This window comes from Anastrepha ludens, chromosome 3 (assembly GCF_028408465.1).
Source record: "Anastrepha ludens isolate Willacy chromosome 3, idAnaLude1.1, whole genome shotgun sequence".
In the NCBI taxonomy this organism is placed as follows: Eukaryota; Metazoa; Arthropoda; class Insecta; order Diptera; family Tephritidae; genus Anastrepha; species Anastrepha ludens.
In genome coordinates, this window is record NC_071499.1 from 81,012,489 (window position 1) to 81,300,846 (window position 288,358).

General features: G+C 36.6%; 1 protein-coding gene across 1 annotated transcript; it reads right to left on the minus strand.

The window, feature by feature from the left end:
- Positions 1 to 50,710: 50,710 nt before the first annotated feature.
- LOC128858281 (uncharacterized) lies at positions 50,711 to 171,705 on the minus strand. Its single transcript, XM_054094431.1, has 4 exons — positions 171,390 to 171,705; positions 166,880 to 167,333; positions 89,291 to 89,338; positions 50,711 to 51,194 (listed from the first exon to the last, which is right to left on the minus strand). Exons 2-4 carry the CDS (start codon positions 167,153 to 167,155, stop codon positions 51,135 to 51,137), a joined length of 384 nt encoding a protein of 127 aa, XP_053950406.1. The 5' UTR covers positions 167,156 to 167,333; positions 171,390 to 171,705; the 3' UTR covers positions 50,711 to 51,134.
- Positions 171,706 to 288,358: the final 116,653 nt, after the last annotated feature.

Genomic DNA, 288,358 nt, shown 5'->3' on the forward strand with positions numbered 1-288,358 from the left:
GAGTTACGTATACGCCCTGTTGGGTTGGGCGCACCTACCAGATATTGCGCCAAAGGGCAAATTTTGCTCGCGTTTTTGTTAGCCTTTTATGCTTACCTGCAAAGAAACGAAAAAGACGGGAGAAATTTTATAAATTTTGTTAAAATTCTGAAATTGTTGCCAAGCAGAAAAAAAATGTAATAATCTATAAGAATGCTATTACGAAAATTCTGCGATAGGAAACGCAAGTACAATGAGTGATACAAAGTTGTGTGCGAAAGGGGACAGAAGGAAGTGAAAAGGATGCACACACAAGAAAATCATTTTAGTTGGTAAACCCACTTTTTTCAGATAATTTACGGAGTAAACGTACATTTTTTCGCGCAAAAAAACTCGAAGTTAAATGGAAGCAGCGTAGGACAAGTTGTAATGCCATCTGCTTCACAAATGTCGTGCAGCCTTTTTGCTTCTTAAATACAGGGTGGTCTATCTACTGTTAGGAATTTTAATTCTCAACTTTTGACAGCGAAAGTAATATAAGTGAAACTTAGTTTATGGCTATACATTTATAAAATAGGTAGTTTTTGCTTAAGTAAAATTTGGAAAGTTGAACTGAAGAACGCTTGGCTGAATATTATCAGCTTAGCAGCTTTGTTAGCAAATAGAAGGGACTCGTTTAGTAATTGGAAAGCTCGCATGTGGCCCTAGAGGAGGCGATGCTTCTCCAAAGAGGGAAAGTGAGAATGAGAAAAAAGTGCAGATGTTTTTGAGCGACAACATTGGATATTTTTTTTCACAAATGAGTCAAAAATCTATATTGTAGTTCGCGCCATGTTAACCGATTTTCTGTTTACCCATATTATAAGAGGTTCACATTGCCAACATTTGGTATGTATAGGATGATCCTCAATGGCATACAGCCAACCTATAATTCGATATTGCGCACACTGTCTTCGAAACTAATATAATCGGGAGCATCGGTGATGTTAACTAGGCAGCTAGAATATGCGATTTCACTCCATCTGCCTATTTTAATGAGATGACCTTACGGATGAATGTGACGCCAATCATTCAGAGGCGATACACAAATAGAAGCAAAAGTGCCGAAGCTGCCAAAAATCGACTGAAGTGGATGAAATTATTTTGACACTTAGGTCACTGCAAAGCCTGCAGTGGAAGTTATTTGAATTAGTTTGTCTTCCAAGGTTTATTCATAAATAAATGCATATTAATGCGTCTTTTATTTACAACTGGAGTGAATTATATTCCGAACTCTATATGAATACCGTTTAGATTAATATACAGGATTGCGGGAAAGTCATTCAATATACTTAACGCTGGATTAGAAAAAAATAAATAATAATAATTGGCGCGTACACTTCTGTTAGGTGTTTGGCCGAGCCCCTCCTCCTATTTGTAGTGTGCGTCTTGATGTTGTTCCACAAATGGACGCTGGACGATTAACGCTGGATTACTTAGCTAATTTTTGATGAATTTGGTTATATGACAGGCTGTCCAAAACGTAACCGTTTTCCAGGTTTTTTTTATACATAGTTTTTTTTTTTACGAAATGTTGTTCTTTCTGTACATTTTTGATTTAATTGTAAGTTCAAGTGTGCGATTTGTTTTTCGCTGTTAGTTAAAGGGTACGCATTAATAAGAACCAATAAATCCTCATCATATCATATAACCACATTCACCGGAAATTACCTAAATAAAAATATTTTTAAGTATCTAGGGCGATTTTCGGGATAACCCTTTATATGCCTGGGTTTTTGGCAAAAAAAGTCGTTTTTGCTATATGAACAATTTTTTAAATGCTCCAAAAAACCAAATACAATTCAAATGATATTGCAGCATTCAATGAGAATCAGCAGAGACAACTGTTTCTTAAATAGACATATTTACATACCCTTAATCAGGAGTGAGTGTATGTATTCGCAAAACCTGACAAAGGCTGCACTAAAGACAAAAACTTCCAGCTGAAACAAAAACAACAAACTTATGCTCCAGCAACGACTGCTGCCAAAGAAAAGCCAACCAACAGACAGGAAACTTTATCACTAAGCACATCTGTGTAAGCGGGCGTCGAAAAAAGCATCTCGAGTATACAATCACATACACACATACGGATAATTCAGAATTCTGCAGGAAAAACCCACGCATCTGAGTAAAATGGCAAAAGAATTACAAAAACTTGTAGGAAGAGGAAGAAAAGCCTTCACTGACTTGACTTGCGTTTAGAAGACGCAGATGTGTATAGACACAAACGAGCCAGAGGTGGATGGCAGGAAGAAGTTTTATTATTATTTAGCCGAGGGAATTGTTATAATTTAATTTTGCCTTTGCTGAATTGCGTCAGCAGCAGCAACAGTTCAGCAAACAGTCGTCAGCGGCATTGGCCTCAACTTGCGACTTCTTGCCGAACTCCACCCAGTTCCTGTTCTTTCGCTGCGTTTCGCAATATGCTATGCTATACTTAGCCTTGCTTATGCGCGCTTGCATTTTGCTAGTTTACTGCTGGTCGTCTTGCTTGCGGCATTTTTTCTTGCTACGCAACTAAACAATTATTTTTTGAACAAAAAGCAAGGAAAAAAGTTCCGAATTGTGTTTAGGTTCAAAATGTTCCTTTTATGTCCTTCGAGAATTATCTTTTAATTAGACTCCCAAACTAATTTTTGATGTCAGCTGCCTTTGGTATCAAGCTGACGCTGAGAGCTATTTAATTTTGTTTTACAAACAATTGTGAAACCTTTTAACCTTTTAAGCTTTAAATTTATTTTAGTCAAAATTAATTGCAATGCTTTAACTCAGAGGGTTAGTTGAACATATATGGAAGTATATGGACTTTATGTTAATGCATTGTCGAATTATAACGTAACTGCCGCATCGTAAACCATGCCGTGTGGAACCACGAAACCAACTCAATTAAATTCTGCAAGTCTTTCACACTGGACAATAATTTGGTAAGCAAATATTTTGAAAAAATTTAGCATGAAAATTATTACGAATATTGCAAAGAAGTGAAGTGTCTTATTTATGTGACCATAAGTGTTACTATGCTTAGCTATGTATATTAGGCCGGGTCGATTTGTGGGGAGGAAAAAAAATCAACCATTGCTCTGTGAAACTCATATTCTATTTTGATAAGAAACTTTGCCTAAGGATCCATACCTCTAAAATGAATTCTGATGTCCCCCAATTTGAGTCGAACTTTTTAGTTTCTTTTCTATAACTCACTTAAATTAATTTTTTCATTTACATATGTTCTGACTAAATAAATTTCTTAAGAGAAAAAATAGATATTATTATAAATAAATAAAAATAAAGAAAAAACATAGCGATTTAGCTGATTTTTTCATGTAAAGGCCAAAAATGGTGATATTTTGAAATGGGGGACATCAGAATGCGTTTTAGAGGTATGGTTCCTTCGGCAAAGTTTCTTATTTTGATCCCTAGAATACGATTTTAACAGAGCAATGAGCGATTTTTAAATCAACCCGCCCTAATGTATATATTATAAACTAGAACTTAAGATTCTCCGAGGCAGAAGTTTTGTTTTTGAACACAATTTTTATTTAATAAAAAAATTATTTTCAGTGATGGAAATTAAGATTTTGATTATTTTGGTTTACCAAGGCGCATTCATTAAGGGTGGTGGCACTAGATCAACAACAATGTTTTGTGCATTTGATTGTCAAAGCAAGGAATTGGCAAAGTAAAAAACAGAAAATGAATTCGCCTTGTTTCTTTCTGGGTTGGCAGCCACATGGACACGATGAAAGAACAAAAAAACAATTCGGCTGATTTACCGATACCACCTTGAATAGATTCGCATTGATCTTTAGGCGCTACATTGTTTCTATGCTACAGCTGTTCAAATATGATTAAGGTGAGACCCCACTTGAAAAAATTCTAAAACTTCCATTGAAGTGATACTTTTTACGCCATTTAACATATCCTTTAAAGAAATTTTAATGCAAAAAAAAAAAAAGAAATTTGTAAAACCCTTCAAACTAAGTGTGCCATAGACCTCTTTGCAAGAACAAAATTATTACTAAATAATGTAAAAATATTAATATGCTTTAATTTCCGCAAAAACTAAGGCGAAAGTTTGATGCCTGTTTAAGCTGGCGACCGATGGCGGAGAGGAGTAATGAGAAGAGAATATTAGAGAGTTATCCCGTTTTTTAACTATTACGTGAGTCTCAAAAATGCATTTATCTGAGCTTGGTAGCTGCAGTGGGCTTTACTGTTGAGAAGCAGCTTGTTTAGTAACTGCGCTTCTGAGTAAAGGCAGTTAAAATTATGAACTAAGGATAGTGATAATGGCCCGTTAAGTCGCTCGTCATTCTTACTGCTGAGACCTGTCATTGGTATACAGCAGTCGGTTATGCGTGGTAATCGAAGCGCGCCCAGTTGATGCTATCCTGCAAATACTTTTATAGCTTCAAGAGTTGTGACAAAACTTAAATTTTCTGCAAGAGTGGCATAAACCAGAACTTGTTTTAGATAAGTATGTAGGTATACCGGGTAAAAACTATGTGGCCATATATATTAAGATTATCTCATCAGATGAAAATGTGTCTTCATTTTTAGTAAATTGAATTAGCATAATAAATCGGAAACATTGAAGTGATTTTTTCGAGCGACATATGCATTAGCCCATCTTCTTCTTCCGTTTGTACTGTGCGCAGAGTTTCAATACTGCAGAGTATGGCGGACAATGTCAAAAAAATGCATGAATAAGTTCGAATAAATAATAAATAAATAATTTGAATGAATAAATTAAAATACTTATTTTAAATTTTTGAATTACAATTGAAGTCTAAATTTTCAAGCTTAAAAACTTTTGAATTGTTTTTACTTTTTTGAAAAGCAATAAAAATCCCAATTTCGTAATTTTCTTAAACTCAAATTTCTCAATGCAACCTTTTATTCGTTGTTATTGCTTCCCTTCGACATAAATATTATTGAAACCACTTTTTATCTGCTACGACTATATCTCCGTCTGTCCATTCATCTGATGATACCCTCTTAACTTTCATTATCTAGGACTTTGTTTTATCACAGAAATTAGTACAAATTAAATTTCACTAAAATGTGCTTGGGTACATAAAATTCGATTCGACCGCATTCAGCACTTCCTTACTTGTCTTGATATTTTTTTTTTATATTATTATAAAGATATAGTTCATACTACCATAAAAAATTCCACAACTAAACTTTATTGGAAATTATTGTAAAAAAAATTCACCGCAATTTTAAACTTTTTAATCAGTGTTTTCAGAAAAATTCTGAGTTGGGCAATTTGATTTTGGCAAGTTTAAAGTAGCGGTCACCGTAGCCGAATGGGATTGTTCTTGGCTACCATCTGGGAGTGCGTAGGTTCGAATCTCGGTGCATGAACATCAAATAATAGAAACAATTATTTTGGGGTTTTCCGTCAAAAAAAAGCTCCACATAAAAATCATTTGCTGTTCAGAGTCGGCTTAAACTGTAGGTACCTCCACCTCTGCAACAACATCAAGACGTACGTACACCACAATTAGGTGGATGAGCTCGACCAAACACCTAACAGGAGTGTACGCTCCAATTATTTATTCATCCTTAAAGTAGCTCCAAACTCACGGAGATTTTTTATAATTTTTTTTTTGTTACGGTATTATGCCTTCCTTTCCACATAATGTATGCTAAAAAATGTTTTTACATCTATGAAAAAATATGCGCACAAGCAATAGTTCCTATAAATGGCTTCCTAATGAGGTATCGACAGATAGATATATATAAGGAATAGCTAATTGAATTTTTTGCTTTATAATTAAGCCGACCCTGCGACTACAAAATAGAAGTATGAAAATCAAATTAAAGTATTTAAATGTCGATAAAATAAATACACATTGCCTTTTTCTTCTTCAAGAAACGTGAATTTCCCTGTTCTATTATTAGAAAAATCTTTATAAAAGCAGGTAGTTGAAAGCGAAAGCTATTCTGTGGAGAATCTAAAGCCGGCATCAATGAAAAATAGGACAGTTTAGGGTTTAATTTGCTACAAATATTTTTGTTTTAAAAAAAGTCAGGGATTAAAGCGTAAAGAAGTCTAAATAAATTACTAAAACAAAAACAATAAATTTCCTTATGTATTTAACTCCAGTACGAATCAGTAATGAGCCAAAAACCGAAATTTGGCAATGCGTCTTTAACTAATTTTCTTTTCCACTTTCGAAAGCGTACCGTTGTGTTATGAAATTGTTTGAGAAGTACTGGTATTAGCAATGGAAAATTTTCATAGGAGAAAATTTCATCAAAAGATTACTGGTTAAAAGTAAGAGCCAATACATTATCAGTCTTTTAATTTTTTAACAGAATCTATGGGAAAAAACTGAAGCTTGAAAGAGTCAAGATACCAAGCAACATAAAATTTGTCTGTGTATGAGCAAGTTTTTCCGATAGATATTATGGAAGTAGAACAAACTTTCTGCATTGAAATAATAGTAAACATTGACCAACTTTTCCTAGCACTCACCATGAAGTGGCAAAGGCAATAAAATATTAACAATGGGCATGCCATACCCCCAAGAGCGAGGTGAATTTGAGAACTATAGGCAGCAGATTGCCACGCAAACCAAACTAAATAATTTTATTGTATATCACTTTCTTTTTTTGGTATTAATTATAATTCTATTAAAGTTCAGTTTTTTTCACAAAACTAATTCAGTTCCAGGTGAGCTTTGATGCAGAAGGCAGGGTTTTTTTTCCTCAGCCTATACGGTTGCAGTGATTATATGAAATATAGAAAAGTTGGATATCAAATCTATTAGAAAGAAAAGTTAGATATCAGTCATGATTGCATTTATTCTATGAACAATTATATTTAGACTGTTTCAGTGGGCTGCAAATATTTAGTTCTCGTACTTCTATTTTGTGAGCTCAAGCCCGGTTCTACAATAAAACAACAAATCAAATTATTGAAAACATTTAAAATTGATATGTCAACCTAAGTCAGAAGTCATCTTTATTAACTCTTTGCTGTGCCTGGGCGACCTTTGAGTTCACGAAATAAAAAAAACGAAAACTAAAAGGAAATGAACTCCATCGAGTGACAGAAAATTCTTCTTCAGATTTAAATCCCCCATCCCATAATAAGATTTTTATGATAAAAAAACTTTAGTTAAAAATTTTCATCCTTTCGCTTTTTTCAAATTCCCAATGGTTCATGGGGCTTTGCACATAGCTGCCTTTTCGTTGGCATTTTTTCCCAGGTAATACTCACATATGCCTAGTATTAATATCCATGTACATATATCTAAAAATATGTACACATACAATACTACAATACTACCAGTCCGTGCATACTTGAATGTGTGTGCGTAAACATAAATTCCCAAAGGCTTAAAACTTTTGCTAACAAATGCACAGAAATAAATAGCATACAAGGAAATATAAATAAATATTGCATGAGTGGGTGTATGCATGTGTGAGTAGGGTTTGTGTTATTATATCCCTGCAGTGAAACACTCAGGTAGTCAGGAAAACTAATAGTTTACAGCCAGAAATTCCTGTCTGATATCGAACTAGTCCGAAAAAGACTAGATTTGCACCGATTGCAAAATGATTTATTTGCACTCATATTTCATATTATTGATAAAGATAAAAGAAACTATTGACTATAACTATAAACTTGAAATCTCTTACTTTCGATAACAGGAAATAAAAAGATATTTTATTCAATACATGAAAATTTTGAAACGTCTATACTATGTATTGGAACAGATATGACTAAGGCTGCTAAATAAAACTGTGTAGCATTTTAAATTACGATACAATTCATAAAAAGATGTTAACTCTGAATACACGAATTATTTTACATTTTAATTAGCCTTCTTAATCTAAAATTAGTGGCTGTGGTTCATAATTGAACCAGTATTATTTTGGGTGCCTTAGACTGATATGAGACAGCGTGTAGTGTTTTTTACGTGAGTACCTGCTGGCGACAGCTTAAACCCACGGTACCCAAAGGCACATGGATCAAAACAATGCGTTGATCAGCGCCCCAAAAATGCAAAAAGCACTTAAGGTACCAATTGGCAGTGTGGCATGGTCACACTAACCGCCTTGGTAGGGCTCGAGGCCTACCCATACCTCTGCCGTTCTGAAGGTCCCGGCACCTGGTTACAATGCAACTCTACATCGAGCCAAAGGCTCTACCCGCGTTTTAGGTCTCAACCACAGCCACCACGAAAACCTCCCCGAAGGCCCGTTCCCAAGAACAGGTCAGAGCGAACTCTGAGGGCTCCTGTTCCCCGTGATACCGAGTTATGGTCTCCGGTAAGACATTGTACCCGAAGACACTGCCAGTTGAGCACCCATACTACTCAGACACTGGTAAACCTAGATTTTAGTCGCCTTTTACGACAGGCATACCTCACCTCGGGCATATTCTAACCCCGCCACCGCTGGGGGGACTGATATGAGACCGTCATATTTTTGAGCGAAATCTAACTACTGACATCAACTATTTGTATGGAGAAAAGACAGTTGCCTGATTCCGTGTGTATTTCTGGCATAGAAAAGCTCCTCCTAAAAACCGTTTGCCGTATGGAGTCGGCTTAAAACTGTAGGTCCCACCATTTTTGTGGAACATCATTAAGACGCACACCACAAATAGGAAGAGGAACTCAGCCAAATATCTAGCAGAAGTGTACGCGCCAATTATTTGGTTTATTTTATTAGGGGTGCCCTGTTTTTAAACTTACAAAATTAGGTTGTTTTGTAAATGAGTAGCTTCTGGGCCAAAGTTTTCGTCAAAGCTAGAAAATTATCCAACTATTTAAGTGCTTCAAATTTATTGAAATATTCTTTTTATGTTTTTGACAAAATGAGTTTTTTTAAATAAAATTTTCGTAGTTGCATAGCAGATTGATGTGCTATTCCCTTGATAATTCGCGCTAGTTTGTGATCTTAACTAGCCTAAGTCTAGGAGGTTAATAAATGGGTGGATAGACTTGAAGAAGGGATTCGTGCTGGAGCGCGCTAAAGTCACAGGAAGGCAGCACTGTTTAGATACCCCTTTGGTAGGAATGGCTCGCTTGTTACCTCACCAGTGCAATTGACCCCTGAGACTGATGAATATATGTAGTGCAGAACAAAGCAACATCTCAACACATTTTATGTGAATCGTTGGCTTTACTAAGATCTCGAATAAGAGTATTCAAGAAATACACAGCAGATACAACAATTGAAATGAAAACTGTATACTTAATCTTTATTACAGATTCTGAAGGTGCTTTGTGTTTTAGGTTCGTTAAGGATGTGACAATCAGCATAAAATACAATTTCTAAGACCTGCCGTTCTTTTCAGGAATTGTTTATCTTATCTTTTTTATTTTATATTGCTAGATGTTATCTCATTTCGTCTTATCTTTTCCGGTCTTATTTGCTCTTATCTAATTTTATCTTCTCGTAACCTATGTTTTCTTGCGTTATCTTATGTCTGCTTATGTGATCTGATCTTATCTTATCTCATTTTTTCTTATTTCATCTTTTTTTGCCTTATCTTAACTTTTCTTTTCATATATTCTTGTCATAAATTTATCCTATCCTTGCTATGTTATCCTATGTTATCTAATTTCATTCCATATTTTCTTATTTTATCTCAGTTTATTTTATTTTTTATCTTATCTTGTCTAACAATAAGGTCTCTGCTCGTACTCCAATCCATGAAACGCTGGAACCTGCCAGTGTTTTTCCAGAATGAAAAAAACCCCTAGAATTATCATCTGCTGTTTGAGGCGACACAAGACTGTAGGTCACTACATTTGAGGGACAACATCAATACACATAACACAAAATTGGGGGACGAGCTCGACCAAAAGAACCTATAACGGATGAAAGCGCCAGTTATGAAAATAACTCATGGGCTAAAAAGTTCCGGGCCTAACACCTAGATCGCGCTAGTTTTATTGCATTCACCTCTATCTTTTAGTCAGTACTAACCTTAAAAAGGCGACCGCCGTAGCCGAATGGGTTGGTGCGTGACTACCATTCGGAATTCACAAAGAGAACGTAGGTTCGAATCTTGGTGGAAAAACATTTTTCTAATAGCGGTCGCCCCTCGGCAGGCAATGGCAAACCTCCGAGTGTGTTTCTGCCATGAAAAAGCTTCTCATAAAAAAAACTGCCTTTCGGAGTCGGCTTGAAACTGTAGGTCTCTCCATTTATGGAACAACATCAAGACGCACACCACAAATAGGAGGAGGAGCTCGGCCAAACACCCAAAAAGGGTGTATGCGCCAATTATATATAACATAATATATAACCTTAAAAAGACATCTGTTAAAATTTCATGATATTCTATTCATTAGTTCGTGAGTTAGACTGACGCTAGTTTTATTATTTTCAAAACAATGGATCAAAAAGAGTTTCGTATTTTAATTTTACACTGCTTTTTGATGGGGAAAAATTCGGCTCAAACGAAGCAATGACTTGAAACGATATAGGGGGACTCCGCTTCATCAGAAACAACACCAAAACCATGGTTTTCTGTGGACGTCCTAATTCGCGGTAATACCAGAAAGCATCAAAAAAATTCTCAAAAGCATTTGAATGATCGAAAAGTGAAGTTTCGTGGTTAGCAGTCATCGTAAGGATATCACAAGAACGTGTTGGCTTTATATTGTGTGAGCATTTGACTATTAGAAAGCTCTGTTCAAAGCAGGTGCCGCGTTTGCTCACTGGTGACCAAAACAAGATCGTGTTGATGGTGGTAACACTATGACGAAACTATATGGCTGTTCGCAGTCCTAAAAAAATGCGCCCCGGTAAGAAATTTAGCTTGAATGATATCGCTGAAACTGAGGCAAAAGATAAATCGTTCTACAAAGGTGGTATTGAAATGTTATAGCGGCGCTGTACTTATTGCGTTGTTCTTGATGGAAATTACGCTGATCAATAGCTAATCTTGAGCAAACAAAAAAGTGTTTTTTTATAATCCCGGGACTTTTCAGCTCATGTGTTATAGAATTGAAAATATATTTATATTTAATTTTTTATCACATCTTATTTCATTTTTCAATTGTTACCTTATTATTAGTATTATTTTTGATATTATTATCACATCTTTTCTTATCGTATCTTATTTTATTATTTATGTTCTTTTTATTAACTTATCTTATCTTATCTCATTTTACTTTATCTAATCTAATCCTTTCTTAATTTATTTGATCTAATCATCTTTCATATCGTTCTATGTCTTCTCATGTTTTTTATAATATCTTACCTTTTCGCATCATATTCTATCTTACCTTATTTTCCTTTATCTTATCTTCTATTAAATTAAGCGCGTATTTGGAAAACTCCTTAGAGAATTGGTACGCTCTTTCAAGACTATTGGTGAGCAATATTTTCCGGAATGACTAAACTGTTGAATATTGGTTTGATAAAATATTAAATACAGGGTTGTTAATATTCGACGGACCCATCTGGCAACCCTGTATCTTATACATTGCATCTACGAAATATTTTTTATTACTATTTGTTATATTTTATTTTTAATTATTACTCCACTCCAACAATATGAGGCTCAAGGTCTTTTAGAGAACTTTGGACAAATCGATTTGCTTTACAAAATCATTATTTTATAACAAAAGAGGTATTAAAATAAAGGTAAAAGTAGAACTTTTTTTTTTTTAATTTCTGTTATTAAAATAAAATATTTTTCGAGGAAAAATTTTTGGAAATATCTTTTTTTGGTGTTCTGACTGCGTATCAGCTCTTAAAATTTATTCGAAGTTTGTCCCTAACCAAAGGCACGCCTAGCTTGTTTGCAGATTTTATCAATATTACAATACATATTTCCATGTTTACATCAGGGTCAAACGCACACATATGCCTTTTTATAGCAGCATTTGTTTGTACGGATATTCAAATGAAATGGCGAAATGTACACAGTACAAAAATAAAGTTTTTCATGTCAGTTAGCACACAAACGTTAAGCGCCTTTGACAACAACAAGGAAGATTTGTAGGCGACTTCAACCTAACTACCTACTCGTGCATGCCGCCATCAATGCGAGCCACTTGCAAACAAACAACAACCAACACATGTAGTTAGACTTATAAATACCAACGGCATTCACGATAACAACAGACACAACCATGCCAACACAAATACTCACCTCAAATAACCACTTATTTTACCACCTTTTTGAGTTGCGTTAAGTTTGCCACCCCCAGAAGCTATAAATGGTAATGCTTTTGAATTTTCATACACTCCCCTTCGGTGCTTTGTATTGGTGATTGCTTTCATACTCACACTGCTTCATCTCATTTTTCGTTGTCCTGGCAGTTCTATACTCTCTTCTCTATAAATATCGTGTGCAAATATTTGTCAACCTAATTAATAATTATGTTCAACACAATGCAATCGCCAAAGTTTTCAAAACACAACAAGCATCACCAACAACAACAAATACTCGTACTGTTACGATAGCAAAATGAACTGACTAACTCAGCAGACGAGCGCCACCTTTTGTTATAGAGCCCAATCACAATTGGAGCGAACGATGTATTCACCTCAGCGAATTTTTGCAGTCAAAATTAGAACATCCGTGGTGAAAAGCGAAATTCCGTTGGCATTATTTCTATGAAATAGGGTTATTTAATAGAACTATGAATAAGTTCGTGCGGTTTTTTTTCGAAATTTGAAACTTTATTGACGTAAAATGGTTACAAATTTAATATTCAAAATATTGTCCATCGCTTACTACTACTTTTTCCCATCTTTCTGGCAATTCACGGATTCCCTTTGTGAAAAATTCGGTCGGTTTTGCCGCAATCCACGAATCGATCCATTTTTTGACTTCATCGTAATTACGGAAGTGCTGGTCAGCCAGGCCATGTTGCATCGATCGGAAGAGATAGTAATCGGATGGCGCAAGGTCTGGACTATACGGCGGGTGGGGTAGGACATCCCATTTGAGCGTTTCTAAGTATGTTTTGACCACTTGTGCAACATGTGGCCGAGCATTGTCATGTTGCAAAATAACTTTGTCGTGTCTATCGGCGTATTGCGGCCGTTTTTCTCGCAGTGCTCGGCTCAAACGCATCAATTGTCGTCGGTAGACATCCCCCGTAATCGTTTCATTCGGTTTCAGTAGCTCATAATACACAACACCCAGCTGGTCCCACCAGATACACAGCATAACCTTCAGGCCATGAATATTCTGCGCCGACGTCGATGTTGAAGCATGGCCAGGGTATCCATACGTTGCCCGACGTTTTGGATTGTCGTAATGGACCCACTTTTCATCGCCAGTCACAATTCGATGCAAAAAACCCTTTCTTTTGTGCCGTTGAAGCAGTTGTTCGCATGCCATAAAACGGCGTTCAACGTCTCTTGGCTTCAATTCATACGGCACCCAATGGCCTACCTTTCGGATCATTCCCATGGCTTTTAAACGTTTGGAAATGGTTGATTGATCAACTCCCAAAGTTTTTGCAACCTCTTCTTGCGTTTGAGCCGGATCTTGATCGAGCAATTCCTCCAATTCGGTATCCATGAACTTTGGCGGCGCACCCTCGCGTTCTTCGTCTTCCAAGCCAAAATCACCACTTTTAAAGCGTGCAAACCACTTCTGGCACGTTCGCTCAGATAGAGCATGCTCACCATAAACTTCCACCAAGATACGATGACTTTCGGCTGCTTTTTTCTTCATATTAAAATAATGAAGAAGAATTCCCCGCAAAAACACATTATTTGGCACGAAATTCGACATTTTCAAGTGTGGTAAAAATATTGTTGTTTACGCTTCAAATAAAAAACTTATACTGACGTTTGTGCCTTACGACAGTAGCTCTCCAATGAATGTTTGGAAATGTGGATCGATGGAATAATAATCAAGTTACGCCATCTGTTGTAAAACCGCACGAACTTATTCATAGTCCTATTATATCGCTACCGCTTGGCGATTTCCTCAACGTCTTTAATAGAAAGTTAAATATAAAGTCTTGCGGTTTTAAATAAGTTTTTTTTTTGTTTTGTCTGGACAACTACTCTCAACGCAGTATCGTATTATTAGAGGTATTGGAGTATTAAATGTGGATAAATTTTAAAAATAATTTTTTGTTCAAAAATATGAATTTTTATAAAGTATAGACATAAATTTTCATGACTTTTATGAAGATGAAATGGTATATTAACTTTCGTCCGATATTTGTAAGTATTAGGCAACAACAACAATTTATATACCAATACAATTTTCAAGACAAAACGAGAAGGTCTTTCAACGCAAATTAGTTTTTGAGCTTTATATGTAGATATCTGGATCTAGTTGAAATTTGGTAGGCAGATGTGACCAAGGTAACTATGGCAGTTGATCTATTTTTTGTTTACGATTTGCTGGTTGGAATGTCCAAGTGATCTGCTTCTTTTTTGTTGCCTTATATATAGGGTTATTTATATCGCTACCGCTTGGCGATTTCCTCAACGTCTTTAATAGAAAGTTAAATATAAAGGCTTGCGGTTTTAAATAAGTTTGTTTTTTTGTTTTGTCTGGACAACTACTCTTGCTGCAGCCATTCAGACATTAATTAGATCTATTGTACTACACTTGGATTCACTTTTAATTTTCTTTAAATCTACCCGAACTCCGAAGAAATCTGAGTAGATCTTGTGGTGCCAAGGGGCCAAGGTGGTCGCTTCTTAACACATCAGTGCCACAGACCTCAAACCTGATTCGATCAAACAATGCACTAAGTCTACAGTATTCCACATAAATAACAATAACAATAATAAAGTAAAAAAATGAGCTACATAGTCAAATAATATTGCAGAGTTCGAGATTTTCGATGCTGTAAGCGACCTAAAAATACAAAAACATACAACGAAAGGCCCTTCGAGCCTTTTGAACTGCAGGTTGAGGATTTTATTGTTTGGTTACGCTTCAAGTTTAAAGTGGAAGTTTGGTTCTAAAAAATGTATTACCTTCGTTATATGGAGAAAATGCTCAACACCACCTGGGAAAAAATAATCAAAAAGCAACGCAAATTTTGCGCTACTTCAAACTGGCGCTTTGTTATATCAAAATCACTATAAATCTCCGTATTTAACTTTTTTCTAAAACTCTGGTTACAAAATTTTAAATTTTGATAATAACTTTTTGACAACGTCAAGCCACTCGCTCTCACTGTGTTTGCGTCATTAAATCGTCCACAACGGATATGTTCACAAGAAAGTGTTTACGATTATGTATGTTTGTACGGGTATGTCACAAAGTCACCACCAAGTTTGGTCAGGTGTTTGCACACATTTGTTTTTTTTTGTTGTTGTTTTCTTTTGCTTGCCTGTTTTACTGTCTGCCCATAGCCTTTTTTCAACTTTTTTGGGTTCTTAAGTGTTGTTTCGTCTTCTAATATTTGTTCATTCGCCGTGCAAGCATCGTAGATACATGCTGCCAAATGCCTCTAATATCTATGTATGGTACAAGGTGGCCCGAAATTAATCGCACTTTCGCAAGATTTATATTTTTGCAAATGGCGTCGTACATCAATAAAATTTGACACTTCTGAACTAGATAGTTTCATAGATAGTGGAGCGGGTAAGATTTTAAAACAAATTTCCATTACTCAAAATATTTTTTTATTTAGTAAAAAACTTATTCAAGAAATTGGATTACTAATTTTGTGCTCCCTTATATAAATACTAGATTACAACCGGAATGTCCTTACTGAACTCGAACTAGTCCGAAAAGGACCACATTTGTATCGACTACAAACTGATTTATTCAAACCCATTTTATTTCACTTCAACATTTTTTAACTTCTATTTGGGTATGTTGTAAATCATTAAAACGAATACATATTCAATTATTTGAATTATAATTTAATACATCGTCGCTTCGCCAACAAAAGCATATTTGATATCATTGAGAAAGACAAAAAAATGCTTTTATTGTACTAGAGTTCTTTTACTTTCCATAGCATTCGATGAAAAACACTTTCATTTAATTTTTGGAACGATGCAAAGTTTGAAATTTATTTATTTATTTTATCTATGGATACTTGCATAGCAAGACTAATTTTATTAGAAAATCTGAAGATGCTGAATAAATCTGTGTAATATTTGAAATTATATTTAACAAACAGATTTTAACTGCAAATTCATGAATTCTTATCCTTTAAATAGCCTTTTCAATATCAAATTAGTGAATGTTGTCCTTAATCGGACTAGCATTTTTTGCTTGCTTTGGTTTAGTATGAGGCAAGCATTATTGTGATCGAAATCTGAAAATTGATATCTCGTAAAATATTACCATGTACAAAATGCTATATCGGCTGTTGTATGGAAAAAGGGTAGTTTTCTGACTAGGTGGGTCTGCTATTCATATCAGTTGTGAGGTAGCTTAAAATAACAGTAACTTTGTCACATATGCAAGCTAGTAGAAAACTGAATTTAAAATTTTGGCCTAATTATGGTTAGAAAAATGTGGATTAACAAAGGGTAAACAACATTTGTTTAAGGGGTTATACGCAGTTATGAAGCAAATAAAAGACGGGTTGTCAAGGATTTATCCTGAAGAAACTTCAAAATATTTTAATTTGAAATTTTTGGCGGTTATAAAAGCATCCTTCAAGAACGTAACAAAATTTTTATTTATGAAAATGTTGATTATAGAGAGCGCTGCAGGCGATTTCTGGAACCTCCTTTAAAAAAAGACGATTTACGGCGCACATCGAAACTCAGGATTGGATTATCTGAAATCAAAAAACCAAACAAATTTTGTTAATATATTAGATTATCTAGTAATTAATCGTTCGGCTAATCAAAATAGTGAATTTTCACAAAATGGCAGCTTTTAAAAGAAATGATTTCGATTTTTACGTTAAAATTTGGCCGTAAATTTATTATAAAATGGAAAATAAGTATCAGATTTACAAAAGGAACGATTAATTACCAGAAAATGTATCTTTAAAGATTGAGTTAAAACGGTTGACCGATCAAACAAGCCGTTTTCGAGATATCGTGTACACCGACTTGAAAAATGCCGTTTTGAAAAAAACACGTTTAAAGTTTGAATACCTACCTTAAAACGTGCCGAGGCATCTCTACATATTTAGGTATAACTCCGAAAGTATTGCTTAGATCTACTTCAAAATTCGTGCGTATACTTTTGAATGTATGTACATTACAAAAATGCTATAAAAAAATCGATTTTTTTGAAAGTCATAACTGCGTATAACCCCTTAAGTTTTTTGCTGCAAATAAATTGCGAATTCATTCACACTTAATTTTTTAGAATTTATAATAATTACTGTTTTTCAAAACTGTTAGAGATAGTGAGTAAAAATATTTAAGACCTTCGACGAGAATAGTTTATCGCATTTCTGCGTATCAGAGTAGAGTTTTTATGGTATTTTGTCTCAAAGCAATAATATCAAAAATTAAAGGAAAAACTTATTTATTTTTTCTCATATGGCCGGGCAGACTAAAAATCATCTAATCGCCCACGCATGAAGGGAATTAACTTTACCATGTTCCATTTGCATTTCTTGCAATATTGCAGTTTTTAAGCTTGCTCAATTTTTTCTAAGCCCCATTTTGAAACTTTTTTTCAAGTAAACGACAAATTTTCTATGGGTTCATGTCGAAATAAGTTCAGGTTGATGAATGGTAATACAAATGTACCGTCAGATTTCCTATTCTTCTAATTAAACAAGGAATTAAATACAATAATACATTTTTTTAACAGCATATCCTTAACTAAAGCAACAGATCTAATTTTTTTATTGTTTGGAAATTATATCAGATAGGACGCACCCGCCAGAGTCCAGCCAAATTTTTGTTATTTTTAAAGTATTTTCGTCTATATTCATCAAGATTTTCGGCGCTAGATCAATGATTTCTTGACGAATGTTCTTCTTGAATGGTATGCGATTTGCTTAAGCAGTTCCTTTGGGTAAACCAAAATCTTTCAAATAATCCCCGAAATGTTCATGGTATGCCATGTTTTGTGGACTATAATTACATTTTTTGAAATTTTAACTCATCTAGTTTCGGTATTAAGAACTCATTCAACATTGTTCGGTACTGTTCCCCAAAAATAAAATTTGTATTATTGTATTATATTCACGAAAGTGTGGCTCTATTACATATTCCTTGTATATTGCCTTCGGTCACTTTTTTTAAATGGACTGGTGATTGTCGATGGGTTGGATTGAGGATTGCGTATTTTACTTATTTACATGTACAGAAGTGGCAATGCTCCCCGCTGCTTATCGGCAGTTTCTTAAAAGAATCAAGCATTTCGTTATTCAGCTGCCTCTAATTCTTGTATTGCTCTAATTACAATACTTCCATACAATTTTTTGTGGTCGTCCGGCACTGGTTGTTGAACCAGCCGCACTTTTTATGAAAACATCTTTAAATCTTTGGTTAAAATCCATCGAATGAACCGCCAAAAGTGAGCCAAGGGCCTTGTTTACGATTTGCTGGTTGAAATGTCCAAGTGATCTGCTTCTTTTTTGTTGCCTTATATATACATATATAGGTATATTTTTTCTTCTTACATTCTCATCGAAATTTTGCAACTGCCTACATGCAAAAGTAAAATGGTTAGCTGCCAAACTGCTGGAGTACAAAAGAAGTGATCAAAAGATTAGAGAATTGTCTACTAGCCGAAGTTGTGGTAATAGAAAAGTCATAAAGCATCAGTTTGCGTTAGCATCGTGCATTAGGGGAAGTTACAAAAGCTCGCCGTGAATCAGTTGCTGTGGTCAAATCCCCATTCACGTAGTCAAGTAGCCAAAACATTTGTTCATCAAAAAGTCGCTGAAGTCGACTTAGTCGTAAGGGGTCACAACGTGAAGTCGTTGGATTATTCAAGCCGTTAATTAGTTAATGTATTAATAATTTCACATTTTTCTATTTTAATACTTTTCAATGAATTCAAACCTAGTTAGCCCGGAGAAATAAAACACTTTAGCGGTCATCTGATGCTTCAGTTTACAAGTAATAATAACAGCTCTAGCGAACTCCGCTTCTATGCATTTGCCTAGGATATGACCAATCCAAAAACAAAACTGCAGCAAGCAAAAAACAGTTTCTCGTTTGGTTACTTTAACGAACCCCACTTCTCGGACTTCGCCTTGGATGTGATCTATTCGAAAATGTTGGTGAGTGAGAAAAAAACAGTTTCTCGTTTGATTGCCCTAACGCATGTGAAGGGAACTACTGCAATATCAATGAACTTTATATTTTCTTTGTATCTTTACGCACTAAGAACTCTCGTCTTTTAGCACTCCAACTACTCCTGAATGGCAAATTTTCTGAGCCCTCAATAAGATGATCTCAATTTCTGGGTAATCCAGTCATAAAACTTGCCTTGTCGAAAAAACTTTTTCAAATGGGATAATCCAGAGTGGCAGCATATATGGTTTTGCAGTTGTGTGTGTTTTTTTGTCCCTTCTTACTCATTTATTTTCAACATCCCTTCTCCGCTCTACATTGGTTCACCGCTAAAATTTTTAGGAAAAGTCAATTTCGTGAGCCATTGTTTGCTGATAGCAACATTGAAACCCTTCCCCATACAAAAATGTGTAAGTACGAGTGTGTGTATATGAGAAATATACTTCATGCGAAAAAAATGGAAAAAGTAAAGGAAATTTATTTGCCCCATTGTCACATAAAATCTAAGAAACTACAACAACAAAATACGAAAACATTGCTCTGAGTGGTGTCGGCTATGGCTTTCAGTGGCGCATTTTTGTGTTGGTTCTTGCCATTGATGTTAATTTTGGCGCGTTGGCAAACTTTTGCCAAAGTACACAAAACAAGCACATATTTGAGCATTTTAAAAAATTTATTTTTATGTGTGCAGGTAGACATGTTCCCAAGGCCTATATATTAACATACATTTGTACATGTACATGTGTGCATTTTGTTGTTTGTTTATTTTCATGTTAGCGAGTGCCAACGCGGCGATACTCCAATTTGTTTCCTTCAACTTCACCTTTACCTTTCGCCCTTCGAGCGCCGTTGCTTAACCAAGAACTTTTTCATCTAAATTTTTGTTGTTGATTTTTATTGCAGTTGTTTAGCTTAGCGCATTTTTCATTATAAAGCTGGCACTGACACGACAACAAGCGAATGGGCGGATGGGGCTAGCAGCCACTTTTACATGCATATGGATGTGGCAGAAGAGGCGAGGAGAGTGTGAGATTTTCAAGGATTGCACGCGCACGGAGAAGCAGATTTTATATATTTGATATGGTTGTCCTCCAATTTGACATGCCAGCCCATTTTCATTTTCAAAGAACTCAAACAAGATAACCAACTTGCCTTTTAAAGTTGAGTCAGTATGAAAATTAAAGATGTTTGCATACAGAACACCTTTTTAAGGCACACAAGTTTATTTAGCATTGTATGGGGTGGATTTGAGAAAAAAATGTTGACTTTGGTTTCGTAAAGCAAACTGGTTTTTCATACTTAACTTGGTTGTTTACAATTCAACTGCAACTTTTTGACACATTTCAAATTAGTATGGCTTTCAGAGTTAAGTGTGAATGCAAACAAGCATGTTTTTGGATATTTGTAATGTAATTGGTTCCGTGAGAGAAATGCAATTGGTTCAGTAACACTACTTTTTGAAACATTTCAGACCTCACAACTGTCTTTCACGCTTTCCAGCCTTCTTTCCTCTACCCATTAAATACGCCAATAGGTTTGCAACATTCACCAGACACAGTACTTAACCACTTACCAAACCTTACATGCTGATCATGCTTAAATGCACGCCGACACAGACAAACTACAGCTTGTGGTGGGATTGTGCAAAACACACCGTTTCGTGTTCCTCATACGCCCTGTACCCTCATCAGCGACACATGTGGCTAGTGGACGCCTCATATCCATGGTCATTTCATGCACACAGGAGAGTCATAAAAATTCAAAATTGCAATGCCCGTAAGAACAAAGAAAATTGGCACACGACAGCATCGTACAGGCGACCTACTACTCAGCCCCCAAATACCCTCATTTATAGATGCAAAGAGATTGTTGGCGATTGTTGAGCCAATGGTAGTAGTATTAGTGGAGTGTATTGATGGTATTACAAGTGTTTAGGTTGATATGCTTTTTAGTAGATATTGCCCTGAGTCGAGCTTATGTCTACTCCATTGTAGTCTACTTTATGGCGCTATTGTAACGACTGAGCGATTGGCACGTTTCGCTCGATTACTTTTGTTCTTTTCAATGGGATAACGCATGCAGGCATTGTATGGCAGCGCACCGCATTCTGGCTCATTGAAAACCGAAATGAATTTCCAATTTTGGCTGTTATACTCGGAGCTTGTTATGCAGTTACCAAGGTGAAAGAGGCACGAAAAGAGAGGCAATGCACAGCTTTACAGCTTTAGTAATGAATATTGATTTTTGAAGTGATGTGCTGCTTTCCAGAGTTGGGTATTTTTGGGTAGTATGATTTACCAAAATTTACCAAATTTTATTTTGTTTTATTTAAAAAAAATTTTTTTTCATAATTTCTTGACAATGTACACTTTTAAAAGCAATTTTACTTTAGAGCATATTTTATAAAAAACCTGTATCAACTGCTTAATAGCAAAATTAAACAATTTGCAATTTAAAAATAAAAAAATATATTTATAAAATGTCTTTTGTTTTTGATTTCAAAGGGATCAAATTCTAAAAGCCCTACAATTTAAAATTAAGCGAGACATTTATAGGACTAGTTTATATACATACGAGTCGTTCAAGCTTAGAAATGCAAATTTTTTTAATGAAACAATAATAAACATTACAAATCAAATTTTTAGTTATTGCAGTGTTCACCAGTACTTTTCATATGAAAAAAAAATGTATATGTGCGCGATACTATACGTCAAAGGTAGTAAGTTCATATGCTATAAACGCAGATTTACTACCATTTTAGTATCGCACAATAAGCGTTTTCTGGTGCGTTAGAAAAAAAATTTAATATTATAAAAAAGAAAAAAAAAATTTGTTTTATCAAAATATACTCTAACACTTTCGATAAGAGGTAATCAAACTATTAAGGCTGATCAATTTTCCAAATACTTTAAGGTCTCATTTAATGCGGTTTATTTTTTCTTTTTGCGATTTTGAAGTTGTGCGGTTTGTATTTCATCCAAAAATATTTTGGACAAACACACATATGGGCTTGTTTAGGAAGCCCAGGTATAGAAAGTCTACAAAAATCGAGGGATACTGAAAGCTCACACTATTTCTTATTTATTGATCCATTAATCCAACGCCTTATACCCAAATATATATAGCAGAGACAGTCTCCCCTGATGATGAAGGAACCACTTGGAATCTCTTTGGAACCACTTTGCAAATGGTCAATCAGATAGTGATAAAGATTAGAAAGATAATTAAATTTCCATACAAGTTTATTTTAAGCCTTTATATGAATTTATTTCAGACACTCGAAGTAATTTATAAAGCAGCCTATTTCTTTTAATTTCTGCGGACCTTTTTATGCGGTTTTAAACTAATTTTAACTCGTTGTTTTGGTTTTATGTGATTTTAGAAAATTACGGAACGCATCCCTACTTTTTCGAGCCAGGCGAGATTTTTTTTATGTGAAATTTTTATATGCGATTTTCTGTAGAACGTATCCACCTCATAAAACGAGACCTTATAGTACTTTTATTTTGATAAAGCCTCTCTTAATCCGCTTACTACCACTCACAACAATTTTTTTGCGATCAGCTTGAGCAAATCTTGATTTCTTGCTTTGAAAATTTCTGGGAAGTGGTTCGCCGTGCGTACTTAAATATAACTTGAAAAGTTATAGGAATTCCGCTATGAAACGTTCAGAGATTACTGACCATCTACTATTGAAAAATAAAATAAAAAATATAAAATTACAAAAAAAATTGTTTCCCACAAATTAAAAAAAAAATATTAAAAAGCATTTGCTGTCTTAAAAAAATAAACAAATGTTAAAAAAACATTTTCCGATTTAAAAAATAAACAGACAAATGTTAAAAAGAGTCGCAGATATTTAACTTTAGAAAACCGTACCATTCAGCATTGAATAATTAAAAATGTCACAGTTTCAAAAGTTCCACAAGTTTTGTAAGTGACCTAGCATGGCTCGTAGAACGACTAGTGCCTGAAAACGTATTAGAAAATGTTTCAACATTTTCCCATTTCCATCTTAATCAAAAGAAATAACCTCACCGACAGGAAAAGCTTTAGGTCCTTTAACTTTTTCCAAAATTCAAGTTTCGACATATCTTTGGATAGAAGAATAGTGGCTGTTTTTAAGCCATTGTCGGTGTTTTTTAAACCAATATTGGTTTTTTGCGAAAATAGTTTGAAAATTTGGAACAAATTTCAAATCAGTCTGAAATTTACACAACTTTTTTTGTTCAACTTTCAACTTTGGTAACTTATGTTTCACAACATTAAAGAAATCATACAAAAACGTGCGTTAGTTTATAGATTTGACCGAAGAGTTATGACGCCTTAAGCTAAGAAAGAAAATTAAATTATATTATATTATATATACAATACTTATATATAATTCGCGCCTACACCCTTTTTGAATGTTTGGCTTCTCCTCCTACTTGTGGTGTGCGTCTAGATTTTTTCAAGACTGAAAGGACTTACAATTTCATGAGGAACTTTTTCAGGGCAGAAATATTCTCGAAGAGCGAATGCCATTAGAAAAACACTTTTGTTTTCAATTAGTGTCTCATGCCCGGGTTAAGAGCTTTTGCATTTCTGAATGGTAGCCATGCACCAAAACATTCGGCGACATCTATTACCTCATTTAAAAAGTTCAATTTCACTGCAAGGCGGTGTTATTAAAGTTCTTTCGAAATTCTTTCCGTTTTTTTTATTATTCGCCAGCTTATAAATAAACCAATTTTCACAACAAACTAAAATCTCCAAAATACTTTAATCACTTCACATGGTATCGTAGTAGGAAAATTATTTTCTCTTTCTCCCTTCTTCAATTAAAATACTTTTTTTAAAACCACATTCAATAAACTTGGCTATAATTTTATTTTCAGAAATACAAACTACGCTTAGAAACTCTTTTTAGCTCAAGCCAATCTAAAATGGGCATTTTATGAATTACTCAATTCGAAAATAAAAAGAATCCTTTGGAATCTTTCACCATTACAAAAAACAAAAGCAAAAACAAAAATCAATTGTAATAACTCCAATTACAATACAATTTTGTCAAACAAAGCGATAAACGAAACCTGCTCCATTTAAAATACACGCACATATAGTAACAATCAAAAGCACAACCCTGCCATCAAATCAACCAACGAATAAACCCATCAGTGGATTGCCTTCATGAAACGCTCAACTTTTTGCTTCTCCTCCATTTATGTAATTTGACAGCAATGGCACAAACACAGTAAAATAGTATTAAGAAAATGCGATTAAATAGAAAATAGCAAAAACAAAAATGTGATGTGATATGCACACAATTTAAATGTATCTGCAAGATGGCATCAGAAAACAGTATACGAAGTGAATACAAAGCTCTACACACTAACGAGTCTATGTAGATAAGAACAAAAAAACTTGTCTCAATAAAAAAATAAGCAAATCAAGTATAAAAAAATTCCTTAGGAAGAATGTTACAGGAGAATATAACATGTTTTTTTTTTATTTTTACTTTTGAAAACATTTAAGGACGCGCAGTTCTTAAAAGACTGAGAAAAAAATAGTTATTTTCTAGCAAAAATCCCTCTCTCGCTATAAATTTAGGTGCTCGTCTATTTTAATTATTTTCAATTTTATAACCTACTAAATATTTTTAATATTTAGTATTTAACGCTACTTAGTTAAGGAAGACTGAGGAGCCAGTTTTTTAGAGGAGCACACGAAGTTAGTGTGAGAGGGATGTGGTGAATTGTTATGATTTAGTTGGTTGGGAAAGCTGCACTGGGAACAATGGCACACTTTAGCGCCAAAGAAGGTGCACTGTATTACTTTGGATCAGATTTTATTATTTTTGCGGTCATATACCATGAAGCTTAAGTTAACTAAGTTTAAAATTAATTTGTTTTTAATAGCGTCTTAAAAACTAAGCAGTTCCCATAACTTTCGTTTCGACTTAAGCTACGAGGTATATCGTACGACCCAAGATTTTTTTATCTACCATTGAACCATTTTATGCCTACGATAACTTTTACAGGGTGCACTTTTATGTCGGTATGCAAACATTGAATAACTTTGAAAAAAAAAAAACTGATTTGTATAAGTGAGGTATTTTTATTTGGTTTAGTTATTCACAATTTATTAAAACTATTTTTTGAATACAATATCAATCAAGTGGCCACCTTTATTAGCAACCACAAACTGCGATCTTTTTTCTGCATGAGTCATCACCTTGTCCAGCATTTCGGGTTTTATAGCGTCGATTTCGGCACGAATGTTTGCCTTAAGTTGGTCAATAGTCTGCGGCTTGTTGGCGTAAATCTTACTTTTCAGATAAGACCACAAAAATAAGTCCGGGGGGTCTTGTTGAAACCAGTAACCGTCTAAACCTTTCTCACGCATTTGTGGGCAGACATAATGAGCCAACATCCATCGATATCGTTTTCCATCGACCGTTTCGTTTTCTCGGTAAAATTATGGCCCAATGATGGTTTTGGCGTAAATGCCAGCCCAAACAGTTACTTTTCAGTCATGCAAAGGCGTTTCATGGATCTCGAGTGAATTTTCAGTTCTCCAAATGCTTACCGCATTGTTTATTCCCGCTGCCTGTCATTAAAATTTGCTTCCAAAAATTGGGTTTAGTGTCAACCATTCGAGCGACTTTTTGGCCGTAGAAGCGGATCTTCATTTTCATGCAAAGTGAACTCTGGTTTTTGAAAAAAGTTTCTGTATGATAATTCAACAAATAAACTTTCGAAGAGGGTTACGGAATTTTTGCAATCAAGAAATTGTTTCGACTCGTCAGCTCTTAACACAATAAACAATAAATCGAAGCCTTCCGTCATGGCCCCAAATCTGATGAAGTTAAGCAGATGCCGATTCTATTACTGGTATCTTTGTGGCATTTAGTGATAATTTGAGGCTTTGTTTAGGCAATCTTGTGGACAGGAAATAGTCCAAAAGCATTAAATCGGGTGATTATACTCTCTTGCTACAGCAAAATATCACCAGTATCCATACCATGAACAACATACGTAATTACCTTGTAAATATATACCGGTTGCCCATATTCGACGGACCCGACGGATTTCGATGACTCTTTGGGCTCATTCCAATCGACGAGGCTGGTCCCCAGGCAACAATCTTTGCGTCAATTGAATCTTATGCGGGAATAAATGCAAATCAATGCGGATAATTCGTTGTAAAGTGGTCCGAGCAATGCCCAACTGCTGAGAACGGCGATTTTGGGATGTCCTTGGCGACGCCTTGGTCAGTTTTGATTTGGCCTCTTTGAATTAGAAAGAGCATCACCAGTCGAAAACCTTTCGTACAAACGTTTAATGGTTTTCTTAGAAGGCGCATTTTTCACATTATATATTTTTTTATACGCACATTGAGTTTTCACAATTGACTTCTTTTGTTGAATGTAAATTTAAACAATTTGGGAGCGCTTGCGTGGCGTGTACTGTTCCATGGTAAAAATCTGCTTGGACTGACGCTTCCACGCGGTATGTCATTACGCGATCTGACGTCTCTGTCAAAAGATACAGGGTTTCCAGATGGGTCCGTCGAATATTAACAACCCTGTATAATAACCCTCGATTTTGCAAGCCACTGACAGTTCGTTAGTTCTCGAAGCAAATTGGGTCCAATGACACCAGCAAACAGTAACGGGAAAACTTTTCAACTTATTTCCATGAACTCAATGCAGTAACTCTTTACGCGAAATTTATCCAGTGTTGGTTGAAAATAGAACCTCTCGCAGTAATTGGCATTCAGCAGCCATAGCTATAGCATAGTTTACATGCGATGGCCGGAACGAACTTAAACACAAATATATTTCTTTTGGCGAGCTTCTCGATTAAAATATTTCCATTAACTTTTTCATGCCGGGCTCTGTTAGAGGTTTGCTACTAATATTTAGTTATGAGGGAAGTCATCATTGGTTGATCTATAGCGCCTACTACATAGGTTCTGAATATTTCTCTGAGCACAACGTCCTCCATAAAAGCTTCCTTACCTTTTTTATTGAGTTTTACTTCCTCCTCCGTTAAAAATGTTTACCCAAATATTTGTTGGCTTAGGCTTCAGTTACAGGCAGGATGCTGGCACACATGTGCCTATTTCACTTTCTCCCTACATACCCTGCAAATTCCATTGGAGTACATTTCCAGGTTAATAAGATGATGGTTCATTCTCCAATGCTTTATTAGAGTGCCTGTCGTCATTCTCAAACTACTTCTCCGCTCCTACCTTTACCCTACATTTTTTTACGCCACAAATGGTCCTGGCTAATTTATCTGCCACTTTGTTTCCGGTAATTCCTATAGGCCCTAGAACAAATATTATCTATACCTGATTGTTCTGACCTAAGATATTCAGCTTATTAAAACATTCCAACACGCGTTTTGGTGTAATTCGGAAAGAGTTGAGAGTCTTGATTACTGCTTGGTCAGACTAACCAATTCTTCTTCTTGCTCGCTGCTCTATATCTATGCCGCCGTAAAGCTCATACAGCTCATTGTTCCATCATCTACAGTACTCGCCGTCAAAACCGTGCAAAGGTTCAAAAATCCAAAACCAAACCAAGAGAGATTCTGCGTGAGATTTCAAGCCCAACATTGTTATCGGTGTTAATGCTGGTTCCTAGATAACTAGGTAAACGAAGTCCTTTACAGTCTCAAAATCATAACGGTTAATAGTAACGTGAGTGCCTACACGCGAGTGCGCCGACTTTTAGTTTGATGGCAGGAGGTACTTCGTTTTGTTCTTGTTTCCCACCACACCCATCCGCTTTGCTTCTTTTTACAGTTTGGAAAAGGCAGAACTAACAGCGTGGTTGTCAAGGCCGATGCTCTCATTTAAAAAATTGTGCCTGAGTGATTAAGTTCTGTGGCTGCACGACCTTTTCCAGCATCTGGTTAAAGAAGTCACATGATAGAAAGTCACTCTGCCTGAAACCTCGTTTGATATCAAACGACTCGGAAAGGTCCTTCCCAATTCTGACCGCATTGCTGATATCGAGCAACGCAATTTTGCCTATCCGTATAAGTTTTGCGGGCATATCAAATTTGAACATCATGACATATATGCAACTACTTTCAAGCTGTCGAATGCAGCTGTAAAATTGACAAAAAATGCTGTGTGTCAATCTTCCTTCCATTGGTCTTTTCTAACTGCTAAAAGTAACCACTGCAAAAACACAATAAACTCGAACTTGAAAGACGGCGTGCCTCAATTTCGTTTTTAAATGCATTTTGCTTATTTAAATAAAACTAATGGAAAAATATGGAATGTTTTCTGTTAATTAAATAGTTTACAACCAAAATTCTTCCCAAATATTTTCCACAACTATCACTTTATTCTTCGCGTTCCCACGGCAGTCGGTTGTACGTAACCGAAATGACCCGGATTCATATCCCGCCAAGGACTGTCACTTCAGCAGCATTCCTCGTATATGCATGGGGAATGTTTATGTTGTTGCAACAACAGCAACATCATTTTATTCTGAAAGTGGAAGGGACAAAAGTGCTGAAGCAGTGTTAGCGAAAATGAATGACGCCTGTGGACGGTTTGAATTTTCATCGTTTAAAAAATCTGGAACCCCCCGAGTTGTCATGGGAGCTAGACTCTTTGAGTTGCTAAAACCTCGAAGAACTGTTAATAATATCGTATACAAATATTATTGTTTTTTGTTTTGTGGCTAATGAAATAAAATAAAAATGTTTATAAACTCATTTATTTATCATATGGTACGAAGCAATTTCTTTCAACTTAGGCTGTTACAAAATAAGGAATATTTAACCTCAGGTTTAATTACGGTATTCTGAAATTTCTGGGATCGTAAAATATGAAAAATGTATATCTCTAGTGAGTACTTGTTTTTAGATTTAATTTTCACGAGCGTAAGACTCGCAAGTTTTTCCTACGTGAAAACTCACATGCACAGAGATACCATATATCTTAAATTTCTCTTCACTTAAGCCATAAACCAAAGGAGTCGGACAGCTATGAAAGCTTTTGTAGCAAATTTAGAATTTTAAAACATACATACACATGCACATATAATCACGATAACAATCACTTGTAAATGTGCCAAACCTTCAACACTGTATGCGAGTAAATATGTATGCATGTTGTGCACGCTGTGCCCCTACAAATATCTGGCAACACAGCGAGTGCAACTCTTCCGCCGACGAATTGCTTCACGTTACTGAACCACAGCAGCGCTGTTAAGTTTCCGATATCAAACAATATTACATGCACACATCCACACGCACATATATACATGGGGAATGCTTACAAACGAACACCTCCAAAGTGGCAAGTGGCAAGTGGCATTTTGTAAACTTGTGCAAGTGTGCCAGTGAAGTGGCAGCGAATGATACCGACTGAGACATATGAGAAGAGCTGAAATAGTTTAAATTGAAGCTGATTGGAGTTGGTGTCGCATGTAATAAAATTTAAATTGTGGTAATGCGATATTCGATTTTGCGCTGTGAGGCCGAAGCAGGCGCCGCAACATGTCTGTATGTACGTAAATGAGAATGTGGTGTGTGTTAAGCCATGCAACTCGAAATGCCAGCGCAGCGGAATTGCGCTCGGTTGTATGTATATATGTACATACATAGATTGAAACCGGCAACCAGCAACCAGCATGCGGCAAGTATGTAGTAAGTGGTACATGACAACCCAGTTTTGGGTTCGGTGGGTAGTTGGGTGGGTGCATAGCGTTCCTGCTGAATTACTGGCGAAATGAATGCGCTATGGTGATGAACGTATATGTGGCTAGATAGCATACACATATTCATATACCTCTACATGTGTATATATTTGTATATACAGACACTTAGACAAATGGGCATTGTGTTTGCCTTTCTCGATGCTGCAGCGAAACAATTGAATGGAATAAATCGTTGTTCGTTCTTTTGATCTTCTCGATTGATTTGTTGTTTGCCATTTTATATTTTATGTTTTGCTATTGTTTTTGGTTTTTTCTTGCTGCTCCATTTCATTTAATGGTATTTTTTATTTGCATCATTACCACGCGCGCATTGTTTTTGCCATTTTTTTATACGTACATATTTCCATGTTTCCCACTTTCTTTCCTCTCTTTCTCTTCATTTGCCTATTTGTCGCTGTTATTTTCAATGTGTCATTCGATATTTTATTGTGTGCCAACAACACTAAAGTGGAGGTGTGATGAAGCAGCTGAATTGATGCAGCAAATTGCTTGCGGCAAGTGATTTACGCTTTCTGTATGGATATTTGGCATTTTGTTCATTCAGTTATATTCTCTTTAATGTCCGCACAAACATAGGGAGTGTCTTTTAAATAGTATACGCGGCTCAGTTTAAAATACGATTTTTTATACATTTTAAAATATAGATGAATGTATGATTATTATAATTTAATTTTTTATCCTGGGCCTATACTCGCAGCGCGCACGCAGGACGGCACTAAGAAAAGTAAAGAAATCGTTCACACCTTCTCAAAAATTATTCAGGAATGTTAAGTTGAGGCAAAACTTTGTTTCAAAGCGGACTGAGCTTGAAGTTATGTGGGTGCCGGGACACGGTTGTATTCAGAGCAAGGAACTGTCTAACGAACTGCGGTTCTTTGGAGTGTCCAATTGATGTGTAGCCAATTTTAGGTCTAGTATAGTGGAAAGAGCCGCCGTGGCCAAGAAAAACTAAAATGAAGAAAAGGTTTCTTGTAATAGCAGTCGCCCCTCAGCAAACTTTCGAGTGAATTTCTGCCATGAAAAAGCTTCTCATAGAAAATAGCTGCCGCTTGCAGTCGGCTTCAAACTGTAGGTCCTTCCATTTGTGGAACACCACCAGGACACACGCCACAAATAGGAGGAGGAGCTCGGCCAAACAACCAAAAAGGGTGTATGCGTCAATTACATGCATATATACTGGAAACATTCTGATAAATCGGGCCCCTCAGTAAAAAATTGCATGAATACCATTGGTGTAATATTGACACCGGCAAAACAACCAAGTGTTTCCTGAAAAGCCTTGAAAGGGTGGTGGCAAAATTCTTCTTCAATCAGAGGAGGAGTCAGTTATGAGCTCTGTTAGGACACCATAGACATCATTGTTAATCCACTGTATACACATTTTTTGGAAGATGAAGGTAATACAGAAAATTTTTTCCGCCGCTGTCTGGCTTTCGTTAAACTTACATGGTACATTTTTGTGTCGAAAAACTGGTAAAATTCATCCAACAATCTGGGAAGTTTGCAGAGGAGTAATCAATACTTACGCAACCTGCCCTTTCCTATCTTTAAATCCAGTTTCTTGCTTTAAGTGCAATGAGCAGTATTGCTTGGGTTTAAAAAAAAAAATTTGCGTACATCCACCACTCTAAGTCATTTCATTCTAAGTAAGATAGACACTTCTCTCAAGTAGGTTTGCAGTGTAGGGCATTTAACATCGCGATTAAGCATCTCAAATGCCTGGACTCTAGTACTTCTTTTCTAGCTTGGAATGACTTGACTTAAGAATGACTTGACTTTATCCAGCAATCAAAATTATATTAATTCATAGGATACCTCTATTAGACAGATACTTCGCTTAGGCGGACATTTTTTCCTATATGGGAAAACAGTTGACTGATGGAGAGTGTCTGCCTAGGTGAGGCTTCACTTCATTTTTTTAAAGACTACATACAATCTGGCATAATCGCGCACATTAAGAACACCAATATTTCGACGAATGTGCCATAAATAAGTTCAGAAATTAGTTTCGGAATTCTAAATCTTATTATATCAGACATAATTTTCGTGTGTATCCAAGTCTACAAAAAGCTGGTAAAATTTTGTATCAAGAATAGCGAAAATGTTGAATCCCGAAAAATCCTGAAACTCCGTGATCTCAAGTTGTTGGAACTTTTAAAGCAGCCTGAGACTAGACGATTTTTATTCATCATCGAAAACTTCTGAGTAAACGATCTGTCGGTTCATACCGAAAATCGAGCAAACAGAATATCCATAAATACTCCTATGACTACAAAGGCATAAGCGAATGGTGTTTTTTTTTATTGGGCCCATTTTTGAATAAGTAGCCTCAATGGCTACTCGGCACTAGTCGAAATACAATATTTGAACTCGGATATTTGCGAGCAACTATAACACTACATTAGTAAATTTGTGTTTCTTCATAATATTAGGATCGGTTTGAAGTATTCACGGATTTCTCGCATTTGCGGGAAGTTTTGCTATTCTAATATATCTTATCAAATTGTCTTAAATACCTATTGAACGACTCCGATTAGGAAAAGAACGTGCCGTGAGCGGAAAGCATAAAATCTTACAAGGTTCACATGTTGAGGCAACACCTGATGAAGATCCATCACAGAAGACCGGTATGAAACGTAACTCATTTGAGCCGAGCACTGAAAGAAAATTGGTCACAGAATAAAGATGGGCATGGCAAAGCTTTTCCTCGGCATGCAAAGGCTCAGCCCTAAGTCGCAATAAGAGTGAAAATGTACTAAGGAACACAAAAATGAGAGGTCTTCCCATTCAAGACTTACACAACAATAAAATGAATACAAATATCCAATTATTACGCCAGCAAGTCCGTGGGTTCTGTCCAATTCACTGAGAGCTGAAAAGTGGTTGGGAAATAGCGCCACTTTCTGTTTTCTCTACACTATCCACTTCGCCACCATGCTCTGCAGACGCTGCTACTTCCAACTATCATTTATTTCGACCGAAAGCACACTCTCCGACTGATCAGTATTTTCGCAGTTCGCAGAGGTTAAAATGGATCGAACCACAAAAGATGAGGAGTTTCCCCGTGAAATCTGTATGCTACTCGAAAGATGGGAAAAGTAATGGCATACAATGAAGAGTATTTCGAAGCATAATCAGATATTTTAATATAAAATCTTAAGCTACGAGGACAAGTTGGGCGAATGATTTTGTGTGACATCCTGACCACAACTCTATTTAGGGGATCCAAGCAGCAAACAAACAAACAAACAAACACAGGCTCAAATTACTGTATGAGAAATTGACAAAAAAGGAAGGTGTGCCTTTGCATTCAGCTTTGAAACTAAACATTTTCTTGAAAAATACTTCATGTTTGCTGAAAAAGTGTCTATGCCAACAAGCTCGGCATGCAAATTACAAGTAAAAAAAGGAATCGGATAAGTGAAACCGGTGAAAAACATGGGTGTGTGTTTTGACTATAATATAAAAATATTTCAAATATTAAATTTCATGGCACTACTGACACTCATGAGGGATATTTGCAAGTTGTTTTGCCCTACTACCAAAAGATGCAAACTTTGATTTCAACCACGTACAACAGATACCATCAGTATAATTAAAACAAAAAACAACACAACGCAGTAGTGATATTAAACTTAAAGCACATTTTCGGCAGAACTTCAGTGCGACAAAAAATATAAAATGCGAGTGCCAAATGAAAGTCAACTTAAGAGCTGAAGAAATGCCAAATCCCACTAATTCTGTAAAGTTACAGCAGAGAAAACGCGAGGAAAGCAAGCGATACAATGGCTGGGTATGAGTGCGCGGAAGGAGATAAACTGGAAACTTTCATACAATTTACACGCGCCAAAAACTAAATTACCAAAAATGCAACAACAACAGAAACTAGAATGCAAAGCCGTGCCGAGAAGAAAAAGTAACAAGAACATCATCAAATTATAGTAGACTGAGTTGGCGGGTATGATAATAGTTATTGCTGTTGCTGTGTTTGAGATTTGCGCAAATTGCAAGCAGCGAACGCGGAAAGAGGGGAAAAAACAACAAATAATAATTTAGATGACAAAATTAAGAGCAAAACTACAAAATTTACATTGCACGAGGCACAACAGCCTGACGGCTAAAATGAAAACAACGGAAAATCAGAATGGAAATAAAGTAAATAATGGGAGTGCAAAATAAGCACTATCTTTAAGAGTAATGCTTCTACCATATTAGCAACAATAGAATAACGGAAGCATATTTTGCTTAATGTTTGCCGTCGGGAAATCATCAGCTGGCCACTTTGTTCAGGCCAACTTAAGTAGCCAAGCTAATTGCATGAAACTAATTTCTGGCTCTTGAGTCAACAACAGCGAGGAAAATCAAATATTTTCGTTGTCCAGTTGTTGTTTTTTGTGTGATTACAAGAAAATCAAATACTATAGGATGTTTTAGGATGATGCAGTCGAGCGCAAAAAGGGGAAGTCGACAAAGTTTAAAAGGGGCAATCGTTTAGAAGGAAGTTGATGTTCTCTTACATACTTTTCTAAGTATACCGCAGGCGAGCATATGTAAAGGGTCTTTCAAAAGTGACGCTTAGATGTGAGTAGTGAATGACGGTACCTTTCGTTTATGTCATATTTGACATTTGTTAAGCACACAGATGGAGAATTTTATGCGATAGAAAAACGCGTTAAGATTTTCGAAGCTGATTACTGATTTGTATAATATTTTAAATGCAATAGTGTTTTTAATGGAAATAATTGATCGAATGAGTCAACAATTCAAAAGTTCGTGAAAAAATTTCAACAAACTTGTCCGGTACAGAATAGAAAAAGGACTGACAGACCAAAAACCTCGACGTTCTGTTACGAATATTCCTGCTGTAAGTGGGCATTTAAGTGATTTAATTTTACACATAAAAGGTGAAATCCAAAATAAGCAATACTGGCGTCATAAAAGTGTTTTTAATGGCGCCATCTTTTTAATGAGTCAGTGCGTTCGAAGTTACATCCCTAGCTAACTTCCAGTGAAAGCTTGGTGAAGCGAAGTTATTGCGTCTAAAGTGTTCGTATGTTTATGTCATCGGTACAAAAATGAGTTGCGAACAAAGAGATAATATCAAATTTTGTTTTAAAAATTGGTAAAACGTTTACTGAAACATTTGAATTGATGGAAAACGTTTATGGCGATGATTGTCTATCTCATGTCAGAGTTCATGAATGATTTACACGTTTCAGAGATGATTGTGAGCACATACGATAAATAACAATGAACATACGGGCCGCCCAAAATCAGTAATCACCGAAAATTCTATCGAAATTGTTGGTAAAGTTATCAAAAATGAACCGAAATCATCGTTGAAATTCATGGAGTCGCAGTTAAATATCTCCAAAGCATCGATTTATGGCATTTGAACTGATCATTTGCACTTACGAAAGGTCTGCGCACATTTCATTCCGCGCAAGTTAACTGGGGACCAAAAATTGTTCAGAATTCAACATTTGAAAGACCTCATTAAAGAGGCGAGAAAAGACGAGAACTTTCTTTACAACATTGTAACTGCTGATGAAACGTGGTTTTTGCAACATGAACCTGAAACTAAGCGTCAAGGTGCCGAATGTGGAAGACCCCAGACGAGCCACCACCCAAAAATCGTATTTGGAGAAGTCACAAATCAAGTCGATGCTCATTTGTTCAAGGGAATCGTCCACAAGGAGTTCGTGTCAAAGGGCCAAACTATCAGTGCAATTTTCTATATTGGGTTTTTTCTATCCAGCGTTTGTTGCATCGCATGCAACGAACTCGCCCTCTATACCGCGGAGGAGTTGGAGGAGGAGGCTGGCGCTTATTGCATGATAATACACCACCTCATTGATCCACTCTTGTGACTGACTTTTTTACTAGAAATCGCATTTTAACATCAATCACTCACCGTATTCGCCTGATATGGCTCCCTGTGACTTCTACCTATTCGTAAAATTGCATTTGACCACGAAATTAAAACGCTTTGCGTCTATAGAGGCCATTCAAAAGGCTAGTTCCGACATCCTGAAAGTCTTTCCATGCAACACTCTTTCGAAAAGCTTTCAGATTGCGCATAACAGTGTTTCAGGGCCAGATGAGACTAGTTTGAATAAATAAACTCGAAGTTATCAGAACAAAGCTCCTGTCGTTTCTGTTTTAGCTCAGTTTTGTTTATTTTGGACTTCATCTTGTATATTCCTTAAGAACCGTATTTTGCATAAAAGTCGTGAAGTTTGAAGGGATCAGAAGTTTACATGCTTCGTTTGAATATAACATCTAGGCGGGTCTTTTGAAATACCCTTTATGTGCGAGGTGAGGAAAACTTGTGGAAAAGTTATGTGAAACGGCATCAAAACAATAGAGGGATAAAAAAGATGGATACCACCAAAATTTTATTGTCCAACCTAGAAATCTTTTCACAAACACTTGCAACATTTTTCATGATAACTTGTTTTTCATTCATTTTTTTATAGAAATAAATTTCATAAGATAATAAAAATTTCATAAATCACAGTTTTAATTTATGTATAAAAATCAGAAAACTTTAAGAAATTTTTAAAAATGTCCATCCCAAACTATACACTTATGAAATCTTTATGAATATCTTATATTGTACAGTTAGTGGAATCGTTAAGGGGGGAGCCTGGTTTATAAGGTCAAAAAAATCATTTTTTTTCTTCGTTTTAAGCGATTCCTAATATATGTCAGAATATTCATTAGATAATATTAGATAATAATTACGAGCTGTATCTTGTACGCCAGTTGGAAACTTCAGCGTTGCAGCGCTCTACTAATTTCTATGTTAAACATTTTTTTCAACTTATTTTAACCAGTACAAAAATTTTGTATACTTTTTAATTGTTCATTAAAAGATAGAAAAAACTTTGCAGTGCTAAATTAATTTTTTCCTTAAAAAAAAAAAAAATCGCAAAGAGATGCAATTTTTAGACCTCATAAACCAGGCTCCCTCTTTAAAGAGTTAAATTTGCTATTTGCTTTGATCTTTCCTTTTAATCTTCACACTTCGGCAGCGCCGAACTACTCAGTTCACTTTGAAATGGTGGCCTAAATTTTACTTTAATTTGAAGAAGGCAATATAACCTTCAGCAGCAACGAAGACAACAAATCCTTCTAAAATAAACTAATTTTAAAATTCAGTAGTGGTGGGGGCAGCATCGGCAGCTAAGTTGTTTGCCTTTGTCGCCTTCATTCAAACTTTGTTAGCTTAGGCTATGCCCAGACTCCATCCACATTTGCCTCTATCGCTTCATTCGTAATCAAGATTTTTACTTTCATTCCTCTTTCACGAATTCTCAAATGCCAATCATACTCAACATCCTTTGTTATCGCTTCAAGCCAAGATTGCTGCACCTCGAGGGTCTACTGATTACTATCCACTTATTGTCTAACACCATCAGAAATCTTTTACTTGCCCTTGCGTTGCTTTGTTTGCGATTCGCCTTGACTTTATCTCGCACAAAAATGCTAATGAATCGCAGTCGTGCGTAATTAGACATCCTGTTGTCACACGACGGCAATCCCTCAACCCAATGGCCTTTCTCAATTTCCTATTCTCCTCATAATCCTTTTATCCTTTTCGCACAAATCGTGAAGACTTTGCGTGCTCGTTTCCGTGCGTGCTTTTTATTGACACTATAACATTTAATGACCCTTTCTTTGCTTTCATTTTTATTGGATTATTTGAAATGCGACCAACGCTGCTTGCTGATTACATTTCATTACCTCCACAGGACGAAACAAAAGAGTAGCGCTTAATATAATTAAGCCGTAATGAAATATTCTGAGTTGTTTTTTTAATTATACTTTTTTCTATTTTAAGTGAGTTATAAATCAATACAATCTCAAGGAATAATTATGTGCATACCTAAGACTATCGCTAGAGTAAAATTTCAATACTGAAGTAGAGTTGAGATTAGAAAAAATAATAAATACAATTTTTAATGATTCGAGAAGGCACCTTTTCATCGCAAGGTGCTCCAATTAACGGGAAAATGTTAAGTGACTAAATAAGGTCAATCACCAAAGAGACTTATGCATGTGCGTGCAGCTCGGTCTGATGAAAATATCGCAGCAGTTAGTGAGAGTGTTGACCGTAATCCTGGTACTATTCCATTTGCCATCATTCTAAGAAATTGAGAGGCTTGCAGCAAAGCTTGAATATAAATACGCATACGTTGAGGTTGCATTAAGCTTATATTTGAGGCTGGTAGATCTTGTGGAGTAAGCTATGTTAGATGGAGCTCTCGTTTGTAGAAGTCGAGGTTAGTTAAACAGCTGGAGAGATTGCAAAAACCTGTTCTTCTCATTGATATCGGTAGAGCGCCTCCAACCATTTATATTCTAGTGCAATAGATATCGCAAGAAAAGCTGAGATCAAGCTGAGAAAGAAGTTTGATTTAAGATACGCATCAACGCTAAAGTGCCCCTAGCTGAATGGGTAGTGCAGGGGTTCCAAAGCACGGGCTTAAAACACCAAAAATTATAGGATAAGTTGTTGCTCCTTGGAAGGCAATAGCAAACCTCCGAGTGTACTTCTGCCATTAAAAAGCTACTCATCTCGTAGGCGGCATAAAACTGTGGGCCCCTCTTATTGTGGGACAACATCAAGATACGCACCGCATCTGGAGACGAAGCTCAGTGTACATATTTGCGGACGATTCGAGGTTGTCGGAGTTCATCAAATTTGAGTTGAAGCTAACAGGCCGCTGTAGTAAATAGCAGGTTGAGGTAACTACAATCAAAGAATGAAGTAATTGGCTATGTAAGCAGATAACTATTTTTCGATATCCTGAGGGTAATCAAACAACTAATACACCACAATTAACATCACGAAACTTCTTGGCTGATGAGAAGGTGAAGAACACGTGACGCGGTTTCTTCGTTTAAAGATAGGGTAGCGATTCCCTTGGCTACCTGTGGGCTACTCCTGTAAAGGTGGAATTCGTATTAATTTAACGAGCGCTTAGAAATATCACTGACGTACGAAGTCACGAAGCCCTTCTATCCACGCGTGGATCGGAGAGTCGCGTAAGGACTCTTAAGGCTAATACATCCTCAGTTCTCATTTTGGTGCTTAATTTGGCCGGGCGCTATCGTCGCTCGGATATAGATCTTATTTATTAATCTTTCCACATCAGCATCTCCTTTCAATAGTACTGCAATGCACGAATTTAAGATTAATGGCCATGTGAGGGGATCATCATCCCTAGGGGGTCACCATCTCATTTATCCTAATCTAATATTGCGGAGCCTCGAACGCTCAGACGAGAATTTATTGAAAATACGTTAATGGTGACTCTACGAAGAAAATTATTTGATCTTTTCGAAAGAAAGCATCCACTGTTAGATGTTTGTCCGGACTCCACATTCATGAAAATTTGAATTTCACACTCATTTTTACACTCTTTACTGGTATACATGCACACATCAGACATCTCAAAAATCTCTGTGTTTCGAATTGTGTATATCTTTCAAACATTCTCCGCTATTTTAAATAATTACAAATCTCTCAATATTTTCTTTATTTAAACCACTGGCATTACTAATGATTCATTTAGTGGCAATTTAAACATTTTTTGGTTGTTAAATGGACTGAATGGTGAATCGTGAAGCCTTTTTTTACTAACTTTAAATATTAAAACACCCAGTTAAAAATTAAAAACGTTCCTTAATTGAGCTTTGACATTAGAATAATCTTATTTCTAAAATGAAAGTCATGCATAAGCTAAGAAGCTTATGATTTAATGGAAATGTCTTCCTATTTCATCTTTTACAATGTTAAGGTTACCTATCGTTTGATTTTCTGAAATAGCGAGAAAAAATGCAATGAGTTAAAATAGTTTGTCAAAATTATGTTTATATTGTTAGTTGTTGGGCAGAAACAATTCATAAAGAAAAGTGCGAAAATAGTGGGGATAAGTAAGCGAGACAATAGCGAAGGCCATAACGATGTTAGCAAGGACAAGAACAACTGCAGTGTCTCTCATCGCGTGAATGCGAGTTCGATAATTGTAACGACACTTGGAAGTACAGGTGCGGCGACGATAAATTACAAGGTTGCCAATATTCGACGGACCCATCTGGCAACCCTGTATCTTTTGACGGAGACGTCAGATCGCTTAATGACATACCGCGTTGGAAGCGTCAGTCTAAGCAGATTACCATGGAACAGTACACGCCACGCGAGCGGTCCCAAATTGTTGAAATTTATATTCAACAAAAGAAGTCAATTGTGAAAACTCAATGTGCATATAAAAGATTAAATAATGTGAAAAGTGCGCCTTCTAAGAACACCATTAAACGTTTGTACGAAAGGTTTTCGACTGGTGATGCTCTTTCTAATCCAAAGAGGCCAAATCAAAACCGACCAAGGACATCCCAAAATCGCCGTTCTCAGCAGTTGGGCATTGTTTGGACCACTTTACAACGAATTATCCGCATTGATTTGCATTTATTCCCGTATAAGATGCAATTGACGCAAAGATTGTTGCCTGCGGACAAGCCTCGTCGATTGGAATGAGCCCAAAGAGTCATCGAAATCCGTCGGGTCCGTCAAATATGGACAACCCTGTATTAAGCCCTCTTTAATATAGTTCGAACTCAATTTGTATTAGATATCTCACTTTATTCTGTCCCCTCTTACTAGCTGCATATCTATACGGGTCTCTATATTGGATTTCTTAAAAGTTTATATATCACTCAAGGACGAAATTTTCAATTGACCCCATAGAATTATCTCTCTCTGGGCACAAATATATTAGGGAGCTGTGATTCGTTCGGGGCAACATTTTCGTGAAAGTGTATGGGATATTCGAATACTACGAAAAAATACTCTTAATTCTAAATAAAAATATTGAAAAAACCGCATTCTTATGATCAAATGCCATTTGCCTTCCAAATTAAAAAAAAAGTATGTATAAAATTCTTTGTATTTATTATACGTACATATATAAGAAATAATTAGGTACAAGTACATTGCAGTTGTAGCTGTTTCGTATTCGAAAAAACCGAATATAACGAAATGCCGAAGGACGCAAAGCAACTGCTTAGCTCTGCGCTCATTTACTTACTTTTTTTCTAAGAAAGAAATCCGATGGAAAATGTTTTTCAAAAATTATAAAAAATTTTCAACCAGAAAATACGAATTATTCGCAAGCAAATACATTTTTGACGTGATATCGTCTTATAATTCGATTTAACAGGCTGCACGCACGAAAAAATGTGTCGTTACCTTGCTCATTAGTGTTACCTTGCTCATATGTCGTTACCTTGCTCATTAGTGTTACCTTGCTCATATGTCGTTACCTTGCTCATTGCCGTTACCTTGAATGAACTGCAAGCGAAAGCGCGGAACGATCGACAAAGCAAACAAAGCAAACGAACGGCAACGTTCGACATCTTGCTCTCTCCTACTTAAGTGAGCGTATATATGTATGTATATGCGCATATGTACATATATAAATTCACGTATTTGTATTTGCATATGCCTTATTATTGATTATTATTAATTTGATTTACTTGAAGAATTTAAAATAAAACCAAGTTTGTTAATAATACCTGTTGTTTTAATATTATTATTATTAATTTTTTTATTATATATGAAGGAAAAAATGTATGGTAATATTTACCATATACCTTATAAGATATGTTGTATACTAATATATGTATATAAACATGCATATACATATACAATTCCGCGCAATTTTCAAAAAGAACAGGTCTATATGTAAAGATGCATACAAATCATATGGGCATATCAAATATACGAATCTATTCCGTACGCAAGCAAATGTAAGCTAATGTGCTTGAACTGCAAGCGAGAGCGCGGAACGAACGACAAAGAGCACAATCGGCCCCCGCGTTCGGCAACGTTCGACATCTGACTCTGTCCTACTTGCGTGAGCATATATATGTATGTATATGTATGTATATGCGCATTTGTATATAAATTCACATACTTGTATTTGCATATGCCTTCTTGCTGTGTGCATGGTAATGAACCATTTCTTTGTTGAGAATAGGACGATGATAGAAAAAGTAGGAAATGAAAGGGAGTGTTTCGAGTGTAAAGTGTCTTGAAAAAGGCAAATCGATGATGGTGCCTCTTAGTGTTGTTGACTTATTAACGTCTGATGCACAATCGAAATTGAAGATATCTTTCATGAATTTGATAAATGTTTCGTCATTTTTCACGTTTGTGTAAATGTAACTTGACCTATTCCATTGCAATTCCATTTACCCCCTCCTCTATATCCATACAAAATATCTATCAAACAAATAAAATTAAAATTTTGTTTTGAAAATTGCAACCATTCCATCAATATTTTCTTATGACGTTGTCACGTTAAACTATCGTCAGTAAACCGACTTTACAGACAGCCTCTTTTTTTCCAACAAATTTTTTTTCAAAAGTTAAAAGAAAATTACGACAATGCCCAAAATACTTATACAACTTGACATAGAATCGCTCATCTGCTACCTTCAATTTTCATGTAAAAAGAAATTAATTCTTCTCTAAAGTCAAGCAAAATTTAATAAACAGTAATTATCGATAATATATGTAAAATAATTTGCCTTATGAAGTTATTGTTATTTTCGGTGAATCAAGTGATTTATATAGAATTAAAATGCCTACCGTTCCTCCGGGTAAGGGTTTGATGTTGGGCACACCTCGGCATTCTTACTAAATGATAATCACACACGCTTTAGTAGAAATGGATTGTTGTTTCTCCCAAAGAAAAATAAAATAAATATAAATTGCCAACTGAGCGCTACCGTTCTTTTCAAGTTTGGTTAATGTTTTTCAGTAATCAAAAAAAAAAAAAAAATATATATAGCCGTTAATATTTGAATGAGCCGCAGGGATTTAAATTTCATATATTATAAATTCTGTTTGTCAATAGGTGCTTACATATTTATTTATTCAATTGATTGTAGTTTTATTGCAATAAATTCATCTAAAAAGAATCTGTGCAATTAATATAATAAAAAAGCAAACCAAACTTTCAACATGTTTTTGAAAACTACAGAAAAGCGGATGTCCCAACTTGCACGAAATGTACCAAATAAATAATTTGTGTCACTCGGCTATGATAAACTGCGGTCATAAAACCAAAATTCCGCACAATTAAATTTAATAGAAATCCCAAAATATTTTCGAAACATGAATTTGTAAGTAAAAAATAAAAACACAAAAAAAAAAAAAAAAACTATGTACAACAAGCAAATCAGCAACAGCAGTAGAAGCCGGAAAAAATGGTCAACAATCGATGGTCAAAACTTTTAGCCACAATTTAATTTGACTGTTCAAAGTTTTTCACACAACTTTGTTGTCCTGATTATATTGTACTCGTAATTGTTGTTGTAAATGCTACATCAGTTACTGTTATTACTGTTGAACTCCAAATGACAAATGCAGTTGCGTGTTTTTTCGATTTCATTTTATTTTTATTTTTTTCCTTTTTTTTGCAATGAATTGTTGTGACGGCGAAACTTTTTTCTTGCTGCGTCTTTTGTAATTGTTCTGTCGCTATTTGTGTGGCAATTTATTATTATTAGGATTGCCGACTGATTTGCTACTGCTTTATGCCATTGGGGGAAAATTTATAAAAATGTTTGCGAGTTGATGTTATTGTTGTTGGACGTGCTCGGGGCATTAAAACTTTTCGCAGATTTTCACTTTAATTTATTCGTTCGTCCAAAGCGCAACCGCCTTCGGTCACAAACTTTGAATGCCCAGGAGAAAGTTTCCTACGCTTCTATTACCGGTACAGCCGGTTTGACATTTAATTTGGTTAATAACCTGTCAAACGCCAGCTGCGGTGGCCAAGATGTTGGTGCTGTTACGCGAGCTATGAAGCGACCATGAAATATTCCACGAGTTCAATTACTTTATTTACTTTGCAAGAAACGCGGCTACCAATTGAAAGAAGAAGAAGAAAAAAATATCAGCATTTTAACCAACCCAAACTCAGCTGAGGAAGTGCTTAGCGGAAATACGAAAAAGACGGTAAACAAACAGCGTAAAAATAAATACTTGCAGAACACGCAAAACTAATTTTAATTAAAAGTCAAATTTGTGGATACCTTAAGCGTTAAATTGGCGTATTACCGAAAAGGAAGAAAAAAAAACTCATCACATAAAAACCGAAAAAGCACTTTCAATTGTGCGAAAATTATAGTCAGCATAAACAAAAAAATGGCACTAATAAACGAAGGACGCAAACGAAAAACAACAAAAAAATACAGTCTGCTTTCCACAGCCTGCAACATAAAATAAATGAGCACCCATTAATTAGAGGCACACGTTAATGCGCCCATAAGTATGCTAAGAGCCCGTAGTAGGTGGGAGAGCGCTCGGAGGCTGCCAATGTAGTAATGTAATTACATTACATTAAGCACGGTATAGCGCCTATGTCTATGCACTCATTAGAGTCACACAACAGTAAGAACAAAACCAACAGCCACAGTTGCAGTAGCTGCGCTGGACATCAGGAGTAACAGCAGAAGTGATAAACGTTTGAAACACGCCTGTTTGGGAAATGTTTTGGGAATAAATACACAAAATGTGCAAATTTAGTAGGTTGAGGCTGTGGGTGCAGGCGAGTGTTACACGAATACCCAGAAAATTTACGGAACAAGGAAAGCAATTTTGCTTAATTTTATGATTTTTTTTTTTTTGAAGTGAAGTTTTAAAATGGAATTGAAAGTACAAAGGCAAGGAAATCATACGGCGAAGCGAAAAGAAGCAGCGAGATAATGAAATAAATTTCAGTAATATTCAATACAAGCAGAAACTGGATGGAACAAAATGGAATGGAGCGAAACGTAAAGTAATAGAAATGAGTGCACTGAAATTAGATGAGATAGATTAAATTTATGTTTACGTTAAGAATGAATTGAATAAGAAATGCATTGGTTAAGAAAAAATATATTAGAATAGAAAGGAATAGAATAGAGTGGATGAAAGAGAATGAAGCAGAATAGGATAGATTAAAAGTTTGAATTAAAAATAAATTAAATGAAATTAACTTATATTAAAATAAAAAATAAATAAAATTGAATTGAAAAAAATATATATAAAATAAAATGAAAACAAGTGGATATGAAATAAATGAAAGTAAAATAAAAAGGACATGAAATAAAATAATATAAAAATTTAAGGAAAACAAAATTAAATAAGGAGAAACAGAAAACTAGAATAAAAAAACAAAATAAAATGAATTTAAATAAAAAAATAAAATAAAATGAAATAAACCAGATAATGAAATAAAATAAATACTATTAATTTATTAATTAAAATAAAAATAAAATTAAATAAAAAAATGGATATGAAATAAAATAATATGAAAGGAAAAATAGAATAAAAAAATAAAGGAAATTTAAATAAAATTAAATGAAAAAATGGATACGAAATAATTTAAAATCACATAAAATAGAAAGGGCATGAAATAAAATAAAATAAAAAATGTAAGAAAAAAAATTAGATATAAAAGAAAGAAAAATAGAATAAAAAAATTAAATAAAATGAATTTAAATTTAAATTTAAAGTTAAACAGATATAAAAAAAATGTATACTAATTTATTAATTAAACTAAAAATAAAATTAAATAAAAAATGGATATGAAATAAAATAAAATGAAAAGAAAAATAGAATAAAAAAAAGGAATTTAAATAAAAAAAATAAAATAAAATGAGAATATAGATACAAAATAAAATAATATCACATAAAATAGAAAGGATATGGAGTAAAATAAAATTAAAAAAATATAATGAGAAAATAATATTTCATTCATTTAAATAAGAGCTGATACGAAACAACACGAAATGAAATGAAATTAGATGCAGCAAGATGAAAATGAACTAGCCTATGATCAAAAAGTACCGGGAATGTTTAGTTGTGTGTAAGACGTGGGAACTGGTACATATTTTTTTCTTATGTTGGTAGGACTGTAAGACACACATCTGTCACTTTTTAGCGCCATTTCATCATTTGAGAGATGCTGCACGTTGCAAACGGCCGGAAATGTGGGCAAACAATTCTGGGATTTTGTTTTTATTTGACGAAACACTAAGTAAATACCATCGTTCAACCACAGTATTCACCTGATATGGCGTCGTACGACTTCTTTTTGTTTCCCCAAGTTAAATTTACCACTTCGTGGAAAGAGATTGCAGTTGATAGAGGAGATCAAAAAGAATGCGACGAAGGAGCTGAAGGTCACCCCTTCGTCGGCCTACCATGGAGGACTGGGTTAAACGTTAACACATCTCTAATGCTTCAGAGGGGTCATATTTTGCAGGAGATATAATTAATTTGCCTGAAATTTAACTCGGTTTTGTTTTATTAAAACATTCCCGGCACTTTCTGATCATAGGGTATTTGGTGTTGTTTGCGGAAACGGCATTTGGAGAATACGATTCAATCGGGAGCTTCACAGACTGTATAACCAACCGCCCAGATATTATCACGACAATAAAGCTTAACTGTCTACGACGAAGCTGGCCACATTATAAGGTCAGACGAAGCAAAGCACCGAAGAAAATCCTACTGAGTACGTGCAGAAGAAATAGAGGCAAAGGAAGACCAAAACTCCGATGGTTGGATGGCGTAGATCGGGACGCTGAGCTATTTTGGAATACGTTGTTGACGAAGTGAAATATTGCAGCATGGCAAGGCCCGGGACCAGGTTATTGAGCTAACAATAATGATGATGAAAAGAAATTAAACAAAAATTAAGCGAAAAAAATTAATAAAGTACGATGTAATACAAAGTAAGCAAGATGAATGTAAATAAAATAAGAAAAAAATAAATTATAATATATATTATGTATAAACTTACGTGGATCGGATGGCTACGAATGATAAAAATTCATTTGTACTCGCTGCGGATATCAGTTTGCGATAATGAGCTGATTGAGTGAAACGAAATGGAGTGAAACACAGTAAACTCAAATCACGAGAATAACTTGAACGAAATCGGCAATATTTCTTTTACGTAAAAACCCGTTAAAATATGGCCACTTTTGGTTCCACCAACAATAATTATTACAATTACTATTATATTAAATTTTACTAGAGTATTTAATCAGAACCACACTTTTCTGTCAAAGCACAGATTAATATTTCCGCAGAAGATATAGAGAATGAAAGCGCGTTGAACAGAAAAACATCTCATCTAACTTTCATTGCAAAAATTAGGAATATATAGCTTTCAAAATTATCTCAATCGGCTATCACAAACACAAACTTATTAACTCCATTAGAGCGTCTTCTAGTCGGATTCTCAAAATATCTATAGCAATAGATTTGCATATGGTGAGCAGCGAATGGAAATATAACGTAATAAAATGAAATGGAAGTGGCTAGATATTTGGCATGAAGCAAACCAATGTGTATGTCTTTGTAAACTGAAGAATAGGAAGCCGCAAATCCAATGAAATGAAGTTGAAGTGAACGGCAGAATAAAGAAAATATGTTTAGCAAAAAAACATAGCCAGCAGGCGGGCAAATTACGCTCCGGCTTTTCATTAGGGAAATTAAGCACATTTAGAGGAGAAGGAGACTAGCATAGATTTTTGGACTTGGCCTCCCACCCACGTCAACCAGCGATTCACGCAAATCTACTCCATTTTGCATTTATGGGGCTCACATTAACAGAGGATCAGCGTGAAGCTCTTGAGCGCCACTTTATAGTATAAGGCACACCCACACACACACACACATAAATACGATGAAACGGAAATAGACTATGTTACAGATAGTCAGACTGTCAGTCAGTTAGACACTTTGTAAGACTGCCAGTTGGTGGCTGGGTCGGTCATACCTTTTGTATGGTAGCACCACTCACTTAGCACTTAACAAGCTGCTGAGTGTGATGGCCGGATATTAGTGGCAACTGCGTGTGAATTCCGTAGCATTCAACAGCAACTCAGCGGCTCAACAACAATGCTTCGGCTCGCAACACCGCTACTCCAACCGCACTTCAACACATCGCCGCCAATTTACACAAAATTGCTCAACACTATTGTTGCCAGTGCTGGCTGAAATTTGGTTTTGTTGTTGTAGCGTTTTAATTTGCACGCCGCCCACCCATTCACTCACTGACTGTTTTGCATAAAAGCCAAATAAAAATTGAAATGAACGTCAAGCCAAGATTGCCAGCCATTAGCGTTGATGGTCTTAAACAGTAGCGCTGGTGTTGCTTTGGAGGGCGATGGTGCAACGGGGCGTATGCGGCTGCAGAACAAAAAAAATTGAGGCATTTATTCTTGACTAGCTGACTTTGCTACTACTGGTTGCCAGTTTGTTGTTGGTGCTGTTGTTGCTCTAAAGGCAATCAACTGATTGCTATTAGGCCACAGGGTGACAAAGGCATGTTAATGGCCAAACAACAACAACACTAACTAGAATAACAATAGCTGCCAACAACAATGCAGAAAAACTTAGTATGCAAACAGAAAATAAATGAGGCAACTTACTTTCTTGCTTTCTTCCTGAGCTAGTGACCAATTTTCATGTTTTGCAATTTTCACATTTGCATTCTCACTTTTTTCCCCATATAATTACAAAACTTTCGTTGCTTCAACGCTGCATAAGTGGGCGTGTTCTACCACCTCTATTGTTGAAGGGGCGTGAGAAAATATTTTTCCTTACTAAGGTAATATGTTGCTAATGAAGTTGCCTTTTTTCGATTTCTCTTTTCACACTTGCTTCACTTGTATACCTTCCCTTTTTTGCTATTTTCGTTGGTTTGTTGTAGGTTAGTTAATACCCGCAATTAGGGTTGTTTGCCACCGTAATTTGTGGCGAGTATTGACACACATTCGGTATGGCAAATACGGTCGGTACGAGATGGTTAGAAACAGGTTTAAAACTTTAAATCATTACTACCTACTAGTAATTTTTTTGTAAACATTTTTTTTCTTAATAAAAAAAAAAAACAAATTAAAAATGTATTAACACTTCTGTTGGCGAATCAGTTATTGACTAAGCGGCACATCTTTTAGTGCAATATTTCCTTTGGCCAACAAAAATCTCTGCTGAAACCCATTGAACTATTGGTGATGTACACACTTGTATGCATATAGTTATATCAGAAACTAAATAAAAATTTCGATGCATTAACCACAGATTATCGCCCAATTGATTTACTGGTTTGCTTATACTCGTTCGTTAAAAAGTATTGCAAGAGACACCCATTAACCAAAAGAGGAATCAAAACTTCATATTTTTTTCGATCTGTTAATTCATTTTTTGTTCGGAAGCCTTTTGAAGTACCTACAGTACAGTGTATTTTCTTATAACGCAGTAATAAAATTAGTTAGTGTGGAAGATTCATCGGCAACACAAATTTATACAGAAATGATAAAAGCGTTAAAGTAGTCATCTCCTTATTTCCCCCCTGTTTATCGAAGCTTTGAAGATAAGCACGTCCACATGAAGGTCCAAAAAGTGCAACAGCAACAGAAATCATTCAGCAAGCGCATGATATTAATTGCGAACATGTTTGAAAGCGAAATGTTTGACTAATCCAAAAATGGCATTGACATCCCAGAATAGGCGAATAGAAAATCGAATGGCGAAAAAACTGAAAATATCTGACCGTACCATCCGGCACATACTTAAAAATGATCTTCAAGTCAATTTTTACTAGATCCAAAAGGCGCATGATCTCACACCAAAGCAGCAACAAGTCAGACTTGAGAGAACGAATGAGTTGCTTCGCTTGGCCGAAACCAGTCAATTTCCGATTGTGTTTTCTGACGAGAAAAATGTTTAAATTGAGCAATTCGTAAGCCCTCAAAACAATAGGGTTTATTTATTCGACCGCACATACAACAATTTGCGTCATCTATTGTCCAACAGGAGGCAGCAGCGGCCACAGGTAAGGGTATGGGCCGCTGTATCCGCTGTAACCGCAGATGGGCGCTCTCCAATCATTTGCATCGAGTCTGGTAAATGCGTCAAGGTAATTGCAAAATATTATTCGGAAAGTTTTCTGGAGGTTGCTTTGAAGTCGTGGGCAGTGAAGCATTTCGGTGGCAGACCATGCACGTTTCAACAGGACCCGGCACCGTCTCACAAAGCTCAAGTGAACCAAGAATGACCAAAAAACAACGTTCCGAACTTCATAAGGTTCACATAGCTATGGATTATTATCTTTGGGCCATTTTGGTGACGAAGGTCCAAATTAAAAGATTCACCAGTCTCGAGGCACTGAAAAAAGCCATTGTCCGCGAGTGGGCCAAAATACTTGCAAGTAACGTTCGGGCAGCTTGTGTTTCGTTTCTGGACCGTCCAAAGGCCATAGTCAAGGCAAAAAGTGGCATTTTCTTTATCTTATCTTAATCTTTATCTTTATTTTTATTTTTAATTTTAGCTTTATTTGTATCATTATCTTTATCTTTATTGTTATCATTATCTTATCTCTATCTTTATATTTATATTTATCTTTATCTTTATCTTTATGTTTATGTTTATCTTCATCTTTATCTTTATCTTTATCTTTATCTTTATCTTTATCTTTATCTTTATCTTTATCTTTATCTTTATCTTTATCTTTATCTTCATCTTCATCTTCATCTTCATCTTCATCTTCATCTTCATCTTCATCTTCATCTTCATCTTCATCTTCATCTTCATCTTCATCTTCATCTTCATCTTCATCTTCATCTTCATCTTCATCTGCATCTTCATCTTCATCTTCATCTTTATCTTTATCTTTATCTTTATCTTTATCTTTATCTTTATCTTCATCTTTATCTTTATCTTTATCTTTATCTTTATCTTTATCTTTATCTTTGTCTCTATCTCTATCTTTATCTTTATTTTTATCTTTATCTTTATCTTTACCTTATCTTTATCTTTATCTTTATCTTTATCTTTATCTTTATCTTTATCTTTATCTTTATCTTTATCTTTATCTTTGTCTTTATCTTTATCTTTATCTTTATCTCTATCTTCATCTTTATCTTTATCCTAAACTTCCGCAGAACGCTATGATTGAGATTTTGGGTGACACTCCTCTGGTTCAAGCATGATGGTGCTCCAAACATGTCTTTTCTATCCATCGGAAGGGCCCTGTATGATGGCCTAAAAGATAGCTGATTGAAACCATCCGTTTGTTTTGGGATATTTGAAAGCATTAATCTCTGGTAATCCTACCAATGGCTTAAAAAGCTGTAGCTTCGAATTAATAAAATAAGAAAAGCTCAGAAACTAAAACTTACATATTCGTTTATTTTCCTCTGTCATAAATATAAGCCAGCATTTGCTTACCTGCAAATAGAGAGATATAATATTAGTAGAACTCATTAATTACAATAAATTAAATTAATTATAATTTTTAATATACTTTAATATACTAAATTATCACATATTTTTTATAATATAGTCGTACTTCCCATGAAAGTATATTTGAAAATAGACGTATACTTTATAATTACAATAGTGCTATCTATTATATTTTCTCAACCAATCTTTTAACTTCAAGATAAAACAATACTGAGCCAGAGTAAAGATTTCTTGAATGTAAGTATCCAGGGAAAGTCTACTACTATTTTCCTAAATATTAAAAAAAAAACAAAAATCCAATAACTATCTCGTTTCTCGTTATAGAATCCGAAACAAATTTCAACCAGTTTGTCAGTAAGGTGTTCGGTGGTCACCTCCTTATTGCTGATTCAATTCTGGCACTCCCCAATCATTTTTTCGAAAGCAAAACATTTTTTGTTAACAATTTTTTACTAAAAACTAACAGCCCACAGATATCAACTCATTAAATCGTCAAACATAGCTTGAGTCTATAGCAGCTTAAACAGGCCAGTGTCTTAAATAATTCACAAGTCCGCTAGAGGTTCCGCTGGTTTTGCAGACGTAGTGCAGCTTTTTAACTAACAGCTGATCAGGAAAACTGTCACTATGCAAAAGTTGTCGTAAAATGTTCTAGCGTCATAATATTTTATTATATTTTACGAGGAGTTATAACTACTCAGCTGATTTTGTTTACTTCATTTGTGCTGCTTTATTGTGTAATCCCAAAATTTCCAATGCAAGCAGAAGTTTTAGCGGCTGATTTACTACAACAAAATAAATTAATTTAAATTAATTTAAAGACTTTGCTTTATGTAAATATTAAACAGCTATTTCAATTTCAATTCATTTGCTTTTTTTTTGTAAATATGTAGTAAGACAATGTCTTGGGGTAGTACATCTTCTTATAATTCTAGAATACGAGGATGGTATACATAAAAATGCTACTTAAAATTTAAAACTATTTTAATTATTAAACTTGGTATAATAAGTGAGAACAAGAGAAAGAGGGTAGGTATGATGCATGAGGAACAATGAGTGATCTCACAGGTTTTAATTAAGTTTGCCATGGCAGTAAGTAGAGAGTACAATATAGCTTTTTAAGAATAGTATATATCTACGGCGGCCGCCGTAGCCGAATGGGTTGGTGCGTGATTACCATTCAGAATTCACAGAAAGGTCGTTGGTTCGAATCTCGGTGAAAGCAAAATTATTAAAAACATTTTTTTAATAGCGGTCGCCCCTCGACAGGCAATGGCAAACCTCCGAGTGTATTTCTGCCATTAAAAAGCTCCTCATAAAAATATCTGCCGTTCGGAGTCGGCTTGAAACTGTAGGTCCCTCCATTTGTGGAACAACATCAAGACGCACACCACAAATAGGAGGAGGAGCTCGGCCAAACACCTAACAGAAGTGTACGCGCCAATTATTTTTTTTATTTTTTTATATATCTTGTTTACAACAAGGTTTACGTGGTCAACGCATAACAATTTTGTATTTACTCTCAAACCCAGATTAATTACTATGCCATCAAAGTTAATATTTACTTCATTAAGCAATATTGGCGGCAAAAAGCTAAGGTCATATTTTGAATGAGAAATAGCAATCGCCTTCGTTTTTGACTTTTCAAGTTGTTAGATTTGGACCAGTTAGAAATACGAGTGAGATCTTCATTAAATCGTGCTATCAAATCTTCAATAAGACCTATTGGCCTTGACAGGTAAATCTGAGTGTAACCAGCATAGAGATGAATCGACGAGTTTGTGGCAACACTCAACAATATCATTAATAAAAATGCAAAAAAATGGGATCTAAAATAGAGCCCTACGGCACACCTGATGTAATTGGTTTTAGGCTTGAGTAGTTATCATCACACTTAATTTGTTGTAGCCGATTCGAAAGGTAACTTTTTATTACTTGCAGAGAAAATGCTCACAACTTATAGTGATAACACAATTTTTGCATCAAAATGTTATGATCAGTAGTATCAAAAGCCATTGAAAAATCAAGTAATACTGTTAGGTATTTTCTATCATAAGGAGGGCGAGCATCTTCAAAAATGTTAAGCATAGCTGTGGGGCATCTATGCAGTCTTCTGAAACCCGACTGTAAATTACTTAGCAGATTATTCTTGTCCAACAAACAGGTAACTTGGCGCGGCAAAAATTTTTGAGGTGAGTGAAAAGTTAAATATATGCGATTACAAATGGTAGAATAATTTTAAGAAATTTTAGACAAATACCATCAGCCCCTATAGCATTAGATTTGTTTACATACAACATTGTATCAAATCCGTCTCTGTTGCTGACACAAATTCAAACTTATCGTCATCATCATAGAGCATGAGGAACTTTTGTAGGTATGTCGAGTAGAGCCCTGTTAGATGCTAGAAAGTGGGTATTTAAAATTTCTGTATCCAAACTGCAGACGGACTTATCCTCTTCTGAGACACCTAAGGATTTAAGGTTTTTCCGTAGGACTTTTGAAAGTAAACTATCATTGAGCTTTCATTGTATATATGCCCTTTTGGCATCTCTAGTGCTTGCGGTTACTTTATTTTTTGCAACACGATAGTTTTGCATATACATATTTGCTTTACTACGCTCTCTAATTAAAGACAATACAGCCATGGTTTCCTGTTTCGATGGACTTTAACTTCACGCAACGGAATAAACCCATCAAATAGGTGGTTGACTAAAGTTGCAGTGTTGCAGTTTTTCGTCCACATATTCCAATCACTCCTTTATAGTCCGGGAGCCAGGGGTCGATTTTGGACTACGTTTTTATACCGTTAAGTTCTTGACTATACTTGTGACTTAGCTTTCATGAATAACGAAAGTGAAACGTGTCGAAAAAAAATGTCTACCAACTCATTTTATACCGGCTGAAATTTTTTTCATGTATTGTTAACATTTAGTAGAATAAACAAAATAGTCAGCTGCGCGGTAGAGAAGGAAAAACACGTCAGCTGAACAGGTGAACTTGCAAAAAAAATTGAAAAGTGAAACTACTTTATGCCGATTGAAATTTGTTTACATAATTTTTAATCCGGGAACCAGGGAGCCAGAATCACACCCACCGCTACTGGACGAGCTTGGTTTCATCATCCATTGGATGGCGTCTGCCTTCAGTATTAAAATCAGTCGGCATGAAATGATGAGGTCAAAATGACCCCTGGCTCCCGGACTATTACTTGATTTTGCCTGCTGACCTGGATGTTTTAGGGTAAGAATATCAATATATCTATCTATTAAACGTCTATTTGAATTAAGACTAAAAGATACTAAAAAACAAGCATATTTTAAAAAAGAAAAAAGAAAAGAAAATTAATTTTCCTACAATTTTTATAATAAACTACGAAATAACTTTAAATTTTAGTGCAATAAGGTTTAAGTTTAAGTTATATTAATATAAGTTTTTTTTTTTTTCGCTGAGGCGTTGCGCATTTTTTTCATATATCGATATCAATGAGTTGGTCAATATATTTTCATCAATTCTCTTTTTATGCCTTCATTTTAAAGTTTTATCATTTGATTGGTGTCTGTGGCAGTCAAATCACACAAACATTAATAGAAGTTATAGCAACCCATTAACCGACCATTCGTAACTCAAAATAAAGAAGTTGCACCGGCTTTGGCTGGCGGTTTGAAGTTGTAAAGCAGAATGTAGCTCTAAAGCGCTTCCAATGCCCTTAAAATAAATGACGCATTTAAAGAAATGTGTGTGACACAACTGGAATTAAAGCCCCTCAACATTGCAGTACTCGCTGCTGCGCCAATTACCAATTTCCACTTGCCCCCAAATCACTCAAATTTCCATCTCATTTCTTTTGTTATAACGCTAACCATGTAATCATTTAAATGAAGTCACTTCTAATGACACTATAATTCTTTGTGTCGTCTTGTCGCTTCACACCTCCTCCCCCTCTTTAATGCTTTTAAACACTCACCCCAGCAACTTTCGGTTTCACAGCTTTTCAGATACGTAGAAAATGCCACAAAATTAATGTCAAAATTTCCCCCTCAACCATCCTGCCAAATTTTGTCCGCCGTTTTCTGTCAAACATGGTCTGGAACGAAATATGGGGCGAGTGGCGGAGTGGATAAAGAAAACAAAAATGAAATAAGAAAAATTCCCATACTTCGCCGAAAAGTCGTCACCAAGATTACGGCAGCTTGTGGCGTTGCCTGGTGTCGAAATATGTTCAAAAAATTTATTTATCACCCCAAATTAAGATGCGACTCGGTATTTTCTCAAACAGATTCAAATGATTAATTGCGACGCAAAACGAACGCCGAGCACAAAGATTGTGTAGCATTCGGATTAGCATAGCATGGGCGTGAAGTGAAGTGAAGAGGGATATGTACCGCTCTACGCCTTAAGAATGGCAAAAACTTGCATTTCGAATGTAGGCAATTTAGTTTCTATGGCACATAGCTTTAATATGAGCTGTAAAGTGTAGAATATTACTTATCGGTTACTCTAATAGCAACTGTAATAGCAACAATAATATTAAAGTTTTACTAGGGCGTTGAGTTAAAGCTAAGATGGCACCATTCATTATTGAGCAAACCCATTGCATCCCTTTCCAACTACGCAAAGTTTTGCTAGTCACCCTAGTACAACTGGGGAAATGCATTGGCAGAGCAATAAGCAACATTAGTTAGTCCCCGAGCTGTCACTCAAACTACAAAAACTACAACAAGTTCGTTTTCATTAACATTTCATTTGTTCTTGCCTCTTCGTTTTCATTCTTAATTTGCTGGTTTCGTTTCAGTCCGCCCCCACTCCATATCCTGCACCCCTACATACATATGAACATCAGCGCACCCTGCATCCTTGCCTCCTTTCTGACGGGCGTATTTTACACTACATATACATAAATCCAAATATACATACATACATTCGTTGTAGAATGAATGGCCGCAAGTCGCAAAATGTGTTACACGCATGTTGAAATGTTGAGGCGCAAACACACGCCAAGTGAAACAAAGAAAAGGCGTGGTATGACTATTAATATAAACAAAGTAGCTTCGTATGAGCACAAATATACAGATACATATGTCCAGCCGAAAAGTGTGGCAAAATACCAAAAAAATTAAGAAATACAAAATATAGTAAAATAAAACAAAAACGCTTAAATTTAAGCAAAGCTACTCAGCTCCATACCCTCTATTCGCTCAACTCGCTTCAACACTAAATCCACTGCAGCATAAGGTGACTAGACTGTAATGATTAATTGTCTACGGCATGCCATGCTCGAATCAGACGGACAGGCTCCCTGGTGGACTACATAGCATACAATAGCTTGTATTTGCACGATTTTCGTTTAGTTTTATTGGCTGAAACTCTCTGTAGCACGCTTGTCTTCATGTTTACTTTGAAGGCGCGCTTTGCCACCAACATCACTTCCTCAATTTCCTTTATAAGCCTGCCTATCCATCGACTTAACCTAATGAGCTGTAGAAGATTTCAATATACACCTACATATGTCCATATACATACATAGACATTTTTTGTTTTTTAACCAAGTGTGCTCGCGTGTATCTTCCTTCGGAAGCCGTTGACAGGAACGATTGCTTATTTTCCACTTCGCTGACTATGGTTTAGTTGTTTCCACTTAGGTGGGACTAAACAAATAAATTATCACGAAATAATGGAATTTTTTTCTTTAACCTATTTTTGCGCGTTAATGCGAGGAAACTAATTTTTGGGAACAACTTCACGAAAAATAGTAAATGTGAGGTGCCTGCTTGGACAACCTTAGGTCAAAACGGTTAAACTAAATTTTAGTGAACACAAACCTAATTTATTTTTACTCAGCTTTAACACTGCGTCCATAGTTGAAAATTTGCGAATAGTTACAACACTCTGCAACGATTACAAAACATTTGCTTTCACTGAATCCCCATGAACTCGAAAAACGTGCTGCTCAAACTCAAATGGCAAATTTTTATGTTTAGTCACCAGCTGGCGCGAAGTGAACAAGAGTGGTTCCAAGTTTAGTTTTCCAAATGTTTTGGACATTGCAGTAAATTTGTCTCAAAATTGATTTATTTGTAGTTTTGAGTATAATAAGAAATAAACTGAAAACGTCTTGAAAAAAAAATTTAAAAACATTAACATTGGACGTTTTCCAGTGCTGAAAATTTTTGAATAGACTTTTGAATAGTTAAATAATATTTAACATTTTTTTGAATTTTTTTGGATAAGATGTGAAATTTAACATATGAAAATTACCGGCCCCTAACAGCATCTACAAAATACTTGCAAATACTGTAAACGCATAGCTACCATACCAATTTTTAAGAATGAAAATCAAAAATTTACCAAATTTTCGTACTAAGGCAGGTATTGGAAAAGACTCGTGAATACGACCTGACGACGTATCATCTTTCCTTAGCTTTCAAAGCAGCTTACAAGACCATAATTCGATTCAGCGATTTGCCGAGTGCGGTATTAACCAAAGCTAATACGATTGATGCGGTCGAATATGGTCGGTAATGTAAGAAACGCCGAAGAATTCAAAACGATTTGTCGCGAGAGTTCGTTACCCTTAAGGAACTCCGGCCAAGGGATAGGGTCTCATGTCTGCTCTTTAATATTGTTCCTGAAAAGATTGTCAGTGATTCAGGCGCAAATACATAGTGAACTATTATATTTAAATCGATTCAGCTACTGGTTTACATGACGGCATAGACATTATTGCATCCCAGCAACCGCATTTAAAAGAAGCCTTCATAAGTACAGAAACAGCAGCAGAAAAATATGGGCTTAGATATAAATAAAGCCAAAGCTTAGGCGTTTTTTGTTTTTCAACTTCATCGGACTCTGTGAGGCCCGACGTGGGCCAAATACTCAAAAACGGTGTTTATGGAATTCAAGTCCCTAGGAGTAACCATTCATCATCACAAGAAAATTTCGGCAGAAATTGCTCACAGAATCCTTATAGTGAACCGGTGGTATTTCTTTTTGTTGATTGACCTACAGGGCCGCCTTCAAGACAGGAGAATGAAGATTTCACTGCACCGTTCATTTATTACTCGCACACGCAATGCGGTAGTGAAATGTCATGTTACACAGAGATACGAATGAGGAGAAGCTGCTGATCTTTGAGAGGAGAACTCTACGTAAAATCTTTGGCGCGATAACTGATAAAGGCGAATAGCGGAAGCGCTACAATCATGAACTCGAAAAACTGTACGTGCACCCGTCTGTAATAACCGCAATAATGATTCAGACTGCGATTACCCACCCCAACAAATATTCTTTGGAAAGTGCCACATACAGAGAAGATGGTTTAACGGTGTAGATGAAAACATAGGTTTTTTGGGATATCGGGCATGCAGGACACAGACACAATACCCTGATAATCAGCATATGCTGAAGCAGGCGAAGAACCGACCAGACTTGGGTCAGCCAGCAATGATGGCGATGAAGATGCTCCTTTCAGAAAAAATTGTTGGAACAAAATTTTATCACTATTTTTCTTTTTCTTTTCTTTTTAGCGCACGATTTAGTGGCTTAAACTCGTACGGTAGTTTTACTAGACAGAGAGATACCAGTAATTCGTATTTAATAAATTTTGTACTAGTAGTCAACTTGAGCTTATCAAATTCATATTAGTCCCTATTACTTGCTAAGAGCACTATTCGGTTCTTGCAGGAGCCCTACTCCTTCTCAGATTTAACGGATTTTAAATAACACTTACTACCCACTTTGCCAATTAACATTTATTTGAGCCAAAAATTTTACCCAACCAAATAAAAGGATTTTTCTGCTGATCTAGTTTAGGAAACTGAGTCGAAATTTTCTTATTTATAGTGATAGAAAGCTTTAAATTATCTTAAGAAGTACTTTCATGGAAAAGAAAAAAATCATCAACTGATAGTTAGCGTCTGAAATGGTCATAATGTCATACGAACAGTAGGGAGATAGTCGCAAGCATTACATAAAAAATTCTGCCAGAGAGATAAGCATTTGCACGCATAAGTAAGTGCGATATCTAGCATTTGCTGGGTGCATCCTGCGAAACAAGCAGAAACAAAGTGAACAATATGACTACAACACTTGTAACTATAAAGTGCGCTAAATATTGTTTTTGTTTTTTTTGTTTTGCTTCACTTATCTGCTGCGCGCTTGTCGCGCTTTAGCAAGTTTCGTTGAGCATCAGTCGGTTTTTTGTTGAGCGAATTTTTGCATTTTTTCTTGTCATACTTACCTTTTGTTGCTTCGCACTTTTTGTACCTTTTCGATGTTCTTTCCTGTTGCTTTTGTTTTCCTTTGATTGGCTGTGTGATTTTTGTCAGCATGCACTTAGAGGCCATGGCCGGCCGGCCAGACGGTCGTCCAAGCATCCGTATTGCTAGTCCGCGTTGCAAGCGCGTTTCGTTACGCGTTCACAACGCAGTCAGAGATTATTGTACCTATTTTCTCATTCTTCGGTTTTCATTTCTGTTTTTTTTTTTGTTTTTGTGTGCCGCGTATAGCAGTTTGCTCTCATTGCTGTGTGTTATCACCACAATTTAAGTGACAAAAAAGGACTCGGGCTTACGAAGCACCGCACTGCTGCTGCTCCATGCTTTGCTGCATTATCTCTTGGTCTTGGCCGTTTTTTATCGCAGCTCATTCTCATTCACATTTCAAGGCTGCTCGTTTTATTTATTTATTGTATTTCCTTTTTTTGTTTTTGTTTTTGTTTTTGTTCTTTTAGTCTTTGTTGTGTGTAAGTTTTGCAGCGCGCCTGAATATCATTGCCATTGTTGTCGCTGTTCATGTTGCATTGGTCATTTGTGCCACATGACCATGGCCGGTCGTTCCAACGCGCACCAGCCAAGCCACCAGCCATGCGACCAAGCCAACTCGTAATTGTGCAAAATTGTTTTCCGCAGCATGCAATGTTAGTTGTGTCATTTTTTGCTTTCGCGCTGCGCATTGGATTCAATTTTAACTGCTTCAGCTCCGGCTTGTTGAAAATGTTGAAATTTTTGACAGACAATGTCATCTTTTTTGCGGCCCGCCGCCAATGCTTCCTTTGCTTTGGTGTTCTCTGTGGCGCAAATACCATGATGACAGTTTTTCGTAGGTTATAAATCTTGTTGTAACCACACAATACAAAATAAGCAATAAAAACAACAGTAATTTAAACAATAGCAACAACAAAAACATGCACAAGGCTGGTGCATAAAAAAGTTGGTCACCAACCAGCAACCAACAGCGATGCGGACGGACTCCATGCTATGGCCAATACAATTTCAGTTTTTCATTTCTTCTTTTGGTTTTACTTTTTTGCCTCGATTTAGTACCATTGCTGATTGTTATTTTTGTTACTGCTCATTTAGTGTATTGTTGCAGTAATGATGCGCATAATAAGGCGCTGCAAATGTGTTGTTAGCTGCCTGCACTATGTTGCCTTATCGCATGACTATGAGCAGCAAATGTAATGAGGCGAAGAGTTTGTTCAGCGTCATGGATCAGAATAAAAGATGACAACATTGTTGGCAATGCACCGGAAGAAAAAGTCCTTTCTGGAGGCAGATGTTCAAAAGTAGGATTTTCAAACACAATTTCAGTGCTCGAGTTAGGTATTATGATGTGCATCTTGAATGTTGTTCCACAAATGAATTTAGGTATTATGCTGATTAATTTATTGTACAAGATTGACATACCTACCTAAATTCAGTGCTTAGGAAGCAGGGAGTGAAAAACAGTTAGGGTACCATTCCTGCAAAATTTTGCTAATACTTAAACTTTTTTTCGATTTTAACCAGTGCGTAATAATTAAATTACCTAATGTTATTCCAGATAACTAGGAATAACGGTGTGTGCAATATACCCGCCACCGCATATAAAGGTGTGTGCGATCTCTTTAAAATAAATAACAAAATTGAGTGCTAGCATAGGGTAAATATAGGAGTATTAATATTGATATACAAATGCATACGAGTATAGATGCTGTTATTAACAGCAGCACTCAATACTCAAATATGTTAGCAGCACACGGTATTGCGAGCATAGTGCCGAAGATCACTAGAGTAAACATCAGCATAGTCAACTGTCGGCACGACTCCTCTTCGTAAAATGGGAGCTCTGACAATATTATCTGCTGAATATAACATAACGGCAATGCAGTATGTGAGTTTGCTGTTAAATAAACGCAAATGATTTAATACCCGAAAAATAAATGAAGCTGTGTGTGACACATTCATTTGGGATAGCATTATGATATTAGTGTATTGCATTGCACTCTTCATGAAGTATATACAAGTGTGCTTTTGAATTTGATTTTGATGACTCATTTTAAATGAATTTTATTCGCCATATTGGCTAAGCTTTTTTTAATTTCTAAGAGTCAGTTTCGTTGTTTTCATTTCATGAAAGGGACACATCGTCTTGCCGCCCACTCAGTGTATTATTGTAATGCAACTGAACTGCGTAATAGCACGAAGCTCTCGGACCCTTACACTCTCAAATCACTTCCTTTGTTCGCTCTATATGCAATATGCAACATTTATCTGGAGGCCGTGGCACGAATTTGCAATTGAGAGAACTGCGCGTGCACAGAATGTGTACCTTAAATATGCTCAGAGATCGTAAAAATTCACAAATCCTATCCCTTCTCATAACTCCCGTTTGATTTCAATTCATTTAAAGTCTCTATGGGAGGTAGAGCAGAAGGCCTATATTCTCACTATATTTTGTTTTGAGTGTAATTAAAGGAGAGAAGATTTATTCATCTCTGTTACAGATATTTCACTCTATTAAATTGCTTAACACGAATTGAGCGAATGCTCCTGTTGTGTGCGCACTAAGAAATATCTCGATTCGATATCCCAATAGACATTTCGTTGTCAAAGAAGGAATTTTATAAATTTTAAACTTCTTTTTAGTTTTATTATCTTTAGTTCTTAAGTTCATATAAGCTTTTAGAGGCCTGTAAATTATTATTATGTTTCAGACTTGCAAAAAAAAAACATTTCTTCCAGCACAAAATTGAAGAACTATGTAACATTGCAGAGTGTCAAACGGCTTATCAAAGTCTATACAAATTTTTACAAAACTGTTGGTTTCTCTTAAAGTCATTTCGCATAGCCCTACAGGGTATGATTGAAAAGTAATGAGCCTTATTTTTTTAAGCAGTTTCAAATAACCTCTTGGCTTATACAACTAATATTCATCAAAATAGGGCCCTTGAGCGACAATACACCGCTGGTAGCGGTTCTTCCACTTCAGGAAACATTTTTTAAAATCATCCGCCGGAATCGCGTTCAATTCGGCTGTCACATTTTTTTGGATCACCTCGATGGAGTCGTGTGCCACTCCGCACTCTCTCTCTTGCCCTCAGGATCGTACTCAAAGCACCAGGTTTCATCTCCTGTGATACAATTGTCTAAGGTATTATCCTGTTCGTCACTTTCCAATACTTCACGACTCTTTTCCACACGCAATTGCTTTTGTTCATGAGTCAAAACCTTTAGAACCAATTTGGCACACACTTTGCGTACTTCAAGTTTTCCGGTCACGATTTCCAGCACATTGTAATAAGTTAAATTAAACTCTTCACTGATCTCGCGTAGACTAGCATGACGGTAAATGTTCAAAAATTTACGAACCCGGTTCACATCTTCGTCTGTTTGCATCGTCGAAGGCCTTCCAGATCGCTGTTCGTCTTCAACGTCCTCCCGGCCTTCCTTGAACGACTTGTGCCACCGTTTTACCTGGGCACTGGACAGAGATTGGTCCCCGTAAGCCTCCTTGAGTAGCCTAATGGTTTCGGTACTCGTTTTGTTTAGCTTTACGCAAAATTTGATCGAGTAACGTTGCTCTAACGATCGCTGCATTTTCGCCACTGCAAAATCCTAACACACTTTTAAAACAGCTTTCACGCGCGGAGCGATTTTGACTGCACCGCTGTTGCCAGCGAACTGGGACCGGTTTCTAGTGGAAGGGGAAGGTCCAACGATTATTTTCCCCCACCAGCCGATTAGGTCCGCGCCGGAAGGCTCATTACTTTTCAATCAAACCCTGTATAAGCTTTACGGTGTTAACAAATTCAAAATTAACGCGGCATTGTTGGAATCGTCATTAGCATCGCCAAAAAGTTGGGGTGTAGAATCAGCTTCATCCAGCGCTTTGTCTATTTTGAATATATGGTTGTGGTAAATTTATCAGGTTGCTGTTGGTTTTGTAGATTTTCATACATGTACGGTGAAGCGGCACTTCTTTATCAGGTCTCCACACTCATAAGATCTAGCCTATCACACAATGTGCTCTATAGGATCTAACATCGAAATTGTCTATTTCGACTAGCCCACCAGAATCGCGACAATTTCACCAGTTTTCAGGGTTTTTCTATTTGTTTTCGAAAGGAAAGGTGTGTGTTAATAGTCTCGGAAGAATTCCTAAACTGAAGCGTAAGATGAGGCACGCCATTGATAATAAGGACATCAATTTTGTTCTAATGACCAACGTCGTGAGATGGTCAGTCTCCGAAGAGCGTGTACACTGTCGTCATAGCCGAAGGAATTTCTGCGAGATTTAAATGGCGAGATTTACATACATACATGACGCGTAATGACGAAATTTCGAGGTACGAATAACTCATTGAATTTGTATTCATTTATTTTATCTCAAATAGTGTTAGACAAAAGCCGATACAGGCGCTTCGTATACTTAAAACAGGTATTAAGTTGCATTAGCCAGCTTTTAAGAAACTTTTGTCGAGGACCTTCAATAAACCACTCGAAATTTACACGAATTTTCGCTCGATGCATTTTTAATGACTTTGTATTATAACAAGACATACACACATACATTTAGCATTTCTGAAATTTATTCTTATTTACCTCCTTTAATTCTGCTCCTTACGTTTTGTTTTTTGTACCTTTTTTGCAGAATCGAAAACTAAATGAAAAACGAAACCAGAAAATGCAGTTGTAGCGATTTTATTAATTTCAGTTATTTTTCGTTCCAAAGTTGCTCGACCAACTGATTTCAACAACAGCAAATTTCTTATAGTCAGTGTTTTTGCGTTTGCCTCTGTTGCTGCTACTCCCGCCGTTGGTTGATGAAATTGATATGTTGCAGATGCGGCAAGTGATGCCACTACTGGTTTTTACTCAAGCAGATAAGACTTCTGAATAGTTTGTTGTTGTTAATGCTCGTTTTCTTGGCGCATTTTTCGTGTCGCCCAGAAGTGCCAATGAATTTCAAGTTGCTTGAGTGTTTTTCTACGCTGCGGAAATTTAGTTTTCAGAATTTCTGGAATTCTTCAACTTGCTGTTGTAAACAACTAGTAGAAACTAAAAATTAATAACGAACAATAATAACTACAAGACTATTACGCCGCAGTTGCGTTGCTCATTAGTTATGTCAACAGAAGCGAATTTCAGTTATTTTTTTGTTGTGATGCAGTAACACTCTGCTACAAAATAGGTTTTCAAAAAGTTTTTGTTGCTTTTCTTTAGTGACTGGTGTCTGCAATTATTGTGCAGCAAATCTGTTTGCGAATGTTGCTTATTAATTTGCAGCCACCTGCAATGGTTGTTGGTGTTGTTTATTGCAGTTGGTTTTGTAGATTTCGCTAGTAGCTGCTCATTGTGCAATGCGACTCCTTGGCACTAAACCCCTTCAGTAATAACAACACAAAAATTTAAATCACAACAGTGAAGATATTAGGCGAGGCCTGAAAAATTTAAGAAAATTCACAATAACAAAGAAGGAATTTAATTCGAGTTGCCTGCCCAGCTGATCAAGCAAACAGCAGTAGGCGCGGCACTGTTGCTCACTCAAGTGCTGCTGCAGGTGTTACACGTACTGCGTTGTGAGAAAAATACACACAGTGAATATATTTGACACTAAGGTTCGTTAACAAATTTAAGTGAAGCTAAAATATTCATTTTTTTAATGAACTTGGTTAAACCAAATATGCGGCATTTCGATAGATGACCTTTTGGCATTTTGCTGGTATTCCATTAGCATAGATTGTGGATACTCATACTAACAGCAATTGTTGATACCAGGATTGTGCGATATTTAAGAGAATTATGTTCCGGATAAGTCGGGATATTAAGAGTTAAATTGAAAACAAACTTTAATTTGAGATTTATTATATTACATGTTGGAAGTGTTTGGTATAAAGTTCTTTAAAGTTAGCCACCTTCAGTTCTTCTTAACATTTGGATACTTCTTTTAATTCTTCAGCATAAAATATACATTTAAAGCCTTTTTTCATTTGATTTTTTTGTTATAGTGATTTTTAAAGTGAGACATTTACGGTTCTTTTTAGCACTTTTACACATTACTATTAACCCTTGTGCTGCCATCCAAAAAAATCTACATACTCTGCCACCCGGTTACCCCGACGACAATTTTTTGGGTATATGTAAGTCCTCTATATCCCGAAATAGTTGCACACGTTCGATAAATATTTATTTATTTATGTTGTAAGAAAATATTTCTAACAGAATACATCAATAACTCAGGGTTTTTTAGTAAGAGCTGTTATTTTGATATTCAAAGAAAAATGCTAATATTTATTTTAATATTATTATTATTTTAATATTTATTTTTTAATATGATCGGATGTTTATTTCATTATAAAGAGGAAGGTATGCCATTCATTGTGGAAAATAACATCAAGCAAATGACCATCACGACCACGCTTACTGGACAACATCCTTTTCATGAAATTTTCCTTAACCGAATTGCAAAGTGGGCATAGGGCAGAGTCCTCGATAGCCTCACGAATTCCATCTTTGAGGTCTTGAATCGACCCTGGGCTGTTGGCGTAGACCTTCTCTTTCACGTGGCCCCAAAGAAAAAAGTCACAAGGTGTTAAATCACAAGATCTCGGTGGCCAATTGTGATGACCCCTTCGAGAGATAAGACGGTCCGGAAACTTTTCTCATTAAAGATCAATGTTTTCGTTGCTTGTGTGGCACGTAGCGCCGTCTTGTTGAAAATAAACGTTGTCCAGATCAGTACTATCCAATTCCAGCCATAAAAAATCGTCAATCATCTCTCGATAACGCAATCCACTCAGCTGTTCCACCTGTTATTGGAAAACCCTTTATTATATATAGCAACTTTCGTAGTCTTATATCAGGTATCAATCGGCGCACTCGCGTGTCGGTACCCACGTCACTGTTTACAGTTATAATTTCGAGGTTGTAAAAAACTTCGTGTATTTAGGAACCAGCATTAACACCGATAACAATGTTAGCCTTGAAATCCAACGTAGAATCTCTCTTGCCAACAAGTGCTACTTTGGACTAACTCTCGACAACAAACCTAACCCTCTACAAGGCTCTCATCATGCCCGTCCTAACGTATGGCGCAGAAGCTTGGACGATGACAACATCCGATGAAGCGACGCTTGAAGTGTTCGAGAGAAAGATTCTGCATAAGATTTTTGGACCTTTGCACGTTGGCAACGGCGAATATCGCAGACGATGGAACGATGAGCTGTATGAGCTTTACGATGACATAAACATAGCGCAGCGAATAAGGATCCAGCGGCTACGCTGGCTGGGTCATGTCGTCCGAAAGGATACAAACAATCCGGCTCTGAAAGTATTTGATGCGGTACCAACTGGTGGTGGTAGGGGAAGAGGCCTCTTCTGCGCTGGAAAGATCAGGTGGAGAACGACTTGGCATCACTTGGTGTGTCCAATTGGCTCCGGTTAGCATGAGAAAGAAACGGCGCGCTTTGTTAAACTCGGCCAAAATCGCGTAAGCGTTTATAGCACCAATTAAGAAGAAGATACCAGGTATAAAACGCAGGCAGTTGCGCTCTAAATTTCTCGTTTTTGTGAAGGCCAAGGCATTTTGAAAAGCAGTATAGTTCAGTTTTCATCGTCGAAGAAGCAAGACGTAGCGGTGAGTACGCGTGTGTTAATATTTTATGTGATTGTGTAACTTTATATTGTGTGACGTATTTTCTGAAATTTGTGTATAATTTTTGAAGTTTTTTATCTAAAATAACAAATAAAATTGCAATAAATGCAAAACCATGGAGGAGTTATCGAGATTGGATTTTTTGAGGTAATGTAAAGAATATATGTAAATAGGATATCAAAAATATTTATAATACATTTATTTTTTATTTAGATTGAATGAAACTGAAAAAGATGCTCATTTGGAACAAGTACTAGGTGAGGACGATGACGATAATTTCCAAGCGGCAATAGAACGCATAATTCTCGTGATATTGAAGCGTCAGAAAATGAAGAAAGTGAAAATGTCGACGAGGAACAACAGCAACAAGAAGAAGAAGAAGACGACGACGATGACGCCGAATGAGAAGGTGACGCTTAGGAGTCGAGCGAAGATGAAGCAGCCGCACCCACAAGTAATTTTTGTTTACAACAAAACCAAAGCCGCTAGCTTTCCTCTACACTATATTGGATATTGCTTGTGTTGCAGGTTACGTCATTTATTATGTAAATAATAAGATGCTTTCCAGCAAAAGCAGTCGACGCAGAATCTTTTTGCGCCAGCTTTCAGAAGAGTAAGCTATGCCGGTGATTCAAGAGCGAGCTTCCAACCAGCAGGTTATGCGAAACCACGCAACGAGGCTTGCAGTCGAAAGTTACTTCGAAAAACCAGTAGCGGTGGTAGTACCTGCTGACAACCAACGTCGAGACGTCACTGGCAGAAAAGTTGTAGTTGGATAAGGCTACATTTGCAAAGAGCAGCCTATTCGTAGGGGAAGAAAGACAAGGAAATGTTGTGCCGAGTGAGAGAAGCCCGTTTGTGATGAGCAATCAGTAAAGATCAATAAATGTTTACATTGCGATCAGTAATTTTGAATTACGCTAAAGATTAATCATTAGGATTTAATTATTTATATCTCCTTTTCAATTTATTACTTTTAATAGTGCAATGTAGATGTTTTTTTCATAACAATCACATTGCAAAATGTAATAATTATGATTATATACAGTATATTTATTCAACAAACAATTTAAAACGAATATAATTTATAATTATTACTAATAATACTTATTTACTTTTTATTTGAATAAATAAAGATATTTTCATGACGTGTTTTCTGTATAGGGGTACCCGGGTGGCTTATACTTTTTTCAAATGCAAAAATTTGTAAGTCAAAAAACTTTTCAAAATATGTTTAATGCATATTTCGATGCAAAATAAATCAAATCATGGGGATCTATGACGAGGTTGACCTATCTCTCATAGGAAAAAAGTTATACAAGAGTTAATTTGTGGAGCATAAAATACGAGGGTGGATTGATAAGTCTTTTGAATGAAAAACTAGACATTGGTTTTTTAACAAAAAATTGATTTATTTTTCAACATAATCAATACATTTTTTCCAACGCTTTTCTAACATATTTATTCCTTCTTTAAAATAAGTTTTTTCAAAACCTTCAAAATAAGCATTTGTTTCAGCTATAACTTTGCTATTTGACACAAATCTTTTTCCGCCGAGCCATTTTTTCATATTTGGAAAAAGTCACTGGGAGCTAAATCTGGCGAATATGGCGGATGAGGGAGCAATTCATAGCCTAACTCATTTAGTTTTTCCTGAGTTTTCCAAGATGAATGTGAAGGAGCGTTATCATGATGAAAGAGGATTTTCTTCTTCTTCAAATGTGGCCGTTTTTGCTTAATATTTTGGTCCAATCTATCCAACAAAGATGAATAATATTCAGCTGTGATGGTTTTACCCTTTTCAAGATAATCTATGAAAATTATACCTTGTGCATCCCAAAAAATAGATGCCATAACCTTATCAGCTGATGCAACGACCTTTGCCTTCTTTGGAGCACTTGAGCCACGTTCTACCCATTGTTTGGACTGTTCTTTAGACTCTGGTGTATAGTGGTGGATCCACGTTTCATCCATCGTTACGAAACGACGCAAAAATTCCGATGGATTTCTGTTAAACATGTCTAAACCAACTTCTGAAGTCGACATTCGGTTCATTTTTTGCAGAGGAGTTAGCAAACGCGGCACCCATCTTGCTGAAAGCTTTTTCATACCCAATTCTTCATGTATTATGTTCATAACTATTGTTCACAATGTCAGCAATCTCTCTCAATTTAATTCTTCGATCTTGTGTGACAATTTTGTACACTTTTTCCACCGTTTCTGGAGTCGTTACCTCTTTTGACCTCCCAGAACGTGGCTCATCTTTCGTGCTTATCCGACCACGTTTAAACTCGTTTACCCAATTGTAAACTGTTGCATTTGAGGGTGCATGTTCTCCTAATACTGTCTGCAACTCCTCAATAATTTGTTTCTGGTTTAAACCTTTCAAATGAAAGTACTTTATAACAGCACGAAGTTTACTTTTTTCCATTTTTAATAAAAATACAATAGTGTTTTGCTAAATTAATACTTAAAAAAGTACCGTTTGACCATGTGTTATGAAATTTTGACAGCTCGCCTTTGACAGTTCACTTTTAACGATCACAATAATTAAGTAAATTAATGACCGATAGATGTCGCAATTCTAAAGACTTATCGATCCACCCTCGTATATTTAAGCATTTTTTTTCATTATTATTTGTTTTCTTTTTCTTTTTTTGTTACAAATTTTTAGAAAACACGTTTCTTTTGTAGTTTTTGACAAACAACTGTTCTCATATTTTTTTTAGTTTTTGTTAGTAGCTGAGGCTATGCCAGTAATCCTTTTAAATTTCATAGATGGAATTCCCTTAGCTTTTCGAGTTATTCGTAAAGCGAATGACCGAAGAATACCGTGATATCTGCGTCTAATAGACGTAGAGACCGCTTCGATCGATTTGCAAACGGGAGTCACATAGAAGTCCATTTGCTAGCACTCGCTACAGAAAGTGTTGCTTGCTCTTCAGTTTGCTTACGCTACTTATCTCTCTACTCATCAATGTCATCCTCCCACTTACAATCTAATTTCACTACAATTTTAATTTGAATAATGTCAACTTAATTTGTTTAAAGTAGCAGCAACGCGCTATGTGTGTATTGGGCACTTTTCTTGTATGTAGATTTATGTGAGCTGTAAATTTTAATTAAATTAAAACCAATAATGCTTAAGTCCACTTATGTTGAATGCCACAAATCTCTTGCGCACACATATTCTCACGAATAATGAAAATCTTTCAATGTTTCCAAAATATGCATATGTTATGTACATATGTATATGTATAGATTTTCTGAATACATTTTTGTCGTCATTTTTATGTAATAGAGTTTTGTGGCCACTCCATTTAGCTCAGCAAACGTGTTAATTAAAGAAAAGCAAACAGAAAATAGTCTATGCATGCACGCATGGACACTATGAACTTTGTAAATCATTTATCTATTATGTCAAAACTTAATTAAAATGCGTGATCGGTAGTTTAGCTTGTGTGTAATCTAATCCACTGCAAGCGATCAACTGCTACTTTTTCGAAAACAAACTTGAAATGGCATTATCGTATAAATGAGTTCCAAAAGTTGTGCTAAAAAAATTGTATGTTGATGGACACCAATTTATTTAAAAATAAAAAAACACTTAACTACTAATCCAGAAGCTATAAGAATAGTCGAACCATATATCTAAACTTTTGTTATTAATACAATTTTTAATATCAGCGCACGTTTTTCTTTATTTTAGTTTTACTTTTTTAACTTTAAAACGAAAACTATGTTCAAAATTCATTTCTAAGTAGACTACCGCTTAGCTGTCTGACAAGGCCAAGAAAAATTTGTTTTTACGTGAGGCTTGATTTTACACCACAAATGAAGAGATCTACAGTTAAATTTCGCAACACAAATTTTGATAGATTGATAGCTTTTTTTGTACAGGAATAAGTCACAAGTTTTACCATTACCTGTTGCAGGACGACCGCTATTAAATTCTATTCTTTATGTCCTGTGCCGAAGTCGGCTTAAAATTGTAGGTGCTTCCATTTGTTGAACAACGCACGCCCCAAATAGGAGGAGCAGCTCGGCCAAACACCTAACAGAAGTGTTTGCGTCAATTATTTATTTGTTGTGCTCTGTTCCTGCAGAGGGCAATGGATTTAGAATTTGTTTGAAGAAATCGTTCCAAATGCTTTGAGTACCGCAGTTTTGAGAAGAATTAATTCAAGTATTAATTTAGATATTCATCCCACTGAACTACATTAAGTGACATTAGAGGGAGAATAAGAATTACAGTGTACTCTCCCTTAAGCGGACACCTAGAGACTGAAAAATTTCTCCGGCTATGGGAGGTGTCCGTTTATGATAGAAGATTTAAAAGTGTAATAATATGCTATGGGAGGATTAACTTGTTATGAGGGTTCACCGCTCAAGAGAAAAATTTTTTTTTTAATTATTAAGGTGTCTACTTAAAAGGTGAAGAGGGTAGAAGAGAGTACACTGTATATATAAATATTGGGTAGTCGAAAAAGTCTTTTCATATTTCTAATCAAACTTCAACTCATTTTTTTTTTTATATTTATAATGAACTTTATTAAACCAAATATATACCATTTTGGTCGACCACCTTTTGCCGTTTTTCATCTAGAGAGATTATTCCATCAGTGTAAAACTTTTGTGGTTTCTCGGCGAAAAACTGCGACAAGTAATTTTCACAGGCTTCTCTTGAAGCCAACTTTACTCCATTAAGGGAGTTCTGCATTGACCGAAACAAATGGCAGTCCGATGGTGCAAGGTCAGGACAATATGGTGGATGCATCAAAACTTCCCAGCCAAGCTCTCCCAGTTTTTGCCGAGTCATCAAAAATGTGTGTGGCCTAGCGTTGTCCTAATGGAAGACGACGCCCTTTCTGCTGATCAGTTCTGGCCGTTTTTTTCGATTGCTTGCTTCAATCTCATCAGTTGTTGACAGTAAAGTGTAGAATCAATCGTTCGAGCAGGTTGGATCAGCTCATAGTGGATGATTCCTTTCCAATCCCACCAAACACACAGCATAACCTTTCGAGGCGTCAATCCTGGCTTTGCGACCATTTGTTGAGCTTCACCACCCTTGCACCATGATCTTTTTCGCACATTATTGTCGTATTTGATCTACTTTTCGTCTCCTGTTACCATTCGCTTCAGAAATGGTTCGATTTCATTTCGTTTCAGCAAAGAATCACAGATGTTAATTCGGTCCATTAAATTTTTCACAGACAATTCATGTGGTACCCAAACATCGAGCTTCTTTTTGTAACCAGCCTTTTTGAAATGGTTCAAAACCGTTTGATGATGAATGTTTAGTGCCTTGACGATGTCATGACAGCTTATGTGACGGTCCTGGTCAATCTTTTCCATAATTTCATCGACTTTTTCAACGATAGGTTGACCGGAGCGAGGTGCATCTTCCACATCGAAATTTCCAGAACGCAAGCGAGCGAACCATTGTTGTGCTACACGAACTGATACAGCATCGTCTCCGTAAACTTCACAAATTTCATTGGTGGCTTGCGTGGCATTCTTCCCTTTTTTATACAAAAATTTCAAAATATAGCGAATTTTTTCATTATTTTCACTCATTTTTGAACAGCTATAACTTTTTTTCAACTTCTCCGAATTTAATTTTTTTTGTTGAAAGAAGCTTAAAATGTCACCTTTCCAACACCATATGATATGACATGTGATTGGTAGCACTGGAGATAGATGACTCCAACGACATCTATTGACAAAATACGAAAAGACTTTTTCGACTACCCAATAGTAGCCGCGTTCTTGAATATTTTGAAGTCGGTCTAGGCGGGATGAATATTGGTGTTTGCATATAATTTATTAAAGAACTGGAGAAAAATAAATAAATAAATTGGTTTCCAGATTTCGGGGGAAATACTCAACGCAAACACAAAAAGGCTCATACCGATTTTCTGAGGAAATTTTCACCAAGCTATTTGCTTATTTATAACAACTTATGCAAAAAATTTGTATTTCATAAGGTCTTTATCAAGGTCTTTAGCCACATGGCTACAGAATACTCAAGAGAATACTACTAAAGTGTGTATTTATGAACGCCAGAAAAAGTAGCATCAGCATTCAATGTTTGGCTGATTTCTTCGATAACTACTTTTCAACGATCCTATTTTATAAAGGTTTTTACTAAAATTTGATGTGATCAATAGGAATTCCAATATTTTTGATGAATATGTAACACACTATACGATTGGAATTTTTCAAGATTTGAAGAAAAAAATTTTTCACTTCCGTGGATTTTGAAGGTATGTACTAGGGACGTAAATTTTTCGATTTTTCCAATCACGGCATTCTCGGGATCCCGTCTCCACAATTTTGAGATTTCGGGATTAGTACAGGCATTTAGATATTCATTATTTTGCAACAACGTAACTTGAAAAAATTTTATCAAAAAATATTACCACAAAATTAAATAAACGCATCATGTTTGGCTAGCAAATCAAAACCAGCGATTGTTCGCGAGCTCGCGTATCCTAAAGTAAATAAAGTTTTTGTTTATCGCACCACTACTCGTGACAATGATACTGGTACCATCGCGAATCGTTATGGAGGTGATCATCAAAAGGCTACAACGTCAAGTGCAATGGTTCAAAAAGTGAAGAAGCGACTTGAACGAAATCCCCGACGAAGTGCCAATCAAATGGCGAAAGAACTGAAAATATCTAACCGTAGCATCCGCCGCATACTGAAAAATGGTTTCAAAGTCAAGCCTTACAAGATTCAAGAGGCGCATGATCTCACACAAAAGCAGCAACAAGTCAGACTTGAGAGAGCGAAGGAGTTGCTTCACTGGGCCGAAGCCGAAAGCTCACTTTCCGAACATTATGTTTCCTGACGACAACATTTTTAAAATTGAGTAATTCCCAAACTCCCAAAACTATAAGGTTTATTTGACCGACCGTTCAATCTGGAGGTTGCTTTGAAGTCGTGGGCAGACAAACATTTCGGTGGCAGACCATGGACGTTTCAACAGGACTCGGTACCATCTCACAGAGCTCGTGTGAACCAAGAATGGCTAAAAAACAACGTTCCTCTCAAATTCACCAGACGCGAATCCGATGGATTATTATCGTTGGGCCATTTTGGAGGCCAAGATCCGAACTAAAAGATTCAACAGTCTCGAGGAAAAAGTACTAAGAAAAATTAAAAAAAAAAATATTTTGCTATACTACGGTTGTCCGAAAAAATAGTACATTTTATACTACTTTTTTAAACATTTTTAAAAATAGTAAAAAATTATTATTTTGTTAAAATAATAGTTTCTACGATAGATATATGCATTGAGAAGGCTCACACCAAATTTCAAGTGAATCAATTCAGTAGAACTTGAAATATCATGTCAAACATTTTGAAATATGTAGTTTTGAGAAAATCGCATTCAAAGTTTTCAGACAAGCGTCTTTTGTTGAGTTAAGCGGTCGGATCGGAACCGATGCCATGGAACCAAAAAGGCTATAACTCATGAAATAATAGGAATTAAAAAAAATTCTTATTGTCGTACTATTCTTAAATGTCTAAACTTTCAAAATATGTACACAAAAAATTTCAATTTTTTTAACAGTTCTATACTAGATGTGAAAATTATTACACATTTCATAATACTTTAGCGTGTATATTGAAAAAAGCCAAATTCAAAAAATTCTTAAAAACGCTGAGGAGTCTTCAGATATTATAATAGGCTTCTTATTTTCGTCAAGCGTTAGCAAGTGGCATAGATGAAGGCAACTGGTATAGACCATCAAGGTTCATAAGCCCACCCTCATCTCTATAAGTACAATACTTAAGGGGACCGTCTAGTTTAGCACTTTCAAAAAATCAATTTTGGTTTTTTTACATTTTTCGAAAGTATGTGTATGTAGAAATATTGTGTTTATATTTCAGAGAGTTCGGAGCAGTCTAAATATATTTTTTTCTTACCTGAACATCACTACCTAAAAGCACTTGCCTGAGCGCGCAGACAGGTATACGCGCTCTCTCAACCCCAACGTTATAAAAACGGTACCAAGGAGTTTACAAAAACTGTTAGACTGATTCTTTTGAAATTTATACCACATAATCTACATATACTAAACGAAGTAGTCCACCTATAAACTATTAAAATTTTACATTGTTACTAATTGTTTATTTAAAAAAACAGCGAAAAAACAGCACCATTTTGATATTTTTCGATAAATATATATTTTTATAGGTGGATTAACTAGTATTTGTTATACTGAATCTTAACCCATTTTGGTTTTTTTTTGTTTCAGACTAGCCGTTCCCGAGATCTGCTTGGTACCGTTTTGCACTTCGATTTTAAGGCGTTTACGCGCGGCCACCATTTTGTACATTAAAATGCAATAAAAATGAATAAAAAAAAATTTTGTTTACACAACTTAAGACTTTATTTATTATATCTAACAATATTTATATCTGTATCTTTCATTACATACTCAAAAATAATTCCCAAAAATAGCTTTTTTTTTTAGCGCATGATCTGGACGGTCCCCTTAACAGGCGTATGCAACGTAGAGTTCAATGAATTGGACTATTAGCCATCATCTATTGGCTACACCTGGTAGTCCACTATACTGCAGCCAATCTGAGCTAAAAATATTTTGGAGGCTCGGTGATCAGTAAATAAAAACTCATTCTAACAAGGCGCTAGTTGATTCACTATATTTTCCCTATTACTATATTACTAAGCTCACTTCTTTTTAGCTATAACTGGCTCCCATTTTTTCTTTTACTTCCTCTCTGTCCGCACACACTCATTAAGCTGAACACAAAGGCTAAGTGAGTTCTGAACTATTCGAACTAAAGCAAATCAAATATGGCTAAGCATTTATAGAATATAGAAATTCATAAATTTTTTACAACATTTGAAGGAACTTTAACTAATTTAAATTTCTTCATGCTTGCCATTAATTTTTATAATTATGTTATCTTTGTTTTTGTTTTTTTTTCAAGGAAGAAATGCTTTTCTTCATATTCTTATTACTCTTTACAATTCCTTGTCTACCCGCTAGCAGGAGCACTTACATATTTTAGCTAAAAATAGTCTACATTTTAAATGCACTAAATTAAATCTCCACTTAATTTACACAACCTCACACAGACATGCGAAAGTGTACACGCATACATGCATTATGTGCACATAAAGAGCACTGCATCGTTTAGAATTTTCCACATTTTAGCATTTTCCCATTACCCAAGTTGCCGCAATGCAACAATGCGAAGCGCACTCACTTGCTGCTAAGGACATACGGGAGTGGGGGCAGTTGCACATCGTAAAGCTGTGTTGGTGGCAGCAATGTCGTTGGCTTTTGGTGACGTTGCCGTTGGCCTCTTCAACAACAATTAAATGAAAATGAAAAGCTAAGCGACGCGACGCGAAACAAGGCGACGTCGTTGCACCAAAGACACAGAACGACAAGTCGCCCCGCCAGAAGGGCCAGTGGGCCACATGCAAAAGGCAAAGCAGCACAACAACAACAGCAACATAAATATTGGAATAAAGCTAGTATGAAGTGTAGTGCGCCTTTGCGTACGCAGGAGGCAAAGCAATTTGTCACAAGTTAAATCTATTCATGATGCAACTGCTGCACTGTCAGGCGGCTGGTTAACTCAGGCACTGGAACTAACGCTGTCTATGCCCTGACTGCATGCTAAGGCTGCCTCTCTGCCATGTCTGCCTGCCTGTCTATCTTCCGCTCTATTCTATTCGCCTTCATTCTACGCAGCTTGACTTGACATTGCGTGTGTGTGTTTGTGATTGCATGGATTTTTTTGTTTTGTTTTTTCTGCTGTTTAATTTTTCAAACATAGAAATGCATTTTTCAAGCAGCGGGTTGTGCCACAAGAGTAAAAAAGTGAAATATCAGTAGAAGTTGCGAAAAAGGAAAATTGTTGTAACAACTTGAGTTGCTGCCACACCACTCCAAGGACTTCCTGCGTTGCATAAATTGCTTTTTACTGGATCCAGCACACCAACGCCACCATGGCCTGTTGGAGTGGGGTGTGGCGCAAAGGTTGCCTGACGGTCTGTCTGTTAAGCGAAGCGTAGGTGAGTGGCAGTTTGGTATGTGACTGTGTGAAGCGCACATCAGAAATTTATGCGCGTGCAGCAGCAGCCATTGACTGAAAAATGCGTTCCACAACTGGCACGCAACGGTAATGGGAAACTGGAGCCAAGTTCAGCAGGCCGCTATGAATGTGTGACAGCAGCGACGGTTGCCGGGACGTTGTGCAACTTGCAACATGCAACTTAGCAAAAATGGCGGAAGCTAAAGGAAAATTGTCGAGTAAGCGAAACCTTGCTACAAAACTTCGTATTGCATCATGCAAGGAGACGAATTACAAAAGGAAGAAGAAGAAGCTGCGTTAGACTGTGACGGTTGTAACAAAAGACGACAAAGGCAACGTGTTGGCGCACCAACAGTGACGCAAGTGAAGTGGCACATTTTACTTTCTTTGCCACGCACAAGGAAAACATTCAATACACACATGCACACATGCATCTACATGTGTGTGTATGTGCAACAAAAAAAAAACTGTTACAAGGTAAAGCAGCTAAGTGAGAGCCGACACGACAAAGGCGGTTAAGCGGCATTGCGTAGGTGGCACGTACAACAACAACACAAACAAGCGTATACGGACAACAATGTGGTAAGTGCATTTGTGTGATAAAAAAATGTGTATACTCATACATAAATGCATACGCAAGTAGGAATGTGAGGCATTTAAGACAGCACTGACACACCTTGTGGCATGTGGCAACGTTACATATGTGTATGAATGTATCTATGTATGCGATTCGGTAAAGTAGCAAATTACGGCACAAAAGCGGTGTAAATGGCATATGCAACAATGCGTTTAAACACCTACACGTACACATATGCAACACAAAGCATTCGCATGGTACATATAAGTGAATTGGTGCAAGTGGCACAAATAGCGTCAATAGCGTTAATGGGATTAAATGGCTGCTGCCGAAGGTTGACACAAAGGCGAGAAAAAAAAAGCGCGAAACTTGAATAATGCAACGAAATTGCGTGAATGTTGCAACATTTATATGCGCGCTCACCTTCTTCATTTAATAACTTCATAACTTACCAAAAATGTCATCAGAAATAAAAAAAAAACACACCCATATCCAATGCCTTTTCATGCTCGCGGCCAAGTGGTTGGCACACTGCTTTTTGCCACTACTTGCCACAGCTGTAGGGCGGCATGACTGCCAAACATTGGCAACTTGTCGACCGCAAGAACTTATGTGGCATGCAATGCACAAATCAGCCGCGGGTAGAAGAGGGCGTATAGAAGAGACATGGCTAGCCAGCACGGCCATGCTGCAGCAATTCGAGTGCGACCCCATGCACATACGAACGTGGGGGTATGTGGGTGTGCATGACCATGTAAAACATAAAAACAGTCAAGCGATCCCCAAACTGTGTACCGTTCGTCTGTGTATACAAAATTTCATTTCACCGCATTTCGTCGAATGCAGTTGGCGCTGGCCTCACCCACTCAAAGCGAGTTAAAAAATAATAATAATAAAATATGCAGTTTTTCTTCACAAAAAGACACTCTTCCGTGAAAGCCAAATGCAGAACGGCCAGTGAGAAATTTTTTTTTTCGCGTATGTTGCACTTTTTAAGCGGTTTACCAACATGCAACAATCAAAGCCCTTTATCGAAAATGAATTTGGTTTCATTTTATTTGCCAAAGGAGTTCAGAATTTAAAGCATTTATTGAAGTATTTTTTCCCAGTTATCTCGGCCCTGAAACCAGCTTTATTTACACTCATCTATATGCAGAGGCACAAACATGCATATGTATGTGTGTATGTGCACACATCTGGGCCATCGCTTGTGGCACGCTTGAAACGCACAACGAATCAATTAAAGTTGCATTCAAAAGTTTGGTGCCATGTAAAAAAGAGTATAAAGCAGTGCAACGTCACATTGCTACAACGCGCACTCACACACATTCGCTTACACTTTCGCCACAAATATCAGCAATTTACAAAAGTTGTTGCTTTGATGCAAATACTGCTCACTTGACTATTAAAACAGGTATAAAAAAATTCGATTTTCTAAAAGCTTAGATGTCAAACGGAGAGTGGAATGAGAACAAAGTGTAAAAAAGGTGAGATAGGCATTCCACCAAAAAAGTGCAGATTTTTTTACAAGCTCATTTTCCGAGTAGCGCACAAAGAGATCCGATGTGTGAAGTCAAGTTAGATGCACAAAAACAAAAAGGCAAAAATAAATGAAAAAACTGAATGCCAGCGCATTTATTTGTTTTACTTCATTTAACTTTTTATATCTACAACTCTTTTGACTCGCTTGCACTTAAACTTTGATTCTTTGGTGGTGACAGTAGTCCCAAAATCCCCGGTGCTTTCGGGTTTCGGGATTCCGAAAAGTTTTAAATTTCGAACTAAGAGAAGTGCAAACCTGTTTATTACGTCATTTGATTAAGCTTTTAAATTTCCCGGAAACTTCATCTTAATTACTTGTCCAACATGTTCTAAATTTATTTGAATTGAAAGCTGTATCATTAATTTTTTCAAATAAATATTTTTTTTCGTTGAACTGAGTAAGCTTAGTTGCGTAAAGTTTTACAAATCAAGCTAGAAAAGGGATTTGCTAGTGTACTAAGGTCGTTTGAAAAGTACGTGCAAAAATAAAAACTACTTGGTTGTTTGGGGAAAATATTTTTTTTATTTTAGACTTAGGCTTATACACTTCGTCTAACGTTGTTCTAGTTTGTTGATAACTTCCAAATAATATTGTAGGATTTGTCAAAGCCTGCAAAATAGTCTGCCGTTCCTGCAATCCTCTACTCGTTTGAACAAAATCTCTGCCAGCCAGCCATTTCTTGAAATTGGTAACAAATAGTAGTCCGAGGGATCCAGGTCTGGAGAATAGGAGGAATGCGAAATGAGTTGGAATGCCATTTTCATTAATTTTGCGATCACAACTGCTAAATCCTCGTATAAGTCATAAAGTTGACCATACATATATACTACTGTGGGCAAAAAGTAAGGTGAATGTATTTGTCAAACTTCGCGGGATTAAAATTTCGCTCTAGTTATTTTTTTCATGAGTTGGCAGGACTGTTAATAACATCTGGGCCAACTTTCATGTGAATGTCATTATCAGTAATATATTTAAGCTTGTGTTTACCAAACGACCAAGAGTGCATTTTTCGATTTTTAGAATGTATGATTTGATTGAGCAGAGAAGTGCCATCAAATTTTGTTTACGGAATGAAATTTCGGCTGCGGAAACGTTTAGCATGTTGCTGCTGTTTGGTGATTCGACCATGTCGCACAAAAATGTTTATAAGTGGTACAAAGACTTCAAAGAGGGTCGAGAACGTGTTGATGGCTTGGAGCGCTCCGGACGACCATCGACGTCAACAGATGACCAACACGTCAATATAAACTGAAGGAGTTAGTGCTCAAAAATCGTCGGTTGACTGTTAAAGACCTTACTCATATGATCGGAATATCAAAAGGATCTATGGAAACCATTTTGAAAGACCATTTGGGCCTACGAAAAGTCAAATCTCGTTCGGTACCGAAAACTCTCAATTTCTTGGAAAAAAGTCGTCGCGTTGATGTGTGTGAAACAATGCTTTCAGACTATCAGGACAAGCTCAAATGCATCATTACGGGAGATGAGACTAGGATTTATGCTTACGACCCTGAAATAACCGACCAATCAAGCGAATACTCGTATCGTGCTAAAGGCGAGGCCAGACCGAAAAGAGCACGTTAAAGTCGTTCAAAAATAAAGGTCATGATGACAGTTTTTTTCGATTTTCGTGATGTGGTGCACTATGAATTCCTTCCACCTGGCCAAACTGTTAATAAGGAATATTATTTGAGCGTTATGCTTCGTTTACGTGAAGCAATTCGTCTAAAAAGACCAGAATTATGGGCTAACTACTCTTGGTTTTTGCATCACGATAATGCACCGTCTCACACTGCACTCGTTCTTCGTGACCATTTCGCCAAAAATTCCACGCATATCGTTCCGCAACTACCGTATTCGCCTGATTTGGCTCCGTGTGACTTCTGGCTATTCCCAAAGCTCAAGAGACTACTCCGGGGAACGCGTTTCGAGTCGATTGACGAGATAAAAGCTGAATCGAAAAAGGTGCTGATGGCTATACCGGAAATGGACTATTTGGCATGTTTCGGGGATTAGAAAAATGTGTATTTCATCGAGAGGGGATTATTTTGAAGGGGATGAAATTGATTTACAAGAATAAATAAAGATTTTTCATTTTACAACCAAATTCACCTTACTTTTTGCCCACAGTAGTAAGCACTTATATTTACATATACATTTGAACCATAAACTCATAAGCGTTTCGGCAACGCATGGGTTTCTAAATATGAATTTAAAAAACTTATTACTTTAAATCTACGCGATTTCTAAAATCAGGTTATCTTAAGTTTTCAATGATTTTATTCATGGTGTGTTGAAATGCATTCGGGATCCCGAAATGTACCTTGGAACATAACTTATTAGAAAAGTTCTGTATCAAGCTGAATTCTGGCTTCCTGAAATTATTTTAAATTTTCCGATATTCCGGGATTAAAATGTTTTGCTAATATTGACCTCCCTAATGTAGTCAAAAACACACATACATGTATGTATGTGCACTCGTAGATGCTTTACATTGAAGGCCAGTAATATACCGACAAGTGTTGGTTTTATTTGTGGCACATTCGATTCTGTCGTACGAATTTTAATGAAAAGCTGAGCACAGCGAATGAAAAAAGATAGGAGAAAGGGTGAAAATGTGAAAATTGTTAAAAGCCTCTGGAGTTTTGATTAAGGAAATTGCCAAGCAAGTTCAAATGGTTGGCTGAGCTATGTATTTTGTCACTTTTTTGCTTTTTACAGCAAAAAATTATGCTCCTAAAGTATTTGAAATTGTTTAACAACGCTGTTCTCGAGCGCATTTGCCCGTTTCTGTAGTAATTTGAAATATGACATTGCAATATAAAAAAGTAAAAATGTTACGCAGTTGTTTACAATGCATTATAATTCGACCCTGGAAATACCACCATTATAAGCTCTAAACTCGTCTAATAGAGGAATTTACAGTATTTTATTATATTAGAACTATAATTAGGATTTTAATCAGAATAGGAACCTTTGTGTCCTCTACGCATCCAAACCCAGTTTTCTCAAAAAGTCCCGAATAGAGCTGGGCTGAGTTGAGCGCAGGTGCCTCTCTTTCGGTTTTATCCGGTCGAGATGCCTACTTCTTCTTCTCGTTACGGCATCGCATGCGAAAATAAGGTGTGTTGGAGTTTCTGAAGAGTGATCATAGAAACGACAGAAATCGATTTATTATAATGCAAGCCTGTGCAGATGGCTGCGTAATAGGCTACGGGCTGATAAAGCCACATTTCTTGTAAGAACTCAAGGTTTTACACAATTACTGCGCTATGGAAATACTTGCAGTTACACTTAACTTAATAGCTTAACCTAACGCTACTTTTGCGGTAGACGTCCAGAGGCTAACGAGATGAAAGAGTCTTAAATAATTTTTTTATCGTCTTTTAATTACCTCTTAGCAGCTATCAAGCTTCAGAACTTCCTTATCATCACGCAGCATTTGCCTTTCGAAACTCCTAATTGTCACTGTTCGACTATCACTGCTGTACCAGCCTGTTAGTATGGATTCGGAATATACTCCTGTTATTTTTGGATTCACTGTTATTTCATCTAATGTGTTTTGGAAATATGATAAGTTCGATTTCAGCGATATTATTTTAAACATATTCTCTTCTACATGGTTGTGGGCCTTCTGGTAACTAACCAGGTTAACTTTATCTCAAACCGGAGCCCCATCGATATGTTGATAGGCGGACTTCAAAACAAAAATTACTTGATGTATATAGATATGTATGTACGTTATAATATCACCACACAGGATACGGGTATAATCTTATTGGAAGCGCAAAAGTAGCTTTTTTGTGGAAAAATTTAATAAAATTCATCAAATCTAACGCATGGTATGCAAAATTCCATGCGAATTCTGTGAACGTACGTCGCCCAAATCTATTGGATTATCCAAAGGAAGCTTTGCCTGCAATTCTCACTCACTACTCTAACGTACTGCGGAGTAACAAACCAAAGAGATATTTCTAGCACAGAGTGAGCCAATCTGTACACTTACGGATTATCGCCCTCGGTTTTCTCTAACGCTGTATAGGCACGTTGCTAGGCACGGACTTATTGGGGCTTCTACCATAAATACTTACATACTGAGACATTCGAAAACGAACAATACTCCTTGTGCGAATATCTGACACTCACAAAATGCTCTCCTTTAAGATAATGGAAGAGTTAATTTGATGCACAAAGATATTTGTATGCTTTAAGGATATGTAGGGTTAGGCTTAATTGAATCGTGGACAGGAAATGAACTTAAAAACAGGCAGTACAACCAATCTGCAGAAGAGATTATCCGCTGTTTCTTCAATTTTGTGAGCATCCAGTGATAACTGCTTTGTGAAAACTGAGCCACCAGGCTTGTAGATCTTTCTTCCTCCAAAGCTACGTAGACTAAGTTAAGGGCTCGAAAACGTATTACAATTCAGAGGCACAGAAACCTTTTCTACCTTTAATCTACATTATTCCCAGTTAACTTGTCGGCCGTGTTACATCTTCTGTGACATAACCTGCCTTCCCGAAAATGTGCCAATAACTTTCCACATGGCAAAAAAACTGACTAACAGACGCTCCCTTAGTCTGGCAATGGGATATACCTCTCGAAATGAAGTTTCGGTGCACAAAAAACCGTCACAGATAGTCTACTTATCAATAATATATAAGTATAATCATATAATCAATAATTATAATCATTTGGGTAATGAGCTCTATATAGGCCTTATATGCGCCAGTACGGGACAAGCCTTAAGTGTTAAAGGGCTTGAGCGATTTCATACCAAGTAAGCATGCATTTTGGACATTATAGTAAACTTTTTTTTAGTATGTTTTTTTTGGCTTGATTATTAAAAGAAGCAAACTGAAAAAATTTAAAGCTATTAGTAATTTTCAGATTTATTCAATGTTCGAAATTATTTCCTTTTTTTAATAAGATTCTTATTATTTATTTGTTTTAATTTCTTAGAATAAAATATACTTTTTAAGAAAATTTGTTTCGGAAAAAATTGATTTTTTTGATATGAAAACTTCTTTAGAATCATTGGGAGTGATAAAATATACTTTTTAAGAAAATTTGTTTCGGAAAAAATTGATTTTTTTGATATGAAAACTTCTTTAGAATCGTTGGGAGTGATTTGAGACTCGATGAAACGAAAAAGCGACACTACGAAGCGTTATATGTTGATATACGTATATGTGTGTGGCTGCGTACTGCTGAGCCACGCTACTATAGTGAGTATTGTAGTATGTATACTACACTGCCTATTATTTGCTTTGGTGTTTAGCCACGGTGAGCGAGAAGGCATTATGTATACCTATACTACACTACCTAATACTTGCTTAGACCAAGCGTCCTACGAATGTTTGTGTGTGTATGTTAGTACGTCTGTGTAATATACGCGTTACGACGCTCATAATAGCAGCCGCGTGTGCTGTATTGCGTCCGTATTTTTATATTCGTAAATATTTTCATTTTTAAATATTTACCGCAATTATGCCGAAAAATAATGCAGAAAAGTGTCGTGAATATCGACAGAAAAAAAAACAAAAAGAAAATAAAACTAAAAAATCGCACTGAATCGAAAACACGATCAAAAACAACAATTGACGCGGTATTTCAAAGATATGTTGACAACATAGAAACCAAAGCATTTGTATCATATTTTAGCTATCATAAGCCACTCGTATCATTTGTTGAATTTGAAAATATTGAGGATGAATAATAATAAAATGAAGAAAATAAAATATGAACTTTATAGCAATATTATAATGAACCTAGAATTATCCCGCTCCTAATGCTGCTTTCGACTCATTCTCTCTCAGTTTGTTTTACGGAAGGTTTCACTTCTATCGCGTCTAACCGTTAGACTGGTATTTTTTTTAATTTTTGTTGTTTTTGCATAATACTTTTTTCCGATCACTCTCCTCCGAAGTAGTTGAAGACTTATTGAGTATGAAGTCCGCCGATATGAAACCAAATGAAGTGAGAAAATTGGCAGAAGAAAACAAACTGATTATCCTAATACAGGGAAACCTCTTCTAATCGACTGTAGACCGATAGATTAATGGCGAATACTGACTATTGTTTAAGTAAAACAGAGAAGGACCCCATCTTCCACGTACGCCGCTCCTCAGTTGGGCAGGATGTCTTAGGGATTGCCTTTTAACCTTTTTTGTACGGGAAGCCTATTAATAGGTTTTCCAGTTGCAGTTATTTTATAGAGGCGTCAAATTCATAAAAGTGGGTCCGCATTAGCCATAATTTTACTGTGAGTGAGTATTGTTACATGTACTTCCACCATGTTTATTTCGGCCTGTCATATACAGGAAACTAAACTATCAGGCGTAGCAAAAGGTAGGTTGTCGTTAGCGCAATAGTGTCCTAGTGGAATTCGTGAAAATAAAATTAGTTATTGAAAAGACTTGTTATCCGTATCTCATTTTATAATGGTATTGGTTATATTTTATGGAGGATTTATGTACTTTCAAATTTTAATCCTTTAAAATGGATTTAACTAGCGAAAACGAAGGAGTATTTGTTGATTCTTTGTCTCAATGTTCTGTGAGCAGCGAGGGGTGCCTTTTATATTTCGGGATTAAAGAACAAAAATAAATTTCAATCATAGAAAATCACTTTATTGTTTTTCAAAATATTCTCCATGAAGATCTATACACTTTTGCATGCGTTTGAACCAATTGTCGAAGCACTTTTGCCACTCTGAATGAGATACCTCCAAAACATGCATTCTGAATGCCGCAACCACTTCTTCAGGTGTCGAAAAACGTTGACCTCTCAGTTTGTTTTTTACATACGGGAATAAAAAGAAGTCATTCGGGGCCAAGTCAGGACTATACGGCGGATGACCCATTAATTCGATGTTTTGGGTGCTCAAAAATGCAGTTGTTTGAGCCGATGTGTGAGAGCTCACATTATCCTGGTGAAGAGTATTCCGTCTTTGGCGATTGGTTTTTCTAATTTCGTGGAAGACATCTGGCAAACAAATGGTTATGTACCACTCAGAATTTACTGTTCTGCGTTGTTCTAGTGGTACCGTTGCGACATGTCTAGTTTTTCCGAAAAAACAGGCGACCATTTGCTTGGAAGTGCTTCGTGCGCGAACAACTTTTGTTGGATTTGGCTCATCTTGAAACACCCATACAGTCGACTGCTGTTTACTTTCGGGCTCATACGCGTAAATCCATGATTCATCACCTGTCACGATGTCATGGACGTGTTTCGAAGCCCCGCGATCGTATTTTTTGAGCATTTCCCTCGACCAATCGACACGAGCCTTTTTTTGAGCGACTGACAAATTGTGTGGGATCCAACGCGAACAAATTTTTTTGACAGTCAAATGTTTATGCAATATTGAATGTATGCTGGTCCCACTAATGCCTAAGATGGTCTCAATCTCACGATAGGTCACATGACGATCTTGCAATATCAGTTCGCGCACAGCATCAATGGTTTTCGGAACAACAACTGATTTTGGACGACCTTCACGAAATTCGTCCATAAAGTGTTAAGATTCAGTTTTTGGCTTTCTCTAGCACCGCAGAAAACGCTGAATACATCACATTAATTAGAAAATGTCTTACTACGTTTTTAGGGTAATGGTTCCAAATTTGCTTGTACACGTGTCAGTCCTCAGATATTTCGAAGCGTGAGGCATTTCGTGCAAACATATTTGCTAGATAATTCTTGCCCAGCAATACAGAAGCGGTGGTTCCGCAAGAGCGACTTTTGATAGGATTAGATTAGACAACACAAGTGTAGCATTCAAAGTGTCTGCATCTCCCCTATTATGCGAATTTAATGACGGACTCGGTAGTTTTTATATCCGTATTTATTAATAGTTCTGTTTACTTCAAGAAAATTATAAGAACCGAAGTCCATAGAGTGAAAGCAATGAATACTCTGAGAATCGTTGCGAATATAGTAGAAGTCTATACGACCCATCTGCAAAAGAGTCAATTTGAAATCTCAGAACATGTAAATACTAATTTTAAAAATGATAGTCCATTACGTATAAGTCCTCGTCTTTTAAATGTAGAACAAAATGAGATCTTTTTTTTCTTAACATTTAAATTTGTAATTATATTTTCATTTTATTTGAAACTTTCATCACGCTCACACTGCATTGACCCTCAATAAACATTTCAAAAATAAACACCGAACTTTCTTATTATAATTTGCAGAGAAACGTAAAAATTTGGCATCTGACCAGACTAACTGTACTCGACTCTGGATGGCTACTAAAGTGATGAAGCACAACAAACAGATTCGTCACAACGCAATCAAAAAACGAAAAAATATGAAATATTACAAAGTAATATAAAAAAAAATATCCACGCATTTTTCGGAGTTTTAATTTCATAATTTGTCATGGTCACAAAACTTTATGCAACCTGATGTGCCCGAATTCAAAGTCTTCAAGGTAGAAGAGGATGAGAGCGTTAAATTGGAAAAATGTCCAACGCTGTGGCTGTAGGCATTTTTCTTCAAAGAATTCACGCAAAATAAACTGGATCTCGAAACTGTGCAGCTGCTTTTGTTGTTATTGGCTTGCCGTATACGCCTGTATATGTGAATGTATATATTGCACACCTTCGAGGATAGCGTAGCACCAAAGTATTTCGCGGATGCTGACACGGTACCACGATGTCCACCATGTCTCTGGTCAGATGCCAACGCGGCCGGGCTGGCGTTCGGTTGACAGCGTCTGTAATTGATCCGTACAAACTGTCAGTCTAATTAACATGACAACATTGTGAGTGACGAAGGTCCTGCGACAGGCCAAGCACACACACTTTTTCGCATGTAGTGTAGTTGTGCGTGTGTTTGTATGTGCGCACGTATGTTGTAGGAGCTTGAGGCTCTACAAGTAAAACTTCCACAAAAGTATTTTGCGGCCACTTTGCGCAGAATTTCAGCGCTCAAGTGCGTAGAACTTTTCAGAATTTTTGTTTTTTTTTTACAATCATTTCTCATGTGCGGCGTTTTAATTTTTATGTGCGAATATTTTCGCATTTCTTGTTTTTTTTGGTTTTTGTTTTTGTCTTTTTTTTGCCTACTTACTTATGTTTATGCCTCCTTTGCTTTTGCAGATTCTGAAGCTTTCAGCTTTTCAGCCAGCTTCAGTTGTCATTTAATGTGCTTAATGTCATTATTATAGGGTTTTTAAAGGTAAGTTGGGGCCGTGCATACACACAACTATACAAATTACATATCATATACATACATACATATGTAGGTGTATGCTTGGCACGTTGGTATGGAGCTTGCTTTTTTAAGCCGGCAATCGGGCTACAATGGCGTGATTAATTGGATTGGTGGCTGATATGTACAGAGGTATACATGTATGGATGTGTGTGCATTAGTATATTTGTGCGCACTTTCTTATAAGCTAAACTTCACTCAAAGCATAGAATAACATACTTATACACGCACCTACATATGTTCATCAGAAATTTGCAAGTGATCTCACATTCACACATTGATATATACTTCGTCTCAAATAGCACAGTTATCCCCGCTTAAATGTATTTCTCATCAGCCCAGCTTTTTATGATTTAATTCTCTTCCATTTTTCGTTTTCTTTCCTGGCATACGTTGAGTGGCATTTTAACGCATTTGCCTTAATTTCTGTCCTGTTGAATTTCACCACAGTGTATGCATCCCCACGCTGATGATTCTTAATATATTTGTATGTGTATTCTTATTTTAATATGTGTTACAAAGTAATTTCTTTCTTTTAACTGAAAATGACATTAATCCCTGACGCGTGTCTGCTGGTAACATATATGAAATTTAATTCGTCGGCCGTCTACACAACTGTTGTGATACACGGAAAAATGTGAAGAAAAACACACCTAAGTGTTATCGTTCCGAGGAAAAGCTTAAACATTTTTTTGATAATTTTTCAGAGTTATAAGTAAACTTATTTAAGTAGCTCTCCTTACCTGATAGCATATTGTGTCCTTTAGGCAATCAGCATCCTCAGGCACGTACTGCAAAGAAGAATAGAAAAATTGCGATTTAGATCTACATATACATACGTATGTAAATTAATTTAATAAGGTGTAGGACAGAATAGGATAATATAAATGGCTGCTCACGCAGCGCCCACTCAGGCAAAGAATTAAATTAGTCTATTGTGATACCATACAGAGGGAGAAAAAAGTGAGACCCAAAATGTATGAATATTTACCTGACAAAAGCAGGGCAGCTGTGAAGAAAGTGCTAAGACAATTTCACCTCATCCTCCAGCCAGCTTCTGAGAAAGGACTTGAAGCAATTCCAAGTCTCAACGTATAGATACTTAACGGACAAGGATACCAACCAAATTCGAGAACTTCGGCCTTGTTAGCTTTAAAAGTTCCATCGAATGTCGACGATCTACCCGTGGCCAGAGAGATCTCGTGACTTTGTACGTTCGTGCACTAACCCTGCGCTCACTGAGTTTACATGGGGTCCATCTTTCCATCAGCAGACCACAGGTTCTCAAGAGTACCGCAATTCTCTCGCTTCGCAGTGAAACTGTCTTGAAGGTCCCCTGTTAGCTGGCTCATCAGCCCAGCAGTTTCCCGCTATGGCACTGTTACCGGAAACCCAAATGAGCATAATATTGATATATTCGGACGCGTTCGAGAGAGAAATCAGGCAGTCTTCGACTAATTTCGAACGCACCAGCAACGAGCCCAGGGCTCTAATTGCCACTTGGCTATCTTACAGTAGTTACAGAAGTAAACAACTAAACCACAGCTTATTTATAAGAGGCTATTTTTGCTTAGAAAACGTTATAATGACCCAGTAGCCTAAACTTGAGCTTGATGGGGAGCTCTTCGCAGAATACTCCCCCACTAACCCATTCGTCCAACATGTTTTTCACGCCCTATGCTGCATATCGCCCACTTCTTCTTTGAGGGAATATGAATGGAAAAAATACCGCTCGGACCCAGCGAGGGTATACTCATAGTCTCTAAGAATACTAGATTGTTCATAGCTTAAGCCCAGCTTGTGGCCCGAACATCTCAATGTGATTGCGGCACGAGCAGCGGCAGTTTTTCCCGTGATGTTCACTGGTACCACATTCAGTATAGCGTTATGCGCTAGAGTAAGAATGGCGCGAAGTACCCCGCTGATTCCAATGAGGACAGCCCTTTAGACTCTTTTCAGCTTCTGAACTAACCCTCTCTATCAAGTTCCGCCAGACAAGAAAATGGCTTTATAATATGTAACAATATAGCCAGAATGGTACGTTAGGTTAGAGGGTCAATCTTTTTGCAGTAGCTCCTCTACATCCTTACAACGTAACTATTGCCTTCCTAATTCTCTCTTCAATGTTGGCCACGTTAGTAGGAGCGACCGCCACTAAAGGAAGTTGAGCTCTAAGTATTTTATATTTCCTCCTCCGTCCCGTGGTCCATTCCACAACTAGATTTAGATAACTCAGCATCCATTCCATCAGAGTATCAAAGAACTTTCCTCTGACAATAAATTACACGTCATCCACATAGGCAACAACCTTGCAGCTTCTGCTCTTCTTCTCATCCAGCAAATAAAATATTTAAGCACAACAACCCAGAATAATGGGGAGACAACACCGCTTTGCGAAGTGTCTCTGCCCACCTGCTGGTACAGAAAGGCGCCGCCCTACTCTGTCCCGACTGTTCTATCACTAAGCATTATGTGAATAAACGTAATAAGGTCTGTTATGTCACTTGGATATCCTTTGCACCCCGGAGAACACTGTTAAAAGCCCCCTCAATGTCGAGAAAGGCGCCCGTTGCGAACTCTTCCTGAGAAAATGGCACCACAATATATTCAACAGTATAATTCAAGATAGATTCCACCGAACTGCCTTCCGGCATGTTGGGCGTACGACAAACGATCCTGAGGAATTTCGCACCTTATGTACAAATCAATCAGTCTCTCAAGGGTCTGTATGTAGAAAGAATAAAATACTTCTTAACCCTTAAAGGTTAACCTTATTTTCCATCGCCGTATCGAAAAATATACCATACAAGTTTGCCCCTTTACTTTTAAAGTAATAAAACTTAGACACAAAAAGAAACAAAAAAAAGCAATTTTCTGTTCAATCCATTTTTTTAGTAATATTTTAATGATGAGCTAAAGAATTTTATGATGTCATTCCTTAATGTCTATAAGTAAAGAATATTTGAAACAACGCGGTAACTAAAGTGATTGAAATTTCGCAGTCACAGCAAGAGAACAGCAAACTGTAGTCCAAACTTCCGCTGCCAGTTAGCTGTGGGTGGGCATGAGAACGGCAAAGCAAAGCGACACAAGTCTTGAAAAGAAGAATCGCTTTCGCAACACAGCCACAGTAGATAGTCTAAAGCCGTTGGTGTTATCTTAGTAGCTTTTCAAACGCTGATAAAGAGTTTTGTTCCTTGCGAAAGATCTTTCTCGAAAGAAGGAGGATAATTATATGGAAAAGTAACCGCCTCCCTGGCAGTGAGGACGATTTTTTTGCTTAATATAAAAGTGTTTTTTTTTTTATAAAATTTTTTTTTTTTAAATTAACATCCGTTTATAATTGAAAAAATCACCGTTGGCTTTCTGGGTCGTTTATTAGTGGAAACTGCCTACCGTGGCTCAAAATTCACATTTTAGAAATGCGTGAAATTTTCACCTTGATTTTAGATATACACAATTTTTCCTAAAGAGATCAAATATGGATGAAATAGGTGCTGATTTGATATTAGATAGTGAAAGATCCTAACAACTAACACCAGTATAGGTTAAGTTAGCGTAAATGACTCTCTCCATGAGAGAGCAGAGAGGCCCACTTAGGCCTCTAATTCTTAATGTGACGAAACCACTTCATCGATGGAATATTGGGAATGGCTACAGATTCCAAACATGCCAGAAAACTCTCCACTTTCTACTCGTTCATGCAGCTGTGATATAAGCCATTAGAGGGTCACTCCATACTTGGGTCGTTTGCATTAAGCTGTGCCCGGTGATGATTCCTACTACTGGACGATGGAAGGTCGATCGATATTGATGAGGAACTGAGTTCTGTTCTGATTTATTCCAGTCAAGAGCAAATTATAATAAATATTTGCATTGAGAGTTTAATGGTATGGCATTTCACATTCATTTCATTTACGATATATGGTTCTTGTGCTAGCGCAGCATCACCAAAGAAAACTTTTAATTACTCTTATATGGAAAACTGGAGCCAATCTGACAAAACAAGGGATGGCCTTCAATTCACAAGGAAGGTAAGAAAAATCAACTTCCAAAACCCTTGCCCAGAAAAGAAGGAGAAAATCCGAGCACACTGTAACTGAATCGTTTAAGAACGGAAGATATGCACTGGTACAGTGCTAGATAGTTATACTAAATACTTTTAATAAAAATTGTCAAATCCGAAATTGTTATCCAAAACTACGTAAAAATAATTTTAGGTATGTAAATAACGAGACTATTCATGCATTTAAGGTGCAATTTTGTAATCGCTTTCGAAAAGCTCATGTGCCTGCAAATGCCAATAAAACAAGTTTAGGTACATTTTCCGCAGGTGAGGCGCCTGGTAGTAGCAAACTTTATAAGTTTCGATGCGCGCAAGTGGAGTAGCGATTGTGAAAGGGGCTGAGAAGTCACTAAAGTGCTGATAATAGATCTGCCATGAATGCTCTTTGTATTGTTTCCGACATAACACATAAACAGAAAGCTCAAATATACACACACACTGTCACCAGCAACTGTGTGACCAACGGCCAACACTATACTTTGGCCGTTCAACGCTTCGTCGAATTGCGTTTTGTCCTTAAAAAAGACAAGAAAAATTTAAAACAATAACAAAAGCGACCGCACCGCTATTGTCGTTTCATCAACTTTTATTGTTGTTATTGTTGGTTTTATTTTATTTTTTTCAAGTCAAACTTACATTTCCGTTGCTGAATTGGCTTTGTTAGCAGGCTTCTGGTTTCTTTGGTCGGCTGACTGCTTCTGCTCTTTTGCATCTCGTCAATTCAATTGTTTCATTGTTTTAGCCATTTTTGTGTCTGCCCAACAACAACAGCAAGCAATACCACCACTACTACCACTGCCGATTGTTTGGTCGCATTGCTTCGCCCGCCGCTACTGCTGCTGCTGCTGACCGAATGCTGGCCTTTGTTGGCCAGTGGTATGCCAACGTTCAACTATTCAAATTGGACACTAAATGTGTCAGAGGAACTCTCTTAATTGTGTGATTGATTGATTTATGGTGTACAGGTTACTTCCCTGCCAGCTAAGCGATGAACGAGGCGATCAACAGAGCAACCAATAAACCAAGTGAGCGTCCTTGTTGCCATTGAGCGCCAAAGTGAATGCTTCTATGTGTGTGTGTGAGCCTATTTGCATGTGAACATATTTGTGAGTATGTGTGTAGGCAATCGGTGGTTAGTTAGTTAGCGGCGGCTACTGTAGGACAATGGCGCTGTTGTGTATATTCAAAGCATATTTGTTGATTTTATTTATTTCATATTTTTTTTAATTTTTTTTATCTCTTTTTGCTGCTCGAGAGGTATCATTTGGGCTGGTAGCAAAGGTGGAAAATCGCAATAGGGTTTGCAATTATCGAGCATTGAGATTTCGAATAGAGCTTAATAGAAGTATAGAAAATTTAAAAAACAGGGCTGAAAAGCTAAAAACAATTGACTGCGAACGGCTCTTAAGAAGCGTTACTTTTCGATATTATTCTAAATCCTTTTCCGAAGGAGCTTTAAAATAACTCATTTTTGATTTTTTGCCACAATTTCGCTGTATTTTTCAATTAATTCATTTGCATGGCACATTTGTCTGCAATTTCCAACAAGCTTATTTGATTTTTCTGTCATTGAAATTGAATTATAAACAGACTCTTGTCTTAAAGCACTCGAGTCATGAGACGAAAAATATCCTCTCGCGAAACTAACAGTTCACAAATTTGCGTTTAGACCATCCATGATATTGTTACAGTTATAATTCTAAGCCATTGGTAAAGAACTTCGTTTACTTCGGGACCAGCTACACATTCGAAATCCAAGGGAGCACTTCTCTTGCTAACTACCGCTACGTTGAATTGAGGAGGTGATTGAAAATTAAACTCCTCTCTCTAAGAACAAAACACACACTATAAATGCGCCATCACAATATTGTACGGCGTAGAAACTTGCACACTTAAGCATCCAATAAATACTTTGGGAGATAGATTCGTTAGAAAATGTATGAACCTTTACCCGTTGGTGGCGCCGAATATTGTAGATGATGGAATATTAAATTGTATGAGCTTTACGGCGACAAAAACATAGTGCAGCAAATAAAGATCCAGTGCATTAGAGGGCTAGATCATCTTGCACTCATTCTGAAATAATTCGATGCGATAGCTGCTGGTAGTAGCAGAAGAAGGAATATACAGGCCACGATGGGAAGGATTTGGCTCTACTTGGTGGTTAGTACGGGCACTGAGCTGGCAGAAAAAGAAGACGCGTATTTTGCATAAAATTTCCTTCACTGCGATTGTCCCTGCAATTTTCCACAGAATTATGTAGTTATACAATATTCCTCTTGAAACATCTACCTAGCAAAAAAGCAAAGCAACAGACGACAATAAGCCAAAATTTGTCGAGCTACGAATTATTTGCCTGTAGACCAATGACGAGTATTAAAGTGAGCTTAATCTCCACTTAGAAGTTAAGACAAAAATGAGTCTGAACGCGCAATCTTTTTCAGAGATTAAGGTGGAAGCCTAGTAATTGATCTAGAAACGTCAAAATGATTTTATTCATTTATTAAATCTAGAAATTCCAGGTTTCCTACAGAGTACATAGAACTAACAGTAACAATTAATGTATGGCTGGTTGGTTTAAGTGGTTATTCGTCCAGAATCCAACTAGCACTTCCATTTTGTTGCCACATCCTAGTTACCAACTTATTTAACGGTTATTCACAGCACGACTATATCCAGTTTGTGCGGTTCGGAAACTTTATCAGGTTGTTGACATCTAAGCCAGACAGTTGTTCGAGACTCTCGAACATCGGTTTGCCCAGGATTAACAATCTCCATAGGGCAGGGCATTCACAGAGGAAATTGAATATTGTTTCCTTTCTCTCCGGTTGTTTACAACTGTGACAATATGTGTTGTGAAGGATGCCCATTTCGGCTGATTGTTCTTCGAGATACCAAAAGCCGTTAGTCTGCAGGCGATCCGTCGTTTCATGTTTATCAATGTTGACGAATGCATAAGATTGTAAGTGGCCCATAACGTTCTGCTAATTTTGCATTTTGTTGGGTCTGTCCTTCTAAAAACCGCGATTCGGAGGTATCAGAAGTCAAAGAACTTAATATATGGTTAAATTCATTCCATTATTTTCTCGGTGAATGGCTGTAGAGATCGATATCTCGTGAAGTATCACCCAAACAATTTAAAGTTTATGCTCGTTGTCAAGGTGACATTTCTCACTAAAAATTTGTTGTTTCTTTTTTTTTGTTTGATTTATTAAGTTGTGAGTTAACAAATGAAGTCAACATAGAGAAAATTTGGTACATTTTACAGTTTCTCTTTGATAAAGCCGAAAATGTCAGCCAGATGTGATTGGTATTTATGGTGTGGATATTGCAAACGCTAATTAAAGGCATCCGTTAAGGCATTTTTAATGTTCAACTCACAGAAATAATGAAAGTTGACCGGCATATTAGAAGTCTCAGCATCGCCCGGGACCTTAAGATCGCCCATAAAACATTAAATTTTTCTTTGTAAAGCTAGACCGTTTTTTTGGTTGTAATTTTAGTTATGGATTCCGGATGGGCTTCTCATTGTCTTGGGCATATATAACTGTTTCCTAAAAATAGAGCTCCAGGAGCTGGAGCTGCCCTTGAATAACAAATGAGAGCTGCTTTTAACGCATACGGAGTACAGCATTAACATTGCGTATGTTTTGTGTGAATGTAAGTGCTAACGTTAATTTTAATGTTGAATCTTCTGTTAAATAACTAATTAACACGTTCACGCCGGCGCGTACCACCGGTGGCTCGCAAAAGTCTGCTTCATGGGGCGGCGCGTACCACCGGGGGCTCGCACAAGATTGCTTCATGAGGCGGCGTGTACCAGCGGTGGCCTGCACAAGATTGCTTTATGGGACGGCGTGTACCACCAATGGTACTTTATTAGACGGTACCTCTGAGATGAGAAGCCATACACGACTACCCTTATGGAAAAATTTCGTTTTATATAACCTGCAATCGCTTCCGATAGAGCGAAAAGATGTAAACGTTGCCGTCTGTGGGCGAAGACCATGAATAACAGCGCCGGCGGGAACGTGTTAATGTAGGTCATAGATATACAATGTAGGGAATTATGTTGAGTAGCTTATATAGCATTGACGTTTTTAGCAATGAACTTTGCTGTTAGCACTTACGCGTACATATATATACATACAAGCATATGCGTATATATGTACATACTTGCATATATATAAATATAATTATGTATAAAATACCTTATTTTCTCTTTCTTTTAATAATAGTGGCAGATAACTGTACAGCCGTACTAAGTATTCGAATGTGGGTGTGATGCAAATTGTGAGAAAATCTTAATTATAAAGTATTTTTTGAATGGCATTGCCACTTATTTTTAATGAAAAAAGTATTTTAATTTCCTTATAATATAAAGTAGGTACAATTACTTTTACACCGAAGGGCAATGCAGCCGGTGCGTTAAAATTGTTAGTGCAATATTTTATATTTCTCTAATAAATAATAATAATAATACTTTTTGAACTTTCATTAGACGAAAACCTCTATCGAAAATAGGAGTTGTGACTGTGAGCGGCTTACGTACATATATGAGCGCTGAAAAATGAGCACTCGGATGCAACAAGACAAATGAATTAAAAAAAAAAAAATAGCGGAGATTATTTCGACAGATGAATGAAAAAAATATAAAAAAATTTAACTAAAAACACAAATAGTTGGTCTGCACTTTTTTTAAATTTGGATTAAGTAATTTATATGAGTTTAGTGTGTTAAGTCTTAAATTTCATATGAAAGCAAAGCCGTAGAAACACTAAATTATATTGCTATTCTATCTATTAATTATGGTATAGGCATACATATCGATTGTTAAGAGTTCTTGATAGAACTACTCCTCCAATTTCTGGTATGCGACGTACTGTTGAATATTGAACATCCCAAATTTTACATCGCCGCTGAATTGCAGATGATTTTTATGCTTAATTTTTTTAGTGTCAGAATTTTACTCGAAGGTTTGGCATTGCTTGCCGAGAGGCGACCGATAATAGAAAACAACTTCTTTCATTTAAAATGCAAAGAGAGCACAGAATCTAGGGCCCACCGTATAAGAGATGCATGTATATAACTACACATTTAACTGTGCCGGCGGACAACTAGTGGCTTTATTTTTTACCTAACCTCAACTATTTACAAAACCTTAACTAAATTTCACCTGCGTGAATGCGAGCTTTTTGTTTTCATTAAAAATATAAAAGAACTTTCTAGTAGATGTATTAATGTATAAGCACCTGAAGAAATTTTAAATTTCATGCTATAAATTTGACTGCCTCTTCACTTTTCCGAATTTAAAAATTTAATTTCACTTATAGCAAAGCAATTTCAGAAGCAAATTATTCAAAATCTTAACAAATCCCAGATTGATATTCGCAAATCGCTAGTGAAGTGCCGACAGTAGATGTGCAACAACAACAAGCATTTTACATTTCTTTATTCCCCGTTCCTAAAGGCGGCAGTGTAACTTGATTATTTCCCTTTTACAGAGCACCACGCAGCGACCACACACTTGAAAACGTCTCCTCCGCTGCTTCACAACTACTGGTATACTCGTAGGCCGCCGCCTGAGCAAGTCCACTGAAATTGACCGCTTTCTTGCTTCTCCTACCACGCGCAGTGCCAGAGGCGACTGCTGTACAACAACAAAGTAATATGCGGCCAAATTAACTTCATGCTGAAACTTCTAATATGGCGGAGAACACACAATGTTGCTACATCCAGGCAAAGGAACACATACACGTGCATTATGGCTGCCACAAGGTTTGTTATTGTTGACTGCCCTTTTTAGCTTTCTTCACATTCCCAATCTCCTTTCGTCTTTTGCACTGGCACTTTATTCAACAGCTGCCACATAAACTGTGCTTTTTTCTTCTTAGTTGCTATCGATGTTTTTGCTATTGATGTTATTTGTGTTATTACTGCAGCGGCTGGCTAGTCTTTTCATAGCTTAATCAAATTTCGTCCTGAAAAGCAGCAGAACTGGCTGGAAGGGCAGTCAGTTGTTAGTTCGCCACTCCAAAAGCGACCGCATGAATTGAATTTCGTCGCCAGCATCCAATAGCAATATTAGCAACAACAAAAGCACAATATCCACCAGAGAACCACCAGCGTCGCCAGTGTGACGGCCGACCAGCAGCCGCCAGCCCAAAAATGTGGCAATTCGCATTTTTTCGGCTTTATCCTAAACGTGCGCATTCGCCGCTCGCTTCGCGCCTACTCCTCTCTCCTCCTTCTCCGTATCACTGAGAATATGTTACCCACCATCTATGACGCACTCATACTTTTGCATTTGATTGCCCCTCGCCACTGACTCATACACCCCAACGTTCAACCGTCAGATATGATTTTGATTTATTTTGTTGATTGATTTTTTGTTGGCCTTTATTTTATTTCGTTCATTTGCCACGGCTCTCGCACTTCCTTTTTCACTTTCAGTAACTTCAGTGACTTTATTTTGTTTCTTTTTGTGTGTTTTTTTCTTTTTCTATTTTTTTTTTTTTTAGAAGAGGCTTGAGTGTTGGTGGCGCTATTTATTTAGCAGTAAATGTTGTACATATATAACTGTTGTATAAGTATGCGTGTGTATATGCTTGTGTTTTTCAACACAAATTGTATTGCTGTGATAGAATTGAATTTTTGATTTTCAATAGCAGCGCTCACAATAATAATAACAACATCGACAACAATTTAAGCGCGATTTGTGTGTTTTATGTGGGAGTTACGCTCAAACACACATATACAACAGCATAAACATGAATCTACTCGTGCACATACAAAGGCACATATTTTCCATAAGCCCTTTCACTAAGGAGTCAGGGGCAACTAACTTTTCTGCACCCCATAGCTTTTAGGGTGTCTTAATGCTTTATTTGAATCCGTTATTATTTTGATTGTTTTGCAGCGCTTTTTTGTTGGTTAGACAGGGAGAATGTCATTGAGCGTTGATGTTGAATTTTGTTATCACAGTTGTTCATGCCTCAATGTAATCAAATTATTTGAATGGCTTTTCAAGCTTTTTTCAAAGAAGCAGATTTAAATTGGATATGGTTGGTATCCTAGCACTTTGAAGGAATTAATTCAATAAAAAGTAATAAAAAAATTAAGAAAAATTGTATGGGAGCGAAATTTTTTCAATCGCTGATTCATGTTAAGTGATCCAAATATTTTGGACATTGTTATAAATTTTTCTGAAAATTTTATTTACTTATAGACTTGAATATTTATTTATTTATTTTGCACATTAAGTCTATGCAACAATAATTTCTTACAGACTATTTAACAATTATACTTAAACTAGGGGATGGAATTAAGAATATTTATGGAACTGTTTTAGGCAAAGAAAAATCAAGATCGACAGATGTTGAGATTTGATTAAATTCGCAAAAAGCACTTCCTATAGGTGCGTTACGGGCATAATTCGTTCTAGCACTATCTGCATAGAAGGCAACAAAGCACGAAAGTACCTTTGCGGAGCATTAAAATTTATTTTTTCCAAAATTGAGTGACAAAAGGGCATTTTCGCATTATTCAAGGAATTTAGGTAATGTAAAAATAAAAGTTAAAAATAATATTGACCGCCTTTTATCGAGCGATTTCAAATTGAGCAGCGCTAACCGTGCACCATAACTGTGCATCAGAAGAAGGAATACTGAGAAATCCAATGAACGTCAGGCAAGTTTGGAATCAATCCTATCAATGTGGAACTGGTGGAAAGGGAGTCAGATGATTCCTGCATGGTATAAATGTGAGTGAACAAAAGTCGTATAAAGCAGTTTTATGGTATACAGATCGGAAAATTCAGTGCTATTACGCACAAACCCGAGGATAGCATAGGCCTTTGAAAAGTAAAAATTAATATTACTGGTGAATGACAATTTAACATCAAAAATAACGCCAAGATCCTTAAATTGCTGAAGGGATTGCAAGTAACCTGCAAAGAGGCCGTGCTGAGTTTTAAAAATATTTTGAAAAAGACATCTGAAGAAATCTTTATTAATAATTTCGAGACTCTTTCAATGTTGAAAATTTTGGTTTGGCGTTTCTGATTATTTTTAATAAACAAAAAGTTTTTTTAGAAAAGGATTCAACAAATTTAATTTTTTCTAAAAAACTTTTTTAAGTATATTGAATTCAAAAAATTAACAAAAACAAAACGTTTGGAAAAAAAAGAGGTTGTCTGTAAAGTCGGTTTACTGACGATAGTTTAACGTGATAACGTCATAAGAAAATACTGATTGAATGGCTGCATTTTCAAAAGAAAATTTTAATTTTATTTGTTTGATAGATATTTTGTATGGATATAGAGAATGAGTTAACATTAACATAACATAATATACTTTAACATAACATAACATAACATAACATAACATAACATAACATAACATAACATAACATAACATAACATAACATAACATAACATAACATAACATAACATAACATAACATAACATAACATAACATAACATAACATAACATAACATAACATAACATAACATAACATAACATAACATAACATAACATAACATAACATAACATAACATAACATAACATAACATAACATAACATAACATAACATAACATAACATAACATAACATTACATTACATTACATTACATTACATTACATTACATAACATAACATAACATAACAAAGTACCCCGTATTAAAGCACTTATCAACAGCTTTCATTTGATACCCATATTGTACATACACAACCAAAGGTTAGCCGGGTCCACGTTTTGACCTATATCTCGAGACCCTAGTCACGGAGCGGCATGAAAAATACTCTGTACTAAAGCATTCACCAACAGCTTTCATTTGATACCCATATTGTACATACACGTCCGAAGGTTACCCGGGTCCACGTTTTGACCTATATCTTGAGACCCTATCTACCAATAGGTATTCAAACTATACGGAAATCATCTTCAATACCTACTTAACAATGTGTGTAAGTTTGGTTTAATTCGGTTCAAAGACACGGCGGGTCCACGTTTTGGCATATATTTCGAGACCCTAGTTATCAATAGGTATGAAAACTACCCCGTATTAAAGCACTTATCAACAGCTTTCATTTGATACCCATATTGTACATACACAACCAAAGGTTACCCGGGCCACGGTTTGACCTATATCTCGAGACCCCAGTCACGGAGCGGCATGAAAAATACTCTGTACTAAAGCATTCACCAACAGCTTCAATTTGATATCCATATTGTACAAACACATTCTAGGGTCCACGTTTTGGTCTCTATCTCGAGACCGTAGTCACGGAGCAGCATGAAAAATACTCTGGACTAAAGCATTCACCAACAGCTTCCATTTGATACCCATATTGTACATACACATCCGAAGGTTACCCGGGTCCACGTTTTGACCTATATCTCGAGCCCTATTTCCAAAATAAAATATAATCCATGTTACTCGTGGATGATGTAGCTTTCGAATGGTGAAAGAATTTTTAAAATCGGTCCAGTAGTTTTGAGCCTATTCATTACAAACAAACAAAGTTTTCCTCTTTATAATATTAGTATAGACAACATATCTTATAAGGTATATGGTAAATATTAATAGGACTATGAATAAGTTCGTGCGGTTTTTTTTCGAAATTTTAAACTTTATTGACGTAAAATGGTTACAAATTTAATATTCAAAATATTGTCCATCGCTTACTACTACTTTTTCCCATCTTTCTGGCAATTCACGGATTCCCTTTGTGAAAAATTCGGTCGGTTTTGCCGCAATCCACGAATCGATCCATTTTTTGACTTCATCGTAATTACGGAAGTGCTGGTCAGCCAGGCCATGTTGCATCGATCGGAAGAGATAGTAATCGGATGGCGCAAGGTCTGGACTATACGGCGGGTGGGGTAGGACATCCCATTTGAGCGTTTCTAAGTATGTTTTGACCACTTGTGCAACATGTGGCCGAGCATTGTCATGTTGCAAAATAACTTTGTCGTGTCTATCGGCGTATTGCGGCCGTTTTTCTCGCAGTGCTCGGCTCAAACGCATCAATTGTCGTCGGTAGACATCCCCCGTAATCGTTTCATTCGGTTTCAGTAGCTCATAATACACAACACCCAGCTGGTCCCACCAGATACACAGCATAACCTTCAGGCCATGAATATTCTGCGCCGACGTCGATGTTGAAGCATGGCCAGGGTATCCATACGTTGCCCGACGTTTTGGATTGTCGTAATGGACCCACTTTTCATCGCCAGTCACAATTCGATGCAAAAAACCCTTTCTTTTGTGCCGTTGAAGCAGTTGTTCGCATGCCATAAAACAGCGTTCAACGTCTCTTGGCTTCAATTCATACGGCACCCAATGGCCTACCTTTCGGATCATTCCCATGGCTTTTAAACGTTTGGAAATGGTTGATTGATCAACTCCCAAAGTTTTTGCAACCTCTTCTTGCGTTTGAGCCGGATCTTGATCGAGCAATTCCTCCAATTCGGTATCCATGAACTTTGGCGGCGCACCCTCGCGTTCTTCGTCTTCCAAGCCAAAATCACCACTTTTAAAGCGTGCAAACCACTTCTGGCACGTTCGCTCAGATAGAGCATGCTCACCATAAACTTCCACCAAGATACGATGACTTTCGGCTGCTTTTTTCTTCATATTAAAATAATGAAGAAGAATTCCCCGCAAAAACACATTATTTGGCACGAAATTCGACATTTTCAAGTGTGGTAAAAATATTGTTGTTTACGCTTCAAATAAAAAACTTATACTGACGTTTGTGCCTTACGACAGTAGCTCTCCAATGAATGTTTGGAAATGTGGATCGATGGAATAATAATCAAGTTACGCCATCTGTTGTAAAACCGCACGAACTTATTCATAGTCCTATTACCATACATTTTTTCCTTCATATATAATAAAAAAATTAATAATTATAACATTAAAACAACAGGTATTATTAACAAACTTGGTTTTATTTTAAATTCTTCAAGTGAATCAAATTAATAATAATCAATAAGAAGGCATATGCAAATACAAATACGTGAATTTATATATGTACATTTGCGCATATACATACATACATATATACGCTCACTTAAGTAGGAGAGAGCAAGATGTCGAACGTTGCCGTTCGTTTGCTTTGTTTGCTTTGTCGTTCGTTCCGCCCTTTCGCTTGCAGTTCATTCAATGCAATGAGCAAGGTAACGGCAATGAGCAAGGTAACTCTAATATGAGCAAGGTAACACTAATGAGCAAGGTAACTACATATGAGCAAGGTAACACTAATGAGCAAGGTAACTACATATGAGCAAGGTAACGACACATTTTTTCGTGCGTGCAGCCTGTTAAATCGAATTATAAGACGTTATCGCGTCAAAATGAATTTTTTTGTTATATTAAATTTGCTATTTTCAAAGCAAAACCAAAACAACTTTAAGCATATTTTATCCAAAAATAATATAATTTTTTTTTTTTAATTGAATTCTTTCTTGTTAGTTTTGTGCGAAATTGTTTTGTGGTGTTGTTTTTACAAAATTAGTTCCGCGCATGAAAAACGATGTGGAGCAGTGTTCTTATGTCAACACCTTGTAGGCCCTAAAAATTCACGTGTATCTGCCAGAATATATTTGAGGAAGTCGAAGACGTTCATAAATATAAAAATGGGTGCAATGGTATACATATATATATATTTCAAGCCGACTCCGAACGGCAGATAGTTTTTATGAGGAGCTTTTTCATGGTAGAAATACACTCGGAGGTTTGCCATTGCCTGCCGAGGGGCGACCGCTATTATAAAAATCGTTTGCTTAATTTTGGTGTTTCACCCAGATTCGAACTTACGTTCTCTCTGAATTCCGAATGGTAGACACGCACTAACCCGTTCGGCTACGGCGGCCATACAATGGTATAATGAAGTTAAAAACGTTGACAACTTCGTCAGACGAGGTCCAAAAAATATAGCAAAAATAAGCAAGATCAGAAGATCATTGATTTGTTTGTGACAGAGTGGAACTTATCCTTGGGTAAAACTGGGGTAATTTTATGGAAAAGGGATGTTAATGTATCCAAAGTCAAGGATAGGTGCAGTGATGTGTACGAGCAGAAGACGTTCCGGAGCACATTGAAGAAACCACTGCTCGCATTATCACACGTTGAAAAAATAGGCGCATAGACCAAGGCATATTAAGAACGGAATTACACAAAAGTAATATTCACGGGTGAATCTCTCTTTTGAGCGTCTGTCCTGGCGTTCTGCTGATAATCGACCACTTCAACGATCGGATAAACATCCAGTTAAGATTGCTGTTTGGAGTCTTCGAAAAAGGATTTGGCGGTTTACTTAAGTTTACTCCAATTTTAATGTAGTTTTTATGAATAAAATTTACCAAAAAGTATCATTACCGTCAGCTGCGAAGATGTTCTGCCTTCATAGTCGCCTGACGCCAAGCCTATCGAAAATGTTGAGGAAAGGAAAACAAATATGGACGGTCAAACAGTTATCAACGTAAATTTGTCTGGTTTGGAGCCGATTATCTGCACAACCTACGCAGAAGTTAGTACAAAGTATGAATCGAAGATTTGAATCCATTATAGCTAATGGCGGTGGCTATACTTTATATTTTATTGAATATATTGCGTGTAATAAATATTATAAACCTACACGAATTGGTCAAAAAGTTTCCAAGTTATGCCGGTCACGTTTCATTACACAGACTGTAAAACATTACCGAACTCAAAAAATTTTACTTAACTAAAAATGTAAGACGAGCGTACATAGATTCAAGAATTGAGAAATATCGAGATCTCAGGGCAGCAAATCCTAATTCAAGGCCACTAAAAATTACTTTGAATTCAATGAGCGGTTTTATCTTTTCGCCGCGCAGTCGTTCGATTGATAACTTCGTGGCTTGATCGATTACTTTTGTGATATCAAGCGTAGCTCAGCTTTACAAAAGCGTGGCAGCTGTTAGTGAGAATCAGAGGCCCTAACGATTAAAATAAGGGAGTAAAAATGGCAAGCGCAGGGAATGAGTGTAATTTAAGTTGACTGTTACTCGTATTCTATTTTTCCTGTCGTGTGGTATATATATTAGTATAACTCACAATTTTATGATATGATTGAAAATCATTCCGACGCTTGTATTTCTCCCATCTTATTTTCTTTTTTTATTTATTACCCGCCAGTTTCATATATGTATGCCATTAAACACATACGAATAATAGGCTGAAGCTTTAAAAAATATGGTATATTTAGAATCGAAATTAATACAAACTCATTGAATAACAAGTCATTCACAGAGCTTCCTTTTCTCAAACTTTATACGCTGGTTTCATTTGTGGAAATTTGGCACACACTCTTCATCAAAGGAAACCATAAAGGAAACTCTAAAAGCACATGTGTAGCACTCTTAAACCACATTCATATATACGATACATATATTGCAGTAGTATGCGTTCGTATACAGTTGCGTGCATAATATGATAATTCGAACATATTGTAAGTTACCAATTAAAAAGTATAGCGAATAAATATAAATTCTTTTTAGTATTCAATATGTTCCTTTCTACATCGTAAAGTATTAGTTAAATGTAAATTAGAATTATTTAAAATGTATGTAACTACAAGATACAAATTTCGGATATGCGCAAAAAAAATATATAATCTGAGTATGCATATTATTTTAGACTTAGATAAACTACCTAGTGAATGTCCAATAGTGCAATTAGTCCAAATATCATTGTGCAAACAAGCATGAACTTGCTGATAGTATGGGCAGTTCAGATGAACGATCACTTTATATTTTTCTTGAAGAATTACGTATGGAAAAACTGTTCCAAAAGTTAGTGCCACATTTATTGAAAGTCCATCAAAAAGTTGTAAAGGGTACTTTTTCCAACAGGGTTCTTTTTCTTTGACAGATCACCCGTGACTATTGTCAAACTAAAAGAAAGATTCACGTCTCAACAACGTTAGCAAATCGTGCCTGTACAATTGTATTACAAAAATCGACGCTTTGTGAAAAGTGTTCATCGAGCGCTCAAGGCAACTTGTGGTGTTCAGCAATGTGACCCATTTTTGACCTAATGGCAAACATGACTAAAGTTATTCTTAAGATACCGACCGCAGTTCTCCAGCGAGTCACTCAAAATTGGTGTTTGCGGATGGCCGAACCGTAAAACAATTGTTTACTCATCAAAATATAATTTGTCGCCTTCAAATTAAGCTCCCTTCGAAGCAATACACTTATGCCAATGATTAGTCCAGTCATCAAAGCACCTTTTAAACGTGTTTGAAGAGATCTTCTTCAGCTCCTTCAGCGAATTCTCCTTAATGGCCTCTATCGACTTAGAGCGGGGTTACAATTTAAGCTTTGGGAAAAGGAAAAAGTCACAGGGGGCTAAATCCGGTGAATACGGTGGTTATTCGATGATATCTGTTGAATTCTTTGTCAAAAAAGTGTTCACAATATGAGCCTTGCGAGATGGTGAGTTATCATCGTGCAACATCCATGAGTTTTCTTTCCACAAATTGGGCCGTTTCACTTTTGCCCGACTTTGACGTAGTTTTTTGGTGTTCGGCTCATGTGGATAGCGCCATTCTGCCGTTTGAGACTGGGCTGCATGTCAAACTCATATACCCACGTCTCATCACCTGTTATGATGCGCTGGAAAAACGTTGGGTCCCAATTCACTTGCTTTTCACTTCACTTGAATTTTTTGAATGAAATTCAACTCTCTTGGAAAGGGTCGAGCAGCCAACGGTCTCATGCCCAATTGATGGTGTCAAGTAATGCGAATTGATTCGTGAGGCACGCTAAAGTCACGAGCTATCTCCCTCAAACTTAAATGATGGTTTTCCAGCAGAATTTGATTGACTTTGTCGATGATTTCATCCGTTGGAGACGATGATGGGCGACCAGATCGGACCCTCTGCAAAACCTTATACCACTGGTAGACCCGTGTTTTTTATAAAGCACACTCGACATAGGCTTTCTGCAACATTTTCAACGACTCAGCCCACGAAATCCCGTTCAAAACACAAAATTTAAGACAAATACTTTGTTTGATATTTTTGTGTCACACTGAAAATCGTAGAGCACACCTGACTGATATAATTAAATGCCAAAAACAGGCTAATTGAGAGATCACGCTCAAATTCTGCGACACTATAGAGGACAGTTGTACCAACATTCCAGCGAAAAGCAATTTAGACATATTGACAGAATGTATTTTGAAGAGCAGATTGCAAAGCCTTTCTGACTTGGAACGAATCTTTTAAAAAGTTTGGTATACCTATGTAGAAAGGAAGCGCTCCAAAGTTTAATTCATTCATAGGGCTTAACAAAAAACGAATGGGCCGTTTCAATGTCAAGTGATCTAAGTATTTTCGACATTGTTGTAAACTTTTCTGCAAATTTATTTATTTGGAGGTTTGAGTAAAATAAGAAGTAAACTGATAGTTTTCGAGACATGCTAGACAATTTTGAGATTTATTCAATGTTGAAAATTGTGGTATGTAGTTTTTTATAGTGAAACCTCTTGGTTTCTATTTAACTTAATAATAATTTATTTTTTTTTTTTATAAAATAGAATTTAGAACAAAAATTTTTTGGAACGTTTTTTATTTTTATTTTTTTAGTTTTTAGGAAGATTTATTTTTCCCCCATTTTTGCAAAACAAACACCTCAGATAAGTTTCTTACTCTTTGATTAAAAGTTGAGAATTGCTCAGTAATCCCTGAAAGTTTTCTGGTGGGATTTCAGTAACTTTTTTAAATAAAAAACTAAGAATAAATATGAAGGAGATTGTTTTTTTCAAAAATTACAAAAAACTGTTTCACAAAATATTAAAAAAAAACATTAACATTAAAATAAAATAAATTAAGAACAAAAATTGTTTTTTTTTAAATATTTCATCATAAAAAATTAGAGCAAACATTAAAATAAATTTAAATAAACGAAAATATTTCACTTTAAAAAACTCTGAACCAAAATTTTCAAAGAATTTCAAAATATGTACTTGGATCAGTCAACATAAAATCACTCAATAGATTTTTTTTTTAATATCTAATGTTAATGAGGGTGCTTTATAATTTTTGCAGTTATAATATTGGCAAAGCAAGGTAAACACTAAAAATGTTCATAAAAAACACAAAATATTGTATAAGAAAAGTTCATATCTCATATTATCTTCATATATTCAACTAAAACTATACAGAATATTTATTTAAAACTATTTTTATTTATTAGGTATTTTACAAGGTCTTCAACTAAAAAAAAATACCAAGTTATAGGAAGTAAAACGCAATGCAGCGAAACTAAATTTTTGATTTTGTTTTCTTTCTCTGTGCGCTACTGTACATTTGAATCTGTATATTAGGGACTCCATTCACGGTATTATGTTTAAAAAATCCCGTGATTATTTGCCACCAATTCCAAGACTTCGGCTTCTTATGAAACATATGAAATAGAGACGGAAAAAACCGCTTTTATAGCAAAACGAGCAGCACTGAAAAACCTTTTTGCGTTTACAATACTTTTGTGTTAGAAATCAGGTGATTTCTTTGCATTCAAGGCTCAACTCTTCAAATTTTTGAAATATTAATAATCGAGTTGTAACAAATAATATTAAAATACTGTGAGTGAAAGGCCGAATACTTGAGTTATATTTTTACACATAAATATATTAGTTACTTTAATTTCTGTCTTTTTCATTTCAAAATTGATCAATGACAACAATTGACGCGGTATTTCAAAGATATGTTGACAACATCGAAACCAAAGCATTTGTATCATATTTTAGCTATCATAAGCCACTCGTATCATTTGTTGAAATTGAAAACATTGAGGAGGAATAATAATAAAATGAAGAAAATAAAATATGAACTTTATAGCAATATTATAATGAACCTATAATTATCCCGCTCCCAATGCTGCTTTCGTCTCATTCTCTCCCAGTTTGTTTTACAGAAGGTTTTACTTCTATCGCGTCTAACCGATAGACTGGTATTTTTTTCTAATAGCGCTCGCCCCTCGGCAGGCAACAGCAACCCTCCGAGTGTATTTCTGTCATGAAAAAGTTACTCATGAAAAACCATTTGCGGTTCGGAGTCGGCTTAAAACTGTAGGTCCCTCCATTTGTGAAACAACATCAAGACGCACACCACAAACAGGAGGAGCTTAGTCAAACACCTAACAGAAGTGTACGCGTTAATTACAATAATTATTTATTTATTTTATACGGAAGCAGAGCTTCTTATTTCGAATTTCGGAAATTATGATAACGGGATCCCGAAAATTGTGGCTGCATAAAATCTGCATCCATAGTGTGTGTATTTTAATATGCCGCTAAAAGTGAAACCGAATTCTTAATTTTCAGCATCAAGCAGTTTAACACTATATTCAACTCATAATGGGATGTAAATTTGATCCATGACAAAATCTCATGTATGTACTTGTATATGTAAAATGAGAGCATGAAAAAAAAAAACATTCAACAGTAGAAGAGAAATGCTTGAAAAAAGACATAAAACCATTGCACCACCCCACATTTGCGTGACATATCGATGCAGCGTAACGTTCCACCCACTTTTCCTCTCGCCCATCATAACCACACGCGTTGCTGGCCACTTAAAAGTACTTTTGGGCGACCCAACAGCGAGGTGAGTTCATGCCGCATTGCCTTGTGGCAGAGCAGCCATAAATTTGCATTTCATTTGCGCTCCATTTCATCAACAATTTAGCAGCCTCCACTTTGCCCACAGCTCTCCGCTCCCACGCTGCTTGCATTTTCTGAACTCTTTCCCCTTCAACATACAAATGGGATACCATGTTGTTTGGCCCCATTTATTCTCCCTACAACATGATGACAATTGGAGTGCAATAAGAAAAATATTACAAAAAAGCAAAAAAAACAACAGCAACACAGCAACGAAAATAGCGAAAGTTAAGTTGTACCCTATTGTTGTGCGCTGCTACATATTTGCCTCCACATACGAAGGGTGCCATCTCGAATGAAGCAGCAACAACAAAATCATGCACACACCCACTCACACATAACATATGTACATACATGCTTATGTAACCAAGTAACAAACTATATACATACATACAAATGCAATACAAAAATAATAAATTACAACTTATAAATGTTCCTCAGCTGCTTTGACGTTGTGGCATCCTCCAGCGTAGTTGTCAACATTTCTGTTGTTCTTGGCGACTGCTGTGCACATATATTAACCCCAATTTACGTGCCGTCGCTCCATGCCTGCTACGGCAGTGTGCCTCCTTTTCACTGCTTCACTTTGCCGGTTTTGTTTTCGTTTCGTCGATTACTTTGCATGCGCTGTCATTGCATGCCCCACCAACGTCCGGCGCTGTACGAGCTCACCCCAGCGATTGTCCCAAAATGTTGAAGTGGCATCCACAAGTGCTTACATGCATATGGTATGTGCATGTGTATGTGTCTCTACTCTGAAGTAGGTGCTTCAAATGCATTCAAGGAAGTCGACAGAAGCAGAGAACTGCAAAGTTTCAAGGCAGTCAGCCGAAATTCTTAAGAATTATTTTTATTTTTTGAATTTTATTTTGTTGCTTTATAATTAGTGTTATGAATTTTAAAAGCAACTTTTGAATTTGCCAGTATGAGTATGTGAGTTTTAGAGCATTCAAACACATACTTGGAAACTGTGACCCGGATAAAATATACGGAGTGTTGGATTTTAGGAACTTCTTAAATTTCAAAAAAGACTTATATGAGTGTGCAAATGACACTCACATTCAATAAATTTCCAATTTTAATTTTAACTACTATACTTACATTATTTGGTTATTAGCCCATTACTATGTTTTATTATAAAAATTATTTTTTTATATCCTTGTATACTGTGCTCGGTTTTATATTTTTTTGTACGAATTTTGGGTTATAGAGACAGAAAAAGAGCCTATGCGGAAAAGAGAACTTTCAGTGTCCATTTCACAGAATAGACATGCAATGTTCTCAGAGAGACGGATTTCGTTTAATTGATATCTCAGGCAACAGTGGCTTGTAAAGTAACCAATTAAAAGTCTTAAGTTTTCTCTGTCCGGCATTAGTATTGTTTCACTGGCTGTTTTAATTTCGCCAGTGTTTAATGCATTTTCTCTCCACCTGCTTTCTGGAAAAGTCGTTAATATGGCTTACAAGTGGTTCACAGAAAGGTTCATTACCAATTAGAGGCTTGTTTATCCCTTTTTTAGCTAAATGGCCAGTCATTTCATTTCCCTCATGTTTAAGAACCCTACCTGATAATACTGTGTCGAAGTTTCTTAACGTATTAAGAAGGTTCTGGCAGCCTTTCACCGTTTTTAAGGTCATTACAATTTATAGAAGGGCTTTCAAAGCCGCCTGACAATCTAAAAGTATGTAAATTTGGGCTCCTCTCATTTTTCTACGGAGACATTCCCTCACACATATCTCATTGCTACCTGAAAAACTGTTGTTGTGTAAAAATTGCATTTAGTGGTCGGAACTAAAAAAAAATGTGTTTTAATCTTTAAGTGCTTTGTGTATGAGGTGTTATAACTGCTCAGCTGATTTCTGTTTACTTCATTTATGCTGATGTGCCGTGTAATGCAATATTTTTTTACGCAGACATAGGTTTCAGAGCTGATTTCTTACAATAAAATTAAAGGAGTGTTCACAGCTGTGCTAATTTTTAAGACTTTGCTTTATGTATTTGAAACTACTTGACTTAAGAGGCTAGGCCACAAATAAATTAAACATGTTTAGGGAATTTTTTCCGCAGTGGAATAAAAAAACAAGTCATCTGAAATCTGAAATAGATCCTCTATCTATACCAGATGTGAAGTTTCTACATATTAATTTGTGGAAAAAATCCCTTATTTTTTTGGTAGGGGGCTGCAGTAACCGATATCTCGAAAATTATATATCAAACAATTTAAAATTTATGCTTGTTGTCCACGTGATATTTCACACTAACAAAAATTCTTTTACTGTGTTTTGTTTGTTCCATTCAGTTATGAGTTACAGGGTGTTAACAAATGAAGTCTATAAAGAGAAAATTCGGTATATTTTACAGTTTTTCTTTGATAAACACGAAAATGATTTTATTAGATCATACTAGATTTTATTCGAAGGTTTGATTCAGACTTTACTGATACTTATCCATACGTTCAAGCTAATATACATTTTCCTGGTTCCATCTAAGTTTGAATATGCAGTTTCTATACGAAGACCAATTCACAATTGCCATATAAAAAGGCTTGAACGCATTCAGAACGCTTTTAGTGATTTTGCTCATATACCTTTGAAGTTTGAGGACCCAATCAGGCCGGATAGACTACCGGATTTTAAAATCCGAAGCAAAATTGAGAGAGTAACTTCGGTTATTACCTCATCTGGAACTCAGCAGCAGAATTCTACAGGCTCATTTCACACGTATTCACACACTCGCACAATCAGGCGTTGTTCAGAGTGCAACGAAGTGACAGGAGCGAGGGTCATGGTGAAAAGAATTGAGAAAGTGTGCTCAGTAACAGTCCGCTATTCGGCTCTGAGCGAATTTGGCATAACCAGCTGAAGCACTCACATAACAGGGGATGTGCTTACAAAAAAACTGAGATTACCGTGGTGATATACGAAAAAAATCAACAAAATGTCACTTCGGTGCCCTCTGAAAAACGTCTGATTGAAAGAATGTGCGCAGAATTTGGCTGCCGAATCCTCTGTGACGTGGCAGCCGAAATTTCTCTGGCAATTTTCTTTTTCACCATAATTAATGAGCAAACCTTGTAAATCTATCATTCTTAACCAAAGGCTGTGTTTTTTTTTATATCACCAACACAATCTCAGTTTTTCTTGACAGTTTCACTTGATCAAAATCGCTGAGAATTCGTTAGTAATCTGATGTTGGACACACTCCAGCATATTGTGCATCGTGGATGCAATTCCTGCTTTTAACGTTAGATGGTTACTAATTAATTTGAAGTCATTACTTAGGGGAAAGTTTATGCTTTTTTGTTTGGCATAATAAATAGGAGCGATTAACTCTCCTTTTCCTCCGGAGCGAATTCACTTTCATATTCCTAATGGAAACCTTCGAAGTATTGATCTTTTCTTTTTAGAGCGAATTAGAAACACTTATACTTCTCATGCCCGTATATTGAAAGCTTTAAAAGAAGTTAATATAACTCATATATTAGAAATTATTTGGCTTTCTATATTTCATCTTCCGGGCTTATTCTTAAACTACTATTCAATGAAATACTTGCGTAGCTCTTAGCTGTAACATACATATGTACACTGTAATTCTAAGAAGTGCCTAATCTTTAAAAAATGCTTTGAATAAACAAATAAATAAACTTAGGTCTGGCTCAAATGAAACGCATTTTGTAAATCTAACGTTTCCGAGCCATTGGACAAAATATTTAAAACGAAAGTTTTAAAATTTTTGTTTTTTAAAAACCACCCTTGTATTTATGCGAACTTAAACCATTATTGTTCTACTTTAAATGTGGTTATTCAAGAAAGCAGCATGAAAGCTTTTCATTAAATATTCAACCCTACTGCTTCAGCCATTGTTTACAGAGTATTAACTAAAAAAAAAATGCCAGCTTGATATCTAAAGCCAGATTAAAAAGCAAAAATTCAGCAAAATCATTTCGATCTCATCAACGGAGTAAAACTCTACTTAATTATACTTGCCACAACCAATAAAACAAGAAAGTCTAGAGCCATTGTGGCAACAAATACTGAGGATGCAATGTCAATGTTGTCGATTTCTTGTTTGCAATGCATCACAAATGTATACATATGTACATAGATACTTACACATATAAGCTTGGTAAGCCTCAGCAAAAGCGAAAGATAAATAAACACATCGCAGTTATTTATCACAGAAAAAAGGCAATAATAGAGTATAACGAAAAGTATTTATTAGCCAAGCAAGGCGGATATATACATTGAAGCCGCAAATGAAAATGAAGATGTTGCTACAACATTAACACACTCAAACGGCACAGCGACCGCAAAGCAGCAGCAGAAGCAACAGCAGCAGCAAAAGCAGCAGCAGCAGCAACAGCAGCAGCGAAACGAAAGTAAAAACAATACCAATAATAAAAACAATTTCTGTATATTTGCCGCAGCAACACAACTAACCAACGAGTATCTGGTGCATGGAGGAGTGTTGTAATGAGCAGCAAGCCCCGATTGTGGATGTTTTGAGAAGCATGCAACAACAGATATACTATAGTACTTATACTACAAGTACAGTGGCAGCGGATACTGTGTTGCAAGCGGTGCATATTATATATATTTACAAGTATATACATATGACTGTATGTGAGTGCATGTATGTAGGGGTAGAAATGTGTAGTGGCAGCTTAGAATGTCTGGCATTTCATCAGCGTAGCTAACACTAGGGATTTGTCCGGGCTGGGATTGAATGCCACAGCGGCAAGGCGGCGACAGGCAGCTACTCAAAACCAATGCAACCAGAAGCAGTAAGCAAGTTTGGTCATACACACACGCACGCATGCACACAGTGCGGTTATATGCATTTGAACATTTTGTAAGAATTTCATGTTTATTTAACACTACTTAACTTATTTCTTTTTTTTCGGTTTTTGGTTGTTCTTCTCGTAGAAGATTTACTGCACTACTGTTGATTAAGTTTAAAACGACTTGAGCGTATTATTTAATTAAGTCGTTGAGTAGTTGAAACTTAACCGTTATGGATTATTGAGAGCTGCAGACATGTTAGAATTGTTAAGTGATGAAAGATGTTAAATGTCAGATTAGAGAGAAGTTCATGGAGCAGTTCAGTGGCCTAGAGGCACATAAATATGTAAACTTGAAAAAAAAGAAATATTGTTAATTGACCTCTTGTATTGAAAGGAGTGAAACCTTCAGCCACAGCAGATAATTTTTAAAGAATCTGATTGTATCAATGTTTTTAAGGGTTCATTTCGTTAGTGTTTATTGAAAAACTTGTTTTGATAAAATTGAATATAAATTACTGTATACATTTCCTGTTCTGACTTATTTCTGGCATTTAAGTTTAACTTTGAGCTTTGACGTATTAAGAGACTTATAGCAGAATTTTATGGCAAATATTTGTGTGGCACATTTCAACCCGTTATATTACGCCGGTAGATACCTATGAAATGAGATTTTTTTTTTTTAATTTTAAACGTTTATTAACAAAAAATGGTTACACATTTAATTTAATTCAATTTGTGGATACCGCGCCAAAAAAAATGGCCGTTGTTGGCCGCAAACCAATCATCGAGACATGTTTTGGCTTCTTTGTGAGAATTGAAGCGCTGGTTGGAAGGCGCCAAATCTGTTGAGTAAGCCGCATGCACCAGCGGTTCCCAATCGTACGTCTCCTCCAATTCCCGGGTCGCTCTTGTTCGATGTGGCGGTGCATTGTCAGGTATTCTGGGCGTTTTCGATGTACAGCGCTGTTCAAATCGGCCAATTGCCGTTGGTAGCGTGCACCGTCAACTGTTTCACCTGGTTTTAATAGCTCGTACCAAATCATACCACGCTGATCCCAGAAAACACACAGCTTTGCCTTGCGACCGAAGCGATTTGGTTTGGCCGTTGTTTTTGGCTTGCGGCCGGGCGGACCATACGATCGTTTACGCTTGGGATTGGAGAAATACATCAATTTTTCATCACCCGTAACGATTCGATGCAAGAAAGACTTCCTGTTGAACCGGGAGAGCAGCATTTCACAAGTGGTTTTTCGATTATCTTGCTGCCTTTCAGTCAGTTCATGCGGCACCCACCTTCCGATCTTTAAAATCATTTTTGGGTCACTCCCAACTGCTCTGCCATCATTTCTTGCGTTTGACCATCATCTTCATCCAACAATGCTTTCAGTTGCAGATGACAGACGAAAAAAACAAGAAGATTTAAAAAAGGAAGGTTTAAAAATACTCCTAGCGACATCTATGGACTAATATGAAAGTCTCATTTCATAGGTATTTCCCCCCTTTCCACGAAAGAGGCAGAGGTGCGCATTGAAGAGTTAAAGGGTTAAAATGCGCCATAAGAATGTTTGCTGCAGATCTCGAGTATTTAAAATCGAATAATTTGCAAATGGGCAGAAATTGTGACCTCCGCCGCCCAAAAAACAATATTTTTCTAATAAAATGTGTATCCGATTACGTAGTTTCTTATGCCAATTTACCTTAAACATACGAATATTTGAACCTCCTCTCTCTAAAATAGAATTCAGATATTAACTTTCAAACCGCCAGTTTACCAGATTTACTCTACTGAAAGCCATTGCAGTAACTTTATTAATTTGGAAAAAATTGATTTTTACATGCAGTGTTCCGAATATTTTTGCAGTACTGTGTGCGAAACTCAACTTAACAGCTCAATTTGGCTTTCGAGATATTCCAACTAAGTCCTTTTTTCAGCTATAAGGTATTAACTTTATGTTATAGCAATATCTCAAAGTACAACTCTTCAATTTCTGAGCCCGTTTGGATATGTTAAAAACCCTTAATTTTGTCTCAGATATCATTTTTACATTTAACAGAAAATATCTACGAGATAAAGTGCTTTTACTCATGAAAGTAACCTCAAATACATTTCGAAGACACAATGTTTTCAGTATTAAGAATATCACGAAAAGGTGATACATTGGACTATCTTAGGTCAGATTCGGATACAGAACATCAATAACCTTCGGAAATATACCAACTGAATCGAAAAGTTCCCGGAACAACCACCAGTTGATGCTGAGTCAATTGATTTGTGTTTTTTTTTTTTTTTTTTTTTTTTTTTGTTAGGTTGGCACATCTGTGAATAAAACATTGCTACAGAATTGTATTGTCATTGTTTGACATTTGTAAAAGTTAAACCGTATCGAGTAGATAACCTCTGCACGTGTTTTCTATTTTTTACAGTTTTAAAAATGGATTTGAATTTAAACTACGAGCTTGTTTAAATGTGTGGGCTAAAAATTGGTTAAATGATAAGAAAATCTTAGAAATGTAGGGAAACAGTTTCGGTAATGATACTCCAAAGAAATACGGTTTACGAGTGGCATGAACGTTCAGAAGAGATCGCAAGCCCATCCAAGATAACGAAATAAGTGGCAGACCATCGGCATCGAAAACTGCGGAAAACATTAATAAAGTGAAATAAGAGTTGATCAATAAACGCAAATTAACCATCAGAGAGCTAGCAGAGAACTTGAAAGCAATGTTGGATCCGCCCATGACATTATAGAACCTGAATTTCATGCAAAAACGGGCCGTGTTGATATTATTACCAAGACTGAATCCGACCCAAGATTCTTCAAACTTATAATTTCTAAGATGAGACAGGGCACTGCAATTCAGACAGCAGGCGAGTGACTGGCGAGCTTCGAATGAACTAAGACCAAAAAACAAAGTAATTTTCAGTGAAAAAAGGGAGCAATACTTACGACTTTTATAGATTACAACGATATTGTGCACCACGAATTTTTGCCAGAGGGCCAGACAGTTAATAAAGAATATAGTATTATGTGGGTGCTATGACGCATTTGCATGAAGCAATTCGCCAAAAGGAAAGAATTTGTGGGGAAAACAACTCATGGAACGCAGCGTCCATGATAACGCAGCGTCGCACAGTACCATTAATATCTGTGAATTGTTGTTCAAGAACGAAACGAATACTATCTAAAACCCATCGAATTCACCAAATGTGGCTTTCTGCGATTTCTCTTCGTTTGATTAAGTTAAAAAAGGACTAAGGAAAACTACTTCGGCGTTTTAACGGCCTAAAAGAAGTAATGGAAAATCGTCTTTGAAGATCGCTATACCGAAAATAGAGTTGGAGAGCTGGATCAAACGCTGGAATAAGTACGTTGCAGTTGATGGGGAGTACTTTGAAGGCCATAATATCCTTTTTGAGAATGAACTTGTATTTTAAATATATTCCGGGAACTTTTTGATCCAGGTGGTATGCACTTATTTGTTTTTGAAGTCAAGAAAATTCTGATCACCTGTGTTGTTGAAATATAAGTGTTAATGTAACATTCCTTGCCAGAATACAACAGAGGGAAATGTTCGGGTAAAAAAATAACCCTTGCCTGTCTGTTTAAACACGTTGATCTCCAAAACTACTGCACGAATGATCAAGGGGGTTCAGCGGTAACCCTTTTTGGGTGTTTGGCCGACCTCCTACTACTATTTGTGGCGTGCGTCTTAATGTTTCAAGCCGACTCCGAACGGCATATATTTTTATGAGGCATTTTTTTTCATTGCAGAAATACACTCGGAAGTTTGCCATTGCTTGCAGAGGGGCGACCGCTATTAGAAAAATGTTTTTCTTAATTTTGGTGTTTCACCGAGATTCGAACCTACGTTCTCTCTGTGAATTCTGAATGGTATTCACGCACCAACCCATTCGGCCACGGCGGCCGCCAAATTAAGTTATGTATTAAATACTAAATTGATATATTGGCAATGGGAATACCTTTCCTGTTGAAGGTGAATGTGTGAGATCTCGATCGCAGTAGTTGACATTCGTTTGAAGTGTAAAGATCCTTTTTTATCTGACGTCAAAAATGTCTACGTTGTACGTACATCCGACATACTGCAAAGTTTAAACAATTTCGTTATTTTTTACTTAATTATTTATACTACAAAAAAACACAAAATAACTTACAGACAAAATATCAGGTCAGTCAACACGTTCTTATATCCACGTTTAAAATCACTTGTTGAATGCACAATATATCAAAGAAAATATAAATAGTTCCGTTATGTTCCGCAAATAGTTGTTTGTATGCAAAAACCGTACAAAAGTGAAAGTATGGGTAAAATACGCACGAACTTATGGACTGACCTGATATTCTTATTTTATAGCTTTTCTGCTTCACAAATTCCTTGAAAAGCTCCTCCTCGATGCAACTCGCACTAATTGTTTGAGGCACCATTTCCTTACTCCCACTAAGAACTAATTGATCATTAAACCTTGGTAATTAATAAAAAAAGTTCTAAGTCTGTAGATTCCCATGTATTTTAAAGAATCGCTCACTCCTTTTTTATTTTGAAATGAATAAATCCACATTTTTCCTTGGCTCTCCACTTTCCGCTGCATATCCGCATTTCATTGACGGTGCTACTTGAAACTTTGACTGCAGTATTTCAGTAGTTACTCCCTAATTTAACTTGACTCAGCCCTAATTTCAAATATACGCCGACGTCAAACTGCCTTATTTACTTACTCACTTACACACTGCGGTGCCGCATGCCGCATGCACGACGCCACCACCAAACCTGCCGCCAGAGGATGAACTACAAATATTGCACAACTGTCGTCACTGACTAAAGGCGCACACGTCCCGGCCAAGTTGCAGCCGCGGCCATACGGAAATCATCATTATAACAACAATGCATCAAGAAAGGGAACCGATGGACAAAAGTTACGGCTAAGAAGACGAAGAAGTACGAAAACAAAGTGCCGTGAAAAACTTGATTCCCAAAACCCAGCGTTGAAATGTTGCACGTGAGACAAGCGCGCACTGTGCATGTTGCACGAGTGGAGCGCGTCAATCTGCTGGAGATTTGAGTGCGTTCATTTGTTTGTCTATATGATTGGATGGGTGTGTGTGTGAGTGTTTGCAACGTGATGTAAGACTTTTTAAAGTCAGCAGCAATCAGTGTTGGATTAGTTTGATTTTTCGACTTCGCCTTCGACTTTGCCTTTGCCATTGCCTTCAACTTGGAATTGGGTTTCGTTGCGAGCGCTTGGAGTATTTATTTTTTAACACAATATCTAACGAATAAAAAAAATCACAAAAAAAAGAAACAACAGATAATCAACGTTGTTCAAATAAAAACAAAATCAGACAGAAACAATAATAATAACAATAAGCGTATTCAGCAATGAGAGCACTAATACATTGAAAGCAGCAGCAGCATCCCTGCAGGGAAAAGCCAAACTACATAGTATGTAAGCATTTTAGTTCAGATACTGGTATTTAATAGAAGACAACTTTAAAATAAAAACATACATTAACTAGAACACTACCATTAGTAAAATTATTAATTTGACTGGAAATTCGTTAATTTTTGTTAGAAAAGAAAGGTAAAATTCCATGACTGGTTCGAACAAAAGACTTAATTAAGAAAAAGGGGAAAAGGCGATATTGAAAAAGTGGTGTGTATTATTTTCCATTTAATACAATACACGTAATAATAATACAAAGTGTAAAGTATAAAGTTTATCCTGGAAAAATTTCTACAATAAGGAGTATACTTTGCATGCTATACAAGAATTCCAAGGCCTCACTCACACATTATTTCATTGAGTTCTGCGCTCTCGATCTAAATGTTGTTCTGCAGCTTTGGAATCGCTGTTGGTTTATTCACATGGACTTTACTTTTCAAACAACCTTACAGAAGCTAGTCTAGTAGAGTTAAGTCATATGATTTAGATCGCCAGGTTTTTCCCGTATTGTATGACTTGTGGCTGTATCCTGTTGAAAATAAAGATCATCTATGCCTGTTCCCTCAAGCCCACAAAAAATCTTCAATCAGTCATCTATAGGGATGTCCATTGACAGTAACAACTCTTTGAATTTCCCCTTCGAAGAAAAACGCGCCAAATATTCCACCGACCCCAAAATCACACAAAAAGTACATTTTAGAGGATGACTAGATCCCACCATTTGTGGAACAACATCAAGACGTACACGACAAATAGGAGGAGGAGCTCGGTCAAACACCTAACAGAAGTGTAAGCGCCAATTATTTATTTTTTAAGGATTTTTCTGATATGCGGCAATTTAGTTTGTTGACAATTCATCCAGAAATGAGCTTCATCACTCAAGATAATTGTGCATGACAAACCAGCATCATCACGAAATTTCTGCGCTGATAATGATATGATGAGATGGTCGAGATATGTAAGTGAAAGGTTATTAATTATTATTATTATGAAATAGAATATTTTAAAATATTCAAGTAGATTTTTTTATATTTTAACTTGTCTAAAACTGGTTAATTTAGGAACATATTGGACAAAAAATTTGTTAACTAGTATTAACTTGTATTTTAACCGGTATTTTGCTAATGCATAAACGGACAAATATGTTTCCTAGGTCATCGCCGTGTTAAAAATACTACTGGCTAGCATAAAATAAAGATTGAACACGAGCTGGTTGAACTGAAAAGTGAACTGGTTTTATTCTAACTCACAACTAGTATTTTTCCCTGCAGGGATGCTCTGGCAATGCGAAGCCCACGAAGAACTTCGTATATACGTAGATACGTTGTTGTTCATCATTTGTATGCTGTTCACTGTGTTGTTGTTGATAAACGCACCACTGAGGTATTCGAAGGTGGAACAGCAGCTAGCGGGAAAGTGAGGCTTAGTGGACACAAGAAGACCAAATGACTGCAGAGGCAATTGAGCCGCGACGACCAAAAACCCATACTTAAGTAATGTTCCAATTGATGGCATTAATGGATACACACGACTCCGTGAAACAAAAGAAAACAAAAACAAAACAGAAAAAACGCGATGCACGCGCAACAAACATATACGCGCCTTCAGCCAGCTTACCAGTGAGCCAGACTGTCAGTCAGTCATTTGGGCAGGCAAGGAGCCTGCCCATATCAGCCATGCAGCGCCGTAAGTACGCGCCATTCGCGCAGCAGGTAGCCAAGCAGCGTAATCAACGAATGAAGAATAAAAGCACATGACGCCGAGTGGAAACGGTGCAAGTGGGTAAAGAGGAAGAAGGTGCCGATGCCGGTGAGTACGAAGCGCAACCATGGGGAAGCCGCCTCAAATCGGCTGATAACTTAGACGTTCTTACTCTTAAAGCCACACTATGCGCGCTGACAGCGGCATCAGAAACAACAACAACAATAATAATAACAACAACCATAACCCCAAACAGCTAGCAGTGACCAAATGGTCAGTCAGCTCTGGCGTATTTTAAACGGTCGTCCGTTACCGCCCTTTCGGAGACCAAACGTCGTTGCTGAATTACATAGCTTGATTGCTCTGGCCGCGTTCACATTTGCTCAGCATATCTATTTCCCATTTGGCTCGCCTCTGTACCTTAGCAGCATTTTTGTCTGTCCACGCTGTAAGTCAGTCAATGTCTCTTAAGCTGAAGGAAATGTAAATAATCTTCAAAATTGACGCAAGAAAAATAAAAACAGAGGTCTTGACGCTAAAGAAAAAAATAAAAACAAAACGAATACCACAAAAGCAGAAAAACACAACAAAAAATAAATAAAAAAAGGTTAGGACAACAGCAAGTAGATACGACGCAAGAAACAACACAAGCGCACACAAAAAAGGAAATAAAGCGAAGCGAAAATTCGGACACCGAGCAAAAGCTGCAAGACAATAACATCAACGACAAGCACAGCGGTAGCTTTGCAACAAGAACCCGATCAGCAAACTACAGATATTAAATTTGTTGTTCTGTTTTTTTTTTACTGTTTATTTACTGTATTTTATTGTTGTTTATACAGCCTTCGATTGGTTGTTGCTTGTATGTACTTACATAAGGCATACTTCACTGTGCATCCAATCAACGACGGGCCGTTGTTGCAAGCACAATTTAAAGTATTCGCAATAACAACAACAGTGAACAAAGCAACTTAAAACAGCAATTGCAGAAAAAATAACTAATTGTGAGTTGCGCTGAATTGTGTTGAATTAAATTGAAATTGTTGTATGCAACAAGTGTCTCGACCACGACGATTGCACGATGAGTGCTAAGTTGAATCGCTTGACAGACACTGCGTCCATTTTGGAAAATAATTTGAGGGTGAGAATGGATTTTTTTTATTATGGTGATTATGGAATATAGGTTTTCAACAAATTATTGCTGAAGACTCACCAACAAAGTAAGCTATAAATTTAAATATTTATTTTGCGGGATCCCAATCTATGGCAAGAAGCTCAAAATTTTCCTCCATTATTTTCGAGGCTGGTAATGCTAGTGAATAAGATCAGCTGTTCTTCATTTCTTTTTTTATGCCTTGATATATAAAGCTTAGCAATACGAAGTCGTAGTCGAAGCACAGGGCGAAAACAAAATCCAACCTCCGCACAGCAGCCATATTTTCCGGAACATAAACTAATTTTGAACTCGGAAATCGTGCGCGCGCGATCAGGTGTCTGATAAAACTAGAAGTGCGCAAGGCCAGAAATATAAATAGCAACCATTATACCAACCTATGTACTTCTATCTACGATCTCACAGGCCGGTGTTCTGTATGCATGATCTCAATTTAAGTGTTTCGAGGAGATCCTCTGCATCGGCAGCTCAGTGTATCTCATTCAAGTGTAATTTTTGCAATATCTCTACTTAACTTCTGAAAGGTGGGAACAATCTAGTATCTTCTCTCTCCTCGTTTTTACCTCTAAAGAAATCAGTTGGTATATAGATTTAAGTAAGAATGTCATTACTTCTGCCTAGCATTTGCGGGCATTAATACTAATGGTTCTAGGAAAATGGAGGAGCAGATTGTCGGCTGGAGATCTAAGCAATTAGCTCAACCCTACTGAATATAGTTCTAGACTGAGGATAGACGTGTAGGTTACAAATCAATTGGTAGCTGGGAAAAGTCTTTGATGTTCCAAGATCGTATATCACGGCGACTATTAGACTCGTGCAAATTACACAGAATAAGTAACTATCTTACAGTAATAAAAGTCTATCTAGGGAGGTAGGTAACTGGTTACTAGCCTTCGTTTGGTGATTTCGCCCATATCTACCCCTTTCTTTTTTCTTTTTTCCTTTTTCTTTCCTGTGTCTCCCACTTTTCCTTCAATGGTACCACAATGGAGTAATTTATGATTCTAGTCCAAGCCTCTTATTCTTGGGGACAGTCATCTAACCTAAACCTTAACTAAGTTAAGTAGGTAACTACGGTTGTTCTCATGCTCGCTTAGGAAAGGGGCATAATTGGGTCCATAATGCTCCTTATTGTAACAAAATAACTCTGCCCAGTATGCTGGTAATCATTTACCGTTAAACAAATTTTAGATCAGATCAGTCTACGTCTGGTAGGTCAACAATAAATAGACCTCGGAACACACTTCTGAGGTAACGGGCCTAGAATGCAAACAAAACTAGGCTCTGCAACAATCTCGACCATCCTTTTATTGGTGCCTTAATCACCGGGCGCTGCAACACACAAGAAGCGTATGGAATTTCTCTCTTATGACAGCTACAGAAATAAGGAAAATGTGGAGAGCGTCAAACACTACCTCTGCCACTATTTCGCCCTTACCAGAAGATGAAATTGTCGAAACTCTTACTTCTCGCCGCCATCGAGCTACACGCAGTCATAGGCAACAGTTTTTGTGCCGAATCGTCACGGGAGATGAGAAATGGTGCCTATACATCAATATGAAGTAAAGAAAGGAGTGTGTGGCTTCAAGAGATACGCCAAAGTCTCGAGTCATACAAAGAGATCGTGATATGTGTTTGGTGGGATTGGGAAGGCATATTGCACTGGGAAATGCCTCGAAAATAATGCCACGGTCAACAATGAGCTCTACATTTCACAGCTGCACTGTGTGAATGAGGCTATTCGACTGAAAAGACCAGATCGACATAGTCAAACTATACTCTTTTACGACAACGCCACGCCCCATGTTGCACAAGTCAACAAAACCGCACTCCAAGAGCTCGAATGGGTCCTTCAACATTCTCTGTACTCTCCGGACCTTGCAACAACCGATTACCATCTTTCCCGCTCCCTGTCAAACCATATGAAGGGCATTATCTTTGATAACAAAGAGGTCCTTAAAAACTATCTCAACAACTTCTTTGACACCAGACCAGATTTTCGGCGCAACGCCATCAACAAATGGGTCGAGAGGTGGAAAAAGATTGTAAACAACAACGGCGAATATATAATTGATTAAGTTACTGATATAATTACTGTTTTTGGTTTAAATAAAAGTCTTCGGTAAAAACGCCACAAACTTATTCCCTAATCTAATATATGCATACTCGTACTTTTATAGTAGTCACGCACACAACCGTTCAGCTACATTGGGAAGTAGCGAATGAGAGTAAAAATATGACCAATAGAACGTAGATACTACTGAATCGATACATCCATAAGGGATATGGCAAATTGAAAAGCTTACATCATCCAAATATTGCTGTAAAATAAAAGTTGAACGCAGTTAACGTAATCTAACATTTCAAAGTTACTTAACTTTCAAAACGCAAAGCTGTAGCTCATCTCAGCCAAATCTCTCCATGCCAATCATTGCATTTGTGGCCCTTTGTTAGATCAGCAGGATTTCTTAGTATTCGATTTGATTAAATCTAACCACTGGAAGAAACTTATCTACCGCTGATGCTCATGCCGCTGCAGCTGGTGAATCTTTGCCAACAATGTTACTGCTTTCGCTATGCTTCTTCTTTCATCACACAGCGCATGCGCCCCTCCCCCTTCGCGTATACAGAGATACTCTTGGGACTTATGCAATCCGTTGACAGTATCATGATCTCCTCGGTGGCCACTCAACAACGCCACGAATGAGTGTAAAAGCACAGATAGAAATGAGTTCACATACATACACACACACACACACATAATTATTACTGTTCGCATGTATGTGGATATATAGGTACTTGTAATTGCATTGGTGTGCGCTTTCTTTGTTGGTATCCTGTGATTACAATCGAATCGTAGAAGCGCAATCGCACATGCAGATCGCGAATGCTGTTGTGGGCCCCACAACCAACAACAGCAGCATTTGCCTTCAAATGCATGACCACAATCGTTTGTCGTTGTTGTTGTTTGATTTTGCTTAGCATCTACTATGTCTGCCTTTGGTGATGTGGCTCTGATGCCACTGCAAAAGGCAACTGATACAGATTTTTATTTTTGCATTTTTTCTACGCCGGAGTTAGTTACTTTTTACAACGTGGCTTCCTATTGTTGTTGCTGGCACAGTTGTAGCTGATTAAAACGTTCAACATTAAATGTGATCGCCAGGCTGGCCAAAAGCGCCCGTCACTGCTTCTCTCTTTTCATGTAATTGTTTGAATTGAGCCTTAACAGGTAGTGCTGCACTTGCTGTTGTTTTTTCTTTGTTTTTGTTGCTAAGGTTGTTGATGCTCTATTTGAATGAATCGCATGGAATGCGTTGCACTGTTGAGTGGCATGTATCTGCAATTAGATTTTTCAATGTTTTCATTTTCTACTCCTTTTCAGCAAATCTCTGTGTGCAGACAACAGCGGTAGCAACATTCATTACGACCCCTTTCTCAGTCACAGTTTTTCTACAAAAATTTTTCCATCACCTCGATTTACTTGCACACACATAAGCACATACACATGCACTTCAGTGCAGCAGCAGCAATTGCAATTATTTGTTGAACTCTATGTTTTACTTTTTTTCTGCTGCAATTTTTAATTTTCTGCTCAGTTGCCTGATGCATAGAAGTCTTTCTGCTTTTAATCCATAGCTATATCTGCATATGTATGCGTATTTTATTCACATGTCTGTTTACGTGGTAAGTAATTTACACAGAATGGTAGGCATGCGGCAAGTGGAGTAGAGGGGAATTGTATATGAAAACTTGTGGAAAAGTACCTAGAAAATGAAAATTATTGCTCATAATTGGAGCGGTCATATTTTGATTGCGAAGCTCACACAATTCTTTTGCTAAATATAGGGTGGGCCATGTAAAATTTGCTTTTTGAATTGGCTTTACAAAAAACAAACTAATCAATATTTTTTCAAACCTTTTTTTTTTATTTTGAAGATTGAACATTGTCATTTCACTGGCCATTCGATCAACCCAATTTTTAAGCACATTTTCGATTGTTTGGGCTGAAATTCCATGAATGGTAACTTCGCTTTCGTGTTTTAAAGCATCAATCGTCTCTGGATGGTTCGCCTAGCATTTGTCCTTAACGACTCGCCACAGAAAATAGTCCAACGGGCTTAAATCACAGCTCCGAGGCGGCCAATTGATATCGGAATTTCGGCTGATTATTCGGTTTTCAAAAACGGTAGCCAAAAGTTCGAAAGGAACTTTGGCAGTGTGATAAGTTGCACCGTCCTGTTGAAACCAAATGTCGTCCATGTCATCCTCTTCAATTTTTGGAAACAACTCGTTGAGCATGTCACGGTAACGCTCGCCATTTACTGTAACCGCGGCTCCTCGCTCATTTTCGAAAAAAATGGCCCGATGATGCCGCCAGACCAAAAACCGCACCAAACAGTGACTCGTTGTGGACGCATTTGCTTCTCTACAGTAACGTGTGGATTTTCTGAGCCCCAAATCCGACAATTTTGCTTACTGACGTAGCCACCGATGTGAAAATGAACTTCATCAGAAAAGAACTTCATCGGTAAAAATGCTCATCTTCTGTCAAAAGATTTTCTGCCCATTGAGCGAACCGGAAACGCATTGGATGGTCATTAGGCTTCAGTTCTTGCACCAATTGAACTTTGTAAGCCTTCATACCGAGGTCTTTGTGCAAAATTCTCCTCAAAAAAATTCGTGAAATGTTCAATTCTTGAGAACGATTGTTGGATGTTCACGCACATTTTCGGCTCCAGCAGCAATGTTTTCGGGTGTACGCACTGTAGGAGCACGTTCACGTGTTGTTCTATCCATTAACGATCCACTTTCCTGAACACAATAAACAAATTGATCCACAAACTGTCTTGTTGGCAAATCTTTTTTTTTTGGATTTTTTCAAATTTCTCACAGTTTGAGTAGTGGTGAGCACTTTGGAAATATGTTTTCAATATTTCCCAATTTTGTTCAAGCGTATAGCGTCCCATTTCGTAAGTGTCAAGCCTTTAAGTAAATTATGAACACATTTGACATGCCATTTGTGTTACCATTCTCAAAAAAATAGGTGGTTCAGAAAGCAAACGCTATATGGCCCACCCTGTGCCTTCTATATAAGTAATATTATTGGCTCTCCTACATTCTATTCTACCACACTTTCTTTATACCCGATAACTACTATTTCACAGTTCACTTAAATGATTCTTCCAACAAACGCTGGTTTCTTTACTTTTGCTAGAGAAAAGAGGAAGTGAAAGCTTTTTAACCACAACAACACTGGCAGTATTCAGAAAAATCTATTATTTACAGCCATGTCAACATTTTGCAAGTGCTTTTATTTTACAGTCAAATGTATAATTCTGAAAGTAAATCACGCACATCATCCATTTGTGGAACAACAGCAAGACGCAAACCGCAAATAGGAGGAGATGTTTGATCATACACTCAAAAAGGGTGTAAGTGCCAATTATATATTGTATATTATATATTATATATGTATATATATATATACATCATGCAAATACCACAAAGTTATAGTCAAGCGCGTCTATGCTTTGTTTTTTGAAATGAGTAAAATTTTCCAAAGGTGTTGTAAAATTGACTTCGTACTCTCTGAACTAAGCTGTTAACTAGCCTGTATGAATGTTAACTTGGTACTCGCCGTAACTCGGCGGATATCTACATTTCCATTGTTAACATTTCTTGAGAGCTCTAGGCTTCGCATACTCAGGTACCAGAGTTGATTTAAATAATTTTCAGAGATATAAATAAAACAAATTTAAAATATGTGTACATGCAAATTAGATATATTACATATTGAATTATATACAGAATGAGGGAATGCCGGCCCTTTCACATTTCGGTTTTTTTAATTTTTTTTTCATTTACAGTAAGGGTTTCAAACTATTGAGCATTTAAGATTGTAAACTTGGGCAATAGTAAATATTTTGCTTAACAAACTACATAATGCACATATGACTAAAAGGCATCCGGAAAAAGTTTTTAAAGGCAATTGATTGATTTTTTAATGGAGAGCAAATTATTTTTATTGAAAGTATTAGATATACTTTTTGTATTTAATTTTAATGGAAAACAGCATCCACCGATTTCCGCTAGTGGTTTAATTTTTAATGTTTCACTATTCAGCACCCATAAATTGACGCATTTTTAATATTAAGAAATTAATGAAATCAATTTCAATAAATTTCCAAAAGCAGTGAGTGTAATGTGATACCATACCCACCTTCATCTTATATAAAAATAAAAAAAAATGTATTTATTAAAAATAAATATATTTATTAAACGTATTTAAAATAAATTTATTACGCATAAGAGACTTCTTCCCCTCAACAGAGCAAAGCAGTCGCAGCGTTTGGGTTCGACGCTTTCGATTTCTTCGATGCCGTGACAGTCGTTTGCCAGAAGATCCATTCTACTGGTATGCATTCACATTATCGGTCATGATAATTCCGGTAATTTGACCAAGGAGTAGCGGAGCAAGTTAATGAGACGTTTTGCTAACGATTTGACGCGAGTTTTTTCATGTTGTTCCCACAAATGGACTCTATCGACCATCCTTTACTTGCCTGTGCGACGAAGTTAGGTCTAAGGGCCTTCTTTAAATGTAGCGAATTCTTTGACCTAAATTTGAAGGGTTAATTTTTCTTGCCTGGAATCACTTTAAAGAATTCGTCACAGTTAAACTTGCACTAGAAAACCGGCCTTTAGTTAGACATCAGACAGAAGGATTCTATTCATAACTACAATAATTCATTCGATAGGTGTGGGATATGTTTAGCTGCTAACTCGTTTAGAGCTTGCTTATACTCGAACGCTGCTTACGATGAGGTTCTACAGAAGTTGAGTTATTTATCGGTGCATGAGTAACGAATAATATGGCGGTTGATTGCAGGTTGAAAGAAAAATTTGGCAGTTAAAGCCCATCGTCTTTTAACGGTGCAAGCGGAACTCGCAAAATGCTATCTACAATATTGATAATGATAATTGATGATTAATTTTGTGGAGTATTGCAGAACGATACTTAAATTGTGTACGCACGATTACCATTCGTTTTTAGCGAACACTCGTTTAAAGAAGTTGTTGTTGTGAGTTAAATGATATGGGCACCTGAGATTCATGAATCAACCATCGAGATATTTGAAGTGACGATGGACATAATATATAAGCACGTATGTGAGCGTAAATACTTATAAAGGGTGATTTTTTAGCTATTATCTTTTTAAACAGTTGGCTTAAACAGCTGACGCGCGTTTCGTGTTTTGTTTCACTGTCAAACATCTTCAGTTTCACAAACGAACAGCGCTTGCAATTCTTTGAATTGTATTATAAAAATGCGTGTTCTGTTAAGAGATGTGGTTTCAGCAAGACGGTACCACATGCCACACGCGTAACAATGGACTTGTTGAGAGCCGAGTTCGGTGAACATTTTATTTCATGTTCTAGACCTGTCAATTGGCCACCCAGATCGTGCAATATAACGCCTTTAGATTATTTTTTTGGGGCTACTTTAAGGCATTTATATGTGAGACACCGGCCGAAACATTGGAAAGAGTATGCCAGAATTGGACTAAGCGGATGGACCATTTGAAGCGCAGTCGCAGTCAACATTTTCCTGAAATAATCTTCAAACATTAAATTATATGGACTGTACTATCGATTAAAATAAAAATTGTATGCATTTTTCTGAATTTTACGTGTGTTTGTTTGAAAAACTTTCCTATAGCTCTTAAAAATCAAGGGTGATTAACTCGAAAAATCAATGAAATCATACCAAAAAACTTTCAGGGATTACTTAGCTTAGTCTCAGATATTAATGAAAAATATGATAAATTGTATTTCACATATGACAAAAAAAAAACATTTTTTCCCCCAAAAATTAAAAAATATATTCAATTTTTTGTTTAATTATTTTCAAAAAATATATGTACAATAGTGTTTCCTTAAATAATAGGGACATGATTTTAAATGAATTTTTATAAGTACTCTTTTGAGTTTAAATAATAATATTGTGTGTGTACTGAAGTTTTAGTTATTTTTTACATTTTATAGTAAAACTTTCACCCATTGTATATTATATATATTATTATCTTTTTAAAATAAAGAGCATAAGAACTAACAATTTTATCGTTCAAAAAAAAATTTATAAAAATATTGAAAAGAACAAAATATATTTGACTTTAAAAAACTCTATACCGAAATTTTCGATATTGAATATATAAATTTGAAAATTATTAGTTTGGTTTTTTGAAATTTTGTTCAGTTTACTTTCAAAACATAGAAAAATTTAAGACAATGTCCAAACTACTAGATTACTAGGTATCGCTCCAGACTTCGACTAGGTAAATAATGTAATGCATAGAGAATACACCGAGTCAACTACACACAACCATGGATTCATTACCGAATATTATTTCACTAAGTATATCAGAGAATATATGCACAAACCTTCGATCTTAGCCAACAACTCCGCAGTTTTTGCAACTTTTCTTGTAATTTATTTTCTTGTAATTTGTAGTAGTAATTAATAACTAGAATAAATGTGTTGATTTATTGATTTCTCACTTCGGTTGATTGCCACACATAAAATAAAAACAAAAACAAAGAAAATTATTTGCATAATCTTTAATGCTGGCTAAGCAGAAAGTTTTATAGTAATTGGCGAAGTTGCCTTTCGAATGCTTCTACTTATATGACATGGTTAATATTCATATGTATGTATATGAGAAGTATACTGCGCCTAGAAGCAACGTCGGAGAAGAAAACTAGACACAAATCACTTATATAGATGCATTCATGAGAGTAGTTCAACTGCTCATTTGTGTGAGAATAAAATTTGAAAGAAGCAATAAATCAAAGCCATCCGTACTAGGTATAAAAACATTAAGCTGAATTCACTAGAAAAAAAAAAACCATATAATAACCACTAGAGTCCCAAACATTGCAAAGCAGTGCAATAAAATTATGAGTGCTGCCAATAAGCAAAAACTACATGCATACCTTCATACGAACATACAAATGCACACTACGATGCTCGCGTGCAAGTAGATGGCCAGAAGTGTATGGTGGTCTGGCTAATAGCGTTATGGCGCTTCAAGTTTATGGCCAGCCATATGGATTCCACCAAAATTACTTATTAGTGATGAAAAGCAATTCTATCATACTTCAAAATTTATATATCGCTATTGTGAGACCAATTGCGCTTGGACAGGCAGGTAGCTTGGATGAGAAAATAGGAAAATTACCAATTTTAAGAATTAAAAATTGCTAATTTTATTTGTTTACCAAATTCATTAATATTTACCAGAACATGACTCATTAACCTAATTTAGTGCATCGGGACCACCTGCCCGCTTGCTTGCCACTGCCCCGATACCTACCTACTATGTACATAAACATGTATCTGTCACTTCGCTTGCCACTTATATTGGCTGAAAGACAGGTGTTTTTCCAACTCAATTTTCTGCTCTAAATTGGCCATTGCGCCATGTAATTGTAATTGTCTTCAGCATTGAGTGTGGCTTTGGCTGCATTCTAACCTCTCTCTCTCGCTCTTCTTCTCCGTTCATGGTTACTGGCACTGGAAACTTATAATTAATGATGTCGTTTCTATGGTCCTACATATTTCTTCACGCTGACTGATGATTGATGATACTCTAGTGTACTGAATGGTTATTGCTATTGCTAATTTTCTGTAGTCGATCAGCAGACGGCGATTCGGTCATCAATATGCTGGCTGACGCCTATGAGGGGTAATTCAATTGGTCGGTTCCTGGAGTGTAGAATATGGCGATTAATTACCGCTACAGATAAGGCGCTGAATGACAATTTCTAACGTAGCGAGAATAAATGGGTTAGAGAAATAAAATTGAAGATTTTTTTTTTGTTTTACAAATTACATTTTGCTTGAATTGTTGAGTATCATACAGCAAAAATCATCAACTGAAAGAAATAAAGGCAATTTTTTAAAAGAATTAAGCCTACGACTATATTTCAAGAAGATACATATTATGCCTTGTGGCTAAAAGTATGCTGAGGCATGATGAATGTGGACATGGTGGAGGTCTGATCTTTCATCGGCACTCTATAACACTATCCCAGACTTACTTGCATTACCTATTTTCAGATGAATTCCTCGGTTGGTATATGTTTCATTAGCTGTTGAAAAAGAGAGCGCAGTTGCTTACGTGAAAACAGAAAAATCGAAGAAAGTCGCGATCATGAAATGCTGTATTTGAAAGTTTTAAAGCTAAAACTCCATACGTAGATCCAGATAATCTGGCTTTCAGCGATTTATTCAGACCGACTACCACTACCATCTATCTACTGACCTTCCTAGAGCGGACTAATGGGACACCGTATTATTGGCCAGATAAACAGAAAGTTTGGATCGCCACATAATGATTTCCATAAGAGTTGTTGAGATCAAGAGGAGGTGGAGTCCATCCAGCTGGCAATTTGTACTGCTGAATAAAGCGCGAATGAATTACGCCTGGATTACTAGGTATGGAGTTCTAGCTTAAAACAACTTCAAATCAAAGAAGCAGTGGATTAATACCAGGAGTGTATTCTCCATCAAAAGCGTTAATCAAACAATGGATTTTTGAAATTAAAAAACAAAAAACCATATCGCACCCTAAATACAAAAGGGTCACAACTCAAAATGTACCTTCTGCTCAAATATGAACGAGACGTTATCAATAAAACGGTCCGCGGATGACATATGACAAAAATACATTTTTTGTTTTTTGGTAGGACTGTTATAAGCTTACATGGCAAATTTCAGCGTGATATGTCACATAGTTTGTTTTCTGTGCTACTGTAAACAAGTCAAGCTCGAGTGTGGAAAATTTTGAGTTGTGCCCCTTTTGTATTTAGGGTGCGATATGCACTAATTACACCTTTCTGCGGTTTCAACTGCTGAAATGGTCGCAAAATAAACTAAATCGCCCTACATAGAGGATCGAATATAGGGAATAATCAGTTAGCTGAGACTCCTAGCTGAATGGGTTTTAACCAAATAAAACCTTCAATTTCTTACTACAAAAATAAAATAAAAATGTATACTGAAAAATAATTTAAGCTGAAAATACTGAATTTCTGTTTTCAAATAAAAGTTAAGTCATATTAAAGTTTTCTTTCAGAATAGCACTTCATTTTGTACTGCGTAAAGAAAAAAAAAACAATATAAAAAGAAATATTGAACTTTCTCGCATGTTGCAACTTATAAACCCGTCGAATACCTTAGTCCAAAGTTAGAAGTTTAAAAAATTCTAAGTAAACTCGCAAGTGAACTCCAACGCGCCAGCGAAAAATTGAAAATCCGCCAACTGACCCAAAGAAGCCAAACAAAAGTTATGATTTATGTAATTTTGTGGCAACAGTCGCACATAGGCAGCAGTAAGTAGACGACAATTCCAAAGAAAACCAAACGAAAGCAAGCGGAAAAGAAGCAAATAAGAAACCTATGGCAAAAATCCACTTTAAAGGCGCGACATAAGGCACGAGCGAACAGTCTTTTACTGCAAGGCTCATTGAGATATACCAACGTATAAGGACGAATGAGAGGGTGTAACGCGGACATGGAGGAAGCATGTTAAGCGCATGAATTTCAGCGTTGCTAGTTTCAAGTGTACGACTACAACTATCATAAGACAACGTCGTGAACAATAACAAAATATATGTATATAACCGGGTAACAATGGTGCAAGACAATTCAAAGTATATGAATTCACCTATATGAGTACATTAGAGATGGCAATCCCGAGATCACGGGATTGTCGGTATTTGTTTTTTTTTTTATAAAACATGTGAAATGGGAACAAAACAAGTATACTAAAAAAATAAATGTTGGAAGTTCTAATAAAAAAAATTTTGAGTTTACAAAATTTTTGTGGTAGAAATCAGCTGAGTTTCTGGTGTTCCGTGTTGAACTCTTCAAATGATTAAAATATTAACTTTCGTGTTGTTTCAAAACATATTAATAATGTAAATAAACAAAAAACAATTAAGTTCTGACTTTATCAGTTGGAATGCAAATCGTATTTTTTTATTTTGAAGATTTTTGCATCGAGCTTTTCTCGATATACCTTAAGTTGTATTACTAAGTGCGTATAAATTTAAATATTATCTTTTAGTTTGTTACTAATGAATGAGTTTTTACTTGAAAATAAAAATAATTATATTTAAAGCCCATTTAATTATATTTGTTACATGGTGGGAAAGCTTCTCAAACAATGCGAATGCAATTTTTTCGATTTAAGTTCTTCCAAAGTAATGAGTATCTAAATCCCCGGGCTACTCCCGATATCACAGTATTCTAACAACGAGATCCCGAAAATCCCGGGACGCGAAAAATTAAAAAAACGGGCATCACTAATGCCCATAGAGCCTAGGCGCACAGTGCCGCCGAAAGAAGAAGTATAACAAAAGTATGTTGCACCTACAAAGAACATTGGCAGCGAGACGCACAAGGAATGCCGCAGCGCTTAGAACAATGTACGAACGCAATTCCTGTAACCTCTCTACGACAACTCCAAACCCTGGTACGTACAATGCGTTCCTACGTATGCATAGAAAATATTGAAATTGATAAATGGCACTTGGCGGTTCGTAAGATATACATATTTTTTGGCGGAAGAGTGGAGCATACAATTTTGTATAGTATCGATTTTTAATATTTTATTGTAACATACATTTATTCTTTTTTTGTTTTTTCTTCTCTTTTAGTTATTTGGCCTTTGAATGATTTAGCCAAATGTGGTGCCATTCAGAGCACTAAATCAAAGCTTTGCAGTTGTTGTCGCCGCCACTGCCACCGCCACTACGATCGCCTTTGCTGGAACAATGTGTCATTATGCTAGATACGATGATAGGATAGCGCTTTGTGTTTATTCATATCGGTGTTGCAACAATGCGCCATAATAACTGTAATGACAATAGCAAGATGGATAATGATTGCCATCAAAGCAACCTTTGTGGCATAGTAGTATTTTGCTCAAAATTTAGGTGTAGTTAAGTTAAGCTGTGTTTCTGACTAAAAAAAAGTTATGCATATGTAGAAGAGTGTATTACATTGCGTTGCCGGATTCATTATGGCCATACTTGATGAAGGTATCTTCACTAATTCATTACGTAGTAGTACATTCTTCAGTAAGTGCGGAATCGCGGTCAATACTTGTTTGTATCCTCTATACAATATGAGCTTAGATCTTTAGAGCACTTTTGCCTAAGTCGCACAGGTACCATGGACAGTGACATTTTGCTTTTTACGCTTGACATCTCACAATTCCGATACCAAAGTACCGCAATCGACTGGCTTAAGATCTTACAGTTCCATTGCAGTCGTTCCTGGACAAACAACATACTTTCATATTGTATGACCTACACATGAACGAATCCATGTCCAGTGATCCAAGTATTGAATATGGGAATAAGTTTCCGCCTCGTAAAAAATGCGTCTTTGTCTTGTGTTCGCTCTCGTAATATTCTGGTGATTTGAAGGTTTATATGTGAGTCTCGATCGCAGTAGTTGACATTCGTTTGAAACGTAAAATCCTTTTTTATCTGACGTCAAAAATGTCTACATTCGTCCCGAAAAACAGCATTTGCGGGAAGTTTGATTCATTAGCGGCAGGCTAATCTCCTACCCTGCCAGAAATTAGCGACAGGCAAATCACCCACCCTGTCAGAAATCAAAACAGATTAACGAAACCAACGCAAGGCTGAGTCTTGTCGAGGTCCCATGCTCCCGAGAGGAGTGAGCAACGAAAAAAAAACAAAAAAAAAAAACAAAAACAAAAAAAATATTTCATTATTACATTTTAAAGAAAAGTGCTGCTGAAACGTCTCGTATATTAATCTATATTTACGCTAATCACGCTCCCTCAAATACAACTTGAGTGGTTAAGAGTTATAACGCTTCCAAAGTGGCAATTTCGACGTGAGTGATAAAGATCGCGAAGGGGCACCGAAAAAATTCGAAAAATTTGGATGAAAATGCATGTCGAACCCTTGATGATATGTCCGAAGAGTTGGATGTTGACGGATCAATCGTCGGTAAACGTTTGCACGCGATGAGAATGGCCCAGAAAGCAGGTAACCGGGTGCCACATCTATTGAAGGAGAGGGATATCGAGAGACATTTGGTGACGTGTGAGATGCTTTTTGAACGGCAGAAAAGAAAATGTTTTTCGCATCGCATCGTCATTGGCGATGAAAAATGGATATATTAATTAATATGAAGAAAAAAGCAGCCGAAAGTCATCGTATCTTGGTGGAAGTTTATGGTGAGCATGCTCTATCTGAGCGAACGTGCCAGAAGTGGTTTGCACGCTTTAAAAGTGGTGATTTTGGCTTGGAAGACGAAGAACGCGAGGGTGCGCCGCCAAAGTTCATGGATACCGAATTGGAGGAATTGCTCGATCAAGATCCGGCTCAAACGCAAGAAGAGGTTGCAAAAACTTTGGGAGTTGATCAATCAACCATTTCCAAACGTTTAAAAGCCATGGGAATGATCCGAAAGGTAGGCCATTGGGTGCCGTATGAATTGAAGCCAAGAGACGTTGAACGCCGTTTTATGGCATGCGAACAACTGCTTCAACGGCACAAAAGAAAGGGTTTTTTGCATCGAATTGTGACTGGCGATGAAAAGTGGGTCCATTACGACAATCCAAAACGTCGGGCAACGTATGGATACCCTGGCCATGCTTCAACATCGACGTCGGCGCAGAATATTCATGGCCTGAAGGTTATGCTGTGTATCTGGTGGGACCAGCTGGGTGTTGTGTATTATGAGCTACTGAAACCGAATGAAACGATTACGGGGGATGTCTACCGACGACAATTGATGCGTTTGAGCCGAGCACTGCGAGAAAAACGGCCGCAATACGCCGATAGACACGACAAAGTTATTTTGCAACATGACAATGCTCGGCCACATGTTGCACAAGTGGTCAAAACATACTTAGAAACGCTCAAATGGGATGTCCTACCCCACCCGCCGTATAGTCCAGACCTTGCGCCATCCGATTACTATCTCTTCCGATCGATGCAACATGGCCTGGCTGACCAGCACTTCCGTAATTACGATGAAGTCAAAAAATGGATCGATTCGTGGATTGCGGCAAAACCAACCGAATTTTTCACAAAGGGAATCCGTGAATTGCCAGAAAGATGGGAAAAAGTAGTAGTAAGCGATGGACAATATTTTGAATATTAAATTTGTAACCATTTTACGTCAATAAAGTTTAAAATTTCGAAAAAAAACCGCACGAACTTATTCATAGTCCATTATGATAACCGTAAGCGTCGAAAATGTTGGAGCCTGCCAGGTGAACCAGATCCATCGACAGCGAAAAAAAATAATCATGCTTCAAAGGTTATGTTGTGCCTTTGGTGGGATCAGAAGGGTGTCATCTATTATGAACTCCTTTAACCATCTGAAACCATCACTGGCGATCGTCACCAACTGCAGCTGATGCGTTTGAATCGAGCTCTCAAAGAAAAGCATCCGGAATGGGATGGTAGACATGACATACTGATTTTGCTGCATAATAACGAAAGGCCACACGTTGCTAAATCGGTACAGAAATATTTAGAGGGACTGAATTGGAAATCTTGCCGTACCCGCCGTATTCCCCATACATTGCACCATCTGTTCCGATCGAAGTAGTCAGCCCTTATTGGAGAGTGATTAACTTCATACGAGAGCATCTCAAACTGGCTTGATGAGTGGATCAAATCAAAAGCATTCGATTTCTATAAGAGTTGTGGGAATCAAGATGCGGTTGAGTTCATGCTCCACTACCTATACTAATGCGACTTACTTCGAAGAATGACCACCATATGTCTAGGAGGCCATTTCCTCGAGGATCTACACAGCTCTCACCGGCCTGCTAGAAAAGTTCACTGAATTTTTTAAAAATCGGGATAGCTTAAGGACAAGAAAGCAATCTCTTATAAGCACCGCACTGTGTCTATGGCCACGAGTTAGCTGTTTTTAAGAGCAACCCATCCAACCAAGTATTCTCTAACCTAAGCTAGAACCTACTTAATATAATATTATAAGGTCATATATATATTACATGTATAGAAAATTGTCAAATAGTGGTTACTCAACAGGAATAAATGCTAATAAATATGTAATACAGCACTGGTCCAAAGCGTCGGATTTTTTTCACGAGGGCTAAGGTTGTAATATTTTGGCCGAGAGTGCAATTAACCCATCGAAAATATCATGCATACAGTGACTTCAAATAAAGTTCAGCTTCCAGACTTCCACAGTAAAATTTAGTGAGGAGTTTTTTGTAATAGATTTTAACCCCCTAACTCATAGTTAAAAGCGCACTTTTGACCCGTTCTCTAAGCAGCTATAATGAAGAGTTGTGAAAATAGGCAATTAGAGGGTTAAAATGTTCAACCAAAATTTTAAGCAGACAATTCTACGGTGGGTCACCGAAAATGAAAAACTCGTACGGGTTAAGATTAGTGCGTAAAAAAGCTTAGTTCAAGCTAATGTTTCAACATTTGTCGTGGATACATTCGGAACACTTACACCTACGAACATAAGGGCGGATCGATTTCTGTGGCATGCAATTTTGTGGCTTTATGTTTCGCATCTATGCGAACTTATATGTAATTCGAAATAATTTTACTAATATAAATAAATAAATTAAGGCACGTTGCAGTATTTCTTGGCTTGGGCGAGCCATTTTTTTGGTATTGTATTAAAGAGTAGTTGTATATTTTCTTGCTACCCCTTTATTTGAATATTCCATTGAAAATAATGAAGAAGTATTGTGTTGCTGTATAAATTTTTGTAGACCAAGAAAAATGCGGCCAAGTCATGTGCTAGGAAATCAAAGGTTGAGGAAATCGAAAAACGCTGAAAGCATCAATTAATAGCAATCATGCATGTATGCAAAAGAAAAGCAACAACTGCAAAATGCTTAGAAAACTCAAAGGCACATGCAACATACTCATGACTGCAACTGGGGCTTTTGCCAGCACAAGGTGCCGAGTTTCATTTTTTTATTATCATTGCAGCTATTATAGTTTTGCTGTTAGCTGTTTGTTGTATTTGTTGTTGCCTGCTGCGCACATTGCACATTTGCTACGCATGCGCACAACACATATCACCAATTTTATTAGGATTTCACCGAGAATGGCTGTAATTGTGATTACGCTGCACGCTGCTTGCTGCATGTTGCACGATGCAAACGCATGCGTTGCATGCCACTAACAAATCTATGGCGGCATTAGTTGGCTAACTTGGAAAGTACACATTTGGAGCGCAACATCGACTTGCAACGCAAAAGAATTGGAAACAGAAACAAAAAAGTAAGTGGAGGAAAAAGGCCACTAAAAACTCAGGTGGCATTTATGGCGGGGCGTTGCGGCAGGCGAGAGACAACAACTTGTAATTATTTGCGTTGAAATGTGAATGCAGCAATTGCCGATGTGGCTGGCTGATGCTTGTGTTGAGCTGCTGAAAAGGAAGTTGCTGCGCCAAGAATTCAACAAAACCGATTGGCGGCCAATGTGCACCAGCCACACAATATTAATTACATACAGCAATGTCTGCACGTACGCATGCGCAGCGGAGGCAACTACATATACTGCAGCTATAATAAAAACTACAACAATAGTATCCGTAGTAGTAATTTTAAAAGCAACCGCTTGGCGTGGCAGTGGCAGTGGCAGCAACATGTCTGCCATGCTACAGACAAATAGATGGACGGCTCGGATGGACATATGAATGGTACGTGCAACCAAATGTTGCAGACAGAGACTGCGCATGGGTGTACGAGATAAGCGGATGGGATGGTGCGAGAGGTTGCCGGTATGTGGTGGACATGAAATCTTGTGGCAGCATACTTTTTCATACCAACATACTTAGTTTCACAGAATCAACGAATTGCAAGTCGCACTGCGGCACGACGTACGCTGATAATGATTGGCGACATGTGCGATGTGGCGGCAGCAACCAGCACAGGAGATGAACGACAGCGACAGCCTGTCCGAGTGGCAATGCGTAGAAATGACATAGCGGCAACAGTTCCGATACTGAGAGGCTCATCCAAGATTTGTCCTATCTCGGCAAAGCTCAAGCGCTTTACGATTGCATGCTGTTGAGCTTAGATTGGCGTTTGGCGTCTAGCGTCGGCTGGTGCGAGCACCAGGGACCACATACAACAACACAAAAAAACACAAAGGCAGCAACAAAATATGAACATTCTTTGCTTTTGGCTTATCCCGCTGCGTTTTTGCCATTAAAATTGCTAAGTTGTGGCTATGTGGAACACTAACATAGCCTAAGGGTCTGAAAAAACAAAACCAAAAAAATTGTTTGTAGGAAAATCTGGAAAATGTATTACACTGAGGCGGCTTCAAGTACGCGTACAAGCTAATGCATATGTATATGTATGTAGTATTGGGAGAGGAGTTTGAGTCGCTGAAGTCCAGCAGTAGGTCCAGTCAGCGTAGGAAGCAGAGCAAAGGTGAAAACAGCATTTTTGTTGCTTCTGAGCACATAAAAATTACTTCGTATATATGATAGTTTATTTGTCGTGTGCTGAGTAAGTCACAATGGGTTAGTGATATAGTAGTGGTATAGTTATAATTTTTTTTTTTTTTTTTGATAGATCCACTTTTGCAGCTAACCGTTCCATTTTAGCCCACTTTTTGTAAACTTTGGACACTCAAACTATTTTTGACTAACTGATTAAACTAAACTTTTCAGTAATCTAATAGACTATGTCCACTGTGTTCTAACTACAGTTAGGCAGCGCGAATTCCTAAAAAAATTGCCGTTTGCAGCAAAGTGCATTAGAGTATCACACTTTTAGAATGGTGTAAACTGAATTTTGTTAACAGTAGCAGTAATGCTTACAAATGTTAAAACTTTTACCAGGTAATTGAGTGGTAGTTAGGCTATATCTTTTGAACAACTGTGTGTTTTTTTTTAATGTGGTTTTATTGGGCTTGAAATCAGAAAATTATAAAAGGGGTTTCAATGAAGTTCCCTCGAAGTAACGTGTTTGTAACGCTACCCTACATTTTTTTATACGAGTAGGAAGGTAATGCGTAACACCGTCAGAAAAAAAAATTCAAAGAAATGAACGAGATTTTTTAGCAACTTCAACTTTATTATATTATACTAAAATTTGATAAGATTAAAAATTCCATACCAAGAATCTTACCAGAAATTCTGATTAAAAACTGTGAAGTGGAGATGTAAAATTTATGGAATTTTTTAAATTTTCATATAAAATTTGAAGATAGGAATTATATATTTAGTTTTTGTTAGACAATGAGTTATACTTTTATAAAGAAATTTAAAATAAATCAAAAAATTATAGGCAAAACTGCCCAAAATGTGAATGTGCTGTCGTTTTGTCGCAGAACTTATCCATACTTGACTAACAGATCTACAACAATATTTAAACTAGATTCGGAAGTTGTTGTTTGCCTATAAGAGGATCAGATGAAACCTTGAGTATAGTCATAAGGGCTCAGCTTTGACCATTTCTGGCCCGTCTTTAGTATTAGACTCTTCCCATAACTTACCTATGGGAAAGTGGTGATAAGTTAACTTAGGCTGTTGGGATTGCCCATTATCGGCCACTTTCAGGCTCATTGCTCATTGTGATGCCGCATGGGAAATTTGTTTGACCCTTGAAGAAGTGATACATTGTGTCAAAAACGTACCGGGAATTGTTCAATAAAACGCAGAATATTTGTTTAATCATGAACATTTATTTTGTCGCCTTCAAAATAGGCTCCATTCAAAGCAATACATACCAACGATTAGTCTGGTCATCAAAGCAACTTTTAAACGCGTTTGAAGAGATCTTCTTCTCCTTAATGGCCTCTATAGATTGAAAGCGGCGTTCGCGAAGTTACAATTTAAGGTTTGGGAAAAGGAAATTACACAGGGTGCTAAATCCGGTGAATACGGTGGTTGTTTGATGATATTTGTCGAGCTTTTGGTCAAAAAAGTGTTCACAATATGAGCCTTGTGAGACGGTGCGTTATCATGGTGCAAGATCCATAAGTTTACTTTCCACAAATTGGGCCGTTTACTACGCACATTTTCTCTCAAACGTCGCATAACTTCCAAATAATATTCTTTATTTATCGTAGAACCATTTGGAATGAATTCCGAGTGCACAACATCATGCTAATCAAAGAAAACGAGTATGATGACTTTCACTTTCGACCGACTTTGACATGGTTTTTTGAGTTTCGGCTCATGTGGATAGTGGCATTCAGCCACTCCTGTTCACTGTAGACTGGTTTGCGTGTCAAGCTCATATACCCACGTCTCATCAGCTATTATGATGCGCTGGGTCCGAATTCACTTGTAATTCACTTGCTCAAGCACGTCTTCAGCCACCTTCTTCCGATAATTTTTTTTAATGAAATTTAACTCTCTTGGAACGAGTGGAGCAGTCACGCGTCTGAAGACCAATTGATGATGTAAAATAATGCGAACTGATTCGTGAGATACGCTAAGGTCACGATCTACTTCCCTCAAATTTAAATGATGGTTTTCCAGTGCAATTATCACGCACTGATACCTCAATAAACTAAGGAAGAGGTATTAAGAGTCACAGTTAATCGTCAAGTGTTAACTACGGATCATCAACCGGTTTCGCATAATAACTTTGGAAGACCCCTCTTAACACTTAAAAACCTTTAAAAATCAAAGTTTTTATAAAACTTCATTAGCGCTTCATTATATAGTCATAGTGTGCCTGAAGAAAATGAGTGAAAGTGTCTTAAAAAGTTAGTTTCTTACTTTATAGTTAAAGACGCTCCCAAGTCGATTTATACAAAATTAAACAATTTTCACTAAGTTCTATAATAGCAATTACTGTCTACACTACTAATAATGACAAATATTCTAAGTGAAAGCTGTTAATAGTTACAGTAGATCGCAAGCTCGAGGATGTTTATTTTCTGCTTTAAACCCTGTAAGACTATGTAGGGTCTGATGGTCTTTCTGCTTTAGTATTTTTCTTAGCTGAGTGTAAATGCAGGAAATCCACTGCGACAAATATGTTTGTTTTTGATTACCCAAATCCTCTCTTTGACTCTTTACCAGTGCGCTTTTCTATTTCCTTTATTTTCCCAGAAAACCTTGAATACCAATCTTCCCGGGCCCAGAACGGATTGACGCTGTGTCCTCGCAAAGGTTTAAGGGAAGTTCGAGCTTCCTGGAGCATTGGATTTGATCGTTACCGTCCTAAACGCATCGAATGCAACCTTACTATTTACAAATAAAGCGAGGTTTTTAGGAGCGAGGATCATCAACTTTCCAACTTTTCCACCATGGCTTGGCTTGAGAGTGTTAATTTTTGGCTTGAAAAGCTTTAAAGTTTTCCCGAAGTAATATTCATTCTTCAACAATCTTTAGTTATCTCACATTGCGATAGCTGATTCACAGTCACCTCTGTCGATGAAGTGAACGTCGAAATTGTTGGTTGTCATGAAGGATTGTCATTATTTACCAGTTAGTTAGACCACCCAAGTCTTCCTGCACTCTTAGCTACCAAGCAATTAAAATAAAAATGTATAGGTGAGATATTCAGAGTTCCACCAACGCTACCTGTAGAGACCATAGATAAGCTGATGATTGCAAGTTTATGAAATTGAGCGCATAGATTTAATGCTAACCGCCATCTACCAGACCCATGCGCTAGAAGGGAGAATGGGTTTTTTTCAATTGTGGTATACATCCAATAACTATATTATCTGCGTTCATTGTTGAAGTCTCTACCAATATTACACCGGCTCTCACTCAAGAAAGTGTAAAGTCAAGAATAACTCCTAGAAATTTCCAACTCTTGTGATGAGCCTCTGAATCTGTCCATTTTATAGTGTGTCGGGAACGAGAATCATTCGGTTTGGAGGGATAAGCTCATATATCACCGAATATACCGAATCGTTCTGAATATCGTCACGCCAAGTACCCACTTAGATATTACACACGCAGCATCAGTGTGTGCTAAGGTTCCAGTTTTATTTTTCTTCATACAGAATTGATAGGAGTGAACTCAAGAAAGAGGCAAATGGTTAGAATAATGTTCTGCAGAAGAGGAGACAATTGTCACGTTTTAGGAAATCAGTGAAAAAATTTAGAGAGCTGAGAAAAGTTTTTATAGTGAAAACTCATAGAGAAAAACAAAAAAAAAAATTCAGTCAATCCCACAAATCGTAATGGTGCTTTTAGAATCATCTACCAAAATCGCCTTTGCCTTTCACAATCTTCCGCTGTCTCGCACATAAATCAACATTAACCCCTTAACCGCCATATGGCTGCCACATTTGTGGTCTCTTAATATCGCTAATCAAGTGTATTTCCATTTGGTAGTTTGTTGTGGCGTATAGGTTATATGTATGTACTATATATATGTCGGTGTATGTGTATTTGCGCCATAAACTCCTAATTGCTTCACGGCTTTGCAACAACGGCAACGCCATTGACTCACTTTCAACTTCAGTCTCTCGATTCCCGAACACCAGTGAGGATGGTATGGCAGTTATTTTCCTTATTCTTATTCTTATTCTTCTTCTTCGTTCATGTTTATAGCTTCTAATGGCAGACTTGGCAGCTTTCAACAGAAGCCATAGGCTCCTGCCGCATGCGGTGCACTCTTTTATCCGAATGTGTGTGTGTATGCGTGTGCATCTGCGCAAAAACAAAGGTGAAGTCGTTTAGTTTGCTTGCTGGCGTGATGCAGCAGCATCAACCGTACCGTAATACCCTTTATCTAGGTACGTTCACATATACTCGCACCTATCTTTTTGCGCCTGCGGCTGTGGCTGTGACTTTGCGAACGTAACACATTAAAAACATTTACACCACACTGGCGCTCACGCGCATTAACACGAAAAATCTTCAACACCAGCCATTCAGAGCCACACTAAAAACACTAACAATGCCATTACAACTTTTATTGTTTATACCGGCTTCCTAGTGCCATTCTTGGTTTTGACCACAACCAGCCGCCAAGTTCAAGTGCACCAATACACCTTCGTACATACCTACACACATACAGCCAAATCGCCAGCAATGGAGGAGATGTGGAAAAAAGCTGGAAATTTTCAACAGAAAATTTTGATAGCGTACACGAAGACCGCCAGCGAAGATGACAGCAATAACAACAATGTACATAATAACCCACTGCAGCAAAGTGTTGAACATTACACGTTGCGCGTAAGTTGCACACTTTTATGGATTATGTTGCACATTTGGCTGAAGGTGCGCGCGAGCCTGTCTGCTAATCAGGCGTTTTTCAGGTTCAAAATAGCGTGCAACGGCTACTAATAACGGTTGGTTAGTTGGTTATTGTTGTTGGTGGGTTGGTAGCTACTTACAGCCGCTGTCAAATGTTTATCAGCGCCAATTACTTACTTCATAGTTGTGTGGCACCACCAGCAAGCAGAGGGAGGGCATAACTACTGCATGAGGAAATTTAAGTAAGTGAAAGATGGCAAAATTATTTTAGTATATAAAACTAAAATAACAAATATTCATTATACATATGTATGTATGTAGTTATGTGACATAAATGACACTGAGTGTCAGTAAAAATACACTTTTGTCGAGACATACAGCACGCTTAGGTATAATCAAGGCGAATCTATTAAAGGTGATATCAGTAAATCAGCTGATTTGTATTTCTTCATTCGCCGTGCCCATGTATCATAGCTGTCAGAACAGAATGAAACAAAGCGGATTCATTCTTTGTTTTCTACTTTGCCAATACTTTATTGTGACCATCAAACGTACAAAACATTGTTGTTGGTCTAGTGCCACCACCTTTAGTCAAGTAGAAAAAACTGAATACTCAGAACTTTGACTTGACTCCTCAAATCTGTGCTTAATATCGAACAAACAATTTTTCATAGATTGGAGCAGACACAAAAGACGCACACAGACGCTTAAGAGAAAAAATTTAAGGATTTGTTTTATGTACTGAAATGACTGTACGCTTATAGGAGGACTCCCGCTTGAGAGAGACGTACGTTAGGAGAGAGTACACTGTACATACTTACTAGGGCTGCCATTACTAGCATAAGATTTTAATGCCGAAATTTGGCGATATTTTTAAAGTGATTCCGAGCATTCAACTTGGAGCATTACTTGTTTAATAATAGCAGAAATTTAATAATTGGAAGCATTTAAATCATTTCAAATTTAAAATAAACTGATTTTAAAAGTCACATATTTTATATTTTCTGTTTGAAAAAATTATTTATTTGTATTTTTGCAATTAAACCGGTTATATATACCTTTTGCTATTATCCATTATTACTAGTAAATATGTTATTTTTCGCTCTATTTGCAAAAAAATCGGGATCCCGAAAGTAATCCAAGCTAGTACGGGAAATTTTTTGAACACTCCCGAAATTGGCATCCCTAATGCTAGCAAGTCTTTTTTTTTGCCGGTGGAAAAGATTTATATGCCATCCAAGATAAGATATTTAGCTTCTTCCTATGGTATATCAAGCTTTAATATTTCTTAAGGAATGCCGGTGCAAGAAGATAGAAAATACGTTAAGTTTGAAATTTTTGTTCACCTTGAAGAACGTTTTGATGGAGAATTTTTTTACTAGTATACCCTGGTATGAATAGTTTTTTTTTTTTTTGGCATAAACTCGAAACAAGAAGTTAGAGTACTGAAACGTGCCACATTTGCTTGATAGATAAGATAGGTAAGTCGTGGAAAAATGTTGGAACAAAGTGGCCCATGCCTTCACATTTTCCCCATAAAAGCCCGAAATCCGAATTCAGAGTTTCAATTGCTTTCAATGTAAATATATATTCTATTTCATTACTTATAGATACGAGGTGTGTTTAAAAACTAAGGTGAATTTTCATTTTTCTCAAATAATATTTGTTTGTTCATCAATTTCTATTTTATCTCCTTCAAAGTACACCCCCTTAGATATAATACACTTGTGCCAGCTTTTTCTAAGCCTCGAAGCAGTTCTGATATGCACTTTGCGGTATGTCCTTGAGCTCTTTCAGCGATTCCGTTTTCAACTACTCGATTGTCGTAAAACACCGTCCTTTCATGGGTCTCTTCAATCTAGGGAACAGCGAAAAGTCGCAGGGGACCAAACCGGGTAAATACGGTGGCTGAGGCATGATAACGGTGTTGTTTTTGGCCAAATAATCTCTCACAAGCAAAGAGATTATATTATACATTTTTTTCGTATTGCTTCACACAAACGACGCATAACTTCAAGGTAATACTCCTTATTTGCCGTACGACCTAGTGGTAAGAGCTCCTGATGCACTACGCCATGGTAATCAAAGAAAACAGTGAGCAGAACCTTGACATTTTATCGAACTTGGAGTGCTTTTTTTGGTCTTAGCTCTCCTGGACTCTTTCATTGGGACAATAGGGCTTTGGTTTCGTCACCAGTTATGACCCTTTTAACAAATGTGGAATATCGTTGACGTCATACAAAAATTCCTGAGCAATGCTCATGCGACGTTATTTTTGGTCAAAATTCAGCAATTTTGGAACGAACTTCGCAGCCACACGCTTCATCACCAAAATTTCCGAAAATATTGCATGGTATGAGCCAACTGATATGTTGACATGCCCAGCAACTTCTCTAAGTGTGATTCGACGATTCTCCATAATAGTTTTCTTCACTTTCTCAACATTTTCATCGGTTGTTGAAGTGCTGGAAGGTCCAGAGCGGGCATCGTCATTCACATCTTCTCGACCTTCTGTGAAAAGATTGTACCACTTGCAAGCAGTTTAACAATACAAAAAGCTCTTCAGGCTATGTTTCCTCCGTTTGTATTTCCTGAACAATTTTGACTACGCTTGTCATCATGTAACTCCTTTTCAACCGACATTTTTGCTGGAATCTGATTTTTGCTAAGCATCAGCTTTGCTTTCCTTGTCTGTTACTCGCCATTTTTTATCCTTTTTTTATATGATTTTTCTAACACTAACTCGAAGAAGTGAATCCACAAAACAAGTGGACTCACGCCTCAGTGAAGTGTATTCGGTTTTCCTTTAAAAACTTCAGATCTTACATCATTAATGCCGAAAAGTTGTTTTGGCTTTGCGCCATATACATATAAATAGAGCATAATTGGCAAGAATTTGTTTATTTAAGAATGTTCAATTCATCTATTAGAGTACTATATAGTACTTAAGAGTATTTTACTGCCAACTAAACAGGGCAAGCCGATTGTAAGCCGCAGAGGTACAAACTTGGGAGCGTTCGAAACGATATTAGCCTGGAATACCGGAAATATTTACAAGAAATACCAAAACCAGACGTATCAAATTAATGCAGAGCTACAGCTTGGCTCTACTGTTGATGAACTAACCTCAGTATTTTAACAGGCTGCGAAAGCAACAAGTTTCCGCGGATGAAGAGAGTGAAACCGAAAACTCCATTGAGTTCGACTGATATAGCAAACCTGAGAAGGGAATGCAGAACTAAGTTGAATGAAGGGAGGAAATCTCACTCTTGGAACGGATTTATAGACTGTCAGCGCAGATTTAAGTATCATATGTCATAAAGGCAACTAAACAACGTCTTGGAGAGACTCTTCAGACTTCTCTTAACAGGTAGAAAGCGCTTCAGAGATCAGTAGACACCAGAAAGTTGTACCAATGAGCCTTAGCAACCCTAACTATCTCATGAAAGACGATAGCAATTGGACAATAAAGAAGCAGTAGAATTACTAATGCAGACACATTTTTTAGGTTGCCTCTGCAACGACGACAGCATAACTTATTCTATAGTTCACAAAGGAAATCCCCCAACCAATTTTATAACGGAAGATAACATAAAATTCGCCATTGGCTGTTTTCAACCTTACAAATCACCAGGGCGAGATGGGATTATTCCCGCTGATACTGCAGCATACTACTATAGATATGATCGCACCTATACTTGCATCTATTTTTGAGGCGGCGATTAGAAAAATGCTTTCTCACCTTACCAGCCTTATAATAAAAAGGGTTCGACCCAAACATTTCCTCTAGAAAAGTCTATATATGAGTTAGTGAATTTATTTCTGAACTTATATATACATAGTATATGTTTTAGTCGTATTTTAGGCGAGCTTGACGATTTTCTGCCTGCAAAAAAATTTATAAAATATCTCTGATTTCGTTCATAAACAACACTTCAATCCTCCTTTAATCACCGGACTTAACCCTCTGCAGCTATTTCCGGTCAAATGAAAGGATGGATTTTTGCAAGACAGCACTGGAAGAGGTCAAAGCCAAGCCAAAAATCACATATAAATCAACGTTAATTAACCCTTAACGGTCCAGAAGTCTATCCAGTTTACTTCCTGTCAGGCAGTTTTTCATACCAAGGGAAAATGTGTATTCAATGTTTTTAAGAAAATATTTATATTTTAGTGCAAATTGTATTAATATGCATATACAGGAGGATAGGATAATAATAGGTGTTTTTTAAGATCTTGAGAACGTAAAATGGTAATACAAAACAGAAATCAATGATGATTTTTTTATTATAATCTGGTAAATAATTTCATGGCATTTTTGTTAATATGATATCCCGCATATGTTCGCCTACGAGGTACTTCGATTAGTCCAAATTTTTACCACTTTTTCCAATAAAACCCGCAATATGGCGTCAATGGTTGCTCGAATATTGCATTAACTCGATTGTTAAGCGCGCTGTATGGTAACTTGCGAAATCTTGTTGGAACCAAATGTCGTCGATGGTTAGGTGATTAAATTTCGAAACAAAAATTTAGTCGGCATGAGCCTCGTCATTCACTGTAACGGCCCCTTTTTCCTCATTTCGAAAGAAATAAGCACCGATGTTGCCGCCAGTGCTCTTTGAACTTCGCGAACAGATTTATTTACATAATTTAAAGTAAATAAGTAATAGTAAGTAAATATAAGTAAATTCCCACAATTTCGAAGCGTTGTGCTGGCGTGAAACGATTCAAGATTACTTACCAAGCCTTACTGAACAGAAATCTGGTGAGCACGGTAGATGCTCCAACAGTTCGTACTTCAATTAATGGATTTTGGCCATTGTCAAAATGCTCTTGTGACACGGTGCATTGAACTGATAAAAAACTATTGCTTTCTTTTGCAAGCTGGGCCCTTTTGCCCAAATTTTTGCCTTCAGTTGGTCTAGAAGATTACAGTAATATACAGAATTTATTGCTTTACCAGTTTGAAAGTAATGAGCAAAGAAAATTCCCTTCGCATCCCAAAAACTGATGCTAACACCTGCTTGGCCGTTTTCTGTACAAGAACTCGTTTCGGAGCCGCATAACAAAGTTCACATCACTCTTTGGCCTATTGTTTTGAAATAGGATCATTGTGCTAGACCGAAGTCTCTAATCTCTTTGAGAACGCTCTAAATGATACTAAGAAAGTCGCATTCGAACGTGTTTTTGTTCCATAGTTAGCGAATGCGGCACCCAATGTGCAGACAGCTTTCTGAAACCCAATACCTCAGTCAAAATATTGCTTACACTGCCCAATGAGATGCCTAAGATTTCTACTAAATCTATTTCAGACATTCGATGATTTTAAAATACGATATACTGTATTTTTTACGAATTCCGGTATCGTTGCTGTTTTTGGGCGTGTTCCTTGGCGAGGATTGCCTTCAAAGCTTGTACGACCGCGTTGAAATTCAGCAACCCGTCTTTCAACTATACTTGAGGGCGAAAAACCTTATACGCTTTCAACATTCGTTCATAAATTTCCTTTGCTTTTAAACCTTCCAAAAATAAAAATTCAATCACCATTGTAGAAAATACTGGTTCACGTCGGTGCTAAATGGCTGGTAATCAAGGAATGAATTGACAGATAGAAATGAAGAGTGTACCTATTAATTGAGCGGTCTTTATGTCACACCCTATAGTTCCACACAACGCATATATTTTTTGCCAATATTTAAGCTCTAAATATTTGGTAATCTTCAACAATGATTTCCTTTCCAAATAACCACTCGAGGCACTTGATTTTTGGCTATTGGTTAAGCATTTAAAAAAAGTTTTCATTAAAGAATTTTTCCACTAATTATCGATTTTGTGTGCTTTGAGTGCGTCAATCAAGCGAAAGTCAAGCAATTGAAAATTCTTTATGGCATTTTTATTTATTTTTCTCGTACGCTGATAACTTTACGTTTATCAGCAATGTGAAAGTAAAGAGAGCGGGGAGAGTGTGTGAGTTTTGGGTTGGTTGGGGTTGCGTTGAATGTTACAGCTCATTGCATTTCAGCATTCTACGATACGTAAATTTCATGCAACTCAAATTGGCAGTTAAAATTGAAAATTATGCGTTCATAAAACGAAATGCTTGAGAGTAATATTTTTTATTTCATTTTGTTTTGTTTTTTTTCTACTTTTGATGGAGGGTAAACGTCATAAGTGAACTGATTCACAATTTCACATTTTCATGGGACCGTATTTATAGCAGATTGGATTTGTCTACACACATAAATACATACAATATATATATATATATGTATGTATGTACAAACTAATTGCAACCCCTCGAAAGGTTTCATTCGCTCTTATGTGCACTTAAATTTGATTAAATAAATTAAGTGCAACATGCCACATTGGGTCTGCGTATAAGTATAAATATGTATGTGGATGTGTGTATGAGTACTTTTGAATAGTAAAACGAGAAGTCGACTTTATTAGGCAAATTTATATCTCGCACTGCTTGGATAAGCAAGTAATCTGTATAGAAATATACAAAATAAAAAAAATAAAAAAACCTTAGCTGAGGCTGGATTTTCACAGGCCACGACCTTTGCCAACAGCAACTAAAATATATAGCTTTATATATTTTATGTACATAAACAAATACATAAATGGAATTTTAGTTGAAAAGCTTCACCAAAAAGGCTGCAAAGTGGCCACTTGTACGAAAAAATAATAATGCGTACAAAAAAAAACAAAAATCTCAGACAGTAGACAGAAACCAGACCTGTGCCGAAGTCAGTGCCTACTCAGCAAGCTGCCACATTTCCTTCCTCCATTAGCTGCCATTTCAATTTTACTCAAGGTAAAGTTCAATTTTTCATTCACTCAAACAAACACACGCACATCTGCATACACACTTATTAAAGTTATTCACCCGGTCGCTACGTTCGTCATTTCTTCACTCATTCAGCCATTCAGTCATTCATTCGTACATTTCATTTTATTTCATTTCCCGCAACCAAAAATTGAATGAATGAGATTTCATTTCATTTTGGGCGATTGCTTTTCCCCATTTTTGTTTTGAATTAAAATTTTCATTAAAGCCGCTCGACTTGGAGGACGGGAGTGGCAGGAGCGTAGGCAACATTTTCTATTTAAAACTGAAGTACCCTCAAATGCGGTAGTGAAAACGTAGAAAATAAATAAATCAAAGCATATAACTAGGCGCTTGGCCACTCATCATCGGCTTTAGCTCGGCCCCTGCTGCTGCTGGCCGATTGTGTTGGCAACATTGAAAGTTTCCTCGCCGGTAGCAAGTTCAAGTGGTGAACGCGTTATGGCTGGGGCGTGTAAACTTAAAAACAACAACAACCACAACCACAAATGCAAATAAATATATAAACACACACACTCACACACCTTTAAAGGCATATTTTTGTTATGGTGGTTGAATGCACGTTCAAGTGGCATAGAAGAAGGTGAAAAATGTGATGAGCGCGCCGAGAGTTGAATTGAGTTGTGGCATTGAAATTTTGCAAAATACGTTGTAGCAGATTTTGCAAATGTTGTGTAGCGCCTCCGAGGACGTGCCAGCAACCCGTGCAGGCGCGAATGAAAGGTGTTTCTAGTGTATATGTGTACTATAAATGTATGTGTATGTGTGTGTATGGATAAGTGTAAAGGCTCGAAGAGCTTTGGGCGAGTGTGTGAAAATCGATATTTCGAAACAAAGCGTTAGAAAAAAGTAGAAGCGTTTGAGAGAGAAGATGAAACTGAGGCAATGGTTAATATTTGCTTAGAAGGGGTTGTAGAGTTACATAGCATAGCAGCATTTTTTTCCTTTTGTTATAAACCACAGTTAGGATTAAAACCGCATTCGAGCGCTGAACATATTGAATTTTGGTTTAAAAAATAGCAACTAAATATATGGGTGGGATGTTTCTAGAAAAGCATATTCATTAGGAAGTGTGAGTGCAGGCAAGAGCGGATTAAATGTATTATTTCAAATAAAATGAAAATTTTTATGAGAGCTATGTAACTAAGGATATATTACACGATAATTAAGTTTGCATACATACAAGCTATTATAAAAGAATATTTATCAGCTCATTCAAACTCTAGATTCTTTTACATCTTTTTTGTAAAATAAACCCCATAGAATAGCACTTGTGAGACCAGATATTATTACTTATGCCATTTATGGTTAATTTCATTATTTGTCCAAACCTTAACCGTTTCCGAAGCACTCATTTTAAGGATAAAATATTTAAATATTTTTTTTTGTATACCACTTTTTAATGTTACTTCAATTTTTTTCTGTTTTTAGTAAAAAGTTATGTAAATAAGTTCTCAATCAAATTTGATAAAAAAAACGCTTACGAATGGCCGCTTAAAAAATTTAAAATTTATTATTTTCCAATAAGTGTTTCCTACCTCATATCATTAAAAATATAAATTATTTTTAAAAGTCGTAGTTTTTTTAGCTTTCAAAAAAGCTATTATACCTAAAATAAGGAAGTAACCCGTAAACGTCATGCTGGTTCAACTAGTGAATGGTAAAATTTCAAAAGAAGGAAGAAATTAAAAAAAGTAAAGTTTTAATAATTTGTTTCTTTATTTTTACGGTGAAATCAACATAGTTCGGATTATCTGATTTTCATAAAATTTTATATTTTCTTTCTGGGTACAAAAGGGTGATCAGATTGGAGGTACTTTTTCCAAAAGGGTTTTTTGACAGACCACGCGTGACTACAGTCAAACTAAATGCATCATTTTTTCAGTATTCATTGACATTTTATCATGGAACGACTTACGCCTCAACAACGTTTTCAAAACGTACAATTGTATTACGAAAACCGACGCTCTGCGAAAAGTGTTCATCGCGCGCAGTCCAACTTACGATGAGGCGTATTTTTGGCTTAATGGCTACGTCAATAAGTGAAATTGTCGTAATTGGGCCCAAGACTAACAGGAAGACATTCAAGAACAGCCACTACATTCATTGAAAACAATCGTTTGGTGCGGCCTATGGGCTGGATTAATTATCGGCCCATATTTCTTAAAACACGGGGCTGACGCCTTTAACAGTGAATGCCGAACACTATCGAGCCATGATAAACCACTTTTTGATGCCGGAAGTTGACACCGGAAGACGGCGCTACTTGCCACACAGCCCGCGAAACTATGGATTTACTGCGTCGTCTTCTCGGTGAGTAATTTATCTCACGTCACCTTTGGACTTTTATTTGTGGAAGTATGTAAAGTCTAAATGCTTTGTGGATAAACCAGCTTCGACTGAGTCATTAGAAGCCGACATTACTAATGTTATTCACGAGATATCGACCGAAGTCCCCCAGCGAGTCATTCAAAATCGAGTTATTTCTGCACAAAAATAAAAACGATCCTCGATCACCTTCATTCAATGGGATTTGCCGAAAAATTTGGAGCCTGAGCGCCTCACGAGCTCAACGAAGAAAACAAAGAAAATCGCCTTCAAATTGCTTCTCAGCATCTTGCCGGCCATCGAGCAACATGCGGTCATAAACAGCGCTTTGTGTACCGAATTGTCACGGTAGATGAGAAATGGTGCCTATATTTACATCAATATGAAGCAAAGAAAGGAGTGTGTGGCTCCAGGAGATACGCCAAAGCCGAGAGTCAAGCCGGAGCTTCATCCAAAGAAGATCATGATATGTGTTTGGTGGGACTGGGAAGTTACGATATACTTGGAAATGCTCGAAAAGAATGCCACGGTCAACAAGGAGTTCTACATTGCCCAGCTTCACCGCGTGAAAGATACTATTCGACTGAAAAGAACTGATCGACATGGTCAAACGATACTCCATCCCGACAACTTCTTTGACACCAGACCAGGCGATTTTTGGCGGAACGGCATCAACAAATTGGTCGAGAGGTGGGAGGAGGCTGTAAACAGCAACGGCGAATATATAATTGATAAACTTATTTATATAGTTTTTGTTTTTTGTTTAAAAAAAAGTCATCAGTAAAACCGTACGAACTTATTCCGCAACCTAATAAGTGATTTTCACTTCTAACTTTCTGTTTATGATAAATAAAATAGTCTTTAATCCCTAGGCACACTTGCTTAATTAGAGGAGTTATTACTACATGTATGAAACATCAATTTTTGGGAGCTTAATGTTATAGTGAAATCTTTCTATGATTTTTTGAAATAGAAAAGGTGAATTTTAGTAAAATAACCTTCAGGGTGAAAAGTTAAAATTTAAGCAAAGTTTTAATTACTATTATCTCAAAAACTGGAGCCAATGTGGTACAGCGGGCGCCGCCATTGAGTTTGGAAGGCTACAAATAAGCAAGATCAACTATCAAAACATTTTAACAAAAAAAGTTTAAAATCCGAGTACTGTATAACAAGTATTCAGGTATACTGACAGCCTTGTCAACAGCGTCAGCAAAAGTGTGCATTTTTACTAAAAGATAATATCAGAATTTTACTGAAAGATAGTACTTAGCATCGAGAAATTTACCATCGAAGCAATATGGAATATACATAGTGTCAAACAACAACAACAAGTCATTGAAAGTTGAGCTGAGAGCACGCGATACTCGAACCAGTATCATTTTTTTTTGATGAGCTCAGTAAATTCCTAAGCACTTTTAGCCTCGCCCAACAAAGTGTGAGTGCGTGTGAGTTCTAACTGATGTCAATTAAAATCACCAAGTGAATTCAAGTTTTTACACCACTAGCAGCGTTTTGTATTCATTCGTACATGACTTATCCATCGGAAACACAGTTTTTCAATTCACTGCTCAAGGGAAGGTATCTGTCACTGTAGAACGAATAAAGCTCTATCTTCTGGTTTGAAGTCACACATCGCCCGGTTAGAGTTCTAAGTGATAGGATCTTATATAAGTTGAGACAGAGATAATTTAGGATATTAAAGCATAAGAGTTATAAATAATTTCTAGAGTAATTTGCTCTCGAACACTCTAAAATCAACCTCATCAAATGTTATAAGCGTTCCAGCTCGCGCGACTTACAATACTCACAATACAAGGCTTATAATCGTAAAGTGAGGGTTTGGTTTGTCGAGGGCGAACTTTACTGCTCAGTTTGTGTACTCAGTTCAAAGGAGCGCTTATGGGCTGGGGAGATTATGCGTTGAATTTTATTCTTATTCATTGAATTATTCTGTGTATAAGTAAGCAGAAGCTATTGATTTTCGTGCATTTTGTTTAATATTTTAGAATAAATTTTTGTTTGTAACACCTTTTAAGCTGCGCAAAGTTTTGTATTTCGAGATTTTTTTTAAGCTACGTTTAGCATTCCTAATCTGTTTGTCTATTTATCTAATATAGTATTTGACTTATTTTGTAAAGACAATTCAGAATTAGTCGCTTGTTTTAGAATTATAGAAATTTGTATTTCAACTTCCAGTATGAGTTTTCTAGTTTTCAGTATTTTATTAAGTGAAAAAGTTGGGAATAGAGCAACAATATTTTTTCTTTAATAAGTAACTTTCGAAAATACCTACCATTCGCTTGCAAATGACGAAGAACTTCTGTACTTTTTTTTTCTTTTAATTTCATTGTTTACAGTAGTGAAGGGAATAAGTTTCAATTTGTTTCACGATACAACTTTCTCATGAACTCACACACACACACACATATTTATATCCCGCAGCACTTTTACTTTTTCCAAACGAAACAGTTCATTTCCCTTAATATTTGCATTTACTTCTATGCAGCCACTGTGCAGGTGTATGTATGTACACATGTACATATGTGTATGATTATGTGATTATGTGTGTGATTGCTGCATTTCCGTTTTATCAATTTGCATTTTGTTTTGTGAGTATGCAAATAATTGCTTAATAAATGCACGCGTACACACACATGCGCTCTTGTAGCAAACACTTCAGTGCAAAAACTACTCAAATATATAGTTACATATGCACACCATACATATGAATAGTTACAGACACATACATAGTTACCTCTACAAACATACATACATACATAAGTAAACTACGAAAGAGTTTGTGCAGCGATCGTTTGTGAATGCAAAGTGTTGGCAAAATTTTAGCCGTAAGCAGTCACAATGCATTCGATATGCCCGGCAACCACTTACTTTGAAATGAGATTGCATTGCAGCTATGCACAACTGAGCTGGACTATAAAACATCAACATCAACAAAAACAACAACAACACACGACAATTGCTGTCAGCAATATACAAAATGAAATTGTCAAAATTGTCAAAAACGAATGAGCACATGTATGCATGTATGTGTGTGTGTGTGCATTTGCATAGTTTTCAAAAGAGTTCCATTCCGAGTCAGATACTTTAGTTTTTGTTTCGTTGCTCTTTTCAAATTTGAATTTCATTCGAGTATTCCCTGTTGAAATGTGCAACAAAAAGTTTTTGCAAAATTTGGCAATTTTATAAAATTAAATTTAATTTAAATACGAGTTGAGTGGCAAATGTTTGTAATAGTGCATGCAGGATCCACGAACCGTCAGTGCTGAGTTGAATTTAATGACTACAGAATATTTTTCTGGGCACATGGACATAGGGTTCGATGCATGTATGTAGTATTATAGGAGTATGAATGTAATTTGTTTCCATTTTTACGATCCCGAGATTTTCGGGATCTACTTCGCACAATCCAATTAGATACTCATTACCTTGCAAATAACTTAATTCGAAAAAAATGCATCAGTTTGATGTAGAAGATATAATAAATGAATAGGTTTTCAACATATTCTTTCATTTAAGGTAGTAGTCTGGTGACTTATTTTGAAAATTTCGAATTTCGGTTTTTTACATATGTATTTTGAAAGTGCGATATATTGGTAATATACTGTACAAATTTTAGACCGAACTTCGAAATATTGACGAAATTATAGCACATACCTGAGAGCGGCTCGTACTTGCGCTGCTCAATTGCTAAAACTTTAAACGCGTTTTTCTTTAAACAACGTTTTTCCGGATGGCCGTCGTGAAAACAAATTTTCTATCTAACGGATTGAGCTGAGATTTAGATATGTTTTTCTACACATCAATAGTTCTGGCGGGTAGTAGATTTATTTTATTTCGTCTCTAACTTTCCATTTTTTAGTCCGATTTCCATTTTAAAAAAAGGCAATTTTCTTACGAAGCCCGCCATTTTGTTATTTTTTGTCAAAATCATTTAATCTTACTACCCGCCAGAACGACAAGCACACTGATTAATAAGCAATTTGTTTTTTCTGTTTCAGATGACCACAAGTGACGAAATCACGCCGGCCAGCCACTGTACCTCTTTTTTTTGCCGCTTGCTGCAGTGTACAAAAATAGTATCAAAACATTAAAAAAAAAAAAAATTTTTTTTGTACACCTTCTGATACCTTTAATAACCTATCAGAAAATCAAACCGATTGAATTTTATTTTCCCTTCCAAAAAATGTCCCAAACATGGCCTCAAAAAACGGGTAAGTTACCAGACTACTACCTTAAAGTGAAAATTATTTCATTATGAAGTAACAAAACAAAAGGTAATAGTTAAATTTATACGCTTAAGTGGTTCCGGTGGTCTAGAATTTTCAAAAACTCTTTTTTTTAATATTTCGAAAGGCTTCTAAAAATATATAGTCAAATTTTTGGAAGGATATTCCCAGTATTTTCGATTCTACAGCCGTTTCAGCAGGTAGAGTCAGACGTGACGGCATCAATGGAAAATATTCGGTCTCAAAACTTTAAACACAATTATCTCAAAACTATTTTTTTCGGTCTGGTGTTGTCAAAAAAAAAAACTATGCAACCAAATAGTCTGGAATTTGATTATGTTGTTTGTTCACCACATCAATCGTCATCGCGCGTTCCAAAAATTATATTATTATTTTAATTATTTCGTATTTTTTCGATTAAAAAGCTGAAAAAAAAAACAATTTTTAGAGTGTCAAATTCATAACCACGCCATTTAGTCTTTTTTTTCTAGTAGAGGAACATAGCTACAGTCATACTGATTAATATTTTTTGGCTTTTGTGTTTCAGATAAATAGAAGAGCCAAAAGGAACAACACCGTCCAGGTGCAATTTTTCGGGAGGGTTAACTTCAGCGTCATTTTTCAAAACTATTAAAGAAAAATTTTATTTTTTTCATTTTTGTATGTAAAAGAAGTTAAATAAAAAGCCTAAAAAATTTAAATATCGTTTTTAATTCTTTTACAGCGAACAAAAATTCCTGAAAATACCCTAAATTTTCGAGCTCTAGACCACCGGGACCCCTTAATATAATGTTGCCACCATATCATATATTTCGTAAGAAATTACAAATCCCGAAAATCCTGACATTCCGACATTCCGGAATCTCACTATGTATGTATGTATGTCCCATCTCTAGTATTCCCAGTGGCATACATACGTTATATAGTATGGACATATGTATGTAAACTTACGTAACTACATACATTTTTTTGGTGCACTTTCTAGTTGTCCTATAAACGAGTGCGCTTGTTGTTGTTGGCATTGTGCACTTTTGATTGGCCTCTTTGTGTCACAGAATTAGAAATTCAAATTCACAGCTGCTGCATATTTTTTAAATTAAATTGAAGTTATGAGTATATGCGAGTATGTATTCGAGTATGCGAGTAAGTATTTATTTACTAATAATCAAGTAAGATTTGGGTGAAATGTTATGCAAATTTACATAAGTTAATATACATAAGTAGAGGTGCAAATGTAAATATGCTGAATTGAAGAAAAAAATTTAAATATAGACATATCTATTTACATGCATGTATGTATGTATGTGTATATAGTGCGCATATATTGTATATGGGACATTCCATAAAAAACGAATTACCTGCCAGTGCGAAATTCAGTGTAACAGAAAAAGGTGTTAGCTGGTCAAATTGTTCGCTCGACAAGACATACTTCCCACTACTATGCGGTCATCTCAAAATTTGTTTATTTATTGAATTAACAAAGAAATTGCTTACATATTATATGAAAAATATATTCATGCATAACACAAAAAAAATAAAGGAAAATCTTATTACAAGTGCCTTATGAGTCGATTCTTAAAAACATCTTTAGTATAAGGAAGAAGAATAAGCATAAAATCAAGGTAGTTCATTACTATTATATGGAAACACATTTCCTACTAGCATAAACTTTTCAAAAATATTCAGAAATATTTATAGTCGTTTAACTCTCCAGTTACCACAGGTGCCAGGAGTTTAAAAAAAATGATTTTTTAATAGACAGTAATTTCAGAGTAATGAAGACGCGAAGAGAAAGAAGGTATAGGTATTTGGAAGGTATATGATCATTTGCATAATAATTATTTTTTAATAGAAAAATATCCATTAATCGTACTTGTTAATTTCAAACAAAAAAGTGGTGCCAAAATTACTTTGAAAGATGAAGATTAAAACTAATCTATATTTATGAGTAAACTGTTTACACACAAGATTATGCAGGTTCTGCTGTGATGAGGAGGAGTCTATGGCACACTTAATCACTAACTGTGAGGCATTAGGCCACAGGAGACACAGAATCCTGGGCTCGTACCTACTAGAGGAGGAAGACCTACAATTGCTCCCTCCTAAGGAGCTAGTTCGATTCCGCGGTATACTAAATAATTATAATTAAGTAATTAGGGGTGCACAATACAGCAAACTGATCGCAGTGCATAAAGGCCTTAGCCTAACCCGTACACCCATTACCATTACCAAACTGTTAACACAATTAAAGCTATTTTAGAGCAACATTTTTTTTTAATTCTTGATTTATTTAAAAATAGTCAACACACTAGTAAAATTTTTACAGCATAAGAGCTTTTTTTCAACGAATTTCTTAAATTTTTTTTTACATTTTGCTTTTAAATAAACCTATGCAATGAATTTAAATTAAAAAATATTTAGTTAAAATTTTTATTTTTTATTTTTTTCCTAATTACTTTGAAAATATATTCGGAATAGTTTGCTAGCTTTTACCTGTTAATTTTAATAAAATGGTTTTAGTAGATTAACGTTTTTTTTTAGTTTTTCCTTTATTATCTAAAAATAGTTTCTACTTGTAAGTAAAACTTTTACACAATAAAAGATATTTTATAATAAATTTCTTTAAGAAATTAATTTTTTTTTAATCTCTAATTTTTTAATTTTTTCAATTAAATGTACATAAAAAAGGAATTTAACTCAAAAATATTTAGGTTAAATTTATTTCCTTTTTCTAAGAAAATTTTTGTAAAAAAATTTTGTTAAAATTTTGGATAATTTCTTATTTATTTACTTTTCCTTACAAAATTTCCAAAACAAGATCTAGTTATATTTATTTGTAAGTAAAATTGTATAAACATGAAAGCCATTTTTTATCAAAATTTTTTTTAAGATTTTTTTTCTTTAAAAATGGTCTAGACCCTAGTAAAATTTTAATGTTAATAAATTTTAATAAAAGCTTTTTTAACAGGTTTTTTAAATTTCTTATTTATTCACTTTTTGCTATTAAATATACATATGCAATGAATTTAACTCTATTTAGTTAAGATTTTTATTTTTAATTTCTTTTTTAATTACTTTAAAAAGACATTCGGAAATAATTGGTGGCATTTACTTGTTAATTTCGCAAAAAGTACCTGAATTTCGTTGAAAAAAATTTAATTTCAAGTGATTTATTTTTTGTTGTTGTTGTTTTTTCTTTGTTATTTAAAACTAGTATTCGCTTGTAAGTGAAACGTTTGCACACTAAAAGTTTTTTATAATTTTTTTTTAATTAATTTTTGTTTCATTTCTAATTTATTTTTATTTTGCAATTAATTGTACATAAAACAGGAATTTAACTCAAAAATATTTAGCTTAAATTAATTTCCTTTTTTCAACAAAATTTTTCTAAAAATGGATAATTTCTTATTTATTTACTTTTTCTAACAAAATTTATTTAAAATTTAAAAAAAACTTAGTTAAAATTTCAATATTTATTTACATTTTGCAATTAAATATTCATAAAAAAATTCAGATTAAAATTAATTCAAATATATTTCGTTTAAATTATTTATTTTTTAATTTTTTATTATTTAGTTTTTCTAAATTGTTTTATTTTTTTCCAATTTTTTATTTATGTATCTACTTTTTGTCATTAATGGTATCTAACAAAGGAATGTGGCTAAAAATATATTCAGTTTGAATTTTTTTTAACTTATTAATTATTTACTTAAACAAAAATTATTTTCTATTTTACTTACTTTTTTAACAAAATTTTTCCAAGAAGATTGGTTTTAATGTTTTTTTTCAGTATTCTTTTCTATAACATGTAAAAGGACTTTTTCGATTCAATTTGGCTTGGGAATTTGAGAGTTAAAGTTAGCTTAACTAACGGAGCCCATAACTATTCCAAAAATTAAAAAAATCTTGAGAGAATTTTTCAATTTTTTTTCTTGTTTTTGTTATTGAAAAATAGTTTTTACTTGGAAACTAAACTTTTAGACAAAAAAAAATCTATTTTATAACAATTTTTTTACAATATTAATAATTTTTTTTTAATTTTATTTTATTTCCTTTTTCTAACAACATATTTCTAAAAATTTACAATAATTAATTTTTTTCAGGTATTTCCGTTTTGTCATTAAATGTGCATTAAAAAAGAAGTTTAACTCAGCAACCATTTGGTTACAATTTTTTTGTTTTTTTGTAATTTCTTATTTATTTACTTTTTGTCAATGTGGACACAATGAATTTAACTCCAAAAAATATTTAGTTAATATATATTAACATTTTTCTTTTTATTCTTATTTATTTCTTTTTTTTCATATTTATTTTGATTCCACCAAATTTATATTATTATTATTATTTGCTAGCGCCGGCTGGGGGCGCAAAGTGTTTAAACAAGTAAATTCGATTGTGATCGATTCCTGGTTTTATTTGCGCTCATGTCAGCGAGTCAACAGATGTCGGCTCCAAGATCCTTTGTATCGACTTTTACGGCGTGAGCCTTGTGTATTCCAGACTGAGGACATTCTGCTATTGTTAGACTCAAATATTATTTACATAATGTAGATAGATTTTAACAAAAAAATATTTTTTTTCGACTCACTCAGGAATTTGAGAGTTAGAGTGAGCTTAACTATCCGCACCTATAAACAATTCTCAACAACTATTCCATAGTACCCTGCAACTCTCTTCAACTCTCTCTCTCATCTGATAGTGATAAGCTCTATGAGCTCTGAAACTACGGCAAAGGTGTAAGAATCCGGCATTTTGTTCCACTATTTTCGCGACAGGTAATGCTCGTGAACAAAATCAACTGTTTTTTATTTAGAACGCCGAATTAATTTCACTGCACTTTACTTTAAACTTCTTTACTAATTTTAAAGGCCATATCACCTGAATTTTATATAGTTAGATTGGCTGGAGAGTTTAAAAAGCTTTCAAGAGAACAAAAATATGTTTATAAATAGGTTAAAGTGAACTTTAACACTAAACCTACCATGGACGGGTCAAATGATCCATTTTAAACTTTTTGTCAGAAGTTCTTAGAAATAACATTATTAAATCGTCGTTTGCCTTCACGACTTTTATTAAAAAATACATCGAATGTGTTTTTCAAGATTTACTCTTCTCTTGCTAATTGTTTTACCGAGAAATATATGTGATCTTAATAATAGATATATATAATATTTTAAAGACGGGTCATTTGACCCACATTGGTAGGAATAGGAATACATAAAATACCGGTAGGTTTAGTGTTAAGTTAGAGGTTGTTCTGAAAACGGCCCATGAAAACGTGTTTTGAAGCTGTTTTATCGTTTTCTTGATAGTATTATACAAATTGCAGTCCTTGAAATAAATACTCGCAACTATTTCATTCACTTTTATGAAAAATCAAATATTTTTCAAGACACTCAAAATTCATTTTCAACTACACAAGAGGGTGTAGTTCAACTAATGCAACTTCCCTCAATTAATTTGAACGAATATTTTCATTAGGCAAGACGCCCTGATGTGATTGCCCTACGGCCATTTGAAATGCAACTGTCCACAAATTACAATCAATCCTCCCCCAAACCACACGGAACGTACAGACGAACGGAAGCAAGGTTGCTTGATAGTTGAGCACCGAAGGCTGGGGACTATGGATATTTGACAGGCTGTGTTGGCGGCCACTGTACCTAATTGAACGCTCATGCAGTTCGACTGAGTTATGCACACACAAATACATACATGTACTTACATACATTTGTACATATTTATAAACTACAAGCGAGCTACTGCAGTGGATTGGTGAGTTGATTTGTTTTTCCAGCTGCTTAATATTCTAAGCGAGTACAAAATTAAAACATGAAAATGCGAAATGAAAACATTTTCTCAGCCAAAGCGGTGGCAGGACAAGATAGCCTTAAAGAGGAATGAATAAGAGGAACGAATAATAGAGGAGGGGGCGATTTTCCATGAATTTTTAGTGGAAATGGACAAAGCAGTGTTGCAAATACTCAGTTAGTCGCACACACTTGCATGGGTGTTTGGGTGTGTGAGCGCTTGTTTGCCACCCGCTTTATGCGCGCATATGTTCAACAACCCCTTTGGCAAGCGAAATGGCATGCACCGCAAATATGTTGTTATTGTATTGTATGTATTTGTAAGCAAAAGCACCGAAAATAATCCAACAAATCCATCAAAGTAATTGCGAAAATTCGCAAAGGCAAAACATCATAGAAAAATGAAATAACAAATTGAAAGGGATTCCATCAATGCAGCACAAAGGGATTTGCTATCAATTTTATTTTGTAGCCAACTGCATGTAAACATGTGTTGTTACAATCATACCTACACACATGCATTTAGTTATAGAATTTTTGTTTTAATGTTTTTGTTTTTAATATATTTTTGTTTGTTACATGTATGTATGCATGAGTCTGTGTGTGGGTGTATATCGTCCCCTTAGTATTAAAATAGCCTATAAATTTTTTGATGTTTTGAGAAAATGAATTTCAAACTTTTTGTCGAAAGTAGCTCTCATTCAAATCTCGTTATGTCTGTAAATATTTATCTTTTTTTGACTGACGTTTTGACCCATTTTGTGGAACTAGAATTTGACAAAATTTTGACCACATATAAAATCGACGATGGAGAATCCAAAAATTCAATAAAAAAATAATAGCCTATGAGCACATAGGCTATTGTTATACTAAGGGGACGATATATGTTCCTATGTACTGTATGGTGTACCTATGTTTCGATTTTCCCCTTTGTTTATCATCAAAGTGCTTTTCTTTGTACTCACCTTGGCCCAGCAAGCGCGACGGCATGCCACACGTCGCCTATGTTCGTGCGCCTCCGGCGAATTTGGATCTCTTAATACTTTCGTCAAACGCTGAGAGTCCGTTAGTTCTTGTTTATCTGTTTTTGGCACAAGCGGGCTGCCTTGTACTGTAGTAGCGCACAAGCTGGCTACGCATCCCAAGAGGAGCAGTACCAGCAGCGGCTTACAAAGAGTTGATGTGCATCCCACCAAAAAGCCGCTGGTGCTTGCTGTACATGGGACAGCTTTTCGTGACATATTTAAAATGTTTTTATATTTCTTTTTTGAATGTTTTTTCTGCTTTGTATTTTGAAGGTTTTGATTAGATTTGCGTTTAAAAAATGTTTTTAATTCATTTACGTGAGCTCTCGTGGATAATTAAATTTTTTTTAGTGCAAATACAGTAATTTTTTACTGTTGCTATATTTCATTCCATCTGAAAACAAGCACCATTGTGGGTAAGTGGTTGAAATAAAATTGAGATTTTAACCATTTAACTTTTTAACTCCCTAACTAATTAAAGGTTTTGATGAAGAAATACAGCAATCGATTTACTTCATAACAAAATAATAATAAAAATATTCACGTGAACAGAGGAGGGATATTGGCTTTTAAAGTACCCCTAATATCGCAGATATTTTCCAATTTTTAATTTGCATTTTTTCTTGTTCTTATTTTTCTTACTATCATTAAAGTATATATTTATCTAAAGGGAAGGCATACATCTATCGTGCACACATTTTTAATACAATATATTTTTAAATTCTAGTATAAATTTTTTTGGTGTCTGGTTCCCCTGAAAACACTAAAGCGGAAGTCGCTCAAAAAGTAATATACTTTTTTCTTCAAGAACTATCTTATCGTCTAGCAAACAAAATAAGCTTGTTAACCAAGCCGTGATACTAGGGATAAATTTAAAGTGTATATTATTTTTCTCAACTGTCTAAAAGAGTGTAATTTTCCTGTTCCACAACAATGGCAAGAGACTAAAAGTCCTTTAGTTTGCTCAACTATTTTCAATAATGGCAATGCCACCCACATGTGCTTATATCACTTACTTTAACTTCGTTTTAATTCACCTCAAATTTTACAATTTTTATAATTTACAATTTTACATTTTACAAATTTTAACCTTGGATTGGGCTTAGCTGGTCTAGTTGATGCCAGGGACGATCTTTTTACTCTAATGATGAATCAATATTTAATTGAGATGCGACTCTATCGAGGCGATCCAGAAAACTGTGACAGCCGAATTGAACGCGATTCCGGCGGATGAGTTTAAAAAATGTTTTCTGCAGTGGAAGGACCGCTACCAGCGGTGTATTGACGCTCAAGGGTCCTATTTTGAAGAATATTAGTTGTATAAGGCTCATTACTTTTCAATCAAACCCTGTACCACACTTTTTCAATTTAATTTTTTTTTTTCAAACCTCCTTTTTCTTTATTCATACATATCAACTTAATAGACGCCGCTTATTTTTATAAAAAAAATTAGGCCTCACGGAAGATTAAAAGGTGCATCAGCCAATCTTTAAATATATAACTCCAAGATTTTATTTAAAAGAAAGATTTGATTTAAAGGCAAATTTATTTTTCAACATGATAAAGTAAACTGTTCGAGATTAATTGAGAAAATGACTCTAAGACTTTTGGCGGTTTTACAATCGCGCTTTCGAATAGGGTATGCGAAAGCTGCTATTCTGCATTTAAAAATTCTTATTAAATATTAGCCATTTAAATGGTAATCGTCTCGCGTAAAGGTCGAAGTTATTAGCTTCTCGGCTGTTAGATCGCAAACAGCTTGAAAATGCGAACGGATTTGGCGCCAAGCTTAGTACGCTTTTCCATACTTTGAATTTGCGGAACCTTGTCTTTGAAACTAAGTTCGAAAAAATACATTTTTATTAATTTTATTTATATTTTACTCTACTTTATTTAGCTTTTATTTTTAATCTCATTTGTTATGCGATTTTATGTAACATGAATTAGTTTCATAGATATATTTTTTTAATTTTTTAATTTTCTAAATTTTATTTTGTTGTATTTAGTATTCATTTTAAATTAAGTAATGAAATTTAGTTTAATGGTTTAATATTTAATATTTTTTTAAATATTAATATTTTATTATAATTTAGTTGGATTTATTTTACTTTATTTCATTGAGTTTCGTTTTTATTCCACGTTAGGTTATTTTGCTTTTATATCTTTTCATTTAATTTTATTTTTTATCATTTAGTTTAGTTTAATTCAAATAAATATATTTCATTTTATTTAATTATTCTTTTTTATGTTAAATAATTTTGTGTAATTTACTTTTTTATTAGTATTTTTATTTAATTTAATTTTTGTGTTTTTTAATTTATTTTATTTAAAATTTTTAAATTGACTTATTGCAGTTTCGTTCAGTAAATATTTAATTCTAATTTAATTTCATTTAGTTAACTTAATTTTTTTATTTTATTTTTTGTTTGACTTGTTTGGTTGGTTTAATAAGGGTGACCCAGCATCGGAGTGCCACATATACCTCAAGTTGGGACCGTTGTGTTGCCCTAGAGCTCATTATATATTATTATATGATTTCCCCACCTAACCGAGATTTTTATTATAGATTTTGGTGAAATATAATAGTTCGTTTCGAGAGTCGACTTCTGGCCAGGTCGAGACAACTGCACAGCAAATGCCTGCTCGATACTTCCTCCTATTCGTCCACGCAGTATCTGCACAGGTCGTTTTGAGGAACCCCGAGCCGACGTGCATGAGTGCCCAAAAGGCAGTGGCCGGTGATAAGAGATATTATATGCCTTAGTTCGTGTTTCGAAAGACTTATAAGGGACTTGTTTAATTTTATACATTTTATTTAATTTTTTATTTGTATTTATCTGTTTTATTTTATTTCTTCATTTAACTTAATTTATTTTATTCAATTTATTTATTTTTTTCATTTAATTATCTTTATCGATTTTTATTAACACTATTTTTCTGATTTGTTTTTTTTTTCTTATCTTATTTGATTTAATTATTTATTTTGTTTTCATTTATTTATTTTTGTGTTGGTTTGTTCTATTTTATTTCGTTCAATAATTTAACTGATTCAATTGAATTGAATTTAAATTATTTTAATGAGTTTTTTAATTTATTTTTTTTTTATTTTTAATTTTTTAGTTTTATTTTATTTCTTCATTTAACTTAATTTATTTTTTTCAATTTTTTTCCTATTTATTTTGTTTGTTTTTTTCATTTACTTATTTTATTGATTTTTATTAATTCTTTTTTTTTATTTATTTATCTTAATTTATTATTTTGTTTTAATTTATTTATTTTTGTGTTGGTTTATTTTATTTTATTTCGTTCAATAATTTTTACCTATTTTATTGAATAGAATTAAATTTATGTTAATAAGTTTTTTAAATTATTTTTTTTTTCTTTATTTACCTTAATTTGTTTTATTTGATTTTCCTATTCAATTAAATTTACTTACCTATTCCCCTTATTTTACTTTTTGTTTTAACCTCCAGAAATTTATTTAAATTATTTTATTTCATTTTATTGTTATTTATTTTATTTGTGTTTGCTTTGGGTTACGTTATTCTATTTTCTTATTTTTTTCATTTCTTAACGTGATTTCTTTTATTTTACTTTTTATTTATTTGGCTTACATGATTTTTTTTTGTATTTTATTTTTATTATTTATTATTATTTTGTTTTATTTAATTTAATTTTTTTTTATATTTATTTTATTATTTCTTTGTACAATTTTTTACTTTATTTAATTTTATTTAATTTTTGATTTTATTTTATTTATTTTAATTAAATTTATTTTCTTTTTGTCATTTACTTATCTTATTCAATTAAATTTTATTCATTATATTTTTCAATTTAGCTTACATAAATTTATTTAATTTATTCATTTTTTTCTTTTTATTTTTGTTTTTGTTTTGGTTTAGTTCATTTGGTTACATTCATCTTATTTCTTTACATAGAATTTGCTTTGCGATTCTCTAAATTCTTAAAAAACTATATTAAATTCAAATGTTTGTGTCCCTTTTTACAAATTTCATTCATTAAACTTTCCATATTGAGCTTAAACGCCTATGCCCACATGCACAAATGTATGTGTGTACCTACATATCTACACACATACATAAATACACCCACTTTATTTACTCTTCATAATTATTTCCTGCAAGCATAATTGCAAAAAAAAAACTGTGCAGTAATATTTTGGAAACTTTGTTGTTGTCATAAGAATTCAAAAAAATAATGTCATTGTTTGCATTTCTGTTCATATTTATTTACGCAATCGATTTCGGATCGCCGAATGCCCCGCTACCCCCACATCGGTTGTGGAAAAAAGCACGTTTACTGCTCGCTGACCTCCAAAACAACAACAATGCCGATAAGACCCAATGGAACACGAATGGTGTCACGCTTTAACCGCAGTTTGATGGACCGCTTCAAAACATGATTTTTTCACATGCACACACACACACACCTCTTTTCACTTTTTGCAATTAGCAAAAGCCAAACGATTGGCTGAAAAATAAACTTAAAGCACAATATCTTTTCTTTCAATCCAACAGCAAATAACCAAAACACCGACGGCTTTACAACTCGCTCACACGCACTACAAACAATATCGATACAACCGAAACCTAGGGGAGTCTACACTAAACTGTGTTTTGCACAAATTTTCTACAAAATCGAGACGACAGCGCCGAAGCTCCAGCGTCGACAGCGCTGTCATCGTCGTGTATCGTCGTCATCGTCGAAGTTATATCGTGCGAGTCACATGCAAGCCATTGCCAACAACAAATCCCTAAACTCGTCTGCATAAAACAGCCAGTGAACCAAGCCAGATTCATCCCGGGCAGGCTGGCAGGCGAACCCGAATCTACAAATAATGCAACCACCACCAGAAGATGCTCATAGAACCCAGCCACACTAATTGGATTATTTTTTTGGAGAGTAGGAGAGCAGCGAAAGCCAAAACCAAGTCGTCGTTGCTGACGACGCCAACAGCGACGTTGACCAACAGACCGCCCTACAGTCACCACAACTTTAGCGGCAAGCCGCCCATTGTACTGCTGCTGCTGCGGCATTGCTAACCTTCGAAGAGGTTAAACCAAGCAGCAGCAGCTAGCAAGCAGAAAAAGCTGATCCAATTCAGCACAACAAACAAATAGTCACACTTACAGCCGCTGCTGAACAGGAACTGACTGCAAACAATGAAGTTCTCCAGTTACAACACCTGCACTGTTGCCCCGTTTCATTGGTGTGGAACTTTTTAAAGAACGCAAGCGCAAAACCAACGCGGCGACATGTTGCAGGAGCATTGCAACCTACGGTTGTTCAAACAACTTGTCCCCTGCAGCGATTTCGAATAGAAACGAACGTCGGCACACGAACTTGTTGCGGTTGTTTGAATGCGAAAAAGTTGCGTTGCGTTGAAACATGTTGTGTTCGCATGAGCTCGAGACTGTTGGTTGCAACAGCTGTTGCTTTCTACAGCAGCGTTGTTATTGCGTGCATGCTATTCTGATTTGTTTTGTTGGGGCCGGTTGCGGTAGCCAAATGAACTTAGTGTTTATATCAGTATTGGTGCGGGTGACGAATTGGAGCTGTGTTAGTGTTAGCGTTGGCCGCTATGTGTCGCTGTAGGCAACGGCCTAGGCTAGAAGAGGAAGCTGATGGAAAATAGAACAAAGTATTGCATACAAACATATGTATGTCTGTATGAATACGTTTGTACTTACACCCAACAGCAGAATGTTGCATACAATGATTATTTTTGCACTATTCACATTTTTATATTAAATATTATTCGTATTTCTTTATAATACATACATTTCATTTACGCTTTAGTTGAAAGAAAGTGCATGAGACCCTTAGCCGAAAAAATTACCAAAAATCAAAGCGCTAATTCAGTCGCCTGACACTTATATTTTATTGCATGTAAATAAAATGGGCTAAAAAACTGCAACTCTTATATTTTCTCAAAATTCTGGTTAAAAAATTTCGAATTTTGATGAAGAGAATTTGAATTTGTAGAATTTTTTTTACAGTTTTAAGCTTTGATTTATGTGGCTTATGTTATTGAGTGAACTATTTTTTTATAAAAAATTAACGAAAAATATTTAATATAAAAATTAATGTGAATAGTGCAAAATAGTCATTCTGCGCCTACTTTTGCTGCTGGGTATGAATAACTCATTTAAAATGATAAAAAATATTTCGGATATGGTTGGAGAACAGCTCATGGAAGGTAATACCTTTGATGAAGTCATATTAGAGAGAAGCACTGCGCTATAAAGCTTACTCCACACACTTCTCAAAACGAGCAAAAACTCCATATAAAAACGCCTCAGCAAAATTTCAGGTGTTAAGCTTTCCTAAGATAGCCCAAGGGGTAAACAAAAATTTCTTTATCAATTTTATACAAAAAAGTGATTCAGGAATCACTGATTTCACAAAAAAGAAATTCATGATCCATTGATTCGGCAAAGAAGTGTTAAAGCTTCGAAATAATGAAAGGTGTTTCTTAAGCGTTCTATTGGGAGTTGTGCACTAAGCTTAAATTGCCTGGCTTTAATTAGGTGTACATACATTCAAACTCTCACCCCATACTCAAAACTAAGGAGAAAAAAGTAATTGATCGATTTCAAACTCATTCTCCAGAAGGGGAAAGGTTGACACCACACTTTTTATGTTAGATCGATGACATCATGCAGCATACATCAGCAAAACACATCCACTATTTACTTGGTATTTCACAGTTACTACTTATTTAAATTTTTTTAGAAATTTGTTCACACAAAATCTATCGAACTCAAACTTGGTGGTATGAGAAAGAAATCATCTGCTTTCGTTGGCCGCTTCTACACCTATCACTTTTACACCCGCTGACTTTGACTTTTCCCAATATCATTGTCTAATATTTAGATTCGCGTTCACCCTTCGGCCGGCAATGGGAAAGTTCCAAATGTATTTCTGCCATGAAAAAGCTACTCATAAAAAATCATTTGACGTTCGGAGTTGTCTTAAAACTGGAAGCTCATCCATTTGTGAAACAACATCAAGACTCACACCACAAATAGGAGGAGAAGGTCGGCCAAACTTCGAAAAAGGGTGTAAGTGCCAATCATACATACATACATAAAATCATACAGGTTTCTTCTCTCCAGGCATGTATTCCCGAATTTTAATGTAATTGCCTTCGCTTTAATACAATTGCCTTCGCACATCTTATCATGTCTCGGCAGAACCAAAGCAACAAACTCATGATTGAAAGTGAATTCAATTCGGCAAGAATTTTCAACTGCACAATAGTTTATTAACCAAATATGTTACTTTGACTACTCTAAACATAAGAATGATTTATCTAAAAGTGATCGACACCATCGTGTCTGTGCATTGAAACTCCTATATAAAAAATATTTACTGATGATGTAAGGGGTACCACAAGATTTATTAAGACAATTTTTAAAAATGGTGTCAGTATGTCTGTCGAAATTTGCTTATCGCGTTATCCCTTGTGGGAATTAGCACGATTAGGCTTATATTCCTCGCTTTAGTGGCACTCCGCATCGCATATATGTAGACTATTCGAAATTTGCTTGAAAAGGGCTTGCCTGCAAAGTGATTAGAAGGCGAACGCATCTATTGAATTAATGCGCGCTGCAATGCTTAAAATTCCGATACACGAGGGGACTGCCTAATATATAAAATATGCAGAAGCAGTGATAAGGGGTTAGGGGAATCAGAGGCCCGAAAAAAATTTTTTTTGCTAGTCAGTTGCTTTATTTTACAAAATAAGAACATGGCATTAATATATGCAAAAATTTCTACCAAAAAAAAAATTAATAATTGTAAAAGTTATCGGTGTTTGTGTGAAGTCCGTTTTTCCAAAAGTCTCTTGCGGTGATCATCTCAAGTCCTTAGAGATTCATCTAAAATCAATCGGAAAAGAGAAATTAGTTTTATTAATAGATAATCTTGTGCCTTATCGAAGCTTTTTTTTTTTAATTAACAATATGGCGGTCTCGGGAAATATTTTTCAGACTTCCGAGAAAAAAACCGAAAATTAATTGTTAAAAAAATCGAAATTTTTGAAAAAAAAAAATCCTTCGGTTGAAAAAAAAAATCCTTCGCACGAGTTTTTTATATTTTTCAAAAGCTGTATATATTTTGTTGAAATCTACCAAGCGTTTTTTAAGTTACAGTGATCACCAGTTCAAAAAACATAGTTTTGAGAAAAACGCATTTAAGGGGACAGATACCTGTAAAATTTCGAAAAAAAATTTAGTTAAATTGTATTCAAACTTAAGGCGAGTTTTTCTCAATATTATATTTTTCGAATTGGCGTGCACGATAACTCGAAAAGTTATTGACCGATCTATCTGAAATTTTGCATACATCTTTCTTATGATATTACTTTCTATGTGAATTTGAAGTTTTCGAAAAATAATTTTTTCGAAGCAAAAATAGTAGGAGAATTCGCTTCAAAATTAATTTTTGGTTTTTTTTGAAGAATTTTATTCCGTGAATTTTTTTTTTCATTTTTGTTTAATTGATACCTATAGAAATTATATTCAGGTCACTGACGCCGATGCTACAATGCTCGCCGATTGAGAAGCCCCGCTGCGACCTTCCTGGAAGAGTTTAGGATTTTAAATTCAAATAAAAAAAAATTTATATAACACTGTGAAACAAATTCAGGTTAGCAAAAATTAGGTCCATTCTGAGAGTGGCGGGTGAAAATAGGGGCGAAATTAGAAGACCCGTATCGCGCCGTTTTTTTATGTTAGTTCGATTTTTTTTTAATCGGCCTTCGAAGTTCGAAATCGGCGCAAATTTGTTTATATGGTTTTTTGGCTATAACTCGTCGACTAATTGATATTTTTTCAATCTGTAAAAGCCAAATTATTGCTAGAGACCTGTGCAACAATTACAATATTTGAAAAAATTGATTTCGAAAATGTTTGTGGTACTTATGAAACAATATACTGAAAATCGGCATTTGACTGCAAACTTCGAAGGCCGATTAAAAAAAAATTCGAACTAACATAAAAAAACGGCGCGATACGGGTCTTCTAATTTCGCCCCTATTTTCACCCGCCACTCTCAGAATGGACCTAATTTTTGCTAACCTGAATTTGTTCCACAGTGTTATTTTAATGTATAAATAAACTGTATGCCAATTTTGAAAAAAATATATTGACTTCTTCATTTTAAATAATTTGAATGAAAGTCGGGGAAAATATGGCAAGGCAACTGGCGAAAATACAGCTGGTTCTCGATGTAAATCCGTTATGGAGCGATTAAGACGCGGTATTGCAGTACGGTAGGGACAGGTAATTAAAGGTAAAGCTTTACAACTTTTCATTTTTGATTCATTTGCTGGCTTGGCAAACGATGGCAGTGCTGCAGGGCGTCGTAACTTTGACGCTGAAGTTAGCGCCACTGAAGGCGACATTGGTGTTATATCTTATGATGATGACAATGACTCGCGATTCTGCAATATGCCTCGTTAAGTCATCATGTTTGGAGTATACCGGCCGGTCATATTAAACTGGACTGAGGGGCGAGGAGAATCGTCGGCGGGACCTTGAAATTTTTGTTGGGGCAACTGTGGCAACTTGAGTTGTATACTTGATAAGGATTTTTGTTGTAAGTACTGCCGTGGTTTAGCGACAGGTTTTATGGTAGAACTATTGGATAGTCCTGAAATTTTTGAGGGCGAACGCTGGTTGAACGGTGAAGGACTCTGAGTTCGTGACGACTGTGGTGATTTGTCAGAAATAATTGTGAATGAAGTCTTTTTATGAAGGCGAGGTTGGTCAACTCTGCAGAAAAGAATAATACTATATTTCTTAAACATTCATTTCAACCTAATATTTTGTGAATTGCTTTATTTAGTACCTGAAATCTCCGCCAGTTGCTATTGAGTCTGTCAATATAATAGGTGACATTTCACGTCTGATAGAGCCTTCATTTTCTCTTGGTGAGGGAGTACACAAATCTGGAGGTGGTGGTGCGGCAGGTGGCGGGGGTGTGGGAAAATTCTGTTTATTCAAACTGTATATGGACCTCCCGGTCTGTTGAGGCAAATACCCTTGGGGTGAAAGCAATAAATCAGTTTCGATTTCACGTAGAAGATGGATCGGGTGGCCTTTCTGGTGTCTGCAAAATATCCAGGGCAACATTTTCATGCTCAAATGCTTCTGCTTTGTCCACAAGTCGTGCCTCTCCACTGCTGGAGCCATTGGAGTCATTTATCATTGCAGCCATCGGAGAATGGTGCATTGGCATCTCTTCCCTCTTAATCGACATAATATTCTTTGAACTGGGGCGCAGTCTGGGTATTTTACTGAATTCAGGATAGTCTTGTGCAGCTGGTCGAAACCACTCGCTACTCGCATAATATTCATTAGAAAATTGATGAGGAAATGAGTTATTTGCAATGGAAGGTAAGTCTACTATTTCGGTTTCTTGAGTGTTACTGCAAAGAGGTTAAATGTATTTCTTATTCATAGATCTCAACCAATGCGTACCTTAGTGCACCAACATGCGATTTAAAGTCTTCACTAAAGTTTGACACGCGTCGCGTTGCTTCGGAATATTCACGTACACCCTTCGCATCCCTTACTTCCAATGACTCTATGATTTCTGTGACATCAGTTGGATCAGTTGCGTCGTACACAGAGTGGCGACACGTCACATAATCTGGCGTCAGCAGAGCATAATTCGGTGACTCATGTGCCTCAGAACTAGATCCACCACTTGAATTAGGTAATATTTGCATATCTGGGGGTTGAAGACGAGGCAGTGGCGTGGGCAGTACAGCGAAATTTCGCTGAGATATCGTGTCGGAGCTGCGTCTATCTATCAGGTATCTGTCCCCTTAAAGATTTGCTATCGATATACATACGTAGATTTATTCGAATTATTTAATTACTTACACTGTATCATCTATTCCTGGGCCATATAATAGTTCTTCAGCCGTCATAGCAGCTTCAAATATACCGATTTGCTGTTGCCTACGTAGCATTCTACTTTCTCGAGTGATTTCGTTAGCGCGCTTATCTTTCATACGTGCAGCATCCATTTTTTCAGCTTACCGTTGCTAGCTACTTGCTTTCGCCCGAGCGCCCTTTGTTAATGGTTGAATAACTCGAAAAGTATTTGTCGGATTCACTTCAAATTTTCACACAATATTTTTGAGATATACTTTAAGAAAATGCAAAAAAAAAGAATCCAATTTTTTGAAAATTCTGACTACCTCTACCCCCATCAAGCCAGTATTTTAAGCAGTTTCAGTTTAATGGTGCAAGTGCAGCCTGGCTAATCAAAAGTCAATAGAAGAGGTTAATATAACTTCCAGAGATATTCGAAAAAGTGACTAAATCTTGAATAATGCTGCCATACTATTTTTTACGGTTTTGGGCAAATTTTTTCGATCTTACCACGGGAAACAATGGCGGATGAAGTAAGAGTATACTTGAAGAGTTCAGATCTGCTCTGATTTGCTTGAATGAGGGAATGTGTTTAAATTTCTCGCTCTTCACTTTCAAATAAAGGAAAGATAATGTGTTGTAATAGTCGTTTGTTTCTCAATTTTTTCGTAAGTGTACTCAGTGGAGCCTCATAGCTAAGAAAAAATAGAATTTATTTTCTTGCAAGAATGCAACAGGTGGTTTGCTTCCTTTGTTCTGAAAAAATTAAGCTCCATTTAAACACTTTAATCTCAAAAACTATGGCACGAATGGTTATGTCGATCCGGTTGTTTGTTAAGACGCATAACATTCCGAATATCAATTTGTAACGGTCCATTTGCATCAAAACTGAGCGGTGATATTAAGGCAGTTCCATTAATGATAGCGATTTTCAAAACCAAAAACAGTACAGTACCAACGTACAGTACCAGTACAGTTCTCTCTTCTGATTATGTTATTACGCCAGCTGCCAATGAAGAGCTGACAGCGCCTGAAGCTTTTAAATGGCAGGCAAAGTCAGTACATCAATTGAATCACTTCGGAATGCTTAGAAGAAGTCGATCTATTGAAATATGCGCACCGTCTAGAAACTCAAATCGCGGTCGAAAACTAAGCTATGCTGAGCAGAATTTTAAAATCGCCTGAAGTTGATTCCAATTTACATCCATAGTAAAGCCGAACGCAATCACGAATTCAAGGCGTTCACAGCAAAGAAGACAACAAAACACTGTATCTTCTTCCAAAAGAGAAGATATTCAGCCCTATCATGCAATTCATCGTAGACTGTTTTTCGTAGAAACTAAGAAATTGTAATCATACAATTCGAATAGCTCCGAACGTACATTCGAAATTCGTAGAGTAGCATTCACCGAATACACTCGTAACGTCAACTCGTAGAGTTTCGTACCATTTTTCTACGACGACGTTAGACTAACGGACAAAAATTAGAACGAGTAATAAAAAGAGGATTTAAAAGGAAACAAATGAAAACGCTGTAAAATGGAACTCCTATATTAACTAAACTATAAATAAAAAAAATTTTTTTGAAGTATATGCATTTTTATGTGACTTCCACAGGTGTAAAGTTGTAACTACACGACAGCGTATACCACTTTCTTCGAGCTAATAAAGGAGAAATAAATCATGGCATTGATACTGTAGTAGCCCTTCCAGTTGTAGTAGAGGCATTTCTCTTTAGTGGAGGAAATAATTTTTATGTGCGTCCCATTCACACACAAAATGATGCCAGGAAATCTGTATTTTTGATAGAATTCCATCTTGCTTTGCCGTTTTTCATTGGCACTCATGTTGAGATTTACCCACTGAGGGCACAATCGTGTTTGTAGTGACACCAAGACGTCTTTTAGTACATAGCTAAATGTCGACTGCCCCATTGGAACGTCGAAATCTTTGACAAATTCCGTGCTGATAGCCTCCCTTCGCAAGAAACCGTAAAACAGAGGATAGTCGGAGAACTAGAGTTATGGACCACGACCTCACTGAGCTTGCGCTGTCTTCAATAAAACTCAAAACGCATGTAAACGCAGCTTTATTTAAACGGTAGCTTTTGATAAACCTGTTTAAAGCCGTTTTTAAATAAACTTTTTCTTTAACAAAAAGGCGAGCATTTACAGTGGTTCGTCCATGTCGAGAGGGTTGCTTGCATCTCACAATATTTTTCGCTCACTTCAGAGACTCCGTTGCTTCTCTCACTTTCCTTCTCCATTAATACAGCCGCACATGTCAACGAATACATTTTAACTTGAAAATTCAGCTAACTTGACAAAAACCTTAAAGATTATTTGCTAAATTGTCTTGTTTACATTGAAGTGAGCTGATGTCAAAATATTAAAATTTGACATTTGAGTTTGGCAGTACTTTTTTCGTGTTCACATGGAACCCACGATTACAATTTTTTCATATTCGTAGTAGACATTCGTATTCGGACGGATTCTACAATATGAATGGGGTGATTGACTTCCGAATTGTTTATAAAGAGAATATGCCCCAGAAGTTGAATCGGAATGGTTCCACCCATTGTCCCATGTGTAATTGTACTGGCCACTTAAAACATGAGAAAATGAGTGGAAGTACGATAATATGAATGCACTAACATGGATATCTGCAAAATAACTAAACTATCCTGGCCCAATTTCAACAAATCCAGAACTATCGAGTTGTAAAGAAAGTCACAAGCAGACTTATTCAGAATTACGTCCACAATAACCGGCTACTGGACTTTGGAAGACCATGCCGGGAAGATGGGGTGGGTGTACCTCGATGGTAATTGTAATGGTTGTATGGGTTAGACTAAGGCCTTTATGCACTGCGACCAGATTGATCTATTGTACGCCCCTAATTACTTAATTAGAATTATTTAGTATACCGCGGAATCGAACTAGCTCCTTAGGAAGGAGCAGTTGTAGGTCTTGCTCCTCTAGTAGGTGCGAGTCCAGGATTCTGTGTCTTCTGTGGCCTAATGCGGCACAGTTGGTGATTAAGTGTTCCGTATACTCCCTTTCATCTCAGCAGAACCTGTCTAATCTTGTACTAGACAATCCTATTGTGTTAAAGTGTTTATTACAGGTAAAGTGACTTGTAAGTGCTCCACAGAGTAATCTGAGGCCCTTTTTATCTAGGGTTAGAGCAGATTTTGCTTTGTCGGCATTAGAGTTCAAAACTTTTTTGGAGTGATTAAGGCTGCTTGTACCGTTCCAGTGTTTTCTGATTTCAGTTTGGATCTATTTTTTGGTTTCTTGTCTTATATCATTTTTGTTAAAGCCGAAAAATGGGGTTGGCCCAATAAATAGCCCTTCTGCCCCTTTTTTGGCATAAAAGTCTGCCTTCTCGTTTCCTTCGTGTCCCTCATGTTCTGGTACCCAATTTAGTGAGACCTGATTATGAGTGGCCAGTTTTTTGAGTGCATCGGTACACTCTATTAGGACTCTTGACTTGAATGTGAAGCTATTCAAAGCTTTGAGAACCGTTTGGCTGTCCGAAAGTATTTTAATTTTTACTTTCTCGAACTCTTTTTTGGATATGATTTCCATTGTTACCATTATGACGAAGAGCTCCGCATGGAAACTTGTGGTATTTGTACTTAGTGTTATGGATTTATGTGCTCTACGTCCCACTATTCTTGCTCCTACTCCTTGGAGCGTTTTGGAACCATCTGTGTACAACGATAAATGTATAAACTGCAATCACGAATAATCAAAGGAAACAGTGTGTCACTATCTGTATGAGTGCCCAAGTTTCTGTGCTCGACGACATAGAATGTTGGACAACTTCTCTAACTTCAAAGAAATTGCAGAAAAGAAAATAGACAACATAGGCAGATGTATAGCTAAATCAAGATGGTTTGACTAATAAAAAACATTTGACCTAAAAATGGTGTATGAAAACATATATATATATATATATATATTATTTCCCGGCTGTGTCACTCAGACAACATTGCCACCACCATCAGCAACACCACCATTAGTGGAAGTTTTTTATATGCATATATTTGTACGGGCGGCCGCCGTAGCCGAATGGGTTGGTGCGTGATTACCATTCGGAATTCACCGAGAGGTCGTTAGTTCGAATCTCGGTGAAGGCAAAATTAATAAAAACATTTTTCTAATAGCGGTCGCCCCTCGGCAGGCAATGGCAAACCTCCGAGTGTATTTCTGCCATGAAAAAGCTCCTCATAAAAATATCTGCCGTTCGGAGTCGGCTTGAAACTGTAGGTCCCTCCATTTGTGGAACAACATCAAGACGCACACCACAAATAGGAGGAGGAGCTCGGCCAAACACCTAACAGAAGTGTACGCGCCAATTATTTATTTTTATTTATTTATTTGTATATAGGTATATACTATAAGTATATAATTGGCGCTTACACTCTTTATTGGGTGTTTAGTCGAGCTCTTCTTCCCATTTCCCTCTGCGGATCCTACAGTTTAAAGCCGATTCTGAACGGCTGATGGTTTTCTTATGTGGAGTTTTTTCATGGCAGAAACACACTCGGAGGTTTTTGCCGGCCGAGTGACGGCCGCTTTTAGAGAAAACTTATTGAAGCGTTTGATATTTCGTACCCGGGTATTTGAACCCGGAGATTTGTCCGCTTACCCATTTGGCTACGGCGGCCGGAGAACTTATTTTTACATGCGAAAATTGTAAATCTGCTTACTGAAAATATCAATATCTGGTTTTTTAATGTCATGCTATAATTTATGTTTTTCAATTTGTATTTCAATAGACATTTTTCATCATAATCTGACGATTCCCATTTCAAAATTTTAAAAGTGATCCGCATTTCCTATTATTTGGGTTTCATTATTTTTAGAAAAAGAAAGTAGTTGAACCTCTACTTATAAAACGAATTGCATTTTCTTCCTACGAAATGGAGTCTGCGCAAAGGATACGGCAAAAAAAAAAATATTTTTCTTGGCGAAAAGTAAAACAGTTTCTTTTTTAATAGCTGGATATATCCACCAACTTTTTATAACCATATTAATATCATTTAATTTAATTTTAATTTAAAAAATTAAGTTGTTTCTTTTAAAAAATTAAGTTGTTGAGAAAATGTAAAACTGAGTGTGCAGCATTTCTTTATAAAATCTATAGTTTCACGTAAATATGAAATTTTCCTGATAACAAGAAAAGCTTTATCGCATACTTTGGAAGCGCATCTTTCAACAATTAAACACACTGCCATACATAATTACGCACACACTTGCATATATAGCGCGGCCGTTTTGTTCACCTGTCAGCAAACAGCTCGTCCAGTATTTTTAACAACCAAGCAACTTTCCGATAACTTGTTTCTCTATTTACCTACTAATATTTTATTGTTATTGCTGAAGTTGTTGTTGTTGTTGTTGCTGCGATCATGCTATTGGTGGCTGTTGGTGGCTTTTGTAGGCATTTTGTATCTTTTTTATCACCGACAGTTAACCAGTTGACTATTTCTTTATCGCGCCCATTCACTATTTATGGCTTTCGATTTTTTCTACATACGAGCATCTTCTTTTCCCCCCAGCTACTCGCGGCAGATATGAACACTTGATTGACCACACTCGCCCGCTGCTCTTCCTCTCGCTTCATCTTCCTACGAATATTCATGAATTCTTTTTTTGTGTTTTGTTTTTCCAAAATTTTAATGTAATCGGTGATCAGTTTAGTCAAAAACATTTCGTAGAAGTTAAAAAAAAAAAAACAAGCAGAAATAGTCATTCGAACCGACAGACGACATTGTTTATGGGCTGGCAGCAGGTCGTTTTAGGTGACACACATACGTACACACTTAACTAAACACATATAGGTGCAGTTTAGCGGTAAATACCTTAATTTCGATTCCAATATCTGTAGATATAGCTTTATCATTTACTCAAACTGTCTACAAAATTGAGCAGCCAATCCCTTTTGGACAGACTTGATTAATTTGAAGTACATTTCTATTTTCGAAGATTTATTGCTGCCGTTGTTGGCACTGTTAAAAAACATATGTAAATCCGAATTTTGTCAAACTCTTTTGTTGCTGCCTTTATTTGTGCCTATTGTTGTTTTAATTGTGTACCCAATTTTATTTTCAACTAATTTGCTTTGTTGGATTCCCAGCTTCACATGCTATGCTTTTATTTGTGAGAAATTCATTTAAAAATCGGCTATTTCTATAAATCTGCTTAAACTTTTTATTTCTTTTATTTGCATTTTAAGCTGATTTATATTTAATTTGTACATTTGTGTGCGTGTGTTCATGTATATGCTGCTTAACCGCAAATCAACAATGCCATATAGATTTAAGTTCTGCGATAGATTTTTAACAATGCGCTCAATGACTCGTTTTTAGTGATTTGTTATTTATTCTCTTACCTACCGTTTATCGCTAAAAGATCAGTTGCTAATAATGAATTTACAGCTTGCGGGGACAATGCCTTTCATTGTTGGAGCCACATACAATACAAACCGCCGAATAGCATATTCATATTCCCATATTTACCTAAATACAAGCACATGAATTCAGATATACGTATGCACTTACATAAATAGGTAAAATTCGGTGCTTATATTCATTCACTCATTCACTCATACATCCGTATAGGCTAACAACCACCAGCCGTGGCGACCTGTTGAAAGCTAAGTTGGCTAAAATTTATTTTATGGAGTCTATACGGGCTTTCATTCTTTATAAATGTTAATAATTATGAAAAATATGAAGTAGCAGCGAGTTAAGCTAAGCGATATTTAAGTGACTGTCAGCTTATTAAAGTGAAATTTTTCATGTTGGATTCCAGCATTCTAAAATCAATTAATTATACACAAAATATATAATCCTCCAATTAATGGCGGATAAATATTGTAATTTAAAATTCATTAATTAAATCAAAATCAGAACAAAACCCATAGCGTTTCAAAATAACATTGCTTTTACCGACTGAATGTGACAGTTTTTAAAGTTTACGCCTGAGTTTTCATTTTAAGTGAAATAAAATGGTTCCGTTACTAGCAAGAAATCGCATATTAAATCTTAAGATCCTATAATTTTGGGGTCGTCTAAGTTCCCGCTGTTTGTGCCATAAATACACTGCTGGTCTTAGGTTAGACGCACGTTTAGTTGCATACAACTTTGCTTCATATTTATTTATTAAAGGACGATAGAAAAGAAGTTGATATGCAAAAATATTTCTTATTTCGTCCCCTTAGTATTAAAATAGCCTATAAATTTTTTGATGTTTTGAAAAAATGAATTTTAAACTTTTTGTTGAAAGTAGCTCTCACTCAAATCTAGTTATGTTTGTAGATATTTATTATTTTTTGACTGACGTTTTGACCCACTTTGTGGAACTAGAATTTGACAAAATTTTGACCACGTATAAAATGGACGATGGAGAATCCAAAAATTCAATAAAAAATAATAGCCTATGAGCACATAGGTTATTGTTATACTAAGGGGACGATTTAATGATACTTTAAATATAATATAATCATTTGAATATTTAACAAAATTGTGTTTTTCAAACATTTTCTTAAAGCTACTCAAAATAAGGCGAATTTTTCTTGGTCATTAGAATAGACGCACTTTGGCTTTTTAATTTTTATAAGAAAAGTATTTGGATTTTAACTTAAATTACTATTTGATTTATTTGAAATAAAAAATAATAATTTCAGTAATGAGTACTGCCTCCTTTGTTAGTAATAACTTCATAAATTCGGTCCTTCATAGAATGATACAAGGAATCTATGTAGTTCAAGGAAATCTCGCTCCAAGCACGTTTAATATTTTTCCTCCTTCGTATACCTTCCGTGTTAGCCAGCCTCAAACATTTTCAATTACGTTAAGATCTGGAGAATATGGTGGCCAGGTCCTGATATTATCGTTTTGACTCGAAATAAAAGATTTTACTAAAAATCCAAGGAATTGGTCCACAGAGATCTTTTAATTTTGGAAATACGGACTCCAACAATGTTTTGAAGTGATCGCCGTTCATATTTTGATCGATAAAAATCAAGTCAATTGTTCCATAAAACGTGATAGCACCCCCCACCATTATTCCCCCTTCTCGGCTATGGTGGCGACTTAAATATAGCTCATCTTTCCGCAAATCGTGATAATAATATTGAAATCCATCAGGGCCATCTAAATTGAAACGTTTTTCATCAGTAAATACAACTGAACGCCAATCATTTAGTCGAGTGTCCGATTGGATAGTCCACGTCATGTATTCTTTCGCGAATTGAAACCGGTTTTCTTTGCGTATTGTACTCAAAGGGGGTTTTTTCTTGATTTTTAGTGTATGAAGGCCAAAAATATTCGAAGACGTTGAGTTGGAAGCATTGCTCAATGAAGATCCTTGTCAAACGCAAGAAGAACTTTTTTCAGTATTAGGAGTTACCCGTCAATCCATTTCCAAGCGATTGCATGCTTTGGGAATGATTCAGAAACAGGATTCTTGGGTTCCTCATGGGTTTAAACCAAGGGATGTTGAACATCGCTTTTTTGCGTGTGGACAACTGCTCCGGCGGCAAAAAGGAAGGGTTTTCTTCATCGCATCGTGCCGGGTGATTAAAAATGGATGCATTATAGCAATTCAAAAAAAGAAAGTCATGGGGACTGCCCGGTTATGCTTCTACGTCGTCGCTTCGGCCGAATATTCACGCTGCGAAGGCTATGCTATGTATTTGGTGGGACCAAGTTGGTGCTATTTATTATGAACTGTTAAAACCAAGCGAAACCATCACTGGGGATCTGTATCGACTATTGATTCGATTGAGCTGCGCGAAAAGCGGCCGCAATACGCGGAGAGGCATGAAAAAGTGATTCTACAGCATGACAACGCTCGGGAAAAGTAGATGAAAAAAAGTAGTAGCCAGCGATTGGCAATACTTTCAATGATGCACTTGTAACCATTTTTTTTCCAAGTTATCTGGATACCGGGTCACAGTGGATTCGAAGGTAACTGCAAAGCTGATGAGCTCGGAGCTGCGCAATCAAAAGTTTGTAACTTACCCACAATCCACATTCCGCTCTCAACATGCAAAATGTTCGTTGATCGAGAATTTCACAGCATAGCTGATCGGAAGTGGTGAATGGAAACTACTTGCGTTACGACCAGACAAATCTGGTCATCCTACATTCTGAAACAGACAAAAACCCTCATAAGTCTTTCGAAATACGAACTAAGGCATAGAATATTTCTTATCACCGGCCACTGCCTTTTGGGCACTCACGCACGTCGGCTCTGGGTTCCGCAAAAAGACCTGTACAGATACTGCGAGGACGAAGATGAGGAAGTATCGAGCAGACATTTGCTGTGCAGTTGTCCCGGTCTAGCCAGAAGTCGACTCGCTCTTCTTGGCTCTCCAACAATTGACAATCTTTCAGTACTCTCGGACCTGAAAATCGAATCTCTCATTAAATTCTCGAAACGAATTAATATCTTTGACCAAAATCTATAATAAAAATCTCGGTTACATGCAACGCGGTAAGACTCAGGGACATAGAGGACAACAAGGGCCGAATGGAGGAAAATAGACGAAAGGGAAGGTGTTTGGCAGATTCGCCATTGAAATCCACACTGACGGTTCTAAGTTGATCTGCAATGTGGGAGCTGGCCACTATTCGGAGCCCCTTAAATTATATAAATCAATTAGACTTCCTGACTATGCCAGCGTGTTGCAAGCAGTACTATTAGCAATCAAAGAAGCAAATCACTAAAACACTACAAAGAAATTGGTGCAAAAGTAGCTTTTTTTTCAGATAGTCAAGCAGCTATCAAGGCCTTAGACTCTAACTCCATTTCATACAAACTAGTGTAGAGAGGAACTAAATTGCTTGGTCATTGGTTTCAAATTACTTTTATATGGGTTCCCAGTCACAGGAATATAGAGGGTATGAAATAACAGATGAGCTAGCAAGAAAAGGTTCGACACTAGACACAACAGAGGCGGTGGTAGTTGCTATCCCATTCAACACAATAAAAATATTTCTTCACACTGCTATGCTTTAGCCGAAAGAAGGTAAAATGAATTAATTCCATGTACTACAACAAGAAAAACATGGCCGTAGAACATCCAGAGGACGAAATACCTATTTGCAAGACTCAACCTTCCTTTCAATCCTATCTGAAGAAGCTGTCAGGCGGAGGTGGTGAAAGAGAGACTCTTCCACTATTTATGCGAATGTCCAGGTCTAGCTATAGCAAGACTTTCGGTAAGCCTTTCTTACAGCAAATTAATGAAACCTCAGACATAAATATAAAGAGTTTGCTGCTATACTTGCATCTCGCGAAAAAGATCTGACTAAACAAAAACAGACATCACACGAGAACAATGGTAGTAAAATGGCGCTAGTCGCTAATTAGGATTATTTTAAAGGAAATACTCAGCCACGTCAACAGCAACAACAATCCCCCGTAAGAAAAAAACCCTACACTCTGGACTAACATTTTTTTAAATTTGGAGTACACAGTCAACCTCAAGCAAGAGCTTTTCTATTTGATAAAACCATAGTTAATTTTTAGATCTAATTACTCACCTTGACATACCAATCAAGAAAACCAAACTATGTATAGCTAACAATTTTGTTATGAATATTTCTAAAAAATCTACACAAACATCTTTTCTAGCATTAAAAACACACACAAAAACTAAAGGAAGTTATAAGCCGACTCCGTAGGGCGAATGGTTTTATATGAGAAGCAGAAATGGCAGAAATACACTCGAAGGTTTGCCATTGACTGCCGAGCGGTGATCGGTTAAAAAAAACGTTTTCTATCATTTTGATGTTTCATTCAGATTCAAGCGCGTGCACTTCCGAAAGGTAGTTACGCACCAACCCATTTGGCTACGGACAATTTACTCGAGATTGGTAGATGAAAATTATTTTACACAGGTTGGGCAACAAATAAAAAAGCGTCAAAGTCTACGTTGCTGTAGGTGGCATGTCATTTCTTTGCATAACATTAGATAATCTGAATATATATTACATAAATGCCGCTATTGAAAAAATAAATATTCTTCAATTGTCGGAAAGCGCTAATTATTAGAGATTTCCTCCCTGTTTTATAATAAATGTATTATCCAGCATCTGAAAAATGAACAACAATAGAAAAATCAAAACGAACTGGGATGGGTATATAGATTTGGGCAAGCCGGAAGATTATTAGGCAACCACGGCTGACTCGGGTTAAAAAGCCACAGTAGGCATGAAAAGTCAAATGATAGAAATGTTTTTATTTTTGGAGAAGGAGTTCAGCTAAACAACCAAAAAGGAGTGTACGCGCCAACTAAATTTATATAAGCACTCAGTTATAGATGCCTATCCTACGTAAAGCCTAAAAGGAGGGCAGTATGGGAAGGACAAAGAGGCGGTTTTAGAAGGTTTCCATGTTCAACATCTTTTCATACTTTCTTGACTCTTTGATGAATCACCGAGGTTTGTCAATAGAGTTTGTAGCTGAAACAGAGAATGTATTATTATAATATATTATAATAACTTATTAATTCTCAAGACGTCTGACTCAAAAATACGCCCCTTTAGCCTTATAAGGGCGTGGCAAAATCGATAAATGGTCGTCTTCCAGCTGACAGAATACACATATTGGGTTGCCCATATGCATCGATGTGTTTCTATGCAGACTTTCTGTATTATGCGGCGTAATCAACTCAACTTTAAGTTTCCATATGGACAACCTTACATCCCTATTGGATTTTTTCAAGAAGCACTTGGTTGTGTTGAAGCTACACCAAAGGCACCTGTGATTTTTTTCACGAAGTATCGGATCTACCTAACCTGACCACCAAAACCTGGGCTGATAATTGGCTCTAGTCCCATTAGATGATCCGCGGATCCCAAGTTATGTTACGGTTAGGTTAAGTTATATTATTAAGTAATATTATTATTATTATTATTATTATTTTTATTGTAGCGACTGTTTATTATGCGACACGCTCAGGCTTATAACCCATTCCGATACCGCATGGGGAACTGATTCTGATCTCCAAAAAACCATTGTGCACTTTTCAAAAATTTAATAAGGCCTCTGATTGCCATAGTGCTGTGACCTTCTAAGTCTTAAAAATATATACATTTAAAGTGTTGAATCTTCGTTTGGATAGAGCAGGACAGAGGCACAGAAGGTGCGGAATCGCATCTTCCTCTTCTTCGTTTAGACAGCTAAAGGAGATCCACTGACGTTCGGAATATATGTACTATACATCTCCGCCCAACCTACACCCGAGCTTTGAGCTTCTATGTACGCATTGATAGACTAGAGCTATATAACAAAGTCCTAATTCCACTTCTTCACCTTGGGGGTGTAAGCCGCGAAAACTTTAGGGAGGCAGTGCATTGTCTACTCTTCCCAGGAACTCCGGCTCTCACTAAAAACCCTGATCCAGTAACAGTGGTATATATTCTCAATTACCTATTCCGCTGCATTGAATAATGCGAAAACCACTTATTGGCAAACCAGCGACATGATTATTTGAGAGAATCTAAAGTTTTTCTCTTGCCATGCCATACAGCTGAAGCTCCGTTTTCGGTCTTAGAGCCGTCTGTAAAATCTGGCCAAATCTCTTAAAAGAAACTCTGAATTTCTCCATTATTCTCTAGAAGGCAGACTAACATTTCATTTTATACCAAAGGTTTTTTGGCACAAGTACATCTTTTGAAATCAATGAATATTGCACAAACAACCATTCAAATATAGTGACTTCTTGTTACCATGAGAATGCAACTGACTTATCATTTTCGTAGATTCCTTTTAATTAATTAAAATCTTAAAAAACACTCACTGGTACACTCGTATACAGCTGAAAAGCTTAGTAATCTATATAACTAAGTAATATTACAATAATAAACCAGATAGCCCCAACAGTGCTTCTAGTTTCAAGATTAATTTTAAGCTTCAATAATAGTAATAATAATAATAATTTAATGCCTGCAAAGTAAAGTCTGACAAAGTCTACAAAAAAGTAAAAGTAAGTATGCTTTATACATTCAGTAATTCAAACACAGCCTCATCAATATATGTACACCTCCCTTCACAATAGTAGCAGCGCGATATATTACAAAGTTTTGACTATTTATTTATTTTTTTTTTTTTATAAAAATATGGTTCATATTACGACAAAAGCCATATAACTAAAATTTTCAAACTTTAGCCACATTTCAAATTCAACAAATTTCCATCAAAACTTCAAACTTTTTAATCAGAATTTTTCGAAAAATTTCAAGATGCACTGCCTATAGCTCATTAAATTTTTGATTAATATTCAGCAAGTTTGAAGTGAATTGATTTATTGCATTGTTTGTTTTTGAGGTTTTCAGCATTTTTTCCACATGAAAAAACTTCGGGCCTTCGTTATATGGCAGAAAATTTATAATATGGTCAGCAAAAAAAATTGTCAAAAAGCAACGCAAAAAGCAACACGTAGCGCCGTCTTGTTGAAACGTTTTCCAGATCAATACCATCCAACTCCGGCCATAAAAAATCATTAATCATCTCTCGATAGCGCAATCCATTCTCCAATAGTAGCTGTTATTGGAAAATTCTTTACTAAAATTGAATGCACTATAAGGCTTTATACTTGAAATTATTCTAAAAATTCTAACGAAATATTTGAAATTTTTTATGAAAATTTGCTGAATTTTTTAAATGCTGTACAAAGTTTGAAACTCCTAGTTATATGTTTTTTGCAATATAAACTATACTTAAATAAATAAACCTTGCAATATTTCTCGCTGCTATTATTGTGAACACAGCTGTATATATAAAAATCAACAAGAATTGTTAAAGGCATTATTTTCTATTTAGATCAGCTCTTAAGTCCATTAATATTTGCTTCTTAGCCAGACTTATCTTCGAAGGCGCACCACAAACTTTAATTTTACTACCCTCTCACGTAAAGATCTCAATTAAGCGATTGCTTGTCTATGCAACAACAATTATTTTTTTAACCTTAAGATTATTTAGCATACGAAAAACGTGTCTGAATTTATAACTGTGTGTGAATTGAGTTTCTCTTAATTTCGATCTGGAATCTAACCAAATAGAATGAATATTAGTTTCCTGCTAAAAACAAACAAAACAAAAAAATAACGAAAAAACAATCGACTAAGAACGCCCAAAAGTTTAACCATAATTTACATGTTTAATTAAGTGCCAAATAAAACATAAAAGTTTGTAATAAAAATTAAAAGCTTTGTATATTCATGTACGAGTAGGTATGTATGTAGGTTGTTGTTCCGTTAACCCACCGCATGTTGACCAATGTGGCACTTTTGACATAAAATATGGAACAATTTAAAATTTGTTCGCATAAATTAGCAAGTTTTTCTCATAGTTTATTGCTTTGTCAATATTTCATTCGATGCATAGATATGTCACAAATTTATGAGTGCATGCATATGTATGTAGATTGTAAAGTTATGCGAAATCTGTTGAATATAATTCATACAAAATTCTATACTCGCGAAGTATTTTCCATTTAGTATTCGGCAGGTAAAAAAATTGTGTCTAATAATATTTTTTTTCCAATGCGTCGCCTCTTCAATTAAACACATTTAAAAATCTATTCGAATTTAAGTTTATATTTTACATAACAACTAAAATGCAATTTCTTTATATATAAGTAAATTCTTATTAGGCTTTTGGCCAAACGTAGGAAAAAATGTTGTGTCATTTGCATTAAAACTCACTAGAAGTAAATTTCAGAACCTGCCCGCATAAGAATTTCGAATGTTCCCACTTTAAACACACATTTGGGCTTCCCTTGTTTTATAGGACGTTCAAAAATTTTTAGGATATTCATTTTTTGTTTTGAGATTTGAGATTTTTCCTGGATAACAAAAAACGTCAATTTTTGCCGCACGGTGTTCTAAGCCAAAATTTGCAAAATTTCACTAACAATGACTCCCGCAATTCCCTTTCTTTAAATTTCCCTTATCGCAAGACTCTGACCGAAATGGAACTCCTGTGGCTACTTCTATGCATGTACAGGACGGGTACGATAGTTGAGAACACCCCGCCATCGTTTTTGTTTTTGCTCTTTTTATCGTCGCTATATGTATGTGCAGGCAGCCGCCGTAGCCGAATGGGTTGGTGCGAGGCTACCTTTCGGAATTCCGAAAGAACGTAGGTTCGAGTCTCCGTGAAGCACCAAAATGAAAAAACAAGTTTTTTCTAATAGCAGTAACCTTCTTAACGCACACAAGCGGTATCGCCCTGAAAGTCACCTCAGATTTGGCGGCGAAATCATATGTTATGTACTTAGGCATCGACATAGCTTCCGTTACCACTCGGAGTACACTAGCAGCAAAGCTGCGGTTGCAACGGAAGCACCGGCCAGAAAAAAGGCAACTATCGACGGACCATGGCAGCAAGCAAGTCTGGTGTGGTGCACTTAAACGCGCTCCATATGCTTCTCTGTCTTCAGAACGATCTCGAAAGATGCGGCGCTCACCATAGCTGGCCTCTGTCCACTTGACCTGGTAGCGCAGGAGACATGAGGCACAAGAAACCAATTCGATCGCAATTTACACTTAGAAATGGTAAAACTACGCAGCGTAGACCAGTGGCATACACGGTGTGATAGTTCAACAAAAGGCAGCTGGACCACCTTATAAAGGGTGGTTAAATTTTAAGGGCCGATGTTGATCGTAAACACACCTTAACATCAAGTTTTTTCCTACATTTCATTTAACATTTTTCAATTTCCGATTAATTCAATTTGAACCATGTAAAAAACAACGTGTTAAAGTTATTCAGGCTTATTATGAAAACGGGCGTTCAAATCAAAATGCATATCGCGCACTTCATCTTCAGTGATGAGGCACATTTCACCTCAGTGGATTCGTCAATAAGCAGAATTGCCGCATTTGGGGGAATGATAATCCAAGAGTGATTGCCGAAAAACCAATGCACCCACAAAAAGTGACTGTTTGGTGCGATTTATGGGTCGGCGGCATCATTGGGCCGTATTTTTTCCAAAATGAGGCCGGTCAGGCAGTGTTCGCTATCGTGAGATGATAACGAATTTTTTATTGGCCCGAATTGGAAGATATGGATGTAGACGATATGTCGTTTCAACAAGACGTGCCACTTGTCACACAGCTAACGAAACAATGGCTCTTTTGCGCGAAAAATTTGATGGCCGAATAATCCCTCATCGCGGCGATGTCAATTGGCCGCGAAGATCACGTGAATTGACACCATTGGACTTCTTTCTTTGAGGTTATTTGAAAGAAAAGGTGCACGTCGATAAGCCAGCAACAATTCAAGAGCTAAAGGATGAGATAATTCGGCACATTAACGGCATAGAAGCTCAATTACGCCTCAGCGTCATTGAAAATTTGGACCATCGGATGGAGGTGTACCGCCGAGGCCATACGTAATTGAGCCATACTGATATTATCACAATAAAGGGAAATGGCAATAATTTTTTAAAAATGTTGTATTTATTCAAAATCAACACCGGCCCTTGAAACTTAACCACCTTTTATATATATATGTATATATATAGTTGGCGCGTACACCCTTTTTGGGTGTTTGGCCAAGCTCTTCCTTTGTTGCGTGCGTCTTGATGTTGTTCCACAAGTGGGGGACCTACAGTCTCAAGCCGACTCCGAACGGCAGATATTTTTTATGAGGAGCTTTTTCATGGTAGAAATACGCTCGTAGATTTGCCATTGCCTCCCGAGGGGCGACCGGTATTAGAAAAACTTTTCTTCATTTTGGTGTTTCACCGAGATTTGAACCTACGTCCTCTCTCAATTCCGAATGGTTGTCACGCACCAACCCATTCGGCCACGGCGGCCACCCACCGCCTCATACCTAGAGTAAAAGAATGGCTTGAAAGAAATCGCGGAGAGGTCGATTACTACCTTACCCAAATCCTTAGTAGTCATGGACCTTGATCGCGTTGGACACGAAGAGATTCCATATTACGAGCATTGCGCGCAAGGCATCGACGAAGATGCAGAACATGTATTTTTCGTATGCCTTCGTTTCAGAAGACTTAGGAAAGCGCTAGAAGATAAACTCGTTTGTAGTGTCGCGCCCGAGAAGTTAATGCCATTGATGCTGAAGAGCAACGGCGCATGCAACGACAAACAACAGGCGGCTTCCGAAATAGTGCAGCAACTTCGATACAGGAAACAGGCAGGACAAACAGGCAAACCGACGACACCAGACATACTCGTAGAAACTTACCTTTCTATGGTAATGGACAGGAACACGGCGGGTGGGGGGGGATACTGATATGACACGGGCGGCTCTCTCATCAAAAGACCTAAACGGTGGGTGGTAAGAAGCAGGAGCTACTTTTGACATATTGCACCAGCACAGTAATGGGTGTTGGGTCTAGTGCTCAAACAACCTCCCGACGAAACGAAACACTTAACAATAGTACCGATGGGACTTTGACTGTAGGACTTTTAGATTGTGTTAAAGTCACACACTGGCGAGATTTTCGATGCTTCTTCCTCGTAAAAAAGAAACACCTGAAAGATTCTTAAGTCGCCAGCCAGTAATACTTGACAAATAAACATCAACGGAGCAATTAAGGGGATCTGTCCATCGGTATTAAATTATATAGCGCTCATAAGGTTCCAGAGGCTGATAAAATGCATTACAATAAGCTATTACCCTATTAAAATACCGCACTAAAATACTAAGTGCGTACTAAGGCTTGCTTGCTGCCAGTTAGGAGTATAACTTAATACTTAGCCAGCAGTTGCCACAGAGATCAACCCAGAAGACATATGTTGGAAGCCCAGCTGTTCTCTAGGCCCTTCAGAAGTAATCACTCGGAACTTATTTACGAAATTAGGGACTATTCAGGCGAATCGGTCAAATACAAACGGAATAATAATAAATTTCTTTTCCGTTCTTGGAAACTAATTACTGCTCATCGCAGTGCTCGTCAGAGCCATGACAAAATTCTGTTACGCCTATCTCAGCAGATGAAGCCTTAACTTATCTTCAATTTACTCAGCACCCTATTTCCGGCATTTGAAAGAACCCCCTCGTGAGCTAATCCTCTTTACAGATGATTTACATTTTGAGTGCGACTACACGTTGCATGAGTTATCGTTAGGTGGATCTCGTAGCAAATATCAACTATAGTGGGCCATTGTTATCATATTTGAAAAATGCGCACAACAACCGAGCTAGAACTAAAACAAAGAGAAATCGGATGAAAAAATTCAAAAATATTTTTGTTGCCCTGTGTAATCGAACAGTTCCAATACGACAAAAGTTCCTAAATAACTTATTGTATCGCACAGAAGCTTGGACGATAACAATATCCCATGGTGCTACCTTTGAAGCGTTCGAAAGAAATAATCTGTGGAAGGTGAGTAGATCTTTACTTTGGAGCGATAAGCTGTTTGAGCTTTTCATTGAGGAATGGTGATCCAGTAGGCTAAGTCTTGTCCTACGTGTATATACAGTATCAGTATCATTAGTGACAGAAGGAAAGAGACACTCTCTCGGAGTTGGAAGCAATAGTTGGAATTGACTACACTTCGTCTTTCTATTTCGCATTCGTTAGTACAACGAGGAATGGATGGTAGGTTGAATTCGGCCTGGATTGCTTAGGTGGTTACCGCACCATTAAAGAAGCAGTGGTATTCAATAAAAGGTTGTGATCTCTCTGCCTATATGTCGTTGAGTGTGAGGAATTGCTAAGAATTTAAAATACTTAAAAATTAAAAATGTGGTGTATCTGGAAATTTTCGTGCCTCCAATATTAAAAAAAAAAACGTATCTTATATAGTAAATTTGGAATGTAGTTCTGGCTTTGTAATCTGCGATTTTACACAATGCGGTTACTCTTGAAATCCGGAAATATTTAAGTTTGATGGTAGGTTTATTAATTTGCTCTTTTATTCGAAGCAAAAGAGTTATTTTCACCTGTGTCACAGTGACAAGTTCAAAATAAGGCGAATATTTGCACAAAAGGTTACACTAAGAGAAAATGAAGCAAATATTATAAAAACACAATACAGTAACAACGTTCACTATGACAGAAACAACAAGAAGAGAACTTACAATAACACTAGCCAACCGAAAGTCACAACTGGTCTAACTGACAGTCACTCAATTTAAGAAAACTGCCTTCGGGGAGTTGCAAGAAACTCAAGCATCAATGTTTGCTTATTTTGTTGCGTTACAAAATTGTATTCAAAGTAGTGGGAGAGTATGTAGATATATTAGGGTGAACCGAAGAACACAAAAGTTGCAGCGGATATGATTTTTGTTCACCGAATTCAAAATACTTTGAAATTTATTGGAGATCAGGGTTTCTGTCAAAAATTGTCACGGAGTGCCGTACAAACAGCGGCTACTGTATCAGAATGTAGTGGAGCTCTCAAGTCCGCTCTACACTCTTCTAATTAAGAACTACAAGGTCGGTAAACAGCATCGATAAAGCGAGATGATGCCACCTTCAAATAAGCATCAAACCAAATTCTGTTAAATAGTGGGCGGCTGCAAACAGCGGCTGACTTGGAAATGCTGCTCCCTCTAGCTAAATTTAAGATGCCAGCCCCATCGAGTGAGTTGGGACCCTGGGCTAACAACCTATCGCTCCCGAAATATAATTGGAACTGAAACCGATTCGGGACTTTGAGCCCCCGGCCGGCGCTCTAGCAAATAATATTATTAATAAACAAGTGGAGAAATGTATAGGTGGTGCAAAATAATCTTCCAAATTTGTTTTTGTGTAACTTTTAAACTAAATAACAATATACAACAAATATTTTGTAAATGGAAATCTTTGTTTGGACCTTCTCGTGCTCCATTGCTTTTCTGTTTGCATATTTTAGCTGTCGAGTTCATCAGTTACAATTTGATTGGCAAACGATGTTATTTGCAAAAATTACAAATCTTCTGATAGGGTGATTAATAGAATATTAGAAATAATAGAAATTTTTCATATACAGTGACTTTACCCTTAGGTAACCTTCACTGAGATTACAAGTTAGATATGAAATTATAATACTTTTTTTAATAAAGTTTTTTTATTTAAATATGTAAATTAGGCCATTAGGCTATTCAGCCATTGCAGCACGCCCGGTTTCCATTGATATTTACGTTGCTGCTCGAACCAAAGATTGTTTGAACCTCTCCAAATTTATGTGAGGTTCTTCAATTCTGACCACAAACTGTAGTCCAATGAATTCAGGTCTGAACTTCCAGACGGCCAATCTTCTACGGTTATGAACCCAGTAATATAGTTTTTTAGCCACTGCTGGGTGGTTTTTGCCTTATGGGCTCGAGCAGAATCTTGCTGGAAGAACCAACTCTTTCCATTGAAGAGAGTACAGCTCAACTGCTTCATCATGCCTTCTAAAACATCCTCCCGATACACTTTTGCCACGGTCTTAACCCCTTTTTCGCAGAAGTGAAGAGATGTAACGCCTTCATAAGACACTCCCCACCAAGTGGTGACCACGCTGGAACAACCATTTTTTGCGTCTTTAGAAGTTTTAGTATAGATTTTGACGTTTTGCTTATTAAAAACTTCGTCAACAGTGAACATTTTCTCATCTGTGAAAAGAATTTTTTTATGGTCGCTGACCGCGTGACACCGCAGAAGCTGTTTCCATCTGTCGAGTCTAATTTTCTTCAAGCGCGTTGTCAAAAGATGACAAGTTGAGCGATGGAAGACTTTCATGTGGAGATCATCTCTAATTAGTGTTGGCATGGATCTGGTCGAACCATTCATTTCTCTGGACATTTCACTGCAATATAATTTTATTTAGTTCCTCACTCCTCCTCAACGAAACTTTTTTCTGCAAATTGCATTGTAAAATATCTTACAGAATTATGACAAGACTCCGTATGACCGCCGCAGATGGAGGAAGTGAGACTGACGTTGAAAGCAAAATTATGAAAGTGCCGTTCGGCACTCTTGCGCCGCTCTGGCCGTCCGCTATACGGCTGTACGACGAGGATGGTCACCGCGATGATCACAAGGCGTCTCCAAACTTTCACATAATGTGAATTTTCGGAGGTCTAACTATATCTAACATAGAATTACTGAGGAAGGTTAATCAATTCGAATGACGACTAAAATCCGCTGAAAGAAATGGTAATGGATCGGCCACACTCTGAGAAAGAGTGACGACAGCATCGCCAAACAGGCTCTGCGGTGGATCCTCCAACGGACAGGACAAAGTGAAGGCTGACCACGAACCACCTCATGTCGTGCAACGCAGGCGGGAGTGAGGTCTTTGAGTAAGACTTGGAATGAACTTAGAGTCCTTGCACAAAACCGTGTTCGATGGCGAAGAGTGGTTGTTCGAGAATCCTATGTACTTAAGGGAGTTAAGTGCATATGCCTTATGCAACATAATAATTTTTTTCCCCATACATCTAAGGCTAACCCTAATGTACCTATGTATGTATATTTATATATTTATGCAGCCGATGCGCACAGGTGAAATAACTACGTAAATGAAGGTTGACACAACAAAAAGCACACCAACCGAAACACGCTCATATATTTACATATGTACATACATACATACACATATAGATATACACACACACGTCTCCAGTTAGGAACATATGTATACACCCTCAGGTTATAGGAGTAGCGGCCGTAGCACCTATTTCTGTATGTATGCATGTACAAATATCGTTCAGTAAGTAATGTACCACCTCCTCTAGTTGGTTGCGAATATTTTGTATCGAGTAAATACAAATACTAGCTAAGAAGATAGCGAGTGGGTAAATATTTGAAAGCAAATGACAACGAACACGAAGAAGAAGATGTGTCCTCGAATATGAAATATCCCTGCAAGCTTGCGCACATATACATATGTACATACATAGATAAATATGTACATGGATAGGTATATGTATACATGTAGGTATGATCACCTGTTTAGGCATGGGTAAGTATGCACGTATACATATGCAAGTTGTAAACACGCTGCTTTCTCGTTAGGGCAAGAGCACAGTGTGCCACAATCCGCCAGGTCCTATTACAAGGATTCTCGAATGCCGTACTTTGTACGGGTATATGTATGAGTGCATGTGTGTTGGTGATTTGGAATGCGTGCATTGTAATCTTTCTACATGCATATGTATGTATGTATGTGTGTACATATTTGTTTTCTTGCTCTCGAATATGTTCTTATCAAACGAGTCTGTGAGCATTTGTCCTTCCTTGTTTTGGTCTATTATTTCCGTCTTTGAATGCATTCGAAGCTCCCATCTTTTTTTCCGAAAAAACTAAACAAAAGATAGTAAAAAACGAATGCCTTGAATGATCGCAAATGAAAACGAATATATTCGGTGAAAAAAAGTCGGATTATGTTTGTACAAAATATATACGTACGCACATACATACATATTCTCACTGAATAGATGTAAACAAACAACAAAAGAATGGTAACGAAAACTTGTAATTTGCAAGCGAAGATATCGAGTATGCAGGAAGAGCAACAACTGCAACAACAAGCCAATACCGCAAAAAATGTGCGAACACTACAGTTACTCACACGAACACATGCACACGATGTTTTTGCAAGTAGAATGCAACGATAACATCTGGTAATGTTATCTTTCGATTGTGAAAAGGGTTGCCTTTGTGAAAATATTTTAGTAGAATTTGGATTGCTACATGGATTTTTGTGTACTATGTTAGTGCTGATGCAAGTCTGGTACAAGTTTTTTTTTCCTGGTTCACTTCTCTCGGGAGCCTAGGGCCTCGGCAAGGCTTGTCTTGCATTGGTTTCGTTAATCTGTTTGATTTCCTTCAGGGTAGGTGATTAGCCTGCCGCTACCAGTCCTAAGTGGTGGAAATGCCCACCTGTCGTTGCTTCTTACTGCTTGAAGCGCCATCTGTGTTTCACATTTTTCTGGCAGAAGGATCGTATAGATGGTTGAGGACTTCGATAAATTTGGTGCGTCTGCGCTATTACCGCGGTGTCCCGCTTCCTCTTGCTGACGCCACTGATGCAATGTTTAACTGTTTGTTTTTGCTTGATTTAGCAGCCACAATGCAAATAATGCGCTGACTATTGTGCGGGAGTAAGGATAGATAGGATAAGTTTTTGGGTTTGAGGAATGAGATTTTTTTTTTTAGGTAGGGAATGTAGGTAAATTTGGGAACCTCTGGGATGGCAGGCTAGCGCAGTTACGCAAGACTACCGAGGCCGCGTTGTTGTTTTTTTTTTGTTGAGAACCAAGGAAAGTAAGTAAATTTGGAAAAACGCAAGGACCGCATCTCCAGGTGAATGCAATTGGCCTTGAGGGTTATCACAAAATAATACTAATATCACTTTCGTCACTTGAGGAAATGTACACGTCTGATCTAGATGGTGATGCAGGCGGTTCCATACTTGTAGGGTTAGCATTTCTGATATAATCTGTGATGAGTTTTTGCTTAGCTGGTTTAGAATCTTGTTTATACAATTCCCGATAGGTCGACATGCATTTATTAATTTTTTTTAAAACCGCACTATTTCAAAACCGCATAAAAACAGAATCTACTGTACTTCTTCACAGAATTGACTACTACAGGTATTTATAAGGAGCTATTAACGATAAAGATCATATAGAAGGTTAAGAGGCGCAAGTATTTAAAATATAACTGAGCAAAAAACAAAAGTTCGGTTCAAATTCCAAACAAAAATAGAGCAAATGTTTTGTTCCCAGAGATCCAAAAAGTTCCAATTCAACGAGGCACAAGAAGATCGCTCTGGTGACTAGCAGCTGTTTATGATGAATGAATTTTGCAAGTAAATTTGTCTCTTGATAACCCTGCGTTACAGGAACGCTTGCAAGCATAGGTACGTACGAGTGCACACATCCATACAATAGAATACATCCAATCAGCTGAGGAGCAACAAGGTATTCATGCGTTCTGTCGCATTTGTCTATTGTTGATAAAACGCAATGAAATGAGAAGTGGGGGAAGACTTCGACCGGCAAGGACGAAGAAGAGTTGTGAAATGCAAAGGCAAGAAATTGAAAATTGCAAACGCGTGGAAGCAGAAATGCAATATCGCGTTGCTCTATTGTAACTGAAAACAAACAAACAAGCGAAATTCGATGTTAGGAACGGACACAATGTATGTTTGTAAGTGTGTGTTAAGATATGAGTGTAGAGTCGTCCCTTCCTACTTCAACATTGCACGTACGCTTCAGTTGTCCTTTGACTTGCTTGCTCTGATGCTTTGTACCCTGCATATCCTACGTTTTTGCCCTTCCGCAATTGTTTGTTTGCACTGATGTAATATTTTTTTCTCTCTATCTTTCTTTCTGGTTATTTACTTTTTGCTGTTTACTATTACGTATTTTGCCTATGAGTGTGGTCTTTATCAATAAGCTGCTGTTGTTATTGTCTTCTTGACTGTCGTTTCATCAGCCGCCTATTCCTTCTTACATCTTTTTGACCAAATTGTGAATAGATTTGTTTGAAAATCGCCGCGTTTGAGGCACCACTTTTCTGCTCGCTAGAGAATTCTGCTGCTCTCCAAGCGAAACATTTTCAAAAATCAACAATAATTAGCAGGGATCCAGGAATTTTGTTTATAGTCGTCTAGGGCCAGGGCTCTAAGCATATATGTATGTAGGTATGTATATATTTTTTTTTATAGCCGTCTTCGATTTGCTATGCGTTAGTGAACAAACTCATACAAGTTTTTGGCACGCAGAGAAGTGACGAACCGAAGTTGGATTATGATTTGAATGCTTAGGAGGGTCGCGATGAGATGCAATGGATTTACATAACAGTTTGTCAAAAACAAAAAAAATAGTGCAGTCCTGGTAAATATGAAAGTTTTTGTGTTATTAACCTTCCGCTAAGTATTGGTGAACCGAAAGCAGTAATATGACATGGGTATATACAATAAATTGCTACAACAATAATGTTAGCGAGTAATACAAAACAGCTAAGAGAATTTGGTGTGTGAGTGTCTTTTTATTTTTACTAAGGGGTTTTCCAATAATAGGTTTTACGATCAATGATTTCTTTGCTTGTGGGGCACGTAGCCCCGTCTTGTTGTCCAGATCAATACTATCCAATTTCGGCCATAAAAAATCGTTAATCATCTCTCGATAACGCAATCCATTCACCGTAACTTTTGCTCCAGCCTCATTTTCGAAAAAGTACGAAAAGACTCCGCCGAACCATAAACCGCACCAAACAGTCACACGTAGGGTATAGAGAGGCTTTTCAACAATAACTCTTGGATTTTCTGAGCCCCAGATCCGACAATTTTGCTCGTTGACGAAGCCATCGAGGTGGCAATGGGCCTCATCACTCAAGATGATTTTTCGATGGAATTCCGGATCATTCTTATGCATTTCAACGACCCAATCAGCGGCTTGAGTTCTTGTGTTAACTGGACTTTATAAGCCTTAAGACCCAAATCTTTATGCAAAATACGATGTAATAACGTTTGTAGAATGCTTAATTTCAAAGAACGACGAGGAATGGACAAACCTGGGTTTTCTTCAACACTTTCGGCTACAACAGCAATATTTTCGGCTGTTCTAGAGCGACGTGCACGGGTTTTATTCTTCACATCACTAACTTGTCCCATACCTTTATGGCGCAGAATCCATAAGAGCTGCTTGCATTGGCGCGAGTTTCTATGTACTTGAGAACTATTGCTGGTCTAACCTTAAAGGATGATACAATTTTGAGTGCAGTTTGACCGTAAGTAGAGCCCCGATGCATTTCTAGCAAAAATCTTATTTATATGCGCGTGTTACACAAATACATATATGTATACACTTCCCCTTGGGAGATGATCGGAAAACTATCCTTTATTTTTTGCACTACAATCTCTTCAGAGTAATACGTATTGATTTCTTTTAAATATGAATTTTTTGTTTGGATTGAACTAAGATTTTGTTTGAGAACTCACTATGCAACAAAATCATACTTTTTTATCACAGAAGAAAGCTTAATATTGTACGATTGCATAAACTGTATGGCCTTGAATAAGCCGGGAGATTATTAATTAATACACGAATACTCAGGCATGAATACTCATTGTAAAATGGGGGGAGAACACGGGGAAGTTGAGAATATTCTAGCTTCTCTTAACGATTGAATTTGAAAATTGTATCAAGGTACGTATTATATTAGAATATAAAAGTGATCCTCCTCCCGGTAGGCCAACATATGGTAGACATATGTTAACACAATCGATTTAAGAAGTATTTATTCGCTAAGTAGATATTGAGGCTGCATCAATGAAGTCTGTGTCCTAGACAAAAGCTGGCTCGATAATCGCTCTGTCCCATTTCTTGAGTAGCAAATCAGTTCGCCAATTCATCAGCGAATTCGCTGTCTAATATTAAGTTAGGTCAGGTTTTCATGGCTGTCGGTTTGGAATAGCCAACTCACTGCGACCATGTACGTTCGGTGTGGTACCACTATGTAACATGGAACCTCATTGCTTATTCATAGTGGCAACCATTTAGACGCTCTTATGAAGTGTAGGAGAGGTTTTATCTCAACACAGAATAGTTCCGTAAGAGTATCAAAAGGGTGTTTTCCTAACAATCTTGCTCTACTCTTAGCTAAGGCTGGACAAGTACAGAGAAAGTGTTCTACTGTTTCTTCATCTTCTTCGTCTCCTTGACTTCTGCAGTATTCATGCGAAAATATTCCTAGCCTAGAAGAGCGCCTACCTAACAGCCAATGACCGGTGACACAAGCCACGACCTTCCAGATGTTCTCTCTTGACAGGTTAAGCAACTCTCCTGCATTTCTCTTATCTATTTGCGGCCAAATTAGCCTGGTTGTACAACACGTATTTACTTCTCTCCATAACCTATTGGCCTCCTGGATAATATTTTTTTATCCTTAATTTGCCATAGTTGATATAGGAATTCAATATTGCCTCTATTTTCAAGCAGCTGAAGATTATTACTCTTTCTGGCTAGCTCATCGGCCTTGCAATTTTCTTTAAAATCTCTATATCCCCGAACCCATATAAGACAGACCTGGAATACGGTACCTGAGCAACCTTTGATCTTAGTACAGCTCCTGACTGATTTGATGTCTTCCTGGCTATCCGAGAAGATATTTATTGTAGTTTTGTTCCGGCGTGTATATTAAAGTACACGGTTACCTCCTATACGACTAAGACTTCTGCTGGGCAGACGCTACAGTAGTTCGGAAGTCGGGCAGATCATTCTAGTCCTAATTCTTTTGAAAAAGCCTACTTTATTTTCTAGTTTGGATATATCCGCGTAAAAATTTATTTCCTTCCTTCTCCATGGTCTTTGAGTTTGTCACTATCTTCTTGATGGCATGTTAGTCTGAAAGAGCCTGTCGAAGGTGGTTTTGGAAAAGAGTAGTAGATTTCTTGATTATAACTATAGGGCCCGCCATCTATCGTTAAGGATTTGAACTAGGTATTATTTGAAGAATGGTAACACTTAGCTGTCATCTGATTTGACAGAAAAATAGTTTTATTCTTCCGCTGAACGAAAATGGTTGTGTATACCCTCAAAGAACGCTGAAAAATATTGCGACATTACTTTGAAAATCATGGTCATGTTGCAGAATGTGTACGAAAATTACGTACGGCAATGCGAAGAAAAAAAAAAAACCGAATGAAGCGTATGTGAGTTACTTTGCGAAAAAAGTAAGTAAGAGAAACTGGGTTGCTTATTGACAAACCAACGCGTGACCGACCAAAAACCGTGCGTACACCCGAAAATATTGCTGCTGTGGCCGAGAGTGTTCGTGAATCACCAGGAACATCAGTTCACCGTCGTTCTCAACAATTGGACATTTCGGAGATATCATTCAGACGAATTTTGCGTAAAGACCTTGGTATGACGCCGTACAAAACAGCCATATGAATGAAGTTGTGTTCCATCATTAACCGGAAGGATTGTACTTCAAAATAAAAAAAAAAACAGTTTGGAAAAATATTGAGTAGTTTCTTTTTTATAGCATTTTTAATTCCGTAAAGTTATATGGCGGACCCTGTACTCATAGTATATATAAGTAGTATAGAACCGCCGGCTAAAAATTTGAAAATTTTGGAAATCTTTTTTTAATATTTTTTAAATTGTGTACGAAGTTGGAAACTTTGAGTTACATGGTTTCTTTGGCAATATTAACTAAATAAAAAACAAATTTAATGATCAAAATTTAGCTCTGTGTAGATCCGCTATTATTTTGACCGCCACTGTACATGTACATTACGAAAAAAGTATTTGCTTGTAGAAAGAGTAACGGAAATGTGCCACATTCGAGCATTTTTAAATGTTTTCTCCAAACCAAGTGATTCCGCTTTGCTTTTAATAAACACACACACATTCGGTCAAAACTCTAAAGAAGCTACGTGTTTTAAAACGAATAAAAATAAACACCCACTCAAATATTAATTTCTGCAATTTCATTTACTTACTGCCCTCAAGGCAAAGACCAGTCCCTTCATAAGTTGCCTTGTTCTCATTACAGCTTCCTTTCCTCTGATCTACTTTTTCAGCTGTCATGCGATGCGCAAAATCATCACAAATGATGCCTAGCGTCATTTTCTCGTAGTTTTCACTTTTTCATTTCCATTTTCTTCATCACAATTCAATTGTCCCCATTTCATTTGGGTCCACCAACTCAATGCCGTACCCTTCACTTTTCATACTCTCCGCTCCCGTTCGAAGCTTTATTTGTTCAAATTGATTGCGGCAAATTTTATGTTGCGTAAAAAATGTGATTGCGCCTGATTATAGCCGTTTAGTGAAAATGAAGCGGGGAAAAAGAAAACCGTTGGATGCCTCCACTATACAATAGCCGCATACACACTTTCGTGTGGAGGTTTGTGTATATTCATATATACACACATACATAGAAACCTACTTACATTGGTGAAATGATGGAAATATTTGACTGATTTTAATATTAATGAATTCGTTTTGTAATTGAAAAATCAGTGATGCCGCAAATTGGAAACAATGAAGCTGCAATGCAGTGAGGCGTCGCGAAGTAGCAGCAGCGGCAACGGTAGCTTTCAGCAACAAGACGAAATATTCTAATTAGTGAAATATCGACTGTGAATTGTGAATTCTCAGTTAATAAAATGTTTTTGGGTTATGCTATGAGTGGTTCATGATTTTGCGAGGTAATCAACTGTTTCTGGTAGACTGGATTCATTTTGAAGAAACTGTGTTTTTTTTTGGTCAGTATAAGCAAAGAGAAATGAAGGAGCTATGTACCTCGTTGCCTGAAATTTGTCAGTTGTATTTAAGGATAAAAAGTTTTTTCTTTAAGTTAAATTAGGTTAGATTAACTTGGCTGTTCAACACTGAACTCGAATACACAAATAATGGGCCCTAGTGAAAGCCAAGAAATTCTATGCAACTTAGGCGAATCTGAAGTCTGATCCACTACTTCACGAGTTATAGTAAACTGTTGATCCTCTTTTTTGCAATATTCCTTATTGAAGAATTAAGTGCTAAGTCGCAATCTATAAAATGCTAGGCAGTGATACAGAAAGTAGTTCAAGGTATTTCGAATTCTTCGTGCTGAGTATTAATTTTTGATCAGGATATCTTTCCACGAATTTCTTTTTTGCATAGAAAAAATGTCACTCAAATAAAACACGCGGCTAGGTTTGGTCATCTGCAATGCTAAAAAAAAACCAAACTATGAGAGTACCTTCGGCTGGCACATCAAATAGGACTCGGCCCCCACATTTTACATGTCTTCACTCACTCATCCAATCATCTGATTCTTTCAAATTTCTTAGAACCAGTTAACGGTCTGGTTTTGGCAAAACCTCTAAAATTCTTTTCGCCATAGTTTCCCGTTCCGTTAGCACAAATTCGTAATAAATTCTCACGGGTTACGGCACTTATCTCATCAACTGCAACTTCGAATTCATATACCAACTCTTGAACCGTCTCTGAATGGTTGGCGTAACATATTACTTATTCTTAACGATGGTCCCCAAATATTTTTATAAAAGGTTCAAATCGCAATTTGAACTGACATCAACATTTGATCTGATTATACGATTTTAGAATACAACTCGTAAAAAATCCATGTAAGATTCCTTATGTGGCACGTATCGCCCTTCTGTTGAAATCAAATGTGGTTTAGGTCATCTTCTTCTATTTGGGAAGCTAACAACCGGTTAACATGACACAGAAATAGTTGATATTGACCTTAACGCGGGTCCTTAATCATTTCCGAAAAAAAAAATCTTTCCCCACAGTTCCTCGATGTGGATGTAGTGTGACATTTTTGTTTGCTAACAAAGCCACCGAGCTGATCTTCTTCATCCCCATGAAAATCGGAATTTTCGGCAAAAAATGCTCATCTCCTCAAACTCAAGCGTTCTACCGTTCATTGGCCATAGAGAGTAGCGCTCAATTTTAACATTACTAACCAATGAAATGAATTTCTTACGCATAACGGAAGTTATTTTCGCTGGAAAGAAACATTTACATCACTCATAATCTTTTTCTTTTATTAAAAAAAAGTTATTCCGAAACAAAAATTGTATGATTAATTTTTCGCCATCTTGGAATGTGTATTTTTTCAAGATTTTGAGAATTTAAAATGACAATGCAAAACAGAAATATTGTTAGAATGTTTTTTTTATTATAATCTGGTAGATAATTTCACTTTTTCCAATTAATCTGAATAATAAATCTAAATGAGCCCAATCAGCAAAAATGCGACGCAAACGAAGGTAATTTGGTAGGCAAGCCTAGCCAAGGTGAGAAAGATGACCAATCGACATTTCAGCGTCTTCTTCAACACTTCGCTCTATGAGCTTCGCGAACAGATTTTTTTTTTTAAATAGGTTTCTACAATTTCGAAGCGTTGTTCTGGCGTTAAACGATTAATGATGACTTGCCAAACCTTACTAAATAGGAATGCCAAAACTGTATGTTAACGCTGGGTTCATTGGATGACGTACCTCACCAGGGTTTTCAATATGTATATGGCCACTTTCATAATTCCCAACAAGTTGAAATCAGGGAGAGTGGTCCCACTACTGAAACCTGGGAAACCCGCCTAGCAACGGAATTCTTATTGGCCGATAACTCTCTTTTCAGCAGTAGTGAAGACTCTTGAAGCCCTCCTATTTCCACTCTGCACGAAATATTTGACCACAGCCACATATCAGCATGGCTGATGAGTGCAAGAGTGCACAGTACCACCACAGCACTCACCGCCATTAACACCCAGATAAGCCGCGGGCTCAACGAAAACTGCCTCTGCCAGAGGACTATCCTAGTAGCGCTGCGCCTGAAGAAGGCTTTCGTCACAATCAGCAACTCCACGCTACTAGATTTAACATTTTACAGTCGACACTCTCGCCAGGGCTGAAGAGGTGCTCCGCGAACTATTTGAGTGGTCGGCACTGGAGGCCAACTCTCTAAACAGAGGAATTTAAAGCAAGGTGTTCCGCAGGGTGGTGTCTTTTCACCATTGCTTTTCAATCGTTCCATATCAAAGTTCTCCCAGCCACCAGAGGGAGTCTCCCTGGTCTCCTACGCTTGACGATTGGACGATAATGGCGTCGAGTAATGACATTGATGGTCTGTGCGCCAAAGTAAACGACTACGTCAGCTGACTTTCTCGCTTTTTCACTGCGAGGAATCTACAAACTTTCCCCACTATTTTCACGGCGACTCTCTTTACCACCAGGACAAAGGAGGTCAAACCACAACTTATGGTCAAAGTCGACCGCACACCAATACCGACTGTTAACAGCTCCAAAATTTTGGGAGTAACCATTGACAGTTTGTTCTCCTTCTCTGTGCACATAACCGAAATTGCAACTAAAGTCCAAAACCACAACAACGTCCTCAAATCGCTAGCTGCACTTGTGGCAAAGACAAAGAAATGTTGTTGGCGACATTTAAAGCAATTGGCCGGCCGGTTCTAACTGGTCACCTCGAACTAGTGATACGCAGTGGACAAAGCTTCAGATATGCCAAAACCCTACTATTCGGACAGCGATGGGATGCCTCCTAATGTCACCTCTACTACACCTACTTAATGAAAGGAGCACAACAAACTGCTCAGCAAACAGTTTCTACAAAGGTGCTACCGCAGGTTTTACCCGTGTAGATACCTACTTGAACCAGAGCCATCAGGCACGTTAGTAGGCACCTCTTCAAATACTACGACAAGATTACTCCGTGAGACACTTACCAGCTCCTTAAGCTCCTGAATGCCGTATTCCGAGCCCATAGCAGATGAAGAGCTCCAGTTACACCGAGAGACCAGCGTAACCTTGGACAATTACATTTTGAATACAACAGCAGGTTAAACTCCTACCTATCCAGAATTGACGCCGACATACTAAACATATGTCCATGTGAAGGCACCCCGACACTAACCACCTCTTCACATGCCCCATCAAACCCACTCATCTAACACCCCTCTCACTCTGGACCCAACCTGTCAAAACAGCAAGTTTCCTGGGTCTACCGTTATATGGGTCAGACGAAGACGACCGGTAATCTGCACAGGGTTAAGTATACTGCTACAACAACAACATCATAGAATATATTAAGCAGAGCATCTGTGAGGCTAGAGACTGGCCCTTAAGCTAATTCACAAAAGAAGATGCAATATTACCTGTTTGTGAAAATTAAGGGCGACGGATGACGGGTTAAATAAAAATATGAAGAAAAAAAAAAGTTAAAATGACATACATGCGAATTTTCTTACAAGCAAGCAAAAAAAAAAGAATGGATTTTGTTTTAGTTTTTCAATTATTAAGCATTTTATTTTAAGGCGAGTACTGTATCAAATAAGCTGTGATCCCCTGTATGCAAATTTGGCCCGACTCACTAGGTGCGAATGCGACTACCGCAAAATCTGCCAACTCTTCCTTTGCAACATAGTTACTCATACATTTCGTATACACTCATAAATTTACCTATGAACTAATGCAATGACTCATTTTATATACAGTTCGGCTTACAATTCCTTAATACGAGTATACCATCAACTGAAAGCCTTTATAACATAAAGTCCTGACAGCTGACTCATACCTTCATGTGATACCTTCATGTGTCCATACTATATGAGCCATCAACTATGCCATAATCCTATATTTAAGTCCCTAGATTTAAAACACAAGCTCGAAGAGCTAATCATCAATAAAAATGCTGAGCTGCGCAAAGGCAATCTCTGGGCATAAGCTTACTGAAAAAATTGTACTAAAATTTTGTTTTCAAATAATTTATGAACCATCATAAATTACTAAGACTATCAGTCATTAACTGCCAGTTATAAGATATAAAAAGCAAGTGAAGAGACGGGGATATAATGATGAAAAGAAGCGAAGCTTGAGGTAAGTTTTAAAGTTTTTTGAACCAAGCAAAGAATGGGAAGAATAAATATTTTTGAATACAAGTCGTTTGATTCATATTAAAGAAATAATTTAAAATTAAACTTAACTCAGAAGTATAGCAAAAAATACGAGCACATGATGTTTTAGGAATAGTTGCAGAAACTGAGTTTAAACCTTCAAGTTTCTTATTTTCTTTAGAAAATTCTTCTTTACAATTTTTTGCAAATTTAAGTGCAGACAAACACACGCACACATCAGCAAATTCGCATAAATGCCTCAACTTCATCAGGGAACTTTGCCATCAACAAATTCGTTGCTACTGATGAGCGCAGCAATTTTATTAGGGACAACTTTAGGTTTATGGTTATCAGTCAGTCGGTGAGATGGACAGCTGAGTTGAGTGGCATGAAGTGATGGAGTGGAGTACCTATGTACTACGCTTTTATGGTCACGATACTTTAGCGCAGCGTAAACAAGGCTAAGCTGTAGCTTTTCACAGGAATTAACTATAAAAATTTCATTTATACTCGTAGAAGCAGAAGAACTGGCGAGAACTACTCCAAATGGGTTCATAAAAGACTTTTTCTTTTTTGCTTTGCTGCGTTTTGTCGTTGTTTTTGTCATTCAAAGAATGCGCGTACATAAATATTTTGAAATTACTTGTTGTCATAATTGTTGTAGTTGGGGTTGTTGTGTTTTTTTGTTGCTGCTGTTCCAATTGCTACTAAATTCGTAATGAGCTCTGCTGGCGCATGCAATTTCTACAGTTGACCGCCAAGGCAGCAAACAACAGCAGCAACAACACGCTATTAATTCCACGGTGTGTATGTATGTACATACCTACATATGTTTATTTGCTGTTGAGTTTTTGATTGTTTTTCTTTTTTTGTTTTTGTGACGAAACTGATGAGCTGCAGAAAATCTGCTTTAATTGCGCATTTAAGAGTCGCTTAATGTCGTCTGAAATCAGATGCCCGTCCACAAAACGCAAACATACAATCGTATACACACACACACTCATACATGGACTTACACACGTTGAAGTAAGTGAAGAAAAAAGTCTTGAACAGTCAAGCAAAATAAAGGCGAAAAGGATGCAGGTTGAAAAAATTAAATAAATTAAGCAAAAAAAAAGTTCCGAAAAAATCAGGCAGAGAAAAAATGTCCAGCTCAAAAAGTTCACATTTCAAGCAGTTTTCGCGATTTCATCGTTTTTGTGCATACATATGTACATACATACATACGAGTATGTGCGTAGTGGTTTTGCGCAGTTTTTTAACTTTTGGTAAATTTTTATTACTTTTTCGACAGTATTCTTTGAATTTTCGGTTCGCTTTCCGACTAATCCAATTTCCTCTTGTTGAAGCGCATAATTAAAATAAATGCTCATCTATCAACTTTTGCCTTCCATACCATCGATTTTTTTCTTAATTTTTATTGCCCTTTTTTTTATTTTTTTACTTGGAATGTTTTTGGTAGCGACTTGGAGGCACTCAAAAATGGTCGCTCTACTGATCCGCGGTTGACGTTCGTACGCTTATGCCCGCATACACAAATTCACACATGCTTCGGTATACACGCACACACATATGTACATGCATACATACATACCATACTGGAATGGTTGTGGCCAGAAATGATCAGCGTCGCAAGAAGATCAAATTCAAGTGTATTTAATTTTATTATTTCGTTGAAGACTTTTTCGTTGGCAAACCAAGAGGGTATGGATCTTAGCGTTTAATTCATAAAAAAAAGTTAAAAGTGAATATCTGCTGCCTATTCCTATTTTTTGCATTTTTTATCTTCGGCTCAAATTGGTTTGAATGATTTACACGAGCTGGTGTGTTCCAAAAAACAAAAAATGTGTATGAATAATTTAGTTGACCATTTGCTGATAAATTTGTTCTTGTTCCCCTTCATTATGCTCTTTAGAAAATTATAGGCCAATTTCGAAAAATAATAATTTTCATAAATGTTTAATAGTTTTTGCGTCTGCCACTTAAATAGTTTTTATGAATGATCGTGGCAATTTTAGATGCAATCAAATTGTTTCAAAACTGCTCATATTCTATGCCTAAAATATTTCTATGTTACATAAATATATACATATACAGGGTGATCCAGCTAGCATTTTGAATTTGAAGTATTGATTTTTTTTTGGACTTTGATAGCTAAACAACAACCGTTACGTGAAAGGAAGTAAATATATCGTTAAACCAAAAATATAAAAATAAAACAATCCTTACTTGGCCAAAGTTGAGAAATATTAAAAAAAAAAAACAAATTAGATAGTCGAACAAACTCTAATAATTGCGTATGAAAGAGGATACCTCCAGTATTACCTTAGACGAAAACAGTACTAGTCCAGGCGGTCCAGAGTTATTTTCTACGGAGGGTTCAAATTAAAAAAAAAGTGTAAATAGTTTATCATTGATTTTATGTAGAAATCAATTTCAAATATAATTCTTGTCTTCAGACTTTTACAATAGAAATTAAAGAGCAATTTTTTGGTAGTACATTGTAATCCCCTACTTCGTACTTAAATTGATGCTTTTGACCCTTTCTCAACAGCTATAATGAAAGTTCATTAAAAAGGCAGTTAGAGGGTTAAATTGCCCCACAGAATTTTAAAGCAGACTATTTACAGGGGTCACTGGTGACGAGGATTAAGGAGAGAGCGCATTCCATTAGAATATTTTGTGCAACGCCAAACATCCTGATATGTTCCAAAAGTTGAAACCTCAAATCAAAGCTGCCATTACACTATGGACCTTAGGCTTCGAATATATCAATATATTAGTTGATTTTAATGAAACTTTGCATTAAGGCGAAAAATGGATCCAATGCAATGTAAATAAAACGGTGTAAAAATAAACGGATCTCAAATTGTCTCCAGATAGCTTAGTATTACTAGAAGTCGCAAGTTCTACAACTTATCAAGATCTTTAAAAAATCTTTCCGATTACTTTATTCTTCAGGTTCAGAAGACCAATCAGAAAATTAATTAGATTTTGTGTTTCCCAGATATAAAGGGCGAAATATAAAATACCTAAAAAAATATATATATAAATAGAATAGAAAAAAAATGTTAAAGTTAAATAATGTAAATATGTATTAAAACAAACTATAAAAATTTAAAAAAATTACAGAAAACCAATAAAAAAGAAATGTATGCCAGAAATGGGGTCCGAAAATAATACAGAAAACTACATTTGTTGTAGGCGAGCTTCATGCGTTACAAGAAAAACAAAACTGACCTCGGATTTTAAATTATCGCTTACGCGATTTTGGCCGAATTTATCAAAAGCGCGCCAATCGCTTTTATCTCCTGCTTACTGGCACACCAAGTGATGTCTTCCCCATCTGATCTTTCCAATGCAGAGCAGGTCTTTCTCTTCCCCTGCCACCACCAGCTGGTACCGTATCGAATACTTTCAGAGCCGGAGCGTTTGTAGCCATTCGGGCGACATAGCTCAGCCAACATAGCCGCTGGTTCTTAATTCGCTTCGCTATGTCTATGTTGTCGCAAAGCTCATACAGCTCATCGTTTCATTCCCTACGATATTCGCCATTGCCAACGTGCAAAGATCCAAAAATCTTCCACAGAATCTTTCTCTCAAACACTCCAAAATGTTGTCATCGTCAAAAGCTTCGACACCAAACGTTGGGACGGGCATGATGAAAACCTTATAAAGTTTTAGTTTTATTCGTCGAGAGAGGAATTTACCACTCAATTGCCTACTCAGTCCAAAGGAGCACTTGTTGGCAAGAGAGATTCCACGTTGAGCTTCAAGGCTGACATTGTTATCAGTGTTAATGCTGGTTCCTAAATAAACGAAGTCTTTTACAACGTCGAAATCATAACTGTCAACAGTGACGGGTGCCGATACGCGAGTGCGCCGACTGTTTGTTTGATGACAGGAGGTATTTCGTTTTGCATTCGCTTCCCACCAGACCCATTTGCTTTGCCTCTTTATCCAGTTTGGAAAAGGTAGAACTAACAGCGCGGTTGTTAAGGCTGATTATGTCAATATCATCGGTATACGCCAACAATTGTACGCTCTTATAAAATATTGTGCTTGATTGATTAAGTTCTGCGGCTCGTACAATCCTCTTCAACAGCAGGTTAAAGAAGTCACACCACAGCGAGTTACCCGTCTGAAACCTCGTTTGGTATTAAACGGCTCGGAGAGGCACTTCCCAATTCTGCCGGCACTGCTGGTATTAAGCAACGTCAATTCAGGCATCGCGGCATATAGGCAACTCCTTTTCGTACTATCGAATGCAGCTTTGAAGTCGACGAAAAGATGGTGTATGTCGACTCTCCTTTCATGGGTGTTTTCCAAGACTTGGCGTATTATGAATATCTGGTGGATGGTACCACACTGGTAAAGTCCAATCAGTTCGTTGATGGTGGGCTTCAGGCTTTCACACAATACGCTCGCTAGAATCTTATAGACGATGTTTAGAAGACTTATCCAGTGATAATTGACACAGATTGCAGGATCACCCTTCTTATGTATTGGGCAGAGCACACTTAAATTCCAATCGGCAGGCATGCTTTCATCCGACCATATTTTGCATAGGAGCTGATGCATGCACCTTACCAGCTCCTCGCCGCCATCTTTGAATAGCTCAGCCGTCCGTCGGCGCCCGCGGCTTAGTTGTTCTTTAGCCGCGTTATCGCTTTTCTCACCTCGTCATGGTCGGGTAGCGGAACGACAGTTCCGTCGTTAAGGATTGGCGTATTGGGATTTTCACATTTTCTGTGAATGCGCAGCTATTTAAAAGGTTCGAAAAGTATTCCCTGCATAGTTTAAGTATGCTCTGGATGCCAGATTTTTAATTAGTACACATAAAATGGACGCGTGGGAGATGTGAATCTAAAAATTTCCCAGAAATGGCATAAATTCCTCAGGGTTTATACTCTGAAGTGGTCTATTGTATTTGAACGCGGTCATATTATTGAAGACTTCCAATGAGTTTGAGCACTTTCTTGGCCGTTTTCTTCCAGATTATCAATGGTTCCAGTATAGCACCCCATAGGTGAGTGAGTTGTCATCTTGCAAGAGTTGAAAATTCGCAGGGGATGTGTTTTGAGAATTCATCATCCAACTCGCATAAACGACAGACGCTTGACCGATTTGGTTTCCTGAAACGAAGACTATAATCCAGTAAAAGTTCTTAAGGCCTCTCTATTCAGATTTGCGAGCCTAATTTACGCTTGTCAAGAAGGAGGGTGTAATGGAGATAAAAAAGTAATAAAAATTGTAAGAATTATAATATTCACACAACTTTATAAAATAACTGGAATTATAAAAATTTGGATTCGCTTGAAAAAAATAGGAGGTAGAGGTCTTAGAGTTGTTTTTCTAAGTAAAATGATAAAATTATTGGCCAAAAAAATTCCGGAACTGATTTTTCCAACGAATTTCCAACTGTATCTGCAGCAATGAAAGATTTAATCATTTATTTGAAGCTTTGGTCTAACCTTTCTTTACCAATTTCATAACTTGTTTCGATAAATTTTCATCACATATGAAGAGCTTCTGGCCATACCGTATTATTGAGATAAGTGCCCAAACTTGCGAACATTTTTTTGAAAAATTGGGTTAACTAAATTGGCTACCTACCGTAAAACCGACCGAGCAAGTTATTTGATTGAAATCATGTTACCTGTTTAACGGCAAGCTCTAATCTTTTAAATAAAAATAAAATGCATTGAAAAATATTCATTTTATTTACAGTTGAATTAAATTAAATTTTAAACGCTAGATGAACCACCCTGTACACTAATGTTTTGTTTGAAGTCTTAAAGCAATCAATTATTATGATTACGAAAATTGGCGTTAAACTTTTTGCCTTTGGACGTGTTTAAGAAAATATATATACAATAATAATTTTTTTGTTGAATACTTATGCAAAATATTCAATTAGTGTGTACCTAATCCCTATCTATTTTTTGAACATTGTATGAAAAGCGTAGGTGTAAATTTTAGACGATATACTCAGACGATGCACTCAACATTACTTGATTTTTCAGAATCGCCTTTTTCAACTTTTAGAATTATTTATTCCACCTGGTTGTGCTATGAACATTACAGCCCATAGCCGCTGGCGCTCGTGTAAGTGCCCTTGTCAATAAGTTTTAGAATTGCAGTAAATAAAAATTATAATGACAATGAACTTCGTAAAACAAGCATGGTAACCTCGATTTCGTCTTGTCAACATTTCGTTAATTATTTAGTTCATCGAAGACATGCTGGCGCCTTGGTACAAAATACGTAAAATTCTCAAATTCAGCTGGGCAAAACTCTAAGATGCCCAAAAGTTTGTTGTTTGTGCCTTATTTTCAAATAAAAAAGAAAATAAAGGCAAATAGAGGAATAAATTTACCAAATATTTCATAGCCCATTAGTCTATCTTAGTTGAGAATGACTAAGAAGTTCCGGAAACTAAGAAGCCGAAGGCTTTCACCTGTAGGCAAATGAAAGCTTATCCATCTATTTGGATAAATAAATCGAGAAAATTTATTTGGTTCATCGACTGCGAAAAAGCCGGCTGTTGAATAACTTCCTCCATATAATGAAAATTTCGATCGACATGCCATGGAGAAAATGCTACATGGAGAAAACTGAAACGACTGCCGGGAAAAAAATCAATTCTTTTTTTGCGAAACTTCAAAGTTCACATAAAAAGTTGAAAAAGTTGCATTCAAAATTCAATGAGCTACCATAAAACTGCTTACTGGAAGATTTTCTACACATATGTAGTTCTAGACTAGAATTTATCTGGTTTTTATAGGACAGTGAACTATATTGTCATAAAAAATTATAAAAATTAAATTCGAAACAAGTAATTTTTCAAAGCTTGCCAATAAAGTCTGGTGGAAAGACTGAAACTACAAGATGAAGACCAAAATAAAAAAAACTGAGCTAAATTAGAATCTTCAGGAGTTTTGTTCTGATAACTTCGAGTTTATTTATTCAAAATAGTCCCGTCTGGCCTCGATACATTGTTTTGGCTGATCTAAAAGCTTTTCAAAAGGGTATTTCAGGTCATTGACCGGAATGTCCTTCAGGATGTCGGTACAAGCCTTTTGGATGACCTTTACGGTCGCAAAATGTTCCCTTTCATGGCCAAATGCAATTTTCCGAATAGGCGGAAGTCACAGCGAGCCACATCTGGCGAATACGGTGAGTGATTGATGGTTAAAATGCGATTTCTAGTCAAAAAATCAGCCACAAGAGTGTAAAAAAGAGTAAAAACAAATGAGCATCGACTTGATTTTTGACTTTTCCAAACGTGATTTTTTGGGTAGTGCCCCGTCTGGAGCCTTCCATTCGGCACTTTGACGCTTAGCTTCAGGTTCATGTTGGAAACACCACGTTTCATAACCAGGTACAATATTATAAATGAAATTTTCGTTTTTTCTCGCCTCTTTAATAAGGCCTTTCGAATGTTGAATTCTGAGGAATTTTTGGTCCTTATTGAACTTGTTTGGAATGAAACTGCACAGACCTTTCGTAAGCTCAAATAATCGGTTAAAATGCGATAAATCGATGCTTTGGAAAGATTCAACTCCGACTCCATGAATTTCAACGATGATTTCGGTTAATTTTTGATAAATTTAACAACAATTTCAATGGAGTTTTCGGTGATTACTGCTTTTTGGGGGCCCGTATGCTCATTTTCATTTATATCCTCACAATCATTTCTGAAACGTACACACAAACATATTGACACTTCAGACGCTTCCACTGAACCGAATGTCACCAAGCTTTCAATGGACGTCAGCTAACTCATTAAAAAGATGGCGAAATCAAAAACATTTTTATGAACAAGTCTTGTTTATTTTAGACTTCTCCTTGCATCTGAGGTTTTCACTATTACTTAAAATCTGGTATGCCTTCTTATCTCTCACAAGTGAATCAACTTTAACTAAATCCTGTAGAAAATCTATGAGTGTTAAATAATAACGTTTGCCTGCGCTTTACTACGGGCGAAGTAGGCCAGGGTATCTCTCTCGCCTCCTTGATATTTTGGCGAGCGCAGAATGCCAGCGTTGTGTTGGGCTGCGCTTTCTTTCCCCCTGAATAACGAAATACGTGTATTCCTAATGTATCCTTCAAAGAGCATTTTGTTTAGCACTGCCACATGGTTTGGTTCCAATGTAGTTCTCACAGTAGTGCCTCTACTTTTCTCCGGTCTCTCTACAAAGAGCCAGAACACATAAGAACACATATGTTAAGGTTTTAACTGATAAAAACAAAGCGTTGGTTTCTGCAGTCAACTTGCTGAAAGCCGAAATGGAAAGCGAGAAGACTGAAATAAAACGATTAATTGATGACAGCGAAAAAAGAACCTCGTATTCAAAGGAATAGAAAAACAAACGTCTCCCGAAAAAGCCGTAAAAAAGATCTGCGAAGAAACACCGGGCGTGGAAGCAAATACAATTCGGGGCGTTAAACTTCTATATGAACGAGGCAATAAGATGGCTGTTAAGGTGGAATTCTCAACAGAAGCAGTGGTGGGAGCAATATTTAGGAACATCAAAAAGCTGGCGGGCTCTACTATTTCCGTTGAGAATGACTTAAGGGGGTAGTATGGTATTTTTTTTTTTTTCATTTTTTTTTTTTTTTTTTTTAAATTATTCTATAACATCTTAAGATTATTGTGTGAAAGTTTGAAGTGCATTAGAGCAAAATTGACAAAGACACAAAGGATTAAGTATCTACCTCTCCAACCGGATTTCACAATCTTCACAAATCTTTAAACGCGTTTTTCTCACACTTGCCTTTTTTACGGTCGGTGTCCACTGTAGATTCATATCTACTGCACCGATTCTTTTCAAATTTGGTTTTTTTGTTTCTTTACTTTATTCACGAGGTAATGACGTCGAGTTTTTTTTTTTTTAAATTTTGTCATATTTTAAAACAACAAAGTTTTCAAGTTTTTTTTATGAAAAATCGGTGTTTTGACTTCAAAACGCTTTAAAAAATTAAAAAAAAAAAAAAAAAAAAAATTCCACGTTGTTACCTGCGAAACTTTATTAGCTGATGAAATCAATTTGGTTTTTTGATTTTAGTTGATCCAGTAATGAGTTCTGAGGGACACCGCAATAAAACTTTTTTATGAGACGTCCGCGAAGATTCGCTGATACCAACTCATTTCTTCATAAAAATCAATGAAAATTTCACACAATATTCTTTAAATATAACTTTATAATGAAGTAATTTTAAAATTTTGAATAAATCAACTGTGTCGACAAAAAAAATTTCGAAAAATATGCTTGTTTTACACCGAATTAACCATACTACCCCCTTAAGCGTGGGCAAGCGAGAGGTAAAACAGGTACTACGTGGTGTGTTCAAGAAGTATCGCGAATTTTGTTACGTATATTCAAATTTCGATTTTTTGTGGCGATATGTTGGTACTTCTGTCTCTCACTCATGCCGACGAGTTCGGCCATTTTAAATGTTAAGTTAGTTGTTGACAGCTGCTTTGCTTGCGTCGATTTTTACCTATTCAAAAAGATGAATCAAAGAACCTGTATCAAATTTTGTGTGAAAAACGAAATTAAGTGCGCGGACGCATTCCGAATGTTGACTGTCTCATACGGAGAAGCTACTTTGGACCAAAGCAACGTTTATTGGTGGAACAAAATGTTCTCAGAAGGCCGAGAAGATGTGAACGACGAAAAGCGTGCCGGCGTGCCGGACGTCCGAGCACTTCAGCAGACGAAAAAATTGATGAAGTGAAGAAAATGGTATTGGCCAATCGTCGAATCACTGTTAGAGAAGTTGCTGAGGACCTTGATCTATCGATTGGCTCGTGCCATTCGATTTTTTTCAATGAGTTGGACATGAGACGAGTCGCCGTAAAATTTGCACCAAAACTGCTCAATTTCGACCAAAAGCAGCATCGCATGAACATTGCTAATGAGATGTTGGACTCTGTCGCTACGATCCAAATATGCTCCAGAGGGGCATAACTAATGACGAATCATAGGTTTATGGTTATGACGTGGAAACCAAAGATCAATCATCTCAATGGAAGCTGCCTCACGACCTAAGACCGGAAAAGGTGCACCAAATTCGGTCGAATGTAAAAGTTTTGCACGGGCATTGTGCATCATGAGTTTTTTCCACAGGGTAAAACGCTTAATAAGAAGTATTCCCTGCAAGTTATGCGCAATTTGCGCGAAGCAATCCACCAGAAACGTCCGGATTTGTGGAAGAACAAAAATTGGCTCTTGCATCACGATAACGCCCCTGCTCACACATCGTTGCTTGTGCGCGACTTTTTGGTCACAAAAAGTATACTAATGATGCTACAGCCAGCGTATTCCCCAGATGTGGCGCTCTGTGACTTTTTCTTGTTCCCAAAACTGAAGAGGTCCATGAAAGGGCGACGCTACGCTACGATTGACGAGATAAAAATGGCATCGAAGGAGGAGCTGAACAAGATAAAAAAAATGAGTTTTTGAAGTGCTTCGAAGATTGGAAAACGCGTTGGTACAAGTGCATAATATCTCACCTGGAACCAATGGCTTTTATTTTGGCAATGGCATCCATATAAAACTCCCAACTATTCTTTTGTGATACTTTCCAGTCTTAATTGACACTTAAACGACTTTTGGGGGTCTACCCTATAGAGATGCTCTTCTTTACATTACTACTTAATCACACATGAGAAACGCATTTTTTTATCATCACTGATTTTCAGTCTTTCTGAAATAAAAAACAAGTGTCGCAAATCGTCTAATTTCAAATATAAAGTATGGGCACGCGCATATATGATAAAAAATACATACCTATGTACATATTGGTATATTCTATAACAAAATAAGATATTTAGGAGCACATCAGAATGACGAAGTGCTCGTAAACAAACAGGAAGCAAAAATGAAGAAAAGACATCAAAATGCGATTATATCAGCAAAATAAAAATTTATTATACAATCGTTATCGCATTGGGAGAGTGACACGCACAAAGAGGAGCGCGCACACACATTAAAAATAAAGGCTAAAATTAATACACAACGACAATAATAATATTCAATCAACATACATATATACATGCAGGTATTAACTGATAGCCGGAAAAAATCTGAAAAACTTGCAATTCATGGCCATAAATAATGATGTGTGCCAAGAGACCACCAAAGCAGCAACAACAGCAATAATACCAACAATGTGTTGCATGCCACAGCGCGATTAATATGTACATACATACGAGTATGCATGCATGAAGGTATGTATGTTTGTATCAGCAGAAATACCGACAACACCAGCGAAATTCGTGTTCGCTAACACCTCAGAGCAGCGCTTTGTTATTGTTATTGTTCTTGTTGTCCTTGCCACTCGGCGTCGGAAGCCAGTATGTTTTAATTTTACAAATTCACTTGACACCTTTTTGTGACAACGACAGCGGCTACAACAAAAACAAATAATTACTTTCAAGACTGTACAAAGAGCACATAACATCACAAAGCTGCCTCAAGAAATGTGACATAAAAAATGAAGGCACAAAAATAAACAGTATATATATGGATACCTGTATATGTATGTATATATATATATATATATATTGTATATATATAAATATATATACGTATGTATGATTGGTGCGTATATCCCTTGTAAGGTATTGGCCGAGTTTCTTCTCGGATTTGTGTGCTGAGTCTTGATGAAGGAATATACAGTTTTACGCCGGTTTTGAACGGCAGAAATAAACTCGCTGGCCTGCCAGTGCCTTTCAAGTGGACATATCTTTTCAGAAACCCTTTCTCTATAATTTCTTATTATAGTTTTTCGCAGTGGGCATCGAGCCCGGGTTCGACCGAAGTGGAGCCACACACAATCCCACTTGGCTACGACCTTATAAAAGCAACAATAATGACAACAATGGCGAATAATAATAAATGACAAAAGAAAATCGTACAAAATCCAATGAGACAGCAAAACAGTGTTGAGAATGCAACAATTCGTTTGAGGCTGAAAAGGCCTAAGAAGCTGAAGACGACGCACATACTCGCTTAAATATATTGCAGGTGAAACGAAGGAAGAAAAATGCGAGGCAGCATTCAAAATCAACTCGTAATGGTAAAAATTACAAACGCATATAAATTAAATTCCATAGTGGCAGTAAGAATGTAGTAAAAACAGTAAAAAACCAAGAGCAGGAGAATGGAAGTTCTTAAATGAAATTAGCTTTTTGAGCTTTTCCCTTAACTTCAGTATTCTTCATGCATTGATCATCCTATAATTTTATACCATCCCTGTTCTAATTTTTTGAAAGCAGTGCAAAACTGAGTTCCAACTCTTTTGGATAGACTGTTAAAGAATGTAACACTAACGTTTCGAACACCTTCTCCATACGTTAAACTTCATATAAGATATGAAGTACCCTATCATCTGAGCTGCCTAAGGTATCAGCAATTGTATGCCTTAGTAGTCAAAACCCTGAAACAAAGAGTATTATTATTGGATATTCGATTATTTTCTTAGTAATAAAATTCTAATTCTTCAAAGGGCTTTTTTTTCGATAAATTTATTTCAACTAAAAGTTGGAATATTAGGGGGTTACATGGGTTTTGTCGGGTAAAAAAAGGCCTATTTTCAATATTTGTTTTTCTATATAAAAAAATATTTATTTAATTCAAGCTTTTTTCTGTCTTATAGATACATATTTAAAGAATAAGTTCTGAAATTTTCAAAAAAAAAAAAATTAAAACTCCTCCATTGCGACGTCATTTCCGGTGACCCCTCGAAAAAAAGGTGCGTCCGCGTTGTCAGCATAACTCCTGACAGGATTATCGAAAATGAAAAAACTAAAATAAGTGTTTTAGTTGAGACCATAAACTCGAACTTGAATGAAGGAGAGAAAAAAAATAAAACTTGGTATTTTGGCAGACATTTTTCCAAAAAAATGAAAATTTCGGTCAAATTTGCTTGACATATTGTTTTTTTTAAATAGTTGTAATTGAAAAAAAAAAAAAAAAATCCTTCGTTCAAGCACGAGTAATTTAAATCTCGAACACCTGTGTAAAATTTCATCAAGATCGATTGAGTAGTTTTCGAGAAAATTTGGGAACCGACTTTGAAAACACGGTTCCGAGAAAAACGCGTTTAAAGTTTTGAGTAACAATAAAAGTGGCTTGGAGCGCACATCTTCCAAAGACTGTATCTCCGAAACTATTATTCGGATGGACTTGAAAATTCAGGATAATATTCTTGAGATGTTGTAGAAATTAATATGCAAAAAAAATCGATTTTTTGAAGCAACGAAACCCATGTAACCCCATAAAATTGTGTATAACTTTTTACTCTCCACCGACTGGCTCATAAATGTCACTTTCAATACTTTTCAACCAACCTGTAAAATAATTATCTAAACAAGACGCGAATCTAATGCGTACGCCCGTATACAGCTTTTCATAAAATTAAAAAAAGAGGAATTTTACTATATGTACGTAGTCCTGCCATAAGTTCTGTTACAAGTTAACTCCATTATAAATATGAAATTATAATAATTTTTTTAATGAAGTCGGCTTTATTTAATCATTGAAATGTGTATTAAAAAAATTTAATTTTCATTAGAAATGGTCACCATTTACTTTACTTAAACCTTCAAGCCATTAGGCCATTCAGCTATTGTAGCACGCACAGTTTCCATGGATATTGATGTCGCTGCTCGAACCAGAGAGTGTTTGAGGCTCTCCATATTTCTGTGAGGTCTTCGACAGGCCATGTTTTCCAACTCTGACCACAAACTGTAGTCCAATGGATTCAGATCTCGACTTCCAGACGGTCAATCTTCTGCGGCTATGAACCGCGGAATATTGTTTCTCAGCCATTGCTGGGTGGTTTTTGCCTTATAGGCCGGAGCGGAATCTTGCTGGAAGATCCAACGCTCTATAATGACGAGAGTGCTGCTCAACTGCTTCACCAAGCATTCTAAGACATCCTCCTGGCACACTTTTGCCCCGATCTTACAAGACAATCCCCACCAGACCATTACGGAGGCTGGATGGTGGCCACGCTGAACCCTTGGAATATCATTTTTTTTACGTCTTTAGAAGTTTTAGCATAGATTTTGTCCTTTTGCTTCTCACCTGTGAAAAGAATATTTTCATGGCCGTTGATCGCGTGCCTCCGCAGAAGCTGTTTGCATCTGCCGAGTCTAATTTTCTTCAAGCGCGTTTTCAAAAGATGGCCAGTTGGGCGGCGGAATTTTTTCGTATGGAGATCATCTCTAATTAGTCTTGACATAGCTCAGGTCGATGCATTCATTTCTTTAGCATGAAAACTTTAATATATGAAAAATGGAATATGTGAAAGCTGTAACTATATATCGAATTAAAGAAATTTGAGGTGAGTTATTTTATTTGTTAGTTATTGTGCAGATTACTTTAGTTCAAATATTATGGTATTGTAATATATATTAGTATTTGTAAATCATGAACGTCGTTAGAATATAATATAGACTCATTTTCAGCTAAATTTGCACATTCACCCAAAAAGCACCGCTAAAACAAATTAAAGTAATTAGAGCAAAATAACGAGAATTCGCATCAGGAATAAGAACCGGACTTGTTTTGGTCAAGTATTTTTACCATTTATTTTCTCCTTATGAAATTTTACCTCCACTGATTGAGTCCGTAAGTCGCTCACGGGTTGTTTCTTTATTTAAATATTATGCCTTTGCGGATAGCTAAAAAGACATATTCGTATTAGTTTCTAAAATAATTCGCAGAATAGTTTGAATAAAAAACCTTTCTTAATAACCTAAAGTAGGAAATACTTAGTAAAATATCGTAAATTCAAGAGTATATGAAAGAGCAATTTTTTGTTGCCAGGAGTTGGTTTAAATTTCATTGGTGATTTTTAATTTTCAACTAAAAATAGAAAACAATTCAACGTACGAGCAAAAAAAAAGTTTCCTTTTTAAACTCGAATATCTCTCAAAATGTTTAGATTTTAGATTTTAAGGAATGTGAATAATTGCTGTACTTAGAAATATCAAAAAATTTATTTTTTCTTTTTCCGATATTTCGAAAGTACATATGTATAGTATCTTAATTGCGGAAATTTCCAACATTAGAGCTTCTACAGCCTGTGAGCTAGGTAGAGAGCGGTCTGCGCGCTTCTGTATCTCAAACTTTAAACTCATTTATCTCGAAACGACTTTTTTAGGCCTGGCGTCGTTAAAAAAAAAACACTATTCCACCAAATCGTCTGGAATTTTAATATGTTGCACACAACATCCATGACTATCCTCCTTATTATTTTATATTATTTCAATTATTTCGCATTTTGTTTATTAAAAACTGAAAAAAACGCAATTTTTAGCTATCAAATGCAAACCGCGCCAGTTTTACTCTATTAAAATTTTCTTTGGTTTTTGTGTTCCATATAAATTGAGGAGCCAAAATGGACAACACCGTCCAAATCCAATATTTCGGGAGGGTCAACTTCAGCGCCATTTTTTAAATTATTAAAATTAAAAAAAAATTGTTATCATGTTTGTATGTAAAAGAAGTTAAATAAAAAGCGTAAAAAATTTAAATGTCGTTTTACATATTTTTTATTGTAAAACAAAATTCTTGAAAATACCTTACATTTTCGAGCTCTAGACCAGCGGGACCACTTAAGTATCTAATATGTCTTTCCCTTTTGACCCTGTGTACATATATATTTTTTTGGATTGCGACGATAATTTGCCAATGCATTGATGCGAAGTTGCTTGCACTTAACGGCGAGTTGTCATCAGACTTACTACAGAAGTTGTGCATATTTTTTATAATTTTCTGTATCTAAAAAAATATTTATTGAAATAGTTTCCACAGCAAACAGAGATGCGCTGTGTTACTGCTTACCTTCGTGGAATTCCGAAGTTCTTAAAATACTCCTGATTAGATTTAATTTATGACTTTCAAACCTAAATTTCCATTTGATATGTCAGCTAGAGAAGGATAAAGTCAGTGAACGTGATTTATTGCGCCAAAAAGGATATGCAGCTAATTACATACATATGTACATTAATACTTTCATAATAGCGATGTCAATGCCGGGATACCGAGATACCGGGGCTTCGGGATTTCAGTGTTTTTAAGGGGGGAGCCTGGTTTATGAGGTCTAAAAATTGCATCTCTTTGCGATTTTTTTTTTTTAAGGAAAAAATTAATTTAGCACTGCAAAGCTTTTTCTATCTTTTAATGAACATTTAAAAAGTATACAAAATTTTTGTACTGGTTAAAATAAGTTGAAAAAAATGTTTAACATAGAAATTAGTAGAGCGCTGCAACGCTGGAGTTTCCAAGTGGCGTACAAGATACAGCTCGTAATTGTTATCTAAAGCAAAAAATTCAAATGGATTTCTAATTATCATGATTTTTTATTTTAGATGAACTAAGAAAACTGAGAGAAATTCCAAAATTTCAACGTTTTGGAGGTTTTAAAGAAAAAAATACAGTTTGTACGAGTAGTATAGCTGTCCGGTCACAGCGTAACTACCTAACGCTCGCCTACCTTTGGCTTTGTATCTACGGAAATATTGAGAATTAGGCTCTGTAACCTTGTGTGAATATTCTCAAATATATTAGGAATCGCTTAAAACGAAAAAAAAAAATTGATTTTTTTCACCTTATAAACCAGGCTCCCCCCTTAAGACCCCACACTAACTGGATTATTTCCCTACAATGCCGGTATTTTCGGGATTTGTAATTTCTTACGAAACATATGAAATGGAAATGGGTAACTCTGAACGTTTTTTGTCTTCTTTTTTATATAAAAAGAATGTAAGTCTGTATGTCATCTATGAATTCAAAAACTACTGGACCGATTATTATAAAAATTGGTATAATATGTTTATTGCTGCCACTCGCCACCAGGTGGCGCTGCAGAGTAGCAACTTCTGCCCCGTTCAACCGGGGGTAGGGAAGCAACTTCTGCCCCATCAACGTTTTTGGATTTTGGAAATGGGCAAATGGAAATTGATGAAACTACACAATGTGTCACCATGCAAGCAAACTTCTGTAAGATCACAGAAAGCATCCACGAATAGGTGCAAAAAGTTTTCCCAAACATTGCACAAAACTACAAAAACCATCAGTGGCTCTGTAGGCGTGCTATATTAGCAGCCAAAAACAGAGATGTCACCATTCAGCATGGAATACCCAGTGACAACATATAAGACCATCGATACTATGGAGAATCAAGACGAGGTTGTAAACTATCCAACTGAATTCTTGAATTCGCTTGATTTGCCAGGCATGCCGCCGCACGTTCTTATATTAAAAATTGGCGTACCCATCTTCGTCTTCGAAACATAAATCCACCACGACTTTGCAACGGAACCAGGCTCTCAGTCAAGAAAATGATGAACAATATTAACGAGACAACAATTTTGACAGGAAAATTCAAAGATGAAGACGTACTGTTGCCGACAGATATGCCATTCGAATTCAAACGTTTACAGTTCCAGGTGCGACTCGATTTCGCAATGACTATTAACAAAGCACAAGGACAATCGTTACAAGTGTGTGGATTAAATTTGGAGAATCCATGCTTCACACACGGACAGTTCTATGTGGCTTGCTCACGTGTCGGAAAACCTTCTGATTTATTCGGCTACGCACCAGATGGAAAAACCAGAAATATTGAGTATCCCACAGCACTTCAATAAACATCGAATTGAAACTAAACTTTGTAATGTCACAATTTTCTCGAAATAAACAAAATCAATAAAATGGTTTAGAATGAATTGAATATTTGTGCACTGATTTTTCTTTAAAGTTATTTTTCTTAAATTTACTTTAGTTGTTCCAGCTAGTTTTTTATAAAAAGCTGTGTAAATTGCCTCTGTTGTAGGAAGTTGCACCGAATTTGTTAGTTGGTTTTTTATTGTAACATGAATTTCTTTTAAGATGATTAGAACCTACTTTAGTATTTCTTGCTTATTCTGATTGAATTGTACAGGGGAAAAAGTATGAACTCCTTTCAATAACCAAATACATAAATAATTACATTACTTTAGTTTTTCAGTTTTTTGGCATCGATTTTTCGTCGCCATACCTTAACTTAGTTTATTAGATATGCGCACGCTAAACTGATATTAAGTGCATATATTGTAAAATGTAACTTTAATCCTTTATTTCATTATTAATGAAATAATTGTCACTTTAAATAAAAAAGTGAATTTAAAACCTATGTATTCAACCTATTTATTCTTCAAACAATCGATGCACTTTTTTCGAGTTAAATTGCTGGAAATCAATGAATATCTAAGTCTCAGGCCTAACCCCACAATACCAAAACGAGATCCCGAAAATCCCGGGATCAAAGAACAAAAAAACGTGTATCCCTAATATTTCCTGAGCACGCGTCTTCACTTGCCACACAACAAGCAATTGCTACTCACCTCACAGCTATCCCAATATGTATGTGTACGCATACGTGTGCTTACGTATGTACCTTTATATGTATGTGCATGCATCGTCTACTGCATTTTGTGTTTTTTGTCAACATTTAATTTGTATGCTTGTCCATGCGGTTGAAAATTAAACACAAAAGTTTTCTGATATCAACTGATAAATGTAATAACAAGAACAATAGCAAGCGATTAAATGCACAGCTACAGGAATGTCAAGTTGCATGAGGAGTTGTGCAGCTGTATAAATGCACTTGTGCTCGTTTACCTGTGGGAAATTTCAGTAGATTTTAAGAAGTGAATTCAAGTAGACATTCAAGTTGGAATAGTTGTAAAAAAATGTGGTAACGTTGCAACTGCAAGTGGCGTCTCTTATATTATTGACTGCAAATTGCACTTCAGTGCATTTTCAAATTACAAAAACAAACAACTATAGCGCACACTTTGCAAACTAAGTACAGCTAATGGCATTAAAGAAGCATTGAAATTTTTAAAACAAAAAAAAAAAATGAAAGCTAAAAATGAATAAATGTTTGCAATTGCCAGCCGCTGAGTGCCAGCAGCGGCGTCAAGTGCTCATCAGCAGTTCCAACTCCAACTAGCTGACAACTTGACTGACTGACAGACAAACTGCTAGAGTGACTGACTATGAATCCAGCCGGTGGACCACTGCTGCGCTATATGAATTCTGATCTAAAACTCTTAACTTTGCCATTTACGGCGGTGAACAGACAACAGTTGCAATCGCCACATGCCAACTCGATGCTGCTGCTGCTGCTGCCCACTGTGCGTATGGGAAGTGCGACGACGGAAACATGGAAAAAATCACTCACTTACGACTTAACTACACTTAATAAATTGATAATTAATAATACAAGTACTGTACGACACTTCTTGCCACAAACGTACAACGCATACGAAATGAATGTGAACGGTGCGCGCGCGTTGCACATGCGCAAAAGGTGCGAGCTCAGCACTGCGCTCCTGCATTGGCAAGAAAAAATCGGAGTAATAAATACAAAAGCAGCAGCGAGACTTGTTGAATGACAGGCAAAATCAGCAGGAGCAGACAACAGGATGGCAATGATAGCAATAGCGACAGCACCAGCAACAGCAACTGCAACAGAAACAGAAACAGCAACAACAGCAACGCCATATCACTAGTCATATAAATGTACAAAAAAGAAAAGCGTTAAGCAACAAAGCAGAGAAACAAACTGCATGGCATCATTATGAGAAGCAACGCTGGTGGCCATTACTGTCATTTTGTCACCAAAGACAGCAACAGCAACAAGAAGTAAAAAAAAAAGTTGTGATTTTTCTTACTGTTCCTCAACTTGTTGTTTGCTCGTCTCAGCTCAGTAGTGGTAATGAGCAATGGCAGACAGCAGCATCTAAGAGCGGATGGAGGCAGGCAGGCAGGCAGGCAGGCAGTTTGGCAACAATTGTATTGTATGCTGGGCGGAAGATCACAACAACAGTTGCAACGTAATGCGCAACAGTCATAATTCATTAGCAGTCGCTTACTTCGTTTATACGAATGTATATTTGTTGTTGTTCTTATTGTAATTTTTATGCTTGTTGTTTGTACGCCTGTTACTGTTGCCAAGTTGCAAGTTGTCAGTGGTTGCGCACTCGAATTTTAAGTATGCAACGACGTGGCTGTGGCCACCTGCAATGGTCAGGAAAAACAAAAACAATAGTGAAATTATAGCCACTCTATTATTAAGCACTAAAACTGACAGCAAAAACAACACCAGCAATCCGAAAGGAATTTGAGGTATTTTATGAATTGTTTTGTTTTTTTTTTTTGGTTGTGTAGTTTTTTTATGTGGGGCACAAATAGTTTTACTTTTCATCTCGATATTTTTTTTAGTTTTTTGGTAAACGTTTTTAAGTTAAAAAAAATAGTTTATGGAAAAGTATCTAATATGTTTAATGCTTGCGTAAAATCTGTGTTACTGTATGGCAGCGAAACGTGGCACATGAAACAAGACTCAACGAGAAAACTACAGGCATTCGTAAACAGATGCTTGCGACGCATTATCGGTATCTGGTGGCCACGTACTATATCTAACCCTCGCCTGTGGCAACTGACGAACCAAAAACCTATTGAAAAGGAAATAATGCACAGAAAGTACAAATGGATCGGGCACACCCTCCGAAAACAACCCGATGAAATAGTCTACTCAGCCTTACAATGGAACCCGCAAGGCACTAGAAACAGAGGGCGTCCCAAAATGACTTGGCGTAGATGCGTTAACCAGGAATCCAAAAAGCCATTCAATGAATTAAAATTCCTAGCCAGCAATCGGAATATGTGGAAATCTTTTGTAGATAGACTAAGTTCTTAGTACATATACCTATATGTATTGTAACACCTGAACATGTCAATAATAATAATAATAATAATAATAATCTAATATGTTGTTGTTATTTTTGTTTTTCGTACTCGGACTAGTATACAAATATTTTCTTAAAAATTGGTATCCTGTTCAGACTGTGACTAGAATAATTTGGGTTGCTGAACACGAAAATCAGTTTGATTTACTTTTACAAGGAAGCGTTTTTGCGATATAGATATAAAGATCCCTTTTTTTATGTCTTTTTGTCAAGTTTTAAATTACATAAATGTCTAAACAAAGAAAAAAAACATTTGTCGGGGAAAAGGTTTTCGGGAAATTGGATTTGGGAAAAAAGTTGTCGGGGAATTAGATTCAGGAAAAATATCTTTCGGGAATCGGGTTGTCGGGAAAAAGGATTTCATGAAATAGGATTCGGAAAAAAGGGTGGCTACCCCTCAAAAGTACTCCTTTGGGAAAGTATTCGTTTTCATTTATACCAAAAAATACTTTTCGAACGAAGTATTTTTTTCGGATAAACTAGTGTAATAATTTTTCCAGAGCGCACATTTTTATGTAATCTGCTATTATGGCTGCAAAGCTCTGTTGCGAAAAGCCCCCATATTTTTAATCATTATACTAAAAAATGACAAGACATTTCCGATTTTTTAAAAATTACTCTCAAATTTTTCCAAAAATATCGCTTTATCCTCTGCTATTCTTTGCAGGATATGAAAAGTGAGGTACGCCGAAGATATTTTTTTAATTATATTAAAGGTTGCACACCCATGGATATCTTCACGGAAATCTTTAGTAAAGGCAAACGGCTTATTCAGAAATTTAAGGGAAGCTAGAAAAATGGTGATAGTTTGGGGAGTGATGAAGCAATCGGGTGCGGAAGGAAATGAACAGATAAAGGAGTTGAGGTGAGAAATGTATTTCAAATGTATACACCTCACCTTCCTGCTTTCTGTATTTGCAGGTTGAATAGAGTAATAGAGCATTAACAATAGACGGACTTACATAAGTGAGAAAATATGAAACTCATTTGGTCATTCAAAGGCAAAAGTATGGCTTCTCACGAAATATGGCCTAGGGGCTTCGAACCCAAAGATATTTTTATGGACATAAGGAAGTTGCATAATTCATTATTTATTTTCTTTCTGAGTGCCTCGCATTTCGAAGAGTTCGCCTCAGATTTCAGAAAAACTACTTCTTCGCGAAACTAGACTGCTTACATATAACCCCAATTAAGGGGTGTCAGGATTTGCCAGAAAATTTCCCTGGTTTAAGGACAAGAAGGTCTGGTTAAATCATTTCAGGGAGTCACAATGCACCACTGGGGTCACCGAATAAAGTCTTCTCAAGAGCAATCCATTGAATTGGTGGCTCACAATGAATTCTTAAATCATCAAACTTTGAAATTTGATTGTCAGCCTAACCACAAATTAAAACTTATGTTATCTCAGGACAAATCTTTTGGTGGATCTTTTGACATCTGAGTACTGCAAAGTATGCCGTTAATAGTGGAAAATAACATCAGGCAAATGGCCACCACGACCACGCTTACAGGACAATACACTTTTCATGAAATTTTCCATAACCGAATTGCAAAATGGATGTCCTATGTGCTCACGAATTCCATCTTTGAAGTCTTGAATCGACCCTGGACTGTTGGCGTCGACCTTCTGTTTCACGTAGCCCCAAAGGAAAAAGTCACAAGGTGTAAAATCACAAGATCTCGTAGGCCAATTGTGATCACCTCTTCGAGAGATAACACGGTCCGGAAACTTTTCCCGTAACAGATTAATGGTTTCGTTGCTTGTTTGGCACGTAGCGCCGTCTTGTTGAAAATAAACGTTGTCCAGATCAGTACTATCCAATAGCGTAATCCCTATACTTACGAAGTAATTGTTTTTTTTTGCGATATAAAGTAGAATGCAATATGCAATATATATATGCGATGGCAGGAAATCTTTCCAAGCACTGAAGCAAAATGCCCATTGTACAATGGTAGTTTGAAAAGTCCTTTTTAAATTATTTTAATAACTTTCGTCCAACGCCAATCTAGTGTGCTGATCCGTTTCACATAATGTGATTTTCCCAATTCTGAAAAATGGCCGCACATTTCTGCAATCACCTTCTCGTTTGAATAAAATCTTTTTCCCGCCAGCCATTTCTTCAAGTTTGGGGAGCAAATAGTACCCCGGGGATACGAGGAAACGAAGTCTGGAGAATAGGGGGTGATGCGAAACAAGATGGAACCCTATTTCCATTAATTGCGTGAGCTGTTCGTTGTTATGCAAAAGGAAAATCACTCGGATTTCTCGTTTCAAACGAATGCCAAACACAAAGAAAAAGAAGGATTTAGTCAAAACTTGGTGCGTGTTTCTCCGAGGGATGCTACTAACTAAACATAACCTCCATACGCACCAGTAATGCCATCTCTCGGACTTTGCACAGACTTTTCAAACGACCCACATACTTAATGCCTAAAGAGAGGATTTGAACGATAAACAGATAATAAGATAGGTAGGGTTGAAAGTCATAGCTTCTATGCAAACTTGTCAGATGTTATTTAAGAATCCTAGAGTTTGTCAAGTGAAATAGAATGGAGCTTTTCTAACATCAATGCATCTGAACCAAAAGTGCACCATCTGTATTTCGAAAGCCGTACAGCGGCAGAGAATATGTTCTGTACTATCCTTTGCTTCCCAAACATGATGCACATAGTGGGCAGCCGTTGATGAAGCCAATGAAATAAAGGAGAAGATGCCGAATATGCCTGAAAAGGCGGAGCCTTTGATTTAGTTATTACTCCGTTCGGTTCCGTTCTGTTGGAAGAAGGCGACTAGTGCGAGTCAGTGGCTTTTTAAAACAGTTGACAATTTTGGTGCTACACTCGGCCGTACACGTCAAGAAGGTGGAAGCTGGGTGGAAATATGGACATGTGCACATTCATATATATATGCATATATAGTTGGGGAAAACAAAAGCGTAGAGTAGTTATTTATACATTTTTTTGAAAGCTCACACGCATACGAGGACACCAAATTTATTACGCTTGAACCATTTTGGTTGCTGTTGTAACTTTTTCCAGATTTTCCTCCTTCTCACTTTCATAAAAAAAAATATGTTAAAGGCGCAGCTTATTTATTTCATTCTTCCATGTTAGGTACCTTATGCATGAGTGCTAACATTCTGAATCGTTGAATTACCACTTGCAAACTCTCGATTGGTGTGTCGTTGTGTTTGCTTCTTTTGCGCGGGATTTTTGTTGTTGTTTGCTTTCTAAATGAGCACAAAATTTTAATTGCTAGCATCACCCACACGCGGGTATTTTTACTTTTGCCGACAGATATACCATATATAGAGACTAATAAAATTCTTGTAAATGTGTTGGAACTTTTGTCAGATGTGCTCAGCACTGTCTTGTAGGGTAATTATTAACGTATCTAAGTGTGTATATGTATGTGTGAACGTGTGTGTTTAAATATAAAATTTGTGGAATTTTAATTTTAGTTCCTTAACCATGGGTGCCAAATCAAATGTACGTCAACCAAACAAAACCAACAGCCACAGCAAAATCACTTTTCTTAATTGAGGCATAAGTGTATGCTTTACAGTGAGTGTAATTATTGTAGCAACAACAATAGAAACAAACACTACAACTGAATCATAAAACAGGTAAATTTCTTAGCAAATGAAGATTTTGACATGGCAAACAAGCCAAATGCTGGCGAAAGGATGTTATTGCTGAGTAGAGTTCTGCTTCTACGCCATTGAAATGTGTTCATTAAAATTACATAGAGCTGTCGTTCGTACTTGGCGCTGCTGCTTTGTGCATGTAGTTGTATGTACATAAAGCTCTCATGGGATGCACACCTCTGGTAATGTTCGTACTTCAGAGAATAGATAACAATTCTCTACTTTTAAATGTAATTAATTTTTAATTCAACAAATTAATAAATCATTTTGTTCGCAATTTTCTAGTTGGATCGGTTGAGATGGCTGAGATAGTTGAGATGGTAATAAATTGTTGTTTGTATTTTTACTTCTGCTTCTGCTTCCATTGTGGTATGCCAAAAATGTTTTTGTATGGTTCTCAAGGCAGTGTACTGGCGATGAGTGGATTTCTACTTAAATATTCGGAATAATTATTTCATTATCAATTGAAATTGCAAATATGAAGACGTTTTTGCCTCTGTTTAGCCTTTCATGTTTTTGTATTTGTGCTAATTATGTATAATTTTAAGGAATTTACAAAGTGTTCGAGTAGAGCTTGTTTTAAACACAAGTAACAGGTGATTTTTTAGCTATTATCTTTTTAAGCAGTTGGTTTAAACAGCTGACGCACGTTTCGTGTTTTGTTTCACTGTCAAACATCTTCAGTTTGGTCTATAATTTAACCTTGAATCGGCCTACAAAAGAACAACGCTTGCACATCATTGAATTTTATTATAAAAAAGCGAGTTCTGTTAAGAAAGTTTAAGATCCACTTTTTTATCGAAAAATTATGTTCAGCGACGAAGCTCATTTTTGAATCAATGGGTACGTAAATAAGCAGAATTGTCGATTTTGGAGTGAAGATCAGCCAGAAGAATTGCAAGAGCTACCGATGTATCCAGAAAAGGTGACAGTTTGGTGCGGTTTATGGGCTGGAGGTATCATTGGACCGTATTTCTTCAAAGATGTTGCGAATCGTAACGTAACTGTGAATGGTGAGCGCTACCGTGAAATGATATCCAACTTTTTTTTGCCCAAAATGCAAGAGCTTGACTTGCATGACATGTGGTTTCAGCAAGACGGTGCCACATGCCACACAGCACGCGTAACAATGGACTTGTTGAGAGGCGAGTTCGGTGAACATTTTATTTCACAATCGGGACCTGTCAATTGGCCACCCAGATCGTGCGATATAACGCCTTTAGATTATTTTTTGTGGGGCTATGTTAAAGCTCATGTCTATTCAGATAATTATCGCATTGGAAGACAACATTAAAGCATTTATATGTGAGATACCGGCCGAAACATTGGAAAGAGTATGCCAAAATTGGACTAAGCGGATGGACCATTTGAAGCGCAGTCGCGGTCAACATTTGCATGAAATAATCTTCAAACTTTAAATTATATGGACTGATATCGATTTAAATAGAAATTGTATGCATTTTTCTGAATTTTACGTGTGTTTTTTTGAAAAACTTTCCTATAGCTCTTAAAAAATCACCTTTTAGTTGCACAAAGCTAAGTGCAACGTAAATGCTTTGCATATTCAAACGCTAACATTTCAGTATTCCGAAAATTATAATTTTGAATGAAATATAATTTAATATTTGGGGTTTAATATTTTATGAACAACTATGCATACAATCTTCTTCTTAGCATCTCAGTTCTTGGTGAACCATTGCTTCATTCACAACCTTTCACCATCCGTCTCTATCTAAGGCTACTTCTTTCCATCGCCGCACCTTCAGCTTTGCAAGGTCATCTTCAATGTCTTCGAGCAACGGCCTCCAACAGGGCGCAATTCAACTGCCTTTCGAGGTATTCTCTCCTTGGGCATTTTAAAAACGTGTTCAAGCCATCTTATCCTCTGAAATTTTTTAAATCTTATCACAGTTTGTATTTTGCTAAAAGTTCCAGTTCTTGATTATATTTATCTTATTCGGTAAGTATCGTTCTGCAGTCTTTAATTTTTCATAACATTTTTTTTTCGAAGACCATTAACTGATTAATGTCAGTGGTTTTTAGCGTCTATAGTTCACAACCATAGGTAAGCACAGGGCGGATTAAGGTTTTGTATAGCCATAACTTTTGGTCGCGAGATTATAATTTTGACTTAAGCAGTTTCAAATTAGAGTAATACGACTTATTTGCTGCTAAAACTCTGTTACTAATTGTCACATATGACATATCCTTATGGGCTGATATTTTAATACCCAAATAGGTAAATTTTTGTATATTCTCGAAAGCATAGTCTCCGATCAGCAGGTCATCATGTCTAAAACCGGAGACGGTAAGGACAATTGAATAAAAAGTAGGAATCGGGCAACATTGATAAATTGTTTACTTGATAAGAGGCAATAATTTTCACGGAAGAAAATGGTAATTAAAGATACGGTTGCTTAATTAATCCAAGGTTTTGTGATAATTCAAGTGAAGACTGTACGTAGCTCGAAAATAAACATGCATCAAAATGTTATTCCATCCAACGGTATTTCGTAGCAGTAAAACTTCAGCAGCTGCAATACTCTGTTTGATTTATTGGTTCAATTGAACTGAGGCGCTAACCAAATACGAAAAACTAATAACAAAATATGATCGGTTGTTTTACATGTATTAACACGTTGGCTGCCAATGTATCACTGGTGATCATTTCAAAAACCTACCCCCAGGTGCCAATGTATCACCAGTGATACACGCTTAGGCCCCTAGATTTTAGGGGCTGGGACCCTAACGGAAGGAGTTTTAGGAAAATTGAAAGTTTATTTTAAAAGAAAAAATGTTGCTTGGTTTCCAATAGTCGGTTATTGCAGGGGATTTTACCATTCCCATATGCATGACTATGGCCAGAAACTCCATGATCTCCTGGCGATCAGTATCTTTCCACATATTCATCCTACTGCTGCTGCGAGTACCGATGCCAGTTACTTGAGAGTTTGCATTCCTATTTGTCTCTTGAACAATAATATCCAATATCTCATCGGTCAAAAACTTTCTGTAATATTGAAATGGCGTACCGGCATCATATTGCAAAACCTGCGGTGGATTGGTAAATTCTTCAAAGTCTCTCCGGTAGCAGGCGAGGTCCATGCTGTCATAGTTTCCGTCTGTTCTTCATCAGAAGTATTATTAACATTTGTAGCACTAACAGGTCTTCATCAATACTGTCATCACTCCTTGTATCACTGCCTGAATCTGGGATGTACTCATCTTCATCTGGACTAAAATCCCCACCACTAACACTGGAATTTTCCATTGAATTCAACGCGTCACGTATTTCCTCGGAATTCATAACTTCACTTCATTATATTTCACTGTAATTTGCAACCAACTGCTCGCTATGAACTCAAGTTTGATACTGATTTATTTTGATTTACTTTTTCGAAATGTGATCACCGGTGATCACAGCACAAAAACGTGCTCATACGCGTCAGGAGCGTGACTTTTATTCCTGGTAAAAATATCTCGTTAAAATTCAAACGGGAACATGACTTTTTTGCTGGGCCCTGGGGGTAGATTTTTTTTGTGATCACCGGTGATACCTGGCACCTGGGGTAGGTTTTTTTTTGTGATCGGGCAGCCAACGTGTTAATTAGAGCTTAATAGTTTGTGTTGCCACCTTCCTTATAAATTACTTCGTAAATCGTCCCCTTAGTATTAAAATAGCCTATAAATTTTTTGATGTTTTGAGAAAATGAATTTCAAACTTTTTATCGAAAGTAGCTTTCACTCAAATCTCGTTATGTCTGTAAATATTTATTATTTTTTGACTGACGTTTTGACCCACTTTGTGGAACTAGAATTTGACAAAATTTTGACCACATATAAAATCGACGATGGAGAATCCAAAAATTCAATAAAAAAATAATAGCCTATGAGCACATAGGCAAATTTTTAATTCCCTGCTCAAAAAATTGTTTGTCCTTGGAGCCAAAATACGCTTCGATATCCCTTTTTATAGCTTCTTTTGAGGAGTAGTTCTTGTTACTCATATGGGATTGAAGTCCACGGAAAAGGTGATAATCACAAGGTGCAATATCCGGAGAGTCGGGTGGATGCGGCATTAGCTCCCATCCGAACTCGTTCAGCTTGCCTAATGTTTGCCTTGCGGTATGAGGTCTTGCGTAGTCGTGGTGAAACAAAACTTTGCGACTATTCACTAAAGACGGTCGATCTTTTTTAAGTGCCTCATTCAGGTTTGATAGCTGATGGGAATAATAACCAGAAGTTATCGTCTGGTTTGGTTGCAGAAGTTCATAATAAGCAATACAGGTCGTATCCCACCAAATAGACAGTAGAATCTTCTTGGGATGAAGGCCATCTCTAGGGGTCGGTTCTGGTGTTTGATCTTTATTTAACCATTGGCGTTTGCGAACAGGATTATTGTAAATGCCCCATTTTTCATCACCACCATGCGATGGATTTAACCTCTGAGCTATCAGATCGACTGTCAAATTTGGCTCAGCTTCCACGAGTTCGAGCAAGGCGTCGGAGGTAAAGACTTCAGGGCGACCAGCGCGCGGGGCATCCTCCATGTCGCAGTTACCACTTCGGAATTTTGAAAACCACTTTTGCGCAATCCTTACAGTGTTTATTTCTGCAGCAGCAGTTGTTGCATTTTTACCACTTTTATAAAAAAATACAAAATATGCCTCTTGTACGCGTTCGAAGATTCCATTTTATTTTTCAACAACACGTGCTTATATCCGCGATTAAAATCACGTTTTGAATGCACAATATATCAAATAAAATATAAATAGTTCCGTTATATTCTGCCAGTAATTTTTTGTATGCAAAAATCGTACAAAAGTGAAATTATGGGTAAAATACGCACGAACCTGATACGTTGATGAATAGATTTCTACAACTTCTCCAAATAGCCTGATGAAATTTCAGATCAAGCCAATTTAATGATTCGAATTAAAGCATTTTTGTCTTCTAATTGTTGCCCATTCTCATGGACCTTGCGAGTCAGCCATATCCATAGCTTTTCAATAATGTTCAGATATGGGGAATACGGTGGCCATGCTAAAGTTTCAACGTTTTTGAAGGTAATTAAAGTTTTGACTACACTTGAAGTGTGTACAGAAGCATTATCCTGTTGAAAGATCCAATTAAGTGGTCAAATGTTTCACGAAACTCCGGAAAAATTGATTCTAACAGAGCTTTATAGCTGTTTCCTGTCAATATGTAGTCTATAATTTTGCATTCAAACGCGACATAGGACGATATTGCTCCCCATACCATAACACCATCTTCACGGCTGTGATGTCGACTCAAGTACCTTTCCTCCTTTCTTAAGTAATGGAAATATAATAGTAATTGCATGCATCCAGCCCATCCAGATTGAACTTCCTTTTGTAACTAAATACTACTTTTTTCCATTCAATTGTAACAGAACTCCAACAAAGGTGTGGTTTTTTTTTGTAATTTTTTATACTTCAAATGTGGCGCATTCTAAGCGCAAGTCTTTCGGAAAGTGGATTCGTTGGCTGGAAAATTAACAAATTGTAAACAAAGCTCGTTACAAAAGCCATCTGCCGTTCTTCGGCGGCTGAAATTTTATTTCGAGTTACAACATCCCATCCTATAGAAAGTCGTTCAAAGCTTACGCGTCCTAGTAAATTTATATATCTGTGCGCAAAAGAATTTTATATTTTAACAAGTACCAGCGCACTCGTTCCGCCAGTAGCCTACAAGTGACGGGAGGTCATTTGAAAGTTCGCAAAATCACTTGGAAATTCCAATTTCATTGGAATTAGCACTTAAAATTCTTTTACGCGCGAAAATTCGCCCAAAATGATCAATCGGATTTTTGCACTTTTGGTGCAGATGCCATAGACGAACGTTGCCGAGTTGAAAATTGCTACAACAACAGATACAATGGCAATGTTGAACGTTTGTTGAGCGAATGGCGAAAATTGTCAGCTAAAGTCAATGGGGAAAACGCATTTTAAATTTGTGAAAAGTTATTTTTAGAAGGGGTACACAAATACTTACTTCTGCTTTTGACGCTGTTACTGTATTCGACTGAATCTGAAAATTCGCAGATTTCGGGGCGTTACAGCAAAAAGTTCTGTGCTAGTCGCATTGTTGTCGCCATTTTGCTGCAGGCCATTGTTGTTGCTTACAACTTGGAAATAACAGAAACTCATCTGCCCCATTTTGTGCTATGCCTGCACTATAAAATGTTCGCTCTTTTACGATTTCTTTCGTGAGATTAAGACATTTACAATTTTAATGAATGAAATAATTTTGCATTTTTTGTTGTTCTATAATATTTTGTACATGTGTGTATGTGTGTGTTGCCGAGCCAAGTGGGACCCGACCTGTGTGGTGTTTGCCTCGACGTCTTGTAATTGTAGTCACGGTTGTGTATTTTCTGTCTGCATGATGGGGACTCATTATGGCTGATTCTTTATAACTTACAAATCCACAGTGTGCAATCTTCGTTCGCTTCTCTTCTAGTTTTTCTGTTGTCCCTCAGTGTTTCATTGTACGCCATACGTATGCTTCAGCCTCTAGGTCCCATAGCTTTGCTGACTGATTTGATTTTATTTCAATTGCATTATTTTCTTTTTTTTATTTTTTTTGCAATTTCGTTGGATTTTTAGGTATAATTTGTTTTGCCTGTCTGTGTTGGTTAAAATTGTGTGCGCTTATCTGGCTTTCTGCCTATCTGTCTGTCGGTTTATTTGCGTTTCATTGCGTGCGACGTTGCGCATTGCACAAATTTAAAAGAAAATAAGACATTGCAAGTTGGCAGTCGCATTGCAATTGTAACTAATTTGTACGAAGTGGAATGTGATTACTTTACATTGTTCTTTTTGTTGCTATAAAGCAGTGTGATTATTGTTGCTGCAGATGAGTCCAATGTATTGCGTTGAGTAATGAGTGCACATGTGTGCGACGAATTGTTGTCTCCACAGCAGCTGCACAAGCAACAGATGCCGAAATACAGGGTGTGACAATGGATTATTAGTATGTTAAAAATTTATTTCTCGACGGTATAAGTTTATTGGTGTTAATTATCAACTAGCTATGCCTATATGCTGCTACGTGAAGAAAGGTTTTTAATAGATATACTGATTCACTTTTCTCTTTACATCCTAGGTATAGGCATGGGCATACATACATACAAGGTGGCGCAAGAGTAAACTTGCGATGTTTTTTGGCTGTAATTAAAAAAAAAAATTAAAAACTTTGATTCTTCTTGTGGATTACTTTTATTTGGTCTTTTAATTTTTTTTACATCAAGTCGAGAATATGATGTCATGTAAATGGCCGCCGCCTCAGTTGATTGTCATTTGAGCCCTTTTTATGGCATTTTCCATCACTTTGGCCAAGACTTCCGGCGATAGGTCCTCACATTCATGACGGATATTGTCTTTAAGAGCTGCAAGAGTCTGAGGCTTGTTGACATAAACCCGCGACTTCAAAAAGCCCCACAAAAAGAAGTCTGGAGCGGTCAAATCAGGCGATCTTGCTGGCCAGTGCAAATCACCAAAATGGGAGATTAGGCGCCCGGGAAATGCATCCTTCAGCATATCGGTTGTGGCACGTGCAGTGTGTGCCATTGCACCGTCCTCATTGATCATTGCTCAGTAGCGCTCACCATTCACAGTAACCGTTTGGCCCGCGACGTCTTCGAAGAAAAAACGTCCGATGACTCCTCCAGCGAAAACAGCACACCATACAGTGACTTTGAGCGGGTGTAATGGCTCTTCGTGGGTTACACGCGGATTTTCAGTGCCCCAGAAGCGTAAATTTTGCTTATTTACGTACCCGCTAAGATGGAAATGGGCCTCATCACTCATGATTATTTTTGATGAAAAATCATCTTCCTCTTGGTGGTGATTAAGGATGGCTTGAGCGTATGTTAGACGCGATTGGCGGTCAGCAGCTAACAGCTGATGCACCGTCTGGACTTTGTACGGAAACATCTTCAAATCTTCTACCAAAATTCGCTGTAAAGACCGTCGACTGATACCCATTTGCGTGGCACGTCGTCTGGTCGATGTCGACGGCACTTCCATGACATCCTCGGCTACAGCAGCAATATTCTCTACAGAACGGCTACTCAGGGGTCTGGCACGCCTGGCAGCATCTCGTGTTGTGCCAGTCTCTTCGAGGCGAGCGGCTAAACGTCGCAGTGTTTCACCAGTAGGCGTTGGACGGCGAGGAAATCTGCGACGAAATTCACGTTGTGCCAAAGTCACCGACCGATTATTGGTCAAATAAATAGTCAGCAATATTCCGCGTTCTGGAGCAGTGTAGCTTAACATTGTTTATTAACGTGTATTTCGCATGTGTTTACTACACAAATGTCAAAACAGAACTGACATTAAGGGCCAATCGCAAAATTTATAGCATTTTCTGATAGAAGGATTACTTTAGCGCCACCTGTTATATAGAAACTACACCATTATTAAAAATGGAACGATACACGCCTAAACAACGCATTGAAATTATTAAAATTCACTATAAAAAGGGTGAAAATTTGGCAGAAACGGTTCGTAAAACATTTGTGGGTCATCGTGAATCATCTTGTCGGGCTTCAATACAGAAATTGGTGAAAAAATTCGAGCTGTTGGGACAAGTTAGTGATGTGAAGAATAAAACCTGTGAGCTATCGAGAGATGATTAATGATTTTTTATAGCCGGAATTGGATGGTATTGATCTGGACAACGTTTATTTTCAACAAAACTGCGCTATAAGCCACACAAGCAACGAAACCATTGATCTTTTATCAAAGTAACACCTCTTATTGGAAATCCCTTTATATCGAAGGCAGTTTTGAAACCAAAACAAAAAGTTAACCAGAAGAAAATTATGTGGATTTTTCAACCAGAACTTTCTTTTTCAAAACAAAACAAATCCAAGCATTAGAAATTATTCAAGTTTTTACTGTAGGTATTTGTGGGAGTAATATTTGGCTACTACAACATTCGCACATTCTCTCTCACACCCCGTATAACTTCCAAATAATCTTCTTTATTTACCGTAGAATAATTTGGAATGAACTTCGAGTGCACAAAACCATGATAATCAAAGAAAACGAGTAGCATGACTTTCACTTTTGACCGCCTTTGACGTGTTTTTTTGGGTTTCGGCTCATGTAGATAGCACCATTCAGACGTCTGTTGACGGCTTTGCATGGAAAACTCATGTACCCACGTATCATCACCTGCTATGATGTGCTGGATAAACGTTGGGACCGTATTCACTTGCTCAAGCATGTTTTCAGCCACTTTCTTTCGATGAACTTTTTGAAAGAAATTCAACTTTCTTGGGGCGAGTCGAACAGCCCAATTAAGGGTGTAAAATGTTGCGGATTCTTTCGTGAGACACGCTAAGGTCACAACATACTGTCTCTCACACTGAAGTGAAGGTATTCCAGCACAACTATGCCTACGTTTTCATCCATTGAAGATGTTAGTGGGCGACCAGATCGGGGCAAATCATCCACGACTACTCGGTCTTCTGCAAAAGTCTTATGCCACTCGTAGACCCGTGTTTTTCCTAAAGCAGACTCGCCATAGGCTTTCTGCAACATTTTCAATGATTAGACATTCCAAGGACTTCACATTCCATTTTATGAAAATAAGAGAAATGCTTTCACATACTTTCCTTTTTTATATCTTTTCAACTTCCATATTTCCTCTTTTCCATTACGCTCATTAATTCTATATTGGCAATGATTAATAGCACTTCAAATATTTTTTCACTCACTACCCAACTGGGCACACAACTCAAAGGGAAACAGTCTATGTAGCTTGAGAAGCATTGCGATCTCATTATACGCGAAAAAATGTGTAACTGTCATGTGCAAGGAAAACTAGTTTGTTTTTTGCAAACATTATTCATGGCGATTTGGTTCTATTAGATTACCTGAAATTTCTTCATATTCGCAACGCTTTAACCCATTTGCACTTATCTGCAATTTGCCCTAAGTTGAATTGTTAATTTTATTGGAAATTGGCATTAAAAATTCGGTAATTGGGAAAGATACAGGTATGATGCTGCCTAAAATAACTTATAACTAGCTAATACCTAACGGAATACTTCTTAATGATACTTAAGCTAGCCTTAACACTTTAAATTTGACTTAATTTAGCGTGTGCTGTTCATGAACCCGATACATTATTAAATGCAAGGATATCTTTCTAGTAGGCCAATCGTCGAGAATATCGGTTAAATCATATAAATCGTGTCCAGAAACAGAAGATTAGTCTGACAACTGTTTAGAACCATTGCAGAATATCGGTAAATGTGTTCCTCAAAAATTTAAACCTGCAATTCTTTGCTGAAAATTAACGAAGTCGACTTATTTTTTTAACTTATGGCAACAATGGTGATACAAAATATTTCACAATAATAGTGAGTCCCTGAAATAGTAGTAAACTCACTCAACGATCGGCAAGCCCAGATTAAAGCCCGGTTTTGTGTGCATTTCTTGCTGCTTCCACCAGACCAAATCGGCTCGACAATGTAGCGCAAGAAGCTTATCAGACATTTTGTTTATTTATCATATGAAGAATAATTGGAAATGCAAATCGCAGCTGTGGTGGACTCGATAATGTCGATAAATGGTTGACTGTTTTCTCAGACTGTCTCCGAACTCCCTCCGATAGGCCAAAAAATAACTGAGCAGTATTATATGACCCTTCTGAAGCTTTTGAGGAAGAATATTTGTAGGAAGAGATCAGAAATGGAGCGAAACAACTCAACATCACGTCGCGCGAGACGATTTGAGCAAAAATAGTGATATTACTACTTTGCAAGCTCCATATTGTGTTTTTTTAGTTTATTCAGTTTACGATATGAAAATCTGCAGACTAGCGTACAGAAGTGAGTAAGGATAATCTTTAAGATGAATTTGCTATTTTTGCAACCAACCCAACAACAGCTGAAAAGTTAGCTACAGACAAATTTAAATGATTGTATACTTGTATTAACCCGTCTGTATCCGAAAAACTTACAAATTATCTGTTGAGATCACAAAATTAAAACTCATATATTGCGGTTCAACGGTTTTGAGATTTTATTTTATTATTGGGCATGTTAGAGGATTTGGATAAAGCACTGTTATGAGATGAGGGTATAAAAGACCATGAGATCGTTGTGCAAACGTCAAATCAAACCCAAATCTACCTTGTTGATATTGAGGGCACATTGAAATTTCACTTACCACTCGAAGGTAGTACCTGAAAGTAGTTCGACGATTTTTAGTAAGGTTTGCGCTTATATGGGGGAATTACAGTAATGAATTCAGTACACAAAACAAAGCCCTGCGAATAGATTTATCAATAAAATAGCTAAAAAGGGCTGCAGGCCATCGTTTAGTTTGCCTTTTACCTTGGTAAGATTTTATAAAAGGATCAATTGTATCTACAACTCCTTTCGAGCTGTTGTAGAATGTTGTAGAACTTTTATCAAGTAGATTTGGAAATTGAGAAACTTTGTGTGAACATCAGCTGCTACCTAAGCTTCTAATCCATATTTATGAGGTTTACGAAACATCTGCGGTTATATCTCTAGTTATGCTTGTCAACGTGCCTCAAAGACCTGCTATTATATTTATCATAAAAACGAGGAATACTGTTTATTTGAGTAAAAGGAGCTATAGGAATAATGGCGCGAACTACAACTACATAGACTTTGTCCATAAGGTCCGTATACGCTACATAAAACGGGAAAGAATAAAATGCATTTGATATACATATTTATGAGTTTGAATTTATATTACCTGCCAAAATCAATACACCTACACTAGGCCGGGTCGATTTGTGGGGAGGCAAAAAAATCGCCCATTGCTCTGTGAAAATCATATTCTAGGGATCAAAATAAGAAACTTTGCCGAAGGAACCATACCTCTAAAACGAATTCCGATGTCCCCCAATTTGGGTCGAACTTTTTACATATTTTGAAATGATTGTATGGGGAACCCCCCAGGGGAGTTCCAGGGGGTGTGCCACTGGCATGGGTGGATCGGCCGTCTAAAGTTAGTGGGGGTCGGTCATACATTTGGACTCGATTGGAGCACTCTAAATGGGTCAAAGTGGGATTTTTCGTTCGACCCAAATTGGGGGACATCAGAATTCGTTTTAGAGGTAAGGTTCCTTCGGCAAAGTTTCTTATTTTGATCCCTAGAATACAAATGAGCGATTTTTAAATCGACCCGCCCTAGCCTACATAGATGTGCGTCGAACTGTATTTAATCCATTTACATCAATTTGTTGGCGTTTCTTTTAGTACCTGTCATATTACTGAACTCAACGCCAATTTAGCTCATCTGCTTTATAACATAGGTCAAATGAGTCCTTGATAAGTGTCTAAGACTACGAGTCAAAATATATCCATTTACGATATTAATTACAAAGTAACATACGAGAAAGGCAGTTCTACTTTTCAAACCTTCGAGATCAATAAGCTGACTTGGTTCATAACAGCGCAGGAATTCAGGGAAATTTAATGAAGTGTAAATTTAATAATAAATTTTTGCTTATGCGCAATTCTGTTGATAATAGCATGCATAATGCATGAGCAAGATCTCTAGATAAAGTATGCCTAATTTATGTACCTTTGATCGCAGTAACATTGTATGAAGAAACGGCAAACGCTGAACGAACGATGGTGACATGTGAAGAAAAACTTAATTTTGTGTCATAATAAATACCTGGATCTTTATCTTCAGTAACTTTATTAAACCCTGAATCCGGGATTATACCTCGGAGGTATTAGGCTGCTGATGAAGCTCATCAGATTTTTGATAACAGGCGTAGGAAAGAAGTGAGAAAAAAGATGCTTAAATCTTTGTCGCACGGGAGCGGGCCAGCTAAGCAGCATGTGTTGAGATGACTCGCGGTAATTCCGAGCCTCATCGCATGTATTACCTTCGGATAGCGCCCCGTGAGATTTTGTCTTCTTCAGAATATCCCTCGACCGCCTCCGATCCATCCGTGGCCAGAAGTATTTCGCGACTTTAAACTTTTGTGTACTTGCCCAGCGCTCGCTGAGTTGACGCGAAGCTCATCTTTCTAAAGAGTAGAGCGCAGGTTGTCAAGGGGATTCCGATTCTCTCCTTTCGCGGGGACAATACCACTTTCGCACAATACCACTTCGTCCACTTCGCAGTTTCACGCGATGTCAAATAGTGCGGAAGCAGTCGAACTACAACTACATAGACTTTGTCCATAAGGTCCGTATACGCTACATAAAACGGGTAAGAATAAAATGCATTTGATATACATATTTATGAGTTTGAATTTATATTACCTGCCAAAATCAATACACCTACACTAGGCCGGGTCGATTTGTGGGGAGGCAAAAAAATCGCCCGTTGCTCTGTGAAAATCATATTCTAGGGATCAAAATAAGAAACTTTGCCGAAGGAACCATACCTCTAAAACGAATTCCGATGTCCCCCAATTTGGGTCGAACTTTTTACATATTTTGAAATGATTGTATGGGGAACCCCCCAGGGGAGTTCCAGGGGGTGTGCCACTGGCATGGGTGGATCGGCCGTCTAAAGTTAGTGGGGTCGGTCATACATTTGGACTCGATTGGAGCACTCTAAATGGGTCAAAGTGGGATTTTTCGTTCGACCCAAATTGGGGGACATCAGAATTCGTTTTAGAGGTAAGGTTCCTTCGGCAAAGTTTCTTATTTTGATCCCTAGAATACAAATGAGCGATTTTTAAATCGACCCGCCCTAGCCTACACAGATGTGCGTCGAACTGTATTTAATCCATTTACATCAATTTGTTGGCGTTTCTTTTAGTACCTGTCATATTACTGAACTCAACGCCAATTTAGCTCATCTGCTTTATAACATAGGTCAAATGAGTCCTTGATAAGTGTCTAAGACTACGAGTCAAAATATATCCATTTACGATATTAATTACAAAGTAACATACGAGAAAGGCAGTTCTACTTTTCAAACCTTCGAGATCAATAAGCTGACTTGGTTCATAACAGCGCAGGAATTCAGGGAAATTTAATGAAGTGTAAATTTAATAATAAATTTTTGCTTATGCGCAATTCTGTTGATAATAGCATGCATAATGCATGAGCAAGATCTCTAGATAAAGTATGCCTAATTTATGTACCTTTGATCGCAGTAACATTGTATGAAGAAACGGCAAACGCTGAACGAACGATGGTGACATGTGAAGAAAAACTTAATTTTGTGTCATAATAAATACCTGGATCTTTATCTTCAGTAACTTGATTGATTCAAGGATTACACCTCGAAGGTATAAGGCTGTTGATGAAGCTCATACGATTTTTGAGAACCGGCGAAGGAAAGAAGCGAGAAAAAGATGCTTAAATCTTTGTCGCACGAGAGCGGGCCAGCTAAGCAGCATGTGTTGAGATGACTCGCGGTAATTCCGAGCCTCATCGCATGTATTACCTTCGGATAGCGCCCCGTGAGATTTTGTCTTCCTCAGAAGATCCCTCGACCGCCTCCGATCCATCCGTGGCCAGAAGTATTTCGCGACTTTACACTTTTGTGTACTTTCCCAGCGCTCGCTGAGTTGACGCGAAGCCCATCTTTCCATAGAGTAGAGCGCAGGTTGCCAAGGGGATTCCGATTCTCTCACAGGTCCCTTGTCCGGCCAGCTCGTCCGCTTCGCAGTTTCACGCGATGTCCCTATGATTAGATACCCAGGTTAGCCTTATGCCAAATAGTGCGGAAGCAGTCGAAAGTGAAACCAGGCATTCACTGACCAGTTTCGAGTGCACCATAATAGAGCCCAGAGCCCTAATTGCCGTTGGGCTATCAGAGTAGATGTTTACCTCCTTAACAGGTATTTCGCGAGTAAGTAGCCAATCGTTGATTACGGACACCTCTGCTTGGAACACAATACAGTGATCCGGTAACCTGAATTTGAATTTGATGGGAAGTACTTTGTAGAATACTCCTCCTGCAACCCTACCCTCCAGTTAACCAAGCCCTGACCCCAAGTGTTGCACCCGACCCACTCTTCCCTTGACCTAATATGAGTGGAGAAAGTTCCGCTTGAACTAAATGAGGATACACACTCATCTGTTGTCGGGAGGATGAACCCAAAGTTTCTGAGGATACTTGAGTATCCGCAAGTGAGGTCGAGCCTGAAGCCCAAACCTCTCTACCTGATTGCAGTACGTGCAACGGCAGTTTTGCTCGCAATGTCTACAGGTACCACATTTAACATTACATTAAGCGTTAGAGTAGGATTGATACAAGAGCCGAAGTAAGATAATTTGAAAAGCTGAAAAAGAAAAAGCTTCTTGAAAAGCTGCTAAACAGTCTTCCGAAACTACAGCGAAATTGGGTACTCTTGATTTGCTCTCGACAAAACTGTGCTGGTTTGAAAAAATGAAGCTGTTTACGGAAAAGGCTGGATTATGTAATAATGCACACGAGCATTTCTTTTCTGGAATTGCCACGTAAGTTATGTATGATCCTACTGGGCAGCATTATAAGCATGTGCGATTATTGACTTTTGCACAAAGATTATTAATAAGTTTTGGTAACGAATTCCTTTATTTAACTTTAGTATTTTTCTTATGAAAATAGAGTTCATTCTCCTTTAAAGATCAAATTTTAACCCAAGTTTTAAATTTTTAATAAATTATTAATTTTAATCGGCACCTCTTGAAAAATTTCATCGCTGTTTTATAGCCCATTGAATATTGGAATAAAAATTGCAAATTTGAAGGAGCTCGAAAGCCACGTTAATTTTTAACCATTTTTTTCTAGCAGTCTATGTGCAATTTCTCCATATAAGCAATACTAAACACTAAAAAAGCAGGCAGAAAATAATCACTTAAGTGTCAAAACAAGATGTATTGTACGAAATGATCTTTTAGAAAATGTGCCTAGATGTTGTTTTAAATTAAAGCTTGTTAAAATTTAGATTTTTTCAGGTTTCCCTATTTTTAGTCCAAATGCGACTCTTAATAATTATATGTGAAAAATTATATCCTTTAACCCTATACACATAACCTTCTAAACTGCCCTTTTAAACATAACCATTCGTCATTTCGACGAGCTATTATTCGCGATATATAAAATCGGTTGAAAATATATTATATTTCTGAAAGTTTTAACACACAGTTATATTAACCAAGTATATCTTAAGTAAAAGACACAATAAATTTAATTTTTTGTTAGTATTATTTTTTAATATTCTATGTTTTTATAAAACGCTCTCTTTTGAGATCACAGTAAGATAACATACTTATAAAATCTAAAAAAAAAAAAAACAAAACGCAACAAAAACAGCCTCTACTTCTTTGGCGATATTTAATTATATTCATTGCAAATTTTTTTAAGCACATTGTGTGCAAAAGTCGATTTTGTGTTCACCACAAATTGCAATATTGCATTTCGAGCATGATGACTTTGTCATACGTCTCTTTTTATATGAGCAGAGATTACAGATTCTTCTCTTATTGGGATTGGGTACTTCTACTGGCTGAAACTCATTGCTGGTTGATGGCAGACTTTCATCGTGACTTTTGACCCCATTTCCTTTTAATACATGTAGAATATTGTATTTTACATTCCGTGGCATTGTGCGACACTCTAATCGGGTTTTGAGCCAAGGTTCTACAAGTTTTGAATGTAACTGCTTCATGAATTCACGCCGGGTAATTATTGATTATCCCAGTACAGAAGCGTTATGGCAATAAAGTATGTAGCTGTTGATACAAGATATATTTATCATACCATAAAAGACACACATTGGCCATCGATTGGTTTTTCTGTTGCATGACATTACTGAGCACATTTGGTCGAACGTGTCTACTCCACCTTTTGTACTATTATAAAACTCGACTATAGACGGCTTTTTTGTTTCGGAATTCACCGATCCCTCCTCATCGCAAGATGATAATAGGTAAACCATTTTAGAGGGTTTAGGTTTGTATGACAGTAGAGTAAGTGGGCCATTGTAACATCGATGTATTGATATTTATTAACCGACTATTTTTCATTTCTTCTGGGATTTCTTTTTTGTTTGCTCGCAATGTTCCTACAATTGTCATTTTAAAAGGCTGCTGAAGTAGCTGCTTCGCTAGCGGTATTGACGTAAACCAGTTATCAATGGTAACATTTCTGTATGAGCCATGTATACTACGAGTAAGTTCTTTGACGAAATACTAAAGGTAGCCCTCCAGTATCTGTTCCTTTTCCAAGATATGGCATAGAATCAATCATATATCTAGTGCCACTGTCACACATCATAACCAATTTAACGCCATATTTTGCCGGCTTATTCGGAATATACATACGAAATTTACATCTCCCACGAAACGCTAATAATTGCTCATCAATTGTGACATTTGTTCCAGGCATATAGTTTTGACGGCACTGAGCCATGAGTAATTCCCAAATGTTTCTTATGGGTATAAAAGGATCTTCTGTTTGCTTTTGTAATCGTAAGATTTTATCATCAAAACGTAGGCACCGAAGAAGAAAGTCGCATCTCTCTTTACTCATACACGATATATATCTAGGCCCAAAATACTCTATATTGAACAATTCGTTGAGTGTCAAATGATTATCTTTCAACGCTGCAGTTAATACTAAAATACCAATCAGAGCTCTTATCTCAAATTTGCTAGTTTCACTCTGTGAAAATTTAGCTTGCTCATAGTTTTCTTTCCTGATTGTTATCTCCGAGTTTGTCCACTTCACAAGTTCTTTTAACATTTGATCAGTCATAAAATGCTCAAATAATGCAAGTGGATCAGTTATATTTTTGATAGAACGGGCAGGTCCTCTAGCAACACGTACAATATTAATTGAAGATGTTCTTTTTGAGCTACTCCCTTTACTTGTAGCCCAAGTATGTCGTGAGCGACTACGAATGTTACTTCTTGAAAAGCTTAAATACATGGATTGTTTTTTGAAAGTTGAACTGAAGGAGAAAGGGACTCTAGTGAACGGTCCAGCGAAACAAGAGAATATTGATCTTGTGTATTTAGGGAGTTATCCACACTATCTGAATAATCGTCTACGTGATCACTTTCTACATCATCAAGCTCCACATTATCTTCAAGTTCGCTGCCAGACGAGTCATCCAACACACTGGCATCTTCCTCCTCCAATAAGAAACGAAGAATAGATTCATCAGATAACACTTCTCTTGACGACATTAAAAAAACTACACAAAATAAAAATACTAAACTGTCACAAAATCTACACAATTGTAAAAAAAAGTACACAAATACTAACCATTCGTCGAAATGACGTACAATTTCTCGAAATCTCAAAAAACTACCCAACTACGCGCCTCACACGTAAGCTTCTCAAGACAGCTCAATGAATACTGAGTTGACAAGTAAAAGTATGGCGATCATCCTGCATATTAAAAAGTTACAACGATATTTCTATCTTCTGTTCGACGATTCGACGAAGGTTATGCGTATAGGGTTAAATTGCATTATGAACACGTTTCCGTTAATCAGTCGATTCATGAGTGCCATGATTGAGCACGTCGAGATGTCGATGTTGAAGGCTATGAAGCAACACTTTGCGCTACAGCAAGAACAGAATGTCCAGTTTTTGTTCTGCCAGTGGTTTTTCTATCCTCGATAGAACCAGTTTCTTCAAATGTTTAACCAGCCTTTGAATTGTCGACTCATGTGAACGATTATTTCCAACAAAGAAGTCCGGAATTTTGTGATATGTTTATTTATTTATTTTTTTATTTATATCAACAGTAAAGAGTAAAACTAAGGTCTTTTAATAGTACTTTAACAATATTATATACAACTGGAATATTTTAAACATGAAAGTTTCTTAATATACATTTTTACACCAGTTGTTCTAAACAATTGACCATTTTCATGATAATATTTTAAGGTGTAGTTCTATCGTGTAAAATTGTATAGGTCTACTGGACAAATGTTAAAGATGACAAAAAAAGTACCATCTAAGAATTGCTTACTATCGACACCTAGGCGCCGCATTTGAAAGACCGTTTATTATAACTAAATTGTAAACCACGGTTTGATGCTTCACCGAACACAGTTGTTCAGCAAGTATATACATTCAAAATTTGTTTCTACGAAACGGAGTGAACCTCAATCACCAACCCTATGGCAACCTCATATTATTATATCCTAGAATGAAACTATTGGACTTTTTTCTCTTGTCACGACTCAAGTAAGCACAGCGAAAAATATTTTTAGTTCTCTGGAGAAGTAGATTCACAGCAAAAGGCGAAAAAATGTTTTGAAAAATGCTTTTGAAATAACAGAAATTAAGTGTTTGCTTTAAAAAGTTTGATCCCTCTTTGACTTAGATTTACTTTTGTTTGTAAGGTAATACTATTCTTTTCAACGTAAATTTTCGTTGGCTAATAAAGCACGCATTTGCGCTTGACCTTCAACATGTATCTTGCTTCCAGCAAAGCGCTCCGTATTTCATGAACTAAAAACAGGCAGTAATTTATGGTAATAAATCAAAATTTTCTGCGTGTCTTTAAGTTTTGCTAAATGGTTTCGCAGAAGTTGTTCACGTTGCTCAAAATATAAAAAACTGGCAACGGCAGCAAGTTGCGGCAATACAATCAGTATGCAAAGATACATGCAAAAAAAAAAACGCAAAGAAAAAAGATGTAAGCAAATAGGGGAAACCGAAGGCATCTCCCACGTTGTTCCAGTGAAAAATTAAGTAGCACGAGTCATCAGTTATGGTCACAAAAATGTTAATACATACATACAGATGGTAGATGTACACAGAAGTAAGTACAAAAACGAGAGCAATAAAATTAAGATATAATAAATGAGGAAAAGGGAACCATATGTAGTATATATGGGTGCATTAGAGATGTAATTTTTTCGATTTTTACGATCCCGAAAATTTCGGGATCCCGTTATAACAGTCTCAGAATTCCGGGACTAGTGCGTTTATGCGCCATGCACGAGAAATGGTGCATTAAGACTGTACATTTTTAGGATCCCGGTATATTCGGGATCTCGTTGTAACAATCCCAGCATTCCGGGGTTGGGCTCTTCATATGCATTGTGAGGAATTATAAATCGCGAAAATAACGGGATTGTTGCCAAGTGATTCCGTGAGACCGGCATGGACATCCCCACTGTATATAAATATGTATGTGTGCACATGTACATATATTCCTATGCACATATGACTAAATGCAAAAGACAGCAACTTAAGGTAGACTCATTGCTCCGACTAGTTTTTGTCGCTTTGCATTTGTAGCTGGCTCTCAAATTAAATATGTACCACCTTGCAAACGCAAGTGCTTGCTACCATCTTGAGCATAACCAACGACTTTTAAATAATTAAATAAAATCAGTGGTTGATTCTACAATCTGCTGCAGCAACCACAAGGAATGTACAACATGCGACACGGGCGGCTATGGCAAGTGGCATTGATCAGGCAACACCTTAAAGTGCGACAAAGTGCCTTAGCACAGAAAAAGCGGACGAACAAGAATGAGTGATTTCAGTAGGTGCAACACAGTCTAAATGTTTCACATGCTTGCATTAATTTTAATTACCAAGTAGCTGCCACATAGGCGAGAATGCATGCGCATAGAAATAAATACAAACCGAAAGAAAAAATTACGTAGAAAAAACAACAATTCAAAGAAAAATAGAAGAAGAATTGCAAGCATACTAAGAGGCGCTGCAACGCGTATTCAATAAGTGTGCGTATATGTTTGTATATATTTTATTTACACTCTTACGCACACATTCGTATTGCAGCCGGCTAACCAGCAGCTAACCAGCAGTTGTTGCACTGTGTCTTGTCTATGGCACACACCCCGCTCAAAGCATGTTCTATCTAGCGCAATGCGAATGCATAGAACGCACAGCATAACTGATTGTAAAAACAAACAATGCTAGCGTGATAACAACAACTACAACAACACGCCGTCAGCAAACGTGTTTGCCTGTTTGAAATGCGGCGCCGCCTCAGCTGCCCATTGGCCTAGCCTGAATAGGTGATTCGGAAGCATCCTGTTGCTTGCGTAGTTAAATAAACAAAATGTTAGTAATTTTAATTCGCCACCACAATTGTTGTGGCATTTAGTAGCCATGCATCGCAACAGCGGCAATGTGTTGCAACAGTAGCACGGTTTTTGTGTTTGTTGTCGCCTTTGCTGCTCCAAGCGTACCTACCTATGAACATATGTAGCGTGTGTGTAGAGGCAGTGGGAACGCAAAAAAAGTGAAATGCCATGAGCGAGCAAATACAACAACAATAACAATAAGTATAGCTAAACAGTGAGGTGCGCGTTGTCCAGTTGTGGTCGAAATGAGGTACTACAGTGGCTATAGACTGCAATAAATCGCTAACTCCTGTACAGCCCAAATTGGAACCGGTAATTAGAGAGTAAGAAAAAAAATTTGGTATTGAAAAGAAAAAAAAAATGTAATCAAAATACATTTTATGGAGATGTTTCACTTTGAAAACTCTATACAAAAATTTTCATTGCTGAAGAAATCTCAAATTATAAAATTTTTAAAAATTTTCCCAGTTTTTTTCTTATTATACCGAAGCCTACAAATAAACGAATTCTCGGAAAAATCTACCACAACGTTCAATATACTTAGATCACTTATACTAGGTCTCTTAATTTCTGTGCTTCCTGATGGGACATAGGATCTCTACAAAATGCTTACAACGGTCACGATCCTTCGCGATGACTTTGTCTTCTTTGAAAGATTTCCCTGCAGCTTTAAGTTCTTTTTCGAAAGTTTTCTTCTAAGTGCACCTAGGGCGCCCTTTTTTATACTAACGGGTGATCAATTAAGAGGAGTTTTTTTCATTTGCGTTTTTTTTACAGATCGCGCGCGAGTTGTGGCAAACTGTCATCGTGGATTTGTTGAACAGCGTTTGGCATTTCATCATGGAAAGACTCACACCGCAACAACGTCTACAAATTGTTCAACTGTATTATGAAAATCAGCGTTCTGTGACAAATGCTTTTCGTGCGCTTAGACCGCATTATGGTCAACATAATCGGCCTGCCTTAAACACTATTCGACATACCATCAACAAATTTGAATCCGAATATTCATTGGGGGATAATTCTCGACCGAATAGACCACGTCCAGCAAGAAGCATTGAGAATATAGCGGCAGTAGCAGAGAGTGTACGTGAAAACCGCGATGAATCGATTTGGCACCGTTCTCAGCAACTTGGACTGTCGTATGGAACAACTTGGTAAATTTTACGGAAGGATCTTCATTTAAAAGCATACAAAATACAGCTCGTACAAGAACTAAAGCCAAATGACCTTCCTGCACGTCACCGTTTTGCTGATTGGGCTCTTGAAAAGATTGAAGAAGATCCGCTGTTTTCGAGCAAAATTTTGTTCAGCGATGAGGCTCATTTCTGGCTCAATGGTTACGTCAATAAGCAAAATTGCCGTATTTGGGATGAAGAGCAACCAGAACAGGTTCAAGAGCTACCTTTACACCCAGAGAAAACAACGGTCTGGTGTGGTTTATGGGCTGGTGGAATCATCGGTCCATATTTTTTCAAAAATGATGATGGCCGCAACGTAACTGTGAATGGTGCTCGCTACCGTACCATGATATCGGACTTTTTGCTACCTGAAATTGAATCTAATGATCTCTAGGACATTTGGTTTCAACAAAACGGAGCCACTTGCCATACAGCTCGTGAAACAATGACTTTATTGAGAAGTCATTTCGGAGAGCAGCTGATTTCACGTTTAGGACCTGTGAGTTGGCCACCAAGATCTTGTGATATCACACCTTTGGACTTTTTTCTTTGGGGATTCGTGAAGTCCAAGGTCTATGCTGATAAACCAGCTACGATTGAAGCTCTGGAAGCCAACATTACGCGTGTTATTCACGACATACCAGTCGAAATGCTCGAACGAGTGATTGAAAATTGGACCTTCAGAATGGACCACCTTAAGCGTAGTTGCGGCCAACATTTGAATGAAGTCATATTCAAAAAGTAAATGTCAAAGAATGTCCTTTCAAATGATAAATAAAGGTTTTGAACATAATTTACATTTTTGTTTTTTTTTAACTATTGAAAAAAGCACCTCATGATTGATCACCCGTTACCTTGCGGGTTCAAATCGAGTGTTTTCCTGCAAATTTCTGTGGGATCTTTTCGAAGAGTATGGCCAATCCACCTCCTCTGCTTTATTTCAGGTGGTCAGCTTATACTAGGTGGTGCAGAATAAATCATCCAATTTTGTTTTGAAATAACTTGTTTACTATATAAAAAAATTAAAACGCATTTGAGAGATAGAAATTTTTATTTTCACCTTTACGCACTCCACTGCTTATCTGTTTGTTTACTGTAGCTATCTAATTTACAAGTGTCAAATATAATTGGTGCGTATGGCAAAAAATATAAATCTTCCAATAGGATGATTAGTTCTGCGCCACCTTTTAGCTAAATAATGTTCCTAAAGTTGAAGCTTACTTGTTTAGTAGTCAATAAGAATCTATTATAAATTAAATTAGTAAAAAATATACTGCAAATGGATAAAGTACTTCAATAAGCTTTACTTAGTGTGTCCAACTGGTGGCGCTTAGCACGGGAAAGAAACAACTGGTGCGCTTTGTTAAATTCGGCCAAAATCGCATAAGCGGTTATCACGTCAATCAATAAGAAGAAGAAGAAGGTTCGGCAAGTCATCATGAATTGTTTAACGCCAGAACAACGCGCGAAGAATAGGAAAAATTCTCTTACATTTATTTTTGCTTGTGAGCTTCTCTAGCCGAGCGGACGCTTATAAACTTTACCTAACTTTAAAGTGTGCCTTTCCACCAAAATGTGCTTTCCGAAATTACAGCAAGTCTGGAGTAAAAATTTACTATAAACATAGTAGAATTACTTTCGAGGCTTTTAAAGCCGGTGAGCTAAATCTGTTGTATTTAATATCTTATCTTAATAACAACCGAATCGCCGTGCATGAACATCAAATAATAGAAAAAGTTTTTTTTAATAGCGTTCGCCCCACGACACGCTCAGAGTGTATGAAAGTGCTATGACAAAGTCCTCATTAAAATTATTTGCCGTTCGTAGTCAGCTTAAAACTGTCCCATTTGTGGAACAATATGAAGACGTATATCACAATTAGAAGAAGGAGTTCGGCCAAACACCTAACATAAATGAACGTGCCAATTATTTATTTATTAATTTTTTTATCATCTTAGTTTCACGTATTTCAACCTAATTAGAAATTTTGAAAAACACATCAATAAACCTTTGAATATATCGGGACGAATGCTTAACAAGTTCTTGAGATAACTATAATGTATATATTGGAATAAAGTGAGCTGTATTGTTAATGGTCGAGTAAGATTGGATTTTAAAGTTGAACGTTTATTTATATTATATCTTCTTCTATGTAGGGTTACACGTCCAATTTTTTTTAATGGTTTGCTCATTTTTTTATTCCATTTTGCGTTTCTATTCTAAGCTACCTGGTATGCCAATTAATAAAAATCATCAATAAAATTGCAACCAATGCCTTGACAGTTAAAAATGGCTACTTGATAAAAATTTCATTCACGACTTCGTAAAGTGTTTCCTAATTCACATCACAAAACAAAACATTGCTTTCAAATTATTCTCAAAATTAGTCTGAAAACTATTCCAAAACCCAGTGTATCTTTTTAGCTATACAAAATGGTTTAGTATTCTAATAATTAATAATGCATTTAAATATTTAGACTCAGCTGGTAGTCCTACACAACGAACATCGATTCCAAACACTACCTGTTTAGTACCTGGCATAATTTAAACAATCGAAAAGGGACGGATGAACATATTTTGCGGTCGGGAGACTCTCTATTTGTTTCTGCCTCCCTGGTTTTTAATCGTTCTTCTTTTTTACATGAGTCTGCTCATGCGATTCTTCCGCGGGAGTTGTGCTACACCGTGCCTGATTTTTCTGCTTATAGTATGGCTAGCCTCGTGAACTGGATTTTTATTTCTGGTTGGGAACTTGGCAATTTATGCCAATGAGGAATACGCTAACATCCTCATGTGTTATGTACTGTAGAGCCAAATGAAACGCATCGTATTCAGTAAGAAGACTCCAATCTAAATGTTGAATGTAAGCCACACCTAAACGTCAAGTTTTTTCTGCATTTCATCTGACATTTTTCAATTTCAGACTAACACAATTTGAACTATGGCCATATGGCCGATATTTTGTTTCATACGTAATTGAGCTATACCAGTATTATCATAATAAAGAGGAATGATAATAGTTTCGTAAAAGAATTGTATTTTATTCCAAATCATTACCGGCCTTTGAAACTTAACCACCCTTTTTAATGTGAATACCCTAAAACAAAAGATACTTGACGCGGCAGAGCAAATGGGGCAGCAGTTACTCTTCCTTAGCTGTGGCGGAATGAAAACTAATATCAAGAATAGAAGTAATATCATATCATATAATCAAATTAATCAGAAATTAGCTGAGTATGTAATAATGTCCTTAAGTATGGCTTTCCTCGTAACCCCGTATATATAAAGGAAGATGCATATGTGCGTGTTCTCTGTGGACTCCACAACCACTGAAACAATTTTGATGACATTTTGGTGTATTATTGCAGTTATTATATTTTTCAAACTCATAAACGATGAAAATATAGGAATACTCGTAACATTATTTAATAAGATTTATAATTCTGGTAGATATCCAAGAGAATGGCTACAATTAAAGCCCAAAACGCTCAAATGTGATGACTACCGATTAATGAGCTTGATGAGTCATGGTCTAAAAATATTTTTAAAAGTGATTCACAATCGTTTATTTTTAAAGTGCGAGCAGATTATGGGATGAACACATTTGGTTTCAAACAAGTAATGGGGGCATACGAAGCCCTGTTCAGTCTACAAGTCCTCATCCAAAATTGTAAAGACGTTTTATATGCTTCATTGACTATGAAAAGGCAATCGACAATGTATTGTACAACATTCAAAATTGATTGAACTCCTATGGAAAATAGACCTTGACGAAAAATAAATAAGATGTATTGCTAATTTGTATTGGGGCAAAACCGCAATTGTAAAATTGGAAAACGTTCTGACCGACGATGTTAAAATTAAAGAAGGAGTTCAATAGGGATGCATTTTATAGCCATTGCTGATAATACCACTGATAACAGAGCTGATCTTCAAGCTTTAGTACAAGTTGTGAGTGAAATAAGTCTGCAATGTGGCCTACGTATTAATACTCAGAAGACGAAATACATGGTTGTCTCCAAGCACCATCAACAACTGGATACAAACATACGCATATAAGGTGGCTCAATGCAAAGAGTGCCATGTTTTAAATACTAGAGATCTTGGCTTAAGGACAGCTGGCAAATCGATAAAGAAATTTGCTGTCAAATAGAAGTAGCTAGAACAGCCTTTTACAACTACGGGAAGGTTCTCTGTAGCAGGAACTTGAATTTAAAGCTGCGGCTGCGGTATCTTAAATGCTATGTGTGGTCTGTTTTGCTGTATGGTGCTGAGTTTTGGACACTGAAAGCTACGACTATCTTGGACGCAAAAGTTCAGCAACGCAGAAGTTTTACGTAAATTTAATAAGAAAATAGAGCTTTTACCAACAATAAAGCGGCGAAAAACCGCATATTTCGGCCATATGACGCATGGATCCAAATACGAATTGTTGCAATAAATTGTGCAAGGCAAAATCGAGGGTAAAAGTGGGATAGGAAGGAAACAAATGTTTTGGCTAAGGAAGGGAAACTGGACTTCGAACAATTTGACAACTCATACATGCAGCACGAAACCGTGAAGATTATCGCGATATAATATTAAGAATAAATTAAAGTAAATGAAGAGTTATGTAAATATTTACAAATTTTTAAAATTTTGCTTAATACAATAATGTTGTGATCGCTAACATTCTGTAAATAGAATAGGTAAATAAAGACGATGATTACGAGTACAGGTATGGTGAGGGATTACTAATAACTTTACTTGTAATCGCAAGATGAGATATTTGTAAAAATCGTACACGAAGTCCAATTTAATTTTGTTGGGTATGTAAGAAATGATATTTTTGCAGAAAATTAACCCACTAAGTGACATTCGAGTTCAGATGTTAAAATGAATATTTACGTTCTTAAATTGAGGCACCTTGATCGCTGTGGTAGTGGCTGGGTGTGCATTAAAAGAAAGCCTTCTTTTCTTCCTGCTTTTGAGTGGGAAATTCAAAAAATTTTAAATTTTACAAAAAGAGAAACAACTAATAAATTAGGCCATCCTAAGGATACAAACTTTGCCTTAACGGCTGAGCAGCGTAGGGCTGATTTTCACTTGTTGTGCTTATGCGATTGCAAGCAGCTTCCGAGTGTTCGCATTATCAAATGTAGTTTTCGGAACTGAACTTCCATATTGTGACGTGCTATTGTCATATTCCCTATTTATTGTACTACTTCAAATAAAGTTTGTATGAATTCGCCATACTGTAAAATAGGCATTCCAGCCTAAGGCAGAAAAAAACTCCTTTTTCTTGCGCACCTAAAGGAAGGATGTGCGCGCACCTGATAAAGATCGCTGCAAATGTACCGTGGAACTAAGAAAGCGAGCAAATAAAAGAAAAGAACATTCATTTTATTAACCAACATTAAGAAGAACAGAACAGAGAAATGGGAAAATGCTTAAACGCGGATTCTAAGATGGTAGCAAGAACACTACATAATAGATATTGAGGTAGACCCAAAAAGAGAGCAAAATAAAAAAAATAAATATAAAGTAAATTAACAGAAACAGAAACAGAACTGACACTGACTGCAAGAGCCAGCTAAGCAGTGCGAAGTGGGTGCAAAAATCAGAGCAGATCAGCGAAGCCACGAACAAAACTAATGTACTGATGTCACGCAAAGGCGCAATGTTGCAAGATGTCAACGAATGAGTGGCAAGTAGCATTTTAATGGTGAACGAAATACGCTGATTTTGTAGCATGTTACACAATTGGGTTGTTGTTGCTATTGTTGGAATTTACTGTGACATGATAAAAGCGTAGTCGCGCGCAGATTAAGTGCAATAGGGCAGGCGATAAACAGAATAGAAGAAGAAGAAGAAGAAGAAGAAGGGGAAGAGAAAAAGAGGCTACCATTCAGGCGAAACGAGCAATTGTGCTTGCAAGCGGCCGGAAAATCTGTAGCGGATGTGCTGCGTATGACATTTATTAACTACATTCACACTTTTCAGTAGCAGTCAAAGCGAATCGATTATTGGGGAAAAAATTTATTCAACAAAAAAATTATTAAAAAAATGTACAATATTAAAAAATCAATTAACGCGAGTGCGTGATATTGAGCCACTCTAAGCTGCACTAATCGCTGCTGCTTGTAATGCTTAACAATTTCAGATATTGCACGTTTGCTGCTTATTGACTTTCCACGCGGTTTAACATAATTAAAATCGATCAAGGCGTCTCATACTCCATTGCACACTAGAAAAGAAGGAACTATAAAAATAAAATGTTCTCGCATTTCACTTGAAATACACGGAAGCTCAAAGCTATGACTTTTTTCTTTATACACGCATATGTTTTATATGCATGTGTGTGTGTATTTTCCACCGAAAAACCTCATTGCGCGCATTTCATAACGGATTTAAATTTTAATCATCTACAATAAACGCATTCACTTAAAATGTCATGTTGCGGATTAAAGTGGAATAATAATAAAACTGAAATGAAGAAGTAAAAAATTGTTGAGAGTCGGCAACACATCCGCCGCCAGACTTCAAGCGACCTCTACGCCCGACGCACACACAAATTGACTGTCCGCTTGTCTGCTTCACTTTGCTGCCGTTTCTCCAATCTTCTTTTCCAATTTTCGTTAAACTTTCTTATGTCTGCCTCTGCAGCGACGGTGGCATCTGTTCGTGTGGCATATGATGTTAATTTTGATGATGTGCTGACAACTTTCCACCCCCGACAAGCACGAATGGCAGGGCGATCTTTTTCACAGCCTGCAGTGCAGCAAGAAACCCCTTTTAAGCGCATTTTGCTGCCGCCTTTACTTCGAAATTGACTCAACAAACAGCTTTATATGTATATGCCGCATTACCACCACCACGCCCGCCAACAATATCGCCATAGCCGAAGCCGCAGCCACATATGCGCTGCGCATTTCAACATTTTTCTTGTTAGTTCGCCAGTCGAAAAAGTCTGTCTGCCCCCTCATGTTGAATAAATCACTCATTGTATTCACAGTAAAGCATTGCGGCAGCGCTATGCCGACATTCGTGCGAGAATGGCAATGCCCAGTAGGGAAAATCACTGGTTCTTAACAGGCATTCTTTTGGCGAATGCGAAGAAATTTATTAATTTTTTTAAACTGTACATTTCGTATAAAAAGTACCCGGGATTGTTAAATAAAATACAAATGATTAATTTTTTTATCAAAATCTCTTTCGTTGCCTTCAAGGTAGGCCGCTACTAGTGCAATACAACTTGACGCAATCAGCGGTTGACCCAATCCTCCATACACTGCTCATAGGCTAATTGAGGTATGGCCTTCAGAGCCATCTCCGAATATTCTTTCTGAAGGTTTCACCTCATTTTCGAGGCATCAATCCGAAAACTAAGGCTTGTTGGCATGCCATACTCGTAAGTCGATGCCTCGTCACGACTTATGAATCGTTTCTTAAAGAAAGAAACTCAGAATATAATGTATTCAATTACTTCACTTACTTACTTATGAATCGTTCATAAAGAAAGAAGCTCGGGAAATCATGCCTTCAATTACTTGCATCCGATGCAAAATTCTGCTCTTTTGGAACCAGTCGTCCAACGATTATCCTGTCCAAAATATCCGTCATAACTTATGAATGAACTTGGCAGATATGTGGACTGAGACTCATATGACGATTGTCGAGAGCTAAATTTTTGATCTTATCGATGTTTCCCTTGTACATGAATATTGAAGGCCGACCAAAGCGAGGTAAATCAACTATCACTTCTCAGCCGTTTTTGAAAGCTTTGGTATCCTAATATCCATATGCAGGGCTTACAGGAGGTCTTTCCCAACATTCAGAGAGATTTGGCAGTGGTAATTTTGTCTGAAGCCATTTGTCTGTCCAAATTTAAGACCAACTCCTTGTTCGTCTAATTTTTCCATTGTAAAAATCGCAGAGCACTCAGAAGTATGATAAGCAATAACAACTGCTGTCAATAAACTTTGTGGCAAATCGGGGAAAAATTACCCATGGTAACTTATAACAGAGGCACCTATTTGCAGGAAAATTGTGGCGATATCTTCGACGCGCGTTTTACAAATGATAAAATCAAGGTTTTATTAATACAGGCTCTATGTTCCATATAGGAACCACGTGAGAATATACGTATATATATTATATATTTTTAACACAGAATGTTGATTTCTACAGAGCTCTCAAGGGAGAGATGGAAAATATTGAGGTTAGAAAACTTTGGAACAATTGCGCAAAGGGCTTACACCGAAACCCTTACCACAGTGCGGTTGCAAGAATCTGCTGGTGCTGTACAGGTTCCTCCAGGCCATACGGATTACTCCAGGTGGTTCGATTCTATTGGATATAAACGAACAGTCATTACAGTTGATTTTGTAAATATTAGAATTTGCTTACATACAAGGCTCAAATTAAAAGCTGGTCATTTCGATCCTCTTGGTTTCCTCAAATGGTGTAAGAAAGTGAAATGCTCTGCTACATTTTAATCTCAGATAAAGAACACCTCCATTCAAAGTAACTAAGGAAAGTTGATAAATTTGGGATAACGGTAACCCTAAAATGCCTATTCGAGTCACGATTGTAGTTTCATCAAACTGAATTTTCAGGCCATACCTTTTCGAAGAAAACGGTTACTAGAGCCCGCAATTTAAAATCCTAATAGAACTAGAGCACTAATAAAAGAACTCCGAAAGAGCATTCCGTTAAATTCTGTGAAGTAAGTTTACACATAAACGGATGTATAATGACAGAACTGCAGCGCAAATTTTAGACCTAACTGCACCTTTTTTTTATTCTACCAAACTCTACTAGATCAAACAACGTATTCGAGCACTAATTGGGGAAATTCACGTTCAACTCTGAAGTAATAAGATGCCACATATGCACCACTCGACGGGAAGGCGATTTAAATTTGTATATTCTGTGAAGAACACTAGAGTACGGAGCTTGGTAATTTGCGTCAGCCTTACTAGGTAAGGCCTCAACTTTACTACAGACAATAGTCGGAGTGACCTGATGTCTCTAAGTATGTCAAACGTCACCCTCCAGGTGTAGCTCATAAGACAGAAGGAGTTACTTCAGATAGAGCCGTGGACTGTTGTTCAGCTTTGATCGAAGAGCGAAAATTTTAAAGGGTTTTATATCCTTACAACTTTTCACGTATTGAAATATTCACGGCATCGGCAGTCAAATTTTGCTAGATTTGTTTTCTTATAATGAGAATAATTCAATATTTTTCAACTTATGTAAGTTAATACAATAGTTGACACCCCATTTAGATTACGACCAACATACTCACACATTCACAAATAATATTCGTTATGTAAAGGCCAAAAAAACCTGAAAAACTGGTCGGGGAAAAGTACTAATGCTATAACAGTTTTCAAGCAACTTGAAGCAAAAACTTGAATAATTGTGAATTAAAAAATTAAAAAAGTGGTTTTATTTAATAACATTAAAATCAAGAGATCAAAGATTTGACTTGTATGTGTTCCCCTTTGGGGTGATTTGTTTTTCCAACGCCAAAAAAAGTCGATTTATTTTAAATAAATTGGTACTGCAGGAAATATTGGGTATGGGAATAAGTATCCGCCCGCGTAAAAGAGGTGTCGCTGCTGATACTATTTTTGTATTCGCTCTAGTAATATAATGGTGATTTGGAGGTCGAAAACGTCGAAAATGTCTACGTTCATCCCTAAGAAACAGTATTTGCGGGAAGTCATGCTTCATTATTACCTTTTAAAGAAAAGTGCAGCTGAAACGTATCGTATATTGATCAATATTTACGGTAATCACGCTTCATCAAACACAACTTGTAAAGAGTAGTTTCGATGCTTCCAAAAAGGCAATTTCGACGTGAGTGTTAAAGATCGCGAAGGGCCACCAAAAGAAGACTTATGTCGAAACCTTGATGATATGTATAAAGAGTTGGATAGTGACAGAGCAACCGTCGGTAAACATTTGCACGCGATGGCAATGGTCCAGAAAGCAGTTAACTGGGAGAGAGACGTTTTGTGCTGTGTGAGATGCTTCTTGAACGGCAGAAATGAAAAGGTTTGCCGCATCGCATCGTTAGTGGCGATTAAAAATGTATATATTATGATAACCCTAAGCGTCGAAAATGTTGGAGCCTACCAGGTGAACCAGGATGACGATGGAGGCAAAAAAATCATGCTTCAAAGGTTGCGTTGTGCATCTGGTGGGATCAGAAGGGTGTCAGCTATTATGCACTCCTGAAACCATCACTGCGATCGAGCTTCCAGCGAAAATCGATCGGAATGGGCCATGTCTACCGTCATGACAAACTAATTTTACTGCATGACAACGCCAGGTCACACGTTGCTAAAGAGGTTCAGAAATATTTAGAGGGACTGAATTGAGAAATCTTGCTTCACCTGCCGTATTTCCCAGACATTGCACCTTCGGATTACCATCTGTTCCGATCAATGCAGTCCGCCCTTATTGAAGAGTGGTTCACTTTTTACGAGAGCATAGTAAACTGGCTTAATGAATGGATCAAGTCAAAACAACTCGAATTTTTTGTCAGAGGAATCCGTATGCTGCCTGACAGGTGGAGTCAAGTTATAGCTTCCAATGGCACATACTTCACATAATATCATGTATTATTTAATTGTTTGAATAAGTCGTAACTTTGGCAAAAATGACGGAAACTTATTCCCATACTCAATATAAACTCGTTTTCCGTCATATAGCTAACAAGCGGGTAAGAAGGTGAAGTAAACTATACTTCTATTGTATCATGGCGTGAGTAAGAATGAGGATTTTGTTGCATTGAAGTCAACAGCCATCTTCGAACTTTAATGTCAAACAAATAATTTCTTTACGAAATCAGAACGCGATGAAAAGGAAATTTCTACCCTTTCAAAGAATACTTGGGCTACTCACAAGCCTTTAATTAAAGAGCATGCACATATGCAACCTATCATATTGCACATTTAATTGGTGTTTTTTGATTCCATTTTCAAAAGAAAAAAATCGATCACTTCCGGTTTATATTGCACTAGTCGAAGGAGGACTAGTTGTGAATGAGGTATTCATGTCATTTGCTCAGTTTTTCCCAGTAGGCTAAATACTTTTGAGTACTGCAACATGACATCTTAAGCAAACGGAAATACTTGACGTATTATTTTTTTAATATTTCTTGTGCTTCTGTTGTTCATCTTTGTTTGTTGTTGCAACTTGCTTTTGTTGCAGCGGCGTTTATTTGCTTGTGACTCTGTTTACTTAAATCTTTTTTTTTTTGTTTTTCGCCAGTTACTGGCGCCTTCTGCTTGTTACTGCATGTGGGGCAAATTTAATGCAGGTCTTCAAAACCATACTCGAGCAGCATAAAATCTCTCTTTTAGCTTGCTCTTCAATTTTCTCAGTTTAGTTAATTATATGTGTGCTGAAGTTTGATTTCATATTGTTACAGAAAATACGAGACTGAAATTGATTACTTGTATGTAGGTATGAATTATTAACGAGTTCAACTCAATGAGATCGAAGCTAATTTAAGGCATTGAGAAAGCGACGGTGTAATCATAAAATGCTAAGAAAACTTACATATCTTTACTTCTTTCTCCCCCAAGTGGGTGCATATTCTAAATAGCTTTTTCGCAATTATTGTTCTTACTTAAGGGAAAGAATGGCATATATTTAAGAATTTGTTTGATAAGAACAGATAGTGTTCCAGTCAATCTCGATATAATAATGCAACATTTGAGTAATATTTTCTTAAATTGGCATTGTTGAATATAATATTAAGCGACAGAGAATCTCCGGAGGTGTTTGTGAATTTGTTAAAGATATTTCTCGATGTATCCCTGCTAGAATTTTTTGTAGCGATTTTTAAATTTTTGGTAGCACTAGGAAGCCAGAAACCCAATTTTTGCTAAAGACAAAATCGCTTCTAACCCTTTTTTTACATATTTGGTTGCTTTATATATTTCTGGCCTTTCAATGGACCAATTCCTCACAATATTTGCCATGATGATATACGACTATATACTTTTGCATTCGTTTGCAACAATTTTCAAAGTACTTAATCGAGTCGCGTTTCAAGACCTTCTTAAAGTGTGTGGTATCCAACATGAACACAATTTTTTACCAGATGATAATCATTCAAAATCTGTTTGATGTTTATCATACTAATGCCCGAGGATGCCCCATATCACTGCAATACTCACGGGGAAAAAAATAAGGGCTTGAAATTTTCGATAAATTATGCGTCATTAAATTTTCTTATATACTTTTTTAAAACAACATTAATGGTAAATATAGATTTATAAGCATTTTCTTTAATAATTCACATGAACTAAATTTGGAAGACTTCAATACACTGTCACAAAAAGTTTTAACATTTAGAGGCAAACAGTAGGTGAAATGGTTGAAGTACCATTCTGGCACTCCCCAAGTAGTGTTTTATTTATTTATTTATTGAAAAGAGTAATAATTATAAATAATTATTCCACTTAAAGGTAAGAAAAAAAAGGAACAAGCACTGGCTGCGAAGGCCTTCGGCTATTGTTTTAAATGGTTAATACTATATATCAAGACGAGAAAATGAAATAATTATATTATACTAGGTTTATTATACGCTAGATTCGGGATAAAAATATATTTTATCTACACTGGAGAAGAAGAAGATAGTACAATAGAAGGTATGTGGAGTTAACCACTACTATACACACCAGATAACTTAGAAGCCTATGAAGTTAAATTTTTAATTTACAGCAAGAAACGAATTGGTTTATGATACTTATAGTCCGTTGTCTGCTTCAGAAGTTCAGATGGTTTGATATTTCTAAACACCGATGATCTAATATTTTGGATTCCTAAACATATATCCATGAAGTGCGATACGGTGAATTCGCTAAATCCACAAAACGGGGGTTTCGGCAAACCATTTAGCAAATACGAGTGGGTTGAAATTGTATGGCCAATTCTCAGACGAACAACGGTCTTAATATTCCGGCATGAAGAATTTGACGGGTATTGGTTTTTCGATCTCGAGAGATTGAAGGATTTGTAGTGATGTTGGTACTGGTTCCATTTGTTCAGGGAACTTTCATAATTGGTACGCCTTACCAACTTTTTTATATCTTCTGGATGAGTGTATTCGAACATATACAACGGCTCTTTGGTTGCCTCCTTAGCTCTACTATCGGCCTGTTCGTTACCTTTGATGCCACTGTGACCCGGGACCCACATAAGTTTGATTGAACCTTTTTTTTGTGTGAGCATGTTGCGCATTTTTGTTATTACTGGAGAGTTATTAGCTGGGTTCAGAATAGCCTCAATTGTTGATTTGCTGTCACTGCATATTATATATTGATGGTTTTTTTGGGACGCAAAGTGTACCGCCTCAAGTAACGCAGCAGCTTCGGCTGTGAAAATTGAGCAGTAACTTGGTAAAACTCCAACGGTTATAGTGGTACCTATTTCGTTTGTTACGGCAAATGAAGTACAGGTATCGGTTTTAGATCCGTCAGTAAATAACAGGTCCCAGTCTGATTTCAAAGGAGAAACAGTTTCAAGATATAATTGTTTGAATTCGACGGGGCCAGCAATATTTTTTTGATGATGCAGTGAATTGTTTATGGCTTGGTACGATCCATTCTGGATGTGACGGTTTTTCTACGAGAATTGGTGATACTCGTATAAGTATGTTCAGTTCTTTGGCTTGATTTAAAATTTCTGAAATCGTAGATTTTCGGCCATTTTTACGTGTCTTGTGTTAACATGAAGAAACGCATTCAAACAAAAGCTTGTTTCTGCAATATAAAACTCTAGGGATACACATCAGCGTGTTATTTGATACCCTTTCCACAAGGGTAGGTAGACCAGCTTCCGCTAAGATGGCATAAATGGGAGAAGTAGGAAAGGCTCTAATGCTCCTTCTAGCTGCTGCGTGATAAGGCGCTTCTAGGCGTTTGAGAAGGGTGTATGCGCAATGTCCGTAAATAGCTAATCCGAAGTCTATCTTAGATAACATCAAAGCTCTAGTTATATTTACCAACGTTTGTGTATGAACTAGACAGTGTTTTGAAGACAAGTACTTAATTAATTATATTTAGTCTTGATAATAAGCTTATTCTAATATGTTCACAATGATGCTTATTAGTTAATTTTTTATCAAATATAATTCCGAGTATTTTTAGGGTGTTAGTGTGAGGAAGAGTGACGTTAGAAAAGGATATTGAGGGGAAAGTACACTTATGTTTACCACAAATGTGAAAAGTGGAGCTTTTGTTAATAGACATACTTGCTCCTGATGATTTCGACCAAAGCTCGAGTTTAGAGAGGATGTCAGTGAATAAGTTTTTGACCGTTGTTAAATCGGACGTTTTGGAGAAAATCAGCACGTCGTCTGCATAAGCAAAGTGTTCGATATTTGAGTTTAAGGATATGATAGAGCTGACTTACCACTGAAGTACCACTCTGGCACTCCCCAAGTAGTACTTAAGCGCTGTTTTGATACCATTGTGAGACTTCCAATAGGCAGATATATACAGCCACCCAGAGCAGTTGATGCAATGGAGAAGATGGTTGGGATTTAGGTTGGCGCACAGCCCCAAGCCGTGGAAGAAAGGAGCGCCCAGTGACCTTAATCAACTAGCTGCCAAAGCCGGACAGAGAAAGTTATCAACAGTCTCCTTCTCGGAAAGGTCTTCACAGCTTCTGCGATGGGGATTAAATGGTAAACTCAGCTTTTCCACGTTTGTGCCGATCATACAATGACCGGAAAACCCAGCTACGAGTTTGGAAATTGAATGGAGTCCCCTGGAGTTTCTGAGTCCTCCTTCTATTGTACTGGAGCCAAAGAGAGAAATATGTAGGGCAATTCCCCTTTAACAGTCAAGTTCCCTTCTTGGCCAGCTCATTAAAAATTTCATTTTCCTCCATATTCTTATGTCCCAAATGCCAGAACAGAGAAATGTTACCGGCACACCCAAGATATTTGATCTCCTCCTCCAAAACGGCACATGGTGTAAAATTCTATAATTCTTTCCGTTTTATAGTTACTATATCAACTTCTTGTCTTCTTCTTTTCGTCTCATTTTGTCGCACAGTGTATTTATTAAAAAAAATGACTGAAGACGGTACTTCCTCAAATTTCAAAATGACTATTGGACTACCAGTAGATTTTTGGAATTATGACGTACACGGACTACAAAAATAAAAACGGTCGAGCGGATATATTTAAGCAAGTATAAGTAGAAATTCATACGAGTAGTTTAGTAAATTTTGCTCCGATCGGTTTGAAATTTTGGAACAAAACTTTTTAGTCATTTTGGAAAAATTAAAAAAAAACCAAAGCAGCAAGATTGGCCTATGATAAAAGAGTAGAATCGAAATTTCTTCTTGTATCGGAATTGTTAAAAAACAAATAATAAGCTCAGATTTTATGTCAAGAAAATGGAAATGGGAGCGGTTCCACAAAATACTGAATTGGCGAAGCACTCGCATATTACGTCCATTTACAAATTGGTCAAGGCGTCGCTTCGTACATTAGTGATTACATAAACGGTAGTTTTCAAGGGTTTGCTGTGCGTATTTGAATATATAAGTACAGGTAACCCTCCTATAACACGGTAGATAGGTTTCAAGAAAATGCCATGTTGTGGGAAACCGTATTGTATGGCAATACAAAAACGGTGAGTTCTGTTCTGAAAACTTATTAAAAACATTATTTTTTTCTTAACTTTTTGATTTTTCTTGATAGTGTGGACGTTGCTTGATTCAAATTAAGCCTTTTTACAATGTGAGATGCGTTTCCTCCTCTCAAAGGACGATCCTAGAGCTGTATATTTACTTCTAAATAAATTTCCTCTTCAACGTTGTTTTTTTTATCTTTCTCGGACATGGCTTGGGACAGAATTTTATTGTTGAAAAGTTATTCTTTAACACACCGCGCCTAGACACAGTCTGCCGACCTGTAGTGTGAGTCGCTTTTGTTTTCAGGCCACGGAGATGAAAAGAAATAAGTTCTCCAACAATCACTGAGATAGGAATGTGTACATCTCAATGGCAACGGCGGCTGTAGAAGAACATTACTTTACAAAGGTTTTTGTAATTTTCTTTTCGTATTAGAGTGAAACCGTGTTATATGATGCCGTGTTGAAGGAGGGCTACCTGTACTTATAATATGATGAACGTAAATGGCGACAAGAGCAGACTCTTCCATAACCCAGCAGTATATCAGTACTGGCGAAATGAAAACACTACATACAATTACAGGATACACATTGCATGCCAGAAGACCAAGTGATGAAATTAAAGAGATTTGTGGTGTAACAGTCGTACGGCGGTGAATGAGAGGAAGGAGCACACTTTGGAGAGATTATGTTCGCAGAATGTCGAGCGAACACATAACAAGGCGATGAACGGCCGAATAATCAAGAGCATACCACTCGGGCTGCCACAGAAGAGATGGCACGCTGAGTCCCCTGAACTACCGCAAACTCTATTCAAATATATTGTTGTAAACAGGAATTTTCTAAATAGACGAAGAAGAAGAAGAAGCAACAAAATATGAAGTATATTTATAAACCATGGTAGATCTTCTCAAACCATATGTATGAAATTTATTCGAGTTAAGTTATTGCAAAATAATGAATATGGAATTTTCGGAATTAGTCCCAATATAGCGGGATTGTACTAACGGGATCCCGAAACCCCCGGGATCGTAGAAATCGAAGAAAATGGCAGCACTAATAAGTCCACATAGGAATTCCTTTCGATAAAATCTGAAAGTGATTTGGGAGGTCTTCTACATAGCCACAGATCTAGATCTGAGGACCAAACTCAGATTCTACTGGCGGCGCTAGGCCTATGTTGGCGGCTACAACTTGCCCGAGAAAAAACAAAACTGTATAAATTGTAAGAACAACAATAACTACAATATATTACCAGAAACGCACATTCATTTATAGTATAACCCGTTATGCTGCCGATAAATTTATGCAAAGTTATCAAAAAATACTTTTATCTATTTAGCATTAATTTAAAGCGGCTTGAATGGCCTGTAGCTTTGACAAAACAGCATTGAAAGCAACACTCTTGCGACATGTCATAGAGCAATTCTAAAATGGACAACAACAAATGATAGTTAAAATATGCAAGCGACTCATGAAAACACCACCAATCAGTAGTGATTAGAAGGGAGCTGGTAGACGGTACAGCTCATGGGTGTGAAAATTTATGCTACAAGTGCACCTGTGCGGCAACAACAAATTATGCTTCATTGTGGTATTAAGTAAGAACAATGTAGCAGCGACAACCTGCCACCTTTTCTCATTACTTTTAAGTGGTTGTAAGTTTTGCCAAAAGAACGGAGCAAGTGAGGGCTCCGGAAGCAACAGTCGCACGTTGACAGTATAAATATTTGGCTTATGAAATCTGTTGCCGGCTATGTGTCTGTGGTTGTCGTCGTCGACGTGAAGAGAAGTGGCAGGCAGGATGGGGGGAAAGGAAGATAAAAAGGGACCGACAGCAGAGTGTATTGCGTGCTACAGAACTAACCAAACCAAGTGCAGCATTCCCTTTTATTTTGTCTCCATAAGAGTGGCGACACTTTTATTTAAATTAATGCGAAATTTAGCAAAGATAAAGTTTGCTTTTAATTTGTGCTGCTGCCGTCGCCATTGTCGCCATGCCAACGAAGCGTTAAATTATTTTTCTTCAAACCAGCTGAAGTCGGCAGATGCCAGCTAGCTACTTACTTGGAGTCGAGCAGGACTTGACGGCAGGTAGCAACAGTGTTGCACATTCCTGGCTGCTTCGTGAACACGTTGACACAATAGAACGTAGATGTGGAGAAAACTTAGTTGGCAAGCATCAAACATGATGGTTTTTTTTTCTTAGATACAGTTACTCTTAAAAGTGCTCTAGTTTCTTGCACGGGTACAATGAATTTAGTTTCCTTATTTTTTAGACTTGAATATGAAATTTGGCATTTTTTGAAGTTTTGATTTAATAAAGTTGTCGCCGGTGACGTCGTTCAGCGGTGAGTGCAGAAAACTGAATTTGGACTAACCAATTTGACTTCGCCATGCGAGTAAATTACTACGTTTCCTTAATCAAACGCTTAACATTCCGAAGATGTGTATTTTCTAGTAGGTTAGACTTTCACAATAATGACTTAAGAAGGTAGTGTGAGTAATCGAAAAAAAAAAAAAAAGATTTTAAACAAATCTGTTTTTGGACGCGCCATTGTTCTTGTTGTGCGGCAGTGTTTGAAAATGGTGGTAAAAAAACGAAATTCGATACATTCTGAGTACCATTACAACTAAAGTGCAAAATCCCACCTGGCGACCCATAAAATCTGTACTGTTTATGGACCCTATACACTGCCGAAAGCAAGGGATAGAAACGTGGTTCAAATGATTTCGTTCTGATAATATGAAGGCCGAAAATGATTCAAGCTTTGGTGGACTATTCACAGAGAAAAGAAGCTCGACGCTTTTGGACCAGATTGACACCTGTGTTTCTGAAACTCAACGAAATCGATCCATTATTGACACGAAGAAAAGCAGTAAATTCGTTGAACTGGTCAAACTTTCTTACTAATAGAGATGTGGATTTGCCTTTGAAGTAGTTATATTCCGAAATGGAGTTTCAAACGCTTCAGATATCACATATAACAGCATGAAGATACATTATTAAATTAAAAAAAGTACCAAATTTAAAGAAAACAATAGCCCAAGTAAATTAAATGGTTTATAAATTTGATAGGAGGGTTTGGAAAAGATTTATTTTCAATACCTAAATAATTTTTCTTCTCCCTGTAGCTGCGACAGGAATCATTCGACTCGATACCCATTACACAGTAGTACGTAATGCTATCTACCACTGAACCGACAGAAGAATGATAAAGTTATATCTGGAGTTATGGTCCTTTTTTTAACCCATGAACCTGGTACCTTGACTTATATACATTTATATATATAATTGGCGCTTACATCCATTTTGGGTGTTTGGCCGTGCTCCTCCTCCTATTTGTAATGTGCGTCTTGATGTTGTTCTACAAATGGACGGACCTACAGTTTCAAGCCGATTCCGAACGGCAAGTGATTTATATGATTTTTATGGCAGAAATACACTCGGAGATTCGCCATGGCTTGTCGGGGACGATCGCTATTAGAAATCAATTTTTTCTTCATTTGGTGTTTCAAGCAAGGATACTCTAACGCACGCACCTTCCAAAGGTAGTCATCACGCACTATTCGTATGCGGCCGCCTTGACTTGAAGAAAATAAATGAATAAACTAAAAAAATCATCGTTCAATCATTATTTAAAGGAACTGACAGCAGAAAAAAGTGCTGATTACGCTCTGGGGAAATCTAAAAAATACTTAAAAAGACCAACTATACAAAACCCTCAAGTTAAAAAACTCAATGGTTTGTGGGCAAAGAGCGATACTGAAAAAACGGAAGTATTTGGTGATCATTTAGAAAAAACATTTAAGCCACATGAAGCACATTATGCACCAGAAATCCGAAAAAGCACCCGGCTTCGATCTTATCATCACAGAAACCTTAAAAAATCTTGCTCAACAAATTTTAATTAAGCTAACAAAAATTATAAACGCATGCCTTAAGCTAAAATATGTGCTTAAGTACTGGCTAAACCCTGGCAAAAGTCCCCATGAAGTGTCATCATACCGTCCGATCTCCTTGCTACCTTTAATGTTCAAACTACTCGAAAAAATAATCCTGCAGCCGTGCATAGGATCACAAGCGTGATAGAAGAAGCAATCGAAAAGAAGAAAGTGTGCTCTTTCATATTTCTCGATCTTGCTTAGACCTTCGACAAAGTATGGCATGACGGACTACTCCACAAAATGTTGCTACCAAGGGAGTTTTCGGATATATTTACTTCTTATCTAAGTAACAGATATTTCAGGATCAAGGGCGACAGCTTTTATTCAAGGCTAAATCCAATTAAAGCCGCGGTTCCACAAGGCAGTATCCTTGACCCTATACTTTATGTAACTCTCACATCTGAACTACCGGTCTCTAAAACTAGCACTACCTTTGCTGACAAGACATGCATTTTAGCAATAGGAGACGATGAGACACAGTTCACTCGTAAACTTCAGGAAGGTGTTAACAAAATCACAGAATGGGCTACAAAGTGGCGTATACAACTTAACGTAGCAAAATCACTTCACGTATGTTTACCAAGTAAAAAGATCAATATCACCCTATATACACATCAGACACTCAAATTCCATACTGCAGTACTGCGAAGTACCTAGGAACGACGCTTGATGCCAAGCTCTGTTGGAAAGAGCACGTTAAAATAAAACCTGCAGAATTAAACCTCAAAATGCAAAAACTAAACTGGCTTACTCGAAGAAGTTCACCTCTTTCCCTACAAAACAAACTTTTAATTTATAACCAAGTATTTAAGCCCGTGTGCACTTATGGTATATAATTGTGGGGTTGTGCCAAACAATCGCATCTTGAGAAAATTCACCGATTTCAAAACAGGTTCATAAAAAGCGCAGTAATTGCACCATGGTATGTGAGGAATTCTTATTTACATCGTGACGTCAAGATATCATCAGGATCAGAAGTTGTGAAACATCTCGTTGCAGCTCATACCGAAAGGCTCAAAAACATACCAAACCGGAGGCTCGGTTAGTTGCCAATCCAGATGAGCAATGCCGGTGACTTAAACAAAGAAACCAAAGGATATTGTTCCAGAAATTCTAACGACTGGCAAACAAATGTAAATTTCTGTAAGCTAAATAGCAAATATTGTCGCATTTAATAGAAGAATATTACTTGATAGTGTAAACTAGGTGCCTTAGAATGAAATGTATTTATGTCTTTATAACATTTCAATAAAAAGAAAAGAAAAAAAAACCAAGAAACGCTTTAGAATTAATAGCAAACCGTAAATCTTCGGTTTGTGACTGCACAGTCAAGAGCAAAGTGATCATAAAGTAAATGTTTGATTTGATCGTTGGAATCAGTGATTAGTATAGTCTATCATTAAAAAAAAAAAATATATGCAATTTTCAAAATGAAGTTCACTCCAGCTACCTACCTTCATCTAGCTGTCGTCACTTTTGTCCTTTTTAATAGTACGATAATGGACAAGGTAAAGCCCAAAATAAACAAGACTGAGCTAAAATAGAAACGACAGGAGCTTTGTTCTGATAACTTCGAGTTTATTTATTCAAAATAGTCCCCGGCGGCCGCCGTAGCCGAATGGGTTGGTGCGTGATTACCATTCGGAATTCACAGAGCGAACGTCGGTTCGAATCTCGGTGAAACACTAAATTTAAGAAAAACATTTTTCTAACAGCGGTCGCCTCTCGGCAGGCAATGGCAAACCTGCGAGTGTATTTCTGCCATGAAAAAGCTCCTCTTAAAAATATCTGCCGTTCGAAGTCGGTTTGAAACTGTAGGTCCCTCCATTTGTGGATATATAGTCCCCTATAGCCTCGATAAACTGTTTTGCGCGATCTTCGAAGGAGTATTTCAGGTTATTGACCGGAATGTTCTTCAGGATGGTGATGCGATATGGTGAGCGATTGATGGTTAAAATGCGATTTCTAGTCAAAAAATCAGTACCAAGAGTGAATCAATGAGATGGTGCATTATCATGCAATAAGCGCCGGCTTCCTCCTTCACGGTATTCAGGGCGAATTCGATGAATGCGACAAACGCTTCAAAACGCCAAGCTAGAAAATTGCATTGACGGGTTTGTCCGTTGGCACGACCGCCTTGTGGACAATTTCCTTGGAAGCGTAAAAACAAATGAGCATCGATTTGATTTTGGACTTTTTTCGGTAGTGTCTTGTCTGGTGCCTTGCATGCGGTACTTTTACGCTTAGTTTCAGGTTCGTGGTAGAAATTTCATGTTTCATCACCAGTTACTATGTTGTAAAGTAAGTTCTGGTATTTTCTTGCCTCTTCAATGAGGTCTTTCGTTGTTGAATTCTGAGCAATTTTTGGTCCTCAATGAATTTGTGAGGAATGAAATGTGCGCAGACCTTTCGTAAGCCCAAAGAATCAGTTAAAACGCGACAAATCGATGTTTTTGAGATATTCAACTCCGATTCCCTGAATTTCAAGAAAGATTTCGGTTCATTTTTGATAAATTACTAACAATTTCAATGGAGTTTTCTATGATTACTGATTTTTGGCGGCGCGTATGTTTATTGTCATCCATCATGAACTCTGGCACGATCTAAAAAAAAAAGTTCATATTAACTATTTATTTGAAACTCATTTTGGTACGGATGAAACAAACAATGTGACTCTTTAGACGCAACCACTTTGCTTCCATTAAACCGAGTATCACCAAGCTTTCACTGGAAGTCAGCTAGGGATGCATCATAGCTTCCAACGCACTAACTCATTTAAAAGAACGCACCATCAAAAACATTTTTCTGACGTGAGTCTTGTTTATTCTGGACTTCACCTTGTAGTTCTTGTCCAAGTGGGCCCTCTTACACTTGACACTCTTGCGGCATTTAAGCGATATAGTAACCTAACCTGTACCCAAAGACAATTCCGACAAAATAAGCAAATACGAATTAAAAATGCCTATAAAACCAGATTTTTTCAAATTAAATATTGCCTAATTGAGGGTTACAAGTGGACGAAACAAAGTGTTTGTCACAGACTAAAAAGTGAAGAAAGTGTGTAGGCAGTGCAAAGAAATCCTGCATTTTTCATGCGAGTGCAAAAAGTGCTCCACTTTTCGCTACTAAAAAACTCGTTTTCTCCACTTTTTCGAAAAATGTATCGCATTACCCTTACAAATAGTTGCTGGTGTACTTTTTGCCGTGTTCGCTGTCATTACGATCGTTATTCGAATGTTACAAATTTTTGCGCTTTTATTAATTGTATAATAATGCACATTAAGGAATTTCAACTAATTCTGTATGTGTGCGTGCGCGTAAATTGTAGCTACTAATTAAAGTTTTATGCAAATTGCTTGTCGAGCTGGGTAAATTGTTTATCAGCAACAGCGAGACAAGACAAGACAATGAAAGCAGCAGCAACTGAGACAACAACAACAGTTAAATTATGCAAATTACTGGTAATTAATTTTGATATTATTTGCTTACGATAAGCGCGTTACGCATACGCACCCACTCATCATCAACGCACGCAGGCGATGCATAGAGCAGAACTCTGACAGCGCAGATAAGGAAAGCTGAAATAGACAGCGTAGAAAAAAGTGGCTTACGGGGCTCATTGGTAGTAAATTCCATTTTGTATGCAAATATTTGCTGAGTATTTGGCAGCGCTGATAAAATTTAAGCAAGTGGAATGGAAGAAGCAACCTGCCGCAACGCAACTTATATTATATTAGATGGGAATAAAAGCGCCGCCGCACACAAACAGAGACGACAGCTGTCAGTTGCACAGATTCTCACTATCGAATTTGCCATTTTGTGGAAACTTTTCTAAGCGCATCTTTGCTGCTATTCCAAATGAAAGTATTTGTTGCACATGCTCGAGTATTTGTTTATGCGCTTGCCATATGCGTTTGTTGTTGTTGCTATTGTGCTCGTATCTTTTGCAATACTTACGTCTCATGCAATCTTGCTGCGGCGTGATTGCGGTAATTGAATGGCAATGTAGCAGCAAATCTGTGAGTGTTGCAACACAAGTAGCAACTGCCATTGCATATGAAAACGGTAATATACATACTCGTATAAGTTGCTGACACATCTTAGCGCCGCACAATTGCTGCAAGAAAATTACATTCACAACAACACTTAGCAAGCTGATTTGGTATGCGTTGCACTTTACACAACTGCTGGATTTCATTCCATTTAGAGTGGCATTTTCGAAATTTCCAAATTTCGATTCATTAAGTATGCGTGCATATATGTATGTGTGTGTGCTTACATATTTATGCGTAAGCCTACCCTGTAGGAAACAATGTGGGAATTCGAATCACAGTCTCTATTCCACAGCAAGAACAAAAGTGGAAATAAATAAACTACCTCTGACCCATCACTCTTAGTGGAATTAAATGTAAAGTCATAAGCAACATTTCCAAGCAAGATTATTGTGGTTTTTCTCAGGACTCCATATAAAATGAGAACTGTTAAATTTTAGGTGGCGTAATATGAAAAAGGTCCTGACATGACCATGTCAAGCGGTCTGTGTATTTTGGATATTGTCGTGAATTGTTCTAAAAATTGGTTTTTTTTGTAGACTAGAGTACAATGAGAAGTATACCCAAAATGATGTGTCTGTTGCGCCGATTTGCGAAATGATGCTAAATAAAAAGACGAAAAACTTATCGCTGAAAAAATAAATATTCGCGATATAAAGAACATAATCGACTCAAGCAATAGTAGAATTTATTATAGTAAATAATGGGTATTAGGTTGCTATTTGAGTTCATAGTTCGCTACCCTAATGTGGATATGTTAAATCATATACTGCCATCGTAAATCTGTACGTTTTTTAATTGAATCATGCTCACAACCTTTTAGGCTATTTGTGTTATTTACAGGTACTTGAAATACTCACCTCCATGATCAAGTGTTTCAATACGACTTCAACTTTTGCTGATAATTTACTATCTAATATTTGAATTACGTTAACTAACTAAATTTTTAATGAAATCAGGTTTTGATAAAGCAAAAACAAGAAAAACAGGCAGGCTGGGATTAGATAATGTAATTATAGTCTCGAAGTAGGCGAGCATTAGGTGCATTAATAGCAAATTTAGTCATAAAGTTTTCTTCATAAAAAGAGTAAAAACTGCGAAGACTTCTTTGTGGAGCATTAAGGATTACTCGCTCAAGTACATCTGGACAGTCGATGCTGCCATTAACAACACTGAAAATAAATCCATGTGAATTGACTGTGCTTCTTTTTTAAATAACTTTAGCCGAAAATTATATAATGGAACAGGGGACTCAAATAGTAGAGAACTTATTGTCTGCTTAAAAACAATTTTTAAACGCGCTCCATTTTACATATTAATCGAAATTTAGTCGTAAGGCCTCCAAATGATAACAGCGTGAGAACGAACAAAAGTCGTAAACAGCAGTTTATAGGTATTAAGGAGGTATTCTAGCATAAATTTCGCCCGATTTTTGGAGCACTGTAAAAAGAAACCAAAAAAAAAAATGTTTAGCATCAATTTTTTTGTACCATTTGTTTTCTGATTATTCATTATTAAATTGAAAATTAACCAAAAAACAAAAAAAAAACTATTGACAAGTTTTCACAATATGGCGACTCTTTAAAAAACAAAAAATTTTTGTTGCATATTTTTTCAACAATTGGGTAAGACTCCGTCAGAAAATATGAGATTTGCAAGTGGTCTTTCGATTTCTTTGAAACTTTGGGAAATATTAGTTCTAGGTAAGATACATTCGAGCCTAAAAGGATTTTGAAAAATTTTCAAAATTGAGTCATCTACGCCATGTTGAAAATCGGGACCGTGTTTTTTTCAAAAATCAATATTTCTTGAACCGTTGGATGGATTTCAATGCAATTTACAGACAATATAGAAACAAATAAGTAGTTTAAATTAGTATTGTGTTAAAAAAAAAATTTCGAAATTTTGACCAAAAAAAAGTCAAAAAAATTTTTTGAATCAATTTTTAGTTGATTTGGGCAGTTTTTTAGATTTTCTGTTATACACGTAACGATTCCTTATGATTTAACCTTTATTTTGAAAAAAAAAATTTTATGGTGTCTATAATAGTTCTCGAGATATTGCGATTTTAGTGGAAGCGCGAGTTATGTGGAATGGCCCCGCTCCTACACATAAAGTTATGAAAAAGAAAACAATCATATTCCAATAGAAATTTATGATTGTAAAATGAACCTTAGGAATGCCACTCAGCACTTTAGAGTTAGAAATATAAATATACATATGTATGTTTATGCTTAAGTGTAATCCGTTCATTGCATATACGAATGACGTGAAGTCATACATATATGCAGATGAACAAACATACTGGTGTCAACACTCAAGTATGCAAAACATACTTGAGTGGAATAAGAGAAAACCGTAAAACAATTGCAACTATGCTGCAAGTCTAAACAAAAAGTAGATTATTTAGCATCACAAACACACATATTTACGATCTAAATATATATAATATATATTCTGAGGCTATATTTAAGACCTAAAAATTTAAGTAAAGGCAGTTGTGGCCGAACAGCGAGGGCGACTAGCAGTAGTCGCAGAAACTCCTTTATTAATTTAAAATAAATAAAAGTTTTGAAAAACATCAAGTCAAAAGAAAATTGTTATTAATCAGTAAAGGAGAGGAACTCGAAAAGGAATAGCCGCAACTCAAGGTTTCCTAAATGAGAAACCATAACTGGCACAGTCGGTAGCCAACATAACTAGCCTCGGTAAACAACCATAACTCGCGCACGCACGGTTTAGGTAACAGGTGTGCAATGCGCGCTGCGTTATGTGTTCCTGTATGAAGTGACTGGAGCAGACTGCTGCAGGTCTGTGCGCGTTTTTCTACTCCCGCGCTGCGTAACCGCGAACTTCACGGTGCGCGCTTCCACTAAAATCGCAATATCTCGAGAACTATTATAGACACCATACAATTTTTTTTTTCAAAATAAAGGTTAAATCATAAGGAATCGTTACGTGTATAACAGAAAATCTAAAAAACTGCCCAAATCAACTAAAAATTGATTCAAAAAATTTTTTTGACTTTTTTTTGGTCAAAATTTCGAAATTTTTTTTTTAACACAATACTAATTTAAATTACTTATTTGTTTCTATATTGTCTGTAAATTGCATTGAAATCCATCCAACGGTTCAAGAATATTGATTTTTGAAAAAAACACGGTCCCGATTTTCAACATGGCGTAGATGACTCAATTTTGAAAATTTTTCAAAATCCTTTTAGGCTCGAATGTATCTTACCTAGAACTAATATTTCCCAAAGTTTCAAAGAAATCGAAAGACCACTTGCAAATCTCATATTTTCTGACGGAGTCTTACCCAATTCCAATTTTTTTTTTAAATACTAAATGAAAAGTTTTAGTTTCGAGCTAAGGTCATCCGATGAAAAAATGTATAAAGAGCATCCTCCCTTAATTTGAAGTAAATCGGTCCATTAAAACTCGAGATATCCTTATCCCCAACAAAAAAGGTAAATTTTTTCAAAATTCTAACAAATATAATATTCTTCTGGTACATTTTAAATCGCCTTAAATCTCTATTATGAAATCTATCACAGAAATATTTGCCGCTATCCGCCGAATGTGCAGGAAATGGAACGTGGACTTCCCGAAAGAAATTCAAATGAAAATTCTACCAGAACCAATTGCCGGAGCATTATTAATTTGGATAAAGTTTTATTTTATCGTATAGTATAATAAGCAAAAAAATCCAGCAGACGTCGCCATGGTAGTCTCCATTGAAGATAACTCATAGCAGGGCGATAGGATTGGGTGAAAATAATAATTTTAGCTGCAACATTTTTAAAATTATTGTATTGTAGTATTATTGTAATCATTTAATGAATTAACCTTGAATTAAGATTATAGTTATAGGAAAAATTCTAGTTATTCCAATCATTGTATTCGCCATCTTAAAGTCTTCGACAAACGATTACTACAGGAATTCCAGAACTGAAATTTTCTTAATAACAATTTTTTGAGTAATCAAGAAATGTATGAATCGTCCCCTTAGTATTAAACTAGCCTATACATTTTTTGATGTTTTGAGAAAATGAATTTCAAACTTTTTGTCGAAAGTAGCTCTCACTCAAATCTCGTTATGTCTGTAAATATTTATTAATTTTTGACTGACGTTTTGACCCACTTTGTGGAACTAGAATTTGACAAAATTTTGACCACATATAAAATCGACGATGGAGAATCCAAAAGTTCAATAAAAAAATAATAGCCTATGAGCACAGAGGCTATTGTTATACTAAGGGGACGGAATGCTAAATGGGAAAGAAGTTTTATAAAGACCATTCGGAAGGTAAATATTACATTTCCAGGAAAACTTCAACAGCTTGTTTTCTATGACCAATGAAGATGTCGAAATTCAGGCGAAGAGTTCTAATTTGGCTAATTTGACAAAATGGGTTTTGAGAAACCTGAATTTTGCAAAGTTTATTTGCAATTTATTATTAATTATAGACAGGTACAACAGAACGTAGGTTCGAATCTCGGTCAAACACCAAAATTAAGAAAAACATTTTTCTGAAAGCGGTCGCCCCTCGGCAGGCAATGGCAAACATCCGAGTGTATTTGTGCCATGAAAAGGTCCTCATAAAAATATCTGCCGTTCGGAGTCGGCTTGAAACTATAGGTCCCTCCATTTGTGGAACAACATTAATACGCACGCCAAAAATAGGAAGAGGAGCTGAGGCAAAAAGGGTGTACAATTATGGTCAGCGTGGGCCAAATAAGATCTAATACTAATACGCAGCAGGCCCATAGTTTGCCTAGCAGTATGCGCAGTTGCTCCATATTGTTGATACTGCTCCGCCACAAATTAGGATACTGCTCCGCCATTGGCCGCAAAAAGTTTTCAATCAATGTTCTGTAAGAAGCTCCTGAAGTCGATTCCGGTGTTTCATCCTCATTTTCGAAGAAATATGGACCGATAACTCTAGTGGTCATAACACCGCACCAAACAGTACATTTACATGAGTGCAACTGATGTAGGTGTGTTGCCCTTGGATTTTCAGAGCCCCACAATCTACAGTTACGTTTGTTGACATTACCATTCAAATGAAAATGCGCTTCAGCCGACATCAAAACATTATTTAATGGCTAATTGTGTAAAACGATTGGCGTATTGTAGTCGTTGTGCTAATAGTTATTGGTGCTTAACATTAGTTGGATTTATTTGGCCCACCCTGTATATATGTTGGATTCCAGAAAGCTGTGTGGACATTTAGAGCGTTTTCAAAAGGATGAAATTGATTCATCGCTATTTATCACTATAAATGAGACTTGGATCTATCACCATAATACTAAATCAAAACAAGAAGCTAAAGAGTGGTGTGAACCTTGATATTCGGCTCCGAAACGAGTTGATGTCCAGAAATCGGCCAAGAAGATGTTAGCATCAGCTTATGGATGCGAAACGAATTTTGTTTGTAGACTGGTAAAACAATAAATTCTGAAAATTATTCTGAACTTGTAGACCAGCTGAGGAAAATAAGTCGTCAAAAACAACAAATTCTGAAAATTATTCTGAACTTTTAGACCAGTTGAGGAAAATAAGTCGTGAAAAACCGACCAAATTTGCAACAAAAAAAAAATATTGCGACACTTTTCGACAATGGCTAGAATCCATGAATTAAAGATTAAATTGTTGGAGCATCCACGGTATTCACTAGATTAGGCCCCTCCCGACTTCCATCTGTTTCCAGACTTAAAAAAATTCATGCGTGGGAAACGCTTTTCATCAAATGATGAGGTCACAACAGCTGTGGAAACATATTTTGAAGTCTTTCCAGATTCTCAAAGATATATTCTGGGATGGAATTAATAAACTTGGATATCATTGGAATAGGTGTATTGAAGTTCAGGGAGACTATACTGGGTAACAAAGTGTACTTGAAACCATAAAATTGTGTATTTCTTATCGAATCGCAAAATTTATTGAACAACCTAGTAAATGTGTATTTATATTAAATTTGGTTGATCTTGGCTATCTAAAAAACTTCCAGCACAATCATCATCATAACAAACCGGAGTAAAAACTCTTTTTTTTGTGTTAATAGCGTTAAAAACAGTTGTTAAAAATGGCTTTCAACTCTTCTCAGTCTTTGTTCGTACGGTAACATTACTTCCTTCTTTTTGAGTCATTCCTAGTCATTCAAGCATTTCTAAATGGCTTTCTTAACAACAGGCAATCTGCAAATTCTACTTGCCTCTTACGGTGGTGTTCCTGTAGTAGCGCTGCTAGTTATGCATCTAAAAATTTGTTTGGTTTTCAAATATTTTCAACCAAGAAATGACACTTAATAATGGTAATAACGCCAATAATAGTACTGTTCTATTATTATGACAGAAAATATGAAGAACGCGTGGATTATATAGTTGAAATACAGCGAAGCTATGGAGGTACTAGCAATAAGTCCAATCCAGCCATTTTTGGCGAACCAACAAACAGTGAACCAATAAACGTGAACGCAGCTTTTCGTGCTTACAAAACTTCCCAAGCTATTCTCACATTCATTCTCATGAATTCATAGGCCTCATTTTTCGTGTCCTACCGGGGTGTCTTTATCTCTCAATGAAAGCTTCCATTGATTGGTTTTCTATGTACTTTCAAACATTGGCATCCTCTGCGCCTATTCTTTTGCTATTATTGTATTTGCATGATAGCTTTACCATAATGGCGGGAATTTAATTAAGTTTGCTAATACCGCCGCTGGTGAATTTTACACGCACGTAGCATTTTGCTGCTTCATAGTTTTTGCAGTTGTCAATTTCTAAAAGGCTT

Coding starts and splice junctions, on each gene's coding strand:
- LOC128858281 (XM_054094431.1), bottom strand. CDS start 167,155: ATGTCACGAAAAGCTGTCCCATGTACAGCAAGCACCAGCGGCTTTTTG. Junction 89,339..166,879: donor GTCGCGCTTGCTGGGCCAAG/GTGAGTACAAAG, acceptor TCTTCTTTGCAG/TACGTGCCTGAGGATGCTGA. Junction 51,195..89,290: donor AGGACACAATATGCTATCAG/GTAAGGAGAGCT, acceptor CTCTATTTGCAG/GTAAGCAAATGCTGGCTTAT.